The 288,358-nt window shown below is 40.9% G+C and overlaps 7 protein-coding genes across 13 annotated transcripts; 4 read left to right on the forward strand and 3 right to left on the reverse strand.

Moving 5' to 3' along the window:
- Positions 1-14,381: 14,381 nt before the first annotated feature.
- On the reverse strand, positions 14,382-135,208 carry sipa1l2a (signal-induced proliferation-associated 1like 2, genome duplicate a). The gene is made up of 22 exons (XM_084736509.1): positions 135,063-135,208; positions 87,898-89,673; positions 82,187-82,320; positions 79,540-79,728; positions 73,936-74,110; positions 72,999-73,102; positions 70,401-70,558; positions 68,366-68,942; positions 58,443-58,717; positions 48,377-48,631; positions 43,805-43,951; positions 41,901-42,004; positions 41,674-41,762; positions 38,018-38,391; positions 34,821-35,078; positions 31,562-31,615; positions 29,314-29,452; positions 23,494-23,713; positions 20,406-20,537; positions 17,246-17,363; positions 16,631-16,709; positions 14,382-16,228 (listed from the first exon to the last, which is right to left on the reverse strand). Exons 2-22 carry the CDS (start codon positions 89,411-89,413, stop codon positions 16,082-16,084), a joined length of 5,244 nt encoding a protein of 1,747 aa, XP_084592635.1. The 5' UTR covers positions 89,414-89,673; positions 135,063-135,208; the 3' UTR covers positions 14,382-16,081.
- A 1,150-nt stretch (positions 135,209-136,358) lies between these two features.
- map10 (microtubule associated protein 10) lies at positions 136,359-140,033 on the forward strand. Its single transcript, XM_084735982.1, has 2 exons — positions 136,359-138,476; positions 139,320-140,033. Exon 1 carries the CDS (start codon positions 136,489-136,491, stop codon positions 137,581-137,583), a length of 1,095 nt encoding a protein of 364 aa, XP_084592108.1. The 5' UTR covers positions 136,359-136,488; the 3' UTR covers positions 137,584-138,476; positions 139,320-140,033.
- Positions 140,034-142,784: 2,751 nt separating this feature from the next.
- ntpcr (nucleoside-triphosphatase, cancer-related) lies at positions 142,785-149,637 on the forward strand. The gene is made up of 5 exons (XM_084735798.1): positions 142,785-142,889; positions 144,834-144,996; positions 145,091-145,193; positions 146,056-146,268; positions 148,868-149,637. Exons 1-5 carry the CDS (start codon positions 142,856-142,858, stop codon positions 148,943-148,945), a joined length of 591 nt encoding a protein of 196 aa, XP_084591924.1. The 5' UTR covers positions 142,785-142,855; the 3' UTR covers positions 148,946-149,637.
- An 8,283-nt stretch (positions 149,638-157,920) lies between these two features.
- On the reverse strand, positions 157,921-204,200 carry mymx (myomixer). Of its 6 annotated transcripts, none has more exons than XM_084736682.1 (34): positions 203,542-204,200; positions 202,905-202,997; positions 199,780-199,908; positions 195,563-195,709; positions 194,839-195,030; positions 193,433-193,516; positions 193,127-193,245; positions 192,919-193,033; positions 192,118-192,195; positions 191,901-192,016; positions 189,264-189,426; positions 181,989-182,119; positions 181,775-181,871; positions 180,471-180,620; positions 180,065-180,214; positions 177,831-178,087; positions 176,650-176,785; positions 176,082-176,276; positions 175,503-175,655; positions 172,928-173,145; positions 172,404-172,587; positions 172,156-172,311; positions 170,671-171,066; positions 170,365-170,484; positions 165,510-167,399; positions 163,378-163,512; positions 163,183-163,257; positions 163,004-163,090; positions 162,799-162,890; positions 161,516-161,601; positions 161,362-161,425; positions 161,043-161,260; positions 159,761-159,907; positions 157,921-159,657 (listed from the first exon to the last, which is right to left on the reverse strand). In XM_084736682.1, the coding sequence occupies exons 1-34, from the start codon at positions 204,043-204,045 to the stop codon at positions 159,404-159,406; spliced, it is 7,131 nt and encodes a 2,376-aa protein (XP_084592808.1). In that variant the 5' UTR covers positions 204,046-204,200; the 3' UTR covers positions 157,921-159,403. The 6 variants fall into 6 exon arrangements, with proteins under 6 accessions (XP_084592808.1, XP_084592810.1, XP_084592809.1 ...); XM_084736684.1 differs by having other exon boundaries at positions 192,118-192,192; positions 193,433-193,519; XM_084736683.1 differs by having other exon boundaries at positions 181,775-181,868; positions 193,433-193,519.
- LOC146315219 (protein myomixer-like) lies at positions 204,185-205,151 on the reverse strand. Its single transcript, XM_084736687.1, has one exon. It carries the CDS (start codon positions 204,410-204,412, stop codon positions 204,185-204,187), a length of 228 nt encoding a protein of 75 aa, XP_084592813.1. The 5' UTR covers positions 204,413-205,151.
- A 19,111-nt stretch (positions 205,152-224,262) lies between these two features.
- Positions 224,263-255,792, forward strand: klhdc3 (kelch domain containing 3). Its single transcript, XM_084736279.1, has 11 exons — positions 224,263-224,373; positions 226,665-226,906; positions 228,975-229,151; positions 229,363-229,478; positions 229,563-229,634; positions 231,549-231,762; positions 232,677-232,763; positions 235,128-235,236; positions 249,851-249,924; positions 251,255-251,333; positions 254,852-255,792. The coding sequence occupies exons 2-11, from the start codon at positions 226,753-226,755 to the stop codon at positions 254,916-254,918; spliced, it is 1,149 nt and encodes a 382-aa protein (XP_084592405.1). The 5' UTR covers positions 224,263-224,373; positions 226,665-226,752; the 3' UTR covers positions 254,919-255,792.
- A 7,428-nt stretch (positions 255,793-263,220) lies between these two features.
- On the forward strand, positions 263,221-272,304 carry npas4l (neuronal PAS domain protein 4 like). Of its 2 annotated transcripts, XM_084736633.1 has the most exons (10): positions 263,222-263,684; positions 263,870-263,996; positions 265,899-266,062; positions 266,269-266,414; positions 267,372-267,471; positions 268,137-268,401; positions 268,491-268,600; positions 269,419-269,554; positions 269,673-270,862; positions 271,842-272,304. In XM_084736633.1, the coding sequence occupies exons 2-10, from the start codon at positions 263,890-263,892 to the stop codon at positions 271,868-271,870; spliced, it is 2,247 nt and encodes a 748-aa protein (XP_084592759.1). In that variant the 5' UTR covers positions 263,222-263,684; positions 263,870-263,889; the 3' UTR covers positions 271,871-272,304. The 2 variants fall into 2 exon arrangements, with proteins under 2 accessions (XP_084592760.1, XP_084592759.1); XM_084736634.1 differs by having other exon boundaries at positions 263,221-263,996.
- Positions 272,305-288,358: the final 16,054 nt, after the last annotated feature.

The raw sequence follows: 288,358 nt of genomic DNA on the forward strand, positions 1-288,358 counted from the left end.
AAACAAGCATGAACAGTCTGGATCAGAAGATTATTTGCCTCTCTGCGTGTTTGCTTTCAATGAGAGATGCCATTCACACCTTTCAATTGCTATTCATTTCTGCTATCGCTCACATCTCCTCTACACAATGTGCTGCCTTTGTGTGCTGAATTAGACCTATTGTATGTGCAAACCTTCAGCCGCCTGTATCGTGATCTCTCATCGGTTTGCCTTTATGCAGACGGAGAAATTCATTTCAGCTCTTTTATTACAGCACAAGCACGCATTACCATTACCTGCCCTTTTTTATACAGCCGAATGGAATAAATGAGCACTTAGCAGCACCATAAATATGTTAACACAATGCTGACACATGGACAAATGTGAGCTCTTGATTAGAAACACTCTTGTTTTGCAGCTAAGAAACATCACTGATGTTTTAGCTCCCAGACAAATAACTTGATTCTCATTCTTATATTATAACAATATTGAATGTATCTCTTTCAACCTGTGCTGGGTGCCAGCATTGAAAGCCTAACCCACATTTCCATTGTGAGTTTGTATTTTGGTGGTGAAGCCACTTGGGAACTTGTTTCTGTGAGTTGCCCATGCAGGGCAGGCGCCCAGGTCTGCTGTAGCGCCAGATGGTGGTTCATTAGATCCTGTGTGTTGTGTGTTTGGTGTGAAGCGTAGGAGGAGCAGGGCGGATGTTTGTTCCCATCAACAGCCAGACTTTAAGTCTGGCTTCATCCCTTTATAATGCCTCCATTCCTCAGAGTGCCTGGCAAGCAAAGTGATACTAGAGTGAAGTGCGATTGGAGGATACGACGCCTTTTGTTTTCCTTTTGCTTTAAGTCGTGCTCTTGCTCAATTAAAGAAGACAAATGTTTATTTTAGCACTTTCACGTGTATAAATCCTTTTATGGCGAGGTGTGGAAAACCTCTCTGACAATCAGAGACTGACAAGGTAAATCTACGCTGCCCTAATATTTCAGTGTATCTCTTTTGTATTGTGTCTCAGTGAGCAACAACCAGGATTTCAACATTGATTTGTAGTTAAAAACTAGTTCATATTCCATATGTTTTTGCCCCCTTTTTCAGCTGGCTTATATGCAGTGACAACATTGTGCCAAAAAACACAAATTTGTTGAATAATACTGATAATTTGTTCAGCTGTAGGTTGAAATAGAGATGATATTGATCAGAAGATATATTTTAAACATGTTTAAGTTCGTGTGAACTTTTACTGTAGTATCCCTCTAAGTACTTACTTAAGTACTAATGTAAAGTAAAAGTAGTAATGTCTGCAGAAAACACAAACAGAAGATGCAGGTCACTCTTTAAACCGAAACAGAGTGCACCAGAATGCTTTGTTTACATGTTAAAATCACAAATTATGAACCAGTTATGAGTTTCTATGAGTTTGCAGGTCTGAAAGTAATTAGGTTTCATCCTCCAAAGACCATGAATGCATCTGCAAACTTTCATGTTAATCCAGCCAGTAATTGTTGAAATACTTCATTCTTGAGTGAAACGGTGACTGACTGCCATCCTCAGAGCCGCGGCGCTGTCGTCATGACCTTTGTACAAAGTAACTGGCAGTGTTTACAGTATCTGGAATTTAGTAAAACTATAGTATTTATCATTTTATTTGCCACCTCAGGGATTTCTGTGCATTTCTGTCTTCTCAGTCTCTCACAGAGAAGTGAATCAGGGATTAGCGTCTCCAGCTTCACATGCCAGATGGTGACATTTATATCTTTATTCAGCATGTCAACAAAAGTAATAAACATTAATCTATGAAGCCTAATAAAACATAAAAAACCAGAAGATTTTGATTTGCGATTTTAATTAGTCTGCTTGATGCAGGACTTTATGTTCACCAGGAGCAATGAAGCAAACAGTGAATATTGGTATTTTCCTGAATAGTTCATTAACCGGTTCAATAAGTACAGATTAATGTGCACTTCTTCCTCTCCAAACGACAGCTCAGTGTTTGTGATGTGGGAACAAAGCTCCACCATTACACCCGATTGTGATGATCCATTTAACTGAGATTACTCAACTGAATTTGCCATTAAAATAACACGTGGTCATAGACTTCTTGATGTTACTCCCATTCAAAAAAGTGCAAAATTGCAGCCTTTAACTTTAGCGTCTTCATTACATCAACCTGTCAAACTTCAGAGCAGCTATTTATGTATTCTTTAGAACTACCGTTAGCCTACCTGTTTAATACAGAGTTAGTAACTAAGCTGATGTTAAAACATTATGCCATCATACCCACATACTTTGATATGTTTATGAATTAAATAATAAGATAAAAATGTATTTCATATCTGATTTACTTGACCAGACAGAATTAAATAATCAGCTGCCTCATGCATAAATGCGCACACACTATTACACTATTTCCTACCTGTAACCCATCCGATGTTAATAAGAACGTTCATTTTTATAACCCGGCCGGTCCATTCCACTAGTGCATGGGCATACATGCACGCTAGGGATTAATATATTTCCCAGAAATTAGAAAATGCCCTTCTTTTACCCAGGAATCCAGAGATATTAACTTGTTTTTAATGTATAATTTTGGCTACTGTCAAAACACATTGCTTATATTTCAGGCAACACCGTACTCAACAAATTGAAATGTTGGTTTCAAACCTGACTGCTTTAGTGTTTTATGGTGTTAACAATTATTGAGGTAGAAGAACATTTCATTTCATTTCAGCATTAACATTATAATGAATATAATATCACCTGCGCTTGCAGCTTGACCTTTGCTGCAGCTGCACAGATGAAATGCAAAGTCCTCTGCTTGTTATACGTCACGGTCTGTCTGAACAGCCTCTTGGAAGTGATATTTTACAATTCTTCACATTATAAACTAACAAAATTCTTTGCAACAAGTAGTTTGTTGTTTTAAAAGTCATTTTATTAAGCTGAGATGGATCCTATATCCTGTTCCCGCTCAGAGGCAGCTGCGTGAATCCAGCAGAAGGCTGGCACCGTGCGTGCTGCGGTGTAAGTTACATATGACTGAATAAAGTTAGCGATCACTTAATGTTAAAAAAAAAGAAAAAAAAAACTCTAAATAAGCTCCAATTCACTTGGTGTGAGATTTAGGATGGATTCTTCAGGAGATTTTGATAGTCTTTCTTCAGTGAGAGGCGCGTCTCACACGTTTCACCACATCCACCAGCCAACTGGTAAATGCATCATATGCTGCCATCTCTCAGTGTTTCACTCAGAAGTGTTTTGGATAAAGCATGAATCCAGTGTTCTTGAAGCTTTGGTCTTCACTTTGAGTTTTGGCTGAGACTTCAAATGTTGAATCTCAGTCCACTGCATTTGATCTCTCCTTCAGACAGCGCAGTGCACACTTTGCATCCTCATATTTTAATATTTTGAAGTATTTCCACACAAAGCTGGTGGCAGAAATCATGTTTTGGTAGTCTAATTCAGATGGTAGAGCCACAAGTTACCATACTAATCGTGCTAACAGTCGTAAGTGTTTGCTTGTTAATCGATTCATTTAAAGCGGTTCATGTCCTCCACTGGCATGACATGTTTTAAAAAGTAAACTAGACCCACATATTTCCTACATCATATATTTTCATATCTTCTGAATATTTAAAAAATGTTTTTTTTTCCTGGTTTCTTCTTTTCTATTTCCCTGGAAACAGTTCAGAGGTCAAGTCCAGGCAGTCCTGTTTACCAGCATTAAACTTTAATACGAACATTACAGGTGTGCTCCACTATCTACACCAACAACACTTCACTGCTGGTGAAGCTTAACACACTCATGTGAGAACATCATGTCCAAGCTGACCTCTGACTTCCGGCCATTATTTTATATCGATTGCTTACGCAATCAATAACACGCAACACAGTAAGGTTGAATGTATTTGCATAAAACAGCCATCTCAAGATGAACGACCTTTAATCTCAGGAAAATAAACTCACTCTGCTCCAATCCTCAGACGTGCTGTTGTGTGTTATTTACTTACTTACTTACTCACAACTTATTTGTCTGTGTTCCCCGGTGCGACATAACACTTCGACAAGAGCTCGCCTGCCGCTGGTGTAATTTATGTGTGCAATAACAAACGCACAAAGCTCTGGTGATCTATATGTCAGAGACGAGCTAGTCAGCTTTCAGTCTGCCAGGTCCCAGAGGAACAAGAAATTCTCGCTTCTCCATCAATTTTACTATACTTCCATTTAAAATGCCACCCACCTCCTGCAACCTTTTTAAGGCTGTACAGTTGTATGATTTTCTCTTTTTTTAGTGCAATTTTCTTCCCCACTGCAGATCATTTTACTTCATAGAATATGTCAAATCCGGAAGGTCATTTAGGAAATGTTTCTGTTATTATATCTGCACATAATTAGTATGGGTTTATACGGCTAAAGTCAAATTATTTCACATGCTGTCAGGACAAAAACTATGCAAAATATTACTCAGCTTTATGACTTCCGGCTTGAGGGCTTACAACAACTTGCTGCTCTTTTTTGCAGGGTCGGACCAAATTTGATCCAGACTGAAATATCTCAGCAGGGAGACACTTTAAGAAGTGTGAGAAAATGGTCAGTGTCTCATATTGGTCTTAAATTGAGCTCATTTATGTCTAGGAGACACAGGCTAGACAAAGACGGGATCTTATTTTGATCTTTTCCTTTTCCTCTGGGTAAATACCTGCAAATGAGGTTCTCATCAACCTCAGCTGTAGGCCTACTTTGCATTAAGTGTTCATTAGCAAAGGTTAGCATCCTTCCACACTAAACAAAGAGGTGGACAGTGAACATTGTGAATATAATGCCTATTGAACATGTAACATGCCAGTATTGTTATTTATTAGAATTTAGCTCATGTTTGTCATCTGTTAGAGTAAAATTTTGTACCTCACTGAAGGTCACACGGGTGAATTCCAATGAAAGCAACTCTTCAGTTGGATTCTCTGGTGATTGTCTGTTGGCCCTTTTTTTTTCACAAGGTGCAAAAACCAACTTGTAAAACCTAAAATCACAAAACACCATCTTTGATGTTTTGTAGTTGTAAGACAAAGCTTTTGTGTAAAGACTTGAAGCTTCAGAGATAACAGGATGCAAGGTTTAGAGGAGAATGGGATAGAGAGGTTGAGTTTTTTTTTGTTCCTCTCTTTCTCCTCATGCTCAGCTTATCAACAAAGCTAGGTACCAATCTGCCTCCCTTCCCCTGCATTCCTCTGTGAAAAGGCATCGAGTCTGGATATTCTGCAGCTGAATGTTAAGCATTCTCCAGCCAAGAACAGACACGCGCTCAGACAGAAAAAATTCTCCATGTGATCCTTGTTTTTTTTTTTTTTTTTTGTTTATAGTGGCACCTGCTTTTCCAAAGCTTGCGGTTACTGTAATTGTGCCCTTTCTCATGCTGTCTCTAATCATCAACCTCTATCTGCACACCATGTGACAATGTAAATGGGCCGGGGAGAGGAGAAGGAGTGACATTAAGTGCGAATGCAAGCCTTGTGGCGGCCTGAGTGTCTGTGAGCAGCTGGAGGAGCTCAAACCACAACATCTGCAGGGAGTGAGGTCAGGTTTCTATCACACCACCCACAATGCAGCGCTGCGTGTTGTTGGAGTCGTGGAGGGCCAGAGGCTGAAATATAACAGGCCATGTAGACATTGAGCCAAAGATATATTACTAATACTACTCTACTGTATGTTTATCCCAATCTAGAACAAACTTTAGCATGCATGGCTACGTATGTTTCCCAAAATTTGCTTTTGAGTTTGCATGTTTGCTATTTTTTGCCGAATGTTTGAGATGATTCACCTGGGCTGACAGCCAGAAACGTCTGTGTGTACACGCACAACTCATCATACTGTGTGCTTCCAACCGTCTTCCTGTCAGTCTCCTCTAGTGTGCTGTGCAGCTACAGCAAACACAGACGATGAATAAACAGCCCAGACTTGCACCTTACAGGTCATTTTAATGTGGTTTTACCCCATTAAGAGAATAAATGAGAGAAGTTTCCTGATATAATGGCTATAATTACTTTTACTTTATGCCAGTTTCTATATATATAATGTATTCCATGGCCCTGTAAAGATTGCTCTGGTTAAGTTTCAACTTCCAGGAACATTCTGTCACCTCAATTTATTCCAAGATTTCTGTAAACATTTTCAGTTTGGGAGCGTTGGCAGCCGTGCTCTCCATATCCACTCTTTTAATATTGGAAAACAACTTCAAAGGACTTGGACATGAAGTTAGAAATTGCGTGCTCATAATCTAAACTCAGTTTAATGAAATACAGAAAAAGTCTGTTGCTCAGTAATGTATCTTATTTCACCTACATATATGTATGTCCATATACATTTATTAAAGTATCCTTCACTGTCCTCTGCAGCTGAAATAAGACCATCAACTACTTTCTCCTCAGCTTTGAGGTCACGCAGTCGATGATGTTCATTACTTTGCATTTCTGGGTCCAATTAGCTTTGTGGTGAGAAGAACTGGGAGAATATTTCAGCAATGTAAAACATCAATAGACCAGAGTGTAATGCAGAAACCATACATGTGTATTTGTACTTAAAACCATGACAGTTTCTTGATTTGAAAACCTCAACTGTCCACCAAACTACTCCACTGTTGCTATTGATAACAGAGTCTGTTGTTGCTGCTCTTCTCACCTCCACATGTGCACTAATCCCCTGATGAATGAACAAACACTCCACCTTTTTTTTGGTGCTGTTGAAAGGCACTCTGGAAAATGTTGAAATTGACAGAAGTCAAGTGAGTTCATCAACAAAAGCAAAATACAGCATGATTTGTTCATGCCAGAGGGATGATGCAGGACACAACAGTGAAACATTTGATTGCTCATTCAAGTTTATGGCTTGCTCATATTTAAAGCTGCGCTGCACAACATTCAGCCTCACTAGATGTAAATATATAGCAGAGTAACGTGCAAACTAGAGCTTCAATCGAGCCTGAAAAGCTGAGCCTGACAAGACCCAAGCCCGGCGAAATTCTGGCTCTCATTAGCATATTTCAGCCTGAACCCGACATTTTTCTCAACAAGCTTCTCTCTATGCATCCTGACTGACATGAGACTTTGCTTATAGTGAACAGAGATGATAAAAAAAATAAATAATAATAATTAGATCAAACAAACGAAATGAGTTGGCAGCAACAGGAACAATACACTGAGGGAAATGAAATTGGCTGGAAAACTAAATTGGGGAGAAAAATGAAAAAGAAAATGTAATACTACTACTACTAATATTAATATTAAGTCTTGGGAAATTGCAGGTATAATTTTGGCAACCATCAAACTGACATTTCAGGCAAAACAATGAGAAATGTGGGTTCCAAGCCTTAGTGCTTTAGTGTGTTATCTGGTGGTGCTGATAGTTATTTTGGCAGGAGAACGTTAAATCAACTCTGTAATCAACATGATATAAACTCCACTGCAGCTTGACCTTCACTACAGCTGTGAGGACATGCACTGCCTGTGATCTGTCACCGTCTGTCTGATCACCCTGAAGGAAGTGATATTTTACAGTTCTTCAGATTTTAAACTCACAACATTTGGTGTTGAAGTCAAGAACCTTTATATATTCCAAGGGTTTTTATCTAGAGCCCATCCAGGTGAATCTACTGAGAACCATTTTATACTGCAAGGGTTTTATCAAGAACACACCCAGGTGATTCTCCCGAGAACCCTTTTATATTATGGGACTAAGAACCCTTGACGACAACAAAGGAGTTCAAGGATTTCAACAATCTTTGAAGAACTCTTTCTTCCAATTTGGATGAAAAGGGTTCTTAGGTAGAACCAAATTCCTCCAGGAAGAACCCTTTTGGAACCCTTATTTCCACAGCGTACAGCAGATATCCCCAAAGCTCTGCAGCTCACACCAAAACAATCCAGGTGGGTGATTTTGGGTTGAACTGTCCCTTTAAGTCACAATGAAAGTGAAATCACCAAAATGGGCGAGAAGCAGGTTTTCAACAATACGTGGCTCCGGATAATGACAGGTCTGTTCTTGTTCCTTGCACATGGGCACAGCATGCACTCTACTTAGCAGTTTGAAGCGAGCAGGCCAGGTTGAAGGTAAATGGCATCGCTCATTCCTGAGCTCACCGCGCCGACAAGAAAAGGCTCAAACACATTTTGCGTTTGACCTTCCAGCGTCTCTGCCGCTCCTCGCTCACACTGAGGATCGATTGCTTCTCCAGTTAAGCTTTTATTGCTGATGATGGGTCAGCGGGGGTTGTTTGTTATGCGGCACTATACGCCCCCCACTCTCACACCTACCATTCACCCTCCAGACATCAATATTCCCATGACCCTCTGAAACAACCCCTCCACTCAGCCACACAGGCCAGACCAGACTAATACAACTCTGCATAATCAATATCTTAAATAAAAAAAAGGGAAAGTCAGCGCAGATATCTGGGTCTAACCGCCACCCACCATCCGCTCATCCACCTGCCCCGTGCCTTGAATGCCTCCTCGCAGCCGTGGCTGTTTGCACTGCACTCTTAGAAATAAGGGTTCCACAAAAGTTCCTCCTGGTTCTTTGTTCTATCCACAATCTTTTTTTTTTTTTTTTTAAATGAAAAAGTGTTTGTTGAAGGTTCTTTGGAAGATTAATGAACCATTTTTCCTTAAAGAACCCTTTTGGAAGAAAGAGTTCCTCAAGCATTGTTGATATCCTTGAAGAACCTTTTGGTTAAGGGTTGATGTAAAAAGGTTCCCCCTGAGTGTGTTCTTGGAATATAAAGAGGTCCTCTGTAGAACCCCCTGAATGTGTTCTAGATAGAACCCTTGGAATATACAAAGTTCTTTGTAGAATCCCCTGCATGGATTCTATGTACTAATCCTTTGAATATAAAATGGTTCTTGGTGGAACCCCTTCATGAGTTCTTGTTACCCTAACTATGTCACCATAGAAGTGTTCTCTGTGGAACCTCTCTTGGAGGGTTCTGAGTTAAACCTTTCACAGATAGTTCTAGGTATAATCTTTATGAAAGGTTCCACTAGGAACCAAAAATCATTCTCCCATGGGGACAAGCAGAGGAACCCGTTGTGGTTCTAGTTATCATCTGTATTTCTGAGCGTGTGGAAGCAGCCGATTGAGGATCGATAGCAGAACTGGCTGCTGCTCGGAGGCTGACAAGGACAACAGACAAGGACATCTTGGCAAATGAAGATAATTCAGCGGGCCTGTCTTATCTGTTTGTTCCTGTCTCTTTATCTAATTTAGCAGTGAAACCACAGACGGAGAACACAAGACATGAGCCCGTCTTTTATCCCCACACCTACAACACAAGAGCTCTGCTGAGGTTTTCTCTCCTCTGGATGTGTGAGATTTCAAGCTTTTCTGCCAGCAATGACCTTTCTAAAGAATTATTTTTTTCTTTTCTTCTTTTTTTTATACCCTTTTTGATTTCTATTGAGGCCAGGCAGTCAGGCAAGTGGCTTATAAAATGTCGCCCTTCACTAGGTTCAGCTAAGAAGGTGGTCACCTGTGACTTGACTGACAGATAGTGACGGCCCGTGGGGACCTTGGAGGCAGATGGGGGAGAGAGATGACTGCCTACTGGTTTCTCTTTTGGCCCCCTCCCTCCTGTCCTCCCTCCCTCCTTCTCTCCTTCCCTCCTTTACTTTCTTTTGTGTTGTGTGCGAGATGCGGCTCCCCAGTGAGTGAGAGGGAATTTCAAAGCGCCTGCTGAGGAGAGATGAGCTGCACAGATAAGCGGCCCAGGTGAGAGAGCTAATCCTGCCGTTACGCCTCGCAGGCACACAACACAATTGAGATTTCCTAACTGTCTGAAAAGACCAAAGGCAAAGCCTATTGAATTTTTTTTCTTCTTTCACCGTCCTCAATGCTTGATACCTGAGTACTGGTCAATAATTTATACATGCAACTTTCTGCTAAAAGTGGAAAATATAGTGGCAAGATATTGAACCAAGGATTACAAACAACATACACTCTGAATAATGCATATACACTAGAAATAAAAGTGCTAACCAGAAACACAAGTAAAGGTCCTAAGGTCCATCCTATAATTAGGAGCAATGGGCAGCCACTCTACAGAGCCTGGGAACCAACTCCAGTTCTAAGCCAGCACCTTGGTCAGGGGTACTGACCAGTGAATCGACCCAGTATACATGTTTTTGATGGTGGGGGAAACCAGAGCACCCAGAGGAAACCCATGCGGCCACAAGGTGAACAGGCAAACTCCATGCAGGGTGCTTTTTCTACCAACAAGGAACCAGCATGGTTCAAATTCAAGCACCTAATTTTGAACCGTTCTAAACATTTCCACCAAAAATCAATGGGTTCGGAGAGAAAAGTTGGTTTTAAGCTTGAACCAAAACATAGCAGGTTTTCCTTGGGAACCAAAGTTTACCAAAGTTTTTTTTTTTTTTTTTCAAGGATCTTGAATGTAACCAGTCCAAGAACCAAAGAAAATTTGGTGGAAAAGGGCCAACAGAGCAGACATGTCTGAACTGGGATGCAAAGCCACAACATTCTTGCTGTGAGGAGAAAGTGCTGCCCATATAGTCTTCTTTGGTTTGTACAGGAGAACCATTTTTGGTTCCACCTGGAAACTCCTCAGGGGGTCATAGCTAGAACCCAACATAAAGGGTTATACCTAAGCTTTTCCACCAATTAAGCTCTGGCTATATTTTTTGGTTCCAGCTGGGAACTAACTTCTCTGGTTTCGAAACAATTTACTTTTGGTGGAAGGCCTGTATGAGAGGTCCCTTCTCTGGTGTAATGGTTCCATCCAGAACATTCTCTGGGGATTCTATTCAGAACCTTCCCACCTGCTAAGGGTTTTATCTAGAACTCAGCCACGGGGATCTTAAAACACCCTGTTTTTTATAATGGTTTCACTTTTAATCCTCCATATTGTATTCTACAGATGGGGCAAAAACACAACAACAGGAAGAACCAATTTTGAATCCTTATTTATTTAAGCGTGTACAGACTGAGTTGAGTTTTTTTTTTTACATTAATCCAACAGAAACACAAAATCTAATCTGTCTTTCCAGGGAAGCTGAAGCTGATATTTGATATTTTGCGAGCAGCGACTACAGACTGACCTCCACACGCAGTCGATAGAGTTCCCCCTCCCTCTGCGCGGTGCCAGCTGTGCTTTGGGCAAACTGAACCCTATTCTGGGTAACGTGATCCTGACCGGGGTGGCACTCACAGCGGGGGAGCATCTGCCGTGGGACCGTGGAAGCAGGACAACTGCGTCCCAGTCACATGCTATTATGTGTGATGAACACCAAATCCGTGTGGCGGTGGATGAGCGTCACTCCTGAGCGCAGGAGAAACACTAACGTTTATTCCTTTATCTGCTGACACAGCCAAATATTAGAAATCAATATGGTTTACGTGACTGTGGCTCTTCCATCTGGTTAGAATGGATTTACGAGCAATTGGATTCAGTCTAACTTTACTGCTCGTCAGCATATTTTACAAGGCTAATAAAATGTCATTGTTGATAGTTTTTGCTGCAGCTTGTTTTCTGTTTTCACTCTCTGCTGCTGGCCCGGCCTCTGTCCGCAGATACCTCTCCAGATTTCCGTTATGCCAAAGCTGTTTGGCACCTCTCTTTAGTGGTCCAACTCCTGATCTTACCCTTCACAACACACCCTGGAATCCTCCTCCATCCAAAACAGGCAACACTTTCGCCTTGTGCCAGTGTGAGCTCCCATCTGCTGTCCTGGCACCGCACGCACACATGTAGATTAAGTACCTCATCTGACTGCACGCTGGTCCCGGCCAAACCCAGAGCTCGTCCACACATGACCGTCCAGGCATTTTTTTACTAGGCCGCTGTGGTGAGGAGGTCAGAACAAGCTGCCTGGAAACATGACCTCCAGGTTCATTCATGAAGTGATGGAGCTACTTCTTTTAATTGAAATTGCAGTTGCATTTTATTTGACAGTGCACTAATAAGATGTAACAAGCTGCATTTGTATCAAATTAGATGAAAACTAGAAATAATATGCTCTTTAACAGACAGTATTAGACTCTATTTTAGACCCTTATTAGACTTAAATAGAAGGTAATAAGGGACACATTACAACAGAGCTGGCTGTCCCATTGTTTCCCTATGGAGAGAGTGGTGGCGCCCAACCAAGTCGCATCACTACCCTTGGCGTGGTGCACCATTCAGCCGACCACTGCGCTCAAAGTTCAAATCACTCAAACTTTGACCTCGTTTGCCCCTGACTTTTCAAAGTGCAACCAATGAGATAACAGTTGTATGTGACGGAAGTGTGTGTGTGGAAGTGAAACGCGGAGGAAGGAGAGATTGATGGTCGAATCTTGAGGGGAACCTCAGACCCACGCAAGCTCTCACGAGAGTGACAGCATACAAACATCTTGCGAGAGTTTTCCAAATCAAGGGTTCCCTCAGACACGACCGGAGAAAAGTGTTTCAGGGTCCCCCAAACTCTATAACACCACGTTAAAAACAGACGACGATCTCGCCAGTAAATGTAATGGCTGGCGAAATGTGAACAGTCAGGTTGGGCTATAACATTTCTTAATCATATAGTTTATCAACTTAGATAAGAGAACTAAAGGTACCTCAGCCGTTTGTATACCAGGCAGACAGGATGTAGCGGTTTCAAATTTCTTATCACGTGAAGATCCCTTTATAGAAGGTAATTAGGGGAACATTATTTCAGAACTGTACTGTAAACTAAAGTGAAATCACATATCTGCTACTTGAGACACACCTTTGGCTGCTGTGTGCAGTCACCAATATTTCTCAACTTCTATGATTTTGGCCTTTGCTTGGTAGTTCACATATTGTTTTTTAATGGGGAAGAAGCAGGTATGTGATTTCACTGTAGTTTACAGTACAGTTCTGTTGTGCTCCTAATTACCCTGTAAGAACGTCTAATAAGGGTCGAGTAATATTATTTCTAGTTTTCTTCTATGTTGATACAAATTATGCCTTGTTTTGTCTTATTAGTGTACCGTAAAATAAATTGTGACCAAAATTGCTTGGTAACCCCGGACACAAGCTTTGCTGACACAGAGGAGGTGCAAAAATAAAGAGCTGCAGCTGGTTCAAAATCCCTCAAAGGTGAGTCCTCTGGGTAAAACAAAAAAAAAAAACTAACCAAAAAAGACATGGCCAGACCAGCTCTACCCACAGTTCAGTGCAGCTGCATACCCAGCAGCCCCTCGAGGACATGATAGATTGGACCACACTCCAGCAGCTGGGCTGGAGGTTTATGCAGGAAGTAGCAAACAAATTTAATTGTTTTTCTCTCTGCACCCAAAAAGGCTTATGATTAATTATTCAGCGAGTCCTTTGCCGTCCCTGCGGTGAAAGCAACATCTGTCATTTATTTAAAGCACACCAACTCACAGGGAATCAAGTCACAAACACATTATGGTTTCATGTTTCCATTCGAAAGTCTTAACACACCTGCTGTTTACAAAATAGAGCATGAATAAGTCTCAAAGAAAGTGTTGTTATCTTCATTTTCACCTGCGGGAGCTCAACAAATCTACTGTTCAGAATTAGGTCTTTTGTCTCCGCCTGGAGTAGAGGTAATCAGTTGGCCTATGGGGACATTTTCTCTCTCTGTCCATCTTCATGTCCATATCATTCATACCACTGTGTGCACAAACGTAAGGCTCTGAAATCTTTCTGTGTCCTTTTGGTTCATCCAGTGTTGATGTATTACAGGTTTGATGCTTTTAATGCTTTTTTGGCATCATTGGGAAAAAGCAATAATAAACTTTAAGAATAATGTCATTCAGGTGGTCTAAGAGACAATTATTTTATACAACTACATAATTAATTACATTATACAAAGTCATCTGCATACATAACTGTGTTGACAATTTTAACACCCAACAGCGGATCATTAGTAAAGATGGAGTATAACAAAGGCCCTTGACCGCTGCCTTATCGCACCCCACAGTCTGTGAATTTCCAGTTTGAACTGCTGCCATCAAAGAAGACTGTTTTCTCCCTGAGAGATAATGCATGAACCATGAAACTGCATGACAAGTGAGGCCATGACACTTTAACTTAAATTTTGTCAGGGCAGAATCAATCATGTTGAATACTGCACTAAAGACCAGTATTACAGCTCCCACTAATTCCTTGTTATCTGTGTCTGTCAGCCAGTTGTTTGTCATATGAACATGTGTGGTCCTTGTTGAATGGCCTCTTCTGTATGTGCGCTGACAGAAAAGTAGTAAAATACTTCAGGGGTTGGAGCTGTTGAAAGTTTTACTTTAGTCCTTCAGAAGTGGAATAATTTTGGTACAAGCAAACCATCTCCTGACTCCTGCTTCATATTTAGCAAGAGACTGTAATTAAGAATTCTGGTGACAGAAAACACAACAATCGCTTATTTTTACAACTACATTTATTTAAAAAAACAAAACAAAAAATTGAACAAAACGAATAAAGCAACCAGTGTCCCACCGGGGATGAGACAGTTTACGGAGAGAGACATTTTTAAAAGCATACAAACCAGCAAACTGTAATCTAGCAGCATCCAAATGTTGGAATCTCCAAAATCATCATTTATATATTTAAATATATAGTTTTTTGTTGCCCTGGCAAGCTACACACTTTACAACATACACAGAGCTTTATCTCTCCTTAGTGCAGAAAAAAACAAAAAAAACAAAAAAAACAAAAACAAATACCCTTAATAAAATAAACAACTTTAGGTTAAATAAGCTTAAATAATAGTGTTAAATACAAGACACTTCTGTGGCAGATATGTACAGAAATAAACACATTTGGCATTGTAAGTGTGGTTCACTGGCGCTTGCTCTAATGCTCTAGAAACCACTGCATAAGAACACATTTTGCTGTGATAAACTACACACACACTCACACACACACACAAACACACACACACATTCATACAAACAACTTTATATCAGTGAGCCACAGACAAGGCATGTGTTTATAAAAGAGAATTAAAAGCAAAGAGAAACAATCCATTTACAACCAAGAGTTTTAGGCACAGTCTCTTCCTGTTTTATAAATACATGTCAAGTACGACTGCTTCTCGACAGGAACTCTTCACGTTTGTGCTAACTTTTTTTTTTTTTTTTTTTTTTTACTTTTTAAACACAGTTTCGTAACTACCACTTCGTTATTGCTAGGACATTGTGACAGTGAATGGAAACTACTGACAAACGTGTGTAGGGAAAAGCACCTTTAAACATCAAAATTACTGCCATGTGACCCTACGTTACAACACTGAGGAAAAGGAAAAAAAAAAAAAAAAGTGGAATTCATTGAAAAAAAAAAAAAGAAAGAAAAAATGGCCCAGAACATCAAACCTTGAAACTTTTTAGTGACTTTGGGAAACCAGAAATCCAGAAATAAAAGGGTCTCAGTTGAGCTACATTCATTTTTCCCCCCACTGTTCGTTTCAAGACCACCACATGTGGATTCCTCTTGGTGCAAGCAGACAGTAAGTACCACTTCATTATGTCCAGTACATTCCTCCCCTCCTCGCCTCCTCGCCCTCTCCACTTTCCTGTGTCCGTGAAGGCCGGCACAGAAACAGCTGTGTGACAGTGTGCGCAGTATGATACAGTACAGCTGAGTATACAGTACAGTAGACTGACGGGACATACGTAGGTAGATTATATGTTGACTACAGTAAATGAGCTTTACATTCCACTACTGTAAGAAGATCCCAGGGGCCCCCGGGGGTTTGCCTTTCTCGATTCCTCTCCAGCGCCGGAGATGAGGAGGTTTCCCAAGAGTCTCGTTTGCCAGGATGGAGAAACCGTTAATGTCAGAAGCAGCCAACACTTCAGACAGAAGAGGATCCCAAAACTAAAGGTCCAGATCGGGGTTTTCGAGTCTCTCCACACAGGGCTGCACTACAGTCTCCTAAGCAGGGGCTTTTTAAAGAGTCTTGATTACTCTGGGGGCCGGTAATGGTTTGTTTGAAAGTTTGTTTGCCTGTGGATCGTCTGGGAGTCTTAAGTAGGAGTTGAGCGGGTGCCCATCTTGCTCTCTCTCTCTCTGTCTCTCTTTCTTTCTCTCTCCCTCTCTCTCTCACCGCGGGCCTGTCTCTCAGGGTTTCTTGTCGATGGTGTGAAAGAACCACTCTGTGAACTTCCTGAGCTGAGCCGCTGCCGTCTGGCTCTCCTCCTGCAGCCGCATGTTATCCTGCCTCAGGTGTTGCACCTCCTCCTGCAACATCGCCTTGTCCTCTTTCTCCTGAACGCACAAAAACACACACCGGGAAATAAGTGGATAAAAAAAGAAGGTTGATAAAAGCCCTGCTATTACAAGAACATCCGTCTTTCGTCAGCGCCGTGTAAATGGGAGGCATTAACATGGCAAAGCAGCCTTTTCTCTGTTCTGATAAAAGTGCATTTCCTCTCTCCATTTAAAGCACATTAGTGGACGTGGGGAAACGTTGGGCAGGGAAACAATAAGGAAAGGAAGCAGGATATTGAATTAAGTGGACGAGTTGGTATTACACGGACCTCAGGGCACCCATTACTCAATGTCTATTCTCCTGAGCTGAGTGACACAGACTTGCACTGTTTGCCGACATGAAAAAGTTAATCAGAAAGGCGATAATTCAGAATTTTCTTTTTATAAATGTGAGCTTACCTTTCTGAGGTCATGCTGCAGCTGCCTGAGGATCACCTCCAACTGGTTGACTTTGCCTGTTAGGGTTGAGGGGGAGCTGCTGTTGGGAGACACAAAATATGACATCGTTAAAACTCAAGAAAAAGTCATTTATCACAAAAGTGAAGCACAATCTCCGCTTCTACCATCACACAGACGGTGATAATGGAGCCAAGTCCAGGTTTTATCAGCTTTAGCTAGCTAGTATAAGCTAATGCTAACACTAATATATGTCAGTTGAAATCTCTGCTGTTGCTGTTTTTTTGGGGACTGTCCATTGTTCTGATGTCACATTATTCTGAAACCCCAATAGTCAAAAAAATTGCTCTGAAGGCGAACCAGAGAAAATGATTTGAGGATCAGAAGAAGCGATGAGCACTAACGCAGGGTTGGGTAAACTTTTCCAAACCACAGACAGAGCTGCAAATATCACTCTAAACTCTGATATACTTTAAACACAGTCCTGCACTGGTATGTTAATAACATTACCTGTAACCCCACATAGTAAGTTTGCTCTTTCTCATTAGAGCTGTGAATTATTCTCTTGCTACAGGAGTGTTGGTGGTTGGGTGTTTGTGTTTTGTCGGTAATGCCTACTCTGCTTCCAGCGCTGCTCCCTCCGCCTCCACCACTCGTCTGGTCAGCTCTCTGGAGATCTGCAGAGCCTCTGCCCGCTGCATGTCTGTCATGGTGCAGAAAGATGCCACGCGCTGGTCTGGAGACAGAACAGGTGACGTAACAGGTCAAAATCTGCCCTTAACAACGAAAACAGGAAATGTGTTTGGCAAGGCATTTCATGCAACTAAAATAGAGCAGAACGACACACTCGCGTGCACACATTCCTGACAGAATGGGGCGATTCATTCATGCTTTGTATGAATCAGCAGTTCTGGTTTAAGAGGTCCTCCCATACTGAGAAATATATAAGCAGACAATAAGGAACAAGGTGGTAAACAGAGCATTTCTAGACTGTCACAGATAAAGCCTGTCCCCTGGGTGTTGCTCCGGTGCCCTCGCCCCTCTGTGCTTCCTCTGACAGCTGTTTGGCTCATAATGGGCTGGATCCCACAGAGCTGTAAGGCACCAGTCATGCTTGTTTTACCATATCAGGCCCTTAAGCTTGCGCAAAGCCCCATGGAAAACCCAAACTTGGCATGTTACACTTGGGGACTGCTCAGTTTTGAGGCGTAATGCTCTTTTTCTTTAGAAACCACTCTCTCTCTCAAGCCCTTGGTCTGAGACTAAAGATAGGGGGATCTGCATATTCATAGAAAAGATTAAGGAAACCCTTCCATTAATTTAGCCCCCAAATGAAAGCTAATCCACTCCAAGACAAAAGCTGATGGAGCCTGAAGTTGGTTGTTCAGACGAGGCAGGAAAGGGAGACCAAGCTTTAATTTACATATGAATGAACATTTTCCTCATATTCCGTGGCTGCATCAGAAAGATTAAAGACTTCTAGGAAAGCAGTGACGGGCACAGAAAAGCAGCTTGTCATATTTTTTTCGTGACCCAGTGTCCAGATTTACTGGACAAATAGCTGAAAATTAAGTAAAAACAGATTACACCGAAGAGAAAACACGACTATCCGTGTGAGTGAACATACAGAGCCGTATTTATTTGTGATGGAATATTAAAAACAACCAGCAGTTGACAGTGTTTTCAGTGATTTCACCAAAATCCTTCTTTTCATTTTGAAATTTACCAATTCCATCTGCTTCTATTTTAAAAAGGCAGGAGGCCGCAGCGTGTATGTGGATGCTGCAAGCCAATCCAAACTGTCTTTTTGCCTCATGAATATGAGCGGTCTCTCAGGATCTAAACGACCGAGGTTATGAATACTATAAACACTTTACATCTCTGGGAAACTCCTCCTCCGCTGGCTCTAACCAGAGCCGGTTAAACATACATGGCACAAAGGCAGCCTGGAGCCACTTTCTGCTCGGCAACAAGACTCCAGTTTACACAGTTTGCTTTTCTGGGCCAGCCAGGCTGCCGTGACAACTGCCTACTTGCTGCCAGTCAGACTCTGCATCATCTCCAGTGATTCCACTCTGGTTAAATGATATGCTGCGGGCTATGCAGCGGGAAACGTATCAAAGAGGGAACTCTGCAGAAGATACATTAATTATGACAAATGAATGGTCACATGCTACGTTGCCTGCTCACTGGTCTTAGGGTCAGACGGAGTTCAAGTGGAAAAAAAAAAAAGCTCATGGCATGTTAGCGTTTCCGTGACAAATGAGAAATACAGCGGTATGAGAGCGATCGAGAAAGTACTTAAGCTGGAGCAAAAAAAAAAAAAAAAAAACCCAACAAAAGTGATGACGCTGATCATGAAGTGGCTGAGACGTGTTGATCGTGAGTGAAAAGACAGATTTCAGTTTTGACGGAAACATATCGCCCAAGCTATCTGGTCCTCATGAATTTACGCGAGCGCTCCAGTAAACCAGTAGTCCGAGAAATGTCCCATTGCTCCAAAAATGCACAATCTCCCTTCGGTTGGGTTAGGTTAGAGTTAACCCTAACAACTCTCGTGATCTTATTCTGACATTGGAAATTTGTCTGCAACAGTTGAAATGTTGTTTGGTGTAAAGCCAGAATGATAGACTATTAAGGCCAACCCCCCCACTGTTTCAGCACCATGGACAGGGTCAGTAGTCGGGCATTTGTTTTTGAGATAACGGGCTGCAGGCTGCCTTTGTATAACCTGATTCTTAAATCACTTGTTCTGGACTGAGGTGCCACTGAAGACCTGTAGCTAATTGATCTGATTAGTTTTAGCAACCTAGCATGAGCTAATGCTAATGCTATGTCAGTTAGTTGAAATGTCTGTTGCAGACTGTTTGTGGTTGCCGCCCATTTTTCTAACATTTCTCAAAAAATGTCCCATTGCCCCGAAAAAGCACATTCTGCCTTTAGTTGGGTTAGGGTTAACTCTAATAACTCGGAACTGAGTTAATACTTTTTTGTTTTATTAAAAAATTGGAAATTTGGCCAATTTAACACCATGGACAGAATCAACACTCACTGAACTAACAGCTGCAGGGAGAGTGTGTATTTTTGGAGCACTGGGCATTGTTTTCGGGATAACAGGCTGCACGCTGCCGTTATAATAGTAGATTCCTAAATCACTTGTTCCAGAGTGTGGTGCCACCAAAAACCACAACGACTCTAAAGCGTCCATTAAGACACCTTCTAATAAACAACAGTACACCTTAAAAATGACTATTTCAGTTTCTAAAGAGAGATTCTGCCACTTTGGGCCAGATGAGGTGACTGTGAAGAAAAAAAATCCAACATCTCCCACTGAAGCAAATTCAGACTTAATGGACAAAAGGCTAAAAGAGGAGCTGAAATTACCCCAAACCATCAGCCCAAGAGCTTAATAGTAAAAGGCATTGCTGTAAGAACTCTCCCTGAATGACGACCTGCTGGCTTTATGGTTTAAAAATTGGCTCCGTGTCTGAACTGAGAAATGATGGCTCATTTTTCCAAGGTACAGTGCTTGATGGGAATCTCAAAGGGGCTCAGAGCAGAGGTGCAAAAAGCAAAAGGATTCCCACAAGTCACCTCCTACAGCACTTAGGGGACACTAGAAGAAACACAAAGCACACACTAACCTGCACATGCAAGCGAGCTAGCACTTGCAGATTATGGACACACAAACACACACACACACACACACGCTAAGCAGCCAGGAAGAGGGAGGGGGGAGGTCACACGAGGTGCCAGCAGCTTCAGCCAGGCTGGTTACCTTCAAAGGCTCGTGCTGCATCAACCAGGTGAGACCAGTCCAGGCCCGAGGCAGTGTCTGGGAGGGGCATGAGGCCCGGGTCGCTGAACTTGGACCTGTCCGCCAAGGAGCCGTCAGAGAACCAAAACTCATCTGCAGAGACAGGCAGGCACTCTGATCAGCGTCTAGGCCTGGCCTCAGTTTAGGGCTAATCTCTGAGTCGCCCTTCAGTTTGCATCAGAGCAGACAAGAGGGGTTGGGAAGGGAATGGAGGGGCATAGAGGGGGGAAGGCAGGGGATTTATTCGAACTAGTCATTGCTGCCTAAAAGGGATGATATAACTCCAGACTTGCATGTCTAAACACCTAGCTCGAGTCTATTACGCCTTTTCATACACATGTACTGGCCTAGTTTGACTTGGTTTGACTTGGCACATCAGCCAAGCATGGCAGTGATTTGCATTCCCATTACCACAAGGCTACCCTCTTGAAGGTGTGTCTTTTGACTAAAGACGAGGCAAAACGGTGAACAAACACTTAATTTGACTGCGGTCTGTCGCTTTGGTGCTCACATACAGTGAGTGCTGCACAGATGGTCATGCTTAGATTATAAGAAGGAACTAGATACAGTACACAAAGATGAGGTTCATTCAGTCCAATAAGAACTCCTCATCTGGCGCAACAGCAAAAACATTTCAGCTTCTTGACGACTCCTATTCAACTGAAAGTGATCACGGAACAGTCAAGTAAAGCAGATATCTAAACGTAAAAACAGCGACACATGAGTGAAACTAAACTTCAGACCACAGAGATTCAGTTGGAAGCTACAAAAGTCCTGAGAGCTGAACACACAGACACATTCAAAAACCTCTCTCTCTCTCCTGCGGTCCTCCTACATGAGTTGAGTCTTGCAACACACATGGTTGTTTGAGGGGGGTCGTCATGGGTTGGCCGTGGTCAACGAATTGTCACAACAGCCCAGAAGGCTGGACAGGCGCGTTTTGGCTGTTCTCCGGAGACGTTCCCTCTCGGGTGTGACTCGGCTCAGCTTGGCATGATAAAAGTGGTAATGGAAATGCAAATCAGCGAGGCACGGTTTGAATCGACTAAAAGGGACAATGGAAAAGCCCTGTATGTAAAGTAAAGTTGGTCCCTTCCAATCATACCTTCATCTGAGTCCAATTCTAATCTGGACGCACTGAAATAACAAAACCTCTTTAGGTCGCACACAATTTAACTTTGAAAAGAAAAGTTTTGTATATTTGTGACAGCAAACCACCATCTCTGCATAGCACTCGCAAGGCGCTGTCTGAGGGGCGATAAATGACTTGTCTAAGTGAATGTCTTCATGTTTCAATCAATATCTGCTTTCCCTCCCCTCTGTCTCTCCCTCCCTCCCTCCCTGTCAGCCCTGAAAGACGGGGAATGCAATAAACAAGCTCCCATTCTGCAGAGAGGCATTTAGAAAAGCATGAGTGGAGGAGTAGAGAAGAGACAGAGAGAGCTTGAGGTGATGCTGACACTCTCCTTTCAATTTACCCAGCGTCTCGGAGCTCGAGTGATTCACTGTTTACCAAATTGGACTGTTTCAGTAAGGGAAAGAGAAAGAAGCCAGTGTTCTCAACTATCCTTCAAAACAATCAGGAATCCATCAGGTTGACAGGCAGAAGAGGCTAAGAGAGAAACATCTTTCCAAAAGCCATTTTCTATCTAACGACGGCAGCCGGAGACGGATGAGGAACGGGATGGAAATGAGACAGGAGGGACAGAGAGGGAAGGCAGGCAGGGACTCATGAGTGAATGAAACATAATGTATGACAGACATTGTGACACTCCTGATGGAAAAATAGGCATGTTCATGTCAAGGATCTTAAGAACCTGCAGCAGTGCAGGCAGGACACATCACACCTCTCCTCACTAATACATATTCAGTGGATGGTGAGCGAACAGTAGAGAGGGGAACACTAGCCAGCAGTGACAGGTGTCTGCTTAATGCAGACAGAGCGGCAGGCCCCTTGCAAGTTGCATGCCACCTCACCCAGTTCCAATTAGTTGTCTATATTGAGGAGTGTTGCTGGAGTGTGTACCCGTTGTGCAAATGATATCGGTAGTACACAAGTGGCTCTTCAAACAAGTATCTATATCCTGGCTCTTATCTGGTGCCAGAGAAGAGGACTGATAATCCAAGAGCAACATGCAGAGAAAGTCTACATTAGCCTTCCTGTCTCTGAAGCTCAGTTGCACCAACAAGTATTAATTTTTAAACCTGGTTAATGTTACATTATATTGCACCAAACTTTAATACTATCTTAAAATTAAGAGGGATTAAATTTAAACCTCAGTTTAGTTTTTACTCTAAACTCTAAAATTAAATTTACAGTGATCCAGTATTAACTTTAAACTTTCTTTTTTTTAAATTTATTTTTTTCCAAGATGTGAAATTACAATTGTGACATATTACCAATGACATGTAACTATCTAACAATGCACTACGCAAAATAAATAAAGAAAACAGAAGCATAGTATTAACTTTAGACTTACACTTGAGAAGGTTTATTTTTTAAAATAGCTACCTTTTTGAGGTAGAGTAAAATAATTCACTGCTGAGCCATCATGAGTAGGCTTAACTTTTTAGCTAGCTAGCAAACAATGAAACTTGTTTTGGCTACCTAGCGGCAAACAATATAAAGTTTTGTTAACTTTTTGCCCAGCAAACAATTTATGACTTTGTTTAGTTTTTAGCTAGCAAGCAGACACCCCCTTTTTTAAGCTAACTAGCAACAATATAATGTTTATTAATTAATTAATTTATTTTGCTTAGATATAGCTAGCAAACAATATAGCGTTCATGTTAAGGAATATAGAGCAGTTGAAAGTTAATTTTAAATTTGAATTTTTTGCATTTTAAACCTAGTTTTAATAAAAAAAACTGATTAGAATTAATCTTAGATTACATTAATCTGTGTTGGTGCAATCCAGTCTAAGAGGTGTTTTGATAATACAGTAGAGAGGTCTGTTTGTTTCCTTTGAAGCAGCTTCTCTGCAGTGTTTTACACATTTTAAGGTGTTTTGCACCAGTTAGCCAAGTGAGTTTCACTGTCTGTACTTACTCCTTAGGTTGGATGCCCCCTGGTTGTGGATCATGCGAGGAGGCAGTGTGCTGTGGTAAGGTGGGGTGGTGCTGAACAGGATGTCGTTAGGCATGGCTTGGTCCAGCATGGAGCTGTGTGAGCTGGCGTAGGACGAGCCTTTACGGTTGCTACACACACTCTCGTCTGATAGCGTCCTGTATAGGGAGCGTCTCGGTGACAAACTGCCAACTGCTGACACCTGCGGGAGGGAGGAGGAGAACAATTTGTCAGGAGATAGTCGCAACAATGCAAATTACCGAGCTGAATGCCCTCCAAACCCCCAGCGACGGCCCCCTCTCCCCGTGCTTTGCCTTTCCTCGGCACAGCAGGTTTACATGAGCGGGCAGCTGGGTGGGTATGAAGGGAACATCGGGGAGCAGTGTCAGGAATCAATTACAGTCTTTGCTCTCAGGAAAATGCAGATGGATTGAGCACAGCTGGAGAGTGTCTGGCAAGTTGGAAAAACAGGGGACAGGGCTTGTGGAGGTGGTGACAGAGGTCACTGCGCCGAGGCAGCCCATAGTCACTGAGCTTAATGTGAGAAACTACAGAGAGCAGGGAAGACTCTATGGGTCAAGGCAGAAAACTGAATTCAGACCTCAATTTAACAAAACCTGTCTTCTACTACCTTAAAGATATTGCAAGGATCAGAGACTTTTTGTCAAAAAAAGATCAAGAGAAACTTGTACAAAGAAAGCAGTCAGACAACTCCAGCTGATACAAAATGCTGCGACCAGATTCTTACACAACTGACGTCAAAACTGTACTACTTGTCGGTGTACTGTAGGTCCAAGATGCTTATCAGATCTCCTGACCCAGTAAGAACCCTGCAGAACTCTTAGGTCGGCTGGTTCTGGATTACCGGCTGTTCCCAGAGTCAAAACTGGACACGGACATCAGTTTTATGCTGCTCACACGCAGAACAAATTTGGCGGAAGAGCTAAGACCTGAATCAAAGCTGACTGTTTGCCAGACTGTTTGCCAGAGTTTCTTTAAATCAAACTTATTTTAACTTTTTATTATTGCTTTTATCCTGTGTGTTTTGATTGTTGTTAACTGTTTTGTTTCTTTATCATTTTTATTCTATGTTCTTTGCCTCATTGCTTTTATTGTTTTTATTCTACGTGCTTCTTCTTAACCACCTAACCACCCGACGGTGCTTAAAAAACATTTAAATCAAAAATCAAACTGAATTGTGGATTTGGAGAATTGTGACGCCTCTAGGTTGTACTCTCTTCAAAGAAAGTCCAAAAAGCTGAGGGCAGATTATCCTGTGGTCTCTTATGAGGACGATCTTGAGTCATTTTACTTTAATGGCCGACCAGAGAGCACAGTAGAGCCAGAGAGACCAGGTAAAAAATAATCAAAATGTAAAAGAATTATTAACACTATTCTATCAAAATGTGTCTACAGAGGAATAAGACTTTGTATTCCTTTTAATATTGCAATACCTAGCACAGTAGTGCAATTATTGTAGTTAGGTCAGCTGGCTAGTTGACCCAGATGTAGATCCCTAAGCAGCTACCCATAATGGCCATGTTCTGTACTCACTGTCGGTCTGACTCAGAAACAACCGCTGGAAATTAGTCATGTGAAGTTGGATAGCTGAAGGAGACTTGTTTCGGATGAGTCGTTTCCCTCAAAGCTCTACAACGGAGGTGATGAGTGCATTGTTAGCTCGACCACATTAATCGGAAATAACCCAGGTTGAAAAACATCAGAATTTTCCTTTAATTAAACTCCAGCATGAGCTGTTATCCAGGGATTGTCAATACGGATGAATAGAGCATTGTGGAGCTCCTGTAGTCAATTTAATACAGGGCTCTGTTAAAAACTCATATTTAAAAGAATGTTTTCTTTTGTGTGCTTGTTTACAAACCAGACAAAGACCCGTTGAACACAGTGCAGTGAAGCGGTGGGTATAATGCACTGACATAAAGTGTGTTTGCTGCTTTGTGTGCACTCTGTAGAATAGTGCGCATATTGCAAAGAATCTAAAGACTTAAAAGGGCCAGTGTAAGGCAATGCACAGGTCAGAGGGCAACACGAGGTCAGGATTAACAGTAAGCTGTGAGGGTCTGAAAGGCAGCATCATCCTGAGGGGATGTCCTCTGTGCACAGAGAAGAATCAGACAGAAACCACTGCAGGGATACTCGAGTTTCGTGAGCGTGGCCAGAATTTTGACAGAGGATCTCCTGTTTAAACACACAAAACCACAAAGGCCAATCCAATCCATCATTGTCCCTTTTAGCTTACATAAATATTGCAGGAGTGACATCAAAAGTAGCCACAAATGATATGCGGGGCAGTTGGCCAGATGGGTAAATGTCTGCCTTTGGCTTCCCAGCTGTAACCAACACTAGACTGATATCCCCACAAGCCAACACCCAGCCATCTCAATTTCAAAGACGTTTTCTCCACAAATCCCAGCGTGAGAATTTAACAAACATCTAGTTTGTCTTTAAATACGAGATATATACTGAAACTCAAAGGAGCACACGTGCATACGGCCTCTAAAGAACATCTCAGAGGCTTTCGCTTAACAAGGTTGTCTCTTATTGCATGTTCTCCCACCCAACTTTACAAGATTAGACCCCATAAGGTTCTCGCTCATCAAAACAACTTTAAACAGGATTTGCTGCTCTCTCATATAAAGCAAAAATAGCACAGATTTAGAGCTCCAATAAATGGAGTCACGGCAAATGAAACCATTTGCAATAGGGCTTAATGTTTTTTCAGAAGCCATCTATTTATTTCATCTCCAGCGTCAAACCAGAACACATCTTGGCACTGGTTAACTGAACCTGCTGTGCACATTATGCAGAAAATATTACATTAATCAAACCTGTGAGATTAAGGACTATTTCAGCGTTTAAATCCACCTCAGCTGGCAGCGGTCCTCAGCCTGATTTGGGCTGTTTGAATTCTTCGGTGCAGCAGCAGTGTTCTTATCAGTCGAGGCAGCATTGACACATCCACCTAGATTTTTTTTCTGATTTCCCTGACTTTCTTCCGCGCTGCCCACACTGAACAAAGACAACAACCAGAGTTGCAACCCTTTGACGTGCCACTTGGGAGGATGTGTTGGACAACCACCTATTCAGATGCCTTTTTCTTTCCCACAGGAGGTTCAAAAGAGGAACGTCGTGGGAGAATAAGCTGTGAACGGCCTTTCCTTTACGTCAGCCACACAATAGTGTGCCTGTCTGTAGAAGGCGGTCCCAGCGGACACGACGGCTGGCAAGAAAAATCTCTCTGCACCTGCTCACCCACACAATGGCATCGGGTGACTACCGGAAGTGACACACGAATTAACCTTTACCGTACTCTGTTTAATTACTTAGGAGATTAAACAAGTCAGACTGTATTAAATTAGAGACACATCAATGATGTTTCAAACATTATCATTACTGTAATATGATTCACTTCCCTGCCAGCTAATGATTGAAAACATGCAGTCCCAGTGAAGAGCAGTATGTGTTCATTGGGATCAGATGTGTACAGTATGTGGTTGGATGTCTGGCTCTGTGCCTTCCCTCATGCATCTCTCTCCCAGATTGCTTTTCCACACACTGTATTATCACACTGAATCAGACTGGAGAGCGAGATTGCAACAAAGACCACACTTCTCTTTGAATCCAACAAGCAGCACTGTGCACCTTTGTGCTGGTTACTGTGCTTTCCTTCTCTGTGGGAAACAAAACAGCATCAAATGAAGGGAAATCACAGCACAGGCCTGATACACCTGCTTTCATTTTAGACAGGAGCTGCCACTTCCTGGTTCCCTTGAAAGCACCACATTTTACACACTGTGCAACAACAAGGCAGACCGATCAGGGCTGGAGATGAGAAGTAACGAAGTACAAATACTTAGTTGCTGTACTTTAGTAGTGTTTTAAGGTATCTGTAACTTCACTTGAGTATTTATTTTTCTGATATTTTTTTTTACTTTTACTCCCTGAACACAAATATCTGTACTTTCTACACCTTACATTTTCAAAACAGGCTTGTTACTTACTTACTAGTTTTCTCATCACTACAGAGTCCGCCGCGACTGTGTTCTCTACCATCTCTACCTCGTTCTCCTTCTGTGTTGTCAGCCTGTTCTTCTGTTGCCTGTTGTTGCGAAGTTTCAGAGCAACAGAGACACAGAACGTCCGCATAACCATAAAAAGTAAAAACTGTCAGTCTCCTGCCTGAGAGACAGAGACGCTGTGTTGCTGCCAGAGGACTGCTGACTAAGATTAAAGCATTCATGGGATAATAAATGACAAAGTAATAGATTTGTGTATATTTCGCACTTTCCCCACAACGGTTTGAATAACTCCCTTGGAATTTTCATAATTTGTTGATTTTGGAGGCCCCTGTAGACAAAAGGGGTAGTGTTTCCATGGTAACAACCACTAAATAGAACATCTAAACAACACAATGTTGCATACCTTAAAAACACATTTTTTGCTATGTCACAATACTGAGTCTCACTAACTAACACTGACTAGACACTGGCATACAATGGTGCTCATATTTTAATTCTTTGATCAAAATTATTGCTAGGGACCATTCAGTAGTCCCTGGATAGGGATGGGTCCTCGACGTCCCTACACAATTCTATGCCCTTGACGCCGCCTTACCAACATCAAGACTGATTTCAACCTAAATGGATGAAACAATACACAGATTCTTTGGTGTATCCATCAGTGCATAACAAGCACGAGAGACGAAACATGACAAAACAGAGACAAGACAAAAGAGGGGGACTCAACCGCAGAGAAAGGGGAGGTACAGTTAATTTTGCACAGAAACAGCTGGTAGAAATGTCCTTCAGAAGGCTAGTTTTCACTTTCATACTTTACATTTCAGTCTGTACTTTTTCACTTTCACTTGAGCAAAAAAGATGAGTCAGTACTTCTACTTTTACCGGAGTCTGTGTGTGTACTTCTACTTGAGTAAAGACTGTGTGTACTTTTGACAACTGTGATCAGTGCACTGAGTTGCTTCACGAGAGGGACAAGGCCTGCCTGTGCCAGAGGACGTGCCTGATATCTCTAGGGATGAAGTGCATTTATATTAGAATTGAGCGGCATCCAAAAATAACCGATATGTATGTCTCCAGGGTCTCTTCCTGGTAGATAATGGATGGGGGATGGGGGGATGGGGGATGGCGCAGGGGGGGAGCTGAAGATGCAATTAATAGAGTCTGCAGGACCGAGGAACATCAAACATCGATGCACTCTCTGCAAGTCCCTGACTTTAATCCATGACATCCCGGCTGAGCAAACCCAGGCCACCGTTATAAATTAAATTAACCAAACACTCTGTGCCAGTCGACGGGGACTGAAAGGGTCTTGTGTCGGGAAAGACAAGCCCTATCAGCTGTGGTGCTCAGCAGCAGGGCCAGCTGATAGGCAGCAGATGTTTGTCCTGCTTTTACTTGCTTCCCAGCAAGAGGTTATCTGCTCTGATTCTGGCCTTGTATGGACTACGCCTGTTAGTCAGCATGAGAAAATAGCCTCAGGGTTTGCAGTAGATCAGTGGAATGTCATGTAATCATGCAATCAGTCACTGTTTCACAATTTCAGCTGTTCGATTATCATGTACAAACCCCAATTCCAGTAGGCCTGGATACTGTGAAAGCCATAAATAAAAAACAGGATGCAATGATGTACAAATCCTTCTCAACGTTTATCCAACTGAATACAGTATAAAGCCAGATATTAAATGTTCAAACAGATAAACTTTTTGGAATTTGGGGTTTGTAATATGGAGGCTATTTGGTCACTCAGCCACAATGATCTCACCTTACGATTCCTGTCTTCTCCTGGAGGGCTGTCGGGCAGCATCATTTTAAGGTATTCTTCTTTCGAAAGTCTCTGCAGTGATTTCCCGTCCCGCTCAGCAGCCTGGAGCCGGCAGGCGGCCTCCTGTGCGTACAGCTGCCTGTAGACAATACAGAGGGCACAGAAGAGCAGAGCTCATCAGAAGGGGCACGGAAGACACAACCTGCAGGGGAGGCCTTGGGCCGTCACAGCTTTGGTCCGGCTGTTTAGAAAATAATGTCAGTTTCACACAGAGGGTTCAGGTGGGTCCGTCTTAGCATGCCAACATCAGGTGCCTCCCTGCTCCATGCTAGTCGGGTGAAAGTGGAGTAACGGGGTCGGACAGGGGAGCTAGGGATGGAATTTATTTCCAATCGCACCCTGTCCGATCTCACTCTGCCAAACCCATGATTAAAGAGACTGTGAACAATGCAGCCAAGCACGCTGAGAGGTAGAAAGGAAGGAAGGAAAAAAAAAGAGGGTTTTTGTACAGAAATTACATCCAGAGACAAGTGCAAAACTAGACTCTAGGGGAGTGTTCAGACAACAACAGAGGAAGACATGAGAGCTGTTAGACAGGGTTGGAGAAGGATCCACAAGAGGTGACATGTTTTGTTTTGGTAGCGGTGGCTGTCAGCGGGGTAATTTCCGAGCACATTAACATGATTTTGAGAGTGCTGAGTGTTTGGGGGGGGGGTGCAGTGAAGGGAGGATGTGACCTGGCAAGAGAAGTTGCGTGGCTGTGAGACCTCTGCTTTAAAGTGAGCAGCCTGTGAGCATGACACTCTGAGTGCTGCTGGCAGGGTGTTAGATGGCCACAGGGGGATACGATACGCTAGATGGAGAGACATTGGGACAGCCTGGCTGTGATGGTTACCTAGAGACCATACTGCTGAGAGTTGCCTTGTTTTAAGATTTAGGCACCATGGCAACCAAGCCCTAAGTACATAGATGGGTGCTGCAAACGTCCATGGGCGACTGCCAGATCCATTCTGACTGATCCATGACATCTATGGTTCAAAAGCAATCTATTCTGCAAAAGAAGTGCATTTAATTGAGCTCTGTATACCTGTGGTGTATACTTGGTGCTATAAACTATTTTTCTTCTGTATCTTGATTTAGCTCAAGTCCAATTTGTTCTTACATGATCGATCCATGATTACAAGAACGTGATTGGAACAACGCTCAAGCCCCGACCTTTGCAATTAAAGGTTATTCTGCCACGTGTAAGCATATGTTAGATGCCTACGACGTGTAATAAATGTTTTCTTGCACAGCAGGTCCTGGGTATGTGTGAAAGAAAGAAGGTCTGTTTTCATCCACCTGTTATAAATACACACTTTTAATGCCAGAAATTTGAAAAATGACAAATGAGAAATTAAAACTGTTTTTAGGTTTGGCTGAGGTGGACAGTTGGCATATAAAAAAAGAGAATAAAGGCAATAAAGCCTCTGATAGAAGCATTTTTTTTTTTGATGATGAATTACCCTCTTCTGCTGTAGACAATTATCAGGGTTGAGGAGGATTTTAAATATGTATTTAAAATGCAAGATGATATGAGTAACTGTACTCCATTACACTTGCAGTTTAGATTTGTGGTATTCTGAATACAGTTTCTGTCTTTAAAAGTAGATTATTTGTTTTAAAGGTCTCTATAAAATTTTACTTCTTATCTTATTTTTATTTCCTCTTGGATGGTTTTACCAGACTACTCATGCTAGGTTCCAATTTGTTGATCTCACAACATTTTAAAACAAATTGAAATATGTTTAGCTCACATTGCTTTATGGCAAAATTTCAATATTGTGTGATAAATACAGCTTATTAAGTCATTCTGTTCTTATGATCACTTTGAATTCTTGAATAGACTGAGTGAACAGACCACCTACAAATGATACCCTGCTGTTTAGGTTTTTTTTTAAAATCACAATCCTGGTGGAAACCTAACTACAGGAGTCCAGAGAGCGTGCTGGACGGGGGTCTAACAGGTGGAAGTATCGGTGGACAGGTCACAGCAGTGGGATTCTGTAGGAGATACAGCAGAAATGTCACAGCCACTGATGCACAGCTGGTTGCCCTCCACTCTCAGCATGGACCAGCGCTGTAGACCTGCCATGAGAGACGAGCGGGGCGGTGGTCTGGCACAAACGGGGTGGTGGGGATATGTGGGAGGGGGGGAGCAGGCTGGGTCAGATCAGGGCCACGGGGTTGACTTTTACTGACTGTGTACCTTGAACGCTCAGACAGCATTGTGAGAAGGAAGGCTAACAAGCTCTCCGCTCCTCTGGAACAAGAAGCAGAAGCAAGAGAGAAAGAGCCGAGGGTTAGGAGCATTGTTACACATCGTGCGTTACATACAGGGTTACAGCAAACGAGAAAACTTTTTAGAAAGGGGGAAGAGAAACTTCATTATGTTAGAACAATATCTGTGAGTAATATTAGGCCATTCATCATGAGGCACTGTTATGTAAGATGGAATAAAACTGCAGGAATATATAAACAAACAATGGGGAGGGTAACTGAATTACAGAGCTTTTTCATAAGTCGGCAGAAGATGACTTCAGTGCATGCGATCAATCACAGAGCCCTTAAGTGGCAAATTTCACAGCCTAAATGAAATTACTTGTGAGCGAGAGCAGGGGGTTTCTTCCAGGGCAAATCTCACATTCTCTCCTCCAAAATATGCCCCGAGCCCGCACGCAAACACCTTCACACAAGCGCACACACACACATATAGTATATATACTCACACCATTAGATCTGTTTCAATCTCACCATCAATGGCTCTCTGTTCTCTACAGCTAACCATTTAATCATCAGACAGATACAGTCAGTCGTCACTGCTCGTACACTCTCAGAAATAAGGGTTCCAGAGAGGTTCTTCCTGAAGGGCTGCAATTCTATCAAGAGCCGTTTGCGAGAACCCTTGAAGGAAGTGTTAATCAAGAGTTCTTTGGAAACCTGAAGCTTCCATTAAAAATCGTTTTCACACAAAAAATCCTAGAAGAACTTTTTCGTCAAGAATTGTAAAGGGTTTTTTTGTACCATAATATAAAAGAGTTCTCAGCAGAACCCCTTTGGAATATTAAATGGATCTTGGCTTCTAGATCTAACCTCTGGAATAAAAAAAGGTTCTTGTAAAATCCCCTGGGTGGGTTCTAGATAAAAGAATATTAAAGGGTTCTCAGCAGAACTCATCAGCTGGACTCCAGATAAAACATTTGGAATATAAAAGGTTCTCTTAGAACCCTCTGGGTGGGTTCTAGACAATACTCTTGGAATAAAAAAAGGGTTCTCGTAGAACTCCCTGGGTGGGTTCTAGATAAAAGAATATAAAAGGGTTCTTGGGAGAACATCCTGGATGGTTTCTTGTTAGCACCCAGAGAGGGGAAAGGTTCTTGATAGAACCCCCAGAGATGGGGGCAACCATTACACAACATACAGGTTCTCTGTAGAACCTCTCACAGGGGTTTAATGGGAATTTTTTCACAGATGGTTCTGGGTATAAGCCTTTACGTTGGGTTCCAGGCAGAATCCTTTGAAACCGGTCCAAGTGGACCCCGGTTCTATTTAGCATCATTATTTCTAAGAGTGTCTGAACCTGGCTGACTGGCTGCATACGTTCCTTCTCCTCTGCCATATTTCTGCAGGCTGTTCTGCAGCAGGTGCCCTTGGGCTGCATGTGACAGCAGTGTGTTGTTCTGTGTGGATTGTTTCTTGGCTCCCAGCAGAGATGCTGATCTGGTAGAGGCTCAGCCTGGCAGTCCACGGGGACCCGGCTTCACGGGAGCGATCAATAACCACAAGTGACATGTGCCAAGTGTATTATGTCCCCGGCTTCATTGAGCTTATTTATTTTGTGGCTGTCAGCTTCAATCGAGGCCAGTTTATGCACACTGGGTGGGCTGATGGGGGGGGGACACTTGTACTGGAATGGGTCTGGCTCTAGTGCAACAGTAAGTCTGAGGGGAAAACAGCTCTACAGTGAGAGAAACAGTGCTGATGAGGCCAGTTAGTGTGATTAAAAAGTGTGTCATCTAGGTTTGCATAATACCTAGTGTTAAACTTAAAGGGATAGTTTGGATAGTTTGAAGTGGGGTTGTGAGTGATGTGTGCACTATATTTAGAATATTGACACTGCTTTACCTTGCAGTCAGGAGGTCTTTTCCAACAGAAATATCACTTTCTCCAAAACAACCAGACTCCTTTAGCAAAAACAGTAATATTACTTTGCAGAAAGTGAGTTTCTGCTCCACAGTGACTAGAGGTCACACATCACAAGATCTTTCACCTTTATCTTCTACAAGTCACACATGCTAGACGTGACTTGAGGCTATTAAATCTGAAGCATCAGTGTGCAGCATGTTACTGTTGTTGTCTCACATTACCAGACCTATATAACCTGGATGCTAAGCATTAATAGTGCAAAATAAAGTTTCTTAAGTGAAGTTTAAACCCCTTTCCTCCTTGTTTACATATGCTTTACTAACAAGTGTGTTAATGAACTTGGATATGACGTTTCTGTAGCACAAAATAACACAATGTTAGTTTCTAAACAGATGAGGCTCACCCTCTCCTCTCATTATTTTTGCAGTGGCATGCAGCCATTTTCTAGTTACATTTTGGGGAAACAATGAAGCTACGTTTTGTCAGGAAAACACACTGGTGACAGTAGTATATTAATAATAAAGCATGTTGTTGTCTCACTTAGACAGACCTCTCAACAGCAACTTTACGAATCACTTTATAACTTTATAGCCATCACAACAACTTTAGCATTACTTTTTGTTCATTTCTACGTATAAAATATGTATAAAAGTTGTAGTGGTTCTATATTTGGGCTTTTCTGGCTGTTGCTCTTCCATCTGTCACTCCCTCTCGACTCCTCCACTAACCCAGTCCATGTCAGCAGCTCTGAGCTCACGTCTGCTATTGTGCCTGCTAGCTGTCGCATGGCTCCTCGACTTGTTCCCAATATGACCAGACGTTGAACCTGCTTGATTTCTGTCTGGGCATGGGCGACGCACCAGTGAGTTCTTGCCGAGCTCTGGGGCTCATCTTTGATTTGGGGCGTGCAGTGATTTGCCTCTGATCGGAGGGGGGGTTGTTTGCTATTTCCAAAATCAGTTGGTGAATGGAATACCAGGCCTAATATCACATAGTGTTGCCTTGGCTTTATACAATGTGTGTCTAAGAAAAGGCTGTCTGACTGAAAATATCCTGACATTTAAATGATCTTGATATTTGCTGCTGAGCCTGTCCACAGCAGTTCATTGCTTAGCTTTCTTTTGCTTCTTCTTCAAACTGGAGGCATGTTGACTGCCATCTAATGTGGGCAATACACTGACTATGGATAAATACCCACTTAAAAAAGTGCAAACTATCCCTTTAATGTGAACTGTAACCTGACTCTAACTCTGTGGTATTGGAGCCAAATATTTGCTGATGTCCTCATGCATGCTCTCTCTTGCTCTCTCTCACACACTCACCCACACTCTGAAATGTTGGGAGGTCCCTCAGTGCTGTGGGCATCATCATCATCATCATCGGTCGTCTTCATGCCCACTGGGGGTTTACAGCCGGGCTGTGGGCGTGTCTGTCCACAGGGCTCCGAGCTGGGCCCTGGCCCCGGCTCTGGCTCTGGCCCTGAGCTGCTGGTCTGGGGGATGGTGTACACCTTGGACGAGTCAGCGGACATACAGTATCTGGCACCACGGGCCAGGGGACTGCCAGAGTGGTGAGAGCCACTGACCACACAGCAAAAAAATAAAGAATAACGTAACTCAAAATGACCAGAATGAATGAGAACAAAACATGAAAGCATAAACAAACATCAACAATGAAAAATGAGAGAGGCGACTGGCGAGATGTTGAGAAATAACCTGAAAGGACTGAACTTAAAACGATTATTGAAAGCTCAGCTCAGGATGACATCACTTCCACTGCATGGAGTACACTCAAGCATCTAACCTCTGACCTACATTAGACGATGACTCACATTCAATCATGTGCATATTCCTGATGAACTTTGCCCTTTCAATATTTAGTGAAATATCAACTGCCAAACCGGATTAAAGGGTCAGTGCACTCAAATCACGAAGAAGTGCATCTTTCTACTTCTTTGTAGGGGTTTCTAGACCAGCTTTATTTGCGGAGGTATTGGGAAGCATAAAACATATTTAAATAAAAAGAATAAAGAACTGCATGGCTGGATGTCACTAAGAACATGAGAAATGTGTCTTATTTTGTGATATGAGTAAAATGACCCTTAAAATTATGACAGAATGGCTGAAGCAATGTTTTATTTGTTGAGACAAAATATGTATATTTCTAAAATTCTTAATATTCATGGATATTTTAGCTACAGCTTCTAAAAAACAGTCACAGTTTGGTTTCTAAGTGATCGTATATGCAGTATATCACAAAATCTATTTGCTTTAAATGTGGTGAGGTGCTATTTCCTTGTTAATCATTTCAGCTTTGTGAAAAACACTTAATAGCTTAAATAACTCCATATCCTTTAACTACACTCTGATTCACATAATGTCAGATTTATGCAGGATGAATGTAACACAGCTGACAGTGATGTGAAAATGAGATGTACCACTCTGCCTGTATTTGCTCCTTTTTAACTTACAAGGCATCTACGGGTGTCACGATTTCAATATTAAATTGAAAATCGAGCCCTCAATTTCAAGAACTGAAGTGAAAGGCAGAATTTGCGACTCTCCCAGTATTCTCGCCCACACTTACTTGCAGTGTTGTGCGTGTCAAAGATGACACAGAGTAGCTTACCAGCCACTACACTTAATACATTAACACTTTTTAAAGAGGAATCTGAAAATGCAAGTTTAAAGGAGCAATATGGAACAAAAATTCGTACTGAAATCTGAACAGTGAGTCATTAAATAGAGTCCCAGACTAAAGGAGGCTCAGGCAGGCTGCAGGCACACTTCTGCAATGCAACTGTAATTTGACAATAACAAGCGTCGGCTAGTCCTACACTGTAAGTTGATCAGTTGTTTATAACTGTATACACACTCAGTAGCCATATGACTACCTGCCTTCTGCCTGCCAGACTCCATTAACATATTTTTCAATTTTACCGTTATAAACATCTACTCCTGCCAAAAGATTATTAATTTCTTACAGCTCCTAAACAGACACTACTTCATTCAGTGAACATTTGGCATCAATTTGAATTAGTGCTGTTGTCACAGAAGCAAATATTTAAACTTGGTATGTTTTCTTAATCTCTGATGACATATCACAGTCAATTAATGATTTATTACTGTAAATATATCACCGATTTCTCCTTTAAATCAAGAAATGGAGTCGTGACCTTCAAATCAAAAGTCAAATCGAATCATGACGTCCCTAAATTTATCCTTTGTGAAATCTCAGAGAACAGCACATCTTCTGTAGTTTCCTCTTCATCTCGTCATTAATACGAGGGTGGACAGTTTGTGTTTAACGTCACTTGTCATCATTCACCTGTTAGCTGCTCAACTGGACCACAACACCGTCAGGTTTTGCTCCTAACATCCTGTTGTTTGCTGGAAAACTTTCAACAACAACAAACCATTCTCCTAAAAATACTCGGAGACATCGGAGTTGGCTTCAGCTGCAGGCTCTACACACTCTGTTTCCATATTCATGACCATCTGGGCCACACCCTGCAAAATGTGCTCCTGCTGCTTCACTGTTTGCTCAGATGACACTCCGGTGTCAAAGACCATTACATAAAAGGTGGGAAGCATCGGAGTAGTCAAGGTGATGGCACGGGCTCTTAAATCATTTCTGAGTGATATCCTGGAGTGGACAGTTCTGACGCCTCCCAAACAGGTCAATGATCGGAACAGATTGTGGAAACATAATCCTGTGTGGCATCAACAAATAGATACCCATTCTATTTCATACTGAGACAGACTGTGAGTGGCTGCAGGGCCAACCCTCTGTGACACCTCTCCTCTTTCCCAGATGGGCCCCAGTCTGGTGAGGAGAACTTGGACGACGGTGTGATGAGGCCCCCCCGCGTTGCTCTGGCCCGACAGCGGCCCCACCCACTGGCTTCAGCACAGCTGGACGAGTCAGGTTGTGGGTCAGGAGCGCGGGAGCGCGGCTGGGTGAAAAGGTCAGCTAACAGCCAGCAGCCCTCCTTTCATGCACGTGTTTAAGAGAACAGATAATTGGCTGAGGAGTGTGGCTTGTTAATGAACGTCCACATGTTTGAATACACTGGATTGTGCTTCCAGCCATACATCATGAGAAAGGGTGTGATTTTTGTTAGGGGGCAAATCAATGACCCAACCTGCTAGAATTAGGCCACAACAGAATCCTGCAAATGCCCACTGAGAAGGAAAAAAAAATCAGCATTGACATTAGCTGGACACACACACGTGTACAAACGTGTAGCAAAACACCTCAGATCTTTTGCAAAATTAAGCACTTCATTTAAAAGTATTTGTAAAAAAAAAAAGTTTTTCACCACATGGAAGAAGTATGGATCATACAATCTGATTCTCTTTAAGACACTTAGAACATTTCTACTTTTCTAATGATATATTCTGACTGAAAGTTTGCAACCCCAAACACACTTACAGCTGCAAACCACCAGATATAAGGGGTTACACATCTTTTAGAGTGACAACATTTAAAAAACACACACTGTGTCTCTGCACTGTACCTTGAGTGGGATGAGATCTCGCTCAGGTCTCCGATGCTTCCTTCTGTCACATGACTTGACATAATGGCGGAGGCGTAGCCCTGTGGCAGGTACAGTTTCCCATGATCCTCCTCTGATGCCCCGTCCTCATGGTGCTCCGATACCCAAGGGTGTCCCTGCTCCCCCACCCTGCCCTGCAGCAGCACCCGGGCCCCAGGGGCCACGCAGGGATTAGTGTCGATGCCGCTGTCTGTGGACGCCCCTTTGATGTAAGTGAGGCCCAGCATCTCCGGGTCCATCAAGTCTCCAGAGCCAAAGTGCTTATCGTCGCTGTTGCTGGAGGCGTTGCTCGAGAGCGTGTTGCTACTTGAGTGGCTTGAGTTTTTATCGCCCGTCTGGTTGAAAGAGAGATCGGGAGGGGTGAAGGAGAGGGAGATACAGTAAATCAGACAAGGTCAAACAGCAGGTGCAGATGATTCTTATGGCCGTTTTAAAAAGGAGCACCAGAGGGGGATGGGTTTACCCATCAGGCCACATCACATGTTCATGTGTCCCTGACTGAGGCGACAGCTTGTCTTCTTGAGGCCTGTGAAACTGCAAGACCAGCTGACAGTAGCAGGAAGGAATGCAAACAGAATATACAGAGTGTCACATACTTACTTTAAATTCTGGTATGTGAGAGATCTGCATGAGCGGGCGTATAATATTTTCAGAAAAACGAGCCTCTAGTGAAGGTTAACAGCAACAATTAATTAGAGAATATAAACAAAGACGTGAGGATTATGACCTGTCATGTTGTTTTCATTATGGTTCTCATTATGCTATGCTTAAGGGAACAAAAAGTTGGGCATACAAAAATGAGTACTGCAGTCTAAATATAGAGTTGGAGCCATAGACGGTATATTAAATGAAATCTTATTTAATATATTCTATGGTTGAAGCGAGGTGTTCCTGCCGTCACCTCTTCCCCAGGCTCGAGGAAGTTCAGGCAGGCTGCAGGGACGCTGCAGGAGCTCAAGAAGAGTGCAACATTATGTTCGCTTGTGATGAACTGTGTTTCTCCTGTGTAAAGTGGGTTTCCTGCTGGTGGCAGGATTTTAGCTGGTGTAGTTTGTCATTCTAAAGGGATAGTTCACCCAAAAAAGAAAATTCAGTTATTATCTACTCATACTCATGCTAACTGCAGACGTGTCTGGTGTAATCCCAGTCTTCTAAAGCCTCAACATATCACGTTTTTAGTCTAAATCTTCGCTGTAGATCTTTAGCTTGGAGCCACGTTCACGTGCACACCCTCAGAACTGGGTGTTGTGGTGCGATGGTGTGCAGGTGCAAGTGAACAGCAGGTCGGGGATTTAGGAGACTTGGCTTACGTCAGATGAGCAGGATGGAGGAATTTTATTTATTTATTTTTTCAGTTGTTTGACACTTAAATTGGGAGATTCTGTAAGCCTGCGTTCAACAGTATTTTGTGAACTAAACCTGACCTTTAATCAGCATCAGTTTTGGATTAAATATGATATAACTTTAATGTTTTCTTATTATTTGCATGTATGAAGTGAATTGTGGGCTTTAAGTGTTGCTTGTTTTGTTTTTGTTTTTTTTTTTTTTTCAGTCTTCTTCTTCTTTTCGTATTTATTAATTTGATGTTTTTAATGTCTAGCACTCTTGGAAGAATAGCACAGTTGGGCTAAAAGAGATTCTAATAAAAAATCTAATCATATCAAATCTCCTGGAAAGTAGACGAGACCAGGCGGCCGCATCGGGAGGCTGTGACTTAAGGCTGCAGTCAAGTCAGACAGTTTCCTGCAGCCTTTAGATAATATACAGGAAGTGACAGAAATATTTACATTCCGTTAGGTCTACCTGTAGGCTACCTGTAGTCTGCAGATCATATTCAGAGAGTTATTGCTAAACAAATAAAACATGCATTCTTGGTCACTGATGTTGAAGTTGAAGCAGAAACTCTTTAATGTTAAATGGTCATCTGTTATTTTTATGTCTGCCTTGTGAAGCTCTTTTGATAAATGACATATTAATAATAGTTATTATTATCAACCAAACAGTATATGTTTGTTAAAAGATTAAACATCCATTGCATGGCAACATAAAGACCATGATTATCAATGGCTTTTTACGACTCATAACCAGACAGTTACTCATTCAGTGAATATTCAGCATTAATTTGAATTCTAATTAATGTCAAATGGGGAACAAAAACACAAGTTATGGGCCAGAATATAAATATTAAAGCAGGACACAGTGGGTGCAAGTATTTCCTCTGATGACGTATCATGGTCATAATGTAAATATATTACAGATTTTTCCTTTAACAGTGCTAAATCATGGAGGCCACTTAAACTACATCAGATCAAAAACAGCTACTCTGATCTGAAGAAAACAGCTCTGTGCATTAGGGGAGGGAATGCCAAAGGGAATGGTTTAAATTTTCATCCCCTGGCCCGAGTTAATGCAACACTGGCTGAAAGCGCTGAAAGATGTTGCTACAGTTGCTGTGTGCGGCAGCTTCCAGCATCAAAAGGAGGAAGAAAAGACAGAAGGAGAGATGGTGCATGAGCCAAAAAAGGTGAGGGAGGAATATAGAGAAAAGGGGGAAATGAGGCTGAAGCACTTAATATATTCAACCTTCGAGGAAAATGTGTCCTAGAAAAGTGTGAAACAACCAGAAACGGTGATGAGACGAGACGCCCGTTAGCATGCTGATGAAGGGAAAGCGATAAGTGCAATGAGCAGCCAGAGGGGAATGACATGAGGTCGAATACCCCAATTTGAGCTGCTGCAAAGTCCATAAACAAGGGCAATCTGACCTCACCCCGATTCAAACATTGATGAGGGGTAAACCAGGTCTGACAGTGCAGAGTTAAGTATACTTACTCACAGTACACATAGGCTGGGCTGCACCAACAAGGATCCAGTCATGATTTATCTTTAAATTATGTTGCACCAAAGTTTAAAACTAGCTTAAAACTAAGTCAGATTAAATTTCGGACTAACTTTAAACGTACACTTGACTAGGTTTCACTTTTAGAATAGTTGCCTTTTTGAAATGAAATGAGAAAAATAATCAAGTTCCTGGAATAAAAGGGACAGAGTAGATCTAATTGAGTTTTATGGTGTGTTTCGTCTTCATTTAACTTCAGTTGATAATTTGGTCAAGTTTTTCTCAAAGGAAGAGAAATGAGCTTCTCTGCTGCGTCTTCATGAGTAGGCTAACTAGGCTAACTAACTTTTTATCTAGCTAGCAAACAATATAACTTTTCTTTTACTGTTTTATTTTTTAGCTAGCTAGCAAACTTTGCAGGATTGTGTTATGAGATACAGAGCATCCAAAAGTTAATGGTCCCCCACCTCTTTTAAACTTACTAGGTTCTTACAGCACTTGAATTTCTTTTTATTTATTTTGATTTGGGTAAGCAAGTACTACCATTACCGGTTAAGCTGACAGTAACAGAGCTCTGCTTAATTTTAAATCTGGATTTACTCTTAGATTTCTCTTAGAGTTTTGCAAAACTCTGATAAGAACTCATCTTGGATTAAATTCTTTAACTTCTTTTAAGACATTTTGTTCCCTTCAAAACAAGTTGACGATGGATTTCAAAAACACTTTCTTCAAATGTCAGCTCCCGTCAAAGTGAAATTAAAGTAGGTCAGGCATTTACCCTGGACAGCTTGTTGGGTGAGTCTTTTCCTCCCTCTCTTTGCTTCAGAGGGTTCAGGATCTTGGTGGAGGGGATGTGCCATTTGGCCTCTGCGGAGCGAGAAGAAAAAGCTGAGTGCAGAGAAGTACCGGTCGTGAATAGACAGCACAAATCACGCTAAGTGCAGCTGATGAAAACCCTGGGTCACATGCCTTTTAAAAAACATTGCGTGAAAACATCAGACTCACCGGCAGACCTGGTCCTCTCCAGGGTGGGCTCCCTCTCCCTGTGGATCTCTCCGTCTCCCCCTTGCATGTCCCCTGCCCGCTCATGGAGGATAGGGGAGGGACACCTGGAGGAAGAAAGAGGCTGTAAATCATTTTCTTCCTATAGAGTGAACTCTGCATTCTAGTCGGAGACAGGCTTGAATAGATTTACCACAGATGTACAGCAATTAGCTCAAGATCATTTAAGGTCGAATCACTTGAGCTTATAATAGAATAAAGAAGCTGCCAGCCAACGCTGACAAGAGACCTCCTTTCATTCGGCTCGGCATGCCAGGCACTCTTTTGCTCTTGACAAAAGGGAGAGAGCAGCAAATTTTTCAATGTGGGTCTTAATTAAACCTTAAAGAGCTAATAAAGGTTACAGCAGACGAACAGAGGCCACAGTGTCTCTAACTGGATATCAATCAGCAGGTCAACGCGTCTGTTGTTCTGCGCCGCGGCAGCTCCGACAGGGCACCGTGATCCCTGAGAGTTCAGTGCACTTTTGAGGCCTCTGACAGGAAGGCAGCGGCGTGGAGCTAAGCCTCTTGTCATGGTCCGTAACCACTTACAGACAGACACTGGTCTCTGATGGATTCTGCTCATGTACAAGACTCAGACTGACAGATGTAATGCCTGTGCAGGCTGAAGCCACGCTGCCCTGCAGACCATCATATATCAGAGAATAAAGAATACTGAAGTGAACTATGGTCATTTCTAACTTTATTTTTTAAAACTTCATTTCTATTACTGTTCAGCTGACGTACACTAGATGCTAGGGGTCAAAGCTAACATAGCAGGCCTTGCTATTTGCAAAGTTAGGAAAAATATCTTTACCACAACAGATTTAGGTGATGCAGTAAAGACGATTTCAAGGCAAACAAATAGTAATGTCAGTATTTTTCATCTTGGAGCCCATGTTTTTGTGTCTGAGTGACTAATGGGAACAATAATTTTGGGAAATGGTCCAGTATGCAATGTACCTATTTATATATTTATTGCAGCCTCTGATGCACAGTTGCAGAAATACCCATATCTATATCGATATGTACAGTAAAGAGAAAAAAAACACATGATCTGGAAAATTGTGATGACAGAGTGAAATTGTGGCAGCAATGATCATGTTGACAGAAGCGACGAGGTGTCTGCCAACTTCCTCCAGAATCTCGGTCCCTTTGTGCTCATTTTTGCCAAAAACTTACTTTTCAAAAAGCTTTCTCCAAAATTACAGTGCAGTTTGCTAAAGTGGCACTTCAGTCGCAGTGGGATATAGTTAAGGACAAGAAAAGTATTCTTTATAATCACTTCCTATTATGCTTAAGTGCTCACCATTTTTAAATGTTCTGAACAGGAGAGGGAGGATGTGCTAAAAGTTACAACAACGCAAAATACTGTACTTGGCTTGGATTTTAATGGCTATAAAACTGAATGGTTTAATTTTCAAAGTGCCCATTTGTGTTTGAGGTAGCCTTTATATTCTCCTGAATCAAATCATGAAACCAGAGCTTTGAGATGATTGAATGGAAACTACAATAATAAATGTTGAATGAAAGAAATCTTGTACAGGACACTCATCATCCTTCATCATCTTCCTCTTCCCTCTTTTCAGCTCTGGATGTGGCATTAGATCAAGGCAGGCATAATTTTATTGTTTTGTTGGATCACTTCCTGCAAAAAAAAAAAAAAAAGAGTGACGGCTGGCCGAAAGCGCGCTGATGATTTGGTCATTTCATGTGGAAAAATTGCTGTCATTTTGCAAAATTGCAAGTTCTCTGAAATAGTACTGGGGCTGATTGTGGCTGCATTCATTACTGCGAAACCGCATATACCAGAAGGGACTACTTAGAAGCTATTTCCAAAGAAGTAACACCACTGTGGTCCTGTACCCGTCATATCCAGGCTGCTGGGACCAGGTGCTGCTGCCACAGGGTCCTGGATCACTGGACGAGGACTGGTTGCTGGGGGAGCTGCGATAGTGCTGGTCTCCCTTGTTACATGAGGTGACCTGGGGGTTCTCCATATCCTGCATTGTCCTGCAGAAACACAGACGGGGAAAGTTACACAAGTGTAAAATACACTTCCATAGATGGTCATAACTTGGGCTACATCAAATTATCATATACAGCAGGCAATTTGCAAAATGACCAAAATGCATCCGTCTTGTCAACCTGCCAACCCCCTTTACATACCCCTGTGGCAGATAGAATACAGGTACAGAGGGGTGTTAAGGTGAACTACTACTTCCTGTGTTAATGACTACATCATTGGGTGTCACTCCAGTGAATAGTCATTTGTGTGTAAGCACCGTGGATAATCCCTAAGAAAATGTGAGTAACTGTCAGTAAGGAGAAGGTGTCTTGTTCTTCTGAAGACAAACAGAAACAGAGATTAGTTATGGTAATAAGTCACAGTGAGTAATCCAGATGGTGAAGTCCCGTGTTTATACAGAAGAAAGACAAGTGGCTTCTGAATGTAAGGAGACGCTTGAGATTTCTACTTTCAAACAACAGCTCTTGAACTGTTTTCACACATGAAGTTTACTTACTTGCAAACTCTGACCATTATCTTGGCTCAGACTATCCAAAGTGTATTTCACTGTCTTCCGATGAACCCTGACCTAACCCCTGACTAAATATCTTGAGACAAGAGGTTTCTTTGCTTACTTTCGCCTGAAAAACTTGCGGACTACGGTCTGGGATGAAAAATAAACACTGGACTCGAGTTATGTCTGCTGCCTGGAGGCCTTCCTTTTAACCAACACAGCACACAAAGTAGGTTAGATGACCGGACGGAAATAAGACTGCAACAATACAGGCAGGATGGATTTCACATTAAGGCTCAAGCCAGGTCTAGCTGTGCACTCCGTTCTCCTTTCATCTGTCATTTTTCCTCATTTGTTTATATAATGAGTTTAATTAAGATCACGTCCCAGGCGTTCTTTCTCCCTTCTTTTTTAAACATTTAAATCCAATAAAAAAACAAGCATAAAGGAACATCCAAAAATCAGAAATATACAGGTAAATTTCATAAAAAGTCCAGTAGAATATAGAGTATAAACATCCATTTAGAAGGCAACAAATTCGTAGCATCAGCCATGACTGCTCTGTCATCAGGTTTCCTTTGTCTAGACCTCCATGGGAAACTGACTAAACTGTCAGTAAGTCTGTCGCAGCACACATCATTGAACGCTTTGGCCGGATCGCTACATTTCCTCCCCGGCTGAAGTGTTAGCCTCCTCAGTCGGGTCCGGGCACTTTCATGTGAAACAGCAGCAGCTGCTTTTTGTTCTCCTTCTCTTCCTCTCTGGACATAATGCAAAGGTCTGGGGGGGGATATTGAACATCATTTTTTTCTGTCTGCGCTGCAATAACATTCGAGGCTACAGAGATTAGCAGCCGTCTCAGTTGGCTGAGGAGTAGGTGTCATATTTTATGGTGCCGAGCCTGGATTCAGCTTTGTGTGGCGGGGATGATGCTTTATCTAAGATATCAAGATTCATGTGTGTCCTAAAGACCAAAACTCTTTTTGTCAGATGACCCCCCAGCAGCCCTATCGCATGAATTCACTGACACCACCTGTCACGTTCCAAATATGCTCATTAGAATTTACACTGCATGTTATCAAACACTGTTAACTATATAGAAATGTACATTGTTTTAATTCAATTTCGATTTCATTAGCTTTACTGGCACAACTGCGTAAAATATAATGTTGCCAAACGACACAACACAAAAGGTGAAAAGCCATGGAGAACATGAGGGGCTATGGAACAGCAAGAACTGTTGAAAGTTCATCATGTTTTGATGGACCTACAACAAATGAGTTATTCTTGAATAAGCAACATTAATTATTGGTCTTGTGGGACAGGGGGTCTGCAGAGTTCATGTCAGGCTGCAACATATTTTGCTACTAGTCTACAGCAGTCCTCCTTCTCTCCCACTAAAGCCAGAAGTCTTTCAGAGTCACTTAGACAGAAGAAGTCAGGGAATATTTATATTGTTTTTTGTAAAATATCGCTCTCTAATATCTTTGTATTGTTTACACCGAGTTTTAATAACGTAAGCCACGTGAACTGTTGATGTTTGCATTCGTACTCCACCATTTATCAGTTACTTTAAGCTATCTATTTCAACTGTCTCCCCATTAGTTTTAAGAGTTTATCCATAATTCAGCTTGATATTTTAACCATTTACTTTGAGCTTAATGTCTCGACTGCTTAATTCTTCAATCTACCGATCTACTTCAACTGTTTCTCTGTTACTTTAAGCTCACTATTTTTACAGTTTATCCATGATTCAGCCATGTATTTTAACCATTTACTTTTGACTAATGTTTCAACTGTTTATTCCTTCATCAAGCTATTTATTTAAAATGTTTATCCATTATTTTTCACCATCTATTCAACTTACTGTCTCGACTGAACTACTTTTGCTAACATTAACTGTTAAGACTTCCCTGCTTGCTTGCTAAATAGCTCTCACACACTCTCAGTTGCAACACATACACATTTAAGTGTTACGGCTGAGTTGGAATGTGTATTTATTTATTTTTTTCTACCCCTGGGTGAGAATCGCTGCTATAGCCTAGACTATAAACATGTCCAATTTCTTTTCTGCATATCCACACAATATGAAAAAAAAAGAAAAGAAAGCAGCTTCTTCTTTTCTCGAATATGTGACTGTATAATATTCCCCTCCTGTCTCCCTCCCTCTGTTCCTCTTCAGCATATGACTCCTTCATCCCCCTCCTCTACTCCCACTCCCTCTGGGGTGCTACATATCGTGGTCCGGGGAAGAGCACTCTCTTTGTTTCTGCAGTAATTGGATGAGATGAGCTGAGCTGTGTCAGTGTCCCCATCACCTCCTCCTCGGCAGGGTGCAGGAAGAGGGAGGGAGCGGGGAGTAGGAGGGATACGGAGAGAGAAAGAAAGGAGCGAGGGAGAATGGAGTGCTCCCACTGCCAGGGACTCTGATTAGGCAGAGAAGGCGGCCATTATCCCAGTATAGTCAGAACAGGCAACACCAGGGGGGGTCGGTGTGACACACTGGAAAGGTTATCATGACTGTAGGGGTTTCATTAGAATGAACAAATCACTGCTTTACATGGCTCAATGGAGATGTCCAAAAGAGACACAGTCTAGGACAGGAACAAAGTCTGAGTGCGGCCTTATCATCCAAAGGGAGATGAAAGCGAAGCCGTGAATTCATTGGACTAAAATGCTCCATTTATATGTATGCAAATAACTGAACACAATAACAGCCCCTCAAAGTGTTACAGTGGCTCTTTTCTAAATGAGAAAGGCTGCGAGTTCAAAGATTCCATCTCAAAGGATCGGATCTTTTGAGCGCCGTGATGTTTGATCGCGAGCTTTGCACTGTCTGGCTTTCTGAAAAACCTTGACTAGGAAGCTTGACTTCCAAAAATATCTTAAGAGCATCGTTTTGTTCAATTTTTGCACCATTATAAATACTGCTGCTGTCACTTCATCTTGAGATGTTATTTTAGGATTTTCATTCTCACAAAGGACAAAAGGTGAACGTTTTTGGTTGTTATCTGAGTAATGCTTAATTCTAGTCTTGTTGTATACACCAGAGGTTTCAAAGAGGGAGGCGCAGCTCCCAGGTGGAGCTCCAGACAGTTTCAGGGGAGGCTCAGTGAACAGAAGTAGAAATTATTATATTATTTAATACATTAGTTATCTAAAGGAGATCAGATAGAATAGCCTAAATATGTGTGTTCTGGTTACAGAGATAGTTCAGAGCTACAGATTTAGGCAATTTTATTGTTTTTCTTACATTCCAAGAGTCAGAAATTAATAATGTACTTGGACAGATGTTTTTATGTATTTGGTGCAGTTTTAAGTTCTGTAAAACAGCAATATTAGGCTTTATTGGCTCAAATGTTGAGCATCTAGGCTTGTGGGTGCCCTTTTCCACGCTTCCTCTGAGGGAAGGCCCATAGACTCAGACTTTAAAACCCCTAGTTCATACTATATATGGTTAAAACTTCCTGCTGAATAAGACATGACTGATGAAAGACGACATCAGCTTGGTCAAAACCTTTTTTCATAAAAGTGCAAAACATCTTTCATAATATAAATGCATAGTCTTTTACACAGCACTACAGATGTATACTGGCTGTGCAATATCACTTCACTTCAGACTGAGCAATATCAATATTTTACTCAGGTATGTTATCTTTTCAACTGTGCAATATCAGTATTTCCTATATGCAATGGTGAAAACGTCTTTCTGTTTTGCAAGCTACGGCAAATCTGCTGCTGCAACACTGCAAATTTCCCCGTCGTAGGATTAATAAAGGCCTATCTTATCTTATCTTAGTTTTGTTGTAGTGAGCGAAAATGAAAATTTTCGGTTGTTCTTTAATTCATATGCACAACTCTGGCCAGAAGCAAACGAGAGAAGGACAATGTGTGGAGAGAGGAAAAAACAGTTTACCTGGATCCATCTGGCAGCTTCCGATCAAAGGATGTGCTTCGCGGGATAGCCGCCTGGTGCTGCTGGAGGATCTGTTGGCACTGCAGGCGGTCAGGGCCCTGCGTGGGCGAGCCTCGGGATAGAGGTGCTCCAGCAGCTGTGGGCACCCGGTGCCAGGTGGTGTTTCTCCTGAAGGGTGTCTTGTACTCGCAGGGTGTACCCTCGCTGTCAACCTTGTACTCCACCATGGGTATACGGTAGAGCTCGGAGCAGCCCCTGAGAGGGAGGGAGGAGGATGGGGAAGGAAACAAAGAAGAAGGTTAACGGTCAGCCATGATGCCAGGACGAAAAGGTTACAGTAACATCACAGCAGCACTGCAGGTGGCAATTCCTAACGATAGTGCCTAAAATGTAAGCCTATCTCTTCAAACAGTATCAATTCATTTTTTTTCTGACCATTTAGCTTCTTAGCTGCCAACTTTGTCGGTGTCATGTTGGCTGCTGCTGAGCACTGTCAGGTTCATCGGCGCCTTTTCACTGAAAAAAGCTGCATGTTGCTTTTGGAGCCGAGGTTGATGAGAGTGGTGAGAGTGACCCTAGCCAATGAGCTAAAAGGTGCAGGGGAGGAGCACAGCAGAGTTGTGTGACAATTTTCTGCAGATTTGTTGCTATGAGTCAAGACAAGTCAGCTTTATTTATACAGCTGGCATAAATTCAATGTGCTTCATAATAAAAGCAAAGATACTTTGAAACATCTATGACAGCACATAAGAAAGTTTTAGATATATGAAATATAAAGGACAAGATGGTATCATTATTAAAATGGCAGTAATAATACTGATTCTAAAAGAAACAAAAAACAAAAACACACAATTTAAAGGAGCAACATGTAGCAACTGCATGTGTGAAAATGAGTACTACAGTCCAAATAGTGAGTTGGAGCTAAAAACTGTATATTAAATAGGTTGTACTCCGTTTTAATGGATGATCTATAATTAAAGTGAGGGTTTTTTTTCCCGCCCCCTCCTCCCCAGCCTCGGAGACAGCTCTGCAGGCTGCAGGGGCTCTGCAGGAGCTGTTTTCCACCCATTAAAGGAGAAATCTGTAATATACTTAGTGCAATAAATCATAAAATGACCATGGTATGTCATGAAATACCCCCTCCCTGACAACAGCGCCGGTGTCCCGCTTTGAAATGTCTATTCCAGGCTGGAATGATGTTTTTTTGTTCACCAGCTTCATGTTAATTAGAGTTAAAATTAAAGCCAAACGTCTGACTAATGAGTACGTGTCTGTTTATGAATTGTAAGAAATAATTAATAATCTTCTAGAAAACATAGATGTTAATAACGCTTAGATTGAGCAATATGTTATATGCGAGTCTGGCAGGCAGTGAGACAGGAAGCCACTTAAATCCAGAGTGTGTAGTTTCAGAGTAGTGGGCTTTTATTTTCAGGATAACAGGCTTAACTTTACATTGACAGACTGACAGTTATAAACAGCTGATCAAATTACAGAAGAGGACTCGTCGTCACATCGCTTCAAACCATAGACTGTATATTAAATATAATTTCAACCTAATAATAACAATTTCTACATACTACGCCCTAAAAAAGAGAATTTAAGAAAATGTTGCTAGTGCTTTACGAGACAGGTAGATAATTACCAGTTGTTACAGTACTTCATACAGAACAATACAGTTGAGCCTGAAAAATTTGGGGGAGGGGACGTGTTCATCCTTTGTGCTGCCATGACTACACCAAGACACACTCATGCTGTCAGAAATATTTAGCCAGAGGCAGACATCTACATATACAGCGCTGTGTCAACAATAAACACACACACAGATGCACACTGAGGGCTTACGGGCACATCAGGTACTTCAAAAAACGGGGGAACACACTTTGTCTGTTTTAATAAAGCCGAAAATCTCAGCGTGCCACTTAATCAGATGTGGGTCTCCCCTGAGTAGCTCTACACAGGAGGCTTTTCTTCCCTCCATCTCCATCCCATTACAGCTAACAACAGTGAGGATCTCTGGGATGGACGAGGCCTGTGATGCCATTTCATGCAACATTAATCTTTGGGGCTGGGCAGAGGCTTGGTGTGTGTGTTTGGACGGACTGGTGGGTTTACAGGGTGGCGGGTTGGGGTTAAACAGCCTGGGTGCTCTGCTGGCTCTCCAAAAGCATCTCAAGCATGACCCTAATGATTACACCGCCCTCCCCCTCCAAAGTCCATTTTCCAGAATCCACTTGTGGGGGGTGGGGGGTAAGCTGTGTATACTTTGCTGTGGTCATACATGTACACAGAGCGGAGCTCGAGGAGGGTGCGCCGGCTGATTGCAACGGCTGCGGTGGAGGGGGCGAGTAATCCCTCTCAGTTAGACCTTTTCATCAAACTGGGCCATGGGTGGCTGGGCTGTTTACAGCTGGCCTCCCACTGGACCTGTGGGTGTTATAAGATCTAACTAGAAGATCATCCTTGCCTTCCTCCTCCTCCAACACGTCGTCTGTCTCTCACATCTGGTCAATGTCATCGGAAAGCTGGCCTCATTCATGATGGGGAACTGTCAATGCTCTACATCCTCCACAGTTTACATTATTTATCTACTACATGCATGAAGCATGCATCACTGGGTTGATATATGGGACAGTGAGAGTAATGAGTGGCTTTACAGCAACGTAAGATCAGACTTGTCCATAAATGAAAAAGACATGTATCTTATTGGGTGAAGCTGCTGTATGTATATGAGGTGTTACTTTCATTGTGTAACCTGAGGTCTTTCATTTACTGTGTTATGTCAGAAGAAAATGAGGTTGCACTTTATTTAGTACAATAATAAGATGTAACAAGCCATGTTTTGTACTGAAGTAGATGAAAAGTAGAAATGATATGTTCTTTATCAGACAGTATTAGACCCTTTATTAGACCCTTGTTAGACTTTGTTAGAGGGTAATTAAGGACACAACAGAACTAAAGCTTTTTGTTTCCCACCGTTATCCCCGTCTCAACCGCAGGCAACTCAGACGCATTTTTCACTTGCATGTCTCACATAGCAGAAACACTTTCATTTATATCAGTGCAGCTGTCGCGTCTCACATCCCAGCTGCGTCTGAAGTGAAATGTTTATTTGGACTTCACGTCTACTTCTTCGACAACACGCGATAATGCGAGCCTGCTGCCCAGTAAAAAGGCACTGAAAGCATATTTTATCTGCATTTTGTAACCTAGGCAGGAGAGAAAGCAGCTCCGTTTGCTCCAGTTTAATCCCACTGACTCTCCCTTGACTTCACCCAGCAGCTGGTAAGCAAGACACAGTAACTTCTTGGACATTTTCTGCTGTGTTTACATGGGCAAACTGTACATTTACTGCCACTAGACAACTTCACTGCTAAACTTTAATCTCTCTGCCCTGATCACCAACACCTATCTGCCGTGGGCACAGTCACCAGCACTTTCTTTTTTTCATCCCCACCCACTCACACTGCAGTCCTTATGCAATGCAATATGTATCGTGTTGATGGAAAATAGATATTCACAAATATTGCAGAAAAACTGCACACTGCACAGAAAGTTTGGCTGCTCATTTGCTGTTGGATGCTTTGATATGCACGGACAAAACAGAGCTTATAGACGTTTCAGTGGGGTGTGAACGCTGTTGACGTGCAAACATGATGTCGATCTGATGTCTGCGGTCTAGACAAGGGGTTAGACCCTTATTAGACCTTATTAGAGGGTAATTTGGGACACATTACAACAGAACTGTACTGTAAATTAAAGTGAAATCATGTATCTTCTACCTCCCCGTGTAAAAACAATGTGTGAACCAGATATTCCAAGTAAAGGCCAAAAATACAGAGGTAGAAGAAAATGTCATCTATTGGCGACTGACTGCAAAGACTTACAGTTCTGTTGGAACGTTTCCCCAATTATCCTCTAATGTTATTATCTAATATTTTCTAAATTTTCTAGTTTTTGTCTAAATCTGATACAAAGTGCAGCTTGTTATGTCTTATTAGTGCAGTGTGAAATAAATTGGGACTGAAAATGATGCTAACAAGAGTGTTAAATCCTACAGACTGTTGGTCAATTGGTTTATTAACAGGGCTGCAAAGCCACTCATTACCTTGATTGACTCTGTGTGCAGTCATGCCACGTTGCCTCACATCATTACACTCTGAAAAGGCTAAACCTAGCGAACAGCTTGTCAACAGGAAAGGTCTCTGCCGTTGTCTCTTTCTCTGCTTTTTGCACCAGAACGACCCAAAGCTGATAGTGTAAATTTCTCTTATGATCTCAATATTCTCCCTACAATCTTAGCTGGGGGTGGAAGTTCCCGTCGTATTGGCCTGATGTAGGTGGAATGTGCTTCTTGTTTGTAATGTATAGGGGGACTCGGGGCTCAGTGTGTATAAATCATGGAGAAACAGCAGGAAACGGGTGTTTGGTCAACAGTTAAACCTGAGCTGGAGGCTGGTGGTGCAGGAGAGGCTGTTAGACACATCCAGCCTGCTATGAGGAGAGGAGGGAGCCAAGAGCTGGTGAGAAATAATACTGTCTGCTTCCTCCTGATTCCACCAAGAACTGCTGCTGCACTCTTCCAGCTGAATATGAGGGGCTATAAATTATACCACAATGGCCTATATAAGCCTGCAGAGAAGAAGAACATCCACAACTTAAAACTAACATCCAGTCAACTAAAAATACAGCTGGGTCTGACTTATTGGAGGAAATAATTTGACAACACAATTGCCACAACTTGACTTGACGCGACTAAAATAACATCATTGCTCATTTAAAATAAGTTCAGCTCAGTTCGGAGGTGAACAATCAGCTCCTTCAGCCATTGGCTCTTAACGAATTACAATAGATCAGTGTGACAACAGGACCTTAGACCTCAGTCAGAGCGCTGTCACTCTAATGACATGGCCAGTGACTGAAGGACATGCTAATCCATTCCCACAGTCAGAGTGCATGTCACAGCAAAGAGCCACAGAGGTTGCGACCTCCACCAGCTCTTTGCAGGCCATTGTCAGGAGGCTCATTAAATAAGGTGAGCTGAGGAGTGTTTAAGACTGCAATAAAAAAGAGAAGGAGAGAAAAACTATTTCAGCGATTTCTTTGCAAACTGATCTAAAAGGAAAGAACGGCTCCTGTGAAGAATGTGAGGGGATTAAGTTGAGCAATGTGTGATGCAGGTTCTCCGAGTTTTTGGTTTGGCTGTGGTCTTTTTCACAGGGTGACGGCATGGGAAGTGAGAAATCCGGCTTAACTTCAGTCCAGATGAAAATCCATGATGACAAGTCTGATGACACTTCAAAGGAAAGGTCACAAGTGGCCATCTGAGTGTCGCAGGCAATACTCATTATCAGCAGGGCGTTGGTGCAGGTTGGACCCACTTAAATTTGGGCTACCCACCATTTTAAACATAAATCTTTGGGCTTAAAACCTAAAGTGTACATGAACGTGTTAAATCACAAAAGGCTGACACTCTGACAATCAGGCTTGGGGAGTAATAGATTACACATAAGAGGAAGCCTGTTACAGGATTACCCTGCACAGTGCACACACATTAAATGCACCACTGTGGTCTCAGTGAAACCAGCTAATCTTACAGTTAACTCATTATCATGGTCTCTAGAGAAAAAAAAATGCTTCACTGGGTGGAAATTTCAACTCTATTTTGTCTTTAAATCAGAAAAGAGGAACAACATCACAGTACAGTGACCGTTCTGCCTTCAGCTGTGAAAATACTGTCATCATCCAAGCATTCAACGTCTAATTTAAAGGTAAGACAACCACTACCGTTAGCCACACAAACCAACCACTAACATTAGCTGCACAGACAAACCGCTAATGTTAACTAACCTTTTAATACCACTATCACTACTACTAGCCTCAGATTAAGTTTATGGCTATCTTCCCTGAAGAGTGAGTGTGAAGTGTGAATATTATTTAATAAAGTACATTTAAAAGAACATAATTACCGCTACTAAATTAAACATGCATTTTTGCATAACATAGGAAAGAATATCAAGAAACAATTAATAAACCTACTGTAGCAATGAGCATATAGCATTAATTTCACCATATTTGGTATTTAAGTAATCCAAAAGTAAAGGAAAGTAATTAAGTTACATTACTTTAACATTGTGATACTGACCACATTTTGTAAACAGGTAATTAGTAATTGTATCAGAATACATTTATAAAGTAATCCTACCAACCCTGCTGACTACAGATGCTTTTTGTCTCCGTTATTATTTGTATGTCTTGTAGTAATCATCCCTTTTAGTCCATATTGTACTGATCTTTTTGTTTACTTTGACATCTCTGATGACCATATACCAAAACATACAATCACTGCCATGTTCTGTGCATCGCATTCCTGTTTCAAAGAGCTAATCTTGTTCATCTTTTTCTCATTAGTTTGATCCAAGGCTAACATGTTGAACTTGTTTAAAGCTTTTCAGAGTGATGATGGAAAAGCCTCTGGTACTGCACTGGGCTAAAACCACATCCTTCCTCCAGTGTAAATAAATACAGTACTAGGTAAGGCTAATATTAGAGGCATATCACCATGGGCTTAAAGCTGAGCGTGGTAACCCCGTTTGGGGCATAAACAGCTTTAGGAGGTTTGCTCCAAAACAGTGCTACAGTTGTCTATATGTTCCTTTTTTCCTCAAAACATATTATTAGCAACCAGATGACCCATCAATCCTCACTGAATGTGGAGGAGTAACTAAATAAAGACGACTACATGATATGCTGACAATTTAAAAACATTAAGAGGAAACCGTTTCCTTCTAGCCCCGTCATATGCTTATGAAAACATTTTTCCTTGTCATAGAAGCAGTGTGGAGCCAGCGTACATTGTCTGGAGGTCATGAGACTCTTGTCCATTGTTGTTAGACTAACCCCCGTCTCTCTGGCCACAGGGGACTGACTGGGGCCTTCGGGCCCCTGCTGAATTCCTTTCCTTTGAGATAATAGTGAAGAAACTGGAGCACTTATTGTTGACTGCAACACTTTGGCAACTCAAAGACGCAGCAGCGAAAAGAGTTGAGGGCCCTCGAGATTCTTCACCTGACCTCTCACCTCTCGATTTGTTGGAGCCTTGGGAGAGAAAAATTCACAGGACTCAAGACGGATCCTTTCGGTTCTCATGGGACGCTGATGAGAAAGTGTGTTTCAGTTAGACGGGGTAGTCTCCCAGTGAAGCTCGACGGCTCTGACCAGTATAGTCTTCTACAGTAATACCATCTAATCTGCCAGATGCATCTGTTAGCGACGCCATATATGGGTCAAGCTCAGTGCATTATGCATCATGCCACCCATTTAGGACACACTGCATTATATAATGCATACACTATTAGAACTAACGTGTCTCTTCTAAAGGTTTAATGTTCTACCCAGAGCCGTGTGCTTCTGAAGAACCTGTTTTGAAGAAAGGGGTTGTCCGGGGAGTTGCATTACAGAACCTATTTCATCCAAAGAACCCCTTTTTGATGAAAGAGTTCTTCAGGGATTGTTGAAATCCTAGAAGAACTCTTTCTTCAACTTTCTCATCCTTCTTTGTACCATAATACAAAATGTTTCTCAGGGGTGGGTTCTAGATAAAAGCCTCGGAAAATAAAAAGGTTCAATGTAGAACCTCCTTGAATATAAAATGGGTCTTGGTAGGAGCCCCTTGGTGAGTTCTAGATAAAACCATTGGAAAATAATAATCTGTAGAACATACAGAATGTGTTCTAGGTAAAATTATTAGAATATAAAAGGGTTCTTGGCAGCACCCGCTGACGACCAAAAAGCATTTGCCTATGAGGACAAGCCAAAGAACCCTTTATGGTTCTAATTAGCACTTTTATGTCTAAGAGTGTACTTTTAGGCACAATGTGTTGAAACAAGTGACTTTTTTTAAACAACCTTTTATTGGCTGCCTACAGTACGTTCTCAGGCTTCAGTGGTGTCAGTGGAACCGAGCCAGATGTCCTCGACTCGCACAAATACTGCGTCAAACCCCTCCGTCACAGAATCCACCATCCTGCAACCACACCTCAGGAGAGCTGGACACACGACACAGAACCAATTTTTGGAAGATGTTTGTTTTGTCTGCTTTCTGCTTCCCTGAACTGTGATTATGATTGTATCATCGTGTATCATCGTAGATCGAGGTAAGAGGATTAGACGTTCGTTCTGCCAGAGTGGCTGCTGTGTTGGATTCACAGACGAGGCATGTTAGCCCACCATCTGGGGGAGCAAATATGTTACTCCTCTGCTGCCAGACCACAGCACTGAGTTGAAACACAGTTAAACACACACCTACAATGCAGTCTTTGACATAATGGCACACTTGTACACACAGCTGTTGAAGATCTTCATAAAGAACTAGAACTTACAACTCTTACATTATTGGCATTTTCCAAAATTATAGAAAGTTTTCAGTGATCAAAACATTTGTTTATCATCCACAGGTTTTTAATTTGAAGGACTGCTAGCATTACAGTCTCACAAATAAACTAACTAGACCCATAAAGGGTTCTCTGGCCTTTCCCCATAGGAGAACCCTTTTTGGCTCCTTTTATGAAGGTTTCACTTGGAGCCCTTTCAGAGAGTCCTACCTAGAACCCAACATAAAGGGTTATACCTTGAACAAGCTGTGAAAGGGTCCACTCAGAACCCTCTCTGGGGGTTCTGTCCAAAACCTCTCCACCTCCCCAGGGTGCAAACAAGCATCCAACCAGGGGGTTCTGCTACAAAATGCAACTGCAAGGATTTTATCTAGAACCCAGCGGGGTTTCTACTGAAATCCCTTTTACATTTTATTTGGAGTCCACTCAGGAGATTCTGCCAAAAACCCTTTTATATTCCAAGGCTTTTATCTAGAACCCACACAGGGGGCTCCGCCAAGAACCTTTTTATATTCCAAGGGTTTCATCTAGAGCCCACTGAGGGGTCCTGCCAAGAGTTCTTCAAGCATTCAACAATCTTTGAAGAATTCTTTCTTCCAAAAGGGGTTCTTTGGACAAAAAGGGCTCTTAATAGAACCCTTAGTCTTAGGAAGAATCCTTGACAAACTCTTCATTAAAAATGGGTTCTTCAGAGGCAAATGGATCTGGGTAGAACCTCAGCCTTTCAGAAAGAGCCCTCTTAGAAAACCTTATTTCGAAGAGAATACCTGCGACAACACAAACAGAAAAAGGGATTAAGTGGAGGTTTTCTCTCTCTGCACTCAGAACTCATTTTGCTGTGGTTGTCTGCGACAAAGTGGGAACAGAATTTGCTGGTACACAAAAACTGTCAGCCTGAAGCACAACCAAAACAAAGATGTCGACAACGTGAGTGTGAAAGTGATGGATATGATTTCACAGGACTGTCTGTCTCTCACAGACAAAACAAGCAGATGTGCTTTCAGAACAAGCCTTTTACAGAGACCTTCATCTCTCCCCATCACAAAAGATCATTTGAAATATGCTTCTGCCTTTTTATTGCGGGAGCGATGGACTCTCCCCATGGGTGTGTGTCCCTAAAAAGCCAAGCACTCCCATCCTAATTGCTGAATAGAAGATTGGGCGAGGTTAGGAAAAAAAAAAAGCAATCTGCAAATGTGAGCTGTCAGACAATGGCAGCGAGAGATGAGCCATTAATCAACATGCTCCTCTCATTATCATTAGTGAGAAACGCTGACTGTCCGTGTCTGTGTGACTCTACAGCCCTGCTGGAGTTTTCTCTTGTAACAAAGCCACATCAATACAAAGAGAACTCTCTCTCCAGAGAAATCAGCGGAGAACAACATCAACCCTTGTGCAACAAAAACACTATGTAAGCATTTCTTTATGCTAATCATCTCAAACATGAGAGCAAATGTCAAGCTAATTTACCCCAGCTGCAGGGAAAGAGGAGAAAAGAAACAACTCTTCTGTTATGACTTCATACATTTTTGAGGAGCACCTGCATCTCCGTCTCCCCAACCACAGCACGACAGCCAAAATTCAAAGACAATAGGAAGTTTGTATGTGTTTTGTAAGCATCTTTTGTCTGTTAGTTTTCCAGTAATAAGAGGAAAACAAAGTTGAGGAGTTACCTTCGGGGGGTGCCGTCTTCGTGAGGCTGGATTATAACCACTTTGACGCTGACGGACGTGCGCAGCAGGTCGATCATTTGCTCGTGGGTGAGAGTGGCGACGGCCACCTTGCAGATCTCCACCAGCCGGCTGCCCTGCCTCAGCCCTGCCTTCCAGGCGAAGCCGAAGGGCTCCACGTCCGCCACAATGCCCTCAAAGTTGACGTGGAAACCGAGCTGTCCGAGGCCGTTCCGACGCAAAGTCATCTCCGACGTCTCGCAGCCTCTGGTGGTGATCTGAAACCAGAATCAATGAGTTCATCTTGTTAGCAAACTTGAAAAAATTGATTGCAGTAAGTTGCCTTGAAATTTTGAGTTTTCTCTCTCTGTTTTTTTGTTTTTGTAGTGTAGAAGAAGTCCAGCACATGAAATGGACAGAGGACTGTATGCAATCACACAGAGAACAAACAGAAAACAAACATGAGATAAACAGAGATAGACTGGGGGCTGAGTGATCTTAATATCACTTAATAACAGCTTTCTAAGCTAATACAGTGTATTCATACAGGGGCTGTCAACAGTGTACCACTTGCATCTTTTCTAATAGACGTGTGTGGGTTTTGTTACACAAGAAACACACATACACACACACACACATGCGCAAGAATAAAACTATTAGAGCAGAGAAAAAATCCTGTCCTTAGGCAGAAGAGCACAAACATGTTTGTTTGGCTAATTCATGTAACCTAAAGTTAATAAGAGGGTGCATCAACTGATTTAGCATCAGGGCTGCACAGAGACAGCTAAAACACACATGCACTGCATACACAAGTACACACCAGGCGCTCTAACTACAGCAGTGGGATTAATTTTAACCCGATAGAATTATGTTGCACCTCACTTTTAAACTGCTTAAAATGAGGATGGTTGAATTTATCTTTGAACGGCTGATTAGTTTTAACTCATAACCTACATTAATGTGAATTCTGTTGCACCAAAACTTTAAATCCCAATTTATAATGTGACCTAATATTAACTTTAAACATGCAACTCAGGAGGTGTGACTTTTAAAATGGATGTCTTTCTGAGCTGGATTCGGCAAAATAATGAAGTTTGTCAAAAAAAAACATTTATAAACCAAAGCATAATCTTCATCCGCTGGCAGCTGTTGAACACACTTTGTTCACATCCTGTAAAAAACTGTTCTCTACACCCTTTTCCTCTTAATTCTGGAGACTCCAGCGGGAGCCTTTACCCATGGATACTCGGCAGAAAGTCATTGCTTGTCCAGTTGCGTGCTTGGATGAAACTTAAAGTTGGTTCTTGTCCAATCATGCCCTTGCATGCAAATTAAGTTGCTCACTTGCTCAGCGGTAGCCTAGCTTAAGCTTCTGCTTTAATGCAGCTCAGGTTCAAGTGAAGTTCAGGCGTCCCTCTTGGATCTGCAGCAAAATCTCAGTAAAACACGCGAACCACTCCACTGAGCAGAGATGAAATTATGCAACTGCAGCCTATCAATGTTCACCTTGATGCCTGAGCTTATATATATGTGTAGGTACACACTGGGACTGGACAGTTTCCTCCAAGATTTCTTGTGACACCACTGAGAAAAGAACCTCACACTGCATCCAATGAGCTTTAATCACCCATCAGATTAGTCTTGGTTCAGTTGTGGGTGACTGCCTCCATTTGCCTCAGAGTGGCAGCTGGCTTCAGGGACACATTAACTCAGACTATGGCCTGTCAACACTCCACCAGATTCTCACACTGGCAGAAATCCTACCCCGCTGTGTGAGAGGGGACCAGAGACAACCACGATGGACCTCATGGTGAGACACAACCCTAAAAATTTTATTAACTGAGGTACGGACTCATCATGTTAGTGGCATTTGTTGAGTCACTGTCTCAGTTTTGCAATAAAAAAACAGGCTGAAAGATTCAGTTTTCAAAGACAGATGAAACTAGAGGAGCACTTTGGTGAGATGACCCACAAACTAAACAATCACTCCGCATAAAACATCAAGGGCAAAAGAAATTGGAAATGTGAAGTCCAAAAGCTCTCTGGGGGCAAAGTCTGGAAGTAAATGGCCTGTGTATGAAGAGGACATTGGCCTGGGTATTAGGGACCATGAATCAAGCTGTCCTTTGTCAGAAATTCATTAGGCCTAAATAATAGCTTTCTAAATGCCTTCATCAAGGCCCTTTATCCAGTCCATCCTGAAAATTAATGTGCCCAGGTTCTCCTCCGAATGGCCCAAATCCATAACGGCTGAAGCTAACAGGACACTCATTATCTCACAGGAGGGATTTGTGGCCTGTTAAGTTATTTTGATAAGGACGGTGACATGAAGAATGACATGGTGTGTGTGTGTGTGTGTGTGTGTGTGTGTGTGTGGGGGGGGGGGGGTCTTTCTTTCACTCCAGTTGATAATTTGGCCAACAAGTGTTTCTCAAATGAGAAATTAGAGTTTCTCTGCTGAGCCACCATGAGTAGGCTTACAAGGCTAACTCTGGACTTACTCATTTTAAACCTGGTTTTGCTAAATCCTGATTGGAACTAATTGTAGACTGGGTTGCACCAACAAAGATTAATTTAAGCTTAGTCAACTGGCCTGGGTGTTAGAGACCATGCATCATGCTGCCCGTAGTTAGAAATTCATTACGCCTAAATAATAGCTTTGTAAATGCCTTCATCACGGGCCTTAATGTGGCCAGGTTCCCTTCTGAATGACCCAAACAGGACATTCATTATCTCACAGGAGAAATCTGTGCCCTGTTCGGTTATTTTGACGGTGACATGTATGTGACAGCATGGCAGCGTGGTTGTAGGTCTGTATGCGTGTGTGTGTGTGTGTGTGTGTGTGTGTGTGTGTCCTGCTGACCAAAGTGCTTCCATGCAGAGGCTAATGATGGGCTCTAATGACTGCTGACATAAAATCACAACACTGCCCTGAGCAAACAAACAGTATCAAATCAGTCTCAAATCTGTTGTCAAGCAGTGTTGCTGGCGTTGATCCTCAGTGAGAGGTCTGACAGTCAGAAGCAGCTTTGACATTGATGACACCGTCTGTGGAATCGTGTCTCACAGACGAGACGAAACCTCGACTCCTCTGGGCTGCATGTCTGTGATTCTCATAGGATTCAATTTATGAATGTAGGACAGTGGCTTCTAACATGAGAAAGCACAACTTTGCTTAATGGGCAAGAAAAGCCCGAGCGAGGCATTAACGTCAGCAGCGGCGCTCCTCACCGGCATATGAAGATGCGCAATAAACACATCACAAAGGACTGCCTCAAGCGTGATTAATAAGAAAAATCTGTTTTGTTTACATTAGCCAGGCGTTCACACTCAGACAGGTCACTGTGAACATTTGACCTTTCAGATGCATTCATGGGTGGATGCATGGATGGATACATGGGTCATCCATTCACACCATTCTTCATGTGTTATTTGTTCAAAAAAGCGTGTTGCAGTTAATTTCATTTCTTTATTCAGCGACCAAAGGCTATTCAATGTTTGGTGAATATGTCAGCAATTTACTACACAAACTGTTTAGCTAATATGCATGCTTCAATATTTATTTATTTACTGCATAGTGTCTTTGCAATATTGAACAAAGTTATCACACATTGCATAGATTCTCATATTGTGCAGGCTTGGTTAGTACTGATAAATCAAGCAGCACTTACAGGAAACGAATCAACAACAAATATGGCAATCTATTAATCTGTGTCCAAGCGACTATAAGGATTTATCATCTGGTTATGAAATAGTCTCAATGCCTCTATATGACCTACATAAGATTAAAAGACCATCTGCAAGAAGATCAGCTATTTCTGAATAGCTGTGAATAAACTAGTTTACATTTTTCCAGCCAAAGTTACAGTAAGTAAAGTAAAAAAAAATTAAACACTTGAACTTTTTTCAAAATCAATTCAGCGTAAAAAAGTCAGAAAATGCTGTTTTCAGCCTCTCAACTATGGAAATTTCCCACTTTTCTTCATGTATTATTATATTAAACTGAATATCTTTGGGCTATAAAATGTCAAAACAAGACATTTAAAAGCTTTGAAAAAACTGGGATGGACATATTTCACTATTGTCTGACATTTTATAGATGCTGCAGCTGCACCTTATACTGCGTTTGCTGCCGAATGCTTTTGCACCTTACTACATGTATTAATGTACAATGAGTGTAAAATTATATTTTTTCTACTCTTAACTGTATTTCCTACTTTAGATTGCTTATTTTTGTAGTGTCATTTTAACTGCTGTCGTCTTTTATCATATTCGTATTGTTAATTGTAACTTTATTCTCTACTACTTTCTTTCATTCCTGTCGATTTATTCTTTGGAAATGTGTGTGAATACAAGCACGATTTGAGGATGATGAAACTGCATGTCACTGTGCATGCATAATGACAATAAAGTTCTTGAGTCTTGAGCATGACAATTCATTTCAATCTTTGTTGTTATTTAATAACTGCTAATAAAACAGTTTGTTAAGCAGCAAGTAAAAACTGACTTTGTACAAGCAGATTTTTGACTCATTTGTTCTATCACTCAAATCTGTAGCAGATACGGTCATTTGGTTTTCATCTGTCTGTCATTCGTAATCCTGCTGATGCATACAGTACAAAAGAAACATAAACAAAATGTGGGAGACCGACTGTATTCTGTTCAGGAAATGAAAAAAAAGCATACAAGGCATCCGAGCCAAAATGACTTGTCTCATAAAAGCCGAACACGCGGCCACCCAGTTCAGCAACACCCCAGAGAGCAGGACGTTATCACAAAGCTTTTAGTTGTGCTCCCACACTGGGCTCCTCTGTATGTTACAGTCGCCAATCTGTTCACTCTGGTTCGCATTACATCACACGTCTGGCAGTCTGTAAATCCTCTCAATGAAACATGATTCGAGTCAACCTCTGGGACGTTACAGACACCTATGGGACAAAGTATGCGCGGTCAGCTCGCACCCAAAAGTGCCGACTGCTGTCGCTCCACTGTCTGTGTGAAGCTCACCTACTTATTAATACTTATTCTGAGCTTGTTCCCTGCAAAATATCCCTCATAAATCCCGTGGGTGAGCGGGCAGTAAATGTGAGAGGGTATTAGCATAGTGAATGAGGAAGTGATGTCCTTTGGCTAATCACAAATGCTAATATATCCTGCACTGTCCTTTCTTATGATGAGTTGAGTAGACGCTGAATGACACCCGTGTCCTTTAAAGATTAATTATGGTAAATACTTCTTGAGGATCTTGTGGGTTTTTTGGTGGCTGGGCGATGCAAAATCCAGGCTTGGGGAGTAACAGATTACTTGTAATGGGATTATGTACACAGGATATAAAAGTATAACTGTATTCCATCACAGTTACAGGAAAAAAAACAGGTAATCAGATTACAGATTCTTTGAGTAAAAATTGAGATTATTAGCAGGATTATAATTTTAACATAGATCTTAAAATAAGGAGCAATATACTACCATGCATAGTGTGCACACATTACAAGATTTGAGGAGTCTCAGCTTTGCAGTCATGAAAAAGTTGGTGAAAAAAAATGCTACACCGGGTGGAAATTTCAACAGAAAACATGAACAGCATCACAGTATCATCACCAAAGGACTTGACGTCTAATTTAAAGAAACATCTATAGGTAAAAAAAAACATTAGCTACAAAGAACAACCACATACTCATGCATAACAAAAAAGGAAAGGCTGAACAAAAAATTAATGAACCTAAAAATGAACATAAACCATGGCTAAACAATTTCACCATATTTGGTACTGAGGTTATCCAGTTACATTAATTTAAGGTTATGATACTTGGATTACTGCCTACATTTTTAACAGGTATGATTAAAGTAACCCTCCCAACTTTGACTCACTCTAATTTCTAAGAGTTCATTACAAAAGGTGATAATAAATAATCATCTCGGCCTGGCCTGATCCTCAGAAGAACGGGGTCTTTGTTACTGTTTTCAGCAGGAAATGGATCACTACTTCCAATTTCTTGGCTGAACCAATGATAGGCTGGCGAGGATCTGTCGGAAATTTCTAAACTGTTGATGAGGTTGCCAAAGGGATAAGAAGAGTATGCAGGCAGGCAGAAATAAGGTCATGCACAGCTCAGGTTTGGATTTTGGGATTCAACCTCAATGTTATTTAAAGGGAACAAAGGGCTGCCTGATTAGAGTTTCAGTAAACAAAGCATGGGAACTAGAATAGGAAAAGCAAGGAGCGGAAACAAGGCATCGGATGCCAGATTCCAGGCTTGAGGAACCAGGTGTTTTTACCTATTTTTATTTTTCTAGACTTGAAAGCTCCCAAGACCAGGCTTGGGGAGTAATAGATTACATGTGACAGGATTACCTGAGTAGGATACAAAAATGGTTACTGGATTCAATTATAGCTACAGAAAACAAAGATGTTATCAGATTTCAGTTTCATTTAGTAAATATGGGGATAATTTAGCAGGATTAGAATTTTAAAATACATTTCAACATAAAGAACGATATACTTTCATGTGCACAAACATTACAACACACATAAGTCTCACAACACTACTCTGGTCTCAGTAAAACCAGCTTATCTTACAAACAGTTCATCATCGAGGCCTCTGGTGAAATAAATGCTTCTCTGGGTGGAAATTTTAATGATATTTTGTCTTTAAATCAGAAAATATGAACAACATCACAGTACGGTGAGAGTTCTGCCTTCAGCTGTGAAAATACTGTCATGGTCCAGGAACTGAACATCTATTCTAAAGAAACATTTACAGGAAAGACCCACTGCTTATGTTAGCTATACAGACCCACTGCTATCTGCAGACCAACCGCTAATGTTCGCTAAACAGAACAACCCCTAACATTACAGATCAATTGCTAACATTAGCTACATACAGATTCAGTTACCTGTCAATGCTATTACAACTACAAAGACTACTGCTAGTATTTACTACAACTTATGGTAGTTTATTTGAATTTTGCATGTGAGAAATAACATTTAAATGTGCACAATTATAGATATTTAATCTAAAAATGCATTCATGCATAACAGGGAGGAACAGCTGGACAATTAATATATCTAACAATTAACATAAAACACTTTATTAGGCTAAACAACTTCAACATTATTTCTTACAGAGACAATCCAAAAGTAACAGAACTGATTTTAACAGGTAAGTAGTAACTGTATCGGGATATATCTTTAAGAGAAGCCTCCCAACCCTGACTGAAATCCACTTGACCCCAAAAATCACACAATGTAACGAGGGCCACTGAGTTGTACAGATGGTCAAGGCAGAAAATGGGGATGAGGAAACTAAGTGGGTAGCTCTCCGTAGGAGCGAAGTAGTCTGAGGCCAAGAGTCCTCTATTCTTAGTCCGTCAGACCCAAAAAAATGTGTCTGTGTTGCCTCTCTTCCCCTTCAAAACTGGGTTGGTGTCCTGTTTAAGCTGCCTCCTCCTGTACCTGCACCCAAGCATCCACGAAAACTAAGAACGGGCCGCAATCACATCATCGCTAATCTGTCACTCCATTAAATTAACTGTCTGCTGCAGCAGGGAGTGGCTTCGGCTTTGCTTTTTTTTTTTTTTTGAAAGGTTTATCCTGATCAAGAGCAGGACATCATCTGTACTTGTGTGACTGAAACGATTGACTGTACACCTCTACTGATTCTACTGTGATGAGCCAAGGAAAGCCATCACCGGGAGGCCCGTAATCCTCTCTGGAGTCTATTGAGTTCACTTTACAGCTCCCGCCTCTGTACAACCCAAACAGGACCAGGTAGACCAGACAGAGGAAAACAAAGACGTGTTGGGTTCGTTCTGTGAGCCACATTCTTATGTTGAGGAAAAAGGCAGCGAAAGAAACACAAGGAAAGAAAATAAAAGACTGGAAGCTCAGTGTAGAGTTGCAACACATGAGACTTGACAGGATAGATATAGGTTAAACAAGCAACGGTTCTGCTGACATAATGATGAAAATAAAATAACAAGGCTTGTGGTAAGTAGTAAAGCTACAATGGCAAGAACAATATTTGCAGAATGCATTGTTTCACCACAGAGAGACCACAACTATCCCAAAGTAAAACGCCTCGCTGCACCATATAAAGTAAAGGCAGCCATTTTCCTTCATATGCCGTGCAGCGTATGTGTGAAACACAGTCATAATAGATTTACTGGGCAATTCTGATGACAGAGTACTACTCCGAGTTTTATGGGAGTCACTTTTTAGGCAGAATATACTGGCGGTCAGCTCCGTACAGTTGTGGTAAATTACATATTTATATGCATACACTCTACATGATTATTTCACTTTCGCTTTAAATAAAATGTTATTGTACTATAAAAAAAAACTAAATTACGTTTCATGACAGCATTCTACAGCAGGGTGACAAATTAAAGGAACAAAGTTTCATATTTCAAAATGTGTCACCGGTCTACAAGCAGACTTGGCATCCTGTACAACCTGGCTGAGCCAACATCCACATTTTATTTCTTTATCTGTAAAGCAAACTACTCAGTCAGATAGCAGTTAGGTAATTCCCTTGCAATTTCAAGCAGTTCCAAGCACTTTCCAGCCTTGAAAACACTACAGTAAATCCTGTGACAATCATACTACTGACTTGCTTAAGACAGGCCTCTTGTATATATTAAGGGAAAACATAGGGGTCTATGGATGGACATTTTCTCCGGACATTATCTGGAGCTGCCCTTTCACATGTAGCACAAAACATGTGCTGCACAATATGGTTAAAATATATATATATTGCGATTATTTTGACAGAAACAAATCACTGACTGACAAGTTTTGCATCACATTTTCATTGACACGTAAAAACAAGAAAATCAAGATGATAAGAACAAGATTTGCAGGTCAAGGCATCTCTGCTGTTTTGTCACTCATCCTTTAGATATTGCACTGAGCCATACTGCAATTGTGATAATATTTAGATTAACTGAGCAGCCCTACACATAACAGGAGACAGTCTGTGTTAAAAGCATTCTCACCTACTACAGTAAATTCCATCTGGTTTAAGTGAGGGGTGTAACCTCTGCAGAGCCAACAGGAGGCAGGACATTCCCATGATAGAAACATCATCAACACAACCACTCCCTTACTCTGAATTCTCCAGACAATGACCCGCTCTATTTATACATCAATCGGATGTTACACAAACTGCACTGGAGAGCAGGCAGAGTCAAGTCCCTTTAATGTCCAATCCAATCGATTCAGATATTTGCATTTTCACGAGCAGCTCCCCCAGGTAATGCTTAGATAAATTCAGGGTTACAGTGCATGTGTGAAAGTGACTGTACTGACCACCAGGGTCCACAAATGTTCTCTTTCTATAAGAGTGACCAAACTGAGCCACAGGTGAAGATGAATGCAGCATGCATAGGGAGGTACAGCCTAGATTATTCTTTATATAGATACAAAAAATTATGATGATGTCTCTGATTTACTTTCCTGGCGCACAAAAACTGCTCTGTGCCAGAACAAGCAAAGGTTTCAGGAATAATTGTCTAATTTAGATGCTGAAGTTATTTTTTTTTTAATCCGTCAGTGGATGTTTATGTATTATGTTTCACTTTAGCCAATTCATTTCACAATTTTGTGACAGACCACTGGCATGATGACTTAATTGTTTTTACTGTAATATAGTCATTATATTAAAAACAACTGGTGCCAAACTAGAACGAAACCCTCAATTAACCACAGAGAAATCAAACAGAGAATGAATGACTCCCTTTGTGAGGTGGATGCAGTGTTTTATCTGTGAGATCTAATTCTACGATATGATTCGAGGCCGACACCGAAGACACGACCATGAAGTATGCTACAAAGGATCAGTTAGCCCCCCCTCGGTCTAATCCAGCAGATATTAAGTCTTCTAAAATGACTGAGATAATTACAGTTGAGTCTTTAAGGATCTTACCTCCAGTCTTTGCACCATCTCCCGGATGTCCTCTCCACAGTTGTCGTGGGCCGACAGCATGATACACTCCCCGCGCTCATAGAAGATCTTAATGCTCATAATCCCTGAGGTCCATCCAATGACGTCACGACAAGAGCAGTTGAAAACCACGTTCTTGGATTCTTCCTCGATGAGCACAATAAACTCGTTGGAAATGCCGAGCAAGCAGTCCACGTCTATCGACTGGCCGAAGTCCCGGGCGCGGACGCTCCAGGTGATGGCTCCCACGCTGAACAGGTGCGCGTCCTTCCGCGGTTTCACCTTCTCCTTCTTCTTGGCTCCGAGGGTGATGAAGCTGAATTTGACGGCGCTGTCGATAGTAGCCGTGCTGACAAAGTTCTCGGCCAGGTCCTTCAGGTACTCCTGCCGCGTACGAGTCGCCATGGCTCGGAACTTCTCGGACTTGTGCGCGGCATTTTCTCCGTTGATGACCTTGGCGAGCAGGAAGTCCCTGAAAACCGCCGACTTTGGGAAAGTTACAGACTTGGGAATAGGAGGGCCGAAGGGAGGCACGTCTTTAGATCTGGACACGGCCACGCTGGAAGACAGGATGGAATCGAAGAATCAAATGTAGCGGTGACAGACAGTTAAAGGGACAGTTCACCCAAAATAAACTACTACTGATTTCTTACCTGTAATGCTGTTTATCCATCTAGATTGTTTTGATGTGAGTTGCAGAGTTTTGGAGATATCAATATCAGAAACTGTGTTTGCCTTCTTTCTAATATAATGGGACTTGACTGCACTCAGCTTGTGTTGATCAAAGCACCTTTCCCTTCCAGAAATCATGACCCAGTTTTTCAAGATAATTCACAGTCCCTGCTGTGCTCAGCTGCTCTGCTGAGTTTATAAATGCTCACTTGCTAACAATGCTCACAAAGTTCATGGTCTTCTCACAAGCTCGCCCAAAATTGCTTGATGTTTTTGGCATTTTCACATCTGATGTAAAACAACTGAAAGGGTGCCCTTGTACAAGTACTTGGGTGTAAGGGTAGATGACAAGCTTTCATTTTATGTTCATATAATTAATCTCATTAGGAAGCTCACAGTGAAAATTGGCTTTTATTGTAGAAATAAATCTTGTCTTAACTTTCAGTGCCAAGAGAAAACTTATGGAGGCAACTTTTCTGTCTGTGATGGATCATGGTGACATACTGTAAACACATGTGGCCTCCTCCATTGTCCGTAGCCTTGATTCAGTACACCGTGCATCTCTACGTTTCATTAAAAATGCAACATCTCTCAATCGCCACTGCATTCTTTATGATATGGTGGGTTGGACGTCATTGACCACTCATAGACAACAGCACAGGTATATTTTGAACTATAAAGCAATACTGGGTAAACTTCCAGCTTGCTTCTGAATGTATTGATGGAGTTTTTGGTGCTGAGTGCCATGTAGCTCTATTATACTGGAGAGAAGGCAGACATCTCTATCTAAACTATATATTTTTGATTTTGGGGTGAACTGTCCCTTACAGTGGAACTAAGAGAAGTGAAGGAATATTGAACAGTATGTTTAATGAGCTGCCATTTGAAGAGCGTTGAAATTATATGGCCTTGAGGGAAATTATTTCTGGTGGAAAGACTGAGAGGAGCTCAGACTAATCTCGGTCTGTTCAACAAACGCTATGTTATTAACAAGAGTCGTCTTGACTTCAGAAACACTCAAGGAGAGAGTCGTAAGTCATAATTTCAAGGTGTCTCTGAAGATAATAACTGTATCATCATTGAACAGATCAAAAGAACCTTGTGATTCCCGCACATTACTATGAAGTCATGAGAGAAACCACAGAAAGCACTCAGCAGGCTATTATTATTATTCTTTCAAATTAAGTGCTCTTAAAACTTCATGTAGAGCCATTTGGCATGAGGACATTTATGCAAAGCACATCAGAAGATAAACACATTCCCCTAAATTGTCTTAGCTCGTGTCTTATCCCACAGTAAGGAGTGAAATAGCTGTGAGAGAGCCTCGCAGGGTTGTTCTATTTACCTGTAGCAGACGTTATCAGTGCAGGGGTTGTGGACTTTGACGATGACAAACACATGTTGGAAATGGGAGCGGATGTTTTTGGGAGTGAAAGGAAGGGCCCCGGGCTCCTGGAACACTATGGTGACGATATCGTTGCCGATGTGCCTCTTCCGTAATAACTGTGAGTCAAATACAAGGAGAAAAGGCGTCACACAAAGCAGGACTATTCAACTTCAAGGAAAATCACTGAGGGCTCGTGGCCAACACAGAACATTTATAATGTCTCGATAAGTAGCACTAAATTATGGGCTACATATAATTCTTACAGTATAGTGTTAATGGATGTATTACTACATGGAATGAAGAAGTGACTCACATCCGTTTTCTTTCACTTTAATGGTATCATTATAATCAATTTCGACAGCAGCCAGTCCAAAAAAAATGGGAAAGCTATTATAACAAGAAATGCAGAAAGTTACTATTTAAATCATCCATGTTTGCTCTCTACATCTGAGCCTTTCTTACCCTCAGCTGTTTATAAACTACAGGTCATATTAACTTTTTAGAAGCAGGTCATTATCAGTATCAGATGAGAAAAATCAAAATATTGTGCACACACCAGATTTATGACTTGAAGGACATAATTATTTCTGCTTTTTAATATCGTGATAACACAGTCACAGTTTTTGGTATTGTTTCCTTCCTACTTCTGACAGGTCCATATCCAAAAATGTAAAAAAAAAACAAACAAACAAAAAAAAACAAAAAACAAGAATATAGTGGCCTATAATTTCCTAAACAACACTTCAGAACAGACAAAGCTCCATGTCCGTATTTCTTAAAGGTGAAAACAGTGAACCAGTATCCAGACTAATAATAAGTAGGCCTGCTTGAATTATCATAAACAAAAATATTTGCACTTTCACTAAGACAGCATTACAAACCTTAATCAGGTGGTCTGCTACTACCACTAATATCAGTTACATACTTTCTGAGGACAACATGAGGCTTGACTGAGCGACCTGAACTGCAGGTGCAGGCTGGGTGTAATCCCACTGCAACCAATCACAGGACAGAGGTGCTTTACATAACCAACACCATATTGGTTCCAGGGTTAATGTTTTTCTCACTTGCTCAGTTGGGCACTTGATCTTACTTTTTATGTGCCCCTGTACAAGTTGTTTATTTTTTAGTGGTTATCAAATAACAGCACAGACAAAATTAATTGCTGTCTTTAAGCTCAGGATTCAACATCTATAAAACCTCATTAGACAGTGAAAAATGTCAGTGCCAAGTCCGAGGTGGTGTCTTCAAATGTCTTGTTTTGTCAGTCCAAACCCCAAGGTATTTGGTTAAATATGATAATAAATTAAGTAAAGCAGGAAATCTTGGTCCAGTCCTGGTACAGTCTACAGGTCAGATGTCTCAAAAAAGCTCAGAGAAATGTCCCTCAATTTTATTTATCATACCACACACCTGCCAGCCTAATTTACAGGCAGCCACAGAAAATATCTGAAAATTGAACTGAACAGGCCCGATGTAAAGGGTAAATATAGTGCGAGAGTTCAAGAGGACACAGATTTAGATCTATTTATAGGTTAATTCTCAGTGGTTTGAAAGCATTTGAAAGGACACGTCAAGGAAATCCCCGTAACATTTCATTGTTGAGTGACAAATGTCTGCACCCGCACCACAAGCAGAAGACCAATCCATTTACAGAGGTTTAAACAGATTTATTTACTGATACAGTTTCATGTTTTTGTATTCATGGTTTTATATTTATAAAGGGCTTTTTGAGATGTTTTCTACAATTTGGGCTTTTTTTGGATGAGGCAGACATATTCAGCTGAACCAAATTGAGACTGCTTGTATTGTTGGATTGTGCAGGTGGTTAACCTCATTCTCTGCCTGCTATGAAGTTGTCAGTGAGGGTCAGCAAGAGCTCGAAACAAGCAGGATTAGAGGTTACAGAGGTGAATTGGAAAGGATGATGGGATGAGTGAGGCAAGAAAGATTACCAGCAGGGATTAAGCTGAACTATACCGCTCTGAGAAACACAATTGGAGCAGGAGAAAAGAAGGAGCTCCCGCCCAAATCCTGCCAATCAGACGCCTCAGATGCACATGGTGGATTCGGATCCTGCCCCTGACTCACTTACCACCTCCTTCACTGTTAATATCTCTGCAGGGTTGCACCCACAGCTTTTATTAAGGGCTCAGAAAGCACTTCCACAGAAGGAGAGCAGAGACTAAGATGAACTGTGTAATCGTGGCTTCATCGGGCCGCCGCTCGCCAGTCCGCCGCTACATCCACTTAATTCCACTTGTTAGCGGAGACAGACACAGAGGCCCGTCTAATACCACGGCAGGTCCGGCCCCTGGGGATGCATTGATTAAAATCCTACTATGGGGTAGCGTTACCATGGCAATGTTCATGCTTTCAGCTGATAGGTCATTACCGCGGCAAAACGAGCCTCTGGGGAAGATTGAAGGGAGCCGGGATTGAAGATATCCTAAGAGGAAGCTACTCACAGGGACCGCCATTAAACACCGGTTCACCATGCAGCACAGCAAACACGGTGGTCTGCTGGAGGAGATGGAGTGTGAGGAGTTTACTGACCTGCTGTCTGTTGTTGGGGGTGTAGGGGAGCATGGTGGACACGTGAAACATCAGTTCGTAGTCCTTATAGGTGGTGTAGAGAGAGTGTGTGCCCGTGGAGTCCGCTGTAACACAGGACAGGGCAGTTAAGATCTTCGGCCTCATCAAAAAAGGTCAAATGAACTGATGATGTAATTTAACAGGAATAAAGATTGACGGCATAATATACAACATTTACCTACAAAAAAAACCCTTTAAATCATCAATTATGACCTTCTAGATGTGTATAGTGGTGGCTGCCCTCTGCCTGTGTTCCTCATTATTTTAATTTTGGGACACTTTACCAACCAAAAATGTTGCTATAACTATCTTTCTAGTCATTTACAAACAGTTTAAACAAATCTTAAATCGAGAAATTTTAATGGTGCTCAACAATGACCGCCCACTTTTTCAACTGCTCCGTTTCCAGAAGTGAATTTCCCATTCACTGATGTTTCAGGAAATGCTTATATAAAGAGAAAGGGCCTGCCTTCTCGTCAATATAATAGAACTAAATGGCATTTATCCTCGGTTACTCAAAGCACCAAACAAAATACACTTAAAAATATACAAAAATCATGACCAGGTAACTGAAGATAATCCACAGACCTTGTTGTCAGCAGTGTCATGTAGGAACTACTTTCTTCTAGTGAAGAAGAAAGTAGTTCCAGTAGATTCTAAAGTAGATCCATTAGATTCTACTGCAGAAAATAGCTCCTGCATAAAACTTAGATCGATGAGCATGCTCTGTGCTTAATGGTTTACACCAAAGGTACCAAAATCTGATATAAAACGATGAGGCATTTTTCGATTTTCAATCGTACTGAAGCAATTTGGTCAGTGACATAAAATGAGCAAAGTACAAAGTGTGTGGTCTTGCACTCTGTGAAGCTTTGGTCTGATGTGTGTTTTGTCTTACTCTTGTTATCCAGCTGAGCTCTGTACTTGGTGAAGCCTTTGAGGCGCACCCTCTGACCGAGCAGATCCAGGAACTCATCCAGCGCTGGCCCGGCGCTCTCGTTGTTGTACATCTCTTCTTCTGTGCTCTGGCCCGCCTTGCAGTAAAGCACTCCCACCTTGTGCTGGAAGCTTAGCTGGAATGAGGAACATACACAGACACTCAGTGAGTGAATGCAATTTCCTGTCGCTGATATGTAACACACCCCACTCACACATACTGTACATTATGCACTCAAAGCATGCGAGTGCCCACTTTCCATCATGTCACAGCTAATGTGAAGGCCTTCATAACCCTTCTCGGAGAGAGCTGAAATCCCCTTTTGTGGAGCCAGGCCGTGAACTCTCAGGAGCTCCAAGCAGAGCATAAATCAAGCTGAGCTAATAGCTGCTACTTAAGAGCAGCTGTGGAGCAACGAGGGAGACATATAGCAGGATAGCTTTGGTTTACAGCAGAAAACTCTATGAGCTGCCAGCAGCAGCATTTTTAATCCTTTCTAAAAACACTTCCTCCAGCAATACTTTTGTTTTTATAAAGTCCTCATTGCGCTCTTAGAAATAAGGGTTCAAAAAGAGTCTGTCCTTTTGAAGCAAGGGTTCTCTTGTTGGGGAAAAGCCAAAGAACCTGTTATGGTTCTAATTAGTACCTTAATTTCTAAGAGTGATGCAGCAGTGAAATAACACTAACAGGCACTGAATGGCAACAGCATTGATCTCCCATCACTGCGTTAATAATACTCTTAATTCAGTGACTGTTCAACAAAGAGCGCCTCAATAAAGATAAATGTCTTATTCACAAAGAGGAGCATTCATAGAAACAGACAGGCCAGCCAAATCTCGCAGGTTTTCACTGCAAGCATTAATATTATCCAGCAATGACAGGACTGATATGAACTTGTCTCACACAGAGACAGGAAGAAATAAAACATCCGGAGTGATTCTTCTTGCGCGGTGAGAGCGAGAGAGAGCCCTCTCTGCCGACATGAATCTTTCATGGCTTATAGCTCTCTGACGCCGGCCAAGAAGGAGAGTCAAAGAGGAAAAAATAGATGAAAAAAAAAAGATGAAAAAATAGCCTCCTGCGTTTGGCACCTGTTGCTCAGTATTCACAGCTGAGGACAGCGTGATCTTGACCCGGGGTAAATGTGTCAATGCAGAAAGATGGAAAGGTTCCTCGGATTGTGAAAGCCAACAAATGATCTATATACTGAAACAAATTGGAATTGTCTTTTTCCTCCGTCACAGGTTATCGGCTCCCGGTGTGCACCTGACACTGTTGCCGTGATGGCTTCCTGCACTAAAGCTCCTGCAGGGCCAGAAAGCCATTATACCATCAAGCCCAGTGGAAATGGCATGATGTGCAATGATGTGGTCTTCTATTTTTCATCCTGCATTATAGGGGCTCACTTAACCTCCTGCTCCTTTTTTAACAGACTGGCCGGTGGCAAGGACAATCACGTCACCCTTTGGTGCAGATTTGACGCTGCCCGAAAAGTGCAAACACATCAGGACACATATACAGATGAGTAATGCTCCTGAGGTGAGGCTCATTGTGTAACCGCCTTTGATGTGTTTTTTTGGTGGCATCAGCTTCTGATAAGGCAAAGCTGCCATAAAAAAAAATCCCATTTAACGGATCTGTGACTCTCTAAAATATTCCACTTGCTAAAAATGTTGCTAGAAAGCAGTAATTTTGTATTTTATTATATATCTTTTCCCCCAGTGGTCCTCTTTCTGTCCAGATCTGGTGGGTGCTGAAAACTGTTCTCCTCAAGAAAAAAACCCTAAAAAATGCAAAGATGGAAAGACACTTAATGAGCAGAGAAAGAGAGAGAGAGAGAGAAATGAGGACAATGTTTTCCTTGGAGAGTCTGAGATGCACCTGAGGGATACAGCAGTGTCCTAACACAACACACACAACAATGTGACATCTGTCTGCACTGCTGCAGTGTCCCGATGCAGCAAAAATCCAAAATATAGCTGCCAGAACCTGGCTACAATCATCATGCACCATTACACAAACATCTATTGCTGTTACTGTTGTTGTTGTTGTTGTTGTTTTGGGGCAGAAGTGCTCAAGTGTCACAGAAACAAAAAGGGAGACATGAGATGTGCAACTGCAATTCCAACAAAAGTTGTGACATCATTTAAAACGGATGTAAACAGAATGCAACGATTTGTAAATCCTTTATGTGCCTCTATTTAGTTGAAAAAAATACAAAGATATTTGTTAGATACTATCTGATGGGGTGTGAAAAGGGTGTCCTTGAAAAACATCCTTGTTTTTATTTATGTTTTACACAACATGCTAACTTTTTGGGAATCGGGCTTATAGATGAAGGGGAGAATGAAATGGAAAAAGATCTGGTCACTACGTAATTTCACTCAAGTTAATCCTGAAGTTTCAGTGTCGTGTCAGAGGACTGATTTACATGAGGGAGAGGTGATTTCTTGGCTCTGTAATAACAGCCTCAGTAGGTGGTAGATTACTCTCTTGAACTTGTGGAACAAATCTCACTTAAGCCTGAATTATATTTCGGAGTTGAGCTGTCACTGTGGGCATCGGGAGTGATTTATGCCCCTGCAAAGGCTTTTACCTGTTGACTATTGAAAAGCTGCTGCACAACTTGACTGGCAGTTGGCAAACGTGCAGTGTCATGCTTTTATTCTTTGCTCACGTTATGATACAGAGCAACGCAGTGAAAATGGCTTTCCAGATTAGGAAGAAAGTAATTTGTTCAGCATTATTGAGAGGGAAAGATTAGTCGCCTTTGTCTGACCTCTTCACTATCACCAAACACTATTATGTGTGGTTACATTTCCATGCAGACACCTGCAGGCTCGCCTTTATCTCATCTTCTGCCTTTATCAGATCCCTGCCTTTCTTATCATGAATTATAAATTAAAGCTTCAAATTACATTTTTAATTCTGAAACTGATGCGGCTGATTAACTGTTTCTATTAAACAATAACTCTGTGATTCTCCAGATTTTAGTCTTTAGATGGAAACAACAGATACACATCTTGTGGCGATGGCTTTCTTAGAAAAATTTATCATTTGTGATTTCTATCACCTAAAATCACATCTCAAAAACTGCTCCCCAACTGCCTAATGCTTTTCCCAGTCCATCTGCGCACAGTCAGCTCACTGTGATCTACAATGTGATCTAAAATACATTCACATATGCCCTGTTCTCTTCTTACATCCAGGGCCATTACAGCACAGTCTCCAGCGCTGCTGCTTTCAGGGATATTCTTTCTGCAGAACTGATCGTGAGGATATTATGAAGGCTGTCTTGCTCCAGGACACTCTCAACTCACCAGGTGTCCTTTCTGTTCATAGCAAAAAAAAAAAAAGAAAAAAGAAGCCTTTTCCATGCACCGAAAACACAAAAACACAGGACTAACATCTCCTCCGCCATGTGCATACACACAAAACTTCCTCAAATAAAGCTTTCTACATGCAGTAGAAGAAAATTATGCACTCAAAACAAACAAAAACAGGCCTGGCTGGCAGATCACTCTATTTCTGGGCAGCAGTTCTTCCTGTCCAATATTAGCTTCCTCACATAAACACATTTGAGGGGCGGTGAAAGTCCAGCTTGGTTAAAAAGAAGATTACGGGGTGCTTGGCTACTTAACAGTTGCACAGCAAGCATAACATTAATGATTAAAACAGAGTGTACAAAAATACTGATGTCCAAATATAAAAAGTGGCCTCCTCTGGGCGTTTGGTTTGAGGTCTGTGAGGAGGAGTGCCAGTTGGAAGAGCTTAAAGCCCCACTTAGCCTGGGCTCTCCTCCTCTGAAAGTAGTTTCCTAGATTACTTTATAGCTTGTTTTCCCTTATGTGTCAGTTTCGGTCGTATATCAAAGTCTGTATCTGCAGACGGTCTCTCATACTGAAGGCATGGGGAGTTGTATAGCAGGTGAGCAAACTCCAGTATAAGCAGGCTTGGGGAATAATGGATTACATGTAACAGGATTATGTAATTAGGATTAAAAAAGATAACTGTATTCCATTTCAGTTACAGAAAAAAGCAGGATTACAATTTCAAAATACATTTTAAAAGCCACCACTAACATTAGCACCAACATTCACTGCACAGAAATACAGTTAGACAAGTAGCTAACTTGTCAATGCGAGCACTGGTACTAGTATTGTAAAATATTTTCGGCCTGTAGATGGTGATGATCAGGAAAATGAAATGAAAAATGAAAAGCACAAACCCCAGAATGAGTTTATGGAAGTTTATCTGAAGTTTGAGTATGAAGTGTAAATAGGGTTTTAACAGGTAATAAGTAATTATATCAGAATACATTTTTAAAAGTAACCCTCCCACCCCTGCAAATCCAGCAGGAAGAGCTTCCAGGAGCAGTTAGTTAGAAAGTTTCTTTGCAATAATTGGTTTCACAAAGTCTGTCATCATCTGAAGTGCGTTTAACCTGCTTCGGAGAGGACACTACACTGCTCTTGTTTATGAGTGTAACACAATCTTAATATACAAGAGGGACATGGTTGACACTTTCTATTATAAGAGCCTTTCCCCTGTCAGTTGGAAGGATGGGCTCATGCTAATGAATGTAATTACACTAATAAGCAGCCCATTCTTTGATAGGAAGATAAGCAGTGCAGCACTAGCTAATCCCCCCACGCTCCTCTCCATCTTGCAGTTTTATTAGATGAGAAAAAAAAGGCCTTAAGATCACACAATGAATCCATCTCTGACACCTGTGAATACACAGAGCCCGTATCACTAATAGCCATTTTATTCAAACAGAGATAATGCAAGATGACATCCTCCGCCATCCAGGCAGAATACCAAATCACCTGCTCTCAGATAAGTAAGTTGTCAAAAGTGAGTTACTTTGGTCTGAGTGTCCTATCAGCAGAAAATGTGTGTCGAAGCAGTCGATGACAGCTACAGAGAGAGCGGGATTCATATTGATTCTATTTCAGTGTGATATTGGCTGTCTTATGCCTCCACCAGGGAGCCTGTGTTCTTCTATAATAAGCAACCTGCATATGGGACAAAGGTTCTTGCCGTTTGGAATGACGCCCTCCCCTGTTTCCTTCTACAGCTGACACAAACGTCGGAAACAGGGACAGATATGCCTTAAATAAAAAATCGTTATCATAAGATCTATACAGTCCATCATTCACTAACGTCAAAGCACCTGATACTGATATGTGGCGCTCCCTTCCTCGACATTTTGGAACATGATAACTATTTGTCAGATTTTGTATGTCTATACTTCTTAAAACCTGAAATACGACATTACCCTTTTGCTAACAGCATTTGACCTTCCCACCCTTTGAGTGTGACATCAGAGAAAAATGGCCGCCATGTGAATATGGTGAATGGTCATAACAACCAATAATAGAGAGCAAATAAGATTTATTTCCCCAAATGCTGCACTATTCCTTTAATAGCTACCGTTCCCTATCAACAAATGTCCCTGATTAAGCCACTCAACCGCAGATTGCTCCAGTGCCGCTTAATCATCATCATCATCAGAAGTCTTCGGTGGTACTCAGAGCATCGAGGACGTCTCGATGTACTCACCCCCTGCTCGTCCAGCTTGAGGAGCTGCTCCGGGACCTTCGGGGAGTTGAGGGCCAGCCTCAGACACTGGATATTGAGCTCGGGGATGACGTATTCCAGCACTTCTTTGAGCGGCAGGCCGCGGGCCGTCCCGTGTCTCGCAGTGGATGGAATGGCGTCCTCCAGGATGGCTCCACGAAGTGTGGTCAGCTGACAGAAAAGAGAGGGAAGGGGAGGTTTCATTCAGTCGACCGTCTGTCATGTGTCTTGTGTTTTGGTGTTAAAGCCGCACTCAATAATAAAGAAAAAAAAAAACAGTGATTTACACACACTCTCAAGGTATTCACATTTCCCTGTTTTTGACATTCTTTCATCATGAATCGGTTCTACATGCTACAGGAAGACACAATCGTAACACTCTCCTCATCTGTTTATTCCATTTCACCCATCACACCCCATCCCATCATCACTCACAACTGCATGTATCCCTCCTCTCTCGCACATTAACAAACTCCCCATTGAGGAGCAGTTGGAAAACAAAGCTGCACGCAACAAAAAAACAAAAAAAAGGACATAAAATTAATTAAATCTGGCAGTTAACACCTTCAGTGAGTTGAAATGTCTTGCACAGGGCTGCCATTTCCTAAAGAGTTACTCTTAGGTCACACCTGATCTTTTCCAATTTTAAAAATACATGACATCCTGAAGCTATTCGGAGACAGATGGGACACGATCAGATTTCCGCAGGAGCAGAAGACGGCGCCATGGAAATAAAGATGTAAAAGCTTAAAGCCTCTAGTCCTGAGAGCCACCAAATATTGCAATACAAGGACAGTTTTTAATTTTAATATTTTAGACTCAAGATATTCTTGTCAAAAATGGCATAACTTTGAAGAAGTGTGACCTCTGGGCTAACTGGGTAACTGTCACATCTATCAATAATGCTGAAAGGTACCTACAGGGTTTGGAGCAACATGTGCTACCATCCAGAAGACATTTTTTTTTCAGACGTCCCTGCTCATTTCAACAAGACAATGCCAAGACTCTTTCTGCATGTGCTACAACAGTGTGGCTTCATAGTAAGAGTTCAGGTACTAGACTGCCTGTGGTCCAAAGTTTTTGCAAATCACTGAATATTGTTTTTATTTACATTTTACACAACGTCCCAACTTTTTTGTAATTGAGGTTGTATTTCAGACAACTGGACTTTAGAGAAATAAACACTGTCCAAGTGAGGCACAGAGAGAGCTTGTATGAGTCCGATCGACCTTTTCCACCATTCCTCTGCGAATTTTATGCCCATCTCCTGCTCCCACACTGTCTTTGTTTTGGTCACGGCACACTCATCAAGTGATAAGAGCTGACCACAGATTTGGAGATCAGTGACCTTTGTCTCAGTTTCAGCTCAAGAGAGGGCGTAGAGGGGTAGTTTGTAAAAAGGGTAATAGAATCAGTGGGTTTATTAATTTGGATCTCATTGCCCTCTCTTTGCTTGAGTCATTACATTTTATTTCAAAATGTTGGAAATGAAAATCAGGCTTATATCCTCGCTGCTGCGTGAGCCAGTCATTATATCCCCTTATGTTACAGCATATTATTTAGAGCAGTGGCTCCATTACGGCTCCGTTGGAAGGCATTAGGAGCTCACATTCTAAATAATTAAGACAGCTTAACTGAGCACTAGATGTTAAGTGGTATTTTACTATTAAGATCATTAATGTGCCAGTAAACGTTAACCCAAACAGCTTCAGAACACCCACTCTGTAACCCCGTGTTGTTGTTTGAAACATCGCGGACACATTTCCGCCCATAAATCCCACTTCCATCTGCAGAGCCTGTGGACATGAATGTCAGCAGTCAATGGCTGTCCGACAGAGAGGCTTTCTGAAAAGCAGATTACTTAATAGACTCAGAGAGGAAGAGAGAGGGAGAGTGCAGGCAGAGAGGCAGAGAGCTCGGAGGCTAAATGATAGGAGTACATGCAAATAGACGCTCCAGTGGTTGGGGAGTTAAAACATTTTCTGCGTGCTACTTGCAGGGCTACCATGACCCAGATACATTGTTTTATCGTGGGAGTGGTGCTTTAAACCAAGAATGGCACTGGATATCAGTGACATTTCCCTGCCTGACACATCTGTTGCACCTGAATTATTCAGAGGATGAGACCACCCAGCATCAATCAAGGACAGGCTTCTGTACCACCAGGGACCGAGAGACTCTGCATCTCAGTTTGTGGATTAATCATCTTGTGTGTACAGGCATGCGCATATGTGCGTGCGCGCGTGGGCGTGCGAGAGTGTGAGTGAGCCGGGGCGGTCACACCGACTCTGATAGAAGGCATCAGGCTCACATGACTGAGTCACAACTGGTGCAGAATCACCGGACACATGCGGGTGCTAGGAGCAGATTTGGGAACGGAGTGCTGCGAGAAGCCTCTTCTTGTTTTCAGGAGTACTGAAGCATTCCTGCACTCTTGTGCCGCTTCAATGAGCCATGTGCTGAGTGACCTTAACATGACTTGCTGAATGCAACATATGCGAAATATTCTTTAAAAGCATGTTGGATAGAAATCACGCAGGTTTCTCCTAGCACGCATTCGTAATAGTTCAATGCTGATGCAAAAGAACAAGCAGAGCAGAAAAAATGCACATCGGTGTGCTGCGCTTACCTGACTTGTTCTGAAGGTGACTCGGTAGTTGAATTGCATCCCATCTTTCTCCTTCCCGTCGTCCAGCCTTTCCCTGCGGACGCTGACGGCCACAGGTCCCAGATTGTCATCTACCCCGAAATAGTTCTGATGCTCTGGAGGTCAAGCAAGAAAGATAGGAATTAAAAACAAATCAAGCATGCTGGGACAAGGTTATTAAGATTCTATCATTTTATGCTACAGGATTCTGCGTATGGGATTGATACTGAGGGACATCATTCAAAAGAACTTTTCAGAACATTGATTTATGTTGCTGAGTCCATTTATTTATTTGTGTGAAAATGCTCTCTGGATTGGCCGTGGGCGAGCTGTGACACCGATAACAGAAAGCAGCAGGGGTCCAGTGGACATTTGAAATTGATTCACTTTGGATTAGAAGTTGGACGGCGCTGGAAATTAAAACAGAAATAAACTAATAGAAATACAGTCCTGGAAAGTTTGACCCACTCTGACCGGTCACTGACGCACTGCAGACACAGACACATTTCTGTTCAGCATGATTCAGTATTAAAGATGGATTTGGGACTCTAATCTTTTGCTTGCTTCACTTCAACAATGATGAATTTATGATCCCACCACACGCATACTTTTAAAATGCTTCAGAACTATCAGAGAACATAGGGAATTTTGGGGGATTTTTGTATTTGGACTCACGCCACTACAGATGGACAGCCTGGTCCTGCAAACCTAGGCTTTACAAACCATGGTGACAATGAGGGATACATCGCTCCTCACTCATATCTACTTTTGTTTTCATGGCATATCGCTGTTATTTGATAGTTGACTGTGCAGAGTGGAGGAATATATGAAGAGGAACAGACAATGCAAAGCCTCCCGACTATATTTAAAACCAGTACAAAATGTCCAGTCTGGCCAGGCTAGGAGTATTTTAAAGAGAGAAGAGAGGGATTTACATCGTTTAAAAATCAGGATTGTAGCTGCAGGGCCTGTTGATGTGGATGTCAGAGTTCCTACCCCTTTTCCAAAGTCAAATTTAAGTACTTTTCAAGCATTTTCAAAGTGCATTTTCCATTTCTTTATCACATTAAACCAGGAGTTATTGTGATATAAACAACCAAGACAAAAGAAATAGGCTCTCTCTAACTTGTTTTATTTCTGTATCATAAACTACTCAGTCAGATAGCGATTAGCACATCAGTATATCTTTCAGCTGACCAGTTCATTCAAGAAAAAGTTATGTCAGTGTTTACAGGAAGTGCTGTTTCCTCTTGTCCAACACTTTGATCTATGACAAGTTATCTCAAACACTAATTGTCAGATTTTCTGGACATTTCCTGGTGCTCAGACAAAGTCTCCTAATGTTTTTCCGAACCCCCTCACCTCTCTAGTGTACATTAAAATGGCAAACTAATGGGCAGATTCTCATTAAATCTCCTTGCCAGGATGCATATTTTTCATTTGTGGACACTCACTGAGTTTTCCTCTTTTGTCAAGATGTTAATTTGTGCAGTAAATAATAGTTAAAATAATCTAATGGGCAGATTGCCATGAAATTTACAGATTATAATAATGCTACTCAACATTTTGGCCTCATTTCTGGTGAGGTGTGTTGTTTGTTCTTTCCAGCAGTTTTGTATTGTAGGATATAATGAAAAAATTTAATGGATTCTAGGGGAGTTTAAATGTTTAGTCTTGTTAGTTTTAAGCATTTAAAGAACCAAGAATAATTTCTGTGCTGACATAAGTAGTTCTCAATTTGAAATTCATTATAACTGCCTAAATAAGACACTCAAAATACAGCGTGCTTAGTCTAATAAAGGTTGGAGTGTGCGTGTTATGTGTGTGTGTATGTCTGTTTAGGACATGGACAGGAGCAGAGCTTTGCACACAATAAGCGGTGCCTTGAGCAAACACTCCCTAATCCAGGCTAAAGCTGGGAAGAAAGACCTGGATTCAGCAGACAACAAAAGAAAAACCTCAGCGGGGATACAAAGCACTGACGTTCGCAAAGAGATTTCTGCAGAAGTTTAGACATTGCATATATGACATGCAGAGAATAACGCTGATTCTTGTCACTGTGGCATTAACACTGGGGGCAAAGTGCACATCAGCATGAATAATAAATTAACCGTGTATAGGCACTCCGGGTTTAACCGTCTGAAGAATGCACGGCTTGTCAGGGACAGCGGACTGAGGGGAAATGCTCTGTGAGGCATAAGGTCAAATGGTGGTAGGACTGCCTATGCATTTGAGGCCACTAGGCATCCGAAAACTGACGCCACAGTGAGGGAGACGGTCTTGACTATAGCTTTTCGTCAACACATTTCTTAAACATGTCACTGGTGCTCATCACTTGGTTTTGACAAATTGCCAAAAGGTTGAAAAATGGATGACTTTGATTGTCATGTCAAATAACGCCTCTTTTCTGTCTTCCTGTCACTCCACTGTGCAGAAATAACTTAAAAGTCTTCAAAAGTTCCACACAGCCTCTTTACTTTTTACATTTGTGGCTCTAAAACTTTATTTCAGGACGCATATCTCCATATAAGGTACAGTTTACATAATGCCTACCATACACTAGGAGACTTTGAAAAGATTTGTAAAAGACTGACACCCTCTCTCATCTAAAGACAGTTGGCCTCATAACAAAAAAAACATTTTCATATTCATATCTTAAATTTCTCTTTTTCTCTTCCTCCACCTCTGTGCATTTGAGTGCATGTGCACAAGACCTGCAAATTATCATAATTAACGCCCCAATAATACCATCTAATGCTCAACTTCATTCATGTGTTCATTCATGCTAATGGCATCAAAGTGTAAAAAGAAGAACTTTATGAATTTGGAGCAAATAACAGGAGAAATGAGTCCTGTTAATGTCGCATTATCTGAGGGTCGGACCGTCACTGAAATAAAGAGGACGTATCTCAATATGAAAAAGGCTTCAAAGAAAAAAATGCCTCTCCACAGCAAGACGATCACTGACTGCAGCAGGAGGAAGGGGCCAATGGGAAGTTTCCACCACAAAGACAAACTCAAAATGTCTAAATATATTGTCATTAGGGCAAAACTTTGGTTTGGATAACAGCAGACTAACTGCACATGATTCCTGCGACAGGTCTGGATCGCTTGTAAATTGTGTTTATATCCGAAAGACAATTAAAAATACAAGAAAATTGGTGTAAAACTTGGTAAAAGTTGCCAGCATCTGTCTGCATTTTAATGGCGCCGTCACACATTAATTTCCATAAAGCTTAGTGTTTGTACTGGATGGACTGAGGTTTATGATCACCTGACACCAAACTAGGAGCGTGCCTCAACTCTTGCGAAACTCTCATGAATTTATTTCAATATTGGACATTTGTCTGAGACAGTGAAATCACAAACAAGAATAAAGAGATACCCTCCACCTGCCACTGATTTAGATTAGTTACTGGATTTATTTATTTTATATGACAGAGAAATTGTGTGTATGACTATTATTATTCTCAACTTTTCAACTTTAACGTGTCATCTTGACTGAATGTACTTGTCTGCTAAAGTCCCTCTCCACTGAAAATGTGTTTTTCTAATTGTTAAATCACTTTGACGTTTGAACATCACTGTGCAGAGTGGTGTACAGAATGATAAGAGTTTGTTTTCACATTTATCTGCTGAAGAGGGAAAAGCTTCTCTGTGCTCACCTTAAATCTCCGCAAATTACACGAGTGTCATGTGGAGAACTGAAGCTTCCAGCGCACATATACTGACAATGGGCTTAGAGTGAAGTAGAAAACATATTGTTTCCACTACATCTGCATACAGATTCTGGATTTTTGAGAGAGGGAGAGCAACGTGGAAAAGACATCTAATGCCAATATTTGGTTTGTCCTTTCTGAGCTACTGTGGACATTAGGGACGTTATGATTCTCCAAATCCACAATTCGCTTCCTACATCCAAAGAGGTCGAGAACCCCTGGTTCACATCCCCCTCTATTGAACATTGAAATGTTTACCCACATACAGTGTGTGCACATGACCTGTGAGTAACGAGACTTGGCCCATGAGTGTGGATGAGACACTGTGTCCATTAGGGCAGCCTGGGGAGAGACACTCCTGTTGCTAAGGGGAGGAAAGCCTTAGGCAATCAATGGGATCAATGTTCATCCCAGGTTGATAAAAGCTTGCCCTAAAGTGGTGACACACGGCCATGTTTGTGTGAGTGTGTGCGCAAGGTGTGCCTGGTTTTATGTGTGTGTGTGTTTGTATTGAGGCAGAGGTGACAACAGACCTGTCTTTCCAATAAAACACCTCACGAAAAAAGGGCAGGGGCCACGTCCACATACTGTGAAAAAGACATCTTTTGTAAAAACTAAAACTGACAGCAACATTTCAGTTGTGCACTGGCCTGTGTTGCTACAGAAAGAGGTTAAGTAGATAATACGAGTACACCGGTTTTGGGATGGGGAGTGGATGAGGCAAAATTTCATGGTAAATGATTATCAGAATAAGCTCAATGGTACATTCATGAAAGTAGAGCAGATCCGTAATGGTCTCATTAACCTTGACTGGAGACTTGGAGGCTCGATTGAGGAATATTTTAATACAGAGTAGATTTTTGAGGAAGGTCAGGCATCTCTCAGTGTGAAAGGTGAAGCAGCTGTTTTCTACGGAGGCTTAAGAATGGGTAATTCAATCTGCTGAGATCAGCGAGCGCAGACGCACAGACAGTGGGAAAAACAGACATGTATAATGCAGTGATGGGTCGGGGTCGGCGCGGTATTTCAGTCACATAGGTGTTTTAATGAGGGGACCTGGGACCTTGGCATAGTTTTGCTGACCCAAAAGTTTCATAGACGGGGTCCTCACACCCTTGCGGCCCCCGTGGGGAACAGCTGCAACACACCCTCTTGCTCACCTCTCTCTTCTCACATGACTAATCACAGCTTCTCCACAGGGTTCAGGGCAATATCACAGGGAGGACACGGCCGCTCCTCTCCCGAGGAAGTGAAACACACACCCGCGCACCCAGCACAAGTCTGCTATTGTTCTGGACCTTATTTCATCTGGTCCTACAAAAATAACTGGGCCGTCAAGATATCTGACCCAACGAGCGGAGGCTGTTCCGTTTGGGAACTTTGTCTCACATGGCTTTGTGCATTCTTGTTTCAAGGAAATGGATTAGGCTTGGAAAGTTTGAATCATTTACAACCTCAATTCCAAAAAGTTTGGACACTGTATATTCAATTGAATACCATCCAAAGATTTGGATTCTCTGAATCTTTTAATGACTCTATTGACTGTAGATGGTGAAATCCCTAAATTCCTTGAAATTGTGTACTGAGAAATGTTTGCAAACTGTTGGACTATTTGCTCTTGCAATTTTTTACAAAGTGGTGGCTTTTCAAGAATGCCACCAGTTTACCTGTTGAATGCTGCAAGCAGGTGTTTTTTTTTTAGCATTAAACACCTTTCCCAGTCTTTTGTTGATCCTGTCCCAACATGTTTGAAACATGTTGTGTTGCAGGCATCAAACTCAAAAACAATAAAGTTTATCAGTTTAAACATTAAACATCTTGTCTTTGTACTGTATTCAACTTAACACAAATCTAAAGAATTTGCAAATCATTGCATTTTGTTTTTGTTTACATTTTACACAATGTCCCAACTTTTTTGGAAACAGGGTTATAAATCCTCCTGCATCACTGCACTGCAACAACTTTTAGCCTTACCTCTCCCATAGAAGTACTTGTGGTAATAGTATGCTCCAAGGTCGATGTGCTCGATGATGTAACGTTTGACCTTCTCCCTGTGGATTGGCTGGTTTTCTCGAGGCACCTCCAGCACAGAGACTCCTGCATTGGTGCAGTGGGAACTTAAAGATGATTCAAAAGAGCAGCTCTCCGACACGCCGCTGTAGTTGGCACTGTTGGCTCTGGAGAGGGAGATCCTCCTCTCGCCCTCGCCACCGATCTCATTGCGGAAGTGTGGACAGCTCAGCACTAAGCTATTGCTCTTCCCGTCCCCCTCGTCCGCATCCAAGTTCTCCTTGGGGTTCAAGTCCTCCCTGCTGCCTAGTGGAGACTCAAACATGGGGGCATTTCCACTGCTACATCCTACTGCCCCGCCATCTGTCCCTGTCACGGGGCAGACCCCAGCTCCACCTCCGGACACTCCGCCAGCTCCAGGCCCTACTCCAGCTGAGGCAGCTGACGCCCCAGTAGTGGTGTTCTTCCTCTGGCTCAGGTTAGCTCTGCTCGCCACCGCCTCGCTAATGTTGAAAAGCACGCTCTGGACGTCATAGTGCGCAAAGCATTTCTGGAAACTGAGCGGTCGCCGGTCATCCTCTATCGAGAGCCGCAAGGCGTCACTCTCACTCTTTATGGTCCGCAGTTTCCTGAACAGAGACGTCTCAGATGATTCTGATTTGAGGCGTCTCATGAAGGACTTCTCACGCTCCCGGCTGTAGAGCAGAGAGCTGTCGATGTAGTCGTAGCCTGGAATGTGGACGATCTCACCCCTGGCGATCTGAGCGGCTGTCTGCAAGCTAGGGGAGAGGGAGGCATCACAGCGCAACAACTCAGGGAAACCCAGAGGTGGTATGCTACGATGGTCAAGGGTGTCCACTCGGTAGCCCCTAAGCATAGTAAAGAAGCCATCTCCACTCAAGCCTTGACGGTCAATGGAGGACGTGCTGCCATATTCACGGTGCAGCGAGGCGCCAGTGTTTGGATTGACAGCATTCTGGTCCATTATGTCCTCGGAGTCAATGTCACTAATGGTAACATCACTGTTACTGCGTTGACGGATAGGATGGAGACCCTTCAGCGGAGAGTGGCTGAGGAGGTCACTCAGTGTGTATTTGTCAGAGTAGTCTACTTCCAGACAGACTGCTTCTCCTTGCTCGAGTATTTCCACAGTATGTTCCTGCTGGCCGTTCTGAAACACTGGTATCACACTCTGATAGTTCGGTGAAGGCCGCCCATCCCATCCATCTTTCCTTGGTGGCCATTCTGTCACCCTGGCCCTGACGCCCATTTTAGGCATGGCTGGTGTACCATTTGTTTTGCCTGCGCCTTCGGGTTTCCCTGGCATGTTGGAGGCTGGCGGTCCCATGCTGCCATTCAGGGCCTTGAGTTTCCTGCCGAATAGCTCCTCTGACTGCATGGCTCTGGAGTATTCTTCTGGGCCTCCCACAATTCCCACAAGGTTTGATTTGTTGTCCGTCACAGGGCTCAAAATACTCATATCCCGCTGGTAGACTCCTTGAAGAGCAGACGTTCAGGACCCTTCTTCATTACATCATGTGATTTGCTCAGTGGTGAGTGGAGGAGGAGCCTCGTTCCTGAGTCAATGAAGCAGCCGTCGACATAACTCACAGAGGGCGGCTGGCACGACGATCGGCACACAGCATTTGGATGTCAAGGACAAGTGTCTGAGGAGCACTGAGGCACAGCGTCTTCTCACAGCCTGCCGCCACTGCAGAACGACAGCTGGACAAGTTGGACCTGTGGCACGGAAACAAAAACACAAAAGAAAATGTGGGTTAGAACACTGTAACTGAGACATTTTTTATTTAAAACATAGGGGAAAGCAGTTTGTATTCCTCAGAAATGACCCCAAAACACAGCACATTTAGTTCAGCTATAAAAATGATCACACTGCTGACCTAAATTACCTATACTCCCACCAAGGTGTATGCAGGGCTGCATTATGGAGCATATCACTGAACGTGGCTAATTAGTGTGTGAATTTGAGAGGAGCTTGCGTCATTATGGGTTTATAACAAGATAGATGTATATCTTTGTTGGTGCTTCCAGCCAATGCCTAACAGATGGTGGTGAAGCAAATTACAGCAACAAGAGGCAGATGTTCAGCTGAATGTTCACATGTACCAATATCTGATCCAACGGCTCGCAGCATCATCAAGCCTGCAAATTATACAGGAGGGATAGTTTTGCATATTCAAGGCTAATGCCACATTGCCTTTTTATCTGATGTAGTTAGTTAGAAGGAAAATTAACAAAGACCCAGAACCCAATAAATTGGCTATAACAGATGTACAAACCCCAATCCCAAAAAAGCTGGGAGACTGTGTAAAACAGAATGCAGATTTGCAAATCCTCTTCAAACTATAATCAACAGTATTCAGTACAACGCCAAGACATTTAACGTTCAATCTGATTGACTTTATTATTCTCGTAAATATACATGCATTCTGAATTTGATGCCTGCAACCTGATCCAAAAAACTTGGGACATGGGCATGTTCACCACTGTGATACATCATGTTTCAGTAAGCTCTGGTGTTGAATTTTGCTCTTTATAATGAACCACACGTCCTCAATGGGAGACAGGTCTGGACTGCAAGCGAGTCAGTCTAGTACCTGAACTCTTTTACCACAAAGCCACATTGCTGTAACACGTGCAGAATGTGTCTTGGCACTGTCTTGCCGAAATAAGCAGGGACAAAAAAAAGACGTCTGGATGGCAGCGTATGTTGAGAAAAAGTGGATTCTCTAAATCTTTTAATGATACTGTGGATTGTTGCTGGCGAAATCCCTAAATTCCTTGCAATTGTTTGTTGAGAAATGTTGTTCTTAAACTGTTGGACTATTTGCCCACACGGTTTTTCACAAAGTGGTGAACCTCGCCCCGTCTATGCTTACAAATAACTGAGCCTTTTGAGGATGCCCCTTTGAACTCCCAATCATGCTGTCACCTGTTACCAATTAACCTGTTTTACCATGTGTTTTGAGCATTCAACAACTTTCCCCCTCTTTTGTTGCCCTTGTCCCACCTTCTCTGAAACATGTTGCAAGCATAAAGAATGAGGGTTTGAACATTAAATATCTTGTCTTACTACGTACTGCATTCAACTGAATACAAGTCAAAAAGGATTTGCAAATCATTGCATTCTATTTCATTCACATTTTACACAGCATCCAAACTTTTTTTCTGGAATTAGGGGTTGTAAAACAGAAATGTAATAAAAGCCAAACTTCACTGAAGTATGAGACTGTAATCCACTCCATGACCGTAACTTCAGAAAAGAAAGTTTGCAGGATTACCTTTTCCCCTTGTTCGTTTTTGTTCAACTGGGGAAAACAAACACACAAGCGGCTGATATCAGCAGTTTTATTCATTAACCTGAACATCTGAGGACAGAGAGAGGAGGAGAGTGAAAACATTGCTCGGCCTGTCCTTGAAACGCAGCTTCATTCCCGCTTGGGTATTTCAGATGTTAGATATACACACAAGCTGCACACTCACATGGTTTCCATTTTTATCCCTAAGCAATGTCCCAGCACATCAACCATCTGTAGACTTTTGTTAAATAGGCGCCAGGTTGGTCATATAGCCTCCTGCAACCACGGAAAACGATTTGACATGGACAATGTAATAAAAACACTAACAAACAAAGACTGTACTGTAAACTGACGCTGAAGGCAAACCTCCGAGAGGAAGTGAACAACTCCTGGAAACACAAGCAGGCTCTTCTCTTATCGATCTCATTGCTCATGCTGTTAGGCGAGCTGTAGGTCCAGCGGGGGAGTGACTGAGCTGTTGCACCGGATTCATCTAAAACACCAACTTCTGCATGGAAGAGCACCCCACACCACTCTGCAACACAGACTGCGAATTTTCCTACATTGACCTAAATGCTTTTTTCTTGTTCTTTTGGGCTGATGGTGTGCCTCATTTCTCCTTGTTCTGCAATCATGTGAAAACCCCATGAGTTATCAAGAAATGCCCGCACATCCCAGAGAACAGGGCGCTAAATCGCTACCTTTTTGCTTCAGTGAAGATGACCAGCCCTGTTAAAGCTATTCTGTTTGTGAGGTTTCACTGCGAACATGATAGATGAAGTTGGGTTCGGGCTTTGTTTCAGCTCCGTCCACTCGCCTTTAATATGATAGCTTCTGTTTCCAGACAACTGTTTACATTTCTCCGTCATTTGCTGTGAAGGAGCAGGATGGGCTATTTTGGGATGAAAATGTGGGCCACATCAAGATTAGCTACACGCCAGACTAGACCAAATACACTCGGGACGACTCGGAAACATTTTAATAATAAAGTATCCGCTTCTGCTTGGGCCAAATACAGGTTAATGCATGCATGACCCAAATGTGTAAGACTAGATTGATAATGATACCCTCGCAGTCGAAGTCTACTGCCAAACTACCCACAATCCTCTCCTCTCCTATTATGGACTGGTCTGGTTATGAACACAGCTTCATTCACAAGCAGGAAACTGTAGTGTCACTGTATTTAACACGAGGCGTAGAGGACAGCAAGACATTGTGCTGTGTCATTTGAATGCATAATGTAGTGACAAGAACTGTTCTGGGAAATATGTTTGTCCGTTGCAGTTGGCGAATGATGAATAATGGAATATGTGCCGGGCTGCAGCGCAGTGAACAATGCCAACGCCACTCATTTTCAGAACAGACGACGCCTGTGTCTGAAAAGCCCACAGTGGTAGATACGAGCATGAAGCCACTTTTGATTTTATCATTTCTGAATCAAGCAATGAGTTTTAAGTTACAAAAGTGAATTCTCATATCAAAAATCTGGTATACTCATAACTGTTGTAGCCTAATTTCCTGGATAGTTGCTAGAATCATACATTTGTATGCTAAAGTACTAATACAGCAGCCATCCCCAAACTTCCCACTGCTTCTAGTCTGTCTTACTGGATGCACACTGCAGGTATCAGCCTGCCACCGGACGACTGTTTGAGGCAGAATTGCAGCATCTGCTATCTGCTTTTTCAAAGTCCCCGGGAAACAACAACAACAACAGCTTCAAAGCTTCAACCTACATGCTGAAAACGGTGAATTAGCACTTGGGTCACTAATGGTACAAAGGTAAACAAGCTGTGTTTTCTTTTGCAGAAGGCAATTGCGATTGGTTTTGAGAAATACAAATAAGCCAGAGCATTTCCCCCCCTATAGCACAATGATAATTTGTGGCGCCAGACCTTGGAGAGAGGTCTGGCTATGTGAGACTACACTGCTTCAAACACTAAACGTCCATCACCACAAGACACCATGTGAAATACCCAAAACAAACAGAGAATCTTGGAAAAATTTCTGAAAGTGACTCTAAATGTTCCCAGCATCCTCTGCTCTTGCTGCCGCACATGTATTTTAGATTTCCCGGCCAGCCAAGATCTACCTCAGGTCCGTTTCCCAGGCATGACAGGGAGCAGAGGTGACTATGGCAGCCTGCTGACCGACACCCAAATGTCACGCGCCGTCTGAACAATTAGAGCAAGTGACAGCATTATGAGCCACCTGTGCAAACAGCTTTATCAATTGTGACACTCCAGCGGAGGCTTTAACGGATGACTGAGAACAGGAAGAACAAAGAAACTGACATACTGTAATCTCAACGCATGACAACAAAACAGCATGAATGACTTTTTCACAGTAGTCTGTGCCGAGCGGCTAGACGAGATGGAGGGGTGTGATGCTGTCAACACAGCAGCCTTATTATCGCTGTCAGGAGAAAACAGCCAGGGCTAAGAGGGTTACTTTACAAAACGCACTCTGATACAATTACTAATTACCTGTTAAAAATGTAGTCAGTAACCTAATCAAAGCACCACAATATTTAAGTTATGCAACTTGATTACTTTACATTACTTTTGGATTACCTCAATACCAAATATGTTTAGCCTAATATAATGTTTTATGTGTGCTCTTGTTTTTTTAATGGTATATATTCCTTCCTTTGTTGAGTGCAAATGCATGTTTCCATCAATAATGGTTATTACGTTCATTTAAATGCACTTTGTTGTTCACACTTCACACTCAAACTTTAAGAAAACTGACAAACTTATTTCAGGACTTCTTCCCACATTGCATCCTGATCACCAGAATCACCGCCTATTCAGTCCCAAAATGTTTCTCAGTGGCAAGAGTAGAAATAGTGGTAGTACTGAGCTAGCTAACTCGATTTCTGTGTAGTTAGTGAGTGGTCTGTGTAGCTAATGTTAGAGGTTGTTCTTGCTTCAATGCTGACTGTATTTCACAGCTGAAGGAAGAACTTTCTTTGTACTGTAATGTTGTTTCTCTTTTCTGATTTAAATACAAAATAATGTTGAATTTTCACACATAATTTTCACTAGGGGACATGATAATGAATTGCTGCTGTAAGATTAGCTAAGGTTTTTTGTTTATTTTCCAAGGGGTTTTAAAAGCGTAATCCTGCTAATAATCTCCATTTTTACTAAATGTATCAACAGTCTTTTCTTTCCATAATGGAATGCAGTTACCTTTTTTGTATCTTAATTACGTAATCCTGTGATATGTACAGCATTATGTCGTCATGTAAAAAATGAACAAAATGGACAAAGAGCAAGATATAAAAGAAAAAAAGACGTCATCAGTGCAAATATTCCCCCCCCTTAACTGCACATTATCTAAAAAGCACAGAAGCAGGAGTCTATTTATGTTCACACTGTCCAGCCTCTCCCTGTTTGTGCTGCTACACGGGGTCAGAGGAGGGTGAGCTGGCCCTTATTTCACGTTGTGGACAGGACAGGATAAACCACAGAACATGGTGGTCTGTGTTTCCCTTTCCTGCCTTCTATTAGCTACTTTCCCCGCGACAGTGATTAATGAACACAGTTGTACCACGTCTCAGTCCACATCCATCCCCCCCTCTCTGCACCCCCAGCCAACAGAAAGCGCCACGAGCTACATGGTCAGCAGAATCCATCTTCTGTGTGACCTGAAGGAGGCTGTTTTCTGTCCTTTGCTTTGTGGCTGTGTGTACACGGGAGGCAGCAGATGGAGGGTGGGCGGTCTGCTTTACTAACAGCCCTTTATTACTAGAGTAATGCATCGCCATTATGGGTGTTTAAGACACGAGGCCTGGTGGTGAAAAGGGGGAAGGGATGGAGAAGGAGAGATGGGAGAGAAAGACAGGCCTAATTACAGTAATGAACTCATTTTCTGTCTCCGATGTTGGATAGTGTGTCTTTCATCTCGGTTCATCTGGAGAGGAGTGGCCCAGCAGTTCTTGCAGGTCTTAAAATAATCCTGACACTGTGGCCTGATTAAAGGCCCGGCAGATATTAATACGCTGTCAGAAAAGTGAGCACGTTCTGTCCACTATCCTGAGATTAATTGTCTAATATCACTGATAGGCCATTTCACCAGAGCAGGACACACAGCACGATGTCAGCCAACTCTGACAGACTTACTTCTCATTAGTCACTTCTACAACTCCTACACGACTGTCACTGCGATCATGGAGAGGAAGTTCCTCCGAACTAAGCTGTGGATTGTCTTTTTTTTGCAGTCTGCAGTCCGAATTATTTAAAAGTTTCTAGGAGGGCTGCAACTAATGATTATTATCATAATGGGGGCTGACTTGGCTTGAACACTGGGGGTGGGAAAAAAAGTTGGCCTATGTAATGTTAGATGATATGATGTGATAAGGAGTAGGGTTTAATATTTTCCCCAAATTTAGATTTTCTCTATCCTGGGAACAGAAGCACACTATCCCAATGTAACCCATTCATTGCTTGCTTTTAATACAGGTATAATTTCAGCTACTGTCAAAACACATTGGGCTTTTTTCAGGCAACACTAAATGTAACAAGAAAACCCTGATAACTCCAATGTATTATCTATTTCACCATTAATCAGCATTATAATGAACATAATATAAAATCTGCAGTAGCTTGAACTTGAAATCCCACGTTTATTGGCTGTGATCTGTCACTATCTTCCTGAACAGCCTCATGGAAGTGATATTTTACAATTCTTCGTATTACAAACTAAGGAAATTCATTGAAAGTAAGCAGTTTGGTGTTTTCAAAGTCATTCTATTAAGCTGAGACAGATTCTATATTCTGTTCATGTTCAGAGGTGCTGCAATGTCTGATATAGGTGGCCTAACAAAACTTGTCAAACGTATTGATACTTCCATATTTTCTCTAATAGATCAAACTGAGCAGGCACATTGAGAAATATTTCAGCTACTTGAGCTAGGAGTGAAATTAATAAATATATTTGAAAACGAGATTTATGGAAATTAAGTCACAATGCAAGGATGTTCTTCAAAACAGCACTGCATATATTAACACTGGAGATCTATTGAGATCACTTGCAAACACGTTTTGTGCACAACATTATTAAGATTACCCCACTCAGAGCTGACAGCACTTCAGGAAATTAGGCACATACTGTACGCTCAAAAAGCAGGGCCGTGTCATAAGCCCTTTTAAAAAATACTCTTGAGAGGAATGCCAAATCATTTGCATTCCTGATTTAGACATAAGGTTACCTTTCAAAATATCTTCCGCAGCGTAAACTACAAGAGTCAGTGTTGCAAAGGTTCAGTAAATTGTGTGTTAAAATTGCAAAAAGTCACCTGGAAGTCACAATTAGCGAAGCAAAATATCAAGATTTGCATAAGTTTGGCCATCACAGGTACAATTTAGCTGTATGTTTCTGCCAGTGCGCCCATTCTGCATGATTACTGAATATCATAATAACAGAGCAGTGTGTTATTATATTATTCAGTACGCTAGCAAAGCTGAAGCAGGAGCATCTTGCAGGCAAAAGGCAGCACATGGCCCTAAAAATGAGGCAATTGTATTCAAGCCACTCACTTGAATTTTCACATTCCTCTAAAATGTGGCATCCTCTGTTGTCCAGCCTGTTGCACCACGGGTCAAAGTCAAACATGTTTATTTAGCCCCCACCAGGCTGCGTGGCTACTCTGAGCCCCGGTGTGAACACAGACCTGTGATTATAGACAATTATCTTTAATAAACCCTGGTGTAATTGAGCCGTATTAATGCTCCTCTGTTCTCGGCGAGCAGGAAGCAGTAGCCGACCACGTCCCCAAGACGCCTCGACCTCCCGAGCTGAGGCCAAGCTGTGATGCAGTCATCCTCTCCCCCCGCAGCCAAATTAGGGCGCAACGTAGGTTAGAGGCCAAGATGATTACACCAATTTTCCAGCTCATGGACTTCATCATATAGTGAGTCAGGCAGCATTACTATGTGAAGCAAATTTACAAGTCCTCCTCTGTGCATTCACAGCTTGGGATACAACGATATCACAAGTACGAGTACAAGCACTTATATTTGGGTAGTAACTGATACAGTTCTTACAATGACTTTAAAAACATGTTTTATTTTCATCACATGCTCCACACTTCCAAAATGTGAGAAATTGTTGCTGTTTCCTACTGCTAGTGTAACCATGGTTACTGTACACATACATTTTCAGGTTATTTGTATTTAATTATTGTGTTATTAAGCTGTGCAGTTCACTGGGTACATTACATATTTCAGTAGGAATAATTCCACAACATTATTATGGATTTATTAAGCTTAATATTACATACAATAATTACTTTATTATCATTTATAGCACTTTAACTATTATTTTAATTACACATTTACATGTGTAGTATTTGCATCGCTTCTTCATGTCCCGCTCGCTGAAGAGCTAATATATTCCTACCTGTCAGTGAGTGTATTTCAACTGCAGGAACTTTCCCCAGGAACAAGGAACCTTTTGAGGAACTCAATGCATTTTGACTGCAGGAACCAGGGTCTAAATTTAGTTTTGGGGAAACTGATCTACGCTATAAAAAGTCCCTGCTCAGGGAGTTGCACTTTCCAAAGGTTCAGGAACTTTGGGGGTGGGAGATGCAGCACTGACCATTTCTGATTGTTCAAGAACTTGCAGCATTTTATTTCAGCCGCCATGTCTACAGCTGCAAGCCGACTGTTTGTGTTTGGTTCATTGTGCTTTGATACGGTTTTTCTATTATATTGCGCTTTGAAATGGAGTCACAGAAGAAAGTGTACGACAGATGTACTGACAAAGAGGTCCTTGCAGAGCTGAGCATTTACGCACAGAAGATACAGCCAGAACTGGAAACAGTGAGGGACAGGTGTGAGTGTTTACCCTGCCGTGAACCTGAAAGAGTGAAGTTCAGTGTACTGTCAGGCTGTTTTGGTGAAGATTAACAGGAAAATAAAGAAACGTTTACAAAAAGAAGTTGTAGCCAGCTTATTACCCACAGCCAGAAGGACTGGAAAATGCTAACAACCAAGAAAAAAAGGTTATAGGCTTGTGGCAACTGAATTTTTTTCTTTGTCTTTGGATTAATTAGCCCTGGCAGCCAACTAGTTTACACCTAGGGGGACTTATTGGACAGTGGCTGCAGTCTACAGATGCACTCTGTGAGACTGTTTCACTTTTACACGGACTGTTTGACGATTTTACAGACTGTTGCCAAAGAGAGACACAGGCTGAAGCTTTTTGTTGCCAGCAGTTTAAGTTGGACAGTCCTTTACAGCATGTAACTGCAGTCATTAGCGGATGATGTTGAGGACAACAGTCTCTTACTGATAATAACAGCCCAGCCATAAAAGGTACGACTGGATATCAGTGTTCAATGCCTTTTAAGTATCAACTGAAATAACCCAGCACCAATAGTATTGAAATTTCTCCTGTCAAATGATACCTGCAACCTGTCCTTTTTGTATGCCAGAAAAAGACTATTTGCATTGTTTTGCTTGCAGCCAATCACCTCAAGCATTCTTCGATTTAATGCAAAGTGTGACTGGCGCAGTACTGCAGTGGCTACAATCCATATAGTCTGCAGTGTATCTGCGGAAGCTGGCAGCTCAGCATACCAAGATGCCCCCAAACCCATCAGATGTATGGTTACACTGCATTTGGCATCTGATGAAAATAAATAAAGTGCACTCCTTGAACTCGGGCTGAAGCAGCTACTTTTCGTGTTGTGGTACAGTATCAAACCAATATCCAATGCTGGTATCCGTATTGACGCATCACTATTCACAACCCCATTTATTTAAGCTCCTTGTTACCTGCCTTCTCCTGCTTTATGTTATGACAGACTGCAGCCAGTCAGACGTTTGGATGTATCACACTATGTTCATCATTAACACAGAGGAAGGAAAAACATCCGAGCGGAAAGCAAACAAACCTGAAGGCACGTTGCTTCTGCTTCACTGCCCGCCATTTGATTCCTCAATAAACTCACAATAAAAACAATGAATCACATTCCATGTCACATCACACTCAAACACGATCAAATTTGCGCTGCACACTGTGTTAGTGTTTCACCCTCCGAGGAGTTGATTTAAAACAACGTGGGAGCTCTGTTTTCAATCCTCTATTGTGAGCAGCTGTTCCAACCTTGCGGTGGGAATGGGAGGGGTGTACACGCAATGGTTTTGGGCAGGATAGATATTAAATTCATCACACTTGCAGTCAGAGAAGGAGGGGTGTACGACTGCAACCAGACACTGGCACCTCCAATCTGATGAAAACATCTCTGTTTCTGCTTCACTGGAGCGATTCTTTACCTTCGCTGGGTTAAAGCAAAGGAGAATGTGAGGTTAAGAGGAGAAGTGAAAGTGGTGGAGCGGGAAAAAGAAGAAAAAAAGAATGGGAGTTTTGCCAAACCTTGCTCAAAGAGATCCGTGCAATTAAACCACAGAACCAATTAATTGGGCGATGTTATCCTTGAGAGTTCATTACCGGGGCCTGGGAAAACAGGCATACCATCTTCCCCAAGTGCCTCCAAAACCAGAAAGGACAGTGTGTGTGTGTGTGTGTGTGTGTGTGCGCACCACTGCTCACATCGACTTGGGCTATGAAAGTATGGACCAAAGAAAACCAAATGCACCATTCAACTTCTTCTTCTTTCATCTGCTGCTCCCACAATTCAACCTCACAACAGGGAGGAATCTCCCACCAGCTGACACTCAAATTAGCACTGATGCTAAAGCCCTGCCGTTAATGGACAAACCCACGCCTTCCCGTACACAGCGATAACTCACTATATCTGAGCTGGTAAGAACCCCAATCATCCAGCTCCACCCTCTCTTATTGTGGTCAGACCACCAACCGAACACCCCGATGTGCCAATATTGCCTGCAGGGAGTAATGCTGAGATTTTAATGGCCAGCATGAATGGAGGGTCACACCCTCAGTGGGAGGTAAGGAAACCAATGAAATGAGTTCCAGCCAGCTGCCTTATCGAGCCTGATGTGCGGAAACTAACAGAAAACCATATTCAGCCTATTTATCCTTTAAAAATATTCACACAAATGACAATTTAAGAAGCACAGATGCTACAGTTTATTTGGGGTAAGTGAGGCTGCGTAAGTAATAAGCTACAGAATTAAAAATGATACTTCACCAGTGATGGGTGGCAATTTGACAGCATCATCCATTAAGAGAGGATATAGGGAGGGACTGTCAGCAACGAAACAGGCAGTCACATCCATCCATTTGCCCACTGCTGCCTCTGTATCCACCCTCTTCCTCACGTCACTCTGTTGCTATCATTTGAGCTCCAGCAAACTCAATTTGAAATAAAAATTTGGCAAGTCCTCAAAGGCTGCCGAACACGGCTCTGGGTGTGACTCGAGGTCTGCCCCTCCACGCACAAGGGTGGAATTTGCAAAGGAGTCGCAGAAACACAAAGCCAGAAATCCCGATGGTGAAAGTTGAAATGAATAGAGGCGCGAGCTCCGGCTGCGGCTCAAAGTTACAAGAGGGACAAGATGATTTAGAAGCGGTCCTCGCACTGCTTTGCAACAACAAAAAGCAGGCAGCGTGTTTGTTCCCCAAACCAAAGAAGGAGATAGAATGGAGAGCTTGCTCTGAAACTACAGAGGAGCGGCACACATGAGGAGGGGAATGTGCGCCAGCCGCTTTTATGATGTGCCAGAATGAGTGACCCGTTTCAATAAAAGCAACAAACACTCCAAGTAAGTAATCTTAGGCTATGTCCACACTCACACACTTTCATTTTCTAACCCTGTATTAAAACAATCTCTGTCCATATGAACCTTATAGCACCATTTCAGAAATAATCTGTCCATACAAAAAAAAAACATATTAATGCAGATGTAGCTTTAATGTAATTTAATGCATTAATTGCATTTCACTTAAGTTTCTGTAAAATTAAATTACAGTACATAACCAGTACTTCTTGTCTGTGATGTGGGCAACATGAATGGTACAGCCAGGCTGCTTTCTCCTAAGTAGATCCTTGTGTATTCATGCAACATATTCACAGGATGGATTCTTTTCAAGGTTAACTTGAAATTATTCGTTTTGTGTCAAATTCGGTCCATTTACTTAGTTTGGAAATAATATAAACGCCAGATAAACAAGAAACATGTGCCCCAAGAGCCAACACCTAAAATGTGGAACTGATCACATGACATTATTAACCACTCGGAGGTGCTTTGTTTGTGAAAGTTATATAACTGCAGGCCTACACACATTGCATCAATCAAAGCCCAGTGAGGTCGCTGTATTTGTTGCCATAATGCCTGAGAGAACATGACATTTCTGTTTTTCGATGTCCAATCAGCCTTAATCCCTGCATGTTTTACTAATGATTAGCAACCAATTCAGCAAATTAGCAATTTTTGTAATGTTTTAACTATTTATTGGCTTGTTTTTGCCTTTTGTTTTAATGGTCTTTCAAATCCAATCTTAATGTTCTCTTAATGTTTAATTGTAATTTATTTCTATGCTCCTGGAAAGCACTTTGCCTTGTGTCTGAATGGTGCTATATAAATAAAGTTGCCTTGCTTTCTCTTTGACAGTCTGCATTTGTGCACTCAGCTGCCCCATCAAGTAAAATCTTTCAGTGAAAGCATATGAGTGTCACGTCATCACCACTGACCATTATGACATGATCCAAATTACCTGGCAGTGCCCACAATGACACAAACACACGCGGTCGGCTCATACCAACATGACTATGGGTATGACAGCATCAGAGAGTACAGACAGTACTACAAAGGAGAGGAGTGTGTGCTTGCGTAAAGAGTTAGAGGCTGACTCGAGGCGGTTTCTGCAGGAGCGAGAGACGATTAGAGGCTTTCTGTTTACATCTCAAAGCACACAGACCCGAGTTGACCCATCAGCAGAAGAACAATCAGCAGAGGAGATAAAAAAGGAGGTCAGACAGCACAGAGTAAACATATACCCTCACCGTCTCATCGTTCCCCCTGGCGCGGGGCCTCACAATGCACTGTGGGAAATGCCCACGCTCACTAATGCCAAGCCAGTGCCCCAGGTGCACAGACTTATGGAGCACACAGCCTCTATGAAACAAGCCCTGCAGTGTATCCAGGAGTCTAACCTCTGGCATGAGCGCTGCTTCAAAGAGACTCCTCATACTACGTCCACATTTTGATCTATATAAAACTCCATCTCTGCAAAAAGGAAGCTGTTTCATACCAGAATAAGACTTCAATGCTTCCATAAGAGCCTAAGAAAATTGAGCAGCTTTCCACAGATATAAGACAGCTGGAATAAAGGAGGCCACAGACATATAGGTATGTGCTGAGCTGCACTGTCTAATACCTGCTCCTGTGGTTACAGAGGTCACTGCCCTCCAACAGCCATCTCGCCACACCTCATCTGTCAACAGTCGTGCTCTCACGTGTAAAATTAAACAAAAGATAGCTGTTTGCTTAGCCGCGGACATTGTGGTGTGGACTGGTGGTTATTTCTAGCCGTTGTCTTATCACAGAGGCAGCTTAGATGGACATGAGTCTGTTTTCCTACACCGGTGCACCCCTGGAGTCTGCTCGGCTTCGTGCTAGCAGCGGTAGCTCCATCTGGAATGTCTAAAAGCACAGGGGTCACCCGTGATCTGACTCCACTTTACTTGGTTCAGGGAACAGTAAGTATTTACCCAACAGAAACTGCAAATGGTAAATTCTTTTCATTTCCTGCACACATTCAAATCTCATAATATCTACCATATGCTGCCTTACAGACAAAGAAAAAGGGGTCTGCCAGGAGAAAGTGGTTTGAAATACCATGATTGTGTATAGCAGGCATGGAACTAGAAGAAGGGAGAGTCAAAGAAAATCTTATTATGCGTTTGTGTACACATCTTTCATCTCTGTTTTTTCTGGAAACATCAATTGAGTCTTTCGAGGTAATTGATTGCAATGTGAAGCACCACAGCTTGTTTTGAAGTTGTGCATGTCAAGGGTTTGAATGCAACTTCGTCTTTATGCTCCTTCAAGAGCAGGGTTGAGAGGGGGCTATTTAAAAATGTACAATACCGTAAAATACCATCAGTAATTACCTGCTAAAACACGTAGTCAGTAACTCAATCCAAGTAGCACAATATTAAAGCTATTACATGCTATTACACAAGCTATGGCAGTTTTAACAGGTTATGAAACACTCTCAATTCAATACTGATGCCTCTATATGACCTACAGTCAATGAGACCATCAGCATGTTAAACCTGCCACTGGGTCAGATTCTCTTTGAAAGCAGAGGAAATGAGCCTCTGCTTATATTTTCAAAACCAATGTCGTACAAGAAGCAGGATGAGATATTTATTTAGATCCATGTAGTAGCTTGAAAGTAATGATTACTTTCCATTTCTCAATACCAAAGCAGTTAGTCTGTGTAGCTAACATTACCAATTAGTCTCACTTAAAAGTCTTTAAATTGGATGTTGAGTTCTTGGAAGATGACGGTATTTTCACAACTGAAGGCTGAACTGTCTCTGTTCTGTGATGTTGTTCCTCTTTGTGGATTTAATGACAAAATAATCTTGAAATTTCCACCCAATTAAGCATTTTTTTCATTAGAGGCCATACTAATGAATCAACCACTGTGAGATTAGCTATGGAGTCAATTGTTTTTTCTTTCAAATGTATTTTGAATTTGTAATCTGAGTCTAATCTGAATAAATATTTTTGCAGCTGTGATAGAAAACAATTACTCTTTGTTGTATCCCCTTACATGTAATACGTTACTCCCCAAACCTGTTCAAGAGTTGTTTTGACATCCTTTATGCTGAGTAAACATCTACAACAGATGTTCTTAAAGTGCTTTAAGAGACCTGATTCTTATCACTCAGCTCCAACTGAGCTCATTCATCAAGTCATTTGTCAGGTTTTCTAGTGCAAACATAAAATACACCTTGTGCTTCGGATAAACTGTTTCTAAACTCCAACGGCTGATGATACATTACGATGACAGCCGTCGATAAAATAAAATTACCACTGCAGCTCTGGAATGACGACCTTTACGTGCCAAGATTAACATAATTACTAACAGCAATCCATCAAGTTGGAGCTTAACCACGACGGCAGCGCTGATGGTAGCTTCAAATAATCACACTGACAAGGTGTAGAGCTGAGCTGTGCAGCAACGTTAGGCCATGAAAAGAAAAGAGACCCTGCTATTGAGCCTCATATATTAAAAAAAACCCAGCACAATAGCAGTAGTGCTGGATGTAGGTGGTGCAGGAGAGAGGCAGGCCTCCTCCTGGCTCCACTGAAAATGGGAGTCTCCCACCCTGATGCCCCGCCAGCTGGCGATCTGCCCAGCGCCTGCCAGGCAGCACACTGCCATTGTCCTTTAGTTGTTTCAGGGTGATCTGAGAATTAAAATAGACAGGACAACAGATTTTCCCTGTTTATACACACAGAATAAAGAACAGCCACTGCGGTGAAAAGAGACCCACAATGCGCTAAGTTAAAAGATTTAACACTCGTTCTGAGGAACAGAGAAACAGAGCTGGCAAAATGTTCAATTTTCTTATTTCACAGCGTAGTCGTAGTGAGTAGCCATTTTATTTTTTTAAGTTGTTAAAAAGATGTGTTAATACTAAGGACATGAGTTGTCCCAGTTCTTAAGAAGGGGTGTTAAGCTAAGTTGTAAACCTGACTGAAGAGTCCCTATTCTGATACAAAATTAATGAATACCAACTAGTGGAAAACCGTGTTATTAGAAATGTGACTAGCAGTGCTATCATGAAGCTCTTAGCTGTATGTCAGTTAACATGATGTAACAACCAGCATTAATATCACACCACAGATACACATGCATAGTTTTAGATGTCACTTCTCCCGGAGCCTATTGAGGTCTCGCAGACCAAAGCTCCTGCATGTTCCCAACAGAAGGAGACCGTGTTTGTTCTTGGCTGCTCCAGCGGAGCCCCACGAGCAGAGAGCACTGTGCTGTGGCCCTTCTCCAAAAGGGACCATCTGTCCCCCGAACTTGGCCTAGCCACACCGGCCCTCACTGCTATGGTGAGACAGAAAGGGACGTGCAGGGTTGATGTGGCCCAGCAGGCCTCCAGAATAAACCACCACCTCTTTCCATCACACATCCCCCCTCTGCCGCTTCCCAGCAGCCCGCTGCTCACCCCGCTACCTCCATACCAATGACAGACTGTCAGCAGAGCGCTCTCTCTCTCTCTCTCTCTCTCTGTCTCTCAGGGAAAGAAGAGAGAGAAATGGTGAGAAGAGCGCTCTCATCTCGCCAAAGGGAAGCTGTTAAAAGAGTTGCGAGGAGTTCGGATCGAAGAGCTCAGAGAACATCCGTGTTTCCGCTCCTCCTCTGCCGAGGTCAGGCAGAGTCCACATTGTCACATTATCGCTGACGAACAGTGCAGCAGAGGAGGGAAGTAGGTAAGCTATGTGACACTGTCAAGACTGAAAACCTACACACTGATGCACACACACACACACAAACACACACACACACACACACACACACACACACACACACACACACACACACACACACACATAATTTAAGGTAGCAGCATTTCAACATGTTGACCAGCAGGGTGACCTCAGAATGTGTCAGTGCCATGGAGCATACATCTGTTTTTCAAAGTTTGTTTTCCACACTTGGCCTGGTGTCACTGACACAAATCTGGTTTAAAGGGACAGTTCACCCCAAAATCAAAAACACATATTTTCCCCCTGGCATATAGTGCTGTTTATCCATTTAAATTTTTTGGCGTGAGCTGCAGAGTTTTGGAGATATCGGCTGTAGAGATGTCTGCCTTCTCTCCAGTAAAATGGAAATAAATGGCGCACAGCTCGGGGCACTCAAAGCACCAAAAAAAAAAACACATTTGAAAAACCCAACAGAAATGTTCCTTTCCAGACATCATGACACAGTTAATACAGATAATCCACAGACCTGGCTGTGAGCAGTTTCATGTCATCTACTGGAATTAACCAAAAGAATATAATTCATACACAAAACCGCTCACAACAAAACTATCTAGTTGGGCTTGCGCTAAATGTAGAGTGAAAAGCCCATAGCCCAACAGTTTGAACTCCTGGGCAGCAGCTGGGTGGCCCACAGCTGACCGGGGCTGTGTGTTCGCAAGAAAATGGTGATACGATACAACTCATGATACAAGGGTTACAATTCAATATATTATTGCTATTTTCTTTATAAAATTTTTGGAAAAGATCACACCACCACATGCAGAAAACCTGAGTTAAAAAGTTTTTTCTGCAATCAGAACAGTGAAGATGTATAACAGCACTGCTTACTTATTCTTGGGTCGTTAACCATAACACACATGAACCAGTGCCACAACTGAATACAACAAATAAGACCATCCACAAGTTGATTGGTTCTTTCTGTATAGTTGTTTTTAATAGATGCTGGAGTCGGAGTGTTATTGAAAATCAGATGAAACTAGCCTGTGGTGACATTTTCCCAGGCAAAGTTACATTGAGCATAAAAAGGTTCCTTGTAGTAGCTTTAAAAGTCTTGTTTTGTCAGTCCAAAACCCAAATATATTCAGTTTAATATAACAGTATACTGAAAAAAAGACGTAAATCTCCATATTTGAGAGGATGAAAAAAAACTTGCATGAAAAATTAATATAACGATGAATTGAATATCAAAATAATTGACCGACTTGGCATTTTACTTGCCCCAGACAAGCAGGAAATCCTTCTTGTTGAACTCAGCGATATCACAACAAAATACACAAAACTTCATACTGTAACACTCAAATGTATGTATTTTCTTCCAACCCCACAGCTCACACAGGATAAGGTTTAGTCAACCAGATAATGCGAGAGGAACATAACTGCAGGGAGGACAGGAGTAAGCACTGATACAAAAATGAATCACTCATTTATTCACCTCACAAGAACTTCCTGTGCCGTGTCTGCAGGAGATGCACACTCACAAATTCCTCCTGTGATACACACCACAGGCTAGACCACTCAAACATACCACTGCCTGAAAACAAGACTTTTCTCACTTTATGGAATGATTATTGGGTACGTAGATTCAAGTAAAACTGAGGTCAATATGCATTATTTACAGTTTTCCTATGAGACAACTGTTGCCAAGTTTACCTGATTAAGAGAGTCCTTTTTCATCAGAGCCATAAATCCTGAGAGCAGAGGACACAAAGCCCTGGGAGCCACAGTGGTAATGAGCTCACTGTGGAAATGCTATCCAAGTGCATTAAATCCATCAGCCACTTGTTGAGAGAAAGCCGCCGCACTTCACAGCAGAAAGCCTCGAAAATAAACAACTCTTCCTCCTGTTCCTTTAACCAATAACTAGTTTGAGGAGAAAATGGGGAAAGATAGAGGAAGAAAAAGAAGGAGAGAGTAAAATAAGTCTGGCAGCCATCGGGGAGTCAATTTAGTGAAATGCATACAGCTGCCCCTTAATGCACGCGGCCCGCTCCCTCCCCCTGTGACAAAAGCCACCAACAGAATGAATGAGACTGCAGCATTAGCATATGTAAGGAAAAGTAGGTGGCTGTGCTGGGTGGGTGGAGGGGAGAAAAACTGCTTGGTGTTGGTGGCTGGGGGGGAGGGGGTGGACCATGACATTCAGAACTTCTCCGGCTGACAGGAAGGACGAGGAAAAAAGAAGGGGGGAAAAGCTATTGTTCCCGGGAAAAAGATGCCCAGGTCAAGCCGATGACCTTCCAAGGTTCTTGCGATGGCTGACATTTGGAGCAGCGGGAGATGGAGGAATCCACTTATCTGTCCGCCGTCCTATGAACTACAGCCTGGTACAAAGGTCTGTCTGACAAACAGAGGCAGCAACCATGACCACCTTAAACACACCGAGATAAGGGGAGAAAGACACGACCGGAGTGGGGAATTGCCCTTCTTTCAAAACTGATAATCCCTCCAGCCACATGCCATATGCTGAGGCTGCATATTTTTACCTTCAGCAGCAGACAGGAGGGAGGAGGGGGGAGGAGAAGAAGAGCGAGAAAGAAAAACGTATGAAAAAAGGGACTTCATCTCTGCAGGGTGCTACTCTCCGGTGCTTCACTGCAAACAGCTGCGGGTTTAAGAGCCGACGCACACCGAGCCAAGGAGCTAGCACCAACAAAGACTGACTGCAGTGTGTTTAAGTGCAGCCTTTATCAGGAGATGTGAGGCAGCACACGGACCACGAAACATTCATGCACATTCTGCGCCTGCATGGCACGAAATAATAAGTTAAGTGGTCTACTTAAAAGTTGCAACTGGCACTGGGAAGGTTTTGCTTTGCTATGTGCTGGCATTGTGCCTCGTCTTTTGATTGTAGAAGAGAAAAGAAAAGCACGAAACTGGTAAAAACAACAACTTGTTAGGCCGAACAGCCGATGCCAGACACTGAGTGGTCAAACTTTACACTGTCAGTTCCAACTTTTTATTTTAACATTTAGTAAGATGAAGGCTTTGTACTTTTTTAGCTGCAACCAGCAGCTCTGCAGCTCGCTCTGTTGGTCAGTGGATTGATCCACAAATACCCCTGTTTCATACACACATTCCAGACACATCAGCACAGCACAGATCTGCATCTCCATTACAGCAGGGCTACCTGCTTGAAGGTGTGTCTTTTAACTGAGCTTAGCTCAAGTCGAGCAGTTGTAAAGCAATGGATAAACACTTAATTTCTTCTAAATTCCTCACAATAAAAGGCCCCTGTTGTTTTGTTGTTTGAAGTCCCTACTGATGAAAACTCAACATTTGCTTATTTTGCTGCTTCATAATTAAAGTGTTTAGCTGACTCCTGTTTAGCTGATAGTGAAAATGAAACAGTAAAATAAAGCAAATACCTAAAAGTACAATCAGCAAAACAAGAAAGAACCTAAACTTCAAACCACAGAGATTAAGTTAAATGTACTGAGAGCTGCATACACTGAGACATCTTTCCCTCTGGCTCCTACACAGACGTGTTGAGTCTCACACAGTTACTAATTACGTGTGTTTTTGTTCATTGTTGTGCTTTTAAATGTACTTTGTTAAAGTTCATGTCTGTACAGTAAATATGAAGCTACAGCCACTTAGCTTTGCTTAGCATAAAAACTGGAAGCAGGGACAAACAGCTAGCCTGGCACTGCCCAAAGGTTAAAAAAAAAAAACACCTACCAGCACCTCTAAAGCTCACTAATTAACATGTTGTGTCTCTGACACTGTTACAGAGTTATGTGCTGCTCTATTTTTGACCAGGCACAGAAACCTTCTGGAGTCAGCCTGGCCAAGAAATACTCTGCATGACTCCTCTCATCTAACTCACAGCCAGAAAGCAAGCGTATTTTCCAAAATGTTGAACTATTCCTTTAAGTATGCAGCATGTTAATTCATACACAGCTAATTTAGACTACCCAGTGCAGTATAAACCTTTTTTGTAATCCAAAGTAGATATTCAAATCTCCTGAGAAAAGTTTTGTCAAAGTCAAGTCTTGTCACAACGGAGAAATCAACACACTTTGAATCTATGAATCAACAGAAACTTTGCACCTGGATGAATATTCCCTTTTTTTTCATGTAAATTATAAAGTGCATCAAAGAAAACACACCCTGAGTGTTGAGCTAGATGATAGAGTCCAGTATATTTCTTTAAATCAGTCAAAACTCTTCACAGCCTTTGAAAGATGGGCTGTGAAAGATGTTTTTGAGTGTTTGTGAATGTAGGTCGTTCTGCATGTGTATCCGTTTGTGTAATGACTACCCTTGGTATGTAAATTACCCATCAGACCCAGGCGTCCATGTGCAAACGAGCAGTGTTTGTGGGTTTGTGTGTTTCTCCACAGGCCCTGCTGCACATGTGTGTAGGCTGATGAATAGTTTGTCTGTTTGCTGGGGATGCAGTGACAAGAAGTCCTAAGTGTTACCTCCTGGGGCTTCCCACTCTTCAAATAAAACTCTTTTCCTTACCCTCGACTCAAATCAAAGCTGAGAACCTGCCTGCAGAGGCTAGATCAAAGCGGATTGTGGCACAAAGACCTGTACTTGCTGCCATTCATTCAGCTTGATTAAAGTCTGTCATTTCCTGCTATTAACATGCTCCTACCTCCAACCAGAAACAGACAGAGCAAAGCAGTCATCAGGAAGTGGTTACAATGACACTGTTTAGTGTTTTTCCAATTAAGCTCCCTGAAACTCAGTTATGTTGCACCATACAGGAGGAGAAATATATCATCAAATCTCAATTACCTCACAAAGTTGTTCTTTATTTAGCCTTTATGTGTCCTCAGAAATAACTGGCTTCACAGCATACTCAGCGCAGTTTTTTTTAAACATCAAGCAGCTCCTCTGCAGAGGTTAAAAGTGCCTTGCTCAGAGGTGTCTTAATGGTAGCTGAGAATCGTGTTATTGGTCTCCACACCCACATTTAACATGCTGGTTCACAGATTTCAACCACAAAGCCTCTTAGTCACAAGTCAGCTTCACTAACTCTATGTTAGGACCAAGAAACACCAAGACGACCTCAAACAACTAGTGTCAACGAACAGCAACTGATCAAACACTTAACAACTGATTAAGAATTTGCTGCAGCCCTTTTACTTCCCTGTTATGTATGAACATGTTTGCAAAAAATTGCACTAAATAATTCACAAAGAGTCTAGTATTACTTCGGTTTTCAGAAACATTTGCTGCAGGTCAGAGAGCCCAAACACAATTTGCATTGCAGTAAAACAAATGATGGACTTGCAGGACGTCAGTTAAGTAGGCGGCCGTTCAGTGTGGCCCAGGACACATTTGCATTCACGCTGCTGAAACAATGTGGTCACATGCAACCCAGACCACCTCTGGATGTGGTGAGCCATTGGATTTCAAGTTCGTCCTGAGTGTGTTCACACCTGTACTTATGGCGGTCTGCTAGTGATTGGATCACTTAGGACGCATGTTATTACCAGGACTGAACATGGCCTTAATGACAGCCTATGCTGTCTAATGTTGCATGACATCTGTTAAAAGCTGAAACTGATCACCACAAAGACAATAGCTCATGCTCAGCTGACCTGCATTTGAATATAAGGAAATCATTACTCAGAAGTCTGTATGTAAATTCCAACTAGTGTGAATTCACAAAAAGCTGCATGCATGGATCCACACATTCATGCAATTACACACGTGCAACCTCACAAACCCTTGACCTTCATGGCAAATTTCAGCCTCACACAAAGCTGCAGTTATGTCTATTAAGGTTGTAAAAGTATTGACACTTCCCTCTCTGTCTGTGTCACTATGCAGTGAGGACACAGAAAGGGAGGACACCTCAGCCACGGTGCCAAATGCAAGACGAGGGCAGAGGGTGGCAACAGACTCGGCAGGCACCTCCAGTGGAGGACAGAAAGGTAGGAACTGTGAGAGAAAGAGCTGGAGACAGAGTGACAGCAGCATCAGACCTTACAGGAACAGCAGACAGATGAGATGTGAGGAGACTCACCCTAAAGAAACTATCCCAGTGACAATGAGGACCACAAAATGACCCTCGCTCTTTATGGTATCATGATATGAGACTAGATATCCTCTTAGATTTTGGATATCATTATATCTTTATACGGCATAGAAGTATGTATTTTCCTTGTTTTGGAGACTGTATTACAATAAAGTGATGCAATTATCTGAACTTAGCAGACTGGTCTCTTTGTATTTTCCTTCTCCTACTTAGTCATTATATCCACATTACTGATTATTATTTATCCACAATTTCATTGTGTTAACATTCTGTAAAAGCCCTAATAGTCATCTCTACAATATTGTCACAATATAGTTGTAGATAAACATTAATATCAAGATATTTGATTTTGTCTATATCACTCCACACCAATATGACAAACTTATGTTATCACCACAGCTGCTTCACCCTTTAGACTACACCTCCATGATCAATAATTATTTATTGGTTTGATAAATCCATTTTGTCTCATGTTGTGAATTTTTACAATGACTATCAGTGTGAGTACATGCGCGGATTTAGTAATTTTGGGGCTTCAGGCAAACACAAGTATGAGGCCCTCCACATCCTCCCTCTTTTTCAATCCTTGATTATATAAGTCATGAAAATAAACTTTTATTCCCGGTGGAGTGTGCAGACTAGAAGCTGGTCTGAAGTCTGGTTGTAGGGCAGTAGATACTTCTGTACCTCTTGCCAGATGACAGCAGGGTAAACAGGCTGTGGCTGAGGTGGGTGTTGTCTTTTAGTATCATCCTTTTTTTCAGCAGTGCTTTGCTTCATTCTCTTCAGTCTACACTGCGGTGAGCTGCTTGTTTACATGAGTTGGCTACAGCGCAGTAATATCACTAATAATCCAAGTTAAGTTTCTTAACTATAAATTTATGAGCTGTTTTATGGAGCCATTGCTAGCTTGGGGCCAAAAGCAATTGTCGACCTTTTCCTAGTGGTAAATCCCCCACCCCCCCCCGTGTGCAAAGTTTATGTGCGTAACAATTTTTATCAGATGACGGATTGAAAAACAAAACAAAAAACAAATAAAAATAAGAGCATGGTGTGCAAAGGCTTTGACTCTTTCACTGTCTGGTCAACCTGAACAGACACAACAAACTCAAACTCAGCATGGTAGTGTGGAAGCCATTGAGGCTTGCTTCATAATTACAGCACTGAAGAAGTTGAAGCAGCATAATGTGCTCAGGAACAAGGGCTTTTGCCTGATTGCTTCCACCAGGGGACATTTAATAATCCACCGAGAATGAAAGGCACCTGTATCCGCTTAGATTGAGCTCTCTTTCATGAGGGTGTGACGATAGCCAGGCATGTGATGCATTTGTCGTCCAGTATTTTTAGTCCTGCTGATAACGGCATGCTGTGGCAAGACAAGTTTCTCCTTAGTTATGCAGAGTGGGAGAGAAGCTGTGTAGGGAAATGGCCTGTTCCTCCTGCAGAGAGGAAGGGAGGAACAGCAGCTGGCAGGCAACAGGCAGACACAGCATCTCCGAATGTCACTTCTCCCCTATCCGCCCCCCTCTTTTTCTATCTTTTTTTTTTCCCCCCTCTCTCCACGTTCTCTCCTCCTCTCAGTTTGTTCTGTATCTGTTGTCTGAATTCACCAGAGAGCAAGAGTCTGGGCTGCCTCCACTACCCTCCCATGCCACTCCATCAGGAAGAGAGCGAAAGAGAAGGGGGTAGTGGGCACATGAGGTGAGGGGGAAGAGAGTAAACAGTGGCTTCGCATCCCTCTATGTTGTTGCTAGGCAACTTTTTCTGCACATGACAGCCTTGAGTGACAGCAGACCTCCCTTCAGAACAAAGAAGGAGGGAGAGGAGAGGAGAGGAGCAGAGAGCAGCACAGAGATGAGTGGTGATCTGGTGAATACAGGGACAGACACAGAGCAACACAAAGCAACATTATAAAACATTTGGACAAAATCCATAGTGTAGAAAAAGGTGACCCAAGATGATCTCAGAAGAGTTGCTCCAAATAACAGGTATCAGCACTCAATATCTTTAGAGTATCGGCTGTAATAACCAACAAAGCAGTACTGAAACTTTGGCAGTCAAACACAACCTGCATTTAATCTTTTTTATACCCAGAAAAAAAGACTATTGTATGGTTTTGCTTGCAGCCAATCCCTGCAAGCACTCTTTGATTTAATGTGACATGTGATTGGCTCACTACCAAAGCAGCCACAACCCATTCAGTCTGTACTGTGGTGAAGTGGAACTAGTGTGTTCGATTGACTTGGCAGCTCAGGATGCAGGAGTGCCACCAAAACAAAAGAAAAGCTATCAAATTAAGTGCTTTATTGGCATCAGGGGGCTGTGACGCTAATTGTATTACCACAATACAGAGGTTGATACATCTATGGATCAGTGTTGTCATGCACGAGTCAGGACCACAGCCTCAGGAACTTGGATTGGTCAGACACACTCCATCGAAGGCATCTTGGGATTGCCAGTGGGCGGCTAACAACAACAAGTGTTTTCAAGGTGGAAAAAATGGAAGAATTTCAGCATTTACCACAGCTCCTAAAAAGACGGCATACGATCGCACAAGGTACAGCACTTAAGCATTAGCTTGTTGTTAGCCTTTCCTGCTCAGCTTACTTCCCCCGTCACTTTTCCAACAGTTGGGGAAACGACAAACATGACTCGTCTTGGTCTTGAGAAGCTGCAGCATTTATTAACTGACACACTGAAACCTGTACTGTACATTTAATGCCAGAGTGTCAACTTACTGCTCTGCTCACGGCACCGTCACTCTCAGCCTGCTGCTCGCTCTCCCTCACTTACACGCTGTCCTGTTCCTTAAAGGAGCTAAAAGTAATTATTAAGGCAGTTGCAGTAAACCGCCATCCCGTGGGAAAATGTTGCTTTGTCACTGTGGTAAGAAAAAAATCAACACCATCACAGCCCGAGTGGATATTGCAATGTTTTAACGGATTGCAAGCCTAATAAGTCAGGAACCAGACACCGAAAAGACGGAGCTTTTGAATTTTATCTCTGTTCACAGCAGATAAAGTAAACTTAATTTCTGTTGCTGTAATCACACTGCAGAGCAAAGCAGTGGATTAATTTTTGAACAGTACAACATTGCCACTGGCACATTGAGGATGTCTTCAGTAATTAAGTGCTTATCCAAGTCTTGTTTATATTTTGCAGTTTTGCTCAGACTCTTTCATTACCTATGAACATATGATTAGGATCTGCAGGAAACTCCTGGGGCAGAGTACCAGCATCACCACCGCAACCTACAAACTATACTTTGGCAAAAGTTGGCAGACACCAGTATTTCCGGCTCAGCACATTTTGTGTGCAGCACAGATGACGTGCTTCATCCATAGGGCACATAATGAGGGTTTTTGACCATTGCAAGGGCTAAAATTAGCACGTGAATAATAATCACTGGCCAGAGAGCTGCTTTTCATTGGAAGTTTGGCAGGAAAGACTGCGCTGGATGCCAGATCAGGGGTGCTGCTCTACGGATGTGTGCGGAGCGAGCAGGCAGTCAGGAAGCAACGGAAAGTTGACACTGGAAACCATATTGTTAACAGCAGTATGGGCAAAGTTGCCAGTGCTTTTAGATGACCATGTAGAATGCCAGATTCCTGCCTGCACCGTGGTTGGCTGGGGAAATGGAAAACAAGGCTACAAACAAACAAGCGGTCTGACAACGGTTACATTCACAAACTTATCAACCTGTTGACATGCTGTAGGTGCGGCTGGTGAAAGACTGATACACAACAAAAAAGGGGGAAAAAAGAATGACTGTATTCAGAACACTGTGCAAGATCTAAATACCAAAATAACAACAACAACAACGAGAGAAGTGAAGGCCATCTGGACCATATGTTCCAGTGCAGCTACTTCCTCCTGTAATTAATGAATTTCTCCAAAGGGAACAGTCTGATTAAGTGAAAACTCTACTTATTCTCCACAGGCCGTGTTTTCTGAGCTCAGAGAGAAATGGCTCCGACTGAATTCCTGAGAACTAGGCGGCCCTGGTTTGTCATGCAGCTGGCATCTCTTTTATGGAGTCACTTTCAAAGCTTTTCCCCCTACAAGTGGCATCAAAAACATCTGTTCCCAGGGCAGCCACCCACATGAGAGATTGCCCAGTCCTGGCAGGATGGCCTGCAGATGTAAGCAACGGCTGACATGCAAATGTAGATGTAAAACCCCACATGGCCACACTGTGACAGTTAGGAAAACAATATAAGTCACAAACAGGAGGAGAAGGAGAGGAAATAATACAACCCCAATTCCGAAAAAGTTGGGACTCTGTCAAACATAAATAAGAACAGAATGCAATTATTATTTTCAATCCTTTTTGACCTATATTCAGTTGAAAACAGTAGAAAGACAGGATAATTAATGTTAAATATGACAAACTTTATTTTTTTTTAATAAATATACACTCATTCTGAATTTGATGCCGGCAAAATGTTCCAAAAAGTCAGGACAGGCGCATGTTTACCACTGTGTTACATCATCTTTTCTTCTAACAGCACTCAGGAAGCAGGTGCTCAACAGTCCGCGATCTCTTGTTGTAATTTTTGCTTCATAATGAGACAGGTCTGGGCTGCAGGAAGGCCAGTCTGGTGCCCCAAATCTTTTAATATGAAGCCACACTGTTCTAACACATGCAGAATGTGTCTTGCCATTGTTTTGCTGAAATAAGCAGGGACCTGCCTGAAAAAGACGTCGTGTGGATGACAGCATTGCTCCAAAACCTGCATGTACCTTCAGCATTAATGGGGACTTCATAGATGTGACAGTTACCCATGATGCACTGAACACTTTCCCATACCATCACAGATGCTGGATTTTGAATGACATGAATGATTTAATGATATCACGGATTGCAGATCTTGAAATCCCTAAGTTCCTGAATATTCAAAACAGATGTTTTGTGAGCATTTCATAACTTTTCCAGTCCCAAATTTTCTTCTCAATTTCAAGGCCCAATTTATTGCAGGCATTATATTCAAGTAAGTGTGTGTTTAACTAATCGGTTTGAACATCAAATATCTTGTCTCTGCACTGTTTTCAAGTGAATAAAGGTCAAAGAAGATTTGCAAATCACTGCATTCTGTTTTTATTTATGTTTTACACTGTGTCCTAACTTTTTTGGAATTGGGGTTGTACAAGTCAAGTGGAAAGCGGAAAGATAAGGACTGAGAAATAATGGCTATACTGAACTCAAACGAAGAACGACAGGATGGAGAAAACAAGAGATTATGGTTTATAGTGGAGGAAGAGCAGTGCAATAATTCTGAGCCAATGTCTGCTGGCGGTACTTTAAATCCCAGGCAGAAGAAGACCAATTTGACCTCCATCCTGTTCAAAGTAGTCCTGTTTGCAGAGAGGCCTGGTAATGCCTGATGAAGTAGCAGTAGCACAGCTATATTAAGGCTACTGTGTCCAGGGTGTATGTGATGCCTTAAATGTGCACTCCACTAGTGCTCAGAGCAGTGTAAAACACTGTGCATCATTAAGGGAAGTGTGCTTAAGTACTGTCCACGGCCCTGTAAAGAGACTGCTAGTGGGGGAAAGTGGACGGAGGGAGGCAGTGGGAAATGGTCTGAGTTATTTCCATTCCCTCAGCCCGTTTATGCAAACATTATGGGAGCAAGGTTCAGTTCTCACGGAGAAGGAAAAGATTCGGGAAGTAAGAGTGGGAGACAGGAGAAAGCGAAGGAGGGAGTGAAAGAGAAAAAGGAGGAGGGAGTGTAGAAATGCTGCTTTTAGCTGTTTTCTCTGGAAAAGACCTTGCTCTGTGTGTGTCCTTCATTGTGTGGTTCTCCCTCTGGCAAAGGCCACAAAAGCCTCCATTTATCTATCCTGAGCATCTATCCTTATTGAGAAAAGGCCCTGAAAGGCAGGCTGCCATCACATGTGCCAGGGTGACATGGCTTTTCCCTTGTTAACACTTTAGTCTTGCACCCAGAGTGCACCCAGCACAATCTCCACCGGAGTGAGGGATTACTCCTGCAGACAAACAGGGGAAAAAAGAAATAGTACATCTGTTCTATATATTTGCATTTCTTTGGTTGAATCACAATGCACCACTTGACTCGATGGAAAGCGAACATTCTCAGTCAGGCGTGAGAAACCCACCCCATCAATGAGGCCTTTTTCCACCCTTTGGTTCCTTTAACCAGGGTAACAGCACATCACAAGGAGCAGCTTGCACAAAACACAATCTGTCAACTCGGAGGCAGACGGGGCCAGTTTATTCACGATTCGCTCTCATCAGTTTCTATTTACTCAGTGTTCTCGGGAGTAGAAAGGGGACCAAGTGCAATTTTAGGACATCGCAATGTGCGCTATTCAGCAATCTGCAGCTCTAATTGCAGAGTGAGAGGAATTTTCTACGTCTGTAGCATTGAGGCACAACAGCTGCAGCTGGCATGGCATGCGGTGGGTGTGTTTAAGGGAGGTGTGGCGGCTAAAAGGGTGTCAAAGACTAACCTCCCACTGAGAGCCACCCACACACGCACACTTACGCTTAAACACACACAAATGTGTTACATGCACCCAAATGTTCACAATCACACGGTATGCTTTTGTCTCCATGCACAGATTAATAATGCTAATGACATACCGGAGCATGAGGGGAAATACTACACTCTGAAATTTGCTTCCCTCTCTACTGCCACTCATCAGCACATCCTTGATCTCAGTGATTTAGAGAGGAGTCAGCTGCCATAAAGGAAAAAAAAACACCCTCCAACACATACAGTACATGCACGCATCCCATTCCTCCAGTCAGCTGGTCGTCAACATCCCCCGCTAAATATCTGTGCACACATGCAGCACATGAACCATTAAAAAGTGTGCCGAGAGGAGGACGAAGGGACGCGAATGCTCTTTTCGGCATCCGCATCTTCTTCCTGGTCTTGTTCCCACCTCTTCCTACCATCCCCCTTCCTGAATGCTAAATAGGAAAAGTGTCCAGGGAGACGATGAGAGTGTAGACGAAACCATTCCTTCCACCAGGAGCCAAGTGCACTGATTCGACCTGGCATGAGGGCCCCCGGTGATCGAGTGACCTTTGACATTTAGAGCTCATCGGGACCAACGATCTGATGAGGTGCTCTTACGACAGGGGGGAAGGGAGCATACCGAAAAAATGGAAGGCGGGGGGGTTTGGATGAAACACATCCCAACAGTCATGAGGAATATGGTTGTGTTGCATACTGCAGCCTTTCCTCAGGGACCTCACTGGTGAGTGCACATGGAAGGCTACTGGCATTAATATTTATGCAATTCAGAAAGAAGAAAAGGAAAAAGAGCAGGAGATAGATCTTTAAAACTTCCACTTGGAATTATAAGGTTGTGTCTGACATTTTTGTTATACCTAAGTTACTCACATATCCTTATTTTGTTACACTAACATAACATGAGGTGTGATCTTTAAGTTATATGCATTTTTGGCTTTCACTGGGAAAAGGAGCACAGAAGACACAAGAAAATGTCATGCTAACCCTAACTCAACAATAGCTATCTATCTTTTTGCATTTGACCTGCCCCCTCCCCACAAAAAACACTTAGAAATCTGACAGGATTTTCAGACATCTATATATTCTGAATACACTTCAGGTGTGTGTCACTTCCATGTATGAAAGAGATTTGTTCTAGATATCATTTTTGCCATTTGGAATGCAAAAACTTGAAACTTCAAAGCTCACTATCTCAAAACCACTGAGAACGCAGATAGAAGGCGGTGAAATGTACTTCCATCTCACTGAGGCAGAGATCAGGGATCACAAGATGAAAAACGAGCGCAGGAAGGTGTCTGTCCTTAATCACAGAGCCGGCCAGACTTTACAACAGAATACCAAATAAGCACAGATTTCCTTATTCCTCACTTCCTTATCTCTAAACCGCAGCTGGCTCTGAAGAATGTCACCAAGACGGCAGCATTTAGGGAACGCACCAGGCACTGGCAGCTGTACAACATGCACTCAGGGTCACCAACCCGGCAGAATCAAACGGAAAGTCTTGCTTTAATTCAGGTTGATTGCAGTCACGGTGTTATATCCTGCAGGGTTAGGTAAGATGGACGACTCCCACAGGCTGTTGCTATAAATAAGATCTTAGTCAACCTGCTTGGTTAATGAGCGAGACAAAGAGTCTTTTAGCACTTTAGCACTACTGTTGGGTAATGTGTGCACCTGACCTTGAAATATGAAATATCTGAATCCTCACCATTACCAACATCCCTCAGAAAGCACAGACATTAATGCCATTCAATACCAAATCAATAAAAATCACAGACTTCCTGTATAAAACTCCCTGGGGCGAAATCCCATCAAGCAGAGGCTCGTGGCTCTCTGTGTATCTTTTTCAGCATCTATGGCGAGACAGTGTTTGCAAACCCATCATATTCCACATTGTAAACCTACCCATGGGCACGTTGTTGATTCTGCAGCGCAATGACAAAAACACTGAGGTGACAAAACGATGGTGCAGCAGCAACCCATGAAGTCAACAAACAGAGCAGCTTGGACTAACCAGGGGAACTGGCTCTGTTTGAGTGGAGGGAAAAGGAAGAAGCGTCCTCGGGGACCTCCAGACTGCCTTTCAGAGCAAATTAAACAAAATGACAGGAAACAATTAACCTACACTCATGTCTCTCTTTACACATCCCCAGAAAGAAGTCAGATGTCACCGCCTGAGAGAAGGGAGTCTTCTTGTGCGACCTGATGAGAATCAGTGTGTTTACATGCACTTAACTAACCTGATTATGGTCGGCCTTCTGCTTTAACCTGATTTATTTACAGTCCTGCAAGTGAGAAACTGTTTCTAAACTGAGTTGGGGAAAATTTGGTTAGCACAGCAGGATTTCTGCTGGAGTGACCCGAAAGAATCAGGCAAGAATCTGGCGATAAGAGGGAGGTGTGGGTCAAAAAAATTATTCTATTTAGTATGGCGATTCTTGTTTTATGATTGCTGAATTGATTTTTTGATTGCTGAATCAATTCTTAATTTATACAAACTAGCACTTAGTCTGTTAGCATCAAGCTAACAGACTAAGTGCTAGTTATTTATTTTCTTTGTATTTGTACAAATAATGGGAATTCCCAATAACATGCTAACGGAAATTAGCATTGCAGTAATATCTTAACAAATGGATATATTTAACAGGCTCATATTCCCTCTGCTCTGTGGAGACAAATTAATAGCTGCTGACATCAGGTTGGTAAAAAGCTGCAACTCTGGCTTCAACACTCTGACCAGCTACAGCAGCCTCAAAGGGTCAAAACTGAGATAAAACTCAGAGAGACTGACTGACATGTGATATGACTCATGACATACAGATTCTATAAGTGTATAACTCCTTTCATGCATGCACTACAACTCTGCAATTATCCACACATCCCTGGAGGAGCCGTACGTGTGCACACAAATGACCACATTTTTCAGCCCTAACTGAATCCCCTCAGCTCCCTAATCCTAACTCCGGGTGAGTCAGAGCCACTACGGGTCCAGAGAGAGCTTGTATTGTTTCATTTTCATATAGACAATCTGTTGATCGATATCAGCCTGGTCAGAAAAGTAAAAGTGTTCAACCTGCAAATTGCAGCGCATCACAAGTGTCTCTCCTGCAGGCAGGCAGACTGGAGTCAGATGATCTCCGTATCCGTCACTCATCTCCTCTTCCATCATAATTTGTTAGTTTTGAAACTTGGTTTGAATTGATATAAATACAAAAGCAGTTGCCATTATGGACGAGTCCCTCACCTTCTGCTGCTAACTCTGCAGGCACCACCTCACCTAAACCATCCGGAGTATTTCCAACATGTGTGTGAACACGTCTGGCTCGGACAATCTCCTCATGTGCGCTCAGTGTATGAAAGGGCTCATTTGGATTATGTCTCGACCTGATTCTCAGGGTATAGTCTGCAGTGCATGTGTGAAAACAGCTTAAAATTCAACTTTTTCCCATGGTGAAATACTACAAAGGCAAACAAAATCACAATAAACAGAAATAGAATCACAATACTGAGGAATTTCAATACATACTTTTTACTTTTTATGGAATCTGAACGTTAAAGATGTATAACAACACTGCTTTCTAGAGAGTGGGGGGTTAAACAAGACAAAATGACCCACTGTCATGAAGCTTTGCATGTATCATGATATCATGATACAGGATGTGTGAGCATCAATCAATACAGTATCACAAAACACAATATACACTCAAGTCTATCAATATTTTCTTACACCGCTAGGAAAGAAAAGAACTCACTTTCAACAAGAGCTGCAAAGTTAATAAAAATGTTATTGCAATCGCAATATGGCCAAGTTGCAGGAGGTAAAATGTGTCACAACATAGCATTACAACGGAAGCATTGTGGTGCTACAAAGATGCCCCGGCCCACAAATCATACACTCCAGACATGAGGGAACAGACCCCAGCAAAAATCATGTCATCACGTTTCAAACCTTGCCATTTCCCCTCAAATCATGACTCATTTCACCATATCTGTCAAAATACTATATAATTATTTTTGCATATATTCCAGCTCTTCTTTCAAGTTTCAGTAAGTATATTAAAGTGAATTACAAAGTAAATCTATCAACAAGTTGGAAGTTTCCTGTGACCTCTGACCTCTGGTGTTTGCATGCTCCACCTAAACACAGATTAAGTTGAGACAGACGAGAACGGTGTAATTATACAGCTGCTCCTGTGGTTAGATATACAGCACCTGGCTGTGTATCCAGCAGTTGTGTGTTCGTTGTGTTTTGGCTGGGGCCCACACAGCTCAGAGCTGAACTGTATGTGGCCCAACAGTCCTGTTTACATTTCAGAGAGGTTCCGAGGGCTTCCAGTAAACATAGCCTGGGGAAGGTAAGCACTGAATTAACACACAGTGGAGCTGCTAGGCATTGTAAGAATTACTCGCACAGAGACCCCTTGTTGAGATAGCGTCTGGGACACTGTGTTATGTAATCACCCTTTCCTTTGCTCCTTCTTCTTTTAAGGCAGTGAACCCTTATAAAGGCTAGCATTCAGTGTCAAATGTGCTGGCCCTCGAACTCAGGAGCCCACAGCCTCCCACCCCCCTGTGGCTAACCTCCAAACGTCCGCAGAAGCTCTCAATACACTTCAGCGGAGGACGGGAGGAGGGGAGTAGCTGATCTCCTTCACATTGACAGACAGTGCGATTACAGGGGTAAGAGAAAAGAAAAAAAAAATCAGGCCACTGTCACTGCAGATCATTATCTGCCGTCAGCAGCCTTTACAAATCGCATAAAAGCAAGGCTAGTCAAAATGATGTTGCAAAGAAAGAGGGTAAAAAAAAAAACAAGCGAGATGGAATATACTACTCTAGCTTCGAATTAGCTCTGCTTGGCTGGCCCGGTGCTCCTTAAACACATCATACCGCTGCTGCCGCCGCCGCTGCCGCTGCAGCAGCCCCGAGTACAAGGAAAGGCCAGGCCGACTGCCAGCCCTGCACAGTTCAGCTCCTCTCGGCTTTAGCCTTCCCTTCCACTTTGTGTAAAAGGGTTTCCCACACACACACCAGTAACTCCAGTATCTCAGGCTTGACTAAAATAGTCAAAGACTACTATGTCTTCGCTAACAGCAAGTTACAAGAATAGGCCAAAGGCAACATCATGTACAGGCATTTTTGTGCTTCAGTAAGTGGATACAAAGGCTACATGGTAATGTCCTAGTTTAATGGTGTGCATAATTCACATGAAGTGAACTACAAGAGACACAATATTTAGATTTCATGGATTTTGAAAGGAAGTATGATGTTATTTTAACTAAATGAAGCTATAGAAAATGAAAAAAATAGTATAATGCCTCTGATTTCTTCTAGCAGACACTCAAACGATTTTGACAGCTTGCCGTCAAATGAAAGATTAACAAAATCTGAATAACACATAGATTCACACCACTTTGAGTTAGACGCAGAATATAAAACTGCCAGCGGCCAAAATTTTGTTATAGTTCTGGGATTCCCAGTGTAAACCACATATATTCAGTAAACTAAACTCATTATCATCTGATTAATGGCTCAGTGGGAACACAAACAAGAATAACATCCCCAATGTGTTTCGTCAGCACTTTTAAAAACACAATGACAGGCTACAGACCGGGACTAGACTTTGTAATTTGTCTCATGTCAGAGGCCTGGCAACATGAAAGGAACCAAAGAAAAAAAAAAAAAAAACAGACACTTTCTCACAATTGATAAAAAGGGGCTGTTTGGGACAAAGTTCCTTCCTTTAAAAAGTCTGATAACCAGGAAACTTGTACATTCCCATCAGTACTGTACACAGAGCAGAACAGGCAAGATCACAACAATGAAAAGAGGTCAAAGTGTCAAATAAATTCTTTTATTCTTCAGCCCTTTGCATCTTAAGTAAAGACTGCTTAGGGAAACTGCCTTAACTATATGTAATATAACATTATGGGCTGTGTATTGGTTAGAACATGGTCATATGATACACATCAAGATACAAGGGTTGTGATTTAAAATACTGTGATATACTACAGTACTTTGAATCATATTGCTATCGGGGTTGCAAATTTTGTGCATTTTTCTTAACCAATAGTTGGAAATACTAATGATCCAAGACGCATTTCTTTTTCTCATTTTCCATTTTTTTTTCTTTTTTCCCTCCTTTACTTTAAGTTGAAGTTTCCAATAAATGGCTTATCCAGACAAAACAATGTAAAATGAGGCACAATTACTGCCATTGCTAGATCAATTATTTATAATACATCCATCCACGCATTTTTAATTGGTTATATTCTTAATGTTGATTAATCCATTAATTATTAATCATTAACATCCCTAATTTATATGAAAATGTTAATAAAACAATACCTCTCTCACTCCAAACGGCTGCTCTTGTCCACCTGTCATCCAACAAATGGCTTACAACAATGGTACAATCACTGACTAACAAGGCAAACAGAGAAAACCTGTGAGCTCGGGAGAAACAGTACACAAAACATATGTCATCGGTTAATGAATTTTTAATCAGCCAAATTCAAAATTTAAAAAATTTAACACAGAATCTGTGGATGTATCATGATATCACAACACAGTGTTTCTGAGAATCACAAAACATAATATCTCAACACTAACGCATCTTAAACTGCTGATAATATCTATTACAGCAATTCTGCTGGTCATTTATGTTCAACACAACCTCGTGCTCAACAACAGTGTAGAAGCTCTGTGGTGCACTGGTGAGGTTAAGTGAAGGATACTGGCTCCAGCGGCACCGCCTCAACGACTCGCACACACGCAAACACACTAAAGCCGAGCACTTTATGGCACATCTGTCACGGCTCTGCTCCATTTGACTTGTTAATTACAATCAACCTCTATCAGAAACAAGTCAGCGTAGTTTTACGCTTCAAAACAACTCATCCGATGGCTATTTGCTCCTTTGCTTACCCAGGGTCAATTTGAGAGTCAAGGGCGCAGATGTTTGCACGGAGGGTTTCGTGCAGTATTGGCCTACATTTTATGACTACAGTCCCAGGTACCTTCAAGGATTACAAAAATAGGTATGATGAAATCCTATGAAACTACAGGAAAATACAGAAATAAATAAATAAAGTGTGAAATAAATCCATCCACCCAACCAGAAAACTCAACTTAATGGGAGTTTATTGGTTGATTTACATATTCCCAAGTATTTAAACATGTTTATTTATTTTACACCTCTTTTTGTATAATATTGGTCATTCCGGCGTTCCATACTGAACACGTCAGGTCTTAACAGTAAGCATCAAGCAAGCAAGTAAAGTACCTTGTTGGGCTAGTAAATCATGCAACTCACTTGCCTATTAAACTATTTTGATAAGTAAATTTTCATCCAAAACTGGCAGAAAAAAAGAGCCTCTCAAATATGGAAATTTCTTGCTTTTCGTTGTTTATTATCATATTAAACTGAATATCTTTTGGTTTTGGTCTGACAAAGCCAGCCATTTAAAAACATCACCTTGGACTCTGAAAAACTTGGATGGACATTTTTCACTATTTTCTGACATTTTTTTTAGATTATGAAGCGCTAGACTAAACACAACAATCATCTTTAGTCTTTGTTATTTTATAACCATAACAATTTGTACAGGAGAAAGTAAAATCAGACTTTGGCCAAGTAGATTTCTGACAGACTTGCTCAAATAAGCAAGTGAAAAAAAAAAAAAAATCATTAAAGTTGAACCCTGCACCTTTACGAAGGTGGTGCTCAATGAATGAACAGACAGAGACACAGAGAGCGAAAGTCTCCGGAGGCCGTAATGGCATGCAGCCTGGACAGGCTGGATCACCCACACCCAGTCATGTCTGCCTATTCAGACAGGCTCTTTTCTTTTTCGCTACAGTAGGAAGGAGGTATGCACACCAGCACTAAACCAAATCCCTTCTTATCTCCCATTGGAGGCTGGCTGCACCCACAGAGGTCAGCTGTCCCGATTGTCTGGGCCCGCTGAGGGGAACACAGACTGAGTTAACCCCATGGGTCACGACTGGTCCTTGGAATCAGTGGCAATCGGGTTAATGACTGGCCAGCGCTCATTCTCTCCATTGTGGCCCAGTGACAGACACGTAGACAAAACATGTATGGAGGGTCAGCAACTTTCGGTGGCCTTTTCCCCAACATTCCTGATATGGACACTAATGAGTCCCTGAGGGAACAGGAGGTGCAAACATAATTCATCTTGGCAAGACACATTTTCCTATATGCTTGACTATTGAAAATCCATAATGCATGATGTTTTTTGGAGTGACAGTGTTAGATGATTGGCTTGGTAAAACAAAGACTGATGCCGTGGTATTTGCACTTAGTCATCAAAGGATGAGAAATGGTGGAATAAAAATATTGTGGTCTCACACCATTAACAAGACTAATGCTACGGTTTCATTTTAAGGGCAGATTCACACCTAAAGGTCCACTTCCAGAATTGAAGGGATGCAAGAATGACACACTGTTTCAATTTTCCAGCTGGTCCACTTTGTGTTCACGCAGGAAAATCTCAAACGGCCCAGAAACTGTAAACCCACACACTCCCATGCATGACGCAAGTCAAACTCTTGTAAATGGACGTTTCATTTCCTGTTCATTCTTCACAATAAAAGTCCCCTCTTGTTTTGTTATTTAAAAGCTTGTATTATGAAGCAGCAAAAACAGGAAATGTTGTTTTTAAAAACAAAGCAGAACTGAAAATAAAAAAAAAGCAACGCAGGAGAGAAACTCAACTTCAAACACAGAGATTCAGTTAGAAGCTACAACAGTACTGAGAGCTGAACACACAGACACTTTCAAAAACTGCACCGCTCTGTTTCCTTTTCTGTCGTTTGGTGTTTGTTGCTAGTTCACCAGCCACCAAAACAGATGAGAAAACATTTTTTAGCCAATGAAATGACACATACAGTGGTACGCTTCCTGTGATTGGTTTGCATGCCGCTCACATCAGAAATGAACTGCTCCAGAGTTCACTTGATAGCGGTCTGAGACCACCCTTTTGAGGCAGACCAGAGTGCGGCTGTTTGGTCTGCACAGGAGCTCAAATCCAGCACTCACACCAACTCAAACAAACCGCACCGCAGGGGTAAACGCTCCAGGGTTCAGTTCAAACTCATTAAACAAAGTTGGTGTGAACATGGTCTAAAACTACATTTTAAAACTAAAACAATCTCTGTCCACACCAGCATTTTAGCACAGTTTCAGAAATAATCATATCATATCACACAACCATTCAAGTATACTGACTAAACAGGACAAACAGATTGTCTACTCTGCGGTTGGTTGCTTAGTTTCATAAAATATTACCAACGAAGAACAGCACTCCCACCAGGCACTGGTTCATCCAAGCCTCATCTAAAACCGGCGCTCCATGTAGGGGTGATAACACTGCAAAATGCTCCAATAACAGCTTTCCTCCTGCACAGGTAGGCAGTAGAAGCATTATAAAAAATAGAATTTAACCACACAACAGCTGCTAGCATGGACAAAAAGGTAAGCAATGTTTGTAATCTTTATAAAAGAATCAGGGTAGGACATGTCACCCAGTCAGGAAGTGAATGTCGGTGTCTGCATCATCATTTCCAAAAAGTCTGTTTGCTCAGACTCAAATGCAATCTCAATAAAGTATGAAAAAAATCCAACCATCCATCCCATCCAACCACAAAACTCAACTTCCTGGCAATTTACTGGTTAATTTACATATTCCCCTGTATTTTTGTATAATACCGGTCATTCTGAAGTCTTCGTATTAGGAGTTCAGAGATGCTGGAAAAGTGTGGATGCTGTGCACAAATGTAGTAAAATTTATGCATTTTAAAACCAAAATGTATTAGTGTGGATGTAGCCTAAAGGATTTAATGCAAAGGCTGGAGGTTGCAGTTTGCGTCCATTTTGCTATTTAACATAATGATCAAGCCACAAATATGCACACGCCATTATTTTAGCCCAGCATGGATAATCAGTATGCTGTGTTGAGTAAATGATTAATGGTCTTAATTTTTAATTTCTTTGGTAATTATGACAGTGATGGTGAGATGACCCACATTTAACTATTGTGTCTGAAGATCAAAGAGATTATCTGGAGGATTAATGATCTTTTGTCAGAGGGAAAAACATCTTACAGTCACATCCGTGTTGACAGTGATGACTACATCTGTAAGCCACCGCCATACAGTGAAGATCATATGCAGCTCCGTCTGTCAGTCCTGTGTGTAGGATGGAGCTTAGTCCAGAAATTCATGCGGGGTTTCAAAAGGTCAACGTTAAAACAGTCCGAGCTGGTCTAAGCTGGTCATATGACTTTGTTTTCATGACCACTGACACAGTAGTAACATCTAATGCAATACGTCACTGCACATTCACTATCTGCCCTGCAACAAAAGGGCTTCAAAACAGCTGGAAGAAGGATATAGGGAAGCATATTGCAGCTCATCTATTGCTCTGGCAGAAGTTATCAGATGCCTAATCTTTTCCATAACTGGTCTCTAGCCACGCATGAGCCAGCAGTGACGGCAGAGTCAGTCATCACAGGCCTCAGACCTTTATTCTCCTCTCTGCCCTCACATCCCACCTCCTCCTCAGTCCTTCAGCAGCTCGGCTTTGTGTCATCAGAGGTTGACAGGGTCCTCACCAGCGACGGCACGATCAGCATTTGACTTCTGTCACTATACCATTTGCTTCATCGAGCAGCTTCCCCTCCAGCCATGACACCGCTTCTTCACCCACATGTGCCTGGCACGACAGCAAGCCACTGGATGAGTGGCAAGAGGGTGGGAAATTAAAGAGCAGAGCAGAAACAACATGTAAAAACGGGATGGGTTGGTGGAGCAGCTATTTTAGCCAACACCATTTACTAAGAACATCTACTTCTGACCAAGAGGGCCATGAAAATGTTCAGTGGATGAATGGATACAATACTTTTTGTTGCAGACCATGCCCAAAGAACTGCTTAGCTTCCAACACGGGACATTACTGCAGGTAATACACTGATTATAGATAAGTACCATATACAACCCCACTTCAAATAACCTGAGCTACCCCTTTAAAACCAGGTAATAAAATGTAGAAACTCCTAAATAACACCCTTTAAATGGCAAGCATTATATCAAAACAATCGCAGTGTCCATCTGCTTCTAATCTACCGCATCTACTACAAAGCTTAACCACATCAACACACTCAGATTAACATACATCTACTAGACATAAACAAATAAACAAGCAGAGTGGCACATGAGGGCACCAATCCACATATGTCCTCAAGAAACCCGCCACGAGCCATAACATCTAATTTGTGCATATCACTTAAAGAGTGGAAATATTGTGCTGCGAAGAGCTGCTGGCGTCTTCCTGCGTTTCCCTGGAATGGATGCTGACATACGCCAGCGCCCGAGCAAGCTGTTAAACATGCCGTCTTAATGCTATTACGCTGATTACACACGAGAGGTCGTATAATGTGCAATGCAGCAGACAAAAATGATGACTGACCCCAAAAGAACCCAACACGCTAGCCTCAGAACAATTAAGGTCACGAGATCCTTTGGTAGCCATGTTTCAACCTTCTTCACAGAATCCTACAACGTAAACTATCAGGAAGTATTGCTGGAACTGATGGGCTCTTAAGTGATTATCAACATTACAAATAGATCTGCAGAAATTAAAATGATTGTGGAGCATTTTTTAACATTTATATCCGCTCATATAGTATTATCAAGCCTAATCAGCTGGCAGGTTTTTATTGTGAAAGCCTGCTTCACACTGCTTCACATTTAGGACACCAAAAATTTACTTTTGCCACTAAATTTAGGGTCTTGGTTGGGCTATACTTAAAGATATTGGCCTCTATCCGTGGATTTGCTGCTTTTCTTTATCATTTATGACAGTAAATGAAGAGTCTTTGGGTTTTAGACTGACGGTTTGACAAAAGAAGCTATTTAAAGGGCTCTGAGAAACTGTGATGAACATTTTTCATAATTTCCTGACATTTTATAGCCTAAAAGATTTATCTAATTAACCATGAATAAAATTGGCAGATTAATTGATTTTGAAAATAATCTTTGTTCGCAGCTCTGGATACAAACCGAGCTGATATCTCACATCTAAAGAGAAACTCCAGTCTTTGTCTGCACTGCACACATTCTGAAAATTTTTCAGTAAACCACCCACATCCATCACAAACAGACCCCTGGTGAAACACGGGATCAATTCATAAAAAAACATCAACCTCATGACGGCATCTGTGCTTTCCCTGACAGTGATGAGTGGGCTTAAACCCTTCCATAAATCCAGACTGCTATCAAAACAAAGGCTGACAAAAAGACGGGGAGAAAATCTGGCTCTCACAACAGGAGCAGGCAGCATGTGATCCCCCCTGTCTACTGGTTGGTTGGGTTTGAAGCAACAGGATTTGGTTGGGAGACCTATTGTGACTCCTGGCTAGCCAGCCAGCCAGTCAGCCGGTCAGCCGGCACAGAACAGACCAGGTTTCCTGATCCTCGTCACATGCGCGGGGTGTGGGCTTCACTGGAAAGGGGGGAGCCACATGGTTTGGCATGGATCTATGGTACAATAAGGAGAAAAGCATCTACCCTAACAAATGTGGTCTGGACTTAAGTCCTTTGGTACTTTTTTTTCTCCTTTCTACAGTTCTCCAAATCATGACTAGTCAGCACACCGGTAGCAAAGCACCGTGGGAACGGAGACAAAAACAGGGAAAGAGCAGGAGACAATGTCAGGCGCACTGGAGGAGTGGTGTAACAAGAAGACTGCAACCAACTACTGCTGTTAAAGGAGCAATATGTAGCAACAGCACGTGCAGAAATGAGCACAACAGCAAGTTGGAGCCAGTTCCCAGACTTGAGGAAGCTCAGGCAGGCTGCAGGAACACTGCAGGAGCACGAGACCAGTGCAACTTTGTGAACTGTCAGTAACAAGCTATGACCATACTTTCCAACCATCCCGATTTTCCCAGGAGACTCCTGTTTTTCATTGTCATCTCCCTATTTCCTCCCAGGATCACAATTCTCCTGTACTTCTCTTGATTTCTGACAAATTTTCACACCTATTTTCCTCTTCATTGTCTGAGCCTGTTTCTGACACTGTACAGCGTACTTAATCCGTTTCCACCCAGACAACAATACAGCTACACCTGACCAGACTCCCTGAGAAGAATTCCCATTTCTTAAGGCCAGTATCAGGACAGGGACATGCACTTTGTAAGATCTGCCATGTCAATTTTCTTTTAGGGGCAGGGGCAAGAACTAAATGAATGAAAAAAAACACTGAAAGCAGGAAACAAAGTCTCTGAAACTCAAATGTTTTGGGCTCGAAATCCTCCGTATTTTTGAGGTCTCAAGATTGGCATCGTATGACGACGATGAGTCCTCCACTGTAAGTTGATCAGCTGATTATAACTGTCAATTATCTGTCGATGTAAAGTTAAGCCTGTTACCCTGAAAAAAAAAGCCCACTGCTCTGAAAATATACACTCTGGACTTTGAGTTAAATGACTGCCTGTCTCACTGCCTGACAGACACATTAACATTTTGCTCAATTTCTACTATGAGAACTACTACAAACTTACAATTAATCATGATAAAGAGCTTTTTTCCTCATCTCCCAGGCCTCTTCTTCAGGTAACTAGCTAATCTAAAAGTTTCAGCCAACTCAGTCATTGTGCATGATCCATTTTCACAAGATCATTACATGATGTTATATCACTGAACAGAGTATTACGCAACTCAAAGGGCAGTTATAAGTGATTTCCCAAACCTAAAGAAAAGCCCCCAAACAGTTCTGTGTTACGGTAATATATTTCTCTTCCACAAACGCAACGTAACGTCTGTAACTCTAGTGGGGCGTCTCCAAGCCCACTAGGCCAGAAGACATCCTAACCAGCTCTGCAATGATAACAACTGGATATGGCCTGCGGGCATGTCACAGGAAGACGTTCCTCTGCCAATCCTGACAGGTGCCTTATTGTTCAGCTGAGCACACATTGTGCACATAACTTTATTTTGAAAGACATATCTATCCAGCTCAATTACCCATTGTCTGGTTAGCCATGCAGAAGGCGCTGTTAGAAATAGATGAGAACATATTTCTTCTTCAGGGCCTTTTCCGTGCCCTATTGATGGCAGAATGCAACAGATCTCTATTCAAACTAAGATTGAAAGACTTTCCTTGGCACTATCATTATCATGGCTGCTGAATAGGTCCCCCTCAGTGGGTGAGAGGAAGCACCTAGGCAGCCTCATTTTCATCTCCATTAGGGAGGATCTTGTCTTTAATCTATCTTTCATCTGTCCGGAAAATAAGCCTACCTTTGCTTGCAACAAGGTCGGGATCAAATGTACCACTATATTAAATATAATATAGGTTATGTATGAGTGCAGCGACATAATGTGGAAAGGCACGAATCCAAACTCGATTGGAAAACCGGTTCACTAACGGAAATATTTGCACGATGACAGACAGAATGAGCAGATTAATGAGGTTGTTTTTCGCTTTTGTGCACAATAATAGCAAATTACTCACACATCACTACAGATGTCTTTATGCTCGTCCAGGAGAGTGGTCAGTTGAAAAAGTGCCTCCCTGATGTGCAGAGCTATGACAGCTGGAGTTGCGCCAAACATTTTTGGCATTAAAGGAAAATATGTTAAATGTTATACCAGGCCATCGACATACCGGCGCAATCTTAAAACACTCCTGTGCCTACTTACTTCAGCACAGCCCCATGGAAAACTAATCTTTCCCAGACATAAAACCCTGTGAGAAATAATGGTGTCTTATTGATTTTAACGCTCCAGGAGAAGAGAAGTCTTTATGCTTGATCTGTTCAGATGGGAGCTGTGAAGCCAGGAGGACATAAATCTAGAGCCCAGAAAATTAAACAATGGAAAGTTACATTTACACTCATGAGCACCTAGTTGTTGTGTCTGCAGCGAGCCACCAGCAGAGGAATGGGCCTATTTGTTTCCCTTTATTGGGAAGTTAGTTATTGTGGAGGCTAAACTTCCTGCAGGAAGACAGCAAAGGATATGGTGCTGGACGACAAACAACATTTCACTTGTTTACTCTCCCAGTGGGGTATACAGTACACTGTATATTGAATAGGCCACAGGAGCAGCCAGTAATAAAGCCGGATTGCACATGCTGAGTACAAGCAGGTCGCCAGATATTATTTATGGAGAATCCAAACAACTCTCATGTTAGGGGAAACAGTTCTTTGTCTGGAACACTGACTGTAAATATGGTCTGGACATACTGACAAGCTCCCACCGCTGCAAAAAGATTGAGAAAGATTGTGATATATATCTTGATATATGCATTCTCTCTAAAATAACATACTGTAAACTGTCCTATAGTGCAAACATATACTGATCTTATAGAATATGATGCATTGATGTGGAATAAAGTAGCCAACAACACATGTCATAGTTAAAATGTGTTCAAGCTTCAACATCTGAAGCAGCAAAGATACCCAGTTTACTGTCACAAAGTACCAAAGAAACTAGCAAATATTCTCATTTGAGAAGATGAAATCAGAGATTCTGGACATTTTTCACTTAATAAATGACTCAAAACAGTTAACTGATTATCAGAATAGATGACAATTAATCTAATAATCAATTAATAATGTTAGTTGTTGCAGCTCTAGTAACATTATTGCAAAAACATCAGATATGAGAGTAAAACACTGACAGGGAACATTTTTCTGTACTATTTTAAGAAATTTTTGCCATAATACTTACATGTTAACAATATGTTTGACCAAATACTTCAATATTAAGGCAAATTTCCTGCAAAATCGAGGTAAACTTCCTGGAATTTACCTATTGTGGGACACGTAAAGGTTTGTCTCATCATATCTTATTGCAAACTACAGAACAGTTGGAACATTCTGGTAATTTCAGATTGCATCACTTTCTGTAATGCAGCCTTTAAAACGAGGAAAAAGACACTAATGCCATATCATGATATCACGATATCCAAAATCTAAGACGATATCTAGTCTCATATCACAATATATCGATGGATTGCCCAGCCCTTGCAAAGATAAGCACAAAATACAACAGCAAAGCACAGTTGAGTCAAAGTGAGTGATTTCCTTTGTCATTACTTGCATAAATAAAAAGATATTCCTTTATTGCATGCATTCAGAACAATTAAATATGGCCTGCAAGACTATAGCTGTGGGCTTCACCTACAGAGGGCTTTATTACCCATGACCAGTTGGACAATGATGCCTTTATCGCCCCCCACCGTTTTCATGGAAGCACTCCACTGAACACATTCATTCAAAAATATGTCTGTGCAAATCCAGTCCAATTACCCCCCTCCTCCTCCTCCACCACCACCACCACCATCCTGCTTACACACACCACCAGCACAAAAAACATGACGTCAACAACATCATTAACATTAAAACAAGATGTGTTTAAAAATTTGAGTGATATAACGTGGGCTGCATTCAGTTAATTTTTTTTGCATGCAGTTTGGCGTGAGGTTAACGTGCTGCCTATTAAATAAACAAACAAACGTGGGTGAAGTCAACAGCACTGGAGCTCGCAGCGCACAGTTCACGGACAGACACAAATATGAGCTATAGATAGGCGTCTGCTTTTATGTTTTGCCTCTCAAATTACATCCGCCTCGGTGCCTGAAAGTAACTTTATCTTTTGTGTTCACTATCGCCATCGATGTGCCAGTGACTTTCTACGCCTCTCGCTACTCTCACTCCTGCGTGTGTGCAGCGCTCCTCACTTTCAGCTCAACACTCCTACTTTTTTTTACTTTGTCGCTCGGCTCGGAGACAGAAAAAAAACCACACACACATTCGTCTCTTACCTTTAAATGTGAGCGCTGTCCTGTCCGGGTTTTGTTCACGCTGTCAGGTATCCTTACAGGGTAAAAAAAAACAAACCAGCTGAAGCTGTTAGCGGTCGCTCTCACATCTCTCTGTGTCAGTGTCAGCCTCCAGACTGAAGTAGCACACAGACCATAGCGATATGCATCCAGCACCTACCTCCGTGATGACAACACGCAGGGAAACCAGGCTCCGCCCACCCGACGCCTGCACAAACTCTCTGCTGCTCACTCCTCTCCACTCTGACACACTATTATCACATATTTGTGCGCTGATACTGCAGCGAGGCTCACAGACTAATGTCCGCTATAAAATAAAGGTGAATTAAAATGAGCCTGCTGTGTAAATCAGTCCGCTGGCCTTGTTGCCATTCACCACTGGACTATTTTAGTCTATAAACCCAATAAGCCCTACAGTGGCACCATCTGGTGAACTGCGGAAAATTGCTCTCCCAAACTGTGCTTGAATAAATTATCATCTTTATCTATTAGACGTGTGTTTGTAATTTATTTTAGTTTTCTACAACATGTTATCCTGCTGTTATTTTTTCTGTTTCACAATTTAGTAAATTTGTGGAAATATGACAATGATATTTAATGCTGTGCAAAAAGGACCCCTGAAAAGACATATTTTAAAAAATCCTTTATTAACAAACGTTCATATATACAAATAATGCAGACATGTACTCAACATAATGATATCCATAGACAGAATGCATTTAAACAAACAAACAAACCAATAAAAAAAAAAACAAATGCATACATACATTTTAAGAAAAAGACTCAGGTGTAGCCTTTAGAAACATTATTGACATTAGTAAAAGATTATAATAGAAAAATAATACATATAAGTGTATGGTGCATTTAAATAAAAATGAAAATCTGATGAAGTTGAGAGTAATATCTGCCATCATGCATTTAGGCCATGTATGTGAAATTTCCCATGCACGATCAATAAGTCTATAAAGAAACCAGTGTCATATTCATCTTGTTCAAAATCTGTAATGTAATTTTTATACTCAAATTTAACATTATGATTAGTTTTACTCTAATTTATTTTTAGTTTTAAAATAAGTGCATTAAAATTTGCTAGTTCATCACAGCAACATTTACATTGGTTTTCAATAGAGAGATACAGATTTGCTCCCAGGTGTCTCGTGCATTGTATGTAACACTGTATATAAGAATTGCAACGACACTATACTATACAAATCATTTTAAAATCAGTGGTTGACGTAAAGGACCCCTGAAACAGCATTTCCCAGGTATCCCGTGGCATTCTGTGACGCAAAATGCTCGCGACAGCTGGTTGTTTCCATGGAGCCGATAGAAGCTAAGCGCTTGAATTTGCGAATTAGCTAACCGCTTGTTAGTTAGCTGGTTGTTGTTTTTTTTATTGACTTTCAGGATGTCTCGAGTACAAGATATTGATAATTTGGAGACTCTGTTTTCATTTGAGCTTTTGGTGGAATATATCCGGATCCAGAAAGAGGAAAGTAAAGTTTCCGACGAGCTGGCTGTTGGAGTGCGACTGCTGGATTTTCCAACGCTGCTCGTTTATCAGCCTCAGCAGAGCAGCGCTGGTATTAACCAGCAAGAACAGCATGGAAAGTCTGATCAGCAGGGAGAATACGTCTTTAACAGGGGCAAGTCTTGTTTCTTCAAAATGAACCTGAACTCACTGCACACCCAGCTCTCTAACAGCCCTCTGTATGCCATGGTGCTGGATGTGAAAGAGGAGATCCCCAAGTTAGTCGGGACCTCCCTCATCTCTCTGGCTAAAGGGATGGACAGGATCAGACAGGATGTGACTGAACATGGTGCTTCTGCCCCCTCCTCTCACGGTGAAAGGGGGCTGGTGGGTATATGCAGCCTCACAGGGGAGAAAATTGGATCAATTTCCTTGAGTTATAAAGTGCTGAGTCTGGGAACTAGTTTGTTGCCTCACATCACAGACAGGAGGGGTCATAAAAGCACCAGTGTACATGTAGAAGAAAGTGTCATGGAGAAAAACATATCTACTGAAGTATTGCCTCTTGACTGTGGGACTGTGTGTTCACCCACACCGGCTGAGCTCGACGTTAGCAGAAACATCCCAAATGAGAACATGTTAATAGATGAGGATGAACAAGATGATGGTGTTTGTGATGCCATGCAGACTGTGCCTCAGACGCTCAAAGAAACTGACAGTTTCGAGGAAGATTTAACTACATTTTGTCCACCACATCTTTTCTACAGCAATTCTGCAGAGGAGAAAAGCAGAAATGAAGCAAGAGATTGCAAATTATTGAATCTAGACTCTTTTACATTTGAAGACACGTGCTCAGAGGAAGAGACGACTGAGGATAAAATTGAAGGTTCAGCTTCTCCAATGATGAATCGTGGAGTCAAACATGGTGTGAAAACATCTAGAAACCAGGAAACAAGTGGGACGACTCCAAATGTCCTCGGGGAAGCTTTGCAACAGTTGCCTCTGCTGAATGCTCTTCTTGTTGAGCTGTAACAGTTGAATAACCAGAACCCACAACAGCAGTTGTCTATTCATCCCAGTCTAGCCTGGATTTACAGGCCTGCTTCCACAGAGCCGTCAGCCGGGCGTGGAAAAACACCACGAAAGGTGCAAAACAAATCGTCACAGAAAACCAAACATTTCCATTCTCCCAGAAGCTGTTCTACACCTGTGGTTAGGCCTGCGTCTGTAAAATTGAAAGACAAACAAGAAGAGACTGTGATTGAGAGTAAAAGCTTCAGTGCGTCTCAGAGGAAGAAGCTTGTATATGGCACAACTAAAACGTTTAATCTGAGGCTAAAGCAAATTTCTCCTCTTAAAGTAAAACGTCGGGAATGCATGGAGTTAATTCAGAATGAAACAAGCGTGGCCAAAGGAAAGACAAAGTCAAGTCATAAGAAGTCCAGCATAAGAAAATCAGCATCAAACCAGAGCTCCAGTCTCAATGAAAATATTGAGACAATGATACAAAACATCACAGTGGACTCTGCACAACAAGAAACAATCACACTAAAACAGAAAAACCTGCATGCCAAACAAGAAAAACTCTCTCCAAGAATTTCAGAAAAACCTTCTCTCTCTGAAAGAGGCTTGAAATGTATTCACATCCCCAGTGCAGATACTGACAGTGTTGCCCAAAACAAAGACAAGAACAAGCATCACAGCGAATCAAATCAATCACCGTCTGAATCTGACAGGCTCAGAGACAGAATTGAATCTTCAGGAAGCAGCAGAAACAGCAGCCCCAGATCTTCTTTTTCAGACTCCAGCGGGGACGGAAACGAGGACGTGGACTACGCAGATGACTTTAACAGTCTTGAGCCTAGTGATGCCTACTCTCCTGACCCTGCCAGCAGCCCCGAGCTCTCCAGAGCCAAGACTCCCAGGTTTGTCTGTTTATTTACACATATAGGAAATTTAGGAAGGAGACTTGCCTTAAAACTGTTACAAGTAATATATTATATTATATAGTATATATTACAATACTGAATCATACATAGCTTCTATATATCTATCAATGAAATTAAACAGTAAAAACTGAGACATAGTTTAGGGTGATCCTAAGCAACATACATTCCAAAAAACACAAAACACTCATTCATAATGCGTGCCAGTATCCACTAAGCCTTTCATTAACACACTAAGAACATACACTCATGTAGTAAGACATAAGACATGTAAAGTGTTAACTGACACAAGCTCTGGCATAAGAAAAGAAAAAACAAACGACATTCATAGTAGCCTTTTAGACTTATGACCAAATAAAATACAGTTTGGACCAGGCTTATACAGGAAGTCCATATGGAAAATATTGATTGGTTAGAAGAAAAGATTTCAAGGCTGTTTTAAACTGCAGCGAAAGACAGATTCACAAAATGTGAAGACACAAGATTCCATATTTTGCACACAGTCTGAACAAAGGTGACAGTGCATGTTGGAGCTTCAGGAGATTTGGATTATGCCAGACGAGCAGGATGAAGGCATTTTATGTTTTTTTTCAGTTGTTTTTCCCGTTTGAAAACTGGTCACCATTTACTTAAATTGTTCGGGAGATTCTGCAGTGTTGTTTGAGCCTTGCAGTACATCACCTGCTGTCTGTTTTAAAAGTAACTGGTGAACCATAGTAGTGTCTTTAGCTTTGTATATTTTCATTAAGTCAACATACAGCTACCATATATGTCGAGTGTTTCTTTCTAAAGCCATACTGATGTGTATATATTATATTGCAGGTCTCCTGTCCACCGTGACGTCTGCAACTCTGACTCTGGCTCTGAGGGTTTCCAGAGGAGAGCGGTCCTCCCTGTGCCCATCAAAGCCCCCGGCTCTCCACAGCGCTCTGCTCTGAGGGGCTCGCACGTCATCCGACCTCGAACACAAACCTCAGCCCTCAGCTTTTCCTCCGACGACGGTGACAGAGGCGGGTCAGCTTCCTTACAGACCGTATGCTCCAGAAAACAGATGACGGAGAGCGGCGGAGTGGAGAGGAGCTCCGGCGCTGACAGTTTTATATCATCAAGAGGTCAAAGGAGCGAGTCGACTAAGAACAGCAGCCCAGTTCGAGGGTTTTCTGCAGAATCGATGTCCTCCTTCGAGCCACAGGAGGCAGAGGAACTGGAGGATGAGCTTGGATCTCTGGATTTCAGAAAGGGGTATCAGCATATCTCCAAGCTGGTGGTCAACAAACTCCCTGGTTACACCATGTAAAGAAAAAATATATACTTTTACATTATGATAACATATCGGGCTACATTATTTTGTCATTATTAATAAGATGTAACAAGCTGTACTTTATGTCAAATTAGACAAAAAGTAGAGGTAATATTCTTTGTCAGGCAGTATTAGACCCATCATTAGAGTACAATAAATCTGTGCTGTTATCATAGACAAAGTATTCCTCTACCTCCACAATTTTGGTCTTTACTTGGTAGATATTTTTTGAAATGGGGGAGTGTAAAAATAGGAATAATACATTTTATTTTACATTTTTACAGATTTTTGGCATATAACAGTTTTTATTTTGTTTTGAACAGTGCAAGTGACACAATACACTGGAAAACAATACAGTGCCACCCTCCTCTGGATTTGCAAAAGCGTTCTCTCCAACAGAGATGCACCAACGCGTAGTGAGAGTCAGTGTGTGTGGGATACCCCTGGACAGATAGTACTGGACTAATGGGGCAAACAAAACAATGCTAGGAGTGTACCTATAAATAAAAGTAAGGAAATATTACAATTGTAAATAAGTAAGAATGGGGTTTCGAGAAATGGAGGGACTTTACAAGTAATACATGGTATGAGGTCACTCTTCTACCCCCAAACACCAAGAATTCACTCTATACACCACCAGTTAAGTTTAAGGTGTCCATATTTTGTCATGTATGTCCAGCTTTCCTTTCATTTTGTAATACAAGTAATCAAGGGGGATATAACTTGCCATCTCTGCCTTCCACTTGGGGGGTAAGGGTCCCTCCAGCAAACAGCAATACATTTTTTGCAGCAATAAATGTGAGATTACAGTGTTTCCTTTGATGGTGATGGAGTGGGTATCAGATTCATTCCCAGGCATGAAGAAATAACTGAATCTTTTTCCTCCCTGAAGGGGTTAAGTTTACAACACAACCTCAGCATATGCTGAAAACTCCCCTTTTGTGTCTTAAGTCCACAAAAAGGGCATTTATGAATGCATAGCATTCAATTTTGCTGGTGTGTAATATGTTCTATGCAGAATCATGAATTGTAAGAGATTGTGCCTCCAATTCTATGAGCCGCAGTGAATGTGTGAACAAATCTGTGACCACCCTCAGTGTTTTCCTCAAGATCAAATTCCCATTTTCTCTCAGCAGAAAAAGTATCATCTAGAAAAGCCTCTATCAAGCCTTATTTTTGATTAAAAAATCTGAGGAATTGTGAGCTGGCCACCTAGTATTTTTCTTGAATAAAATATTTTTATATATTTCCTGAATAAATGAAAGAATATTTCTGTTATCGTACAGGCTAGTAAAAGTCAGAAAGTCTAATAAGGGTCTAGCAGTGGGAAATAACAGATTTTAGTTTCCAGTACAGTTCTGTTATAATGTGTCCCTAATTATCCTCTAAGATTGTAGTAAGGGTCTCATATTGTCTGATTCAGAGTATATTTTAGTTTTTTTGTCTAATTTAAGTGCTTCTTGATTTGTTTTATTAGTGCTCTGTAAAATAAAGTGCAGTCCAGATGAGCAGTAGTATTATACTGTGCACGTCTATTAAATTAATATATGTTTAAATGTCTAAGTCTTCCTTTCAGTTATGATGTTGCACAACCTTTGTGAATAAAGACAAGCTTCCTGTGGAAATGATGTGATCATTTGACATCTTAATCACTCTGTTAATACAAGGCTACTGGACATTTGCATAAAGTGTTGGACCGGAGTCTTTTCGTAATATATAAGAGGATGGAAAATCTCTCCATGCACGCCATTTATGCAAATTATTTAACTTATAAGCTCTTGTTTCCAGGAGAGTTTTCACAAGCTGAAAATCTCCCAGAGCTCGCTGGGCAGCTCCTGGTTTCAGTGCTTTCCCTTTAGATATGACCTGCTTTGCATATTTTGCCCTTTGCCTCTTACCAGTATTTGATAAGCAAAACAGAGGCAGCTGTTTTACTGTTTTTAAAACTGGCATGTTGTGTTTCGTGTGACACAGTTATGTTTGGATTTTGTCTTGCAATTTGGGAGTTCTTTTAAAATAATAATAATAAAAAAATCTACATCAAGCATTGCATATGTGCACATAAATATAACATAATCAAAATTAAGCTAGTTTCTCCTTGACCAGTTACAATTTTAAGCTGCTGCTTATACTTGCACAATTCGCTATGCATTAGTAATATTATATTTGGCCCAATAAAATAATGTAGAACACTGACAGGTTCCACTCTGCATGATGAGTACTTTTAATCCTGAGAAATTTTTAAATGTAGGAATTTAGAGTGTTTGTACACAGTGTTGTTGCTCCTTATACTTAAGTAAAGGATATAATACTTATTTACTGCTGCTATTATGTAAAGTAGGGGTTGTGTTTCCTCAATACAACTAAATAATGTCTGTGGTTTTCATGGTACAGTAAAAAAAAGTAGTTATAATCATAAAGAACCATTAATTTGAAAGTACAAGTACCTCAGGGCAGAGGTTTTCATTTTTTTTCAGCTAATGGCCCCTTACAAGATAGGGAATATACTGGGGACCCCCATATGTATGTCCTTGGTGATGGATATCCTTTTTTTTTTTTTTTTTTTTTTTTTTACACATCTCCTGTACTTAGTTATGTGAAAGAACAAAACAAGATGAAATGTACTGGATAATATCAGGCATGTATAAAAAAAAACACAAAAAAGAAAAATAATAGTCTTATGATAGGTCTATCAAATCCCTTAAAAATGAAATAACTATTGTAACCAATGTAATGATTGCTAAAAGTCTAAATAAATGCAGGTTGTAATGAAACCTTTTTGTAAAAATAAAATAATGATGATAAATAAATGAATATTTTCATGTTATGGTCATTTAAATCAATAAAATCTGACAACTCTTGTTTCATTGGTGTTTTAAAGTTTCTACTAGTGTGGAATTTTCTGGTAAAATTAACAAAATCCACGAAAAATTAGCTAAAATATGCAGTTTTTCAAAATAAAGCTCCGAAGTCTTGTGCCTACTGCGCATGCGTCAGCTGGCTGTGTACGGAAGCGCTGCAGCAGCGCGTTGAACATGGCTGTGTGGTGAAAAGTGAAATGATCAAACACGTTTTTCTGACAGGACCTCCAGGTAACACTTAACACTCGGTGTTCACGCTGCTGTCGAAGTTTAAGTCGCTGTAGATGCAGACCTGTCAGTCAGCTAACAGTCAGTAAACGATGACGATGATTCTGATGAAAGTTAGCTTGTTTTAGCTATTTTTGTCCGGAAAATATTGAATTAAAGTGGTAACTTTTTATGGTTACCAGGTATTTTTGCTAGTCCTTTAACTCTATAAAGACTAAAGAGACGTTTATAGAAACAACTAATAGATTTTTCCCCACTTAAAACACAAATATATATTTAGTTGACTAAAATCATTGATTAAGTAATGAGGACACCAACATCACTAATTCACTGATCTCTCACTTCAGTTTCACACCAGCAATTTTATAGAAAAGATAAGAACCAGTTAACTCTCTTTTACAATTTAATGTAAGGTGAAATAAGTTCATTTTAAAGTAATGAACGATATTTTTCCGTGCAATGGCTTCTTACACCAAAGGTTTAATTTAGATTTGAATATTTAATTTTTTTTTTTATAATTCCAGGATTAAGATCATGGAACTTTTTTTCTGTTTTTGTAGATTAACCAGAACCTTTTGTGGATTTTACGGTATTATATAACATGTAATATCTTAATGATTTTATTGCATGTGGATGATATTGCTCTCTTAGCTGAATCTGAGGATTATTTACAGAATATTTTGAATTTAAAATTGGTTATCAGTAAATCAAAGTAAGACAGAGATTATTCATTTCATTCCAAGAAGTAGGAAAAACTGACTGGTGGGACTGTAACACTGGAATGTTTGGGATTTAGTCTTGATGAATTTATTACTGTGGAAGTCAGAACTGAAGTGTTGGCAGATTCAGTCTGAAGAGCTTTAAGGTCTGTTGTCAACAAATTTAGAATATGTAAAGATCTTTTAGTCATCCATGACTTTATGATAGATGTGTCTGCCCCATATTTAATTATGCTTTAGATAGTACTTTAAAGAATGTAAAATCACACACTCCATACAGAATACAGCCACACTGTTTTGCTCCTGCTTTGGCTGTTCAGTGTAATGTGGGTTGGATTCCTGATTCAATTAGACAAAAATGTGAAATTATCTTGTTTGCTTAATATGTCAGAAAACCGGGTCGATAAGATGTTTTGCCTCTGGAGTAAATCACACAGTTCTCCATGGACTTCTTCTGAACCTTGAAGTTGGCAGACTTAAAACATCCAGGAGAACAACAGGCTGAGTGAATTAAGACAAGTTGAGAATCAGTCACATTTTCTTTTGTCCCTGTTATGATAAGTTAGGAATACCTCTATAAAATGAAATGTCTGTTCTAAATCCAGAAATGTTCTGGTGGAACTGACAAGGCCAGACAGAATGGAATGGTTTGATTTTAATGCTTATAAATTAGCTACCTTTGTTTCTAAAGCTTGGAAAAAATGTCAGGATTTTATTTGTTTAGTAGTATTTTGTAATTTATGTTTCTTACTCTGGTTTCTCATCTGCTTTTCTAAATAATGGTGTCTTATGAAACTGTTGGGGCTGGGCACTTTATTTGTGCTTGACAAAAAAATCAAATCAATAATAACCAAACTATTCCGATTCCACGAGACCAACAGTTTTCAAAAAAGTTTGCAAAAAAGTTTTGTCTCCAAATGAAAAACAGAAAGACAGTTTGGAAATAATAATGTAATTTTGTGAATGCATGTCTTTAAAACAAATTATCTGTTATTCAACATATCTAAATGAGGTAATACTATATAATATAATTTGTCATTTTAAAAATGCCGTGTATCTTAATGAATATCGATGTACCTTTGCTCAGTTGTTCATTTGTTAAATATGACATGTGCCTTTTTGATTTTATTATAAAAATGTCCAGCATTTTACAGTTAGGCACTGTTCTCATATTTTTAAGAAGTGATATTGCAGTTGTTTTACAGAGTGTGTTGTTTTCTGATTACAGGTGTGGGTAAAACCACCCTGGTCCAGAAGGCCTGTGAAGCTTTGGTGTCATCAGGAGTGGGAGTTGAAGGCTTTTACACGGAGGAGGTCAGGGCGGGAGGCCGGAGAGTCGGCTTTGATGTAGTCACAGTGACAGGAGAGAGGGGCCACCTGTCCAGAATCAGGTAGCAGGCTTGTCATCCTATCTGTCCAAATCAAACTACCTGCTCTCTTTCATCGTGCTGTTTTTAGTAACATCCGCCTTATTTTAACTCGCAGAGACACTTCTGGTTCATCTCATGGCAGACGTGAATACACAGTCGGGCAGTATGTGGTTGACTTGCCTTCATTTGAAAACCTGGCTCTGCCCCTCTTCAGAAATGTAAGACAGCAGCACACATGCTCTTTAAACTCATCAATAGATCACGCTAAGCAGAACACTCCCTTTTCTCCCCATTTAACAAATCATCAAACCTTTGATTTTCTCAGAATTGATGGAATAATTGGAAGCCTGCAAACACATAAATTCCAGAGAGACGTTTTTAGTGTTCGTGGTGCCGTCTGGCTGTCACTGACCGTGATTAATCCAGCATGTAAAGTGAGCCTGGAGTGACGCCTCCACGCACGCTGTAAAGGAAGGTGTCTATGCCTTGGCGGCACATGTTCCGCTTTCATCTTACTTAAAGCATCTCTGTAATCACTGCATATCACCCGCTGCGTGCAACATGGAAACACTGTTAGAGGCTTAATATCAGTAAGTGAGCTAGATTCATATTAGTTGTTAAGATGATAAGCTTTTTCCACATGTTAGATTAGCCACATGGCCACCAATGAAATCTGTTTCATTTTTTATCAGTAAATGTCCGAACTGAACTGGTTTCCTTTCATTTTTAAATCTTAAAGGTCCAGTGTGTAAGATTTACAGTGGTTTATTAACATCGAATATAATAACTTTCATTAGTGTATAATCAACTGAAAATAAGACTTGTATTGTTTTTGTGAGTCCACCATGTGTCTGTAGTAGCCCAGAACGGACAAACCAAACAAGACAAACAGCTCTAGATACAGATTTTTGTTTCACTATCACCATGACATGAAATTGTCCTACCATTTCATCTCTAGTGACTAAACAGACAATTATTTAAATAAAAATCTTTGAGATGGCCACATAATTTTACCGTCAAGCACACGTGTGTGATGTACTTGCGGCGCTCTTGCTTAATGCAAACATCCATCGTCTGCAGGTGGGGCCAGCAGCAGATGGGGGCAGCAGGAAGGTGTTTGTCATTGACGAGATCGGCAAAATGGAGCTCTTCAGCCAGTCGTTCATCAGGTCAGTGAGACAGACTTTAGACAGCTCATCCTGCACCATCCTGGGCACCATCCCCATCCCCAAGGGTAAACCACTGGGCCTCGTGGAAGAAGTGCGGAGCAGGAGAGATGTCAAGGTCTTCACTGTGAGTACATGTACCAGCCCACTCTCTGGGGAGAAAAAAAAGATATTTAGGTCAGTTTAAGTCCCACAATAGCTATAGGACAGTGTTTACACTGTATACACTTGGTCTTAGGAGGGCAGTCGGTCTGCTCACTAACGCAGAAGTGGCATGCCCTGCATTATCCCTCTCCTATAGCAGGATTAACTCTAAATCATGCGTGACTGATTCACCAACAAAGGGTGGTCTCAAATGTCAAAATAATTTATCACGGAAGACTCAGTTATGGATATTGTCATGCAAATATGCACCATGCCGGGGTAGTTGTTATATCGAACAAGGTCATGAGGCAGCATAAGCATTTTTGGCCAACATATGATTTGTAACTGTGCTTATGAGACAGGAGGTCAGAGATTTGGTGTTTACAACATGTGGTTTGATAATCTCAGAGTGGACACTGTATTCACTGAGGCTTAGATCTGTGACCCTGACCTACAGGACCAGACATTTGTCACAGTTGTCATGTTATTTTTCTCTAACAGCACAGGTCATATAATATTCTTATTCTTATTTCTTTTAAAATAATGTTCTTATTGTTTTTTTGTTTTTGTTTTTACTTAAAGATGCAGTAATAATTAGCAGTGTAATGACTTAACAACTATGGTTGCAAATTGTAAGCACTTCCACAATTAATTAACAAAAGGAAATGCTTTCTTCCCACTCAAAATCAAAGTTTTAATTCCACAGCAACATGGTGCATATTAGACATAAAGGCGTGCATATCAAACACATATACTTGAATATCAGACCACATGCAAAGCATGCCCATAAAAATGATCTATTATATTATTATGTCATATCTTTATTTGATAGTATATTAATTACATTTTACATGACAGATAAACTTCTTAACAACCGATTTATAGATCATCAATTACTTGGTATCATCCCTAAAAATGGCACATAAACAGCAGGTACAAAGCACGTGTTTATCTACAGTATAGTTCTTTTTCTTAACATTTTACTTCCTGTAAATTCTTCACAATAAAAGTTATTTTGTTATCCAAAAAGAAAAAGTAAAAACAGGCAGAAACCTGAAACTGCAAACAGCGACACAGGAGAGAAACTAAACTTGAAACCACAGAGATTCAGTTAGAAGCTACAAAAGTACAAAAGAGAGCTGAACACACACACAGACTATTTTAAAAACGGCTTTCTATCTGCTCTCCTGCACACACACAAGCTAAGTCTCAGCACACATCAGAAAAAAAAGAGAAAGGCAAACTTGTCCTCTGGGAACAGGAAAAGGGTCAGTCGCCTATTTTTAGCATGTCTCTTCTACCAGAACAAGTACATCTTTCAAACCACCATTTTCACTAAAATATATAAACAGTCTCCAGACTTAATTAAAAAGGTTCTTTTTTTTCCTCTTTTAATTTTTTCTCTTGAAAGACAGCAGGACATTTCTGTCAGCCGTTGACCTATTCGAGCACTGGTATTGTTTTTCCAAGAAAGGGCAATCGGACACTTGATGCTTGAATTTGGAACATGTTAAGGAGGGACTGTTTACTCCTCTGTAACTTTGGGATACCCGGGTGCGTTCCCAAAATAAAGACCTTTGGGTCAAGAGATAAAATCTCTGCAGCTGTGTTGATTTTCCTCCAGATATATTTTAGCACTTTCCCAAAGACAGTGGCCAAATGTTCCCCTTTCCTGGCTACAATTGATGGATGTTTCTGGATTATTGCTGTAATATTTATGTTTGTTTAACTGGAGTAACATAAGAGCATATTAGGACTGCACATGTAAGTGCAACATTATCAAAATTGCAATATGGCCAAGTGCAATATCGAAATCACAGAACCAGAACTGCATCACAAATCATCCTAGCCCGAAAATCTCGATCCTCAGATGAGAGAAAATATGTTTGTTTGGTTCAGAATACAACACATGTCATATCAACACGATTTTAAAGGGTCGGGTCCTGCAAAAATCGAAATGACATATTTTTCCCCTGTCCTGTGGTGCTGTTTGTTCAACTAGATATTTTCGGTGTGAGTTTCAGAGTTTTGTAGTATGTTTTTGTATTATGAGACCAAATGGCTCTCAGCTTGTAATGCAAAAGTACCAAAAAATACATTTGAAAAATTCAAAACGAGTGTCTCTTTCCAACAATCATGACGTGGATTATCCTTGTTGTGAGCAGGCTCATGTAGGAACTATTTTTCTCCTGCAGTAGAAACTACCGAAACAACTTCGTTTCTCCTTGAAAAAAAGTGCTTTGGTGCTATGATCCCCATAAGCCCGGCGCCAGGGCAAGGCAGATATCTCCAAAAATATGCATTTTTGATTATTTTGGGGTGAACTGTCCTTTTAACATTGATTCAGAGGACTGAAGCCAGAAACGAATATGTCATATGTGGAGATATGAGAAATTTGGTCCTTGTCATAGCAGTTCTGTGTTATAGTTTTCTCTAAAGCAGAAACAGATGCCGTTACTAGTGAATTATTCTGATTGGCTGAAATTAAACTTCTTATTTGTTGGCATTTGAAAAAAAAAAAGCTTTTTTTGACTACTGCTTAACATCGTTAATGATTTTTGCTTATTTCTTTTCCCTCTTAGGTATCGAAGGAGAACAGGAACGCCATTCTAGAGGACATTCTAGCAGTGCTGCAAAATTGTCTTAAACCAACAAGCTAACGTGGAGATCCAGAGCCACTGGAAGGGAAAAACCCTGCAGCTCGTGTGTATTTTTGTGCTGACGACAAGTTTTATTTGTGTCAATGCATATGCAGCACACACAGCCAGACTATTGAGTGGATCCACACACGCTTCGTTACGGGGTTATGACCTAACCTGAAGGGCATACCGAGCTGCGGGAAGAGTTAGTGTGTCACATGCATGTATTTATGTACTCTATTCATTTTTTTCTTTCTCGTACGGCCTTAAAATGGATTGCATGCTGAATAATTGATTGCGAGATGGAACACAGCGGGGGAATTGTTCAGTTAGTGTGTAAATACCCCGAGCTCTCAGAGTCAAAGACTGCTAGTCCTCAAAAAAGCTCAGTTTTATTTTGTATTCAGCTGTTGGTCTTATAGAGACTCGGGCAGGCATTTCTCATTTATTAGAGTATAGTATTATTTTTTTCTCAAGGACAAGTGGTGGTATTTTTTTAATAGAGGGCCAAACAAAGCAGTGACCCTATTTATTCATTTAGGTCTTTGCCATGTGAGCCTCCCTTGTGTTTGTCTTGTCAACCTGAGGATGTGCTCATTGAAAATCAATCAATATTTAACGGTGCACCTATGTCCAATCCTTTCATGGTTCAGTCATCCAATAGAACGGACAGAAGAATAGAAAAATAAACCGGTTTTGTCTCTCAACAATGAGACTGTGTTTCTCTGGTATTCATTTCTTTTATTTGAAGATGGAAACTGTTCATTTGTTTAGCAGGTAGAAATGTTTTTACACTGATGTTAAGCTTCAATCTTGTTGTCATATTCAGCGGCACAAATAAATATGCTTCGCTGTAGTTAGAGGGATTTCATGCTCCATCGTGGGAGATGATGGAATTTCTATCCATGCGCGGTCAGATTACATTAAAGGATAAATGGTGTGATATAGGATTTTTGAGTGCATTTATGAAGGATTTAATCCAATGGCATAACTGAAAAGAGTCTCTGAAGGGGTTTACAGCTGTAGAATGAGACATGTTGTCAAACTTAAAGAAAATTGAAGCTCGCTGCGGCTGTCAACAAACAGCTGCAAATTAAATCTGATGCATTAATACAACCCCAGTTCCAAAATGTAAATAAAAACACTTTTCAACTTATATTCAATTGAGTACTGTATAAAGACAAGATATTTATTTAAACCTGATTAACTTTGGTTTTGTAATAGACGTATTCTGAATTTGATGCCTGCAACATGTTCCAAAGCAGTTGGGACAGAGACGTGTTTACCATTACCACAACACTCAGTAAGCATTTGGGAACTGAGAACACCAATTGTTGAAGTCTTGAAAGTGAAATTCTTTCCCATTCTTGCTTGATATTCGATACTGAGAGTCTCTGTCGTTTTATTTTGTGCTTCATAACGCACCACACATTTTCAGTATGAGACAGGTCTGGACTGCAGGCTGGTCAGTCTAGTACCTGAACTCTTCTATTCTGAAGCCACGCTGTTTTAACAAATGCAAACTGTGTCTTGACATTGTCTTGCTGATATAAGCAGAGATTTGTCTGGATTCTCTGGATCTTTTAATGATATGATGGATTATAGATGTTGAAATCCCTAAATTCTTGCAGTTTTGTGTTGAGAAACGTTGCATGCTTGTGGACGACTGAGCCTTTCAATGATGCCCCTTTAATACCCAGTCATGATACTGTCACCTCTCACCAGTTAACCTGTTTACCTGCTGAATGCTCCAAACAGGGAAATGTGTTGCAGTAATGGTTTGCAAATGATTGCACTCTGTTTTTATTTATGTGGTTGTACTTTTTGCCTGGTGTTTATTGGTTTTAGACAAATTGCTTGTATGCTTCGTAAGTGTAAGGTTATTAGAAATACATGAAGTAGGTTTTTGAAGAGTAAAGTGGCTCAAGAACATTCAAGGTTCGTGAGTTAGTTTGATAGTTGAGATCAGACAGACTCGCTGCAAGTGGAATTTCACTGACTCTGCGTGAGCTCTGGAGTCTGGCACTTGAATCAAGGCTTTTAATAGAAACCCTCTGGCAAAGATTTTTGTTTCAACACCGATGCATCTTCAGGTCATTTCAAAGTGAACATGCACAGAAGACTTTTTTGGCTTGTTTTTTTTTAATACTGCTTGTATAACTGATGTAACCTGTCAGGTTGGCTGAGGAGCGAGCTGCCAGCTGTGATCTGCGTCAGACACGCTGCTGCGCCAGCATCTGTTGTGTGGCCACCGCTGACGTGTACCTCTGGATCGGCTGGCACTAACAGTCGCTGAATCGGCTTCAAAGTCAGCATTGGGATGGTCGTATTTTTGAACTAACATGGAAGTATGACGTGGCATTGTTATTGTCGGCACAGACTGAACAGGCTGATGGTTGATGGTAGATCAGGCCGAGCAGTACGGCTGAGGAGGCCAGATCCCCTGATTGGAAGGTGATCCTCAGCACCCTGCAGCAAGGTAGCAGATGGGTTATGTAACAGTGACAAAGACCTTGCCAGTTTCAAGAAAAAGAGGGTGTGTGTGTGTCTGGATGCACTTGATCTGTTGTGATGTAATTAGAACCATATTTGGATATTATACGCATATAATTTACAGCACTGACTCGCAGACAGGTGCCTCTGCAGTGACATGGAAAGACTGTAGAGTAACTCAATGAATTTATCTCGATAAATGTCATATTGAGTCAACACTTAAAAACAGTGCGTTGGAAATAAGCAAAGAAACAGAGAAGTTGTAACAGATTAAAGGAAAAATTCTGCATTTTTTCACATGGATGTCCAGTCAGTGTTGATGGTAAACGTGAATGTCAATTGAAGCAATAAATTCTTCGGTGTGCGCTATATTGACCTGCTCATGGAGCCGAGCAGTGATACCTACATGTCCCACGGTGCATTGCAAGGGAACTTGTTACTCCCACCCACGCCCATGTTGCTGTTTTAAGAACACCCTAGCGGTTGATCGGTTGATACAACACACACAGGAATTCATTCCTTCAACTGACTACATTTACCATCAACAATGACTGGACATCTCTGTGAAAAGTCCTAAATATCCCTTTAAAGGAACAGCATTGATGATTAACAGCTAATAATAATGGATAGATGGTTAAAAGATATATCTGAAAGTAACAGATACATAGAAAGATTCAAGTAGACTTAGAGAAGAAGCTGAACGTTTGCAGAAGGTAATGAATAAATGGTCAGATAGATAGTAATGAAGTTGTAATAGTTGTAATCTGAAAGGGTATGTCTGCCAAAAAAGGTTGGTAACCACTGATTTATTCATCATAATGTGTATGAAATGTTTCATATCGCCATAACACCAATATTTGATACAGTAGCAAAGAATCCAGTGCCACAAAGAGGATTTTTTTTTTTTGTCTTTCTTGTAAATTTTATGGTGACGTCCAGACATGCTTGCTGTGGGTTTGTTCATACATAAGCATTGTGCAGCTCTAACAATTGGATACACTGTCAGGGGACTTGAACGTATTGATGTGTCCTAAGCAGGAGGGGCGTTGTGTGAGAAGCCATATAGAACAGCTTGAAAGAATCCGAAGTGAATTAATATCCATATCGCAGAGATGCATTCGCACCATATCTACGGGACAGATGTCTGTGTGGCACCCTGTACCCTTTATCCCTCCACACATGGAGGACACAGAAATGCAAGGAGCTTACCAACAATCCAGGACAAAAGGGAGCTTGCTGGTGGGAGGTGGGGGGTGGGCTGGATGGTGGGGAGCTGCAGCTTAGATGAGGAAATTTCTCTCTAGTTATTGCACTTTGTGGTACCAGCCCAGGAGGCACAGTGACAGCTGCGGAGGGCGGACATATTATGATGTATTGTCCAAGAAGCCCTTGGCCAAAATGCCAAACACAGCTGATGAAAATCTGACATATTGTTCGAAGACCATGTGGGAGATGCACAACAGCCTGCTCCAGCTTTCCCAGAGCTGGACTTCAAATTCACTGTTTATTTCCCAAGATGATGGTTTGATTTATTGAAAGATGTGGAGCCAAAGCTTCTTAGCCTCTGTGATGTCAGACTTCTCAAAGCCTGTGCATGCGAAGAGCTTATCAGTACCCCCTTAAATCAAGGTAATGGCTCAGTGTGAACTGTGCAGGGTTGGATAGTAACGGATAACATGTAATCAGGATAACATAATCGATTATAAAAGATAAGTAACTATAATCAGCCCAGATTACATTTGAAAAATGGTTCCAACATTATTTTACAGTACATTAAGAAGGTGTAATAAGCTACTTTGTATCAAACTAGATGAAAACTAGAAATAATATGTTCTTCATTAGACATTATTAGACTCTATATTAGACTTTATTATAGGATAATTAGGGACACATTACACAGAACTGTACTGTGAATTAAAGCGTACTAATTCACAACACTTTAGTTTACAGTACAGTTCTGTTGATGTGTCCCTAATTACCCTCTAATAAGTTCTTATAAGGGTCTATTAAAAGGTCTAATATGTTCTAGTAAAGAGAGTTTTTATTCCCCTTTATTTACACTGAAATTGGTAAATGAATATTTTGAGTAAGTGGTCCTCCTGTTTGACAAGTCTACACCTGTAGTTTGTGCCAGTATCATTTTTGAAAAGATAATTTGACGAATAGCAAATGCAAAATGCATTATATTTGCACTGAAAATGTTTTGAGAAAAAAAGAGAGAAAAAAAAAACAATGTGGAACTAGCGGTGGGGAACTTCAGTCACATTTACTGGAGTCAGACTTAAGTTGCAAATTAGCATTTTTCAAGGTCAGAGGTTAGGTTCTGGTTTTGAAACATGATTTCTAGTGCAATGCACGCAATCCTGGCAAGCTACTACACCAACGCACAAGTCAGTATCATGGAGGGTGCTGTTCTAAAAATAACTTCATCCGTCACTACAAAACCCCCAAAGAAACTTATTGGCTTGGCTGTCACGTTGGTTAGAAAGTTAACGTTAAGTTTAAACTATGTTAGACTTGGCTTTGAACCGATCAAGTATTTAATTGAGACATCTTCATATAAAAGACAATCAGGGGACTGATGTGGTGCCATATAACCAGGTAAACTTTGCAGGCATGTTAGTCTACCAGCAAACCCAGCTGCATACTCTGATTACATTTAATAGTAATCTGACCCAACCCTGTTGCGGGGTATGTGAGTTCTCACAGTTCCTGCCACAAGGCTTTGCCTGGCCCACAGGCATTGTGATTTCAGATACATTCCCAGAAAGCTCTAATGGAGCTTTAATTCTCCTCATTGTGCTAATGGGCATAGCTAAGGTCCGCTGGTCTTGACAGGTGGGCAGTTAATGTCAAATGGGATCCAAAGGCTGTGGAAATTAAGCCATTTGATCCGGGTTCCTAACCACTATTCCATCCTGCTGCCCACCACCGATGATTCCTAAACCACTCTCCCCATTACATCACTTTCATGGGCTCCCTGGGGCTGCTGGAGGCAGACAGTGTTGGGTTTCAAAGCCTGTGTCCGGGCCACTAGCACACCCCTCCGCAAGCCCACCTTTTGAGCCTGGGATCAAAGCTCAGAGAAGCACGAGAATGAAAATAGATGATCTCAACAAATGTCATCCCTTCTTACGTTTGTGCAGCCCCAGTTCCGGAAAAGCTGGGACGTTGTGTAAAACAAAAGTAAAAACAGAATGCAACGATTTGCAAATACTTTTCAACTTGTTTTCAGTTGAGTGCAGTACAAAGACAAGATGTTTAATGTTCAGATTTTAGTGGGTTTTGTTTTTGTAAATATACACTCATTCTGAATTTGTAGACTGCGACACATTTCTGAGTCGTCTGCAGCAGCAGTGGCTTCAACTCCCACCTATGGCTCTTTGCTTTACTTTCTCCCACTTTCCTGTCATACCTTCAGCTGCCCTATGAGTAAAGGCACAAAAGCCTCTAAAATGTATATATATGCAAAAAAAAAAAAAGTCTGGGAAAGTTGTGGAAAGCTCAAAAACAACTGAAGTTAATCACACATCATTGCATTTTGTTATTATTTAAAGATATTGACATAAATCTAAACTTACATTGATATATCGGCTCAACTATAATACAAAGAGCAGCTGCTAACGTTTTTCCTGTAAAAATCTATGATGTAATTAAAGTATCATGCCTGTGACTCGAGGACCATTTTCCATCAGCAGGGGAGGGGTCGTGGCCTGAGGACGTCCCTCTCCTGTTACACCACCTTGATGGTTCCTTGTGATCTCCGGCCCTCTTTGAATGATTGTGGTAACCCCTGTGAGTCACTCTTCTCACTTGGCTGCATAACAAAACCTGGACTTTACCTCACCTTTGGGAGGATGTGTCATGTTGGCCGTTATTAGCGGTTAGACGGAGGAAACACACCGACCAAAGCGTAGAGAAACGCGTGGGCGTTGCGTGTTGTGGTGCACATATTCATCGGCCCTGACATATAATTCTACACTCAGGGAGGAAGCCTCCAGATTGTGGTGACACACAAGCAGAGTGAGTGCATCATTGTCTCTGCAGGGGAAGGCTTGAAACTCCCAGAGCTGTGAAGGAAGCAGTAGGAGCTGTCAGCGGATGATATGGAGGTCAGAGGGCGCGGAAAGGACACAAAGATCGGGGGCACGGTCATCAATCGATTGACTGTTGCTGTGTCCCTCAGGGCCGCAAAGGATGTGGCTGTCATTCCAAACTTGACAGAGAGGAAAAACACATAACAACTGTCTTTATTGTGGAGGGGAAAACCCAAATGTTTGCACTCCATGCATATCAAGAAAATAGGTGCCATATGTGCATGCAGCAGCTATGTCAATGAGCCAATCACAGCCTGGATGTCTGTGTGGATTATTAACTTGTCATGCACAGAGTGCACTAATGACATATAGATTATTGCAGTGGCACTTGGACTTGACTTATATGGGGATTTTGTGTATAAACTGAACAAATGTGGGGTGTATTTACAGAACTGCAAGAGGTTGAGTCATGCAGCATTCAGCTCTATAGAGTCTCAATAATGATTCACAGACTGCTGACCTGCCATGATTAATGCCTCTGCTGGAAGCTTTTGACAAATTTTCACCACAAATGCGGAGCTTTGCAAGCTGTTTCCATTCCATACACTCCTGTAGCCGCTCTGTGCATGTGTGTATGCGTATATACATGCCAAGACCACACTGTGACTTTTGGCAGTGCTATATGAACTGAAAGGTACTGCAGTTGTTGTGCCAAAACCCAGTGCTCCTTCTTCTTCTTCCTTTGTTTGTTTTCGCCGTGTGAGTCTGTGGTGTGTGAATGTATGTCATCATGGCAAAATGTGGTCCTGGAGAGACCAACTGTGGTGTTAACTACCACAGAAATGTTTTTGGCAGGTGTTTATATCTGTCCCTCTGTGGACAGATGTTTATTTCTTTATGTTTATTTGTTTATTTATTTGCAATGCCTGACTCAGCAACAAATACACAAGATGGTAAAAAACAACTCATCATCTCAACACTGCAAGATGCATTTGCAAAACTTTACAGTCGTGTAGTTTAAAGCAAAACGAAGGGAGAGTTTGAAAGGGTTTGGTCCGACGCCATCACAAGTTGATCTTAGTTTTTTTTTTTTTTTTGACATTTGTTGACATTTGTCTTGGTGCTACTGTACAAGAGTGTGTTTATATCAAGTACACTGATAATTGAATAGTGCAGATCATCATATAGTGTGATCTGAAGGGTGTGTTGCATGGTTTATATTATTATTCCATCCATTATTCTGACATTTCAGCTGCTGCCACTGCTACATACCAGCTCACGCTTAAACTATTAAAAGAGAAATCTGTGATATATTGACTGTAATAAATCATAAAATGATCATAATATGTCATCACAGATTAAGGACACGTGCTAAGGTGAAATACAACAAAGCTACAGCTGCAGTGTTTCCATCCCGGTACGTGACTTGTGTTATTGTTTGCTCGTTTGACATTCATTAGAGTTCAAATTAATGCCGAATGTTTGCAGAATGAGTAAGCATCTGTTTATGAGCTGTAAGAAATCATTAATAAACATGCAGAAGGAGTAGATATTCATAAGGGTTAAATTGAGCAATATGTTAACAGAGTCTGGCAGGCAAAAGACTGGATATTAAATAGGATTTTTGTTACATATTGCTCCTTTAACAGAGTATACAACCATCTCTGGCACTTCAGCTTCAACTGAGATTTCAGTCGCTTTCACCTTTTACAGTTCAACTATCACTCCAACAGCTCTCATTATTCTATAACTCACAGTTCAGCTGCATTTATCTTTCACTTCAACGAACAGTTCTACTTTCAGTGCTCTCAGTTCAGTTCTGTGCAGGTATAAACTGGAAACTATATATAAAAATTTGTTTAGTAATTATTCAGCTTTTCTTTTTTACATAATTCTAGACAGTCCAAGCAAATCAAGTGACACTTGAACTCTTTCAAGTGCATTAACTTCAAAAAAGCTTGCACACTTATAATCATCGCCTTTTCTATTTGTTTATCTATTCCAAGTCTTTCAAAAAAAAATTAGTTAGCTAGATTCACACCAAGTGACCCATTTCTTTCCCTCTCTGGTAACTAATCTGTCCCTCAGAGATCTTGTAGGGAATCACTGAATATTTTGTAATGCTAAACAGTCACATTTTTGCAAACTCTTTATGCATATGACTCATTATGCAGCCATAATGTGTGTGCAGAGAATGCTCGCCTCCTCAGCATAAATGCAATGTTGATGACGGATCTATTTGAATTATGCCTTTGAATGACGGAGGGTTGTTAATATGCAGAAATAAGGCTAATGATGTGGAGATGTTTTTAGCCTGGCTTGGCCTTTAATCTCCGTCTATTCATCTAATCCCTTTTCTCTTCAAAGCCTCCAGAGACGACAACAAAGCTTGAAAAACAGACATTTTCCTCAAAACTGTATTAAAAATAAATATCTTCATCCATTAATCACAGACGAAGCAAATCATTGGTTTTTAATGTTTTATTATGAATAGTCTTTGCTACGATTAGTATTCAGAAAGTGTTAATACCAGACAGGCTCGAGCAGTATCAAACTGCTGATCTTAGTGTGAGAAATAAAATGTCTTGGTGCAACACACGCTGTACATGTGAAGGAGAGGAGCTGTAATGATCTGGTACAGTAAGAGTCATGGGTTCAGGGTATTATTAGTACATCGTCATAACTGAGTCATCACTAGGATTATTCTCTAAAACTGATTGTCCATTGAGAATGTAGGTTTACTTTATACAGAGACTGTTAACCGAATAATAACACGACAACCCAAAAAAAAAAAAAAAAAGAAATATGAAGTAAGACTGGTGAGAAAAAGTTTTTTTCAATGAATCAAATCTACAACTACACAGTGCACACTCACACAGTGTTGTTCATCTCATCTAGAAGAGGATAGAACAACATAAACACTCATAAAAATGACTTAAAGGGATAGTTTGGATAATTTGAAGCTGGGTTTGATGAGGTACTGTTCCATAGTCAGTGTATTACCTACAGCAGGTGGTGTCAGCATGTCCCCAGGAGGAGTACCAGCATGGAAGCTAAGCATTGTACTGCTGTGGACAGCAAGGTCCACACAAACAAATTCTATATCACTTTAAGTGTACACTATATTTAGAATATTTTCACTGTTTTACATTGCCGTCAGACAGTCTTTTCTGATGGGAAACTGCAGCTGAATGCACCAAATATCGCTCTCTTCAAACCAACCAAACTCCACTGGTGAAATCAGTAATTCTACCTAACAGAACACTGAAGTTGCTGGACTCCCACTGCCTTGATCTGATAGTTTGTTTGTGTTATCATATGACTAAAAAGGCTAGTTCAGATCCTCTGCAGTCACACAATGACATAATCAAATTAACAGACAGAGGCAGCGGTAGACCAGCAGCTTCTGTGTACTGCGAGTTAAAATTGCTGATTTTGTCTATAGAGTTTGGTTGTGAGTTTGTGAGAGTGCAATTTGGCTTACAAAACAGCAGTTTCCCGTCAGAAAAGGCCGTCTGACTACAAGGTAAAGCGCTGAAAATATTCTAAATATAGCATACATTTAAAATGATATGATTTCTTCAGGTGGACCTTTTTTTAAGTGGCCAAAATACCTTTTGTTGCTGACCCTGTCCACAGCAGTGCATTGCTTAGCTTTTAAACTGGGGGTGTGTGTCAAATGCCATCTATTGTAGGTAATACACTGGCTATCAATAAGTACTTCATACAACCCAACTTCAGAATACCCACACTATCCCTTTAATACCAGGACTTTTTAGCCCTTGAAGTGATTTATATAAAACACATCAAAAATAAAACCGTGGTAGCTCTTTCAATCATAAATATAGTCAGTAGTAGCCTTTTTTGTCTGTTTGTTTTTTGTTCTGTTTTGTTTTTCAACAGATATGTGCACTGCACATTAAAAACTCTCTGCAATCATCCGGACAACTCAGAGGTCTCGTTTTCCGAAGAACTTTTTGAAGACGGACTTGTTGCGCGGTCGTGGCAGGCTGGTGTAGCTCCTGAGAGCAGAGTCCTGATACGTGTCGTGCTGCCATCCAGCTAAGGCGAGCAGTGGGGGCTCAGAGCTCCTGCTTACAGAAGCGCCGTCTGATGATTTGTCTCCAACCACAAGTGTCACACAGTAGTTGGAGCCTCTGCCTCCGGGGTTGTGCAACACAGGTTTGATCTTCTGAAAGGTCGCTGAGAGAAAACGGTAACGAGAACGTTAGGTGACAAGAAAAACCAGCTGTTTATGATTCATAGACGCATTATAGCTCATTTAGGTTAATAGCTGCAAAGTAACCTGATGTGAAGGAGTGGGAGCGACGCTTGTTGCTAAGACAGTCGTGACCGCTGGATAGAGGGGACAGAGGGGAGGAGGAGGTGTTGTCTCTGGATGCTCCAGACAGTCTGTGAGTCAGTGTCTGCTTTAAAATCCTTTCATCATCATCTAGAGAGAGACAGAGATAATTATTAAAAGCAGAAATGAAGAACAGAGGAGCTGAACAACAAACGTGAAAGTTTTACTGCGCTAACAGACGGGAGCTCAAGCAGCACTGTGATGTTCTAGTGCAGCGGTTCTCAAAAAGGAATCTATGGCCTGTGAAAAGTTTTAAGAGTGATTCATTTAAAGTTGCAATACTAAGGATTATTTAATTAATTGATAAAGTTTAGTTGCAGAAGCTCATTTTGATCATTGCACGTTAATAAGTAAGGGATAATATAAAGTGATGCATGACCACAACACAAAGGTTTTAGTCTGTAATAACAACTGAGCCCGTAGCAACAGTCTGCTATACAGAAATAACAGACCTGCAATCGACCAATTAGAGTCGAGGATTTAAGAAAGCCACGTAATAACAATATTTAAGTTGGATTCTCCTTGAAATCAGACAAAAATAAGTCTGTGTTCACATTTTCCTTGACAAAGTTACAGGAAGGAGCTTGTTAGCAAATGAAAGTGAAACATCCTCTTTTGATGTATGCTCGTGTTTTTGTATGTTGTGGGTATTCTGTGTGCAAATATTTTTTAATAATATCTTTCTACTACATTTCTCTAATGTAGTTCTTTAAAAACATAGATTATGTCAAAATATTCCAAGGGACGGACATGAGGGGGTCCCAGGTATGTTTTCTATCTTGTGAAGGCTGTGAAAAAATTGAAGACCTCTGTTCTAGTGTGAGACAATACCTTAGCTCCCCCTAGTGGTAGACACCACACCTGCAACAGCCATTCACTACTGTCCTCTGTGGTTAGAGCACTTATCATAGCAATGAGACTCTACAAAGCTAAATGAAACCCTGAATTCCTCTTTGAACTCATCATTAGCCTCGAGGGGAAAGAAGCAAGTGAAACCAGCTCGGCTGATAAAATCATTGTTGGGAAAACGAATGAAAATCCTGTTAAATCAATAAGTACCAAAGATGAGTGCATCCTCTAACCACCAGTGGCTCAGTGGGAATATTCAGTGGCCCACGATGGAGGGTGGGGCCTGCGCTACTTCCTCTAAGTGTGACTGTGGAGCGGATTGACTTAACTCTCCCCAGGTAAATATAGCTTTCGTCTGCACAGCTGAGGGACTTACCACAGCAGCCTCCATCTGAGGATGAGGTGGTCGACTGCTCATCAACACTCCTTAAGTGACTCTGTGGCATGTGAGTGAACTCTCTGGTGAGGACAACAATCTCTTTGGTTTGGGCGGCGGCCGGTGGTTTGCGCCTGGGGAATGTGGAGGTGACATCATGTTGGGAGGAGCAGTGGCATTTGGCCAAACCATGACAAGTGGAGCAGAGGGAGGGGTTTCTGCGAGGTGGTTGGAAAACATTATTACATTATTGTAAAGATCAGAAGCATTCTGACTTTGAAAATCAAAAGTTAGGCGTCAATAAGCCGTCATGTCTTACAAGGAAATGAGGAAGTCCTGATCAACTGGGATGCTTGTTAACGATGTCACAGATTCACTCTGACCTTTTAAGAAAGAAAACATGTAAATGAATCACATAATTTTCACATTTGTCAAGAATTAACATACACTAATTTTGAAATTAAGATGTCTACCTGTGTTTGCTTGTATTTTCATCATCCACTTCTTCATCATAAAGCGTGAGGAGGCATTGAGAAGATATTCAGACCCGTCACGGAGCCTGAGGGACAGAAACACAACTATTACAACCTCCAGACAAAATGATGAATGGTCAAACACACGGCTGTGCACAATCTACAACCCCAATTCAAAAATATGTGTATAACATAAAATGCAATGATTTGCAAATACATTTTGACCTATATCCAATTGCATACAATACAAAGACAAGATATTTAACAAGATATTTAATGTTCAAACTGATAAACTTTATTGTTTTTGTAAATATACACTAATTCTGAATTTGATGCCTGCAACATGTTTAGAAAAAGTTGGAACAGGGGCAACCTGTTTGGAACATTCAAAAGGCAAACTGGTTAATTGGTAACAGGTTATGGTAACATTATTGGGTATTACAGGGTCATTCACAAGCATGGATGGGGTGAGGTTCACGACTTTATGAAAAAACTGCATGGACAAACACAAAACTGCAAGAAATTTATGGATTTCAAGATCGACAATCCATAATATCATTGAAAGATTTAGTGAATCCAGAGAAATCTCTGCATGTTAGGGGAGAGGTCAGAAACCAACACTGAATGCCCGTGACCTTTGACCCCTCAGGCAACACTGCATTAAAAAGCCACATGACTGTGTAAAGGATACTACATAGGTTTTGCAGCGACATATGCTGCCATCCAGATGACATCATCAGAGACGTCCTGCTTATTTCAGCAAGACGATGCCAAGACACATTCTGCATGTGTCCCAACAGCGTGGCTTTGTAGTAAACGAGTTCAGGAACTAGACTGACCCACCAGTAGTCCAGACCTGTCTCCCACTGAAAATGTGTGGTGCATTAGGATGCACAAAATATGACAACAGAGACCCCAGACTGCTGAGCACCTGAAGTCGTATATCAAGCAAGAACAGGGAAAAAAATCACTTTCAAAACTTCAACAATTAGTGTCCTCAGTCTTCAAATCATTACTGAGTGTTGTTTAAAGAAAAGGTGATGTATCACAGTGGTAAACATGCTCCTGTCCCAACTTTTTTGAAACTTATTGCAGGCATCAAATTCATAATGAAAAACAATAGTTAGTCAGTTTGAATATGAACTATTTTGTCTTTTTACCGAATTAAAATGTTTTTGCAAATCATTGTTTTAATTTACATTTTATATGAGGTCCAGACTTCTTTGGAATTGGGGGTTGTGTAATGCATCATCACTGTAATTTAGTGGTTATTAAATTCTTACTGTAGTCGAAAGCAGTTGGGTTTTTTGGTGTACTCCGGTGCAGGTGAACACTCAGCTCCCAGGAGGTTCAGCGGGAGGCCACATGCAGAGCTCTGCAGCACAGCACAGATTGATCATCATTGACTTCGTACCAACCAATTCAATTATTTACCAGTTCTGCTCCTCTGGGCTCTTGGTCTTTTTGATGTCCTTTTTTCCTGCTTACCCTCAGTGTATCCTTTCTATCCTGGAAGAAGCACAAGGTGTGTCTGTATAGGACGGCGTGGTAGGAGCTCCAGCCTCGGGAGGCTGCCTGTGAAAATAAGATAAGAGTGTGTGCTGCTGACTGTGGACTTTACATTTGCTGACCATGCTGGCTCAAACGTTGAACCGAGCCTTTCTTACTTTCTTTCCTCCCAGCTGCAGCTTGTGTTTCCTCTCCAGCGTTCCCTCCATGGACTGCAGCTCAGGCTTTCCGCTCTGAAAGGGTTTAAATTAACACAACATTTAGACAAAAAGAACAACTCCTCTCTGCAGTTAATCATAACAGCCATATTTCTAACGGCCTCAAAGAGCTGAACAGATTGTGCTCACGCTCACCAGTGCGACACAGCGCCCTCCAGTGGCCGCTAAGCCTTCCTGCTCCTCCATGTTGTCCAGGCTCTGAGAGGCTTTTCTTTGCTGGCAGACGCCGTCCAAACCCATGTGAACTGACAGCAGACTCACTGAGTGGTCCTGTTTGGAAAGAGCCGATTCATCAGACATCACTGATGATGAAATATTAGCTGCTCATACAGATGTTGCCTTTAATATCAACACCACAGAGATAAAAGCTACTGACCACAGCTACAGGTTTAGGGCAAAATTAATTTAATTTGTAAACATGATAATTATCATACACGTTTATATTGTATAACCATTTAAATTAATTACTAATGCATTCATTAGAATTATAATAAATGAGGTAAGGTGGGTTAAAGTTTCAGTTCACCCAAATTACATGAAACACTAACTTTTTCTTGCTTATCTCTGCTGCTATCCAGACATGCTGATAGTTTTGGTTTTATTTACTCAGGTTTTAAATAGTTGTAAAAATTTCTGCCACCATCCCACTACAACAAATGTAAGACTTACACGTATGCACTGAAGTCACATACTGCGCTCCACATACCCAAAATGTGTACAGTACAATTGCTGAACCTAGACTTTTGTGTAAATAAACTTAATCATAAACAGAGTCATATGTATCTTTTTGGCTCACTGCATGCCACGTCGACCTGATGTCCTGAAAAATTCAGGACAGACCCAAATTACAAGCAATTTTCCCAAATCCGCTCTTGTTTCCTCTGAAAATTAACCACTACGGTGATAGACAATATGAATCTGTGAAAATATTCTGATCAAAGCACTTATGAAGGCTCTCATTCCAGGTTTTAGTCATTAAACAATTTTTTTTATTTTTTGAAATTTATGATAAAACATATAGTAAGAGTATATTAACATGCTTTGTCTATTGCACATGGTAATTATCACATTGTTGATGTCATTCAAACTGTTGATGGTTGGAGTTTTGCTGGAGGAATCTGTGATAAAAACATCTAACAATGTGTTTGCATGCTCCTACAGTTTGATGATTTACAGTTCATGCATCTTGTAAACATCCAGTGCATCATCTTCCTCAGAATCTGTACTTAATTTTCATAATATTTATACCAAATTATTAGTCTGATGTTACTCTAAATTATTCTACACATTTTAATCCTTCTGATATGATATGTCCCAAATATCACCCATTCTCATCTGGTCACCTTAGTGCCACGTCACTGCCTGAGAGCCTCCTTGCCAGTTGTAGACGCATAACTGTGGTAACTTGCAGACAACGAACTAATTAAAAGAATTTATGCATTTACTAAGTGTTTTTGGTTACTGTCTGTGTTTGTCTATTGTTGTTGTCAGCACTTCTGCATTTCATTATGAGATATTTACGTTGATTTAGTATCCAGCGCTTGCATGCTGTAATATTTGTTCTGGAGCTTCATCTGCTATTGGTTTCATACGAAGGCTTTGGACGTACTAAAACATCTCACATGTTGTTTTAGCATACTAAATAGCATGATACACATGAATGGACTTGCAGACACAACCATGATAGAAAAAAGAGGAACAAACTAGCCAGTTAGTTCCAGAAGAATAGATGGCAAAACACATCTGATCTATCTAGCTAATTTTAGTAAAATTCCACTGTGTTGCATCAGATTTGGATTGTTTTTGAATTGTTTTGTGTAACTGTCAAGGTCCATGGAAATTATCTCATGCAATTTGCAACCTGCAGATAGCTGCTTGAAAGTCTCACCATGTAAAGCCAACCTTACTGCTCAGGTTGTTACAATACTGATACCAGAAGTGGAAATGCCTCTGAGACACCCTAAAATGCTGGATCATATATCATCATATCATCAGGAAAAAATGGTGACAGAACATCTCTGCTTACGGCAGTAAAAACAAACAAACATTTTAAACAGTGTAAACTGTCTCGGCTACATAACACAGCATCAACCCCTTTATGGGAATCATCCGTTTTCAAGAAGAAATCTCAAGGATGGAATTTTCTCTACTATCCTCATACCTACATAACAGCAGGAATAAGTGAGATTTTTATTCTTTGGTAAATTGGGTGAGCTGATCCAGACTCCTAGGTTTTGATATCACAGTATATCAAACGCTGACCTCACCTTCGAACAACCTGTGTGCTCATCCACCTCCTCCCCCACCTTTGCCTCCTCCACCTCCTCGTCCTCTTCCTCCTCCTCGTCCTCCCTGTATTGATAAATATATCTCTGATTGTCCCCTACATCTGGCAGCTTCACTGGATCTGACGCCGTCTCGTTCACCGTCACTGACGTCTTGCTGGCTGGTTCCCGGTTAGGAAAGGCCGCCCATGACCTCCTGTCTCCTACAGCCAGCGGAGGGTGGGGACCTTTGGGACTCTGCTCCTTGTCATAACCCAGCAAGCTCTGGATGTGGGAGGGCAGTTTAAACTCAGCCACGAGGAGGTTGGGTGCTGAGGCTGTGGCGAGGTTCCTGTAAAGCACAGCTGGGGACTTGGGTGAAGGTGAGCGGGAAAGGGGCTCTCTGGGTTGGTCGGCGGGTTCGGACTCCTCCTGGTTGGGCTGATACATGATGTCTGAACAGATGCTCTGTCTGTAGTTCGTCGTCTGGTTCCAGATGTCCTCCAGCTCTTCTTCTTCCTCCTCAAACTGCTGGTGGTCGGGGTGGACGGGCTCTGTTTCGTGCTCTGCTGATGGACCCGGTGGTGTTACAGTGTTCTCCTTCATTTTGGCGCAGTCTATGCCTCCAACCTCGAGGGACATGAGCCGCCCCACCACTCCCTTAGGATGCAGGTTATCTGGACATGGAGCATCGGTGCAAAGCTTGATGCTGCTGGAGGTGGAGATCCCAGAGTCGACTGAGTCCTGACGAACACTCACGCTCACTGTTGACTTCAGATTCACCACCATATGCGAGGCTTGGCTCACACACTGAAGTCCAGGACTCTGAGATCTTGCACATTTATGGTACTGGTGTCCATTTAAGTCTCGAATGAGCGTATGGACACTGGGGCAGCCGTGTTTATGCTCAGCTGTACTTTGGGCTTGGTTCACATAAATAGGGAACTGTGAAGGCTGGCTGGTTTTGACCTCTGATGACATTTTGTCCCACTCCTGCTCTGCATCCTCGTGGAGCTGGGTAGCAGACAGGTCGTTGCATGGGACGGTCTGATCCTCATCCTCTTCCAGGGGAAGAGGAGGTGGTGGCTGGAAGCCCTTGTCTACATCAGGCAGATCTTTCACAACAACTGGCGAAGTTCCAGAAATATCTGCCGAACTCCGCGTGACAGCAGGAGTGGGTCGAGTCTGTTTGAAGGAGCTCAGGGCCGTGTGTCTCTGTGAAAGAGGGTCTGGATCAGTCCCTGCTCCTTTTTTGGACTCCGGAGGGGCAATGGTGATGATGTCCTGAATGCTGGGGATGAGCGTCATGTCTTTAGGCAGGTCGAAGCTCAGCACAGAGCCCAAAGACAGGAATCTGCAGTGGCCTCTCACATGATTTGTAGGCGGGCCCTCTGACACAGCGTACGGAGTGATGCTGTATTCTCCTGCACACTCTGTATCAATGTCCTTCAGCAGGGGGTTCTTCATATAGGCCATTGCTTCTCCTCCATCCCTGTTCTTTGGCGGACTCTTCTTCCTTCTGCCTTCCTTCAGCGGCCATGTGTGCGTGTCATATGTGGTCGTCTCGCAGGCATAGTGAGGCATCCCCTCCGTCTGCTCCTCCACCCCCATGATCTTCTGGATCGTGTGTCGGCGAGCGTCTCTCTTCCTCTTCCTCTTCTTGCCCATTCTCTTCAGGCTGCTGAAGATGCCGCTGCCGCCCGCTGAAGGGTGGAAGCTCACGTTAGCCACCTGAGGTGCCGGCGCTGAGGAAGACGGCGAGGTGGAGGCGGATGGCGAGAAAGCAGGGGAGGCTGAGGCTGCAGAGCGGCTCTTTTGGCGGGGCAGGGTGATACTCTCATACACAGGGGCCGCAGCCAAGTTGCTATCCTTGACATGCAAGTAGGTACTTACCTGTAAAAAGAGAAGGATATTAGGCGTGTGTGAACTCTCGTATCACCGAGACAGTAAATCACTCATTCTTGACAATTGGGACTGTATTTTGAGGAGGTTTTGATTCTTATTCTTTAATTATGTTGGGAAAATGTGTTCTAAAAAATCAAACTTTTGGCTATTAAACCTTGCAACTGGCCAACCTATCAATCTAGATTGATCGATTTAGTGTTTTATTAAATAGTGTTTTTTTTTGCAGCTGAGGACTTGAATTTTGTGTCAGGCACACTAAAAGTCATAGTTTTATAATATAAAACACGCAGGAAATGTTTAATGGTTTTCTTTGCATAAAATACAAAATTATTTAATTAGCTGTATAATCAAAAAGTTTGATCTATTTTCATTCAAAAAATAAATATCATTTTAATGTTGCCCACTTCCAATTTCTGTTGATAATGTAATTTAGATTTAAACAGCTTTTAACATATCCTTTAATTGATTGAAACGGTGAATTCTTGTGTGGGACAGAGGTATCTTCTGGCATAGAGTAAGAATAGAAACAAAACACTGTATAAATTACATATATATAAATTCTTAAAGAACATATTTTCAACAAAAAATTGGAATTAGAGTGTTGGTAGTAATATTTTTAAGTCGTTTTGATTTGTCCCAATTTTCAAGAATGGGTCGAATGCTTTATTACAAATGGTTAACCCTGTACAGACTCATGCTTGCTGCAGGACTCCTCTGTGAGAACAAGAGCTGGTTTATGTGTTACAGATGAATGGTGACATGAGAGCAAAACTGACTGAGACAATCAGCTACTTTTCAGAGACAAACATCAGCCTCTTTCCTCTGCATCCCACACATCCCAGAAAACAATGGATTCATGAATGTACAAGCCCCACACAGCAATGCAAATGTATAAAAAAAAACACAAAAGACAAAAAAAAATTAGATGAAAGGACAAAAGAACACAGACATGATTGCATTTGCACACTTGCAGGGCTTAATCAAAATCATATGTGGCTGCACATGCCGTCATATGCAGCTGTAATGGCTTGACCTTTCAACTCTGTGACTAATCTCTTGTTTCTGTGGAAGCCCCAGACTATAAATCATGGTGTGCAGTCTGGGGGCCTTTCTCGAAAAGTTCAGCACCAGTTCCCTGTCTAATGGCTGCGCCTGTACTGGCGTTTAGGACTCACTCCTGCTGGGAGCCATTTTGGAGCACAAGTTTCATAGGAAGCGAGGATGAGGTCACTTATTTTACACAATCGGGGCACAGCCACGCAGAGCCAGACGAGAGCAGGTTTACGTCAGGCTTGTGGTGACATGACAGAAGGGGAAGAGAGAGCTTCTGTCAACATTCACAGCAGGGAGAAGACTGTGTGTGCTGTCTTTACTCATCACCCTCGTTCTGTCGCTGTGCTCTCCAGATTTAAGTCCTGGCCTGTTAAACACGCTGACTTCCAAAGAAAAGTTTTAATGTTGGAGGAAAGTTTGGATTGTAACTTATTGATTCACTGTCTGATTTTCTGTTGGGAATTTAACCATTTATCTGAGTTTGCACAAGACAAACTGAAAGGGCAAAATGACTACTGACAGAGTACTGCAAACATGGATTCCAAAATATACTCATTTGTTTTCAGTGCTTCAAGCTTCCTTAGAAAATTTCTTATTTTTAAAGCTGGAATGAACAGCGGATTACATGAGCCCTTTAAAGGACCAGTGAGTAGAATTTAGTAGCTTCTAACTGAGCTTATGGACTGTAGGAGAAACTATGGTGGCTGTAAAACTTAATGCTGCATCTATAACCAGTGTTCGGTTTTCGGAAACACGGCGATCTCTATGGAAGAAGATCTGCTCTCTCTGTATTGTGATGTGACGTGACGTGACGTGACATGGCACAACATTACCTGACATTACGTGATATGATGTGACGTAACTCGGTGTAATGTAACTATCATAACATGACATAACTCAACGTAGCATAAGTCAGTGTAACTCAATGCAACATAACGTAATATAACTTAATGTAACTCAATGTAGCATAACTCAACATTACATAAGTGTAGCGTAACTCAGTGGAACGTTATGTAATTCAACTCACCATAAGATAACGTAACCTAACTATCTTAGCGTAATGTCACACAACAATTCTTATTATCAGGTTATACACTAATGAAAACACACTAATCAATATTATATTCCATTTATGCCATATTCTGCCAATAAATCCCCATAAATTTTACCCACTGGCCCTTTAAACATAAATACTGCAAAGATAATTCACAGTTTATTTTAAATAAAATGCCCCAGAATGTGATTTGTAATCCAGTTTGCACAGCCACTTTCATTTACATAGAGTAAGTCAATTGCAAAACATGTCACATAGAATTTTACTAGAGCCTAAATAACTTTTAGGGTTGGCATAATACTACATATCAGGTATTAATTCATTGTATAAATTATAGTAACTGGTCATGAACATGTTATAAGGAACAGATTTGCGTTCACAGACTGGAGCACAGATCACTGCATTTCATTTATTAGCGTTATATTTTTCAAACGGACTGTAAAAATATTATCTCTCTTCTCCCATCTCATTAAATATCATGACAGGATGTACTTCATTAAAAATAGGATTTATTTGGTTTTGGATTGCATTCATGGCTGCATGTAAGTAGGAATTTTTCATTTTTGACAGTAAAATGGTTAGTTGTCTTTTCTTGCTTTCCTCACATTAACTGTACGTTTTCCAGCCACAGTGACTCTAGAGATGGTGTGAGGGCAAATATGATAGCACTTTGGCATGACTTGTTTCCTTTAACTGTCATGCCTGGCTTACAGACTGCAGACTGGCTGCATCTGGTAACAGGGGTTAGTAGAGCATGCTGCCCCCAGAAAACAACTACACACAGCATGCAGTCCCAGCACTCTATGAGACGCAGCATGCAATGCCAGTTCACACCGCGCAATTTACCTCGTTTGCACTCTGCCGATAAATCTTTCTCTTTCGCTTTAAACTACCCAAAGTATTTTCCAAAAGCCCCTGGCAGCGCCTCCAAAAGTTTTTACAGGCAGAAGATTGAGGCACAGCGGGCTGAGGGAGAAAACGGGGGAAAAAGGAAGATATGAAGGCCAAAGGAGAAGGAGAAATGAACAGCGGCAGACAATCCAGGAGGGAGATCCCATGCAGTGACATTTCGGAGCATCATTCAAAAGTGGCATCCCACTTCATTATAGTGTTTGGTGACTTTTATTGTGAGGTGATGAGTGTGTTTCTCACCCTGTGGACGGGCTCAGAGGTCTCCTCCTCTGCCTCCTCTGTCCTAGCAGGCGGGTCGAGCACCTGAACCTGGCTGTCCCCTGTGTTACCGAAGCTAAGGATGAGGTTGACCGTGCCCCCTAAAGCAGGGCTGCCTGGTTCTTTGAGGACCACAATAGAGGGTTTGGGAGACTCGGAGGAGGAGGTGGCCTCGCCGGCCCGTGGTCCGATGGTGTTCATGATCTCATACCCATCCTCTAGCTGCTTCCCCTCCTGCTCCTGCTCGGATTGTCTGGGTGGCAGGGATGAGGGCCGGCTGTCTCCTGCCGCCTTGAATTTGTCGTCTTCCGGCGTGACGACCGGGGACTGATGGGACTGGTAGACTTCTAGCTCAGGAGCTGAACTCTGTGTGTGAAGCTGTGAAAAGAAATTAACAAATTTTCATTTCGGTAAATAAATACTTTCATCCACAGGCAGTTAATCTTTCGGTTCTTGATTGCTCAAGTTTTATGTCAAAATCCTCAGAACTTCTTCAGGCTGTTATGAGTTGTTTTAGAAGTTTTGTAAAATAATCAAAGAAAAGTAAAACTTAAATGTTAAACATGACATTGTGGAATTGTAGAAATAGGGGTTCCAGAAGAGTTCTACCCAGAACAATTTGCTTCTGAAGAACCCATTTTTTTGTAGAAAGGGTTTGCCGAAGGTTCTTTGTAACAGTAAGTTCAATTAAAGAATTGGAATTGTTGAAATCCTTAAAGAACTCTTTTGTCAAGGGTTCCTTGCACCATAATATAAAAGGGTTCTCAGTAGAACTCTCTAGATGGGTTCTAGATAAAATCCTGGGAATATAAAAGGTTCTCAGTAGATTCCCAACTACGTTCTCAATAAAATCCTGGAAGCAAAAAAGGATCTCAGTAGAACCTCTTGAGTGTGTTCTTGATAAAACCCTTTGGAACAAAAAAGTTCCTAGTAGAACCCCCTTGGTAAGTTCTAGATGAAACCCTTGGAGTGAAAAATGTTCTTGAAGAAACTTCTAGGAGGGTTCTAGTATCAATAGAACCACCTTAGGCTCTAGATAAAAGGCTTGGAATATAAAAAGATTCTCAGTAGAACCACACAAGTGTGTTCTAGATAAAACCCTTGAAATATGAAGAGGTTCTAGGTAGAAACCCCGAGGTAGGTTCTAGATAAAACCCTTTAAATATAAAAAAGTTTGCAGTAGAACCCCCAGAGGGTGTTCTCCATCTATTGGAATCCATTGGATTTGAAATACACTGGAACAAACAAGGTTATTTTTAGAACCTTCTTTATTGGTTCTAGATAAAAGCCTTGGAATCTAAAAAAAAAGGTGGAAACCCCTTGATGGGTTCTTGTTAACACTCTCATCAGGGGTTCTGGATGAAACCTTTCACAGATTGTGTTACCCTTTACTTTGGGTTCTAGGTAGAACTCTCTGAAAGCAACATTTAGTCTGTTCCTGCAATAAAAGCCTCTCTGCTCTCTCACCTCTGTTAATGGAGGGCACATCGTGGCCTCAGAATAAATGTTATCTTGTGAAGGTTCTTGTCTGTTCTTCTTGTGAAGCCACTGTTGTTTCTGAGCCCTCCAGTGCACCAAGATCCACCCAAGCATACTCCTCAGTTCCTCCAGGCGCTCTTTTACCTGCGAGACATTACTCAGGGTTTGTAAAAAACAATAAAACCAACGATATCATCAGGGATGGCGGTGAGTCATACACGTGTAACCCTGCTCACCATCTGTGTGAGGTGGTGTTCTTTGTCTAAAAGGTTCGTCCCCATTGCCACCAGCTCATCAAACTCCTCAAACTTTTGTTCAATCTGCATGTCCAGCTCTGCCGCGAGTGGCCTCTGGCCATCTTTCCCAAGATGCAAGGCGGTATCGGAGAAAATGCACGACCTGGTGTCTTCTGTCCATGAGCTGTTCAAAAGAGAGTGGGGGTTGGGGTAGGAGGAGGTGGTGGAGGAGACAAGGAGCGGGGCTGTGAGAGAAGCCATGCAGTCGAAAAATCTGAGAATGACCAGACTCTCTCTGATAGGACAGACATTCATCGCCTTGTCACACTCGGCCCAGGAAACTCCCGCTGACCTTCTCAGCACATCTTAAATTATACATTTCACCAGGGACCTGTGCTTGACAAGGAGAACATCCTGTTCTTTCCTTGAAAAGATATTGTAATGGGCAGATGTTCTCACAAAAGAGGATTACGAAATAACGTCTGGCCCAGGAACGGGTCACAACATCCCCACGCCCTGCTTACATCATGGCGAGGTAGCTCCTGAAGAAGTCCTGGAGCTGCACAAACTCTCGCAGACGTGATTTGTTCTCCGTCACGCTCTTCCCCAGCTCTGTCCAGCCCTGCAGCATGGCCTGGATCTTCGCCCCGAGTACGTGCACCCTCTCCGGGCACAGCTCCTCCAGCCGAGAGGTCTGGTTCTCCATCTCCTTTACCTCCTCCCTGATGACCTCATAGTCAATCTGTGGAGAATCACAATAAAAAAAAATCCATCATCTCCCATCATCCTCGGTATCAGTCAGACAGCCTGTACCAATTGTATCTCTGTATGACGATGACCTCATCCTCAAAGCTTTATGCATATTATTTAGCTGCAGACCCATATGGTCTGCATATGTGCTGCCACGCTATACGCTCGCAACCCTGACCACGTTCTCTCTCCGTTTGACGAGGCAGTAATTAATAGCACTGAGGGGTTCTCTCAGACTAATACTTCATAATGTTTATAAAATACACTGTTAGAAATAAAGGTTCCAAACCATTTGTCAAGGGTTGTTTGTAAGACTATAGGTTCCATCTTTTCACACAACTTTTTTTAGAAGACACAGTTCTTAGAAGAACTCTTTTGTCAAATTTTTGTCAAGGGTTCATGTTACCATAATATATAATATAATATAATATAAATAAATAATAATAATAATAATAATAATAATATAATATAAAAGGTTCTTGCTAGAACCCTTTGAGTGGGTTCTAAACATTTGAATATAAAAAGGTTCTTGCAAGACCCTGATATAAAAAGGTTCTAAGGAGGACCCCCTAGTTTGGATCTTGATAAAACCCTTGGAATGTAAAAAGATTCTCACAGAACACCCTGAGTGGGTTCTTGTTAGCACTCTTAGGAGGTGGAAAGAGGGTTTTTGGGGGAACCATCACACCTCTCATAGAGGGTTCTGGGTGAAACCTTTTAAAGATGGTTGTAGTTATAACCCTTTATACTGGGTTCTAGGTAGAGCCCCCCTGAGGTACCAAAAGCATTCTGTTATGGGGACAAGCCAAAGAACCATTTATGGTTCTAGTCAGTACCTTTAGTTCTCAGAGTGTACAGTTAGCCTGGAGAACACTGAGTTGTGGATGCCTGTCTGCTGACGGAACAGTTATTTCAGTTTGGGAGATTAGGTCATTTCTGCTCTTCAATGGTATCAAGTCCAGACAGCTGTGTGTGTGTGTGTGTGTGTGTGTGTGTGTGATAAACATAACACTGCCCAAAAATGACTCACCTATAACTTTACCATCCCCAACCTCCACATCTCCAACCTCATGATCCCTGGGCGCACACACACACACGCCCGACCAGATTTACTCACAAACACACGCACACACTTTGAGAGCTAACAGAACAATGACTCACACATGCATAAATAAATATCCTGTGTGAATAATAAACTTTTGCACGCTCTGTGTGTGTTTGTGTGTGATTGCATGGTGCAGTTTATATAATAAATCAAACGGGTGGGCTGGCCCTTTTTTAGATGTGAGAAAATCTGGCACAACAGGAAACAGCCTGTGGAACAATGTGTTGGAGGCGAGTGCAGCAGAGAGAGGGGGGGCTTCCCTTTTTCACTACACCCGGCAAAGGTCCGTAATCCAGAGTCAGTGGGATGGAATAGTGCCTTTTTGGTTCCACTTGGAACCCTTTCAGAGAGTTCTACCTAGAATCCAATATATAGGGTTATACCTCGAACCATATGTGAAAGGTTCACCCAAAACTCCATAGGAGAGGTTACACAGAGAATCCTTTTATATTGTGAAGGTTCCACCCAGAACCCTGTCTGGGGGTCTTTCCACCCTCTAAGGGTGCTAATAAGAACTCATCCATGGGGCCTGCTGAGAACCTTTTATATATAAGGATTTCCTCTAGAACCCACTCAGCCAGTTCAACTAGGAATCCTATTTATATGTCAAGAGTTTAATCTTGAACCCACTCAGGAGGTTCTATTGAGAACCATTTTTACAATGACTTTGTCTAGAACCCACACAGGGGGTTCTACCAAGAACCCTTTTATACTTCAAGAGTTGTATCTACAACCTGCTCAGGGTGTTCTACCAAGAACCTTTTTATACTTCAAGAGGATTATCTAGAACACATTCAGGGGCTTGTACCAAGAACCCTTTTATACTTAAAGAGCTTTATCTAGAGCCCATTCAGGGGGTTCTAATGAGAAACCTTATTTATTGAGAGAGTTTTACCTAGAACCCATTCGGGGGGTCTACAGAGAACCCTTATATTCAGAGAGTTTTATTTAGAACCAACTCAGGGAGTTCTACCAACAACCCAATTTTTATTTCAAGAGTTTTATCCAGAACCCATTCAGGAGGTTTTACTGAGAACCTTTGAAGAAAGTGTTCTTCAAGGATCTCAACAATCTCTGTCTTCCAAACAGGGTTCTTCACAAGCAAATTGTTCCTTGTAGAAACTCAGCCCTTCAGGAATGAACCCTTTTGGAACCCTTATTTCTAAGAGTGCACTGGCACCAGTGAACCGTTTTAAATATTTACACGATAATCACAACATGTTCTGCGATCTTCCTGCTCTCACCTCCAGGTGGTCCTGCTTGTCCTGCAGAGCCTCGAGGCCGCAGCGGTCCGGCTCGCACTGGACGGCCATGTCCGTCTCCTTCTCCAGGATGTCCAGGCTCAGCTCCTTGCTGCAGCACAAGCACTCCTCCACGCGTACCGCCAGGCTGGCATGCTGGCCGAGGCATAGAGTCATCATGAGCACTCGTAGGATGTCATTAAGTCATTATACTTCACTGTGTATTATTTGTTTTCCAATGAGAGCCACATTGCAAATTAGTGTTTAAAAATGGTGTCATGGAGTCCCCTCTGGGTGTGTGTGTGTATGTGCTATTTTGACATATTTTATTTTTTTTTGTTACCAAGAATAAATTGAATTAACACAGAAACACTCATGTGAGGAGGAGTGGCGGCTCGTTTGGGGCCTATTAAAGTACATAGCCACAGACAAAAGGAAACCAGATGTGGCTCTATTGGTTTCCACAGCTATTTGTGACTTAAAACCCATTCAACATCATCTAAGTTCATTATAACTTAACAAGCTTTGCGGGAACAGCCTAATGAAGTGGAGATCCATCCAAATTGACTCCCCTCTCCTCACCTTGCTCAGCAGCTCCTGGATGGCCTGGTCGTGGCTCTGCGATCGGCCTCTTTCCCGGACGGTGTCGTTCAGCATCTCTACCGCCTCGCGTAGTTCCTCCACAGGGTCCCCCATGCTTTCGATCAGGGGCTCACCACCGCCACCGCTCTGGAGTCCCAGCAGCGCAGGAGCTGAGGAAATGTCACTGTGAAGAGGCTGTTAGAGAGCTGTTATCAGATGGATTCAGTATCACTGAAAAGGATCTGTCAACATCATTTGTGTTTCTGAGATACTCATCGCTACGATCTCTGAGGCTGGTGGATTATTTAGAGTAGCAAAAACTGCCAATGCAAAGACACAATGCTGCTGAATTTTAAGAATATAATTCTTTAAAGGATTTTAACTTAAGGAATCAGGGTGACTTTATTTTTATTTTTTCCTAATTGTTTAACACTAAATACAGGGACAAAAAGAGTTTGTGTTTTTTTTGTGTGTGTAATCCAGGCGATATCACTCAGACTAGTGTTGGTTTATTCGTTTTATCTGTTATCTGTTTTTGCACATGAACAGTTGGTGCGCGGCGTCTCACCTGTCCCAGGCTGTACCGGCTGCCGCTGAGCTCCTGGCTCTCCTCCAGCTCCACTCGCTCCAGGAACTCAGTCAGCATGCGTGTATCCTGCAGCTCTGAGTTCTGCTGGGTCAGAGCGCTCTGGACACGATGGTACCTGTGAAACACACACACGCACACACACCAGCAGGTTCTTAATGACCAGCTACACCTTAACTGTAACCTACATCTGCCTATACCTGCCTGCATCCTTCGGCAGAACCACATTACCGAGACCGACATGTCAGTCATCATGCTGTTTATGTAATCATATATCATGTGTCACATAAACATGACCTGTACTTCAGGGCATGAAGGCACTCTGTCTGTGCAGAGTTTATATTTGAGATGGGAGAAATTTCAAAGGGTATTTTTTCCAGAATAAATGAGCCTTGCTTGCCTTGCTTGTACGCAGCTTTAAATAATGACATCATCCCGACTGTCTTACAGCTGCTGAGCGAGAGCCCCTACCTGCATCAATGGCTCCTCAGACTGCACAAGTGTCCATCCCTGCCCCATCTAACACCCCCACCCTGGAAACACTTAAACAGAGCCCTTTCCGTTTCTTTATTTTCTTTGGTCAACTCGGTGTTCTTTACAGAGTCTGAACTTGTGTTTATAGACATCGGTACGTCCAGTGAACCGGCCAACGCCGTCGGGTTTTTACTCTTTCAAGGGCCAACCAACGAGTGGAGTCTTGCAAACATGGACTGGGTGACTCTGACACACTCTGACAGGCTGTGGGTGAAGTGCATGTCAGGACTGCGGGGTAGACCTTGCTAAGTGCTGCATGAATCACAAATGAATAAACTCGAGCCTCGCAGTGAATGAGCACATGGAGAGTATTTTTTGCCAACTTGGAGAAAAAGGGCAACTTATTATGAGATCTATGGATATATATTTTTGTGGTTTATGGGGTGAAATTGTTTGTCTTAAATAGGAACTTCATGAATAAGCTCTTCCATGTTGGCCTGCAGACATGGCAAGCCCAAACCTGTGACCTCTCGGAAACACTGACAAAATTCTTACTTTATTTCCTGACCACAGTGACGAGAAACCACCAGAGTCTGATTGTTCACATCCATAACACGAGTCTTCCATGATGATAGACATCAGGGGGATACCCCACACCTCTCCCTCTCCTCCTCTTCTGAGAAACTCACTTTCTTTCCACCTCCTCCATGCGCGCCGCCAAGCCTCGTGTGTGGGGGTGAGTGTGGCCATAAAGTCGGTCCACCTCCTGCCGCAGAGCGCTGAGCTCCAGGCTGCGCGCTGCCACTTCTTTCTCCAGCAGACAGCTCTCTCTCTCAGCCATGCTCATTGTTTCAGGGTCACCGGCAAGAGCAGATTCCTTCATGGAAAGCTCTACCGACTCCAGCCAGGCCTCCAGGCTGCCCAGGGCCTGCAGCACTTTTACAACCTGTACAGTAGAGAAGCAGAAAGGCTAATGATGGGGAAGTTTTGCTGCTGAGATTTGCAAGCAGAGGTGGCAAAAGTACAAACAATCCTTAGTTAAGTAGAAGTACAGATACTGGTATGAAAAAAACCTCTCCCTTCAGGATTTCATGGATTGTTGGAGGGATAGTTGTGGCCTGCCTGATTTCACGGCAGCTTTTCTTAAAAATTATGAAGCATATTGCAATTTATTTCATCATTCTTTGCAATTAAATTACAGGACCAAGTGAAACTGAAAAAATAACCTTTCTAAAATTTTTATTTGCAAATGAAGAAGTGCACCTGGGGTATATTCCATAAAGATGCAAATCTTTTTGGAGCTCAAACAAGCAAGCACAAAATAACTAAGTATAGAAGTTTTCAGGACCTGTGACAAAATTAAAAAAAAATTGATGTTTACACGAGGGCCTGCTATAACTGGTGGAACTCACCTATGACGTTTGGTCAAATTTGTGGTAAGGTTGTGGTGAATGGACAAAATTGCAAGGTTGTGCAGAATTTGCGACATTGCAGCTTCCTGGACGGACTGAAAAGTTTAAGAACCGATTCAATTTCTTAACTCAAGTAAAGGTGAAAAAGTACAGGTTCTGACATGTACTCAAAGTGTAAAAGTAAAAAGTCGAGCCCTGAAGGACATTTCTACCGGCTGTATCTGTGCAGAGCTGAGTGAACCTCACCTTTTTTCTCTCTGCGGTTGAGTCTCCCTCTTACGGAAGCCCAGTAAATGAACAAAAATGTGCCGATGGTCATAATTATGTGATAAAGGACTTTTCATTTATTTATTCTTTAAACTTTTAAACTCATAATTTTGACTGTTGAGCTACAAACAGCAGTTCTACAGGGTGATCTGTTGGTTGGTTGGTCCACACAAATCCCCACGTTTTGACGGCTGCAGTCCTCTACCAAGGAGGCAGAAATTTGGCAGGGAGGACAAATGTGTGTGTGTGTGTGTGAAGGTGTGTGTTTGTATTCATGCCATTTGGCTAAAAGGGGCTGACAATGGGATTGGCCTATCAGAAAAAAAAGTGCATAACTTCCAAATGGACTCACGCAACATGACCAAACCAATAACACATTTCTCATGGACTCTTGTGGGAAGAATCATTGCACTCAACAGAGTTTCTATTTCAATGGTGTGAGTTAGTGAGGCATAATGTGCCTAATCAGTACCCCTTGTATGTATGTATGTATTAAAACCAAAGTAACAAGGTAGTTTGAAAATGCAAAGAGAAGCAAGTACAGATATTTGTCTTAAAATAGAGGAAGTAAAAGTAAAAAGTTGTCAGAAAAAATAATACTCAAGTACAGATACCTGAAAACTGTACTTGGGCACAGTAACAAAGTATTTGTGCAATCCCAAGATGTTGTGTAAAACCTACATAGAAACATGCAGTGATCTGCAAAAACTTTTTGACCTATTTTCAGTTGAATACAGCTTAAGGACAAAATATTTAATGTGTTTTGCAAGTGATTTAGTTAAGAGCCAAAACAACCTGAGGTCATGTACTGTACAAAGAAGACAATAATAGGTTTACCTCATAGAAGCAGACCATGCTCTGACCTACGTCCTCTGTAATAAAAGACTCATGCTTTCCAACTAAGTCATCAATCCGGGTGGATTTGCAGCCTCTTTCCATCCCATAATCGAATTATATGGCAATGCAATTTATGTCCTTTGGATTAGCCTTCATAAATTTTGGGGGGATATACCTCGCAGACTCCGTCAATTAAGGTGGTAAAGATGAAAGCAAATGAGCCTCTAACCATGAGTGTGTGTGGACAGCCCAGGCTCCAGGCCAGCATAAAGCTTCTCACAATGAGAGGACAGATCCAGAATCCTCCGTCATAACCATAAATTTGCCCGTATAACTTCAGAGGTAAGTAACTTGCCTCTGTATGACTCAAGAGGAGCGCCTGCTGTGAGATATTTTATGAATCTTACCCTAAAACCCAGCTCCTCTGAGGCCTGTAGAAAGACGGCATTCCTCTGGTGCCTCCTCCTCAGCTCTTCCCACAGGACCTCCAGCTGGCCGAGGAACTCCTCAATCTTGGCGCTGCCCGGGTGCTGTGCACGGACAAGCCCGCGGCCCTCCTGGGGACGGAGCGTTAAACTGATGAGAGCATGTGATGACTAGGGACTATTTATATTGTGAAATATAGACCTAATCTGAAGCTTTGGGTTACTAAAGCTGTCTCAGATGAAATGTCAGCTCATTATTTGATTAAAACACAAACCAGGCCTGTCAAGGCGCCCAGTTTGCAAAACATCAGGGATATTTTCATTCAAGGAATTCATCCAGAGCTTATGTTATGAGTGAAACTGTATGTAATAGTGTGCCTTGGCTTACTCTTTTGACCACCTCTATCCTGGCCCTGTTGGTGAGGATTTCTTGTTCCAGAGCATGTTGACACCTCCTGGCTGTCTCCAGCCCCTCAAAGCTGGCTATTGAACACACCTGTGTGGCCATGGACACGTTGTCCTTCAGCCAGGACAGAGTCTGAGATGGACCAAACAGGGAAAGAGTTAAAAAGATGAACAGTGAGATGACATTTAGATGCCAGAGACCCAGAAGCGCAGTGACCATGATCCAAGTGATATTTCTCATCCTGACCTTTAAAGGAACAATATGTAAATCCCTAGCATTCAAAAATGAGTCCAAATAGATGGTATATTAAATAGGTTGAATCCGTTTTCAATACACAATTTATGGTTGAAGCAAGTTGTTTCCCGTTCACTCCTCCCCAGACTTGACCAGCAGGTTGCCTGCAGGCTGCACAAATACTGAACAGGAGTGCAAGACGAACACAACATTATATTTTGATAATAACACTGTACAGGTTGATCAGCTGGTTATAACTGTCAGTTGTCTATCGATATAAAGTTAGACCCGTCATCCTGACAACAAAAGCGCACTGCTCTGAAAATACACACTCTGGAGTCAGAGTTAATGACTGTCTGTCTCACTGCCTGCCAGACTCCATTAACATATTGCTCATTTTAACCATTAATAATTTCTTATGACTCATAAACAGACACTTACTCATTCTGCAAACATTCAGCATTAATTTGAACATGAAACAGGCGAACAAAAACAGTCGTACCTGTTTTGTTCGTCGCTCCTGCTGCCTGCAGAGCTTCCCCATGTCTGGGGATGAGGGGAAACAACTGGACTGTATATTAAATAGGATTTCAACCTATTTAACATACAGCCGATGGCCCCAACTTGCTATTTGGACTGCTGTAATCATTTTTGCGCATGCAGTTGCTACATATTGCTCCTTTAATCTCTAATGGTATATCACTGTCATATAATGATTTAGTGTAGTAAATATATTACATATTCTCCTTTAAATCCACCCAATACTTGCGAAAAAAAATGAAGACACCATCACTGAAAATAAGAAAACGGTAGCACACCACTCAGTACTCAGTCACACTTGAATGCCTGACAACTCTGTCTCATTTAAAAATGTGACATAATGTCTGTGGCTGGTTATAAGAGAAGGGTGTAATAGTGCAAAAACTGCAGTGCTGACTTGACAATTCACAGCAACGAATTATGAGGTTGAGGTCACAGGATTTTGCTCAAGATGGACCATTTCTGTTGATGTTGCGTCGAGCATATGGATCTTTCTGGTGTTCAGGGGTCACCTTGTCAGCAGACACGGTGAACTTCTGGAGCTGTACGTGGAGCTGTGGGTGGCCTCGTGGGGCGGTGACGAGCTTGGGCTCTGCTCTGGGCTTCCTGCTGCAAAGAAAACACGGACATGTGACTCCAATTAGGACTTACATAAAGACCTCTCATTATGTAAGTCACAGAAAGAGAGAGAGAGAGAGAGAGGGAGAAGCCAGGCTGAAATGTCACCTTTCCCCCTTCGATTGATGTCTGACGATGACATCATTTGCGCAGGCAGGGCCGTCTCCCATGGGTGACGAGGTGTGGTTCACCGATTGCTGCTCCTGTGTCCTCCTACTGATCCCGCATTCAACAGTACTCTGCAGACAAAAGAGCAAAAGTCTCTGTAGGAAAATCCAGCAGATCAGCAACATGACATGTGAGTAATGTTTTGCTTTTTCTGTCAACCATCCACCGAATAAATGTTGATGGGATGCATAAACAGCTCAAATGGAGGATTTTATGCACTGCACAGTCACTAGACAATGAGGCGTTGCTGCAGCTCGCTGCTAATGTGAATGTTACAATGCGGCTGGACAACATGGACAGCTGCCTGGAGTAAAGTCTCTCCTGTAAACGACACAAAGCATACTTTCTTACAAAGGTTGGCTATTCTCAGTGAAATAAACCAGAGCAGGCTAAAGATACAAGCTATTTCTGTTTGACAGCATCAAAGTTTGTAATAGAAGCACTAAAGATGGCAGCAAGAGTTTAAATAAATTATAATTGCTTTATGAATGAACACATTAAGGCGAACAAGGCTGCCAACATGTGCTTTACCACTCTGATGACTAAAAGGAGCCATTGCAGATGGAAATATGAACATTTTTTTAAAAACCCCCGACTCTCATTAAATAGCAGCAGTGTTTTTTCAGTCTTAGATACTGATTTCCATGGCCGTCCGCTCCGACTCTGTTTAGAGCTACGCAGTGGAGTTTTTAGCGAGGTCAACACCAGAGCTATAGACCTTGTCTGCGTGCAGAAATATATCAAAGACGTCAACAGCCACTAAGCCTCTTTTACAACCATTTGAGTGCTTTAAAGGTTGGCCAAAGGACTCTGCAGCGGGGTTTCCAACGAGAGCTACGTGTATCTGGACTATTACCGAGCACACAGTGGGATATTCTGATAGCTGGTGTTTTAACCGCTGCAAAAGGCCGGGATCCAACAGAACCGATGCAAGAATGCATGTACAACACTTAGAGCTGTTACTTATTCAAATGTTATTATTCATGATTTTTATTTCTTTTGGTTGCTTCCATTGCTTTTTATCCCTGCCAGGCGTAAGCAAGGAGGGGATCATGTAATCGCTTCAGTGTGTGTGTGTGTGTGTGTGTGTGTGTGTGTGTGTGAGTGAGTATGTGCATGATCCCTAAATACTACTTTATCAATCAGCCTAACTGTTTTTGTGTACATTGATGTATTGATGTATGCTGAGGGCCTCTGTGATTCTGTGGTTTGTATGGCCTGATGCATTATGTTTTAAACACATTTTTGTGAATGCAACAGCTCAAGAATTTCTTAACACTTGACACAAATCACAGCTAACATTAGCCATTCTACGACTGCAGCTAACTTAGCAGCTACGGGGGGAAGCATAAAGCAAAGAAGACCCAATAATATTCAAGGCAATATATGTAGTAAAGGGTTCCTGCTCCGTCTCTAAGGGGTGCATGATCTGAAAAATGTTTCTGGTCTAAAGATCATATTATTTCTAGTTTTTGACTAATTTGATACAAAGTACAGCTTGTTTCATCTTATTAGTCTACCACTGGGTGAACGGTGTCTAATTAACGTTAGTCGTGTTTGTTTGCTGTCTAATAAAGAACATATTTTTAATCTATTTTGAGTGTGTAAACTGAGAAATAAAGTGAGCAATAAGACCTTTGCTTACCAAAACTGGTTGGCATAAATGTGAAATAATTAAATTGACTGTGACTTTAGTAAAACAGTCTCCTATGTGGGCATTTCTCAGTCTAACCGTATGAATAATGCACACCACACTGTGTTAATTGTTCTATATAACATAATGTCTTTTACATAAGGCTGTAAAAACATTGCTGACACGGGTGAGGTTTCTGCAACAATCAGCAAGGCAAATACGCGTCCGTCAAGGCTTTCACATTACAAAATCAGAAATGCTGAATCTACGCAACAGCCAAAAAGCACAAAACGACCATTAATGACAGCGTTTTATTGAGTAGCTTTAATTTAACCATGCTATTTTCTGACCGGGCATATAGGAGAAGTGAGTCAGACTGCCGGAGAAAAGTGTCGCCTCCAAAATTATTCAAGAAATGTAATAAATCGAAGGGGTCTACCATCATTTAGTAACATGGCAGTCATTTTATAGGCCAGTCTGAGTTTCACAGAGGCACATTATCAGCCCGTTTATGCACTAAAGCTGCAGAACTAACAAACCACTGTGATTCATTTGACATTGTTGATAACCATCGCTAACGTCTCCTCTGCAGATATTTTCTTCTGTCCTTCATCCTTTGCAGTGGCTTCCACTGTAAACAACTCTTGTAGTGCACTCAACATCCAACTTTGGTGTATGAAACAGCAGAAAAATAGCCATTTAATGATGTGATGTGTCATATTCAATGGTATTCTGTATTTTTAAGCCTCATGTTATCATCTCCTATTTGAGCATACGTCTTCTTTCCTGGGTAATGTTAATTCTTATCTTCTTTTTGCCGATCCCCTCTCCCCCTCTGTGTCTTTCTGCAATGTGCTATGAAGTGATGTCAGCCAAGAACTATCACTTAGCACCAAGCCCATCTGGTCCGCAGCCCCAGCATCTGGCTGCAATTAACCAGAGAAACAGACGATCGCCATGTTTACCTCCAGCAACACGAGGCCATAGCACTGCGTACACAGACATGAACACATACATTATAATGGATTTACCTGCACACATACAGATGATAAAACATTTACAGTTACCTTTAAAGCTGCTACAGGGAGTTTTTAACTGGTTATGAAACAGTCTGATACAGTCAGTTTATTATTGATGCCTCTATATGACCGATGTAAGAGACCATCCGTGAGAAATGAGTCGTACATTTTCCAGATTAAAAAAAGGCAGGAGGATATTTTTATTTAGATATTCTATTTTTATGTGAACAACTTTTTATTAGTTCATACTGACAGAGCAAACAAAACAGGTGTACATATACGGATACATTTTTTTGATGTTGTTACAGCCTATGGGCCAATCCAATGTAAGAAAAAATATAGTTTGTGACCAAGTAATGTATTAAATAAGATATAAAAATTTTCTGCCTGAACTGGTTAAATTGTGTTGTTTTTGCTAAACTCACTGAAAGAAACCAACTATTGTCAAGCTGACATTAATAATAATATTGATTATATTTAACAAACACACAAAGGTTATGAAAAAAAACAACAAAAAAAAACTTTTCCTGAAAACACACTATTATGTTGTTAAGGAGCAGTGTTTTACTTTTGGGTAAAGCAAATAATGGCTTTGGAATATTGGAAACTTAAGTTGAGATGTGCATGATTTATGAAAATCACTCCAAAACACAGACAAACATGTGTGGGATATGTTTTGACTGTGCAGAAAGTTTTGACCATGAACGGAAATGTTGCTAAAACACATGAGCTATTAAAGTCCATCGGTTTTAAATGAATCAAAATAAGTTGATTTATCATGGATGCAAATGAGTGCCATGTGCACATTTAAAGAGATTATGTTGTCCTGCCTTAAATTTAGGCTGCATTTATGCAAACTAAAACTGAAAAAAAGTAATTCTCCTCTTTCAGTGAAGATCAGCAAAGGCTCGGGGCTGTCCCACTGTCCCACTGTCAAATCAGTCCACAAGGGCTCTCTTGCAGACTTTTGTACCCTTTATGTCCACTTTTCATAAATTTGCATTTTTGCAGACTTTGCCTGAGGGAATTACCCATAGTTCATAGAATAAATAAACAAAAACAGATACGACATCTTAGCAAGTGTTTTTTATAGATACATTCTGACAAGTGTTTAAAAAGATGTCACTGATAAGTGCTGTCCTATTTTAATTTTTACCATTTGGAGCCCTTGCAGCCTCTTGCAGGCAAACACTACCAGCTGACATCAGCTTAAGTCTGCAAGGGTTCAGGGCTTCAGGGGGAACACTGGGAAAAAAATATGAAAGTTCCTTGTAGTAGCTTTAATTGCTCCAGAGTGAGAGAAACTACGAGAAACATGGACGTGTCTGCAGATACAGTGAAAGTGCTGTCCACCAGCACATATGCAAATGCCTTCAGAATCACTATCAAACCGCAGACCTGTGCAGCTGCACCTCGTACACGTACAAATACTGTAATCAATTCAGCACACCCCGGAGCTGGAGTCAAAGTGCTGCGAAGGTATGTGACAAATTACTTTTACTGTTCAGCTGGTGGTTGAGGCCGGCGCTGAGCTTGGCCTTTGGGCTCCAGGGTTTTGTTCGCAGTGTCTTATTAATCCTTCCATAAAGAGTAATGAGTGGGGCTCCCACAGACAGTGCACCCAGGTAACTCCCAGCTCCCAGTGCAATAAAGACGGCTAACTGCAGTGAAAGGGCTCAGGACGGCCGTGCCAAGGAGAGAAACAACTGAGCCTGGCTCGCTGGCCCGATGAGCTCCTGTCTAGAGCTGGGTAATATGGCTTATAAATAATATCTCAGTATTTCAATGATGCATTGTGATTAAACTATCCAACTGTATATAAAGAGTTCCTGCATATTTTTCATTTAAAAATTCCATACTTTCCAGACTCAGACTTTCCAGACTTTTTAAATAGATTTTTCTGACCGAATTTAACATCTGAGTACAAATTGCTAGATGTTTATGCATTAATTATGTAAAAATATGTTGTAAAAATCCAACTTTTAACATGTATGTTACGTTCTAACTGTGTATGCTATCACGTTGGTGAATAATTGCAAGAAAATTGTGGCTGGTTACTGTAAGGTTACCCCTAACCCACCCCGTAGTAGAAATGTCAAACAATTTTACACAACATTTGCATCTAGTTTTCTTCTCCAGTTTGGAATCATTGACCGACCAGGGTTTATATTTGTAGGAGGAGATGCAGGAAGTTGGAAGACGTTGCATCGTCTAACATCTCTGCCCAAAAAGGAAGTAAACTAACAAGTGCTATCAATACTCATATTATTTCCCTTAACATATTGAATAAACAATATTCTATTATTGTTCCACTCATATTTTTTAATCTCTTAGTTTTGCCTTGTTTACAACAACATCAGCCTCACTCGAACCAGCGCTTTCTCACACTGTTGTAAACATTTTGGCTGTTCTGTTTATATGATCAGTTTATTTTAGAAATATTTCAGAAAACAAAATAGTGGCAGCGGTTTGCAAACACAAACATTTTTCCTTACTCTCTTTCCTTTTCTCCATCTTTATCCAGATCTGGAAAATACTAAAATCAAATTCCATACTTTTCCATACTGCATAGGAACCCTGCATATAGGCCTAAAATATAGCTTATATCTTATGACTTTGTGGGTGGCGGCAAATAATAGAACGACTAGAACAGTCTGGTCAGTTCAGAAAATTAAAGCTCATGTCACATTATTGATATAATATTGATAAATCGCCCAGCCTCACTCCTGTTACAGGTGGCGAGGTCATGGGGCCAGTAAGAAATAAAAAACATGAGCAGGGAAATCAATGGAACCAGAGTGGAAAGAGTGAAGTTTTCCCTCCACGAGCATCTGGGCACTTCAACACTGGGCAAAACGAGGCCAGGGGCTCAGCAGGGACTTCACAAGTGCTCAGGGTCAGCAAGAGGAGAAGAGCATTGCATTATGGGATACCTCAGGGCTGAACACAAATAGCCACTGTGCATTCACTTGCTGACTGTAAAGAGGTTTAATGTGCTAACTTAAAAGACTAAATATACACATAATTACTGGTTTTTAACATACCACACACTTAAGTCACTGGATGCCTCCTCTTCCAAACGATGCTAACAGTATTTCCTTGTAGGTTTATGGGTAGTGGGGTTACTATAGGAGCACACACATGTTCAATAAAGTGCTGGTAGTCCTCCAAGATGAGGAATGTCGTGTGTGAGGAATCCACATGCGCCACAGACTATCCACTCACCCTGGACCATCTAGTAATACAATATTAATCCAGTGACTGTGTACTGTTGTGAGAGCAGTTGAAAGCCAAGATATTATTCTACCATAAAGTGAAATTTTGTGTTGGAGTGAAAGCCTTATTTGCTCTGGCCCACCGTTCAACCATGTTGTACAGTCATGGCTTGACATTTTTCATGGACACTTATGGAATTCCTGTGCCAGGGTAAATAACACCTCTAAAAGCTCTTCCTGTGACTCCTACAGGGCAATATTCATAACATTTGTAGACTGAGGTTTTTGTCAGGAGATAGAGATGACTGGCAGGAAAACAGAGAGCAAACTTACATATTACTCTACCCTCTACATCAATGGTGTTTGAGTATTTAGAGCCAAGCTGGCCTTCATCCTGACCATCTTGCCAAGGGTTTCCTCACAACTTGGACCACTGGTGGACTCAAGGTGGGGGCAGGAGGTGCAATCGTCCCTCTCTGCTGCCCCCACATTCAAACCCCCCCTTCTCGATGCCCCTTCGATAGAGTGTCCCACTGTCTAATACAACATGATAAGTGCTCTTCTAGTTGAAAAAATCTGAACTGTCCTCTAAAGTGCCCTTCCAGTGAACAAAACATGATTAGGTGCTCTCTAAAGTAGTGTAATGTCCAGGGTAACATGATAAAGTGCCCTCTTGAGTGCCCTTCCACTGGACAAAATGTGATAAAGAGCCCTCTAGTGTGCTTTTCCAGTAGAGAAAATGTGAAGAGCCAGCTAGCGTGCCTTTTTAAAGTTCAAGATGGCATGATGAAGTGCCCTCTGTAGGGTCTTTACAGTGAAGAAAATGTGATAAAGTACACTCTAAAGTGGCCCAGTGTCCTGAACAGCATGAAAAAGTGCCCTCTAGAGTGCGCTTCCAGTGGTCAAAATGTGTTAAAGTGCATCATGACTTTCAGCTTGCTGGTGACCCACTGCATGCAGCTGGTGCCCATTTAATCTTTCTGCCCCGTTCATCAGAAGGCCTGAGTTCACATTGACTGGGACATCAGATGATCTTATTAATTGCAACTAACTAGCTCATAGGATGGAAAACCAGCAAAGTGTTGTGTGCCAAGAGTAGAAGCCACTGCTCTACAGCACTTCTGACACGCTCCCAAAATACTGTTATTTAGGAAAAACCTGCTGAAACTGTAAATCAGGCATTTTCCAAACCAGAGGACAAAGTGCGTCACTTTGTACAGCCACAGAAGTCGAAGGACTGGAAGAGGCTGAGCTCATCTCTTGCCAGCGCTGATGGCGTTGTTCTCTCCCAGTCGGGAGCCACAGTGCGGTTTCTCCAGTAATAGAATGAAATACTGAAGCTACTCACCACACAGCCCTTCAGACGGTTCTGCTCCTCCTTCACCTCCTTTCCCATGATCCTTTGTGTCTCCGTTCCCACGATGCACTGGGGCTCTCTGGCTGAGGTCAGGGGGTCAGCATCTTCCCTGGTGAAAGTGGAGCCAGTGGGAGGGAGTGTGGTCCTGTCACTCCTGCAGGGCGAGCAGAGCAGGAGGTTACTGTGGTGCTGACAAGAGAGCTTTCAGAGCTCCAATTATGGCTCTGAACTTTTCTACCAGTGTTTGTGTTATTTGGTTTAAATAGCTGAAACGCAGCTGATAAGACAGACGGGGTGATGTAATATTTGGATCTAAAGATAGCCTGCTGACATGAGAGGCTCTCAGCCTGAGAAATATTTGGAGAGCAGGAGATGTTGGAGATGGATGTCAGAACTGTGGAGTTATTAATGACTCTATTTATTATTATAAAAATGGAAAAATGTTCCATTTTTTGCCCAGGTAGAGGAAAAGGATTACAGTGTTATCAAGTGGCCAGTCTAACACCAAGATAACATAAAAGCTACTGAAACTAAAATTAAATTTTGCATGAATATTCATGGTCCCCAGAGGATGAATCCTAGTGATTTTAATAATACTAATAAAACATAATTTATTTTAGGGTTTTTTCACATCAACGTTACAAATATTACCAAAGTCAGATCAACCTTGTCTCCTTCTGACTTAGAAAGTCTTATCCACACCTTTGTTTTTTCATACCTGAACTACTGCGATGGACTCTGGTGCAGAATGACATGGCACGTTTTTTGACTAAAACCAATTGGAAGTCTCATCTCCCCCTAATCCTTGACTTCATCAACTGGTTGCCAGTTAAACTCAGGACTGATTTTAAGATTCTTTAATTAACTTTTAAGGCTGAACATGATGTGGTGCCCAGTTATATTACAGAGCTTTTGATGTGGGACTCCCTACGAACTTGGTATTTCACCAGGATGTGCGTGGTTTTGCAGGACACTTTGGCGAACTCATGGGGGAACTCTGTGACAATCTCAGCCTGGGCTTTGAGTACATGAAAGAAGTTGGATTTACTAGCAAAGTACAGGCAAATTTTAGTTCAGTCAGGTACTGAAAATTTACTGAAAATCTGCAGGGAAGTCTAGTTGTGGTTGCGGCCATACCAGCAGTACAATCTTTTTTCAAGTTACAATTAGGCCTTAGGTCTCCTGCAGGTTTAATCTTGGCATTAAGGCAAAGATTAGGTTAATAAACAACCTTTTTGCTTTTGCTAGCTTGTCCAGAAAGTGACAGGACAACCCAAAGTAAGCTGACAAGAACGCACATCAGGCACAAGACATTGCGTGTCACTGTGTGACGCAGGACATGAGGCACCGTCTCCTGGAGAAATAGGTTTTTAGGAAATCCCCTTTTGATTCCTCATGCTTCACGTCAGGTCCTCCAGCGTGGGTCAAGGTTGGTGACTAATGCCCCTTTTCTATACACATTTGCTGGCTTGGTTTGTCTCAGTGTGACTCAGCACGTCAGCTCAGCGCGGCAGAGACCTGCATGCCTATTACAACAGGGCCACCCAGTTTTAACTGAAGACAAAATAAGCTCAAGTCAAGGGGCTGCGAAACAGTGGATAAACACATTATTTTGTATAAATTCTTCACAATGATCCCATTACTTTGTTATTTAGAAGCATTTATTAAGAAGCAGCAAAATGTTCGGTTTTCATCTGCAGTGACTTGACACAACTCCTATACAGCTCAAAGCAAACATGAAACAGTAAACAGGCAGATGTATGAGTCCAAACAGCATCACAGGAGAGAAACTAAACTTAAAATCACAGAAATAAGGAGAAAACAGCCACAGACACTTTTAGAAATGTCTTTCTCTTCTCCTGCTTGGACATGAGTTGAGTATCGCAACACTCACTTGGGTTGGCTGCGGTCAGTGAGATGTCACTGCAGCCTGCTTGGAGGCGGGTCGGGCCCCACTCCACAACTTGGCATTTTACCACAGCACTGAAATGTGGCTGTACTCATTAAGTAGATATTGCTTCTGATGGTCTAAAAACAGGTCTAATGACGTAAAAGTCTGTATTCTCACTGTTGGCTATTAAAGTACCAATAAATTAGTTTTACAAATGCCATAAAAATAAGAAAATATTCTTGTAAACATGTTTCATCTCAGATTCGGCAGGCTATCCAAAGTGACGGCAGGATTTTAATCGTGAGACGAGAACAAGCCACGCTGCCAAATTGACTCAGTAAGCCAAGACATTATTCACCTAGTACAGTAATCAAACACATGGTCAAAGTGAATATTGTAAACCAAAAAGTGGGTGGTGAGTGATGCTCTGTGTGGTAGTCGGTCTCCAAACATCCAGACAGACTTTGCTTATAATATTTCACCGATTCAAACCCAAATCAAACAAAGGTAATCAAGAGAGAGGGAGAAATCTTTATACAAAGCTCATTTTCATTTGGAAAACGTCCTCTTGGTTTTGCCAGTGCAGACCTTTAATGTATGGTACCAGAAGAGTAATAACAGAAAAATACAGTTCCAGCTTAGTGGAAACCTACGGAGGACCAATTACTGTGTGAAATGGCCCATGTATTCACAGGGCCACCAGAGTTGTCTGTGCTATCCTTGGCTCGCTGTCTCACCTGAAAACTTTCTGAAGAAGCGCCCAGCAGTCCTTCACCTCGCTCTGCTTCTGTGTGACGCCGGCAGCCAGGGCAGGATGGAGATTAGACAGCTGGGACACGCTCACATCCAGCATCTACCACACACAGGCCTGCAGGTTAGGTAGAGAAGGCTTCTGCAACACACTTTCACAACCTCATCGCGCAGCGCTGCTTTCAGTGAGAAGATGTTTCCTACCATGATTTGGCTGGCGATGTCACGTATTTCTCTGTCTCCGAGGCTGTCCAGCTCTTTGGATGCAGATATGCTTTTCTTCTGAAAGAGGAGACACATATCAGTGAATATGAGCAAAATGGGAATCTCAGATCTAAGTACAAACTTAGTTCGTACTGCTTAAAGTTGGGATGCTGTGTAAAACAGCGTAAACGTATTCTTATTCTGAATTTGATGCCTGGAGCACATTTCAAAAATGTTTTTGAAGTTTTGAAAGCATATGTCTCCAGGTGCTCAGCAGTCTGGGGTCTCTGTTGTCGTATTTTGTGCTTGACAATGCACCACCACGCATTTTCAATGGCAGACTGGACTGCAGGCAGGTCAGTCTAGTACCTAAACTCTTTAACTATGAAGCCACGCTGTTGTAACACATGCAGAGTGTGTCTTGGCATTGTTTTGCTGAAATATGTAGGGACGTCTCTGAAAAAGACGTCTGGATGGCAGCATATGTCGCTCCAAAACCTTTATGTACCTTATGGGGCCTTCACAGATGTGGCAGTTACCCATGATGCCATGGAGACACAAACACACCCCCATACCATCACAGATATTGGCTTTTGAAGTTAGCACTAGTAACTTTTTCTTTTTCCTCTTTAGCCCCGATTTCAGAGAACAATTTTAATTGTTAACTCATCAGACCACAGCACACTTTTTTACTTTGCGTCATTAAATATCTTTTCTAAAAAAAAAATTTTGCATTCTGTTTTCCTTTGCGTTTTACCAACTATTTTGGAATGAAACTGTAGAAAAAAAGGATCATTGTACCATGTTATTGATGGCAAACAATGTGTTATCCGCCTGCTGGTAGAACGAGGACACCTCCAGTGCCAGCTGAAGATTTTCATGGTAGTTTTTCAGATGAGACTGCACCTTCAGCCACCTACGCACAGCAGAGGACAGTGCAAATAAGTTCAGTCTTGACTTTATCTCTAAATTGAGGATATTTTATGCAGAACACCAATTTAAATTGTACATTTTATTGATGTGTTTCCTCTTGCTGGAGATGTTTTTGCCATCTGTCTTCCCTTGTTTCTCCAGTTTCAGAGCCAAGTGGTTGATCTCCTCGTGGAGGTTTCTGTAGAGCTGCTCATCCTGCAGTGAAACAGGGGAACGCAATCCAACTATGACCTCAGCTGTCTTTACCATACACCGTGGGAGACAAATTACAGTCAGACATGGATAAATGACTGTGAAACCTCTACAAAATTGCAATATAAACCATTAACATATGGGAATCATAAATGTTGTTTGGCATTTATAATGTTTTTAATTACCTTACCTGTTTCAGATCTAAAATTCTCCTGGTCAGCTGCATTTTGTCAACATTTTCCTCCAGGACGTTCACCAGAGACTGCTCCTCTTCCTGCTGGCACACATAAAAGTCAGTGTTTATAGCCCCCATTTGTTGGGAACCCAACCATTATTTCTTCAGCCCTGCTACCAAAGTAGATGCTGAACAGAAATGGCCTCCAGCATTAGGAGAAGAACTTTGAACTTGATACTAACGCACAGAGGAAAGGATGAGTGGAAGTAAACGGAGAATACCGTCTCCTCTGGGGACGGATGTTTTATGGACTTCATAAGCAGCATCCCCCATTACATTCCCACATGTCCATTATCAATCACCAGTTCCCTTGTGCCAGACATGGACATGAGCACAGAGATAAACACGGGCCTGAAATGCTTTTTGATAATGACAGGCAGATGTTTTACACCGGTGAATATACACAAACAAGAGATGTCTTCAGGATACTGAGCTAATTTCCTGTATTAGCAAGTGCTGTTTTTTCATGCCAGTTATCTTGACAGCTGTTGATTAGAGCTGTCTGTCCTCTCATATCTGCCTCTGGCCCGACTGTTTCTGGTGTTAATTGTTACAGTCGGAGAACTCGATGGCTTCTCTGCTCAGATTAACGGGCGAAGGCGGGGAAGAAGTTTGAGGAGACGAGAGAGGGAGTGTGAACAGAATCAGAAATGTGAAAAGAGGCTCAGCAGTGAAACATCTGTGAAATTTAAATGAATTTGCATGAAAATTATAACATCCATGTTTTATTTTGAAGTGCTAACTGATATTGAATGTCATTGTATTGCAGTTAAAAAAATGTCTCAATACAGGAGCTGAACAGAAATGTAAAAATAAAGTACTTGTGTAAAACTACATTACATTTTGTAAATAAATAAATATTTGTGATATAATAATATATTGTAATATATATTATGATTAATACTCAAAGGCAGTTCATGCCAGTTTGTTGCACATGTTGATGTCAAGCCTGCTACTTTTATTTTATTTCATTTCAGACGAAAAGCAGAAGCACTTTAAGTTGAAAGGAAAAATTAATCTTACACAAACAAGGAGTACAGTACACATCAGATATTTTCTTTAATAAAGGACATTTCGGAGTTGTAATTTTTTTAAAGTTTAAAGTTTAATGTAAAGTTTTTTAATATTTTTGATATCATATCATGGGACTTTTTATCATGGTTTTATCATCGTTGGTATCATTACATCACTCCTCATTTTCCATTTTACTCTGTTTCACATTAGTATCAGTGAGAAGTGCCAGAATCATGAAGTCAGCAGTAAAATAAAATCCAAAACTGCACAAATTACTGTAAAACAACCAATATTATTATTTTTTTAAATGGAGGTTTTACTCAATAGCTCAATAAAACTGGCTCTACCTTCTCCTTAATCCACGCCTCCAGCTTGTCCACTTTCTTGTTGAACTCCTGCAGGTTCTTGGCGCCGCCCAGGGCCCGTGTCTGATTTGCAGCCGTCTGTTTCAGGGTGTGCCACTGGTCCCTGAGCTGACTGAGCTGCTTCTTTACCAGATCAGAGGTGGGGTTCAGCTTGCAGATCAGCTGCTCACCCATCTTTTGAAACGGAAGGAAACATAAAGTCACTTCACGTGCAGAACAGTTGGAGCAGCCAGACTAATGCAGAACAGTGGCTGAGTACACTTGACACCTCAGGTTTGTGGGTTTCATTGCTCATGTGCCAGCCGGCTTCACAAATGTTGGAAAACTGCCATTAATTTCTTGGAGCTTGCCTTGAAAAATCTCCAGGTTCTGCTTCTTGAGCTGTCTGAGTGTCAGGGGAGGTTAATTATCAGCAATGTACCATTTCCAAACATCTCCTCCTGAGGGAGAAAGTATAAACTGGCCTGACAGAGACGTCTGGAACACTGAGGGTCTGCTTTTCTCTCTGCTTGACTGGAAATGCCTACGAGGCCATTATGTTATGTGTTATGTGATCTGACAGACTCTTTTAGCACCGAAGACAGTGATTAATGGTTAGACTCAGATCTTCATTACCTGCTAAAAAGTTTAAGTAAACATTTCATTTTGGATGTGGGCTGCTCTGGCAGTTAAGGTCCTCCTGCCTCGTGTGGAATAATTTTGTTACCTGGTTGAGTTGAATCAGGTTGTTCTCAAAGTCTTTGAGGTCTCTCTGAAGCGTCTGCGAGGCTTCCTCCCAGTCCTGCAGGGGGCAGCGCTGAATATTACATCCATCCTTCAAGTCCTGCAGCTTGCCTTTGATCCACGCCTCGGCCTGCATCACAAACAAGCACCCATATGCTTTACACTGAGCCACATGTGTCCATTTATGGACGTGATTCAGCTGTTGGATCTGACGCCTCATTTATTTTAAAGTGAGACCGTATCGGTTTAGGAAGCATTAATTCTTTATGTGTAAATATTAAACCCATAATATGAAAAATTAAGAATTACTGCCTCACAGCTGGACACCTCAGCTAACCTGTTAAATTGCAGTTTACATCCATGTCTGTCCAAACTCATGTAATAGTGTAGTGAAGGTTTTGAAGGAATTTAATAAAAGGTATTAAAGGAGAAGTATGTAAGAACCTAGAGTTCAAAATGAGTATCGCAGTCCTAATATGGCTGAAGCAAGTTGTTAACAGCTGATCAACTTACAGCAGAGAACTTGTCATCCCATGTCCGCGCAGCCTGCAGGTAACCTGCATAGCTTCAAGTCTTGGGAGGAGGTTGTAGGGAGAAAACAACTCGCTTCAACCATAGATTACATATAAAATCAGTCTTTTTAATATGGCGTTTATGGCTCCACCTCGATATATGGACTGCAGTACTCATTTTTGAATGCTAAGAACGTGCATTGTTCACCTTTAACCACCAAAATCTAATCAGTTTGTCTTTGAATCCAAGTGGACATTTGTACCAAATTTGAGGTAATTTTGTCAGGGTGTTCTTGAGATACCATGTTCACAAGAATTGGACAGACAGATGGACAGCCTCAAAGTATAGTACCTGCAGACAGTACAGAGACATAAAAATGTGGCAAACAGATGACATGTATTCGTATGGATCAATATTACACATGGAAATAGTCACTATCTAATATCTTTGGCAAATGTTTATCTAGACTTTGACACCAGAGGCTCCTCTACAGCCTTATTGGCTGTGCGATATCTGCAGTGTGACAGCACACTCAACAACAAGGTAGTCTTATTTCTGCTGATCAAGAGGGCAAACAGGCCACCGTTTCTTCCCTGACTCAGAGTAACACGGAGCCTCAGACGCATCCAGAACAGCCCTTTGTTCTCCGATGTCATGTTATGCAGAGCAGAAGTTTCTCTTGGCAAGTGGCTGGACTGCGAAGCCTGCGTGAGGCTTTGTCTTGCAGAGCTGCCTTCTTCTGGCAACATTTGTATGGAGTGAGAACTGCAAACCAGGTGGTCAAAGTCAGAAAGTGTTGGAAAGGACATGTTTGTTTTTCTGCAAAGACCCCGGTGTGGAAGTCACTGACCCGCCCAAGTCACAACAATTGAATGGACCGATAAATCAACATAGGTTCTTTCACTTCTCAGACTGAAAGCAGAACTTTACTTTTCAGTGTGCTGCTTTTGTGTAGGCTGCAGGATGTCAAATAACAGCTAAGCACACAAACAAGTCATTATAGTATTACATCAAAGCTTTTCCAAGGAATTTAACATGACTGACACTGAATAATAGACTCTACAGTAACCAATCTTTTGAATCAATAAAACGTCAAGAGCGTACATGACACGGCCTCTAAACAACTCGCTGCTTGAGATTAAAACGTGATGTCACTTTTCCTCAGAGAGGCAGGTCATTAACTTTACAAGGCCCCCGGTACAGCGGAGGTATTTCTGGGTTGAACAGAAGGGAAAGAGCTTGACAAAACAGGCCTGCCCCTATCTCCTCACACTGGCTCCCATGGCTCTATAATGACCTCATACAGGAAGTCTATGATTCCCTTGTTTCTTCCTGTCTGCTCTCCACAACAATTGTGTGTTTATCAAACTGTACAGTGAGGCCTTAGTGTAGCGGCGAAGAATAGACAGCTAATGAATGCGGCACAGATTGTGTCACTCCTTTTTTTTTGTGAAAAGTCTGTGGCAACACAGGAAAGCAATCAAGAGTCAGAAGAGAGCACAGTTTAAAATGAACTCTGAACAAAAAATAAAAATAATGATCTTTATTAGACAGTATTAGACCCTTTATTAGACCCTTATTAGACTTTATTAAAGGGTAGTTAGGGACACTGTACAACAGAACCGTTCTGTAAACTAAAGTGTGTTGTTTTCCACTTGTTAGACCACTTCTAAGCAACTAGATAGTGTAAGGAGAAGATGGCGCCCATTCAGTCCAATGACAGTTGCTCGCCTCGAGGTTTACTTTCTTGTTATGTTATTATTATCTCTTTTATAATGGTGGCCTATGGGGGAAAATTATTTTTTGCTGCAATACCACGAGTGGCCACTGGGAAAAATTGGCAGCAAGGCTGAGCAGTAATGCCCTGCTTACTAAAGTCTATGAGTTGGACTTCATTAAGGCTGATTTATAGTTGTATGTAGGCTCAGCAGTACAGCAGAACTGTACTGTAAACTAAAGTAAAATGACATATCTGCTATTTGAGACACACCATCTTTGTTTGTTTCCATACAACTGGCAGAGGAGCCAAGACTGATGCCTTCTTCAATGATCAAATCACATTATCTGCCCACAGTATTACAGTAAGCCTGTGCACATAGTCACAAAATATTCCTATACCTCAATAATTTTTGCCCCTTCTTGGAAGATATAGTTCACATATTCTTTTTTAAATGGGGAAGAAGCAGATACATGATTTAACTTAAGTTTTCCAGTACAATTCTGTTGTCATGTGTACCTAATTATCCTCTAAGAAAGTCTAATAATGGTCAGTGGGAAACAATAAACTTTAGAACATTTAATAATGGTCTAATAAAGGATGTAACGCTTTCATAAAGAAGATATTTCTACTTTTTTCTCATTGATACAGAGTACTGCTTGTTACATATTTTAGTGTACTGCAAAATAAAGTTAAAATAAAGTTTTGTTTAAATGTTTACTGAAAATCTAAACGTTCAGCCTCTCTACTAATGCAGCTTGGCCCTGAAAGACCGCGGGAGTGGAAGTTTTCTCTACTTTCTCTATCATGGGAATGAGAGGGTGAAAGGCGAGATGTTTTGCAGAGCCGCCCCAGAGACAGATGGCCCTCGATGAAGCCGAGCTTCTCCATGTGGTGACCTGCTTTGCTCTGCTAGCCTGAAACATTGGGGGCCTTTAAAAGCCTGTCCCTGGAAAGCTCACTTCCACTTTCAGAGCGATGTAATACTGTAATAACACATTTTCATCAGCGATAGCAGTCAACCAAATCCCTGTAAAACAAGCAGTTCTCCAGGCACCAAAACCCCTGGCTATTTAAAGTGCGTTCTCAAATAAAGTGAAAATACAAAAGGTTCTTTTCTCCAAAAACAACAGATACGCAAGCTCCACTTAAGAGCAAAGGGGCTGCTAAGCTTGTTAACATTAACGACGTGCTGGAGAGCTGTTTTCAACACATACATACATCATGTGTTTCCTTCAGCCGACACGTCCAAAATGAATTTCTTATTACTGGAAGTAAGCAGCCTATCACTTGGACTGTCTGATGACAAAGCCAACTGCCGGACAAAATGTCCCTCAGCCGAACCCGCTGAAAAATGTCCTTGTACAGCGGGGTGGACGCAGCGATGAGATAACACAACCAGTTGTGCTGCTTGGCTGAGCCTCTCTGGGCCATAGGCGTGAAGAGATGGAGCCAAACAATGATCTCATCCCTAAATAATTGCTTCACTTGTGGCGGTTTCCCCTCCCTCTCTTCCCTCAGCCGAACACAGCTCATACAGTTCTCGGGACAAAATAAGAACCAGTACATATTTTGTCCTCCTCTGAGGGTCATGCGACAGGCTGCTTCCAGTCTGACTTCATCTCAACTGCGTAACTTGTTGCTTTTTAGATAAAACTCCACTCCAGCTTCTTTTCATTTAGCATTTTTACATCAGAGGAGATGAGAGATTCTGATAAGTTACTGACTGTGGTTTCATTTTTAAAATGATTTAAAACATCAACATCTGCATACAGTATATTCTGGAGAAGCGAAGTGGAAAAAGCACACACTCCTCAAACATTTTATTAGTTTCCAAATATATGAGGCAACACAGAAAAGTCAGAGGAAAGTGCTGCTTTTCATGAGCAGGAGTTCAAACTCCCCTGACTGACCGTGACAGACTGTTCACGTTGATCTGGTTCATATTGTGTATGCGTGCTACATTTTACCTGCAGCACTTCCTTGTTGAAGAGCGAGGTGCGCTGAGTGAAGCAGTCACTCTGGGATGTAGCAGCTGCAGATGCTTCATTCTGCGTGCGTAGATGACTTTCTTTCTTCTGCGATTCAGGCATCAACATCTGTGTGAGAAAACGACAAAGTGTTGAAACCATGACTGCAACATTTGCCTTTTTTAAAGCAACAACAAGGAACTTTTATATAAATTGATTTTGGTGACCCCTGTGGACAAAAGCGGTAGTGTTTCCAGCGCCATAACCACAAAAAATAATGTCAAAAATAAAATTATAACTAAAATCTTCTCCTTCTTCATTTTAAGTGGTAACTTTGACTGTAATATGTAAATACAGACTTTCATCTGACTTCAGGGAGAATCTGACCCAGTGGCCAGAGACAGGAAGTAACTAATAGTTTTATTTTGCATCATTGCGTGTCTCTTTCCCAACATCAAGACAAATTTCAACCTAAATGGATGGAACAATAACACACAGAAAAGACAATTCCTTGATGTATTAATCAATGCATATCAAGCACAACAGCTGTGACAAGACAAAAATTTATATAAATATAACAAGATGATAAAGATGTAACAAATGAAAAACAACGAAAAAGACGTAATAAGATAAAAGAGACGTAACAAGATGAAAACGAATGCAAAAGACATAACAAGGCAAAAAAGACTTAATGAGACAAAAAAAAAATTACGTAAAAGATGTAACAAAATGTAACAAGATGAAAAAATAACACAATAGACGCAATAAAACAAAAAAGACATAAAGAGACAAAAATAAATAAATGGATAAAAGCCGAACACCAGATGATGCTTCCCTCTGACAAAACCACTACGAAGGAGGAACGGCTCTCCAGCTATAACCACCTCACAATGAGGGGATGTTTAACTGCCCATTCTTGTTAATAACACCTTTTCTTTTACAAACAAGAGACATTACAAACTTGTCTCAGACCGGCCCCAATAAAGACTGGTCCCTCTTAACAAAAAACCTACTGTCAGCACTACGTGAGATGAAGTGAGCACGACTGGCACTAATCACTAATGGCCGAACATTCCTGCTCGTCTCCAGCCAGGAAACATCTGGGCACATGAAGGAAGCGGGAACGGACAGATCCGTGGATGTCTGACGTGTTTTACTGTCAGCCTCGCATGTAAACATATCACCTCTGAAGGACTTTGGTCGATCGTGTTCACCCTTTCATACCTGAACAGGTAAAGGCAGCACAAACCTCTTACATGGAATTATTAAAGGGAGGTTTAGTGGGATTTGTGTGAGCTGTTCTTAAACGCACCAGAAAGTGATGATCGAAAGAGATTGTGTTTAGATGCATCATTAATTTTTTAGGAAAATGTTACATATTATACCTTTAAGGCTGCATCTAACCATAACTTTCATTTTCCATTTCATTTCCAATCTGTTGATTATTTTCTCGATTAATCGATTAGTTGTTTGATCCATAAAACATCAGAAAATGGTGGAAAATGTTGATCAGTGTTTCCCAAAGCCCAAGGGTGTTTTGTTTTGTCAACAGCCCAAAGATCTTCAGTTTACTGCTATTCAGGACCAGAGTTAGGAAGTAACTAAGTAAAAATATTTTATTACTGTACTTTAGATTTTTCAGGTATCTGTACTTGGCTTTGAGTATTTCTTTTTCTACATTTGAACACAAATATCTGTACTTTGTATTCCTTCTTATAAGTTTAAGGTATAACAAGACAAAAATGTCATAAGATGAAAACAACTGAAAGATGTAACAACACAACAAGATAAAAAATTATGTAAAAGATGCAACAAGATTAATATGAAGTAAAAAGGCAAAAATATTCACATTTAAGCTGCTGAAATCTGAGAATTTGGTTTTACCTAAACAAATGACTCAAAAGAATTAATGATTGTGATCAATTTAATCCTTAATTAATCATTGCAGCTTTAGTAATTTTAACCATTTTTGTCCATTTGCATAAATAATATATGAGAAAAGGAAAAGCAAAGTATGATGATGGTTACAGAATAAGAGGTGATGAAGGTGAGTACCTTGGTATTTTTGTCCATAAAGGGGAAATGAGGCCATTGCTGTGTCAGTGTGTTAGTATAACAAGATGACAAAGACGTTATAAAACTGAGAACAACTTAACAGGATGAAAAACAACGCAAGAACTAAAACAATATAACAACATGAAAAACAATGAAAAGATGTAACAAGATGAAAAATGGGTAACAAGAAGAAAAAGATGTAGCAAAATGAAAAACACTGAAAAAGATGGAACAAGATGAAAAACGACCCAAAAGATCTTCAGTTTACTGTCATAGAGGACTAAAGAAACCAGAAAAATATTCACATTTCAGAAGTTGACATTTCTTCTTCAAAAAGACTCAAAAAAATTAAATGATTAAGTTACTAATTTAGCAATTACAACATTTTTGTCCATTTGCATGAGTAATATATGATGAGAGTAAAGAGCAAAGTACTCTATGGTTACAGAATAAGAGGTGATGAAGGTGAGTACCTTGGTGTTTTTGTCCGTAAAGGGGAAATGAGGCCATTGCTGTGTCAGTGTGTTATTATAACCAGCAGCCTCCACGAGGACTTGAGCGAGCCTTTTCTTTTGTTAACATCTTCCCTGACCTCATGTTTTCCAGTGAGCCCTGCCTCAGCAGGCTCTGCTGTAACAGAGCACTTCATCCACAACACACACTGATGACTTCAACAAGAAACAGGCCAAATCCAACAGCCCATTGACTTTAAACAATATCCTACAATATACTTAGACTGTTTTTCTTGTGCACACTGTTTCTTTAGTTAATTGCAGCCAAACAGCAGGCTTCAAGGACACGTTGCTCACATAACTCGTTTTCCACCTCTGTGTAACTTTGCTCCCAATGTATAATATAATGAACGACTAAATGACTTCACTTCCTAAACTCCAAGAGATTCATCAGCTGCACAGCTGCTCATAAAGACCCCACCGCCTCACGACAAAAACAACTGTTTTCTTAAAAATAGCACAAAAAGCCGAAAATGACACTCACAAACTTTTTAAATTTCCATTTCTCTCTGAAGCTTTTAGTTTAATTTTAATTTAGCAGTTAAGATAACATCTTACCTGTTGTTGGACGGATTTCTCCCCGTTCAGTTTCATCCTGCTTTGCTCCTGTGTGGTCTGAAATTCATCACTGCTGTCTTTTCTGAGTAAGACCTAAAACATCCAGATAAAAAAAAAGCCATGAATGAGTAGAACAAGCTGGATAGCATGACGAAAACTGTGGCACGTAAAAAAAATAATAAAAAGATTTCAACATTTAGACTTGTTAAAACAAATATCTCGATCAATTTTCAATAACAACGATGAGATGTTACATTCTTCTGGGATACATTTGTCAAACATGTCAAAGATATTGTTTTATAACCTCAAAAATCTCATATAATTCAATTACTAAGACACAGTGAGTTCTTTAAGTAATCTATAGTGCTAAAAAAAGCACTGTACAAAATATCTACTCTCCAATGTGAAATTTGAGATCAATTTCTTTGCTTGTAGAAACATTATCAGTATTTTTGTTAAAACGGTTTAAAGAAGGATTTATCACAAAATAGTATGCATATCTTTGAAAATATTTATAATTATATTGACTTAAAACATTCAAAAGAGTGCCTTTTAATTACTGTAGTGTTAAAACAAATATTTATTTTCTGATTAGATTTGTGTATTTGTGTTAGTTTAAGTAAAGTGTATCCTGTACCTTGAAGTGAGAACTTGGTTTGTTCTCACAGCTCACACCTACAATCCTGGGCAGATGTGGCTCTGATGTGGTGCCGACGTTGTTGTTGTTATTGTTGTTTTCAGACGTGGACCCTGTGATTGAAAGCTGAGCTGTTCCCTGTGCTGACACCTTGTTGTCCGATCTGTCTTTACTCCCAGAGATTGTGATCTTCTTGATGGATCTGGACATGGCAGACGGAGATGCAACGTTCTGGTTCAGGTGGTCCTCAGCTGCCATGTCCTCCTGCTGGTGTTTGGCGGGGGCTACCTGCTTGACGATGGGCGAGACGAGACAGGGGCCATGTGCACAGACCTGCGACCGGCTGAGGTAGAGCGAGTTCAGGTTGTGCTGCAGCGTGCAGTTATCCAGACTCTGGCTCTGCAGATAGCTCTGTGTAAAGTCCTGGCATTTTGGCACAGCCGGGACTGACAGCCTTGTCCCGATGGTGAAAGGTTGGACCTTCCTCACTATGCTCTCAGACATTGTGTCCAGTTAAGAAAACAAAATATTCTGAAGAAGAAAAAAGTCTGTCACATTCCTCTCCTCTCCTCACTCACCGGCTCTGTGTGTCCAGTCTGCTCAGCAGGCAAGAGGAGGGTTGAACAGAAAGTGGAGGGAGAGCTCAGTTCTCCACCTTCTTGGGCATGTTCAGAATGCACAGCACACAGCCCAGGATGGCTTCCTTGGACTCCTGGGATCGAACGCGGTCCCAGACGTGGCGCAGCGCCGTGCCAAGGTGGGCAGCGCCTGTAGAGAGGCTTCTCCTGAGGAACTGTGCCACTGAGCCTGCCAGTCTGCTACTGAGGAGCCTGATAACCAGGGACCGCAGCAAGATGAAAACTGCTGGCATGCTGCCTGACTGAAAGAAAAAAAACTGAAAAGCTCAAAAAAAAAAGGAGGGGGAAAGAGGAGGGTTGGTTACGAGAGGGGATGAAGTCACCACCTCTCCGCTCTCTCTACTCTTTCTCTCTGTCAGGAGCGACAGAGCGGAGAGGAGAGGGGGCTGTAAAGCCTGGCTGTCAAAACTTCCCCTCTGAACCCGAACAGAAAATCTGCTCAGATAAGAGGCGAGGAGTAATGGAGTCAGAGGGAGAGACCTCTGTCAGACCTCTTCAATCACAGCTTATCCTCTATGAGGTAATATCCTCAGCTGAAACACACACTCCACCTTACCTCCACCTCAAAGTGCAGACAGGCAGATTCAGCCCCGAGGTGTTCTGCTCTGTTACGGCGCAAAAATACCTTTCACAGGCTGCAGGTTTATGAAAAATCCAGAGGAGAGAGAAGACGCTTCAGAGGCTCGCGTGAACGCAGTCTGTCCAGGACTGAGAGTGCTTCCCCTCTTCCCCCCGAGGAGCAGTTGTCACACAGGTTTCAGCTGAATTGAACAGAGCTGCCCTGTCGCTATGCTCCTTAAACCTCAGAGCTGCTGCTGGCATGACATGTGTGAGAGGGAGGGGGGCAAATAACAGTCAAGCAGATGATGACCCCTACCACTCCTCGATGGTGGCTGGGGTTCAACGGAGCACATGTTGGGCTGACTGATTGGAATGGCAGGGGTGGCGTGCGTATGTCAGGAGAACAGGGATTACTGAGGAGAGCAGACAGCAGAGAAAATATTTGCAGGGCGCTGAAGGGAGAATCTGCTTCCTCCGGTGAAAGCTTTCCCAAAAAAGGAACTCTCACTCTTCGCTCCACTGCCCTCTGATTTGACCCCGGCACCTGGTCCAAAGGCTTTTAGAGTCAATTCAGCCACTGACAACAAAACCCAGTCAATATATCTGCGTGCTTCATATCAGCCCATGCAACAAAAATATATAACATTTAGGGCCAAACTTTATTTTGCAGTACACTAATAAGACACAACAGGCTGTACTTTGACCTTCCCTATACTGCTTGGACATCACACACCTAAAAGTGCACAAAAAATGAATAATATATTCTTCATAAGATCGTTATTAGACTTTCTTAGAGGGTAATTTGGGACACATTACAACAGAACTGTACTATAAACTAAAGTGAAATCACACATCTGCTACTTGAGACTGTTCTGTTGTAACATGTCCTAAATTGCCCTCTAAGAAAGTCTGAAGGGGACTAACTGTGGGAAACAATACGCTTTAGTTTACAGTAAAGTTTGGTTGTAATATGTCCCAAATTACCCTCTAAGAAAGTCTAATAAGGATCTAATACAGTCTAATAAAAAACACATTATTTCTAGCTGATCCAAAGTACAGCTTGTTACGTCTTATTAGTGTACTGTGTGACCACATTTAGACACAGAAACATTAAAGAAAGGTATTCATTCATTCATTTTCCTTATGTCATTTTGTGTTACTGTAAAAACCAGCGGCGGGACAACAGTCACTCATCAGGGCTCCAGATGACAGAGGTGGCCCCGGAGTCGACATGGTTAATTATGCTTTTAAAAGAGCTCTGGTTTCATGATGAGGTCATCTAAGGAAGAGATTTAATGTGTTGCAGCTTGAAATCAGAGATAAATTCTGCGCAGGCTGGGTGGTGTTCAAGGAAGGCTGGATGGGTGGAGTTCAAGGGGTTTGGCTGACTTTAAAATGCTATTTCCTCATATTGCTGGGTGAGTGGCTCTAAAAGTGTGCGATTTATGTGTGCAGCGGGTACACTGCGTTACTGTGACACCAACAGATGCCAAAATGTTGGCTGTGTTCAGTTGGAACGTTTGGAAATGTGGGTTATTTTTAATTTAGGATCATTATTTGTCAGGAAAGAAATACATATACACACATATTTCTTTTTGCAAGTCATGCTGTGTTGAGTCATGTTGGTGTCATGTTTAAAAAAACGTTATAAATATTAAAAGATATTACTATAAAGTGACATATACACAGCTTAATTTAGCTAATGTTAGCAAAATGCCGGCTTACTATCGGTAATCTACTTCAATGATTTTGCTTACACCGGCTAACTTAAGCTGTGAACCTGTGTCACTTTTACAGGAAAAGAAGAAAGTTGATCAAGGTACCAAGTTTGCTCAGCTGTTACTGGAGAACAGAGCAAAAAGAGGCATGACTTTGGCAGATATATGACAGTAAAGTTGACCATCGCCTTTTCTAAATCTTACACACTGAACATTTATATCTAGTGCACTTCTAGTTGTCATAGTATTTTGCAGTGTGACACATTTAGCTTAGCATTTTCGGTTTTTACACAATGTGCAAAATGATATATACAAATACATCTCATCTTTCTTTATATATATATTTTATATATGATATATACATATACATCTCATCTTTCAGATGTATACAGTATACATGAAGCAGAAGGAAAATCACATCATTTTGCTACACAGAGCTTAAAATTCAACAGAGGACACATTGTAACACAAAAATGACATAACTCATAAACAAACAGTATAAACAAGTCTTTTCAAACAGACTTGTCTGATAATGATAAGTTTCATTTGGAGGTTGGAGCTGGGAATGACGTCACACCCGAGTCAACTACGTACCAGTACCACAAGTCAGAAAAAACTCTTTTTGTGGTTGATAACAACACATTCTGCGATGTTTTGCACATAAAAACACAGTAGCAACATAGACAGTAATTAATGAAATTCATATGCTAATAAACGCTGTCACCACTGTTGATGTGCAGAACAGCCATATTGGATTTCGGATGTCTGGCTTTCCGTGTCAGATATCCGACTTCAGGGGACGTTCCAGTCGAAATTTCCATCTGGGAACTGAGAAATTTCAACTTTTCAGTTCAAATGGAACACACTGTAACTCTTGGTAAGATGGATAATAACATATTTCTTAAAAACCGAAGCTATTTCTTTCAGTGTGCCTTTAAAAAGAGAGCAATAAAATAAAAAGGTTATAGGCAGATTCATGGAGAGTTGCAGCTCAAAAAAATCAAAATCAAATACATAAAAACAAGAAAAATTGCACAGCATTGTGTGAGAGTTACTACAAGTTGACAGGTACATTTTTTAGGAATAATATCGCCTGAGTGAAATCAAAGAATTTGAACAAAATGAAACCTCTTTCTGTAGTCTTTGACCTGAAAGCTTTGTGTGCATGGCCCCTGTTTTAGCCTGTAAACATTTATAAAGGTTGGAAAGCAGTTTGCTCACAGAGTCACTGTCAGGTTAGATTTGAACCAGGTGTCCCACCTCTGCCAACCGAGTCAGATTAAGCTACTGTAACACCTTCCTTATGTTGTTTACCCTGGAAGTTGCTCCCTTCCCGCAGCTCTCATTCACATCTTGTGCGCAACAGTTAAGAGCGCTGCTCACATCCGTTGCAAATAATTCAAACCTCAGCCTTGATCTGAGGGCTCTTTATTTGTGCCATCTTCCTTTATGTGAGGATGGTTGTTAAAGACAAGCTGGTTCTGGCCTGATGGCTGATATCACTGCCTCACAAGATGATAATACAGTCCTGATGCTTCCTCACCACAGGCCCTGCTTGGTGATCACCCTTGTTAGACATCTTCCATTTTATTAGAGTCAGTAAATACGACTTGGAAGACTTGTTCAAGGGGTGATGTCAGCGAGGCTGCCCGCATGAAAGGAGAGTGATATCTGCGGTGGAGGAGAGAATATGCATGGGAGCTAGAGGGGGTCTGTACTTTTCCACTTGGTGTATGTCATCTCAAAGGCATGATCGGCCCGCTGGTCAAGTTTCAGTGCAGATAAGATTGAGTTTTTCTTCTGGATTGTGATAAAAAAAAGAAAGGATGGGAAGATTTTAAAAATGGCTGATATGAAAGGAATAGGAAAATGAAAATACTTACTTGACGTGTGTTATGTCAGGCATGCTGGCCTGAGCTTCTTACCAGCTAGACAACACCCAGAGAGATTAAAGCTCAGCGCCGGACACTTCTTCAGTTTAACGTTACGTTAAGAAAAAATCCATCAGTTTGATTTTAACTCGCCTCTTAAGTCATTAGAATCAATTCTCTGTTTATTAGTTTTAGTGTTGTGGCTAAAAGAGTATTGTTTTTAATGTTTCCTGGACGATGGAACAAAGTTTTTACAGACAGGACAGACAGACTGTAAAGAGTCTCTCTCATATTATCTCAAAGAATCTTTGACAAAGTTTAAAAGCAACACAGTATGGTTCTTCATAGAACCCTCAGGGGAGGATTATAGGTGGAACCCTTATTAAGGCTAATTGTAGAATAACTGTAGGTTCAAGATGAAACGTTTGAAAGGTAAAAGGGTTCTAGGAGAAAACTTTGCAAGGTAAAAGGGATTTTGGACAGAACCCCCATGGTGGGTTCTATGAAACCTTTGGAGTGTGACGTTTAGAATGTAACAGGGTTCTGTGTAGAACCACCTGGGGGGGTTGCAGATAAAACCTTTGGAATGTACAAAGGTTCTTGGTAGAACTACCTAGGTGGGTTCTAGATGAAACAAGAATTGTGTAAATAGAAACAAACACACAGACAAAAGAGAAAGCTAAAGTTGTGAATGACAGCGAAACCCAGCCAAGGCAGCGGGGGCAGTGTGCCAATGTGAAAACGTGAAGTCATGTGTTTGTATTAATGCTTATCTGTTGATCTAAATAGCTGTAAATTCTTTGGTTCGTAGCTCACGAGTCTGATCCCACATCTTGACAATGACCTAGCCTCTCTCAGATGGCTTGCCTGTGGGCTTTTGTACGTCAGCCACTGGAGCTCATACACAGAATTAACAATGAAATGATTTGTGCTTGAACAGAACAACATGACAGCTGCAGTTTATGGACAAAGGGAAATATAAACACATTACGAAAGCCACATTTTCAGCATTTACTACATGATGTCCACATGGGTCTCATGAAGGTTCTCCCACCCCAATCTATTCAGCCAGAGTATTGCACAGCTTGGAAAAAAGTTTATTGTTACACACACTCTTAAAAACATAGACGCTAACTACAACCATAAAAAGTTCTTCATCTTGTCCCCATAGGAGAACCCTTTTTGATTCCTGGTAGAAGTTTTTATACAGGTTGTGCTTGGAACCCTTTAAGAGAGTTATACTTAGAACCAGAGAATAAAGGGTTATGCCTAGAACCATCTGTGAAAGATTCAACCCAGAACCCCCAAAGAGAGGTTCTACAGAAAACCCATCTATGCTGTAATGGTTCCACCCAGGACACTGTTTCGGGCATCAACCCAGAACCTTTCCACCTCCTAAAAGTGCTAACAAGAACCCACCAAAGGGTTTCTACTGAGAGCCCTTTTTATATTAGAAGGCTTTCATCTCAAAGCCACACAGAGGATTCTACTGAAATTCTTTTATGTTCCAAAGCTTTTTATCTAGAACCCACCCAGGAGGTTGTACTGAGAACTCTTTTGTATTCTTAAAGAGAAATCTCCCACATAAGGGGTACTGCCAAAAATCCTTTTATATTCCAAGGGTTTATCTAGAATCCACTCAAGGGGTTCTACCAAGAACCTGTTTATTTTGCAAGGGTTTTATCTAGAACCCACCCAGGTGGTTTGAACAAGATATATCCCATATATTCTAAGGATTTTATCTAATATCCACCCAGAGGTTCTTCTGAAAACCCTTTCATATTAAGGGTTCTGTCTAGAACCTGATCAGATGGTTCTAGCTTTTATATTATGGTTCAAAGAACCCCTGGCGAAAGAGTCATTCAGGCATTTCAAGGATTAAGGAATCCTTTCTTCAAAAAGGTGTTCTTTAGGAGCAAATGGTTCTAGCTTGAACCTCAGCCCTTCAGGAACAACCTTTTTGGAACCCTTAATTCTACGAGTTCACTGTGGCCATCTCTGCCAGATCTATTCAGCCGGAGTATTGAACAGGTTGGAAAACAGTTTATTGTGACATAACTTTCATCAAATCCTCCTAAAATATAAAAGCTGCAGCCTTGAAACTCGACAGCTGAAGAGCCAAACCCTTTAATCACTGATTTAATCCTGAGATACTTGTGACAGCCAGGTTTGACGCTCACCTGAGGCTATATTTGACCTAATGAGACTGCATGCTTATCAGCTGACGTTCACACACACCTGTGGTACATCATCCTGGGAGTCCTGTTTCACACGTTTTTTCTGAACATGTCCACTCCTATCACCGCCATAAAGAGCCCGAGCGAGCTCAAGCTCTGGATGACATCACATGCAATAAAATGCCATCTTAGTCAGTCGGTACTCATTGTTCAGAGAGACAGAGTGCCAAGTTTGTCACACTGCAGAAAGAAACAAGCAGAGGCAATGTACTTCAACCGCCTGCCATGACGCATATATTTTCAATCTATTAAACTGAAGCGCCGTTGTTCCAAAAAAACAATACCCCTATGGTGAGCATGTTTTTTGCCCGGTGGCTTGTTGAAAGGTAACTGCTGCACTGCATGAGTAATACAAAGATCTCTGGCATCCTTGTGCAGCATTCCTCCATGCAAACATACACCCCATAACATTTCTTCTGTTCAGCCTCCAACTTCAACAGCAGGGTGGTAATCGTGAGTGGGGCTGAGAGGGTTACTTTAAAAATGCACTTCAATAAAATTACTAATTACCTGTTAAAAATGTAGTCAGTAACCTAATCCATAATCCTCATAATATTAAAATAATGCAACTTGATTATTTTCTGTCACTGTGATTACTCACACTCCACAGTCAAACTTAACAGACATAAACACACAGTAGTATATATGTATTTATATTAAAATGTATTTTAAAATTGTAATTCAGCTAATAATCCCCATTTTTACTCAATGTATCCATAATTTGATTGGGTCTGATTATGTCTTTTTTTAATTACTTATAATTATTACATAATCCTGTTACTCCCCAACCAGTAATATTTGCTCTATTCCGCCTCCAACTTTGGCAGCACGGTGGTTTCATGGGTAGAAACAGCATCCCGTGTCAGTAAGTATAATAAAAAATAAAGACAGGAGTCAAACCTGGCTTGAAGACAAGAGGGCCTTTGTTTTGACCCAGACCTCCTAAATGGGTTTCTTGTCCTGCCGTAACAATTGGCCATGACATTAGAAAAATACATCAGGCAGCGCAGTTGGGAAACAGTGATTCTGATGTTTGAAAGGTCAAAAGAAGCTCGGTTCTGGCTCTTTAAAAAGCTGATAATTCAAAGTCAACATTCAGCAAGTCAATGAACAGTTCAGTGAGGAAATTTGTAGATGATCAAATGTATCCACTTCACAGTTAGTTTGTGTTTCTACTTCTGGCCCAGAGGCCCGCTGATGACAGATTGGCATGTGTGGGATCATTTGTTTTCGACAAGTATCAGGATCACTGGGAATGGATTGATTTTTCTTGGCTGGATGAGAAAAGAATCCATTTAACTTTTAGCCACGCTAGCAACATGGCTCTAGGGATGGCAGTGTCGGTCTCTTAGTCGCTTGGTCCAATTTGGTCCAGACTGAATATTCGGAATAACTATTGGATGGATCGTCGTGAAATTTTATACAGACACTCATGGTCCCCGGTGAATGAAACCCATCGACTTTGTTCGTTCTTTGGCTATTCCTCTGAAGTTTTTGATGTCGAAATGTCTTGACAACTATTGGATGAACTGCCATAAAAAATGGCTCAGTAAATCCACTCTGAGGATAAATCAAAGTAACGTCAGGAAACTTTTCATTGGACACCATCATCAGGTCAATGATGTAATTCCAGTACTTTGTGTTATGATCAAATGGTTGCAAAACTATTGATGTTAAAGCTTTGTCTTTAGTGCAAATTAGCAAATGTCGGCATGGTTATGGGATAAACTAAGATGGTAAACACGGTATAAACCATGTTGGCATTGTAACTGTTGTTGTTGTATCGCTGTGCTCCAGGTTGCAAGTCGTATTTATTGGAAGTCCAACAAATACGACTTATAATTATTGTTTCGCTGGTTGGTTCCTGATTGATCAGCAATTGAAAAGACAATGGATGGTGAAAATCTGGAGGGACTTGGGCCATGTTTCAAGCTAAAGCAACATGTTTGATAGCTCATTAGCTGCCGTGAGACAACAGCTAACATTGGCATTCAAACACTTCCTGGCTGACATCCTGGACACTTCTATTTAAGCTCACTGGATGTAATCAAACTTACAACGTGTTGTAAACAACTTTTCTACATTTCTATGACTTGCAATCTTGGATACGACAGTAAGACTTTTGAGCTTCCCACCCTGAGTGTGAAGTCAGGGGAAAATGGCCACCTTGTGAATTGCAGATGAAAATCCATCTGACAAGACTCAGGCAGAAATTGTAACATAAGACTTTTTCTTCATGTTACATTTAGTCATGTTTTGCTTGATGTATGCTGTATTTTTGCAGAAGTTATAGCAACTAGCAGCTAGCTACCAAGAGCTATCCAGAAATGTGCCATTACTTTGAATAAATTATGTATTTTGGGGGGTTTGAACATTGCCAGAAATATTTGGAATAATCTAATAGACAATGCAATAAAATATGTAACATGTGTAGCATTTAAATTTACAACTTTTACATATTATGGCCTAAATTTATGATTAAAATGGAGCCTAATAAAACAAAAATGTATAAACAGCATTACAAGTAAAGTGAGCAGGGACACTGTGTCATACAGAGCTTTACTGTACTTTTCTCTGAGTGCAATTTGAAGCCACCCTCAGGTGGCAGTCGGGCTTGGCTGAACGGCAGGATGAGGTCACTCCATCATGTGACATCATAGGTTCACATGGCAACTGTGCTCCGGCAGCAGGAAGCAATTTTCCCTATATCAAAGGTTGAATAATAGAAAAAAGCTGCACTTTATTTTTGCCCTCTCCAAAAGTATCAATCACCGTGAGAGGGAGGCTTAACCTCTGACCTCTGATGTCATTCCAGCGGCAGGTTGGGTGCCTTCGAGCCTTTATTTGGCGGCTTTGTTGACCTGGCGGTGTGATTTACTAATCACCTACAAGAGCTTTAATCATGTGATGCAGCCTGCCTGGAGTACATTGCTTGAATCGCCGGGTGTTTCCAAGTGGAGCGGCTGGTTAAACATTTTGAATACAGGATCAAGAAAGAGGTGAATCTACATATTTACATTTAAACATTTACATGTCCTGACATTTGATGGATCTGCTCTGTAATCATGATATACTTACAAAACCTCGCAAGAGAAAGAAGAAAAAGAAAGCTGTTTCATCTGAGTGCTTCAGGCAAATGGAAAAATATAGTTAAGCCAAAGTACATCTTGAGTCATTTTTGAACACCACTATTGCCTTACAGATTAGTTTAATGTTTTGGTTGAGGTAATCCTTCTCTGTCATTTTCTAATTGAAGGTAAATAAGAAAATACCAGTGAATACACAGACAACTTGGATAAACTTTCGCAGATGTTCTTAAACCTATCTGAAACTCAGCGAGGTCAACACTCATTTTATCTCGCTGTAAAGGCATGATTACAGTTCACCTCAAAGAGTCTGGATTCAATACAGGGACAGGCAATGTGAGGCTTTTTTTTCCTCTGCTTTGACATACAAGGTGGCCTCAAGGGCTTTACATAACAAGCTGGACCTACCTGAAAGTTGTACGTTATTGTTTGCCTCGCTCATGTCGCCTCCTGTTAGTGGAATGGATGAGCTCATTGCTGACACCAGACTGAGCTATGCATGGCTTGTCGATGCTAAGATTCAGCTGACACTATGACAAACACCCAACACCAGAGGTACACTTTTACAAATAGAACTGAGCGCCAGAACATCATTTGTGAACATTATTATTATTTGTCTCCAGAGCAAAGTTACATAAAAAGGAAAATGGAATTTTAAGTGGACATTACATAGGGTAAACTGGGGGCGGTTGCAACAGGGGACGGCTGCAGCAGGTCTTATTCCTCTAATCAGGAAAACAGGAGACACATTCAACATCTGCTGCTGTATTTATTGGAGAAAAAAGTTGTTTTGGTGATATAAAAGTATTTTTTTAACTTTTAAAGAATTAATCAAAACACACTGAACTTGAATCCATCCTTGTTTTGTTGACTTCTAAGTGACATGTTTTACATGTGTCTAGGTCACACTTGCTATTTTTCATTGCCCTCTCCCAGGGTCACAATTCTCCCACATTTCTCCTGATTTATGACTATGTTTTGCATCTTTTTTTTCTTATGGAAAGTTTTAAAGGAAAGAGGTATGTTTTTTTCCAAGAGCAGCCTAAATAATATACCAATTTTCTGTCTTATTGTAAGCAAATTTGAAATTGGACCTCTAGTTAAGGCTAACTTCTGTGGTCCCTTTGTGTTTTTCAGCCAGTGATTGTCTGTTATAAGTCATTTTCAGGCATCTGTTTGGAAAAATAATGTGTATGTTGTTTTGGGGGGAACAGGGGACCCCCATACTCCCCACTTTGGTTTTGAAATCCTCCCTCTTTTTTAGGTCTCAAGGCTTGCAGGTCGATGTGTCTAACTAGCACATGATCCCAGACATACTTTTGCAACCGTCCCCAAACTAAGCAGCTGTATCACGACAAACATAACAGCATTTTTCACACACACGTCATACATACACAAGTCATTGTAGGGCACGTAAAAAAGATAAGATACACTAAAATATTGAAAGATTTAATTGCATCTGTAACATCTGCACCTTGACTCGAGGCAGGCATATGTTCTATGCATAAACAAATAAAAGTCAATGACTGTTATTTCATAAATATCACTAAAAATAAGAATACAAGCCTATTGAGACAAACAGCCTGGGTGAAATTTAATGCATGTTTAATATGATACAGCCATTCCCTGATCCAGTTGCATCTATCCCCAGGGTCAATTGCAACAGCTGACCTCTTTTTTTTTTTAAATAAATATTGTTAATGATATGTCATATGGTCTAGGTAATTACCACACACATGTAAGTTTAATAGGTAAAGATTTGGTTGGTCTAGTCTAAATAGTCTCTGAGTAACTGAGATAAATTCAAAAATTGTTGCAACCAACCCCAGTGTCCCCTAATTGTGGAAAGATGAGTTACTATTTGTGCACATGAAGATCTCAAAAGACAAAACTTGGAAGCTCATCTTGTGGTTTCATAAAATACTCATTTACATTTTTACTTTTACTTTCAAATAACCTTCACCTCACTGCAGAACTACTACTGACAAAGCAGAAATTGATACCATTGCGAGGTAATGACGCTCACAAAGTCCTATTCACCAGCAGAATAACCCAGACCGCCGTCTCTTTTGGCATAAACTGTTGTTGCACACGTGTCTGGATTATGAAAAATTTTAAGCCAAGGTTAGCCAAAATTAAACAATGCTTTGCACATGCACGTATCCATGGATGACAAGAGACACAAACTCTGTTCAAACATCTTATGGGGATGATGGCAGCAGGTGTGAGTGTCTTCAGATAGGGCGTGGGATAACAATTGGGTTTAAAACAGGTGCTGTGCAATCTTTGAAGCAACTGTCTCAACTATTTGGTGGAGGGAGGGGTGAGGTGGGGCTCTCTAGGGGCAAAAATAGAAAGTTAGCCACATAATTAAGGTGGTTCAGTTGAAAATATTTCTTGATGCTAGTTGTATCTCCTGTTGCAATCAATCTGAAAGACTCTGAGGAATGGTAATTATTATATCCCGCTGTGCATGATGGTAGCAAGCATCTTTATCACTGTCATGCAAACAAACAAAAAAGAAGTATCAGTGATGCAGAGTCACAAAAATCAGAGTAGAACTGTTGTGGCAGAGTGCAGCGGAACAATGCAGATGGCAAATTTGCAGCAAAACAACCTCTTTAGCTTCCAAGTGAGATTACAGAGGCTTAAGTGCACTTTCACACCTGCCCTACATCGTGCAGTTGAATTGAAACCAGAAGCATTTCCTAACCTCAATTTGCTTTTATTTGGGGAGGTGCTGAGAGAGCCACAAACAAACAAACAAAATCACCACAAACACTAAAAAACTGCTCCCCGCTCTGTCTAATGAGAGTACTCTCAACAGCTCCCAAAGAGAAGAACAAGCCACAGAACTGTAGTTTAAAAGAAGCACTTCAGATTCACCGTGAATAAAAAAAATGCTTGCAACTGAATTTTTATGTTTCACATTATTTTGTGTTTCTAAATTTTTTCAAAGAGGAGAAGTAAATCATCTCTAGAGCGTCAGAAACATTTTAAAGTTTATTTCAAAACTTAAAGGAGCTATGTGTAACAATTGCATATATAAAAATGAGTCCTACAGTCCGAACAGCGAGTTGGAGCCATAGACTTCATATTAAATAGGTTGACATCCTATTTAATATACAGTTGAAGCGAGCTGTTTTCCTCCCGCCCTCTCCTCCCCAGTCTCGAGGAAGCTCAGGCAGGCTGCAGAACCACTGCAGGATTGCAAGACAAGCACAACATTGTAATTGGATAATAACAAATGACGATGACTCCTACACTAGTAAATTGATCAGCTGATTATAACCATCGCTTGACTGTCGATGCAAAGTTAAGCTTGCTATCCTGAAAACAAAAGCCCATTGTTCTGAAAATACACGGTTTGAGTTCAATGACTGAACTCAGTGATCCTGATCGTGTTGCATCTGTCCCCAGGGTTGGGGTCATTTGCAACATCTGACTTCTTCCTTTCAAATTCATATTGTGAATGGTATGTCATATGTAATCATCTTTATGGTATGGTATTAGCAGAAAGATGTAAGTCTAATATATAAGGATTTTGTTGGTTTTGTCCAAATAGTCAGTAACAGAGATTAATGTAAAAACTGTTGCAGCCATCCCCAGTCTCCCCTTATTTTGGAACGATTACTCACTATTTGTACACATGAAGATCTCAAAAGACAAAACTTTGAGACTCATCTTGTGGTTTCATGAAATACTCATTTACATTTTACTTTAAAATAATCTTCACCTCACTGCTAAAGACTGCAAATCTGCATCTGTATGAATCTCTGAGGGGTGAGAGTGGGCTGTAAATTTGAAATGAAGACACTGTGGCTGTAGTGTTGTTGTCACAGAGGCGAGTATTTCAATTTAGCATGTTTCCCTAATCTCTCATTACATATTATGGCAATTTTATGATTTATTACAGTAAATAATTCTCAGAAAATCAGTCCTTGCAGGCATATTCAATCACTGACAGAAAATCTGACAATTGCAATTAATATCATAAGTCTGTATTATATTTTCTTTGCCTCGCTTCAGCAAGCAGGTGAACTACACAACTGTCAAAAGGGTTTAAACCTGCTCTCACCAATCCTCTGGTGCCCAGGCATTTCTGCATGATTTTATGACCAGTGTGGAAATGATAATACTCTATTAAATCACTCATCTGTTTAGGATTTTAAGCTTTATCCAATAACCCGCCTCCCAGCTCGGCCACATGACTTAGCTTATAAAGTATGGCTTGTTGGTTAATTGGTAATTGGAAACATAGCCTAACTAATAAAAAAAAACTGCTACGAAGTACTAATTTTACTCCTAATTCAAATGAACCATAAGCGAGAAAATGACCTAAGGCGAATACCAATCGTCTTCTTTAGAAACTCACAGAGAGCAGCTCTGTTCATTTAATAACCCCCAAATTAAAGGAAAATGTATGATTCAATCATCTGGCCACAGAGTTAGATCATGCTCTATGACATCATGCTGGACTGCTTAATGCTGTTGACCTAATCCAACTACAGCGGAAGTCAAATCAGAGCGTTAAACATCCGGGGAATATCTCTGCATGATGTAGTAATGCTCTGACCTTTGCTAGTAAATGGACTTTTGCGTAGCAGAATTTGATATTATGACAGTAAAGACTTGAGAAAAGCAGAGTATTACCATTTTTTGCCACAATAACACCATGACTGGGCCTATGAAATGACACACTCAGTGGAAAAGTATAACCTCAAGAGGATGTCCACTTTGGTGTAAAACATGAGCAGGCGGAAATAATGCTGCAAAATTAGACTGAACTACAACACCACTTGTTTTTTCACATCAACAAACATTTCTTTCCCCTTCCTTTCATTTATTGGTTTATTTTGCATGAAGTACGTTTTACTGTTCATAATAACAGCCCACTTAGGACTTTTATGAGCCATGCTAAAGAAAAAGGTTAACCAAATGAGCCATTTCTAAGTAGAGGCTGTGTTTTTCTCTGCCACAAAGCATTGCAAAGCTCTTCCATCACCGGGCCTGCCCAAGAATACCGAACAACAGTTGGTTTTAGCAGTTGTTGTTGACTCGCAGAGCTATGCTGCAGTTGGTCGACTCCTGTTCTCTATGTCGAGGCATAACAACAGACAGACACCACATGTGTTGGCTATAAAGTTTGTAAAACACACCACTAAGCAAATGTGTCAAAGAGTGGCTCAGCAGGGTCAGATGGGTGACGCAATCTGTGCAAATGCTGACAGGTGGGCCAGCCGGCTGAACAGACTGGGTGTAACTGCAAAGAGATTACTTTCACTGGGCTGAGCTGGACTCTCCGCTGTCTGTGTGATGAGAAACTCACTTTTTGGATCTACTAATAACAAATATGACCTCTGTGAGGAGAAGTGTGGCAAGAGAAGAATGTCCAAGACTGGGCTGCACCGACAAGGATTTATTTTTAAACCTGATTAAATCATGCTTTAACTTAAAACTATGCTGCACCAAATTTAGAAAGATTACATTTAAAGCTATCTTTACACCTCAGTTTAGTTTTTACTAAAACTAAACCCAGATTAAATTTGATTCTGTTGGACCAAAACTTTAAACAACTTAAACTATGATGCAGTATCAACTTTAAACTTACATTTGAATAAGTTTACTTTTAAAATGGCGGCGTTTTTGAGATGGATTAAAAAATAATCAGGTTTCTCGAACAAAGATAAAGGACAGACCCAACTGAGTTTTATGTGTCTCTTTCTTTCACTCAAGCTGATAATTTGGCCGAGTAATCTTAAATGTATCTTCATTTTTGAGCTTACCAGTTGGAAGTATAATTTTCTTTCTCTTTGTTGTTGAATAGGCGGAACATTTACCGTATTATAGACTGAGGCAGACACAAAATCTAATAGCAGAACGTGTATGTGTGGCTCAGACACTGGTGCATTATATCCCATATCATTATACGATATGTGGTTTGCATGTTATTGCTCAAAAACAAAACAATTACCCCAAATAACATCCTGTGTCCCAGACATGTGATCATTTATATAAACGTATCCAAGCCATTTCCAGAAATTCCTGGGTCCGCTTCCAGACCATAACATCATCTATCTGCAGTTGTGTAATGGAGTACAAGAAAGGACTGCTGAGTGGACAGCCATTGCTCGAACTGTTGGATTCTTCTTCTTCTTCTTCTTCTTCTTATCACCATTATAATTATTCCAAAGATGATTGTCACTGTCAAAATTAATTTAATTATGTATTTTTCATTTCATTCATTTTCTTTGGAATACATCTTTATGGCATAAAAAATGTTATATGGTAAATTAAATATGATCTTATAAATATGGTCTTAAGTGAATACACAGTTACTGCATTTTGGCTTTGTAGGTCGATATAGTTCTCCTCCAACAGCAACAAACCAAAGAGCTCTAGATTATTTCACTTTTTGAGTGATGATAATTTTAGAATCAACTGTGCTTTAACCTGTTTTTCAATGTGGGTCTTCTGTCTGTGTTCTGTAATCACCTATCTGAGCTCCGAGGGGCAGCCACAGGCAGCTGTCGTTTGGGCAGCCCCACGCACAATCTAACCATTGTGCATGACGTGCAGCTGGCATGGTGCTGGAATGCTGACACACAATGAATCAATCAAAGCCCCTCCTAAGTGGACCAGACCTGGGCAGTGATACTGGCAGCTGAAACATGGCTCCTCAGTGCCATAATCCTTTTACAAGACTCTACTTTCACTGCTTGGAACCACGCTGATCACACTAAACCCTCCCCTTTGTAATTTAATGCTTTTAATAAATTAGGTAGCAAAGTCAAGTTGCCAGATTTGTCATATTTTCAGTTTAGACAAGTGAAACTGGCTAATTCACGGTGTTCCAGTAAAATTCACTACATGGGACAAGCTTCACATACTACAAAACAGCAGAGGTGGCAAGTAACTTAGTACAAATGCTTCATTACTGTACTTAAGTAGGGTTTTTAGGAATCTGTACTTCGCTTATCACTTATCACTTATTATTATTACTTATTGCCTTGGTGATTTTACAGGCGCTCCCATTCAAAATAGAAAATATCTATAAGCACAGAGAAATGATAAGAATAAAAAAATAAGAAATGTGTAAACAAAAACTACATACTTTCTACTACAATATGTAAAAGAGATAATATAACAATCACAACATTAACAAAAGTATACAATAAGAGCTGTGTATGTGCCTTATTCTACACTATATAACAGCAATATATAAATATAAAACAGTAGTAGATGGATAGTATAAGATGAATAGAAATAACAAATATGAAATGTAAGAATTATGTACAAAAATGTGCATTAACGTCATCAGGTATGTGTAATAACATGTAATAACAATGCTCTATGTATTGCACAGGTAAGTTATAGCAGATTGTAACTTCAAGTAAGTACTGCACACAAGATGTATTGTAATTCCTCTTCTTTTTCTCCTTCTTCTTCTTCTTCTTGTTATTATTATATTGTATATTATATTGTAATTGTAAAATATTGTAATTTTTCTGTCATTGCATGCCACTTTCTCAACCTAAATGAATGGGACAGTAACACATAGAAAAAACTTTTCCTTGGTGTATCCATCAATGCCTATCGATGACAGACGAAACAAGATGAAAAAAGCATAACAAGATGAAAAACAATGTAACAGACGTAACAAGACAAAACAACAACAAAAAACACATAAGCCAAAAGAGACATAACAAGACAAACAAGATGTAACAAGACAAAAAACAACGTAAAGGACATAATAACAAAAAACTGCGTAAAAGACATAACAAGACAAAAGAGATGCAACAAGACAAAAAAAAAGTCGTAACAGGACAATAAATTATGTAAAAGATGCCTACTTTTTACTTTTATACTTTGAATACATTTCAGAGTCGGTACTTTTTAACTTTTACTTGAGTAAAAAAGTTGAATCAGTACTTACTCAAGTATCTGTGCTTCTACTTGAGTAAAAAATGTGTGCACTTTTGTCATCTCTTTGAAATATCACGTCCCAGCAGAGCTGTTCACATTTATCCCTCACCCCATCAGCTGGACCACAGTTATAGTAGGATTAGGTCAGTCATGCTCATATGAGCCTCAGATGAAGGCTATTTTGTTCTCCAAGCCAGGCAAGCTGCCCAAGAGCACATTCTTATTTATTGACAGCATTGAGCTGGAAGTAGTGTTTGCAAGACTGAGCACTTTTCGTTATATCAAACCCAAAATAATCGCTAGGAACTTCTCGATTTTACCACAATCTTACACTGGAATAAGTTGAGGTTGTTAGATACGCTGGTCTTGCACCAGACAGGATGGGTTCCAGCCTGTGTCAGTGTGCTTCTGCCGTGTTCAAAGTCTTCTTTTTAAACAATCTGACACTACAACACAGAGATGCTGCTCTGTAACTGGCCATGTTCTGCAAGTTCTCATGAATGGCTGTCATGCGAGCGGCCAACACGGAGGATCAGGGCCCGAGTGCAGCTCAACCAGACCGAGTGGATCATCTGGTCACATTATCTGACCATTAATACCAGGGTAGGGATCATATTCTTAAAAAAACATTTTGGGCAGGATTCTGTGTGTTTGGGTATGTGATGGCCTGCCGACCTCATGTGAAAGTCAAAATGAGTGTGACAGCGCCATCTACTGCGGCGAGCGTGTTATTATACGTGGGGCAGAAATAGTCCCGTGGGTTTCTACATTTGTGAACAATGAGGATGGAGTTTCATCAGCTTGCTCCATCATCGTCCTCCACCAGCTCTGCCTGTTAAAACTGGTTCCCAACATTTTTGACTTGTGACCCCTCATCACAGATCAGCCTTGATGTGGATGTGAGTTATAAACAGTTCAACGGAGCCATCTTTGTTTCTCTTCTCAGATGGTTTCATCTGGAGGATTTTTACGGCCCTGGGTAGGTGACAGTACCAAGTATTTCACAAGAAAAAGAGGCAAGTCATGGAAAAATTAAGCACAATTTTCTGCAAGTGAATATATGTATATATATATATTTCTTTCTCTCCCTCTATCTGCATGGGTTTTCCCTTTGATAATTTTTGACACTTCAGATTTCACCATACAACTGTCTGTAAGACTTTAATCAAAAACTCAAAAGACAGAACTCAACTTGTGACCTTTGTACCTCTACTTTGGACTGTACTGTGACATGTTTCAGACTAGTCCATCACACAAGTATTGCCATATTATGCTTTAAAATGTGTCAAAGCTACATATTATCTGTTTGATACTTTTTTAAAATGCTGTAGAGAATGTATAACTTGAACTGACTAATGAGGTCTGACCATGAAATAGAAAAATAACATCTTCATTGCCACGACGTTAAAAGAACTGGTCATGACTATTGCTATTGAATTTAAAATTGATCAAAACTCTCCTTAAAATGAAATTACTTTATCCAAAGCTAATGAAATGGAAATATAAACTGTATCTATATAATGCACAAAGTGGCAAAGCCATAACCTTTATTTTAACTGTCCAGATCATGTTCTACATTAAGGTACAGTAAAAGGTTTCTTGTACGCTTAAGTTCTATCAGATGGTAATGGAGCGCTCATGTCAGTGCACTCTTAGAAATAATAGTCCTAACTAGAACCAAAAACACTTTATGGTTCCGGGTAGAACCTTTCAGAAAGGTTCGACTTGGAACTCTTTCAGAGAGTTCTACCTGTAGAACCCAGCACACACGGTTACACTCTGTGACCCAGAACCCCATATGAGAGGTTCTAAAGGAGGACCCTTCTGTGGTGTAATGGTTCCACCCAGAATCCTCTTTGGGGTTTCTATCACATTTCTAGGTCACAGAGGCATCAGTGTTGAACTGAGACTGTGAAAAACTCCTCGTTACAGTGGGAGCATATAATTTCACAGTCCCCAAAGCTTTAGAGTTCTTTGAATATTTAGGGCATCGTCATTGCATTCATTCTCAAAAACAGGAAAGAATGGACCTGAACAGGTTAATCTGGTCACGCAGCTTGAAAACATGTAGGTTATGTTCCCAATAGAGAGTGTAAACAATCCTTCAATGGAAAATGTGTGAAAACATGAATACTAACCTGTATCTCAGCTACTGCAAATAAATGTACTTAGATTCCAGCGGTGGAATGATAGGTGATAGGAGTAGAATTTAATTTAAGCATATAGAAGATAATATAGTGAATAGCGTTTGTTGCAGAATTAAATATGTCACATTAAGGCGGAAATTCTCTACCATAAAGCCATGATGTTCTCTACCATAAAAATGGAGACTGAAATGCTATTTATTTTGACTTCATGAATGGAACCTTAAATATGTATGTATGTATGTATATGGCACACATTTATGCAACACAAAATATTAATTTTAAAATGTTTATAGTGATTTAATGGTTTTATTGTTCCTCCCAAGTCTATGATCAGAACTGCCTGTCTTAATTGACCAATCACAATCGAGTATTTATGTAATAAAGATTAATATCACGTTTACTGTTGCAATACCGTTTGTTCTATCTCTACTGAAATAAAAAATAACTGATAACAAACAAAGTAGGATCTGAATACTTCCTTCACCACTGAAAATGAATCAGGTTTGTCAGGTTTTTCTCCGACAGGGGGTGCTCGCGCACGCCTCTCCTCCCAACACGTCACGAGGGAGTCTTTGCTGGCTCCCAGTGGATGCCACTGCCTGCTGTCTAAACACCAGTTAACCACAACCGACTCGACCTGAGCTGAAGGTAGCTACATTTAATCATTTCGCTGTTGATATTACTGTGTGTTAACCAAGCAGTTCGCTACTTTGGCAGGGTTGTAAATAAACGCCGCTGCATTAAGTTGGTCGATTTTATTCAGTTCACGTTAGCTAGCTAACAGCTACATAAGGTAGCTGCCACAGATTAGCTTTAGCCTAGCTAGCACCAACTTCTCCTCCTGGACAGTTGGGAATCAAACAGATGGACACGAGGACACTGTTATCGTCACGCGGTTGTTGTTGCACTTGATGTTGAGAGACAAGCGACCCTGGTGGTTAGTGGCTGTCCCTCACAGACGTGTGCTATTTCTGTCTTAAAGCTAACATCGGCTAGCTGGTGTATGAGGCGTTGACTGGATGTAGTAACGGCGTTAGAGCTCAATGTCACCGGGTATAGATTAGCTTTATCAATCAACGACCTTTGCGTCCACAGTGTACATGGCCAACTAGGACCCTTGTTGCAGTCTACATCGATTCTCCAGTATGTTAAACGAGTCCCATTGTGTACAAAGCCATTGTGGTCATTTCAGGTTGTCGGTGCCATGGCTAGTCATCTGATATCAACAATATCCTGTTCAGTGGGTCAAGAGGGCGTAGAAACTGTGAGAAGCATCTCACCAAGATGCCCCCGGTCTCAAAAATTACATGACAAAGAAAGTCGCTGTTTGTTTGCTTTCTGCAGGGAAATCTGTTGGCAACCGGTTCAGTGCAGCTTAGAATATGCAATAGATTCTTCACGTTTGTGACTGTATTTGCATTTGGAGGAGTCATTTCACCCCAGGTGGGGTCTTACAGCACGCCCCAAAAGAGTGACTACAATGGCTACGTTCACGTGCACGCAGTAATCCGGGTTTTGCCTCTTAAAAAGACAATATTTCTACTAAGCTGTGCACATGCCTAATGAAAATGAGCATTCCTTTAATATTTCCATTTACATGCAGCTGTGCATACTCTGATAGTGGAGGCTTTTTTCTGTCAGACCTGTATCAAATTCAGAATATTGCCTTATTCTGAATATTGGTGGAAAACCTGTGTGCATGTAAATGTAGCCATTGACTCAAGTAGATTTAAGACTCACATTTGCATCTTGCCTAGATCTGACCTGTGTTGCTCCTCAGAGATGTGTACTCTTGAAATAGAAGGGTCTATCCTAAATGGTCTTCTGGGAGGTTATTTTTAAGAGCAAACAAAGGTTGAAGGTCAGTGAGAAAGTGAGTCATTGAGACAGAGTGAGCAGGGGGACACAGGGTTTAGCGCTTGTTTTTTAGAAGTTGCAGTCTTTTTGTACTAGACAGCTTACAAATTGTGAGGGAATATTAACCTGTTTATGTGAACTTTTTTGTTTTCAATGAGTTTTGTTATTTAGAGTTGGACACTGTGGAAGTATAAGACTATTGAATTACAAGCTGACATTAAACTGCATACTTAACACATGCTTTGCTTTAATCAGAAGTTTTGAATTTAGTCATGCAAACCCAACTGCCAAGAGAGCCAAGAGACAGTTTCATAGTTAGATTAGAAACACTCACTTTATAACAGCTCAATAACTTCATAGTTCATTATTGTTAATAGATTTCTGAAGCATGGTATTGTCTAAAAGTAGGGCTGCACAATATGGTAAAAAAAAAAATTAATAATCAGATTTTGATTATTTTGACAGATATTATGATTGTGATATGATTCTCAATTAATGGGAATTATCATTTTTACCACACAGATTTTATTGTCACTGGAAAAAACTATTAAAATCATAATGATGTGACGATTGTTGGGGTCAGAGCCCCAAAAAACATGTTTTCTTACATCTGGAGAACAAGATTTGTAGACTAGAACATCTCTGCAGTTCTATACAGTATTCCATCAAAATGCCTTTTGTCACATTTTTTCAAAACTTACAGTTTCTGTGATTTGAATATTGCACTTGGTTATATTGAAATTTTGATAACATTTTGGTTAACTGTGCAGCGCTACCCAAAAGGGTGCATATTTATTTAAATTATTCTATATTTACTATAGTTTTGTGCAGCAAGAGGGTACAGGGATGGGAGTAAACAAAAGAAAGAGGAGTGGTAGGTGTAGATCTAATCACTTCTTAAAATACACTCCCAGCTTAGATAATACAGGGGGCTTGCATGCCTGTCAGCAGCAGCAAAGCTGAGCAACTCTTAGCCCAAGAGGACAAACAGTTACCCTTTGTGTTCTCTGCAAGTGCCAGTCCTAGTTTGCCCCACTACACCCCCAAGCAGAGTGTTACTCCTCTGATTGTTGTGATCACAGGTTTCAGTGGTTTTGGCTTGATGGGATCCAAGCGGGCGACAAAGTGATGGTCTAAGGACTGGCAGTCACAGAGGTGCTTGCGCGTGGAATGTTGCGCTGGTCGGTGCACCTAGAAGGAGGGCCGCGGAGAGTCAACCATGCTGCTGTGGCGGTGGGTCACAAAGTGTACTCCTTTGGAGGCTACTGCTCCGGGGAGGACTACGAGACGCTCCGTCAGATTGATGTTCATGTCTTCAACACAGGTAGGTTTTGATCCCGTTGGATGGAGATTTCGTAGACAATGTTAAAATTTAGGCATCAGAAATATAGGGCTGAATGATTTCAAGAAAATATGTAATTCCGATTATTTGACTGATATTGTAATTGCGATATGATCTGTGATATTAGAGGGAGTGATTATTTTTACATAATTATTTTCATTTTCAAAGAAAAAACGTCAAAATTATTATATGATATTTGCAAGCATTTCTATCGAAATAAGGTGGGTTTTTTTTCTTTTTAGTCTATAGAATATGATGTGTAGGCCAGGACAACTCTGCAAAATATATTATCTTTAAAATGATATTTTGACACACATTTTGTTTTTAACAGATACTGAGCCTTCTTTGGTTTGCAAATTGAGTAGGCTATATTAGGATTTTGATAAAGGAATTCTTCAAACAATTTCATGCTTTTCAGCTGTTTATCTTGACAGTGAGTGCAGCTGTTGTGGGAACTCGGTTGTTCACCCCTCTGCAGTTTTATGACCTGAAAAACAACATCAGTAAATCAAAATAATAGATAGAATTTTCCCAAGAGTACTCTCAATGAAAAGTGTTGCATCTGGACCACACAGGGAACCCAATATATTTATTTATGTAAAATGATTTAAATTCATTCTTATCTACGGTAGGTTTCTGTTTGTACTTGAATTATTTGTATCCTAAGTAGGTGAAAAGGCATTGTCCTCTAACGCCCCATGCTCTATCTGTAATGAAGCAGGAAAATATTTGTTTTTCAAATTATGGAGTTAGGATAAGAGAGTGTTTCAGAGTTTGTTGAACCTTCACCATTTTAACGGTCCTTCATCACAGCTGGCAATTAAAAAGCCAAGCTTTCCATTGCGGTTTGTGGAGTTTTCTGTTTCTGTTGTTTTTCCGTTGCTATCTCGCAAACACAGGTGTTTTCTTTAAATGTGCTGCTCCAAGTTTTATAAAACTGCTCCATTTTCTTCCTTGTAACCCATTTTATATTTTTGTGTGGTCAGCCACCTGCTTTAGGGTTTTATAACTTCTTAAAGAAGCTTGAGCCCACCTACTGTTTCTATACCATGAAAAGCTCTGTGGAACCAAACCTTGATAAAGACGCCTCTGTCTGATTGAAATGGAAACGGGACCACCTTAGCCATTGTTTCACTTTATTATCTTGTCACTTGTTTTGTGCTCCTTCTCTTTGATGTCTGGCTTGCAGCGGCTGTCTTTTAAAGTCCTTTTTTTCTTTTTTCTTTACTTGTCTATCTTTTCAGAAACTTAATTTTTCACCTGATCACTAAAAAGTGAAGCAGTTTGGGTTTTATCCAGGTGGTTCACATCTTGTCAGTCTATACTGCTGTTGTTACTTTTAACTGAGTATATTGTATATTATTATATTACTTATATATTATATAAGTATATTGAACTCAGACTTAAAATGTGATTACCAATGTCTGAAATATGTTTATGTACAAATCCCAATTTCAAAAAAGTTGGGATGTTGTGTAAAGCTAAATAAAAAAACAGAATGCAATGATTTGCAAATACTTTTTGGTGTGTCTTGCATTGGATACAGTATGAAGAAAAGATATTTAATGTTCAAACTGATAAATTTTCTTCTTTTTTGTAAATATAGACTCATTCTGAATTTGATGCCTGCAACAACTGGCATCAATTCAACAATTGTAAAAGTTTTAAGGTGAAATTCTTTTCCATTCTCACTTGAAACGCGACTTCAATTGCTCAACAGTCTTGTGTCTCTGTTGCTGTACTTTGTGCTTCATAATGCACCACAGGCCTGTCTCAAAGGGAGACTGGCCTGGACTGCAGGCAGGCCAGTGTAGATGCAAATCATTGCAATAGTTGGTTTGTAGTTCCATTTACTTCGGCAATGAGGCTTGTTTTAGGTACTTATTAGGTCAGTATATTTTCTTATAATTTCTTCTGAAGAGATATTCTTGCATTGTAAAAGGTAATTATTTCTAAAACATAAACAAACATAAAACCAGATATAGTAAACAAGGTACTTTTCAACCATTTATTAAATGAATAATCCTTTCTCAACTGTTTTGTATTTCAGTGTCTTTGCGTTGGATGAAGTTGCCTCCAGTGAGGACGGGAGGACATGAACGTGCCCGTGAAGTGCCATATATGCGTTATGGCCACACAGCTGTGCTGCTGGATGATGTTATCTACCTCTGGGGTGGCCGTAATGACACAGAGGGGGCCTGCAATGTGCTTTATGCCTTTGATATCAGTAAGTAGACCTGCATCTGACTCAGTTAAGTTGTAGTTTCAGGCTGTATTTTCTTTGAAAGACTGCTTTTACATCAGGGAGCTGTAACAGCTGCTTGTATGTGTGATGGCTTCACGTTGCACATGACTCAAGTGTTAAAGTGTTGTAAAATGAGAGGATGGATCCCTCACGAGAGTACTGGGAGTTGATGTAAACTGTTCCCGCTTCATAGCCACCCACAGATGGTTCACACCCAAGATTTCGGGGACGGTTCCAGGGGCAAGGGATGGCCACTCAGCCTGTGTCCTGGGAAAGGCAATGTATATATTTGGAGGATATGAGCAGCTGGTGAGTCTTCATCACTCTTCACTGTGGGAGTCATTCTCTGAACATTAAAACACGATTTAACTTGTCTTCTCTGCTGTTTTTTAGGCGGACTGCTTCTCTAATGACATCCACAAGCTGGACACTCCCAACATGGTTTGGTCATTAATTAATGCCAGAGTGAGTTAAAACCACCAGTTGTTGATACTTCAAAGAAATTAAAATGTTTTTTTTAGTTCTTCTTGAACAGAGGAAGTCCTGTGTTCAGTGTCCAAATAAAAGTGGACGCAACACAGTCACTCAACGAAACTCAAAGATAGAATGGACTGGCAACATGCTCAGTTACATTCAAAGCGCTGTTGGAAATCAACAAACCATTGGTTATTACTGGGGTTGGCAGTGGTGCTGCACAAGCGCTCAGTGGTCAGATTGGCTGGATACAAAGGCAGCGCAATGTAATGCAGCTCCCTGGTAGGTGGCCAAGTACAAAAAGCCTGACAGAGGATTATATACACTCCCCTTTTGGGAAATGGCATTTGTTTGTGTATGCAGTCAACATGCTCATGTGATAAACTCTTGTAAAGTGTATTTTAGACATAGACACTAGTCCCTAGGGTGAAATAGGGTCTGGTGGAGGAGGGTCTTTTTCCAGCAGTCTGACTGATAACATTTTGTCATCAAGGAGATTACAGTGTGGTGCTTACAGATTTAGTTGTCCATGTGATTGCATGTTCTCAGACTTGCATTCCTTTTTGAAAGCAATACGATTAGCTGTGCATTTGCTCAAAACCTTTTTTTCTGTAAAAAAGTTTACCTTGTTTTAAAGGGATAGTTTGCATTATTTGTACAGGCGTTGTATGACGTACTGTTGTTAGGTTGTTTTGGTGTATGCAGACTAACCCTTTAAAACACAGAAGTCACACAGCAACACACAAAACTAACCGATTGTTATGAATATAGTTATCATTAATGGATTCTGGTTGAGGGAGAGAGAGCTATTTGATTAGTATAACGATGTAGGAAAAGGTCTGATGGCGAGGTAAAGCAATGAAAATATTCTAAATATAGCGTGCACTTAAACTGATATTGATTTTTATAAATGTGCCTCGTGGCTTAAATACATCGCTCACCCTGTCCACAACGGTACATTGCTTAGCTTCTGTGCTGCTTCTCTGAACTGGGGTGTGTCGACCTGCATCTACTGTAGCTAATACACTGACGACATAAATACATATGCCTCAAATAATCCATACTATCCCTTTAAATGTTGTTTGTTATTCAAATTTTCCCTAAGTCTGGTATTCTCTTTTTTTTTTCCTAGAGTCAGCACTAGATGATTTTAAATACTTAACAGTTTCTTTTGTTGTTTAATTTAGCTGGTCATCTTAAGGTTTAAAATTATTTGTGTAATTAATTTTTTGTATATATTCAACAAGGTTTATTTTCCTCCCACTGCCCCACTGATAATGCCTGTCAGAAAGCCAGCTTGCCTACATAAGATTTATGGAGAACAGTGGCAGCACATTCTGGAAAGGAGGGTGTGTGAAAGGCTTTGTTATGGCTGTAGGCCAGCAAAAAGAAAAAGAGCTAGCCTTTGTTACAGTAGGCACTGTGTCATTCAGTGGAAACAAATCACATTTCACTCCTGTGTATTTGTTTTTTTTTCACAGTTCTCTAGTAATCATAGCAATTATTTGCTACATTATTATTCTGAGATCTATTCCCACCTAATTTTTGTACAATATCCCAAGTATTTCCATTAAAAAGTGGTTTGGGTTTAGGGTGCCTTTGTAGTTGGTAACTGTGTCCACTAGATGGCACTGTTTACCTGAAGCTGCTGGTTAGGAAGCCTCATCTTTGCCAGTGAGAAGATTAAGCTTCACACCCAGGGTCATAATCAGCACAGAACATTTGGAGACATCTGAGAGTTTTAAACTAAAGCTAGTTTATGAGGTAAGAATGCAGTAAGTATATAGGTTAATACATTCAACGTCCTTGCTATCTGTCCAGAGTAGACTGTTTTATGTTCCTTCTCTCCACTGAAACTTTATGGAGTGTAAAACTATCATCTGGTGGCGTTCGTTCTCTTCACAGGGCACCCCGGCACGCTGGAGAGACTTCCATTCAGCCACCATCATTGGGACAAAGATGTTTGTGTTTGGAGGGCGAGCGGACCGCTTCGGTCCCTTCCACTCCAACAACGAGATCTACTGTAACAAGATCAAAGTGTTCGACACGGAGACCAACTGCTGGCTGAGCACCCCTTCAACACAGCCACTGCCAGAGGGACGCAGGAGTCATTCAGCCTGTAAGAATCAGAACCAGAAATACTTTGATGATCTCTCAGGTCAAATGGGGCTACGTTACAGTTTCTCCAACCAAGAATAGAAATATATAAGCATGAGGAATTAGACAAATAGAAATATAGGTAAGAATTAGGTAAAATATGTGCATTATACTACAAAAAACAATATATAGCATATATATAGAGAAATAGAAATGTATAACAACAGAGTACAAAGTTATTGTACTATTGGTCGTTGTTACACAGTTGAAGATATACATCATCAATACAAATCAATTATACTTCATTGTTCTTTACAGGATTAAATCAGGCACAAACACACTTAAAATCAATATTATGAACAACTTTGTGCAGATCCCTTTTAAGTGCTTACATTTTATTTAAATAGATGCGTTTCCTAAATGTATTTTATTCTGCATACTCTTAAATAAGAGAAGGCTTTAACCCATAATTCATTTAAAGATGAGAATTGTGAGCCACAATAGGTCCACAATGTGACTTTTGTCACAATAACACCATATGGAGAGTAAACAATATGTGGCAATATTGTTTGATGGGGGAGCATCAGATTTACACATAACTGGTTCACTGCGGTTCTCATAGTTTGTTTGTTAGTCTGGAATTTGTTTTTGAGAGGACGAACTTGAACTTGTGGAATCATTTTCAAGTTTTCTTACTGTGATGATTCATTATTGTACAATCTGCAGTCATTTTCCAGTGTGATCTTTCTCAGTTTAATTATCAAGCAATGGTCTGTATAAACAGTCTCTGCATTTTTTGTCCACATTGTCTGATTAAACAAATTCAGATAATTTAACTGCTTCACATGGTTAAACTTACTGTGCTGCAAATGTCTTTGACCTGCATGATAGACCATAAAAATTGATTAATTTTTTCGTTTTCCTTTCTGTGTGTAGTTTCCTATAACGGGGAGCTGTATATATTTGGAGGATACAATGCTAGACTAGACCGTCACTTCAACGACCTCTGGAAATTCAACCCAGGTGGGTCACTGTTTGTATGTGTCAAACTGGGAAAACTTGGAAAACACTGCTAGTTGTGTCACTCCTCTAGCTTTTCCTTGTTTAGTGCAAAGTTGGTCTGTTTCTGATCCACCTGCACTGGTGCTTGTTTGCCTCTATGGAAGAAATGCAGCGCTGGCAGTGCTAGCTCGTGTTGACCCACTTTCCTACTCACTTTTCAGTAGGGAGCCGTGTAGACAATCCTCTCATTGCTTATTGCATCGTCGGTCTCAGGATAGTGTCTGGCTGCTCCCTGTCCACTATGCTGTGTATGGAACACAGCATAGTCTTTTTGTCTTTTTGCCAGAAACACAGATGAAAAACAGACAATAATTATCCTGTATAGTGATAAAAAAGCACCATACCAGGGTTTTGAGACTATGGTGGCAAATGCTGGTGAGTGTGTGTGGCATGTGCAGCGTACACGGTTTTAGGGCGAACCTTTAGAGTTCCCACTCTCTTTCACTTTTTGTTTAGCAATATGAGGGCAGACAAAGAAATTGGCAACAAAAGGGCACATAGCCTGATATTGGAATCAAATCTTGTATTTTCCATAAATATATTTAGAAACAGAATAAAAAACACTAAAATCCAATAAAAAGAGGTCACATGACAGATGCTATTGAAAAGCTGCAATTATTTTCTGTTCAGATTATGTAAAATAAATTAATTACAATCGAAATTGGTGTGCTACATCACTCAGTATTATTTCTGAATCATAACTTTCACTAATATGGTCAAGTCAACACAAAGGTATTGAAAATACCATTGGTTTTGTGTCATATAAACCGTAATTTCTCGATGGTCCCTAAGTGAAGTGACAGAAGTAATTGCAGCACTCGTTACATCTGATCAGGTAGAGGCGGCACAAACAGGAGGCAGGGGTCTTATACAGTAATGATTCGGGGCTTATTACCTTGGGATTACTGTCACACATGGACTTAATGAATGGACAAGGAGTAGAATACAAGCTTGAACAGCTCTTGACTTAGTAATCAGGGAAAATATTCACGGCATGCGTACCTTTTCTAAATGGGCTGTCAAGATCTCTCAAAACGTGGTGCTTGAGGTTTGATATTCAGCCCTGTTTACTTATATAGCTTTTGCTAACTTTGCTTTCATTACAAACACAAATTTGTTTGCCTCACGATTGCCTGTCTCTTGCATATATTATGAATGCATCATTCACCTGTTGCCTCACCACTCAAGTGCCTCCCATAATGCATGCGTTTGGTCTAATTGCTCAAAGCAGTTGGTGATAAAAAAGGCCCAATAGTTCTGGAGTAAGAAAGACATGAGGCCCACATTTTTATTGGAACTTTCAACAGAGGCGGTGGCCAAAAATACAAAGGCCTCTCAGTTAGATAGGCATACATTGATTACCTTTGTATTGTGGTAGAAATGAAAGTCTTAAATGCAGCATCTGACGCCAGTCCACTGCCTTGGTTACTAAAAATAAACCTGGCCTATTTTCTCCTCGCTCCTGCCTGTTTTTATAATAGTCATCAACACACTAAGGTGTATTAATAGTAACAAAAGTTATAGCAATACAGAATATGTATCGCAACAGTTTGTGTAGCCCTACTTATCTTTACCTTTTCCAGTTTAAAGCACATCACAGGGTATTTAAGTATGAAGTATGAGGACTGTTTGTATCCAGCTGGAGATGTTTGCACTGGATGAACCTGAGATCTGCTGTTAACCATTTAAACCTGTGCTTTTTAGTCCACTAGATGGCAGCACCTCAATTAGTCCTAATTACCCAACAAAGTCTGAGTGGCCTGTTGCTATAGAGATGCAATGATGCTGTCGGCTGATAGTGTGAGACTTCGCAGTTCATCCTTATATGGAGCAGCTGAGAGAGCTCCACCGTCATCACTCATATTGCACTTCAGCAGAGCAGGAGAGACGAATTCTCTATTTCTGAAATGTAAAGTTTTGCGTTCAAATGAAGGTTAAGTTTTGTCTTCTTGCTTTCTTCACTCCCTTTCATTCCATTCTCCCCGGGCCTTGTGTTTGTGGTTAAATATAGCAGGAAGCTGAATGAACTGCAGGCACAATGGGAAGCACTAGTACGTTTATGTAACTTTAATTGAATGAGAGCTTGTATAGCTGCTATGATGCTGTCCGCACAGATCAAAATTTACTGCACTAAAGCTTCCTTTGTTGAGCCATTTTAAGCAAGAATATAATAATTTCAGTGTAATTGTATAATGTATTGAGAGCTTTCCATCTCGAAAAAGAGGTCAGGCGAGGGCGTGTGTGTATCTTTTCTTCTTTTTCCATCATTGTGTCTTAAATATTGTTATCTCAACTTTAATCTTGTCATGTGTGTTCACTCTACAGAAGCCTTTTCCTGGAAGAAGGTAGAGCCGAAGGGGAAGGGCCCATGTCCACGGAGGCGTCAGTGCTGTTGTATGGTTGGAGATCGCATCATCCTCTTTGGAGGAACCAGGTGAGGAACAAAATATTAATACTACTATTGTAAGTTTTCTCTCCACTTTAAAACTGACATATTTTTGTATCTAAATGGTTTGTATGTACATCTCAATTAAAGATTCATCCATTTTTTTGTCTCTGTTAGCTTTCCCTTTACAAATACTATGATGCATTCATTAATTAGTTCTTAATAAATTTACTATTAATTATATATATACATATTTTTTTTATAACTACAGAACTTGACTATGATAAAAGCTTAAGCTGACAGCACACAATGATAAAACCACTGTGTGCCAGCTGAGCCATTGTTTTCTCATAAAGAGAGCAGTGCCACACAGCTAAATGATGAATGTGGCTGGCACCGCTCATTAAGTGTTGTCTGCTTTCAGCTTCATGGTTATTGTGTTGAAAATCTTCAAAATATCTACACATCAAAAGTTTGGAAAGGCTTTCACTGAAAGATGACTCACAGTGTTGTGTAAATCATGTATGGCAAACTTTTGCTTGTTGATACATCCAGGTGCTTTTAGGACATTTATCATTACTAAAACCTGTTGTATGCTGTTGTAGGAAAGATACTTGCTTGTTTAGATTTAGGAATTATCGTTGGCTCTATTTAATCTAATAACCCTTTTAGAGTTATACCTGCTAACTTGTTTGCCAACAACACCTCTGGCCATGGTAATATTTTTTGCAAAATGTGTTTGCGTGGGCGCAGTCTTTCTACTCAGTAGAAAATGCCTGATTGTGAGAAATTATATTTCTATTGGAAAAGCTGTTTCCGAAGAGGTAATAAAATAATGTGAAGTGATAATCTATTAAGATAAGACATCTTTCAGATAAATGACTGTTCACTAAAGTGGTGTTTTACCACAACACACATTTATTTCCCAAGAGTGAGCCATGCAAGACATAAAAATCAGCTAGACAGACTGAAAAGTTCAGTCCACATATTACTTTCTTTGTCTAAACTTTAAAAACACGATATGTCCAAAACCCGTGAACATACTCACTCACCCTGCATTAACAAACACGCTCCCATGCACTCCATCCTCTGGAAAAAAAAAAAAAAAAAGATGCTCCTGATGTTTTGTGATTTCGCTGAGACTAAAATGTCACACAAAAATTATGTGGGAATTTATTTCATTTGTTTTTGTAGTCAGTACAAATTGTACTGTATTCAGTTGTAAATCTTTAAAGTAGTATGACAATAACATTTTCTGGAAACAATTTAAAGTATTTAGTGTTTAATATATTTTATAGTTTTTTTTATAATTGGTCTCTTTTTTTAAAAAAAAAATCTTGAGTACATGATTCTACTGTTCATCTTTCTGGTAGAAGAACAGGGATAGTGTCCAATGCCAATGTTAATGGAGACTAGGGATGTGTGCAGTTAGCTTGTGTGGAGCAGCGTGTCATACACAAATACAACATACAACTAAGCAAGTCATGGTGCAATGGAGCTAAATGTGGAATAGGTTCTATAAATAATACTGATAAATAAACTTGCTAAGCACAGTAAAACGATCATCTAAAGCATGTACAAACAATGACAGTTGCTAAAAAAAACCTATGGCGCATTAAGTAGTCAGATTACAGAGAAATTGAGCGATTTAGAATAACAGTTAGTTTTACAAGCAGGTGAAACATAACAATGCGCTGATGGCAATAGAGAAAACAACCTTGTAGGACAGTGTCCAGAGGAAGCCAAAATAAAAAATCTCTTTCTTTCAATCTGATGATCTTAGAACAGATTTAACAGTACTGTTCAAGCTGATTCTGTCTTTACTGTGAAGTTGTGGAGCCAGCAGATAAAAGAGACTCTCAATAAATGAAGAAGAATCTTCCTGACTCCTTTCTTCACGAACACTTCAGCTCTTAGTTATACTCTTTGATATTTTTCATTGTTTCTCATCGTAATGTTAATGAAGCACAGGCTCTCAAAACAAACGGCGTTCTGTGTTTTTGAACAGTTTGAGAAAAACTGTCCTCTCTTTTCAATATGCCAAATGGAGGCTCTGGCTCCTGTAGACGGCAGTCTGTGATGAGTCCCTCATTGGCTGTAAGACAGTAGTGATTGCTGGGAGTTTGTAGTTGGTAAGGTGCCACTGGGCTGGTGACGGGCTTGTGATAGGCCAGTAGCCAATGGAGTAATGAGGTAGCTAACAGTGTTAGCACGGTCCAGAGTAGTCTGGGACCTGGGCTACTGTTATCAGCAAGGCTGTTTTATCAGGCAAACCCCACTGGGATAACCTGATAGTGGGGATCGAGAGGCTGTGGATAAGAGTCCTCTCAGCCCCACTACGTCTACGGCCCCTCAAGTCCGAGAGGCTTCTGGCTGCTGCTGAATTAGTTCTCTACTGCTCCAGTGGTCACCACGTCACGGGGAGCAACACACCCTAATACACAAGTGTCATCCTGATTCGTCCACTGTGCAGTATTATTTTAGTCATTATTTAATTAATTTATTATTAAAATAGCTGATTTTCAACTATTAGCATATATATAATGATAATTAGGCCTCATATCCACATTATTTATCAAGAATTTCATTAATATTTTATGAGGGCACCAATGGTCATCCTTACAACATTTAAGTTATTTGGACAAAAATTATTGTGACATATGATTTTGTTCATATCCCCCAACTTTGACGCTTCATTACTTTAGAGGAAATGGGTTATCTCAACATATATTGTGTGTGTTGTGGAGTAGCTGAAAAATATTCAGATATTATTTATCAGCCCAACGCTAGTTACAAAACATTTTTGGGGATAACCTAAAGTTCAACATTAAGTTCATAACCTGCTATTCTCAGTACACTCCAGCAGATCTGTTTTTAATGGCTACTTTGGTTATTCAAATTTGTTTTAACAATTCAGAGAAACGAAACTTGCTGCTTGTAAACAGTAGCACTCAAAAGTCAGTAAAGTCAAGTATTAATATGCAACTGAGGAAGAAAAAAAAGAAAAAAGAGCTTTAGACGATGCTTATTTTTAAAGATTGTTATGCAGTGTTTGGTTTCTCGCTGGGATTAGTCTAGGATGGGTTTTAAGGAGTCATGATTTCCTGTTGTGAGCAGATAGGGCCAGGGCTGGAAAGGGAGTGTCACTGGGGCCACTGGAATGATGGAGGGTGCTGGCTGAGCAGAGGAAGAAATCAAACACCACGCAGTATTTCCAACATCCTGTTCAAAAGTTTCAGGGCAGGGTTTTTTTTAGGAGAATGGGGCTAATTCAACTTTACTGCCTTAAAGGAGAAATCTGCAATATATTTACTGTACTGAATCATAAAGTGACCATGATATGTCATCAGAGACAGAGGAAACATGCTAAGCTGAAATACTGGCTTTTCCAACAACAGTGCAACAGCCAGCATGTTCTCTCTTTAAATTGATATGCTAGTTTCAACTTTATTAGAGATAACATTAATGCAGAATATTTGCCGAATGAGTTGGTAATAGACCCTGGCAGGCTGCCACTAAACTCCTGTTAACATATATTCATAAATGCACGCCAAGTGTCATTATTAGTGGGTAACTTTAGTTTGTGTTATTTGTAATTTGGAGGATTTTGTAGTTCAGCAGTTGTTTAGTTGTTCTGCCAAGATGTTGTTTCCTGTTACTGTACAAATTACAGCATGATCCTTCCTCACAGGCTCTAAGCAAGTTGGCCACACAGGTTCTCTTGACCAACATTGCACGTTTGTTGTTTACACAAGCACTCTTAAGCCTCTTACACACAGGAACTCCCATAAGCACATGCACACATGTACTAAGACACACAAACAGCTTCTTATCCCACTCATTTATTTGTTTTACCGTCTTTACTAAGAAAATTTTCTTATTAAAGTTCACTTAAGGTTTTCATTTCTGTCATGATTTGCTCTGATGAAGATTAGACTAAACAAGTTTTTTTTTCATTCTACACCTCTAATTCACTGTGAACATTACCTCGAAAACCAGCCATTGCTGTGTTTATTTTTGCATGACCTAACAACATGAGGGCAGTTAACAGAGCAAAAGAAGTTATTGGTGTCTGTCTCAATGCAATTGACAAATGCTTGCACAGGCCATCATGAATTACTTGCTGGACACCTTGCTTGTGTTTTTTCTGGGGCTCCTCATTTTGGTTGGTCTGCCAAGGAAATTGTGTTCAAATTTATGGCCTTCATCTTGTTTTCCTGGGTTTGTTGTCCTTTCATATTGATCCAAAACAGAGCCCCTCTGTTGACGCTTTTTCCCCAGTTTATGATCTTTATTTTACCTGCAGGAATTTGTTCAGGAATAATTTATTACTTTAGTGAAGGACAATAAAACTATTAAGTCCAAGAGCCCTTTGCTTTTAAAGGGGTTACGCTTTGGACTGGACATAACACTAAGGTGTATTGACACTAAACACAATCATAAAACAAACATCACCCATAGAGCTGCAATGGTTAATCAATTAGTGATTGTCTTTAAGTATTCAGTGTTAGATAGTGACTTCGATTGTATGAGCCATAATGTTCACAATGGATTTTATTTCTGTTTTAGTGTTGTTAAAGTGGTTATTAATCAGGATTTAGTGCATGATATCCTTTGTTTTGTGAGTGTGTTTTTAGATACACACTTGGACTTCTTTTAGGGCAAATGAGTAGAGTGCATGTATATGTGAATGACAGGCTGGGCATTAGTGGCAGACTATTGAGTGCCACTTGCGTCAGTGTAAACAGGCCTGCTGAGCTGCAGAGAGGCACGAAATTCTGCCCCATCTCTGATTTATGACCTCAGGGAGCATTCTTTCTCACGGAGTGCAATTTGATATACCCGCAGCGCCTCTGCTACACTCATTTACTGAGACCTGCTCACTGCCCCACGAAGGACGACCCGTGCATGACTAACTCCACCTGCACTGACCTTCACCTACGCACACAACCAACGAGCAGCATCCTTTGCTAAACCCTGTGCGTTTCTAACTTTTCTCTCACCTTCCGAGGAATTGAGCACTGCTGAAGTTGTGCTGCACATTAAGACAGTGCCACGTAGATTATAGATCTCCTGCCGAGGTTATGTTGTCATTGTTGGCATTTGCCGCACTCTGTGTATAATTGCTTACGACAAGCCCAGGTTGGGCTAAATCGGGACGCATTTTAAGCTTGGGAACAGGGCTTCCTATGAGGGGCAGGATGTGAACAAGGACATGACAGATTGGCATGCTGGGAGCAGACAGCTTGGAATCTGTGAAGGGGAATCTAGTACTGGCCCTTGCAACATGACTACACGTATTTATTCCATCATTGCGATAGAGGAATATATTTTTACAGGTTTTAATTCCCCTCTGACGACTGTATGACTGATTTAAATCTTCTCTTTGTGTCCACTTTGTTCACTCTGTGATTGAAGGCTTGCTTTTTTGTTGTTTGGTAAATGTTAAGATCGGAAGCATCCCAGCTGTCTGTAGAATTGAGATTTTGTGCCTTTTCAGCCTTCCACCGCCTGTATTTTGACTGCTGATGATAACCATTCCACAAAGGGCTTTTAGTTGCCTTTGACTGTGAGATGCAGTGACCAGTGGCTCTCAGTTTACATCTAACTGCTAGGTGGCTGCATCCCAGAAGTGGCTCTTCGCTCTACTGCTGCAGAGAATCTGTACCAGGCAGACATCAGACACAGGAATGGCACAGAGAATCCAGCCAAATCCTTTACCTGTAGTAAAGGAAAGTAGTGGTAGCACCATCTCTGACCTGCAAATTTGTACTACCTGGTGGCAATGACTGTTATAGCTGCAGATTTTTCTTTTGATACCTGCTGTTTTCCAGAGTGCACCACATCTTAAAGCTAGTACAGGGAACTTGTAGTATCAGGTTGATTGTTGTTTTGTTTTTTTTGAGGCCTCTGTGGACAAAAGCAGTAGTGTTTCAGTGTAACGGCCACAAAATGTAATGTCAAAAATACAATTATCAAAAATAAAATCTCCCCCTTCTTCCTTTTAAACTAGCTAAAGTACTACTAACTGTACATTTGGCTGGGGAAATGCAAACACAGGCTTATTTCATCTGATTTGACTGTACAATTTTCTCTGATGGTCTTGTTTGCTTGTGTAGATCATATAGAGGCATCAGTATTAAATTGAGAGTCTTTCATAACCAATTAAATCTCTTTGTAGCAACTTCAAAATAAAAAATAAAAATAGAAATTGATTGTATCACATTAATATCCACTCGATATTAAATGCTCAAAAGGAAATACAATTAAGCAAATGTTGGTTTACCATAATTTTAAGGAGACCCTCGTTTTGAAACTGCTGGCACTCTGTCTGCTCAGTTGGATTATGTTGATTGGACCTAGTTTCGGGTGGCTTTTATGAATGACACTTAATGTCCTTGTTTCTTTTCAGTTCAGTCACAGCTACAGTCAACATCTAAATGACTGCTTTCTCTGATGTGTGTCCCGGTGCATTGGATTTTTGGCATCCTTTCAAATGCATGAAGTATGTTAGAATTTTTAAAGCCTTGAAATATCACAGTGCTGATGATTGATTTCCCCTGGTTATGAATTTCAGGCAAATTGAAGAAACCACTGAAGGTTATTGCTGAGATTTCCTACTAGCTTCTGCTCGGTACAAAGGCCAGAAGGACACTCAGTCCCATTCCATTATTTTCTCTTTTTTCCGGCGTTGTGTGGCATTTGTGTGTGTTTGCATGTGTCTGGGTGTATTGTCATGACTTAATGACTCACAGCTCCTCTTGTCAAGCTGACGTCAGAGGGCTACACATGCTCCCTTCGCCCTGCCAGCCTTAACGCATGTGTTCCATTTGGCAATATGCACAGCCGCTTGGTACATTTAGTGAAAATGGAAAGCATGCTGACGCCGGTCCTAATATAGATGCAGAAACTTTTATGCTCCGATTGTTGAGCTTTTTAATGTTTCTGTCTAAATCTGACACATCACCCTGGTTTAGTATAGGTGGAAAATGCAAAATAGGAGAGCAGATATACTTTGTTTATAAGCTTTGATCTATTTTAGTTTCAAGGTAAAATTCCACCAAATTTTATGTGTGTCAGTTGTCCTTCCATTAGTTTTCAGTTGGGGGGGTGTATGGCTGCTATGTACTCTGAGCATTAGGGAGACTACATAGCAGGTAATCTCACTGGTAGCCAAAACATCCCAGCCCCAAACCTCTGGTTTAATCCACCAGAATCTCACCATGATATTTAATCTGCGTGGAATTTAACTGGTCATTTCAAAACAGCAAGTTGTTGAGCTGCAGAGCTTCTGCAGGGTACCAAACATTGATAATTGTATGGCACTAACCAAATTGCTTCAATACTGTTGAGTATTAGAAGATACCTTGTCATTCGATACCTTTAGGCATAAATTTCCACATTGTGTTTTATATTTGTGTAAAAGTGCTTTGAGTGTAAAAATACCAAGTTGCTGAAACATGAAACTAAAGACCTGACACAGACAACCTAAGTTCAGTGTCTTGTTTTGCTCACAAGATATTCTGTTACCTTCATAGAAGAGTCAAGAAACAAGAAAATATTCACATTTAGGCAGCTGAAATCAGAAAATTTTGATTTTCTTCTTTGAAAATTACTCAAACAAATTAATTAATTTTCAAAATAGTTGGCAATTATGAATGATTAATAATTGATAAATAGATATCAATCGATGCATAGTTATTGCAGCTCTAATATTTTCATGTTACAAAACTGCTTTGAACTTGTAAAAAGGAGCTTGAAACTAAAGAATTGCACAGTAATGTAATTCTTATTTTATTAAAATGGATTTTATAAATTTTGTATAAAAAGAATATTGTTCAGGGACCAATATTTAAGTCAAAGTTTTGCAGCTGGTACCGTAAACAAACATCTTTGAGCGATACCCAACTCTGTGCAGAGTGTAGTGATTTTGTTTGTTAGATCAAGAAGGTCTAAAGCCTGGTGCCTCGATATCACCCACAAGGCCATTTTGCTCCTTATCAATGGCTGAGAGGGCTGCTGTTATGATAATCCAGCTGGTTAGAGTGTGTCCTGTTATCACTGTTGAACCTGACAGTTCAAGTGTTAAACTAAACACAACATGGGACTAATGCAGAACTAATTCTAAAACGTTTTATTTTCTTGCTAAGTATTGCACGAAAACCCCTGCTCACTGTTTGATCTTTCATCATTCTTGAATCTAAATATCAATATGGCGGCACATCCTGTCTGCCACAGTGGAGCTTGGCTCCATGGAAACACACCTATTAACACACCACAGATTTTGATGCCACACACATGTTGTAGTTTGGCCTTCAGTGTCAAAGGGTAGGCTGCAGAAGTTTCCTTTATTAATTGTCTGTGTGCATGTGTGTGTGTGTTTAGTATGCCCAAGATAAAACCTGTCAAACAGTGGAGGTGACCTCGACAGGATATAGGGCATCCCGCACGTGGCGGGACAGGACCCTGGGGCAGCACAGCGACATTGTGATTTACTCTTCAAAGACAAGCTCCTGATAGTATTTCATCTGCATCTTAACCCTCTTTAACCCACTAACAGGCTGTATACATTAAGGTGTCATAGGGTTGAGTGTTACACAGCAGCTCAAATAAACAGCCTACATAGGCGAACCTTTGTGATGCTGTTGTCCACATAAATTCACACGTCTAAATAGCAGTAGTTTAACTTTTGATTTACTTCTGTCATCACGACCAAAACACGTCTCGTGGCTTTAGGTCTTCTCAGTAGAACAATGCAGTGCTATGTAGACAAAGTGAAATATGGTAAGCAGAGCACACCGGCCTACAGAATATGAGGCTTTTCATTCTCAGTCAGCAAGTCAAGCTTAAAGGAGAAATCTGTGACACATTTACTGTAATTAATCATAAAATTACCATGATATGTCATCAGATACCAAGGACTGCCAAGTCTTCTTACACACAGGTGTAAAGGTGTTTTCCTTTAATCTGTAAACTGTCTTTAGAATTCTATCACAATATCTAATTTTGGTTATTTACAGCACAATAACGTCTGATCTAATGTGGTGAGGAAATGAAATATGGTCAAATCATTTTGAGCTATATATAAATATGTTATCTACCACAGCTGTAAGTTGCAAGAAATTTGCACCTTGAAAATGTTTGAAAAGTTTGACTTTGGGAAAAGGTGTAGGAAGAATTATGTGTTGTGAGGGTCTTGTGGTAGTTGACTGACCTTGATGCAGACCTGATTTCAGATTGAGGCTATAGAGGAAGTAACTTATTTTTCCACAATGATACGGCCAGCTATAGAGAAAAGTCTGACAAGCTCTTCAGATGTTCTGCTGTATATTAACCAGCTGTGTTCAAGGTCCTGAAACGCTACTTAATGTCCTCTTCCTCATTTTTATTGGCAAGCTGGGTTGATAACAACCTTTCCTGATAAAAAAGGACTAAATTTATATTTGCTTGAGATTTGTACAGCTGTTTTTTTCTCTCCAATAACATCACCAAGTCCAACTACATTTTGTCCACAGGGGCTGCAATTTGAGATGCCTCACTAGCGGCTGGCATCTCCTCTGTCTAATCTGAAGCCAGGCGTCTCTCTCTGGGAGCCAGCCGTAGTTGGTGTCTCACCCTCTGCATGGGGCTTAGGTCTGGGCAACTGCAGGTCTTAATCCACCCTCCAGCCACTGCCCAGGAGGGGGCACAGATAGCTGGGTAAGACGAGGTGAGACAGTCGAGATTAAGGCAAAAGAAATGGACGGGAATCTATCGAGCTGTGATAACCAAGTCTGTTGGAGTTGTTTAAGAGAGTTTAGCTCCAAAACTGTTGCCAGCTCTTGCAGTCAGTAAACCCCCTCTCTCAGATCTTACCTGTAGGCTTTGTCATTTAATAAAAAAATGTTTTTGCTTGAAAGTGACAGTAAAAATAGAGGGCAAAGGAATTCATGTTGTTACCAAATAATTGGGGTTAGGGCTGGGCAATATTTCTATATCATATCAATATTGTGATATGAGACTAGATATTTTATATGGTGGATATTGCTACATCGTGATATAGCATGAGTGTTTTTCCTGGTTTTGCAGAAAAGGGGTCAACTTAAGAGACTGCTCTAACTGTTCTATTATTTGTTTATACCCACTTTACCCACTTAGTCATTAGTAATTATTATTATTATTATTATTATTAATTATTAAGTAACTAATATTAGAATTAGTTCACCATTTCATAAGCAGCAACAGCTGCATGTAGCACTTCACTTCAAAAAGCATATACTTTTCTTTCATTATAATGTACCTTAAAAAGTATTTAATTTACTACTTTTATATGCAATGATGGTGCTCAAATAAAAAATCTTAATCTTCATTGCAATACTTGTAGAATTGCTGTACTCAAACATTGCAACACATATCGAATCAGCACCCAAGTATCATGATAGCATCGAATCAGGAGACAAGTGTGTCGTCCCAGCCGTATTGTATATTGTGCAATAGCCTAAAAGTATTGAGATATTATTGAAAAGCAATATTGCTGAGTCCTAACTGTGCCTACTTGTAAATCACTCAGAGTTCTTTAATGAAATGCTGTCAGGCATACAGATAAAATGCAGAGAAGCAAAATGAATGTTAAAATCCTTTGGAGGGAGACATGTTTTCTACCTACTATGGTGAAAACCACTAGAACAGTCTTGCTACAATCCAGCCACAATCTTCTTCTTTAAATTGTTCTTTTTAAATATTGGAGCTTTCTGTGTTTGATATACTTGTATCCATCAAATCATGCAATGCTTAATGTGTTGCCTAAGTCTGTTAGGAATATCTGCCTGGTTCTTTTGTCTGTTTTTCTATCACTACCTGTTCCCAGCATTATCATGCATTTCCACCCAGAAGTGGTGCTGGAATAATTTGCTGCATGTCTGGCGGTCCTGATAAGGTACGCAGCAGGAAGTTGTAGTGTACTATGAGTTCCTGTGAGCTAGATGGTTCTGAAGAACCAAAGTTCAATAGGAAGTGGAGAAAGGAAAAGGATGCAGGTCGTATCAGTCCAAGAATGAGGATATGGCCAATGAAGCCACTGAAAACATACCTACAACAGGTCGAGTTCCACCTATAATCTGAACACCGGTGTTTGCATTTGGAAAACAGAGGTGTTACTCATGGAGCTCCAATGGTCAATCGTTTATCTTGTCATTTCATTTGCATTGTTGCTGTTTCTGAGAGGAATTTGCAATTACATTCCTGGACACTTCAGACAAATTGGACTGTTCCCAGGCTCTGTCTTGTCCACTCATTAGTTTTAGGACTGCAGTTCAGCTCTTTCTTCTACCGTTTTGAGACCTAGAGTTGGAAGATAATGAGGTGGAGCAGGCAGTGCATTGCTACAAAGGACTGGCAATTGGGTGATTAGACACCCTCATTGAGTGTTGTTTGAAATAGCAACCAGTGTTGTTTTAGTGGGGGAGCGGCATCACTCAGGCCTCATTCAGACTGGGAACCACTGCTGCTGTAGGGGGAGGAGCACTTTCACACATACTGATACATTGCTGATCGAGTAACAAAGTGACCCATCAAACACCGGGATGCCACATAAAGTCGCACACTGTGACATTCCCGCTTCCAACCACCGCAGTCAGCCTTACCACACCTCTTTCTACCACTTTTTGCCTCTACGATCCCCTTCAGCCTCTGTCTTTTTGCGATGACCAATAAAGCATTACCATTCCTTAATGTTGTGCTGAATTTCACACCCGGGCTGACATTATCCACGAACATGCGAGAAACCTTCTTCCAGGGGATGCAATCTTCATCTCCCTTGTTGCTCCTGGTAAAGCATCCTCTTATCTGCAGCCTTTCACGCGTCATCATCCAAGGCCTCTACCTTCTCTCCATGTGAGCTTGCACAGTAGTTGACAGCTACTGCAGTTTGCAGATAGAGATGCTACTTTTCATTACTTCTGTTATGAGGACAGACCGCTGATGTTAGCATCATTTGCACACAAAGAGTATCTGTTGCAACCAGCAAAATTTTAATGTTGTGCCTTGGGATGGATTGATAATAAAATATTGAGCCAATAAGAAAAGAGCTCAGCAGTGAGGTTCTGGAAGTAAAAAGCCCATTCATATTTAGAATATAGTATTTAGATTATTGGTTATAATGTCATAACAATCCAAGGTAGACTAATTTTTTTGAATGTAATGTTGTAATTCCTCCACTCTTAAAATAGTGCTGTATACAGGCTTGTATCTTTAGTGTTTTGTTTTGTTTTTATACCTGTTAAAATGTTATGGCTACCATTTATCTCATAGTTCCCTTTGTTCCATGCATAAAGCTCTTTATATAAGGATTTTCTGAAATGTGTGAGTGGAGTGAGTGAATGGAAGTTTCATTTCTGGAACCAGGAACCTCTATGCAGATATTTAAAATAACAATTTAGCCAATAGCCAGATAACAATGATTGTTTGTAGTTGTTTATTTATTCCCCCCTTTTGTACCAGGGAAACAAAGAAATCTTAATAATAAAAAACACCTGTTGTCCTCCTACGTCATACCAGAGTTGTGTCCAGCCAGTGGCTTCCGCTCTCGACGAAGCAGCTCGGCTTGCTGGCTACAGTTGCTGGAGTCTGTTAGTGGATGCAAAATTGATGGAACACAACAGATAAGCATCGCCCACTGCCATCAGCAAAATGGTATCTTATTTGCAGATAGATTGATTGCAGTCAACATGGCGAATAGCAACTGATACCGATGCTGATAAATTGGTGCATCCTCAGTTGTGGCATAGCAGTTTTTGTCTTTGCACAATGAGCGGTTCCCCACAGGAAGTTGCAGTGTTGTAATTGCAACAAGTAATGTGAACCTTGCAATTTTGTCTAATCCCTGCAGCTTTTCTGCAAAGTTGACCAATCATGGTAGCTTCCTGCAAGTTTCATCAATCATAGCAGTCCCCCTGTTGTTTTTTAATTTTGTCACGTGTGAGGAAAATGTTAAGTTTGACATTGTTCTTGACATTTATCAATGCTCTGTGCACTTTTTTTAGAAAAGCTGCAGTGATATCAAGCATTTTAGGCTGCAACAATCCCAAAAAATACTTTGCAAAATCCCGTAGGGACTGAATGAGCATAGGTAGTGAATAGTCTGTATGCATACAAGAAGAAGTTAAAACCACATAAAAGATAGTAAAAGTCATGATACATGATGAATTTGCAGCAATCTGTCAATTTCAACACTAGTTTTATAGTTGCATCTTTTTAAATTTATATTATTAAGTCCCTGTAAGTGTTTAATTTGAAAGTATCATTTCAATCACCACAGTAATGTTAAAACCAGCAATGAATGACAGGTCAAGGAATAGACAGACTAATGATGATGGGAGGATTTGGGGTGGTTGAGGGTGCTCTGATAAAGGTCCACGCTGTAAGCCCGAGTGGATCACCTCCTGGGGGGGCAGGGGGCGTAATGACTTCCCCAGCTGGCCCCCTGGGACGACCGTGCTCGTGCTCTGCACCTCTCCTGCCCGCTTTAAGCCACTACTATGTTTGTTTAGGCAAGATTAGCAACGTAAAACCCTTACAACATCCTGAACACGCAGCATAGGGAGACCCAGTGGAGGGGACAGCGGGAAAGAGGAATAGAGATTGATGGGTGGAGAGACGTTTGAGGAGAGAGAATATCATGTTCAGCAAAAAGACGAAAAATAGAAAGAAAGAAAGGGGAAATATAATAACTGTAATTCGAAGCGATTCAAAAGAAGTGGTAGATTGCTTCAACAGTACTGTAGTGGTGTCTGATGGTCAATCCATGTGTATCAGAAAGCATCCTTGCGAAGCTATTCTTAAGGACCAAACCTCAAGTCCCTCAGTTATTCTCCCTGATAGATATTTATAGACAGACTTCCTGGTAAATGCACCTGTTTGGCTGAAGCAGTCCTCTGGGTCGTGTAAAACTGCAAAGTGCATTTTTATCCACTAATCTGGACAGGTCTCTTGGTGCACTGTTGTTATGGATGTACAGCAATGATGTGCATCAAGTGCATTTATAGGAATATACTTCCTGCCTTGTGGGAATAAATCCTCCTTAAAATGTCAGAACCGCTCCCACAGGCCTGTAGTTGTTACTTTCAGCTGCCTTTTTGTACAGCATCCTTCAAAGTAGCCATGTTTTGCATTTAAACTAATTGATTAATTGAACTGAAGGGAGTTGTGATATATCAAGGCTTTCTACCAGGTGTCTTACAGGTGTGTGTGTGTATGTGTGTGTGTGTTTGTGTTGAGCCATGGCAGGAAACAGATGTGCAGTGATATCCACAGGTCTGGGAGACTATCAGCGTAGACCAGGCTGTCGTCTCAGTGTAGTGCTGTACTTCCTGTGGGCTTAAATCATGCCAGCTCATGATAAGGAGAGCAGAGCACTGCGTTAACAGTCGTGCTCTTTTTAAGAGAAATCTGTGGATCCCTGATTAGGAACGTTAGTGTTTAAAGAAAGATGTAAGGGATGGATGACAAGGTCAATAATTGGGAGCAAAGTACAGCAACTTCAACCTTGGCAGAACAGACAGGAGGTTTAAGGAGTTACTTTTGTCCTCCTGGATGTGACAACTGAAGCTTTGACTTCTTTTAAGTTTTCACTTTCAGTATATTTTTGTTGACAGCTCTAATCTTATTTTTTTTTGTCTTTGTACAGCCCCTGTCCAGAGCAAGGAATGGGTGATGAATTTAACCTCATGGATCATTCAGACCTGTATATCTTAGACTTCAGTAAGTATCCGTGCCATTATCTCATTATCTTACCATTAGCTTAAGAAGGTGTCCAGTCTTGCAAATGCATAAATCCTCATACACCACCTCAAGTTGCTATTGTAAATAAGAGTAAGAAGTATTTTATATCTGGTTGTCTCCTCTATGGCTGCAGTGATTACTCAATTAATTGATTAGTTCTCAAGTATTAAATGAATCCGCAACTATTGTGATAGATAATTCTTAGGTTTGGCCTATGATCATAAACTGAATATATTTGTTTTGTGGACAAAACAAGACATTTGATGACATATTCTTGGACTTTGGGGAAACATTTTTTGACAATTTCCTGACATTTTATGGACCAAACAACTAATTGATTAATCAAGAAAACAATCAACAGATTTATTGATAGTGAAAATAATCGTTTGCAAATTTTGTGCATCAAAATGCATGGGTTCTTTTTTTCTTTTTTTCTCATTTTCTTTTTTTACTTGTATTTTTCTCATTAGCAGTTTAACTTTACTTAGTAAATAAATGCCTCATTCAGGCAAAATAATGTCAAATGAGGCACAATTACTGTCATCTCTAGATTAATTATCAATTAATACATTTTCAGTTGGTCAAATTCTTAATGGGGATTAATCAGTTATTAATTGATTATTAACATCCCTAATTAGCAGCAGCCCTAGTCTCCTCAGTTCATTTTAAACAAAGAACCAATACTCTCCTCACACCACCGCTTCATTTTTCACCCGGCCTAGCTTGCCTGGTCTTGGCCCTGCTTTGTGTTATCACATGGGGAACTTCCGACTCATGGACTACCAAATATAGCCATTTCCTCCCTGCACTGGCGTAGTCTGTAATGCGGTCAGGTCACAGTTAGGGTTTGTGTAGGTGGGCTTACACAGGGACACAGTGCGGACTGGCAGTACCTAGTGGCATCCCCTGTGGCACACGCCTCCACGTGCCAGTCGCGTGTGCCTGCACACTGTTTACAGCGAGCATATGGTGGAACAGCCATGACGATAGTAATTGAGAGGAAGTTCGTAATTGGTATTATAAAGGACTTTTATAATAAGACGACTGAACACTAGCATCACAATGTTGTGCATGTATCTTATGTGAGAACACTGCTGTTTGTTTCAGCTGTTTTTTTGGGGTATGGTGTTAGCAGAACATGGTGATTTTTACACCAAGGATAGGAAATCTAACCCCTTTCATCTACAGATTCTTAGATCCATCCTGTCTGGCTTAATTGAATTCCCACAGCTGAAATGGATATTCTTAGCCTACTGTGATTAGTGTCTATGATCAGTCTATGACTCATTACACTTTCTCTTCTTTTCAGGCCCCAATTTGAAGACATTATGCAAAATAGCTGTTATTCAGTACAGTCTGGAGCAGTCGGGACTCCCACATGATATCAGGTCAGACAAGCTCTTCTCAAACATTAGCCCTATTTGATCATAGAAACGACATATTGTTGTTCATGCTTTTTGTGTTATGCTTGTCATTGTTGCCACCACCCTGGCATTGTTGCCAGCCTCTCAATAATACGTCTGTTTTTCCAAAGAGGCTAGTTATCATTCATTATCCTTCATTTAACTAGTGGTACGTTTTGTCTGACTTTACTATTTGTCCCTTCATGTCAAATTTGTATATAATTATATCATCCTCAAACTACACTAATAGGATGAAGGTTTGTGTATAGAAGATTTAGACGATAATGGAACATTAGTAAAGTCTGTATGACGCATCTGAGTCTGTGCACTTATATACAATGTGCACTAGGATGCAGAAGAATAGAGACCAAAATATGAAGGATGTCACAGTCTTGAAAAGAATGAAGATAGAATGAAAGAATTCTCCAAAAATAGGGGTGTGACGTACCGCTTTGTTCAATATAGTTGTTCAATAAGTTAAGATAGATAACAACACTGCTGTCGGGGTTTAAATACAGCACAACACGAACCACTGCCATAAATCTTTGCATGTGTCACAATACAGGGTTTTGAGAATCGACACAGTACCACAAAACATGATATCACAATACTCAAGTGTATCACTATTTTCTGACACCCTTAACTTTTATGTAAGAGGTGCAAGAAGATGAACAACAAAAGGGCACAGCACAGCAAACTAGTAATTTCACCACTTCAAGCAGAGGCACCCGGTTGAGTACGAGGAGAGCCAGAAATCCTGCAGGGAGAACTCAACAGCTAAAGCAAAAATATTTTTCAGTATTTTGTCATATTGTCAAGAATACCCTAAAATGTTGTGATATTATTTTAGGGCCATATCACCGACCTCAGTCCCAAAACCATAAAACAGTAGAGAGGTGCAGCAGAAGTGTAGGCAAACATTCCTCAAAGAAACTAGTGCGATGAATTAGATTAATAATACATAATTTTCCCTTTTCATTGACAGGTTAGAGAATTATTCTGACACATTGCTTGTTGCAAGAGAGGCTCAAACGTTTGAGAGCACCACTTTGATTTGTTGTGATGTTGTAATCACAGGGTAGAGGAAGTTGTAATGACTGTGTTAAAGCTAGATGTTAAAACATGTAAAGGCAAAAAAAAGTGTTTTCAGCAGCTCATGTCAACCTCCTTTAACTTTAATTAAGCTGCTTTTTAAAGTGAAATGTTCAAACTAGTATTTTTAAGGTTCCCATTCATTAAAATCTATTTCTTTTTCTCAGTAATATAATATTTAGCTTCATATGAAATAATATCCACGTAATTAATCCATCTGAAGCATTTAACCATTTCTCAAATAACCTGTAGCTCATTAGACAAGTGCATCTGAAACTAAAGTGATTTTCTTTTACACGTGGACCCCATGCAACTTGATACTAATTACGCCTCTTAGCCTCTCATTTCTCTCACACTGTCACTGCCACCTTGCACACACCCCACCCCAGTGTGTGCAGTTGTGTCTCTAACCCTTAGAGGGTTTTCGATGGGGTCACAAGACTCTGGTTAACTCCCCTTTCTCCTCGCTGGCATGTCCAACCCCAGTGCCAATCTCCCCTCTTAAACACACACGCGCACAACGAAAAAACGAACAAAGCAATTGAGAGGGGAGTGAGTGTGAAACCAGAGCCAGTGATAACAATCTGCAGCTCAACCTCTGACCTGTCAGCAGGTCAGCACTAGACCCTGTTGTCAGCCCCTGCTCCTGGTTCTCGTGTTACAGCGGGGCCTTCCCTCGTCCCCGTCCACATCGTAGCCTTTCACTCAGACGAGAGGGGAGCGGAGGGTGACAGCAACTGTCACACAACTGCGTGATTGAGTGTCACTGCGGTAGATTTTCAGCGTCATATATATATTTCAAACCATCAAATGTGTCTAAATCTGGAAAAGTTGATAGAAGCACCAGGCTTGTGAATAATCTGAATAAGTGATGTGTTGCCTATATTTATGCAAGATCATGTGGTCGCCATGGTAACTCTTGTGCCGACTGTTTAGTCAGTTCTTTAATAAGAAGTGACTGAAACGATGAAATGTAGGTGTCACAGAGTTCTTCCTGTAATATTATGGTGCAAAATGCATGTTTCTTGCCCTGTTTCTATTGTTCTTATTCAATACAAGGTCCAGTTACAGTCTGGACTGATAATTATTACAATCATCATTAATAATTTATCTTCTCTGGGACACCTGAGATGAATAAAACACACGGCTCACCAACGTGCTGCATGCCTTGCTGTCAGTCTCTGAAATTTGATTTCCTTGTCATGATGTTCCCCCCCAATGATGCATGATGACGGTGGCTAAAACGGTTTATAACTTCATGCTTACAGCTCTGGATTTCAGAGATCTTACAGGAGAAAAACACTTGAATTTTGATGTTGTGTTGTGGTGGTTTTAAAAGTACTTAGATTTTGGATAAAACCCTAGAAACTGCTTGACATTGTAATTGCATTTCTTTCAAAAATACATTGCAATCTGGATTAATTGTTCGCTTTTTAGATAAAGAACTAAGTCATATTTTTATAGCATCTTTCACAGATAGAAAACACAAAGTTATTTAGATCAATAAAATAGACTATTTAAAAACAACAGGATTGACAGTTGATATACACAGCAACAACTGGGACTAGAGTCACAAAAACAAATACACAAATACCACGCACAGAGGAAGAAGTCAATAAAAGCAATTAATAAAATACAGCAGCTATAAAAATCAATAAAATAAGTCACAGGGAGCCTAATTGCTTTTGCTTTACGCACAAAATAAAGATGACTCGGCTTGAGCCTCACTTGCCATTCTGAACGTGTGGCTGCATTTAGTGTGATCTGTCAGTCTTTGTTGATGCGAGTCCTCTGATGGAACACTGAGTGGGAGGCTAACAGACGACAGCATGCTGGGACCGAGGCTGCTGCTTAAAATGAGTGGTGGCATGAGCACGAAAAAGAAAAAATGAAGAGGATTTTATTTAAATTGAAGTTATTTGTTTCATACTTGTTTGAGTGATTGTTTACATTGGCTCAGTTAGGTTATATAAGATAGGTAACACATTTTTAGAATTTTTCTGCTTTCAAATATATTTACACGTAACAAAGGAGGCCGTATTCACACAGATACACACATATATATGCTTACATGCACACATATGATTGTTTGATGTACAAACAAAAATAAATAAATAGATATACTCTTTACATCCCTTTAATTGACCTTTATAGACTTTGAACATTATTTTTAATTCCAGCCTTCACCGTCACTCAAAGCCTCTCACCCACGTTCAAAAATTAAACTCTGTTCCTTTTTTATTAACATCTTTTTCAAGAACTTACTGATGCTTCAAAGATCAATTGCAGTTTCTTTGTAGCTCTAAATATGTATGCTTTTACAAACAAAATGATGATGATGATGTTGAGGTATTTTCCATCTACATCATCCCAAAGATTCCTGCCTCTCTGACTCCTGTTTTTCTCTCCAGGTGGGAACTGGCCGCCATGACCACCAACAGCAACATCAGCAGGCCCATCTTCTCCTCTCATGGCTGATGTCGCTGAATGTGAAGCAGAACCAGAACTCCTCGCTCTGTTTCAGGACACTAGGCTTTTATCTTTCTAATCAACTGGGCTCCAGTGGACTGTTTTTGTAGAGTTTGAATCTGTATGGGATTTAATTTTCCACATTCTTCAAGTGAAAACTCATTACCGACCAAAATATTCCACGTGTGACTTCCTCGGACACCGTGAGCTTTCTCTCATGGAAGGAACTTTTAACCTTTGAGACGGTGGTGGTGCGTGACCGACATTGTTGACACCTGTTCACCTTTTTTCTCTTCTTTCTAGCCTCTCTAGAAATCCAATCAGCCTATGATAATCATAGACTTCTAATCTTAAGCACAGGAAGAGACAAGAACTTCAGCCAAAGGTTTCGAGAGCTAACCTCTTTGTTGAGGACGTCGTCCTGTCACACTCAGCAGAGACAAATGTGAACCTTCTGTTCCAGATACAAAGAGACTGAAATGCTCATGAGTTTGTATATCTTGCAGCTCTAACTAAAAAACTATGTAAAACTATCATGTCCATTGCGGCAAATTAAGTTATGTACACAGTATGTGGAGTGGACGAGGCTAACTTATTACTTTGGTGTTAAATGCAAGGAGACGTGTATTGGGTACAAGATTTTTAGGGGTGTTATGCTTGTGAAAGGTTCTGTTTGACTGGCTTTCAATGCTCAACCTTTTTCCCAACTTCATCATAACTTGGCTAGCACCCCACTGCTCTTAAGTGTCTCAAAGGTGATTTGCAAGGCAACTGAAGCAAGCTGCCTGTCCGCCTTGTAAGATAATCATCTACCTCCCTCAATAATGTGTCTCATTGAGTCTTTAATAAGACTTCCCGTACATTAGATATCTACTCCACCCCCCTCCCCCAGGAAAAAAAACAACAAAAAAAAACGCCTTTTCACAGAGAAGTTTGTATTTCTGGTCGTCTGTTGTATTCTTCCAAAAAAATGTCGCTGGAAGAGTTCAACTCACCCGCCACCCCACCTTTTACCCTGCATTTTGTTTTTCAGTGCCAAACGTAGAAGGGAATCATGATGCAAACATATACCGTGTATGTGTGTAAGCACGTGGTCCAGCCTACACGTAATCCTAGCCCACCTGCTCCAGTCTGCCTGTTGATGTGGGGGAGGTCGTCACTAATATGCATAATGTAGTTGTTCCTCTTATAGACAATCCTACAGCGTTCAGAGACTCTTCCTCATGACCTGCGGTGAAAAAAACCAGGAAAAGTGTGCACGTGTGTTTTGTGTACAACTACGAGCAAAGCTACACCTGAGCAGATGTTATAAATGCATAAGGGCTGTTATTCGATTACACACTCGCCACGCACAGCTTGAAGATTACTTGGAATAGCTCATATGGGAATGTTTATTCAGGTTGTGCATTTTTATGTTATTAATATGATGAACTACAAATTTTAGAACAAAACACAGGAGTGGTGGTGGTCTTTTTAACCTTTTATCTCCATCCACTTTAGTTAATAGATAAGACTGGTGATATTCTATAGCAGAAGACACTCAACTTGCTTTGCCAGGGGGCCACTTAAATTATATACACGAGACAAAATGAAAAACTAAAATGCCCACAACTAATCTTTCTTCTAAATTCTTTTTCAAATGATTATTTTTAGCTTTTTAACTAAATTTACTTGGTACCGGGATTGGCACTCGGCCACTATGATGGATAAATCAGGTATTTTTCTGGATTTAATTGGTGCAGCTGCATTTTAGTTGGAAATGCTTTGGTTTGAAAGAGATTATGCAACATTGAAGATAGCTGCCTGGAATCTCTTCCATCATACAATCACTCAAATGGTGGAATGATTCACAAACAAAAACCATAAACATAAACTGCTCCTGCGAGGGACAGGATAGATAGCATATCTAAGCAACAGCCAAGTGGCATTATTTAATATTTACTAATGTGCAAAGAAAAACATTCCCTGCAGGAGTGTTTTTTTTTTTCATTAGAAATTCGAAGATGATTGGGCAGATTTGGCCCTCGGGCTGCAAGTTGACCATCAGTGTTGTATAGTTTTGATGTGGTCAACAAATCCCATGAAAATATTTAAACACCTCCTTACCCTCTCTGTGACACTCAGTCCATTTGTTCCTGCTGAACAGTGTCAGCATAAGGTTCATTTATTTCCTGAAACAGCAGGTCACTGTCATTTTTAACTCAAAAAAAGAGCAAATAGAACATTTGCTCTGGACTTCTTGCTGCATGTTCGAGTTCTTACTGCCACAGGATGATGTATTTAGGATAGACTCAAAATAATCTAAACTGGCCATGTTCATTTTTATGAAGAAACATAAAACAGCAGTGAAAGTCCAGCGAGTGGATACATCAGGCTTTGGATGCACAGACAATATTTGTTTGATCAATTAAAGGTGTAGAAACTGATTCTGGAGAAAGATGGTTGGGCAGGTTAGTCAGAAATCTACTTGCCCAAAGTCAATTTGTACTTGCTCCTTTACAAACTGTGTTTTTTGTTTTGTGAGTCCAAAACCCAAAGATATCCACCTATTTTGATTATAAACCGAGACAAGCGGGAAATCTCCGTATTTGAGAGGCTGAGATTTCTGCCATTTTTGCATGAAAAATTATTTTAACACTTTAATCGATCAATAATCAACAAGTTTTTTACTGCTTTCCCCGTCAGGCAGTTCTTATCGTTGAGGAGCAAAAGTCTAGTTTTCTCTCAACAACTTCTCAACAACTTGAGTTACATTGTTGTTAGGATTATTATGGAACTTTTGTCCAGTTTCACCAAAAATAAACAGTCTGTGGGATTTGTTGACGATAAGAAAGACACAGAATATCACCAGACTTATCCTTTGAATCTTATAAATAATAATACGGCATGACATTGAGATTAATGTCTTGGTGAGGATGAATATACAGGCAGAAGAGTTTTATTTATACTGCCTATTTATTTTGATGTGAATAGGAGCTGTGTTACCATACACCTGTGAGCTGCATCAGTGCTTTTCAGTCCTGGTCTTTGGGACTGATTCTGCTCGTTGTTTCCTGTCCTCTATATCCGTCTCTGATTGGCCTGTCAGATTGACACCCCGCAGCGCTTTGGGACCCAAACATCAGGACTGGACAACAGTGACCTACATCCTAAATGTTTACAAATCTGTGTATGTCATGTGAAGCAGTGTAAAACAATCTTAAATGCAGGTTGAAGTCACCAGATTACTGCACTAAAGCCAACTGTGGCATGTCAGGCCTTACAGGGAGGAGACATGTCGATGCTGCTCTTTGCCTAAGTAGAGTTCCGGAGTTTGAGACGTTCGCCTGCCCAAACCAAGTGTGAATTTTATTTACAGACCGGTGGTGCCAATGTGACACAGTCTTATGCCCTCTACACTACACACACACACACACACACACACACACAAGGACATATCACACACTTGATATTCCTCAGTACCCCAGGTAGTTGGACTATACAACAGCTAATGCAGTGAAACCACAGGGAAGCTAAAAAAAAAAAAAAAAAAAACTTAATGGTGAACAAATCAAACTGTTAATAGGACACCAAATGGCCGTCAGCAAAACTGATGATACTGTTTATTTCTTTTTTTTTTTTTATCCAATGCGTGGTGTGGAAGTAATTTTTATTTCAGGATTTTGGTCCTCTTCTTGTTGCGTGTGAAGATTATGGGTGATGGTATTTTCCGTCAAGGACTTTTCAGGAATATGACATGAAGTAAATATTGAGTAAACGACAATGTAGACACTATGGTCAAAAATAAAAATACCTGCACAACAGATTTCCATTGGCATTACATTTTTTATGGCAGTGATGTAAAAACGCAGTTTCAGAGGCTCATCTGTTATTCCTCATTTAACTTTGTGAAGAGTTTTGAGCAAATAGTTGATCAGACTTCACAGGGTGACTCTTGCTTTACCAAAACAGCATTTGCCAACCTCGGGGAAAAAAAAAAAGAACTGCTTCTGTCAAGGAAAGTGCATCATTAGCTTGTAGCGCACACTCATGATGAAGTTATTCAGTGTGAGCAGTAATTGTTTGCCAAGCAGAAGTACGTGATTGGACTGATTTCATGCCAAAAAGTGTTTCTATCGTTAGGGCTTACATAGAGGGATGAATAATTCATGAACAAACAATGCTTGAGAAAAAACAAAAACTGAACAAAGTATGGAGTGTATTTGGAATGATTTTACAACTGTGCGGGCTCCCTGTGCTCACTGTTTTTATTTTGTTTTATATCTGACACGTTTTTCAGAGGCGACTCTGTATCCGTCGAGGTTGGTCAGGACTTCCTGTGCAATATGCTTTATAACTGTATCAATAATAAATCTGAGACAATTTGAGTTGTTAACATTTGTTATTCAGTTTCTTTACACACTGATTCATCGAGCTTAAAGGAGAAATCTAATATATTTTAGTGTAATAAATTATAAAATGACCATGAGATGCCATCAGTGATTAAGAAGACCAAGTTAAAATACTCGCTTCCCTCTTCTGTAATTTCTTTTCTGGTCTGTTTCGTGTTAATTAGAGTTCAAATTAATGCAGAAAGTGTGTTTAAGTGTCTATTTATGAGTCGTAAGAAATCATTAATAATAAGAAGCAGATATTTATAACAGTTAGATTAAACAGCAACATCACTACAGCCAGCAACTGTACAGCCACGATGCCTGCAGCGCCCAAACTCGTGTTATGGTTTGCCCGTTTCACGTTAATTAGATTTAAAATTAATGCCAAATTTTCGCTGAAAGTCTCTGAGTCATAAGAAATCGTTAATAATGTTTTAGAAGGAGTAGACAGACAGTGAGACAGGCAGCTACAGAACTTCAACTTACTTTAACCATAGACTGTATATTAAATTAGATTTCAAAGTATTTATACTGTCTATGGCTCCAACTCACAATTTGGACTGCAGTACTGATTTTTGGGTGTGCAACTGTAACATATTGCATCCTAATTAAATGTGACACCCCGGCTCTGCACCATGCACAGTATATCTGCTGTAATATGACTAAATTATAAGCTTTGATTAAATGGAAATAATTACCATGAATGAACTAAGCATTATGAAGAATTTATTGCTCACAGATGGACATGGGAAATAAAATGCCACACTAAAATTACAAATGATAATAATGACAAAACCTGCAGCCATTTCTAAATGCTTTTGCAACAGCCGCTGCAGTTATTTCAGAGTGAATTTGCTCCAAAAAACAAGCCAGATGTGTCCAGTTTCCTTTATCTCTGGACTGTTGTCTCCTCTTGGAGCTACTGTATGTGGTTGTTAATAGTTAGCAGGTCTTTGAACCCTGCAGTCCCCCAGTTTCTGCTTCCTGCTGAATCTGCCCCAGTCGGCCCGTCTGATTGCCCTCACCGTCTACTTCACCGGGTACTCTGAAGCCATGGTGCCACCCAACCCCCCCGGCTGGCTGTGTCAGACCTCTTAATGGGACGCGTGCGGCTGCTTTTGTGGGGTCCCATCATTAGAAAGTGTCTCACCCTGAACCCCAGCTCCAGTCTTTGCCTCTGCTACCAGTAGCGTTCTGGCAGTTTGTTCCTGTCTGTCACCAGCCGCGTGCTATAAAGCCCATGTTATCTGCAGTGTTAAGTGCAGGCCACAGACGGAGGGTCAGCTTAAAGTGAGGCAGCAGAGACACCCTGTCCCGCCTGGCCCCACCACACACAGGAAGCAGGGCTGCGCTGGGTCCCTATGTCTGGCCCCGGAGCCTGCCTCGGCCAGCGAACGCAGGCGCTAATGCGAGGAGACACTCAGCCAAATGACTCTCTAATTTCCCTTCAGGACTCAGACGATCCCACCGGCCCTTGAGAATCAGACTGAGGATTTGTTCAGAGTGATTTGTTTTGTCTTGTCTCCTCTGTCCCTGTGCAATTCCCTCACTCAAGTTCTAGGTCTCTGCATTGTCGAGGCCACTAAATTGGGGATTTGAGAAAAGAGGCATTAAAGGAGTACGAGCCCGTAGAGGGTAGAGGCTGTAACAGTTCAACTAGAGCAGAAAACTGGTGGGGAAGAAAGCAACAAGCCATTTCACAGCTCTGAGAAACAGGCAAACTTTAGTTGCATGCCGGCATCACGCTCACAAAAGTAAAATGCAGGGTTTAGTGCGCCGTGGACTTGTTTTGTGGGGCCCGTAATCTATTCATCTGCTGAGGGAAGTGATTTTGTGCAAGTGACCGAGCCTCTCAGGCTCAGTGCGTCATGTTTGCAGACCTGTAGCTTAATTCCCTTCCAACTGGGGTTTAATTGAGTGACTAATACACACACAGTTAAAGCCCTCTGAAGATAAACTGCCATAGCTGACTGCCTCACAAGTCTGTTCAGAAATTAAACAGTGATGCATCAAGCTGCTTTGCTGCTGAGACGTGAATGACAATGACAGCGCAGTTCAAACTCGGATAGCTGTGCTCAGGCTGTTGTAGTTAAACTTTTAAGTTCCTACTCCACACAACTCAACTTTATTTATATTTCATTTAAAACATCAATAAGAGAATTAAGATGCACCATATCATCAGTGTTGCCAGATGCAAAATACAACAATATCGTACTGCAACTTCAAAATTATCATACATACAGAAACAAACGTTTTTTTATTGCTTTGCACAGAATTAATTGCAAAAAATTGCAGCACACAATCACTCCTTCTGTTCCTACCTGTCAAAATAAAAGTCCCAGACTGTATCACTGCTCTTCCAGCTGCTTTATTAGCGTGACGCTGACATGATTGGTTGCTCTCAAACAAGGTTTTGCTGTTGGTTTATGGAAATGTCAAAATTATCATACATTTTGCCTTTTTTTTTTAAATTATTGATTGTATATTCAACAGTTGTTAAAATAATGGTACAAATACGATAATTATTGTGCATCTGGCAACACCGCATCCATTTTCAAGGAAGTCCTCAGGCAGAAAACATTTTACACAATTTAAACAAGCCAAGACGTCTTCAAATCATGAAAGGAAGAAATCATTCTGAGTGAAACAGGCAAATTATTATTATTAAACTTAAAAACACATCTACCAAAATTCTAGGGACAATAAAGAAAAGGTTGTTGAGTCTGTTGATCTGAAGTGAACTAAACTAAATAATAAGGATAAAGTTAAAGGAAGTGCATTTGAAAACAAAAAAGAAACAATGACAGTGTCTCCTCAAGTAAAGAGGAAGATGGTTCAGTGTATCAGACATGAAAAATGTTTAATAGTGAAAACTGAAAACTGAATAAATGTCTTGATTTTCATGTTGGTATCTTGTTGCATTCATGAGTTTTTGCAAAGTTTAGAAAACTAGCTGTTTTGATAAAAAACAATTACCTCATAAATCATAAATCATGTATCGAAATGCCTTTGATAACTTGAGATCAGCAAAATCAGTAGATGATCCTGACTCCTTTTCAAGACAGTTGGTCCAACTGTCTAAGACGACTTTGTCAAAATAAGACATGTAAGTTGTAACTTATTTTTTGAAGCAGAAGACTAATTGAGAAATTATGCAGATGAATTGAACGATTAAAACTGCAAAATAATTTTGACTGCACACCAAACCTTTTTATAGGTAATTGTGAAAAAGTAAACTTGTTTGTTATAGCACCACCTTGAGGTGAATAAGTGGCAAAATGTTATACTATAAAATATGTGTATATATAAAAAATACTGTAATATTATTTACAATATTAAATATTTATTTAACATGTTGCAACCATCTCCTGATCATGCTGCAATCGTTCCCAGGGTTGGCTGTGTCTTTATCCATTCAGATAAATATTATGAAAGACATGTGATATGTAATCGTCATTAAATATATTAGCAGACAGATGTAAAGTTAGTCAGTTATAAGATTTGTTTGGTCAGGTCCAGATAGTCTTTGAGAAACTTTGAAACAGGCAAAAGTTTTGCACCCACCCCCAGTCTCCCCTACTGTTGACTGGCCCAGGGTAAAAAATCAATATTTTTTATTCAATTAACAATTAAAGCATTTGTATACATTATAGACTATCTACACACAAGCTTGCGGAGTAACAGATTACATGTAATGGGATTAAGTAATTAGGACACAAAAAATAACTGTAGTCCATTATAGTAAAAAAAAGAAAAAAGATATAATCAGATTACAGTTACATTTAGTGAAAATGGGGATTATTTAGCAGGATTACAATTTAATAATGCAGTTTAAAATTATGATAAATGCTGGTGTTAGCTACACACAGAAATCCAATTAGAAGGAAGTTTCTGACAAGCATTAAAACATTATATTAGGCTAAATAATACTGCACATTTGGCACTGGGGTAATCCAAAGGTAAAACAAAGTAATCAAGTTACATTACTTTAATATTCTCATACTTGGATTTAGTTACTGACTACATTTTTAACAGGTAAGTAGTAATTCCGTGTGAATACATTTTTACAGTAACCCTCCCCTGTCTACACACATTTTATTTCTTCCAATTCCATCTCACATCTTTGCCACTTTAAGTCGCTGAATGGGATGCTGTGTGGTTATTTTTAGGGCTCCATTCACCAAATATAACCCGCCTCCATCACTTGTCATCGCGTCACAACAAGTAACATTATCTCATTTTTTTTTGTGTGTGTGTGTGTGTGTGTGTGTGTGTGTGTGTGTGTGTGTGTGTTTTCTCTTCCCCACCGGCTGAGTGGGATGAGAGGTGTCGGGTTTGGGGCTATAAAAGGAAGGACGCACACAGGAGCTGACAGTCATCCTCCAGACTGGAGCCTGTGAAGGTAGGAGGAGATGAAGGCGGGTAGTTTTACTCTCACAGGGGATCTATGTAGGATTCTAGGTCAACATTATTTGACCAGTTTTAACTCAAAATCTGTTTCTTAAAAGGGAAAAACACATATTTGATTGCTTCTTAAAGACTTATTCAATCCCTTCTGAGTTATTAAACCTGTTTTTTTTTCCTTAGGTGGCTACATAAGCGTCAAAATGACTATTTGGTGCAACTTCTGCAAATGCCATGTCAGCTCTCCATGCACCTCCCATCATCATCATCTTCCTAAGGATCACCGCAGCTCCTTCTGCAGAAGGTTCAGGTCAGTGTCACTCCTCCTCCTCCTCTTCCTCCTCTCTGCTCCACGTCCTCTAGTGGCTGAATCAACACATGGCCACTGAGGAGATTTTTTTTTTTTAGAGCCATCTCTGCTGCCTGCAGAGCAGCACCACAGGGAGCACTTTAATCCAGTTTTCTCCAGTCTGCAGCCGAGTACTGTATGTGATACATACTAATCCAGCCGCAACGATGCTGGTGCTGCGTTAAAAAAAAGTCCAGCTGGGACAGACCGGCCTCTGTCGTCTTGATAGAATAATACCACTGGGAAATTATAATGTGTCCATGAATTTCAAGTGGTGTAATTGTGGTTTAATATTCCTGTTAAATCCACAGACCGGATTAAAGTCTTTAAAGAGGATCCTAAAAGAAATCACAGACTTTAAAATGCATTCCCAGTCAGTTACCAATCACCTGTTAAAAAATGTAGTCAGTAACTAATCCAGACATTAAAGTAATGTAACTTCAAGTTGCTTTTGGATTACCTCAGTACCAAATATAATGAAAATATTTAGTTTAATGTAATGTTTTATGCTCTTTTTTAGGTCCACATCTTCTGTCTTTGTTATATGCAAATACATGTTTAAATTAATAGTTATAATTATGCTAATTAAAGTTAAGTAGCTATTTACATTTCACATTCAAACTTAAAGCAAACTGCCATAAGCAGTAATATTGACAGGTTAGCAAACTAAATGGATTGTTGTGTGTAGCTAACATTAGTTGTAAGACTGTAACTGATGAAAATTTTCAGTCGATTAATCCGCGGATGGTTTCTTGATTAATCGAGTGGTTGTTCGGTCTATAAAATGTCAGAAAATGGTGAAAACGTCGATCAGTGTTTCCTCAAATGTCTTGTTTTGTCCACAACCCAAAGAAGTTCAGTAAACCAGAAAATATTCACATTTAAGAAGCTGGAATCTGAGAATTTTGTCTTTTTTCTTAAGAAAATAACTCGGATTAATCGATTACCAAAATAATTTGCGGTTAATTGTTAAGTGATTAATCATTGCAGCTGTAGTTTGTTGGTCTGTGTTGCCAACATTAGTACTAATAGTGATGTTCCTCTTTTTTAATTTAAAGACAAAATAATGTTGAAATTTAGTAAAACATTTTTTTACTTAAGGACTGAAGGTCAGGAGCTGGTTTCACTCAGACCACATGTTGAGGGATTTGTGAACTGTTGTCATGAGTGTGCTGCACTGTGCATTATAAAACTGTAATCCTGCTTTTACTACATTTTTCTGTTATTGTACGCTTATCTTTTCTTTATGTAATCCCATTACATGTAATAGGTTACTCCCCAAACCTGCCTGCCAATTATCTACTTTTAATGGATCTTTATTTTTAATCGGCTGGGATACAAACTGGTATAATTCTCCTTTTGTGGCCCTTTCTGTGTCCTCGTGACGTGGGGCGCCCCACTCCGAGGACACCCACTTTATAAGGCAATGAAGGGAGCAGCAGAAGCCCAGCCTCCTCTTTGTGTGCGACGCCCACGCTGAAATCCTGGCAGCTATAAAAACCCCCGGCTCTCTGTGGATGGGCCCAGACAGATACTGATCACACAGACAAAGTCTACTGAGAGGCTTCATTTCTGCTGCAGACACGACAGCCTCTCATATCAGCAGTTTCCATAGGAACCCTTGATATTCAAAGTCCGCTCCAGCTGGTGGGGGAGAGACTCCAGGCTGGATTGTGAAAAAGAGGCTAGATCAGTTCAGGCAAATTACTCTTTTTGTTCTTTTTTTTTTTTCCACTCTTGCCACTTGGAGGAGGATGACCCCAGACAGATTTTTTGAAGTGTGGCAGTAAAACAAAACTTTAGCTCCCCAGCTTCTCCGGTTTTCCTTCACCCTCTGACCTCAGCAATCATGGTCTCTCACAGATCCACCAAAGGAGCATCCAAAGCGCGGCGGGACCACATCAATCATGAGATCAGGAACATGCGCGCTCTGCTGCCCATCACCCTGGAGGACCAGGAGCGTCTCTCCTACCTGCACTCCATGGCCGCCATCTGCACCTACATCAGGAAGTCTGTGCTCTTCCAGGGTGAGTTTTTCACACTTCAGTTACAGTTTTTTTTTTTTTTTTTAAACATCTTTGAACATCTAATCTGCATTCAGCCTGCGTCACCGTCAAACAAAATGGGACTAACTTTGCTGTACCACAGGGACTAAATCAAAGATAAAAGCTGTGACAACCTGCTGAGATGTGCTCAGTGTAACCAAAGCTGAACTCACTCTTTCCTCTCCAAGGGCTCCCGGCTGTGGAGAGATCACACTGCTCCCTGCCGTACGAGGCCTTTCTTCAAGCCCTGCACGGCTTCATCCTGGTCACCACCACGCAGGGGAGGCTGGTCTATGTGTCTGAAAATGTAGCTGAGTATCTCGGTCTTTCCATGGTGAGTACATCGATTTGATATATTCAGTTTAATTAGTGAACACTTTTCTCATTAACTTATCGTAATTAAACCGAAGATTTCTAGTATTTATTTTCAGAACACTTCTTCTTCTAGCTTGAAGTCTTTTCACTTGAGATGAAGAGTTGAATTAATGAACTCTGCACTGGAAAACTAACTTGTAAGATGTACTTGACAAAATCCTTGTAACAATTTTCACTAAACTAAATTTTCCAGCTGTAATTTCAAGAATGATTCACTCACCACTATCAAGTAAAATGTGCTGACCCCTAAACTTAACATTCAGAATGATATTAAGTGATTTTTACTTGATCATATTATATTAAGTAAATATCACATACCTGTCAGATTTACTGTTTTGAGGTAAAGAAGAATACAATATATTCTTTGATTTTCTTTAATCTTCTTTATCTTTCTTTGATTTACTTTCATCACAAATCACTAAATTATAACACAAGACATTTAAATAGTATGAATACATTTATAATAAAACTTACTCTTCCATCATGGTTCATTTATTACATTAATAAAATGTGAATATTTGAATTTTTACTTCAGAAATTCTAGCTCTCGCTGCATCTTAATATTAACAGTGTAGAAATGATGGCAGTTAATTTAATATAATCTTCTTCAAAGTTAATTTTTTCAGTGTACTGAGTATTTTTCAGTTCAGTCAACTCATTAAATTAAGTGTCTAAAGAAACATGATTAATGGACTTCCCAGCATGCACTGTGTGAGAGTTAACACACTTTACTCTTTACACGAACACACTTCAGGATAAGTCAAGACTGCAAACCATTGAATCATTAAAAAAATGATCTCAACTTATGTTTTTAAATTCAGTCAACCTGAACTTTTAAGGCAGCCTGGACACTAACTTTTTTAAGTTAAGTCTTTAATCTGTTGTATCTAACAGTAAAATTTTTATGTTTTTCCAGATTGATGTGCTTCAAGGGGACACTTTGTATGACATGGTGGAAAGCTCTGACACTGCTATCGTTAAATCAAACCTGGACATCGAAAACAACAAATCTTCAGGTAAAACTTTTCCACAGCCTTCGCTAAATTTTTGAGTTTTGAATAAAACTCAAACTCATATGTTTTGAAATAAACTAAAAATGTTTTGCAGACCTGTTACCATTTGTTGAGATAATTTTCTTCTTCAGACAAACTTGAAACTTTGAGCTTTACAAACCCCCCCAAAAAGTTTGTATTTCAAAATCTTTTACAATTTTTGAAATACAACTTTTCCGGGTTTCTTAAAGTCAAAGATTCAACTTTATGTAAAGAAGAAAAGTAAACTGTCTGAACAAACATTAGATGATAAAACTTTTTCAAAACTTACGTAAGCTGCTCTTAAATTTTGAGTTTTCTTAACTTTTTTCATTTTTACAACGATGTTGCTGCCATTGTTACTGCCATGTTTTCCAAAATGAAGGCCACACTCCTGCAAATTTTTTGACTCCTTTTTTGCTTTCTTTCCGTTTTGTGCTCAAAATCTATTCAAATTCAATTTCACAGAGGCTTTATTGGAATGACCACAATAAAAAGAAACACTGCCAAAGCAGTATTGTACAAAGTAAAACTTAAAAAAAAAAGAAAAGAAAAGAAATAAAGTTCCAAGAGAAAACTCAATTTCTGAAAAAGTTGTTCTGGCTATTCTTACCGCTGACAGACTAAACCGACTTGCTATCTTTCTTCAGAGAGGAGCTTTGTCTGTTGTATGCAAACTTCCAAGGCCTTCAAGCTGCAACACGGCAGCTGCTGCTCCATGACGGTCAGAGGACGCTTCCAGTCTTTCCTTCAGCCGTGTCCATTCTCCTCGTCCGTCGGTCCCACCAACCAAACTCTGTTTGTGGCCCTCTGCACCCCCACGGTCAACCGCCTGAGCAGCTCTGACTCCCACCTCTGTAGCAGCTTCAGCAGCGTCCACAGACTGGATATGACTTTTACTCAGCTGTCAGACAGGTAAATTCATGCTTCACCCCTTTAAACAACTATGATCAAAATGTCCTTTTACTGGTTCCATACAAACACTTTTCTCTCTTTCTTTTCAGTGTTTTATATTCTTTGGGGTATTCAGCAGAAGAAATGACCGGCCGATCGTGGTACAGTCTTGTCCACCCTGAAGATCTTTCTTTGAGTGCAGATTCTCATAGAAGTTTAAGTAAGTGTCTATTGCAATGATAAACAAGTTAAAGGGATATTTCAGGGCCATTTGAGGTGAGGCTGGACGAGGTACATATCGATAGTCAGCATATTAGCTACAGATTTTTGGCCACTGAAAAAAAAACAATATCATTTTAAATGTGCACTATAGTTAGAATATTTTCAACGCTTTACTTTATTGTAAGACAGCTTTTTCTGACAGGAAATGCTGTTATTTAAGCAAAGTATTGCCCTCTGTACACCAACCAAACTCCATAGGTGAAATCAGTCAATTTACCTCAAAGAACACTGGGAGTTGCAGGTCGACTGCTGCCTGGATTTGTTAGTTTGTTTGTGTTACTGCGTGACTTTGTTGGATCTGAACTATTCCATTAAAACGCAGAAGTCAACCAAAAACACAAACGAACTAACAGATCGAGGCAGCAGTAGACCAGCAACTTCCGTGTTTTACAAGGTAAAATTAAAGATTTTGCCTATGGAGCTTGGTTGGTTTGGAGTGTCCAATAGCAGTTTTCACAGCAGAAAAACTCAAACTGATCTTGATTTTTTAAAGTTGCTAAAATAGCTCTACTTCTCTTTATTTGGGGCATGTCAATCACCATCTACTATAAGTAATGCTCTGACTATCGATAAATACCTTATACCACCCCATTTCAAATCATCTGAACTGTCCCTTTAAGGTTTCAAACACAAAACTAAATAAATATGAGAACAAGACAGATTTTGCAGATCTACTACTGATTTCACTGTGTGCTTATCATCAGGTTTGTGTGTGCATGATAATAACCACACATGTCTCTTTCCTGTCCCGTCCAGTGCAGGCAGATGAGGGCTTCCAGGTGGAACTGGTGCTCAGACTCCAGTGCAAGGATCTGTCATGGAACTGGATCTACATTCAAGCTAACAAGGACTCTGACAGCCGGGGCATAAGCTGCACAAACTTCATCATCAGGTATGACAGACTTCACTTTTCCAGTAGACCTGAGCTGACAGTGTAAGAAATGTTTTTTTCGAGTTACAAACACTTGACTTAACTCCTGACGACTTATCACGTTGTTTTGCTCTTGTAGTGAAACAGAGGCCAGATTTCTGCAGAAGAAAATCTGCAGTGACGCCTTCAGACCATCATCTCTGGCAAATTCCTGCAATTTTGCAGCTCAACAGGCGCCAAACGCTCACGCTAAATGCTTTAAAAGGCAGAGGACGTCTAACAGCCAGAGTGAGGAGCCGCCAGGTGCCAGAGCGAGGATGGACTCCGAGCAAGACATATACTTTGTGGCGTGCGTCTCCTCTCAGGGCGAGAGCTCACCTGCTCCCTTGGGCGACAGCCCTGCTCTGTTCACCCCTCCCTACAGCCCGGCCTCCTCCAGCTCCCCTCTGCAGCAGGAGGAGCTCAGCCATGACCTCTTGATGGATGTGCATGGATACACAGATCAGCTGCTGTCCTCCCCTGAGGGCTCTCCCTCCTACTACTCCTACCCAGAGGCAGCGCTCACCTGTCACCAATCTTCCTCCGACTCCCTCCCTGCAGCCACCGCCGAGCAAACCTTTGACCAGGCAGCCTTCGGCGCTCACTCTCCGCTCTCCTCCTCATCTCCGACCTATGATTTCCAAGCTTGTACATCTGACGCTCGATTAGTTCCAGACTGCCTGTCTGTGTCCGACATGTGTGAGAGCCCGGTGGATTGTGCTCTGCATCAAGACGACTTCGTCCTTCTGGAGCCACCGCAAGGGGGCAGCCTTACTCAAGTGCACCATGTTCCTCACCATGTGTTGACCATGCACTCCTCCAGTCTTCTCACCCCCAACCAGTCTCCAGCCTCCACAGAGTCTCACCATTTCGACGAGAGGGAGCAGGCAGAGATCAGCATCCTGGCTCAGCAGATCTCCTCTCTAGCCAGCAGCTTTGCCATGTATCACAGCCTGAACCCGCCCTGTGACTGGCCCCTCCACCCTCCTCTCCCCTCACACCTCCCCCCTAAGCATGACCAGGTCCTCGACGACAGCGTGTTCGACAGCATCCTGAAAGACCTGGACATGGTCACGAGGAAAAGCAGCTTGTCCGGCCATGTTGTTGCGCCATACGGCAGGAATGTGTCGGAGCTGGAGCCCCTCGGTCTCTCTCCGACCATCCCGGAGGAGCCGCTGCCTGCAGAACCGTTCACCGTCATGGAAGCCTTCAGTCTGCAGCTGGGACACCGAGAACAAAACACTGGGTTGCATCAACTCAACCACTACATGCAGAGTGGCCTTCAGCAAGGTAATTTATACAGAAATAAAGGTGCTAACTAGAACCATAAAGAGTTCTTTGGCTTGTCCCCATAGGAGAACTTTTTGGTTCCTGGTAGAACCTTTTATAAAGATTCCACTTGGAACCTTTACCCCATTACCCAGATCCCAACATAAAGGGTTACACTTAGAACTATATGTGAAGGGGAGAACCCTTCTGTGGTGTAATGGCTCTACCAAGAAGCCTCTGGGGGTTCTATTAAGAGCCTTTCCACCTTCTAAGGGTGGTAACAAGAACCCGCCCAGGGGGTTTTACCGAGAACATTTTTCACACTCAGTGGGTTCTATGGAGAACATTTTTATGTTCTTAAGGTTTTATCCAGAACCTGCCAAAGGAGTTCTACTGAGAGCTTTTTCCCCCTAGGGTTTTATCAAGAACACACTCAGGGGATTCTATTGAGAACCTTTCTTGTTCTAAAGGTTCTAAACATACTCATGGGGTTCCACTGAGAATCCTTTTTGTTCAAATGGTTTTATATAGAACACACTCCGGAGGTTCTACTGAGAACCTTTTTATATTCCAAGTGTTTTATGTAGACCACGTCAAGAGCGTTCTTCTCAGGACATTTTTTGGTCCAAAGGTTTTATATTTAACACACCCCCTGGGTTCTACAGAGAATGTTTTTTATATTCCAGGATTTTACCTAGAACCCACCTAGGGGGTTTTACCAAGAATCATTTAATAGTATAGTTCAAACAACCTTTGATGAACCCTTGATGATAGAGTTCTTCAACAAATCCTTGACAAAACACTTAATTCAAAAAAGGGTACTTCAGTAGTAAACGGTTCTGGGTAGAACCTCGGCCCTCAGGAAGAACCCCTTTTTAATGATGTCTTTTATTTAAGAGTGTAGCAGACGACACAGCCACTGATCTGATGTGTATTTCATATATTCACTGCAGATACTGAAGTTACATTTCATTCATGTTATTTTTTTTGTCTCTTTCAGATGGACTTGCTGAAGAAAACCTGTACTGAAATAAGTCTGTGACTTACCGCGCTAACACTTGTATGACATATTGTCAGGGTGATCTTCCTTCGCTGGGATCAAAGAAGAATATGAGCAAAGACATTTGAAGGACATCTTTGCTAAGACACTGTTTCCCCAAATGACTTCCTTCTGAATGTAGAGAAGAAACTAGACTAGACTACAGCTTTGTCTTCATTTCTCAACACTGCTGTCAACTGTGCTTTATGTTCTGCTGATGTCTTATATTTTATGAAAAGGGTACTTTTTAAAAATGTGTCTGAGTGACAATGGAGGTATATTTTTCTTCTAATGCTGAGTGACCACAGTTTACTATTGAGCACTTTATCAATGTCATCGCCACAAGAATTTTATAAATGAGGCGTGCGGATTTAAAAGGATGTTACGCGGATTTCAGAGACAACTTAATGAGCTTTAACACACACACACACACAAAAACATTCCTTATAACAAAGAGCCATTTGTAAACATTTGGTTTTAGGTGCCTTGACGACATATCAGTTTGCTAAATTGTATTTTTTACATTCCTTATTTGCTCATTTCTCTGTGTGCCATAAATGTTTTCATGCTGTTATAAATAAAGAGCCAGTCAGACAGAAACTGATGATTGTTACTTAAACACCTACCTCGACGGTACATCTAAATACATTCCAACTCTGAATCTCATTAATTGTATTTATTTTGAACATACTCACTTCGTACTCTCACTTAATAGTGTTTTAAATTGTTTTACTTACTGCAATGTGACTTTTAAACTTTGTTCATTCCACGTTTGTTTATTTTTTTCATGGTACGGATTCTGTACGTGTCTGAATGTTCAGTGTTATTTCTGCAATTTGCTCCAAATGATTGAAAGGTCAATAAAAAAGAATGAGAAATGCATTGGTTCTTAAGAATTCAGTCTGTCTAAAAACTCACAGCAGGGGTACATTATATACGACTCCCCTCTTTTTGAACAGTGACTGTGTTATTAGACTCCTTAATACAATTAAACACAATCAAAACCCTTTCTAATTTTGTTTACACCACTAGGCTTAATGCAGAGCTTTCTGCATGAATGGAATGAGGCAGTAATGTTAATTAGGGTCAACAATAATAATAATAATGATAACAGGAAACACAGTAATTAAAAAGCAGTCAAATAAATTAAAATCAGGTAAATTGCAATCTGCAAAAAATATATTTAAATGTATAATAAACAACTAGAGAAAGGGGGGAAATAAAGGCATCAAATGTCATTCAGAGCATAAACTGTGATTTAAAAACAGCATACAAGGTTGATTTAAAAGGCATTAATGGCCAATTAACAACAGCATAAAAGCGATGCATGAACATTGAAGTGAGTCGTGCTATAGAAAGGCTCAATTAAAAAGTTATGTTTTTACGTGCCATTTGAAAATCTCAAAAGAGCCTGCCTCTCTGATATATTAGCAATATCTTCTGAGAAATTACACTTAGAGAAATGTATTTTTTGTCCACTTGGGGGCAGCGCCAGTGCAGGTATCACAAGGTCATGATGGCAAACGTGTCAGCAAACATCCAGCAGATATGGAGCAACAGTCATATTTCTGCCCACGTGATGAATGTAAGCCTAATATTCACTCTTCTTTTAGCTCTATTTTGGTCTCCACCAACTTGTGAGGAAAATATCTGGCTCTTTGGCTGCTCCATTATGTTCGCCAGCTAGTGTCGAATGTTTAGTGCTGAGCATCAGGTTTATGAGAGCTTTTTTGCTGAAAACAGCTGACTTCTGCTTCTGGAAACAAGGCTGATGAGAGTGAACCAAAAACAATGAGCCGGAAGATGCCAAAAAAACATCCACAGAGCTGAGGAGAACTGCAGAGCTAGGTGATAATTCTCTCTTTTACTTTTATGTTTTCAGGGGAGATTCACTGAGGGCCATGCTCTCTCTTCCAGGAATGCCACACAGTGACACACATTCACACCTGGAAGCTGCCCAGTATAACCACAGTCCAGTCTGCCAGCCACTGAGCAGCTCCACCGGAGCAGTGGAGGTTAAGGGCCTTGCTCAAGGGCACCTTAGTGGTGGTAATGAGGGTTTCTGGCACTGCGAGAGACACCTTAAACACTGCACCTAGGGCCTTATCAACCCTGAAAGTAAGAACCAAGGTCTGACACAAGGTTCACATTTCTGTTACATTTAGTTCAGGTTAGTTCTGATTTCATTCTCCAAATTGATTTAAACGTGATTTTTTTTAGCACTGACTCTATGTCACTCTTAGAATATTGAGTGTGATATAACTCAGTGACAGCATGTTGCTGCAGTCACAGATAAATACTATAATGTCACTAAGTAAGCATAATAATAAAGGCCATGTTTTGTGTTTACCGTCACATAAGAGAAGAACTGTCCTATGGCGTTCTCCGGCATTGAAATGCTCCTTACCACACATAAATATTACCAGCAGATACACTGAGCTATGAAGTGTTTTTTTCCCCTGATGTGCACAGAATGCGCACAAGTAGTATTTTGAAATTGTGACACCCCTGCTCCCTGCACCTGCAGCTGAATTGTTTGTGAATGGGCATTCGTCAGCTTGCTGTCAAATCATTTCAGTTCAACTCCTCTTTCTCTCATCCACTTGGAAAATAACTAAAGTCTCTTTATAAAGTTGTTGGACCAAATGTCAATTAAAAATTTGGTCTCAACCTTTTCTGAATGTGCGGCCGTGGCTCATTTTTATCTGAAGTGTTGTTTTTCCTTTTTTCAGTTCTGACGATAGCCTGCCAGAACTTCCTGTAATTGGTATATAAAAAAGAAAATGTTTTCTCGCTACAAACAAACCGAACCATCATTAAACTTGATCTGAGCAGAGACCACCTCTTTTGGTCGGACCAAGGATCAGCTGGGAGCTTGGTTTGGATCAACCTGAGAAAAAGTCCAGATCGATTTGTGCAGCTTTAAAATACACCATTAGGAACTCTTATTTATTATAAATGGGTCTACAGTGTATTTTTTAATGTATTTCTTTATGTACACTTTGTATCTGATGAGACTGTGGCTGGGTAAACAGCTCCAGCACAACATCTACTGAGCTTTTCAGTGCTCCATTGATTTTTACATATTGTGGCCGGTCAGACCAATGAGAGAATATAAACTGTATACAGAGGAATCAATGCCATGTTTGGACAGATGTGCAGAGTCAATGCATACACGAACAGTTTGACAAAGAAGCGAACTGACTGGGCACTGAGGTGACTGATGGATCACCCTGGTTAAACAGAGATGTAGCTCCAGAGAAGCTCTCAGGCCGTCAGTGTGCATCAGTGTGGAACAAAAAGCTCACAGGGGGCACTACAGCCATGCTGCTGGTGCAGTGTGTGCAATGCAGAGCCCCTGTGTGCTTTTCCTCATGCGAGTTAAAACAGCCACTAGATGGAGTGATCGCTCCAACAGCCCCCCAGTCGCACAGATATCTGCATGCCGCTGGTGTAATATAACTTAAACAAGCTTGAAATAAAGTGAAATAGGAGTGTGTGCATGTGCATGTGTGTGTGCAATGAGAGCACGAAAGGACATCATTCAGTCTGTTCATGAGCAAACAGTCCAGATGCCTCGTCTTATCCATGGAGACCTAATTAAGAGTGATGTCTGTTGAAGGGTACAATGGCAAATAAAGTTCCTAACAAGTCCCTGCATCTGCTGCACTCCAGTCTTCCTGCACCGCTCAGCCTCACCTGGAACAATAATGATTTCCCCGAGGTGCGGTGACACCAGGCCCGTGGCATCGACGTGTTTGTCCACACCAAGAAGACGGCAAAAATTCACCTTTTCACTTCACTGACCAGCACCGTTAAAACTCCAACCAGTCCTACATCTTTACGGATCACGCAACAGTCAAGAGAGTTTGTACAAGATAGACTGCTGCTGTTGAAATGTGGGTGTTTGGTGTTGATTTTTCACCTAGAAATCAATAAAAATATCATTACATTAACATTAATGTGTGTATAAATATATGTGAATATGATATTAAAGGGACAGTTCACCCCCGAATCAAAAATACATATTTTTTGGCACTCGGATTGTGGTGCACATTTGAGAAACTCAAATATTGTCTTTCCACAACCCCAATCAAAAGCAAGATATTTAATGTTAAAACTTATAAATGTTGTCCTTCTGTAAATATACACTCATTCTGAATTTGCTGCCTGCAACACTTTTCAAAACAGTTGAGACGGGGGCAACAAAAGACTTGAGAAAGCTGTGGAATGATCAAAAAACACCAGTTTGAATCATTCGACGGGGTAAACAGGTTGAAGGTGACAGTATCATGATTGGGTAGATTAGTTAAAAGTCTTATTCAGGCAAGGAGGGGGTGTGGTTCACCACCTTGCTTGGCCAACAGTTTAACAATAAAAGTTTAACAGTTTTCTCAATGCACAGTTGCAAGGAATTTAGGGATTTCACCATCTACAATTCATAATATCATTAAAAGATTCAGAGGATCCAGAGAAATCTCTTCACATAAGGCTGAAAACCAACACTGAATGCCCGTGACCTTCGATTATTCAGGCAGCACTGCATTAAAAACTGACAGCATTTTATGAAGGATGCTTCATGGGCTCGGGAAGACTGTTGTCAGTAAACAAAGTTCTTTGCTGCATCCACAAATGTAAGTTAAGACTCTACCATGAGAAGTGAAAGCCATATATCACCAACATCCAGAAACGCCACTGCATTCTCTGGGCTTGTGCTCATCTGAGATGGACTGATGCAAACTGGAACAACAACATTTCAGGTTGTTTTCAGAAATCGTATACATATATTGAGATCCCTGAAAGACACTGCAGTTCACTGTCTCAAATGTGTTTTTGTGGCACTTTTAGCAGCACAAGCTGAGTGCCATCTAATTCCATTATATTCAAAAGGAGAGAGACATCTCTACAGCAGATATCTCCAACGCTTGACAACTCACACCCAAGAAACCTAGATGGATCAAGAGCTCTACAGGCTTGAGGAAAAATATGTTTCAGATTGAACTATCCCTTTAAATACTGTGAACAGATACGTCTGCATATAACAGATGTACGCTGCAGATTTGGAGGCAAAGTTACGGCTGGCTTACAAACAAAGGAAGATATAAATATGCATATACATACATATATATGAAGGTAGGAACGCACACAAACACAGTCGCTTTATCTCTATAACGTGGGTTAATGTATCACTTAATTACACAGGCGGCCCTCCTGTCTCCCTGATATTAAATTAAGATGATGAGAGATTAAATTAACAGAATCTCTGCCTCACAGGAGTGCTGAAGTGCTGTAGGAGTGTGCCAGTGGAAGTGAATGATGAAATGCGTTCGGATGACGCTATGATTCATATCTGAGATCTGAGAGCAGCATCGGGGCTGGAGATGATACCACACCGTAGAAGAGTTGACAAAAGAGGAACATAGACAAAACTGTCATCTGCCCTACTTCAGTAGCTTCTAAAGTGCTTTCTCAGGTGGATGGCTGGAGGGCGGATGCTGAGGGAAAAGCGCATCAGTGCAGTTAAACAGAGCAGCTCATGGATGGATTCTTTTCAAAGCCCTGCCTCCCACAAGCAGCCAGGTTTTGATATCCTGCCTCTCCGGTGGCGTCTCACAAATGATTACCTCATTTACTTGCAGAGAAAAACTCTCTAAATTGAAACTCTCACTGATTTCAGACAACAGGGCCTCAGGTGGCGCTGCTGTGTCTTCGTTTATTTACCGGCTTTATGCTTTTATTGTCACTGCAACCAGGCTTGAGGGCTCCATTGAAAGCTTATCTCGGGGTGTACATTTATTTTGAAATAGATGAAGATGTGGAGATTCGTGCAGCTAAGAACGAGATTTGTCTGTTTTGCTCCGGGATTGTTTGGCAGATGGAGGCGGAGATACGGACGATACACTTTTAGAAATAAGGGTTCCAAAAGGGTTCTTCTTGGAGGGCTGAGGTTCTACCCAGAACCATTTGCTTCTTTTTGAGGAAAGGGGTTGTCGAGGGTTCCTCTTAAGACTAAGGGAACCCTTTTTATCCAAAGAACTCTTTCTGGAAGAAAGAATTCACTTTCCCTTTCCCTTTTGTCAAGGGCTCCTTGTACCATAATATAAACAGGTTCTCAATAGAACCCCCAGGTGGGTTCTAGATAAAACCCATGGAATATGAAAAGGTTCTCAATAGAATCCCCTGAATATGTTCTAGACAAAGCCCATGGAATGTATAAAGGTTCTTAGTACTACCCCCTGAGTGTGTCCTAGACAGATGGTTCCTGAAAGAACGCCCTGAATGTGTTCTAGATAAAACCCTTGGAACGAAAAAGATTCTTAGCAGAACCCACGTGGTGAGTTCTTGATAAAAAAAACTTTTTCAATATGAAAAGGTTCTCAGTAAAGTGTGTAAAGTGTGTTTTAGATAAAACCCTTCAAATATAAAAAGGCTCTCAGTAAGAGAGGGTTCTGGGTGGAACCATTACAGCATAGAAGGGTTCTCTGTAGAACCTCTCAGGGCACTTTTCCACCAAATAAGCTTTGGTTCTTGAACCAGGCTCTGCTCAAGATCCCCTGAACCTTGGTGCTCTCTAGCAAACCAGCCCATCTTTCCACCAGTTTTAGGTGGAACCCTTGTAATCAGGTATGTCATCAACAGAGGGCGCTGCATGTCCCATAGAACATGACAGGCCCAATTTGGTTCCTCAGGAAAACCTGAAAAACCAACTTTTCTGGTTCTGAACCAGAACAAACTAGTTTATATTTGGCCAAAATACTCTGTTGGTGGAAAAGACCTATCATGGGGGTTTCTGGGTGAAATCTTTCACAGATGGTTCTGAGTGGAACCCTTTGGTTCTGCTGAGCACCTTTTTGTCTAAGAGTGCAGCTGCCAAGGTCACAGAAAGGCATCTCATGTTGTCAAGAGGGAGACCTGAGCTGTTATTGCACGTTAACCTGAACCTGCCTGTTCATTCTGCACACTCCATGAGGAGATCCTGCTCACTGTGTAATTCATTTCCTCCTTGTCTCCACGCATAAAACCGCCCGCCATTGTTTTGGCTGCATCACATTTCCATGTCTATAACGTTGTTGTCCCACTTTTCAAAGGAGGCTCATCACCTGACTGTTGCTGGTTCAGTCGGCACACGCTGACACTCTAATTGGGTTAAACAAAAAGACTCAAAATAGACTGCAGCCTGTTCCTTCAGGAGCCCTCCTGCTCCCCCTGTTGCCATGCCTGAAACCACAGCACTGATTCAACACTGGATCCCAGTCATGCAGAGTCAACATATCCTGTTCATATTCACGAGAGAAAGGCCAGCCAACCAGGGAGCAGAATACAAACGGCAGCTTCACGGCGAAGCCCCGCGCATGTGAATGTTTGATTTATTTTCTGCTGTTCTCTCTCAGGGAGACGTTTGCTGCTTAAGGCAAAGCATCTGTCCACAGAGGAGACATAAGCATCGCTGTGGCAACATTTGATAAACATGTCATTGTGTACTGAAAAAAAAAAACACATTTTCCTCGTATAAGAATTTCCATTAGGGACTTTAGAATATGTGCCTGGATGTTTTATTGTGCTTTACAGCAATCCCAAACAGATTTCCGTGGGTTTACTCTATGTTCTTTTTTTTTCTGCAGAAGTGTACTACTAGTTCTAGCGAGGGAAAGTCTCTCACTATATTGTGTATTTACCCTCCTTAAGCTCAATCCGCAGCCTTTAGAAAAATCAATGCTCTGTGCTGGAGTTCCAATACAAAGCAGCATATAGGTGGATTCGTGTTTGATTTTTGTGGTAATGTGGGTATTTAAAGAAAGTGAAGAAAACAGCAGTGTTTACTGGTGATTAAGCGGTGGTTGTACAGCCGAGAGTGCATCACATGTTTTATAGATATACGGGGTTTGCATCATAAACATGTTTATCTCTCCACTTCTGCATTCCTGAAGAATCCCACAGGCCAACACAAACATGCAGGACTGTATGTTACTGAGGGCTCGGAGACGCAGAGATGATTAGAAAGCAATTAATTAAGAAAATGAAAATTATGACTTTAAAATAAATGAATTCATCAAGTAGAATCAAATAAAAAACATTTGCAAATGACAAAATAATTGATGCATAGCTAAATTAGTATTAATACTTCATTAAATGGCGTAACGGGTAAATCAATTTTATGACACAATTTTTAATGAGGAAATAAACAGCTAAATTTAAAGTACATCGGCCTATGCATTTTACAAAACATGAAATGTAATTATTTTCTCAAATGGCACTGGCTAATTCTCTCCCTTAAAGGGACAGTTCAGCCCAAAATAAAAAAAAATCCATTCGAACATAATCTGCAGACCTTGCTTTGTTTTTTTTCCACAGTAGAATCTACCAGAACTACTTTCTTTCTACTAGAGAGGAAGTAGTTCCTATATGAAACTGTCCACAATAAAGGGTGAACTGTCCCTTTAAAGCCACTTCCACCTAGCGTCCACACTACTCCGACGTTTGAGGACTGAAACGGAGGCTTTTGGAAACACATTTCAGTTTTAAAACTCCAGATTAGGGTTTTAGTCTGGATGGGTGGAAATGGAGACGACACACACACACACACATTTGTCTGCTGTGTGACAGGTGCATTACACACATACACACACACACACACAGGCTGTTGCACATTTCATCATTAAAATCTGTTCATGTGAAACCAGCACCTCATGTGAATTTTAGAGAAAATAAATCAAAAACGTGTGATCCCTTCAAGTAATCTTTTTTTAAAGGCTGTAACTGTAACAAAATACAGTTACTCTTTTGTATTTTAAACATGTATTTTAAATATTTGTATTCCGCACACTCTGCTTTCTGACTGTATCTCTGTCAAGTGAACAGTAAAGATTTTTGGGCGTCAGTTTTTGCACTTTATGGTTTATACGTCTATGCCGTAACATTTTGTATGACTGTTCTCTCTTGTTCTCTTGCATGTCTGGCATTCTACGAGTCTTTGTTACTGGACTTAATCTGACTTGACTGACAGGAGTCTAAAATTACATTCTTTGTCTCTGTGTGACCGTGTACGTGTGCATATACGTGTGTTTGTGTGTGTCTGTGTTTGTGCGTGGGCGAGTGGACGGTTCTTTAAAATGCATCACAACTCATCAGGACCTTTCAGCGCTCAGTTCACTCGAGTTTAGCCCTCATTGATAATTCTGACAGTGCAACTCACTCAAAGGGCACAAGGCCTCAGCTCATGCATAACATAGACAATATTCACGTCAAATATTTCAGTGCATTCTTGTTATTTTAAAGGGAGTTTTTAAGCCGTATTGACCTGTACTAAGTTCAGCCCCTTCTGGAACTTTCTGGTTTATCTCTTTTAACATTTTGCTTGTTTAATGTGGAATTATGTATTGATTGTATTGTCGTGTATGGAGTGTTTTCTCCCCATATACCAGTGCCAAAGCTGCATTTCCAGTTTATCTGAATTTAATGGACAATAAAGTAATATGAATCTGAATCTAACCAAGTATTTTTGGTGCTTAAACATTCCTTTTTTTGGCCTAGTATATGTTTCTCTTGTAGTTTCTGTGAGTCCACAGATAGATGTGCTTGATACCAAAAGTTGAAGATGGTTAAAAGAAGAACCTGTAAAAGATGCATGTACTCACACCCCAAGTTCATAAAACTTTAGCTAACTACCTAGCTACAATAAAAAACTAATATGTCTTGATTATTTTTCAGTACTTTTGGATTACCTCAATGCTAAATATGGTGAAAATGTTAAGCCTAATGTTTTATGTTTTTTGTTGGTTTATTAATTGTTTGTCCACCTGTTCCTTCCTTTGTTATGCACATTTAGGTTAATAGCAGTAATAGAGTTTACAGATTCGATAGCTAGCTGCATTTTTCTGCGTAGCTACTGTTAGTGGTTCATCTCTTTAGCTGGAAATGTGAGTAGCTGGTCTTGGCAGTATTTTCACAGCTTGAAGACAGAACTGACACTGTGCTGTGATGTTGTTCCTTTCTCATGATTTAAAGACAAAATAATTGAATAGCTGAAATAATTTCCACGCAGTGTGAAGCACTTTTTCACCGGAGGCCGTGATAATGACTGTAATATTAGCTGGTTTTACTGAGGATATGTGCACACTGTGCATTGTAGTCTATCGTTCTTTAAAATGCATTTTAAAACTGTAAAATTGCTGCTAATGGAGCACAGAGTGAATATGGGGCTTAATTGTTCAAGCCCCAGTTACCCAGCAATCCTTTCTCTTGACTCACATGTTCTTCTGAGGTAAAGTTTTATAACTACTAAAGTCACAGTCAAGTAAAGAAAGATTTCAGTTGCATTTCTGAATAATACATGCTCCATGGGATACTTGGAAGTTCTCTGTCTTAACATGTGTGTTGTGTGGATATTAATATTTCTGAACAATGTCATACTGAGCTGACGGAGTGGAACGACAGTTAACACAGCAGGAGCAGAAGTCTTTCCACTACAGAGGAAACTTCTCCCTCTGAGCTACTTCAAACCAACCGTGAGGAAAACTTAGGTAACGCCGGGGACGAGACAAAACTTGTGTGGTTCCGCAGCTCGGCAAAATATACCCAGCCCGGCGGGGGTCAGTGAGTGGGTGATCTGAGACGCCGTTTGAAGGATGAAGGAGGATAAGCAGCAAGACGGCGTCCCTGCAAACATCAATGACACTTTTCTTTTTTTTTTATTACTCGACCTTTACAAAAAGAGGAACATGTAAACCTGCTTCTCACCACTACAAGGCAACGCTTTATGCATTCGTGTGACGTCTTGAGGGATTCCTACTTTATTTATTCATTTGTTTGTGCAGAAAACACATACTTTGTAGTGGTGGATGACAGACTCAGCTGAAAGTACACTTGTAAGCGTTCCAGATAAAAAGATCATTTGGACAACAAGATATATTCACAATGAAACATTACATTTTCATATTGCAGCCACAAGTCTTCCTGCATTCAAGCACAAAGAATATTGAAGATTATTACCATGGAAACGGTACAGTGCACAAACCAATATAGATAATGGTAAATAGCCTGGACCTCAGCATCCTCGATAATGATGTCATATACTAGATTATTTGTGGTGTTATACACACAATGTTTTTATTAAGCAAACTACCTAATATTTCATCGAAGAAAAAATAATAGAGATGTGCTCATTCTATATAATATAGGGCAAAAACTTGCAGACTAACTCGTCAAGAACAAAAGAGAGAAAAATCTCCCAGATTATTCTTCTACACAATCAAGGTCATCTCTAGACTTTTCATTAGCATGGAATTGGTATGAATTATAGGGAGTAAAATGCACTGTGCTGAGAGGTTTCTGCCACAGTAAAATATCTCTGACGCTGGAATATTCCCTTGGATTTGTGAGCCTATTATTATTGGCACTTTTCTTCCATCTTCCATCTTTTTTACATCGCTCAGTAATTTTACATGTAGAACACCCATTCTTGAGAACTGGGGTAGGTCATGTCCTTCCAAAACAACATATTATTAATACTAACTAACTAACTAACACTCTAACTGAATTTTTCTTTGGTGAGAACATATTCTGTAAGGAGTTATATACATGTATAGATGACATGTATATAACTTATGAATGTTATGTTTTGCTTTATTTTTTTTTTTTTTAATTTCTAAATTTACGCTGTGCAGGAAAACACACCAAGACAAGAATTCACAACTTCAAACAACTGAAGATGTGTTAAAAGCCTTCAATGTACAAAACTAAAACATGCTATTATAATCATCTTTCTTTTATAATTTGTTTTTTATGAAAATGTTGGGACTTTGAAGTTGTGTCCCAGCTTTTCAAATTTCTTTTTCTTTCCTTTTTTGAATTTTCTTAAATTTTTTCACTTGCTTTTTTTTTTTTTTTTTTTGAGAATTGGGATAAATCATGTTCTACAAAAAATGTGTTAAAAGCCTTTATAAGCTAAAACTAAACACTACTGATAACATGGGTTTAAAATGAGATATTATAACACTTATTCTTGAGCTAAACTATTCACCACTTCAACTGTGACCTCAAATGTTGACAAAATCTATATAGTATATCTAGTATATTCACAGTGAGTAGCCATTTTATTTTAAAGTTCCTAAGAGTTCTCTTCATGCTGATCAAACTGCACGTTTTTAAATCATAATTGACAGGCTGTGGACCCTTTGAAGTTGTGTCCCAGATTTCTGTCATCTTTGTCAGATTTTTTTACAAAAACATGATTTAATGAGGCATAAATTGGGTTAGCTAGGGACATACCTGGGACATACCAAGGACTCCTGTCTCACTTCCTGGTGTAAAAATAGCAGGAATACTGCTCAAGCACTGGTAAAATGTTCTATTTTTCAACATAACAAAAGAAGGAATAGCTGAACAAAGAATTAATAAACACAACAAACATAAAACATCTTTGGTATTAAGGTAATCCAAGTAACGGAAAGTATGCAAGTTATGTTACTTTAATATCGTGATACTTGGATCAGGTTACTGATTTACTGACTTTTTTACAAGGTACTTAGTAATTGTATCAGAGAACATTAAAAGTAACCCTCTCAACCCTGGTTAATAGCCAAGAGGTTGATCTTGATTGAAGAGAACAAATCGAAAGCCCAAAGGTTTTGTCTCAGTTCTCCAGAATGAGTGAGAACCCATTCTAAGAGACAAGAGGAGATGAGCTCTATCCATTTAGTTGATCATTATTTCGCTCATCCCAGCCCCCGCTAATGATGATAATTGAAGACAACGCCGCCCAGGTGACAATTTGGCATCACCCGCTCATTAATCTATTTATTTTACACTCTGATTAATGTGCTGCCTGTGATCCTGGTGACCTCTGCTCCGCGGGGACCTCCGTCACGTGCTCAGGTCATGGACACTTCGGGCTCCTGCTCCCCCCGTACTGCTGGAACAACTGCACAAGAATCTGGGCTATGTGGAAAAAAAAAACCAGAGTGACTGATAATGTACCTTGGGCTGGCTGCCAAATGGAAAATAAAGATGTAATTAGAAAGTAAAATGAACATAGATTTGCTACTGTACACATATTTTATCGTGCGTTCCCAGAGCGCACACAGCCGCCACACAACACAGCACTCACACACACAAATAAATGGCTTTGTGCTCCAACAAACAAAAATCAATAATGATTTCACACAGCTAATCAAACATGATCTCTTTGGATTTTGGACAGGAAAGCAGTTGATTCGAATTGAATAAACCCTATTCAGCGCTAAAGCAGTCACTTTGCCCTCTCAGCAAGCCGTTTTATTGAATAGATCTGAGCTTCTCAAGGGTAACTTAAAATACTCATCGAGCCAGCGCCAGGAAAACAGAGCCTACAAAACATTTTCTTTCTTCTCTCTTTTTGCCTCTCGACTTCTCCGTGAGTCACTGTGTGCATTGTTGCCTCGTGACGCTCTCTTGTGTTCCTTTTCTAATCCGAGGTTTATGACTCGGGCTGCACAGGTTCGGGTGTCTAATGGGAGTTGTGATGATGAACGCTGAGGCATTGACACAAGGATGATTTATAGTACAGTAGACACCGGAGGTGTGCACGGGCTGTGCCACCCGGGGAGATGCCTTCCATCACAACTCATTTGCATTCGGTCGATTTCTGTGCCGACGATGACTCACACTGCTAATGAGGCACCCACAGGACAGAAGAGCGTTCGGCTCACAGTTACACTGGTGTTTTATCCTTCACTGCAAACATGTGCGAACAGCTCCTGACCCGATCCCACAAATGCATGGGAGCTGATTGATCTGTTAAGGTACATAATAGCTTTTAGACATGTTTCTTGTGATACAAGGTCATCTGGTTGTACACAGAAAGAAAACCTGTCATACACAGTTTGATGTCTCCTTTCTTTTTTCTTCTCTGGCCTTTTCTTGTGCAAATATTAGATGTGTTTATTTACATTTTTATTAAAATGTACTCTTTAAAGGTTTATATAAGCTATGCTTTAATTATCAAACTTTCTCAGTGCCAGAAAACATCCCTAAAACCCTTCAAAATATAAAACTAAACTAACAATACCCACTGATAACAGAAAAACATGCTATTGTACTCATCTTTCTTTTAAAGCAGCACAAGCTTTTTTTTTTTTTTTTTTTTTTTTTTTGCAAAAATTATGTGTTTATTAATTTTTTTGTTATTTGAGAATTGGAACAAATCATGTCCTACCAAAAACCCTTTATCCTTTACTTCACCTTAATCCTTAAAAATCTTCTAAAAACTAACAATAGTGCTGCAGCCGCTCATAACCAGGTCTCAGAAGTAAAATTTTAGATAACACTTTTAAAGACTGAAATATTTATCGAGATTTATTGGCAGAATATAGCAGAAAGTGAATATGCATGCTTTAATTTGTGTTTAATCATCTGAAAATAATAATCTTTTTTTGTTACCTCAGAATAAGCTGTTTATATCTGCAGAGGGTGCAGGTCCTCTTTCACAGAATGGGACAAACAATGGCTCTAGATTCTCTAAATGCTTGGAGAGACAAAATGTTTGCCATCTCCAAGCTCAGCGTTAGCTAAAAATAAAAAAAAGTTATCAATGCATATTGGTAATACATGTCTGTTCACTCTTCGTCCTCACCGTCCTCACCCTCACTCTCACTCTCACGTCTCCTTGCAGGGTTGCTACTGTAGCAGCTCCTTGTCTTCCTCACGGCTAAATTCTAATTCATCCTCACTCACCTGGGAGTCACTAATTCTCCCGTCTTAGTCTTTGCAGAGCCATAGAATAATGTTGTGTTCAGTCCGTAAATTGGAGAAAAATTAGTGTGAAGTACAGGCATATGCTGTGCAGAAAGGACTCACAAAGTGCACTGTTATAGGAGACTATATAATCTAACAGCCTGTTTTTTTTTATGACATCTAACATTGCTCAACATCAACAGCTCAAATTATCTGGGTAATTTGTAAAGATAAAAAGAAAATGATGATGACTTTTATGCTTAGAACAGTATATAAACCTAAATACACAATACATTTTAGCTTCAAGGCAACATTTATATTTTAACAGGTTTTGATTATTTGATTATCACACTGAATAATTAAAAAGGGATGCAAAAAAGGGATTCAATCAAGTATTGAACCATAATTGAGGATGTATTGTGTAAGTATTAACTAGAGGTAACACTTTTGCACCTGCTTTGTATTGATCAGACTATTTGTTTTATTATCTTTCATTGTATTTTATCATACCAGCTTATTAAAACTATATGTAAAATGGTGCATAACTTGTTTTCAAAACTGCTATATAAAAGTAAAAGTCCATTCATCAGACTCCTGGTGGCTGTGAAAGGCCTGCACCAATAATCAACTGCTGTATCTGGATATTTACATTACATTCATCGATTTGGGTGACATTTTTGCCCATAGCTATGTAAAAATCATAGAAAATATGTAGACTGCAACACACACGCTACAATTTTTTCTTGCCCAGGTGCTGAGTCTAAAACTGTAATTGATTTCTGCCTCAAGGACTTGGAGCCCTGCAGTATGCTCCCTGCAAAGCTTCTGTTTTATTCCATTAGAGAAATACAACATCTACATTTTATGTGAATGAACTTAAAGTTTTTATGTGTCTCATGTATGCATTTATAAATGATCAAACCTGCATGTCTCAATCACCTGACATAAATTGGATTTGGCAGCGTTTTAATGTAGAATCTGGAGATTTTTCTGGTGTCCTCTGGTCCATAAATGTTCATTATTATGCTTATATGTTGCAGAGTCAAGCACTGATTGATACAGTTGGAGGGGATTGTTTTACTTTGGAGAAGCACTTTATTTGATACATGCAGAAGAGAATCAAAACACTGTACTGTCTGAGTGGAGTCAGAGAGCTGTGGACATGACAAGACTGAGAGATAAAGACATGAAACATATCGCTCCCACACTCTGGAGAACTCTCTATGCTGGCAACTTTTTCAACTGTAAAGGTTTCCCACTTTACAGAGAAGCCTGTAACTTTTTTCCTTTTTTTTTCTGAAATAAAAGTACATATTTCATTACAGTAACTTTGCCTTTTATACACCCAATATTTTAAAGGTCAAGTATGAAAAATTTAGGGGGATGTATTGGTAGAATGTTGCAGAAATGCTATCTAAAGTGTGATTTCATGAGTAAATAATCACCTGAAAATAAGAATCATTCTGTTTTTGTTGTGAGAGGTTGATATCTACAGAGGGTGTGGTTCCTCTTCCGTGGAGGCCAACATACATTGAACTGATGTATTTCTACAGTAGCCCAGAATGGACAAACCAAACACTGCCTCTAGATAATTTCTTTTGCATTTTGCAAAGGGGAGGGCGAGACACAGTGTTTGCAATCTGCAAGCTCAACCACTAAATCCTACAGACTGGTCCTTTAAGACATATAAATACTGATGCAACCTTCATTGCTTTTGTGTGAATCTTATATGTATACTTATGTTTTGAGGCATTTGCAGTTTACTTCAA

This window comes from Lutjanus erythropterus, chromosome 14 (genome assembly GCF_056507025.1).
Source record: "Lutjanus erythropterus isolate fLutEry1 chromosome 14, fLutEry1.hap2, whole genome shotgun sequence".
NCBI lineage: Eukaryota > Metazoa > Chordata > Actinopteri > Lutjaniformes > Lutjanidae > Lutjanus > Lutjanus erythropterus.

Bases quoted from the DNA above. Each gene is read 5' to 3' on its own strand.
- mymx (XM_084736681.1), bottom strand. From the start codon at position 204,045: ATGTCTGAGAGCATAGTGAGGAAGGTCCAACCTTTCACCATCGGGACA. The intron at 189,427-191,900 runs GTGAGACAGCGA...CTCGCCCTGCAG, and splicing joins CTTCTTCAGAAAGTTTTCAG to GAGTGACAGGACCACACTCC. The intron at 163,091-163,182 runs GTAAGAAAGGCT...TTATTTTCACAG, and splicing joins TGCAGCTGGGAGGAAAGAAA to GCAGCCTCCCGAGGCTGGAG.
- ntpcr (XM_084735798.1), top strand. From the start codon at position 142,856: ATGATCAAACACGTTTTTCTGACAGGACCTCCAG. The intron at 144,997-145,090 runs GTAGCAGGCTTG...TTTAACTCGCAG, and splicing joins GGCCACCTGTCCAGAATCAG to AGACACTTCTGGTTCATCTC. The intron at 146,269-148,867 runs GTGAGTACATGT...TTTCCCTCTTAG, and splicing joins GAGATGTCAAGGTCTTCACT to GTATCGAAGGAGAACAGGAA.
- npas4l (XM_084736634.1), top strand. From the start codon at position 263,890: ATGACTATTTGGTGCAACTTCTGCAAATGCCATGTCAGCTCTCCATGC. The intron at 266,415-267,371 runs GTGAGTACATCG...ATGTTTTTCCAG, and splicing joins AGTATCTCGGTCTTTCCATG to ATTGATGTGCTTCAAGGGGA. The intron at 268,601-269,418 runs GTAAGTGTCTAT...TGTCCCGTCCAG, and splicing joins AGATTCTCATAGAAGTTTAA to TGCAGGCAGATGAGGGCTTC.
- sipa1l2a (XM_084736509.1), bottom strand. From the start codon at position 89,413: ATGAGTATTTTGAGCCCTGTGACGGACAACAAATCAAACCTTGTGGGA. The intron at 79,729-82,186 runs GTAAGCGCAGCA...CTTTTCTGTCAG, and splicing joins TCACCTTCAGAACAAGTCAG to CTGACCACACTTCGTGGAGC. The intron at 74,111-79,539 runs GTGAGTACATCG...TCCTCATTCCAG, and splicing joins TCAAGCTGGACGAGCAGGGG to CTAAGCTTCCAGCACAAGGT.
- map10 (XM_084735982.1), top strand. From the start codon at position 136,489: ATGTCTCGAGTACAAGATATTGATAATTTGGAGACTCTGTTTTCATTT.
- LOC146315219 (XM_084736687.1), bottom strand. From the start codon at position 204,412: ATGCCAGCAGTTTTCATCTTGCTGCGGTCCCTGGTTATCAGGCTCCTC.
- klhdc3 (XM_084736279.1), top strand. From the start codon at position 226,753: ATGTTGCGCTGGTCGGTGCACCTAGAAGGAGGGCCGCGGAGAGTCAAC. The intron at 229,152-229,362 runs GTAAGTAGACCT...CCCGCTTCATAG, and splicing joins GCTTTATGCCTTTGATATCA to CCACCCACAGATGGTTCACA. The intron at 232,764-235,127 runs GTGGGTCACTGT...TTCACTCTACAG, and splicing joins CCTCTGGAAATTCAACCCAG to AAGCCTTTTCCTGGAAGAAG.